At 39.6% G+C, this 242612-nt stretch overlaps 2 protein-coding genes across 4 annotated transcripts; one reads left to right on the forward strand and one right to left on the reverse strand.

Moving 5' to 3' along the window:
• The first annotated feature begins 39804 nt into the window (after nt 1-39804).
• Nucleotides 39805-84452, forward strand: PROSER2 (proline and serine rich 2). Its single transcript, XM_063100472.1, has 4 exons — nt 39805-39936; nt 61734-61952; nt 77744-77996; nt 79655-84452. Exons 2-4 carry the CDS (start codon nt 61815-61817, stop codon nt 80683-80685), a joined length of 1422 nt encoding a protein of 473 aa, XP_062956542.1. The 5' UTR covers nt 39805-39936; nt 61734-61814; the 3' UTR covers nt 80686-84452.
• Nucleotides 84453-116823: 32371 nt separating this feature from the next.
• UPF2 (UPF2 regulator of nonsense mediated mRNA decay) lies at nt 116824-215365 on the reverse strand. Of its 3 annotated transcripts, XM_063100384.1 has the most exons (22): nt 215290-215365; nt 209800-210176; nt 206640-207419; nt 195500-195660; nt 186615-186812; nt 184303-184452; nt 182874-182977; nt 177318-177403; nt 166275-166383; nt 158888-159001; nt 156428-156544; nt 151727-151912; nt 149964-150167; nt 148941-149216; nt 146452-146635; nt 141084-141223; nt 137027-137131; nt 136619-136717; nt 132916-133083; nt 124699-124840; nt 123424-123544; nt 116824-118096 (listed from the first exon to the last, which is right to left on the reverse strand). In XM_063100384.1, the coding sequence occupies exons 2-22, from the start codon at nt 210156-210158 to the stop codon at nt 118087-118089; spliced, it is 3813 nt and encodes a 1270-aa protein (XP_062956454.1). In that variant the 5' UTR covers nt 210159-210176; nt 215290-215365; the 3' UTR covers nt 116824-118086. The 3 variants fall into 3 exon arrangements, with proteins under 3 accessions (XP_062956454.1, XP_062956456.1, XP_062956455.1); XM_063100385.1 differs by lacking the exon at nt 116824-118096 and having other exon boundaries at nt 123420-123544; XM_063100386.1 differs by lacking the exons at nt 156428-156544; nt 158888-159001.
• Nucleotides 215366-242612: the final 27247 nt, after the last annotated feature.

Genomic DNA, 242612 nt, shown 5'->3' on the forward strand with positions numbered 1-242612 from the left:
AGGGCAGATGGACTCCTGCCTCCCCCAGCCCACACCCCACAGGGACTGCTCACGCCCCTCCTCTTGTAGAGCCAACGGGGACCCATCTTCACAGGTTATCATGTTCCCATGAAAGCAGATTGCAGTGCATTGAGTGGCCCTCCAAAGTCACTGAAGCTTAATCCCCACTATAACTATTAAGGGTGGGAAATCCTATTACAGTTATTGAAATGTGAGGCCTTAAAGAGGTGATTAGATTAGGACCATGCCCTACTGAATGGATTAATAATGATTCTGGATTAATAATGGTTCATGGGCATGGTTCTGAGGGCTTTCAAAGAAGAGCACATGAGAGTCTCTCTCTGCTCCACCATTCTACCACATGACACCCCTGCATCACTGTCACCACCAAGGCCCTCACCAGATATGTTCCCTGGACTCTGGACTTCCTAGCCTCCAAAACTGTAAGCAAGAAATTTTGTTTTCTTCTAACTTCCCAGTTCCAGGTATTTTGTTATAAGCAACAGAAAAGGACTAATACACGGATTTAACTTCCTTTGCTTTATTTAGTTGCATAGATTTTGGGGGGGGCATCTGTTTCCAAAAGAAACAGTCAAGAGGTGATTTTTAAAATGTCAAATTACAGAGTGCAGCCTTTTAGCACCAAGGTCAAAGGTTTAGATCCCCGTATTTATTTGGGCCAGCCCCCAAATAAATAAATAAATAAATAAAATTACATATGACGGTACTTCAAAAAGTTTGTGGAAAAATAGAATTAAAGGATCAAACAAATCCTTTCATGAATTTTCTGAAGTCCTGTTGTATTTATTGAGTGTCTACTGAATTGCAAAGCACTGTGCTAGGCACTATGGGGTGGGTTTTTATAAAAGTATAAGACAATTCCAACCCTTCAGGAACTGAGTCTAGTAAATGAGAAACATCATGACCACATTACAATTCAAATACAGAATAGCTGTTCTGGGATAAGAGTCAGGTAAGTCAGGTTGTCATCTGAGCCCAGCACTTCTGCCTGATGAGCTGTGTGATGTGGGGCGGGTTACCTACCTGCTCTGAGAATCATTTTCTCTCGGTTATACTATGGATGACAATAACACCTACCTCCTAAGTGTTTGCAAGAATTAAATTAAATTAAAGAATATACATGTAGCAAATATTGTTGACAGTCTGCTCCATAGCGCCTTGGCCACCTCCAAGTTCACCTGCAGCAGTGGTGGGGAGTTTCCACAGGTAACAGTTTCCCCCCTCAAGCGCTTTTGTCTTTCTGATTCCCTGGGGTTGTTTTCTTGGCCATCCTAGGCTTGTACAGCCTGGAACAGAACAACCTAGAAGTATGAGGAGTTAAGGCCTCCAGGGACACCCTCAAGCAGCAGAATACAAGGATCCATGGAGAAGTACCCCAGCCTCCTTGTCCTCAGAGGGAACAATTCTGGGGTGTATTGCTTGTGTTTTCTCAGAAGTTCCCTGGCATGCCTGAGCCCAGGTGCCCACAGCTGGGACCTGTTCATTAATGCAAACTTGATTGGAGTTTCTCTTTCCTGCCTGACCTCGCCCCACACCCTCACTTGTGCTGCCTGAGACCACGTTCCAAATAAGCCACCATCTCATAAGCCCTTGATTCGGGGTGTGCCATCGGGGGAACCCAAACTAAGTCAAGAAGCTGCTTCCTATTCAGTGCTCAGTAAACATCCCCTACCCTAGCAAGAAAGTAAAAACGAGCTTTAGCAACAGAAGGCATGTCACAATGATACGACAGAATCAGTTGCTACAGGACCAGCACAGGCAATAAGTACTACAGGAACCAAGAGGAAAAATCCATTCTGACTCATTAAGCAAATGGCGCTATCCATATAAAGCCTTGGGTTCTAAAGCAAGGGAGGACTTCAGCTCTCGGTTAACTTGCAAATTGGGATATCACACAGATGAAGTCTAAATGACTACAAAGATATGGACCTAGTACCCGAAAAAGGATCCTCTGACCAAAAGCTGGAGTGGCCTCCCGGTCGACATTCCCCCAAAACCATCAGGGTAAACCACCCCATAAATGTTCTAGGCTTTCTAGAAGCTTATTTGGCAACGTTCAGGAAGAAGTCAGAGCAGGTGTGTTATCCCAAAACTCCCCTCCGGAGGCCCCTTGAGGAGGAATTTATGAGATGCTGCAACTCCAGTCCCTTCCTTGGCAGTTATTGGCTTTTTGATGAATGTGAGAGCAATTTTTCTGTCAACAGCCTCTCATTAGGGGCCTGGTGATGTTCTTTCTGGCCATTATTTTGTTCACTATCAAGCCTGGTCACCGTGAGGAGAAGAGGCTCCACTTAGAAACCATCCATCTTTGCAACAAAGGCTCGGATAATCCCCCTTCAATTCCCCTCCTGCTCTGACAGCTGCCCCAGGGCACGCACCGAGAATTCAGACAAACGACCAGGCTCTGACAATCGCTCATCTTCTGGCATGCCTCTCCATTCCTTTAAAGACCTACTTCAGGTTTGATTCTCTCTGTTTCTTTTTAAAAGGAATTATGGGGAACTCATTGGTGAAATAATCACTAGGACTTACTTTTTAGAGATGGCAGATTCTTACAACGAATGAATGACAAGCCTGTCTTGGAAAGTCTAGAGTTAGCAGGTGTCGGGAGAAGGTGTTCAGTTTCCTTAATAGGCTGTTTATTTCAGCCCTCAAATGCACTGTCTTAAAACAATTATGGTACAGGAAGGCATGTAGAGGCGATTCCTGAAGTTTCTGCCATTCTTTAGCATTAATATTAGCTTTAATATGCTCTCCTCCGCCTTCCCTACCAACAGACACATCAATCTAACCTAGAATGGTACATTTTAAAAGACGTTTTTTTATTATGAACAATTTCAAACATATGGAAAAGCTGAGAGAACATGTAATAAACTACCATGTACTCATTGCCAGCTTTAACAATTATCAATTCCTGGCCAATCCTGGTTCATTTGCCCCCACTGCCCACTCCTCCCCACACCCAAGACTAGTTTGAAGTGAATCCCAGACCACATTTTTATTTTCTTTTTGTAAGAGGGTACTAACGCTTGACCACTCCTTAAGTCTAACTCAACAGTAGGTAAGCCTCTCCCAGAACACAATCCCCTTGTTTAGGCCATTGGACATCTAAATAATGTCATTGTTTCAGGAGCAATTTTGGCCAAGCCTCTGGAGAACTCCCTCTGCCAGGGACCCAATTAAGTTTTGTTTTATAACTCAGTGAGTGAAAGATCAAAGAGCCTTAAAATGTAAGTCAAAGAGTTTTTGGCAAAGTTTATTTTCTACTCAAGAAACATTAGGTAGTGATCATAGATTATCCACTGTTTTCTCAGCCCTATGGTGGTGAGGTCTATCCACGGATCCAGTCTAATCATGGCTTCTCTTCCTCAAGGGACATTGTCTCTCTTTTATACCCAAGATTCACACCAATAACATCCAATTAGAACTTAGCCTATGCCAGTCGGGGTACTGAGAGGTAAGCTGCCTTATCATCAACCAGATATGATAACAGGAGTCCCCATTGGGTGAATATCAATGCTAGGGGCAATTTTGGAATCTTGTGGGAGCAATTTTTATGATCAAATAGAATAAGAGGCACTATAGGCATTTAGGGGTCAAGGGCCAGGAATATCAGATGTCTCTTAAAGTCTGAGACGGTTCTGCAAACCAAAGTGTCCCACATTCCACAGGACTGCACATTTAGGTAGGTGAAAAACCTGCTTACAATTATCTAAGCCTAGAAAGTAACTCCGTTTTGCAAATAAACACAATATATATTTGCACTCTTAACTGTACACAAAATGTTCCAGGAATTCAACTGTGTACCTTGAAAAAAGGTTGTTCTTTTTGTTGTTTTCAGAGCTGTACCAAGAGTTGTTCACCATTTGAAAAATCATGTCCCCACTAAAAGCAATGCTGCTTATGGCATTTGAGTCACCTAAAACCGCTAACCAGTTTGCATTTGTAGTCACATCCACAGTGATCCTACATATAGGTACAAGCATCCAACTATTTCATTTGTCTTCTAGCATAGTCATGTGCAATCACTGACATATTGGAACACTTTTTTATTGAAAAATAATTGATTATACATATCTGTACAGCATTGAATATCAATAACCTGTGTGCAATATGCGATGCTCAAATCAGGATAATTTGTATATTCAACATTACACAATGTAATCATTTTTAGGGAACACATTATTTTATTATGTATTATACAGTATTATATGGTACTTTGCTTTATTTCTCCTTTGTAGTACACTTAGGGCATTCTCTTAGGTCAGGTTCCCTGGGAAGTAGACTCGTGAGCCCAAGATTTGTGTGCCAAAACTTTGATGAAGAGTACTCTTGGAGTCAGTACTCTCAGGGGGGTGAGGGAAGCAAGAGTGGGCAGAGGAAGATGTTGCATGGTGACTCAGCCACAACAAAGGCCTCAGCCAATCCTGCAGTCTGTGGAGCTGTGGTTGCCCTTAAGAGCTGTCCAGGCATTTGGAGGTGATTCCTGAAGTTTCTGCCATTCTTTAGCACAGATATCAGCTTTAATACACCCTCCTCCACCTTCCCTACCCACAGAATTAAGAAAACAATAGTGTAATACATTTAAAATTGCAAAAGAATGTGATTTCCAGCCTTTAATAGAACATGAGAATAGAACAAGGACATTTCCAGGCATGCAAGTTCTAAAGACAGTTACCTCCCAATGTACCTTTTTCAGGAAGCTAGTGGAGGATGTCCCCCAAAACAGAGTAAACCCAAAAGGGGAATGTAGGGGATATGGAAAATGGTATCTAACCCAGCCAGGAAGCAGGGGGAACCTGGAAGGCTGGTGAGGGGAGAGGTAGGAATACATCTGTGCAGAAGGCATGGAGGGCAAACTGTCTGGCTGGATGTTGAGCAGCTTGGGAAGCTGCCATTGCTGTGCCTTTGCCATTGTACAGTCTTTTGAACCTGATGAAATGACTGGAAAACAGTTCCACCAAAACAAAGGCATACACCAAAAAGACAAAGGCGTGGAAGCCAGAAGGCAGAGAATCCATCTTCCCTAGACAACCTCTCTTGCTCCACCGCCTCTCTTCTTAGTCACCTTGTACTCATCCCAGTGTTTGCACAGGTATAACCTCACAGCCCCAAACCTTTCTGACTCTGGAGTGTGATGTCTGTGAAACCCTGCCCATACCCGCTCATCATAGAAGTGCAAGGGACATGCAGCCTCTTGAGGCAAGCCTTGGCTATCAGGGAATGAGAAAAGGTAGATAAGAGCTCCCCACATGGTCTCTCAGGCAGAGAATATGGGGTGCATTCTACTAAGCTCCAGGAAAGCCCCACCAGGATGGAGACCCAGCTGTCCACAGTGGTGACCAACTCAATAACACACCCTTGAGTGACCTTTCCCACCTCCTGTTTCACCCTACTCCTGTCCCTTGGGATCATCTTCCAGAAGAAACTACCCACATGCAAACTTGGGCCCCAGGCTCTGCTTTTGGGGGGAAACATAGGATAAGATACCAACCCAGAAGAGGGGCAAAAGGAATTCTAAGAATGATGGCAAAGAGGAGTCCCAGGGTAGCAGTGGGGCAGGAGGCCCCAGAAGAAGGAGGAAAGAGGCCTCAGCAGGGATGTCTCCAAGAAATAAATCAAAACTCATAGATTTAACATCTGACATGACTGACCTTGTGGAAAGTTGTCCTGAGAGGCTCAAGGAAGGGAATTGGAACAGTAGGAATCCCTGCTGACAAAAGGGCGCAGTGAGAGATGTGCTCCTAGCATGAAACGTGCAACTGTGTAGGAGAGAGATTGGGTAACATGAATCAACACCCATCAAAACAGCCATACCCTGTACCCTAAGGGAGCAACCAGAAATTGGGAAAGGACTTCGTGAAAACTGTGAATCAACATGATGTCTATATTAGCATGAGGGGGGAAAAAAAGGCAGAATTGCTTCGAGTCCAACACAAGTGTGGTAATTCCAGGACATCCACAGCAAGGGGCACCATGAAGCCATTGAAAGTGATGTGCTTAGTACAAAATGGTCTCCTGCGTTGTCCAGAGAAGTGACATTAGTGGAAAACTGGTGAGATCTGAGTTAAATCTGCAGTAGTTTCGTTCATAGCACCATACCAGTTAATTTCTTGATTTTGATAAATACAGTGGCACGAGATATTGACATGAGGGGCAGCCAGATGGAGGAGATAAGGGAACTTTCCATATGATCTGTGCAACCCCTCTGTTAACCTGGAATTATTTCAAAATAAAAAGTTATTTTTTAAAAAGTGGTATGTATCTGTATTAGTCAGGATTCTCCAGAGAAACAAAACCAATAGGATGTATGAAGGGTACCTCAAAGCACACACAGGGGTACACATACACACAAGGGTACTTCATTTTTTTTAAATTTTTTTTTTAAATTTTTTTATTTTATTTTTTTTTTTTTTGTCTTTTTCGTGACGGGCACTCAGCCAGTGAGTGCACCGGCCATTCCTATATAGGATCCGAACCCGCGGCGGGAGCGTCGCCGCGCTGCTAGCGCAGCACGCTACCGAGTGCGCCACGGCTCGGCCCTCACACAAGGGTACTTCAAAAAGATAATGGAAAAATTGAATTGAAAGATAATACAAATCTTTACATGAACTTTTTGAAGTACCCTCATATATATCATCTATCTATCTATCTGTCTGTCTGTCTATCTATCTATCTATCTATCTATCTATCTATCATCTATCTATCTATCTATCATCTATCTATCATCTATCTATCTATCTATCTATCTATCTATCTATCTATCTATCTATCTATCTATCTATCTATCCATCTAGAGAGAGAGATTTATTATACGGTTTTGGCTCATGGGATTATGGAAGCTGAGAAGTCCCATGATTGGCCACCTGCAAGCTGGAGACCCAGAAAAGCCGATGGTGTAGTTTAAAGGCCTGAGAGCCAGAGAACTGATGTATAGACTCTAGTCCAGGCCTGAAGCTTTGAGTACCAGGAAGACCGATGCAGAACAAGATTCATGTTCCAGCTCAAATAGGCAGAGAGAGAGAAACGGAGAAAGAGAGAGTGAATCTTTCCTTCTCCCACCTTTTTGTTCTATTTAAGCCCTCAATGGATTGGATAATGCCCACCCACACTGGGAAGGAGAATCCAGTTTACTCTGTCTACTGATTCCAATGCTAATCCTTCCAGAAACACCCTCACAGACACACCCAGAAATCATGTTTAAGCAGCTATCTGGGCATCCTAGGGCCCAGTCAAGTTGACACATAAAATTAACCATCACAGTATCTATGTTTATATACGCACAGCCCAGCCCGGGAAGGATACACACAAAATGGATAATGGCATTTGCCTCTGGAGAGAAAAACTGGGGAGCAGAGGTCAAGTTGAGAGGGAGACTTGCTTTTTACCAAATACCCTTTTACACTGCTCACATAGTACTACATTTAAAAAATTAAAATAATGGTCATGGACACACAGGACATGTTCTCTGGGAGGCAGAGGGAATTTGGCGTGCAGGATATAGACACGGAGTGCCCTCAATGAATAGCTGTGGAAGGCGAGAGGAAGAAACAGGCCTGGGCAGAAGTAGAAGGTCAGATGCGGCCGATCGAGCTCCAGAGTGGAAATGGCCCATCAGAGCTCTCCTGTGTGGGGCCAAAATGGGCAGGCCCTCACACCCCTGCCTCCACAGTCGTGGATGTGGGCTGCGCTGGGAAGGGTGTCTGCCTGATCCCGGGGGCCCCCTGGAGCTGAGGCAATCCCAGAGGGGTGGACAGCAGTTGGGATGACAAGACCTTCCCTGGAGAAGGCATCTGTGTGTCCCTCACAGTAACCAAACACTGCTCGTAATAACACGGAGAAATGATTAGGACATGTTTAGAGAAAAAAAAAATCAGGACACATTATTTTCTATAGCATGCTGACAATTATGCTAAACAAACAAAAATAAAAACAAACAATAAAGACAATTTTTTAAAAAATCTTTACTTTCATATCTTCGTAGAAAAAGAAAATATTCTGAAATGTTAATAGTCATTTTTTCTGAAGTGGGACTCTACATGATTTTCTTCTTCCTTTTACTTTTCTATATTTTCCAAACCTTCTATCACTTTTAAGTAAGCAAAAATCTAAAAAGAACACCCTAGGACCTGCTTCTGTTGTTTCTATCATTAAGCTTTGCCATTGTTTCATAAATTAATTCTGTGCTAATAAAAAACAGAAATATTTGATTATTATAATTAAAATATCTGAATTTTCAAGGTACTACATAAAAAGAAAGTTGGCCGCATAAACCAGTACAATCTCTGCCCTTGAAGACAATCACGTATTCAAAGAAAAAAGCCAGTGGCCCCAGACACTTGTTAAATTATGTCCTGCACTGATGCTTTTTCTCAGTATTTAGTGCAGCAGTTATAAAATCCTCCAGCAGAGGGCGATGATTGTTCATCTCTAGGCAGAAACCTTGGCCGCCTAGCTCTCTGCAGGTTCCTTCCACTGGAAAATCACATTTGCTTTTTAGTCCCGCAAATAAAGGTAAGTCATTCAGCAGGTTATGTAATAAAGTTAGTTTGATGTCATTCAGCTGAGGCGGTGAAGAGGAAGAAGCTTGTATATGTAATTGTTTGCTTTGTATTTTTATTTTTTTGAAATAATAGAGCCAGCCGACCTCACAGTATGCTATAAATATTACTCTCTGATTTTTCACTCCTGGTGTGTCACTAGAGGAAGGATCTAGATCAGGTTTCTCAGCCTCGGCACTGTGGATACTTTGGGTTAATCTTTTGTTGGCGGGGGTCAGGGGGGACTGTCCTGTGCACTGTAAGGTGTTGAGCAGCATCTCTGGCCTCTACCCACTGATGCCAGTAGCACCAGCTGTGACAACAAAAATGTCTCCAGACATAGACAAATGTCACCTGGGTGAGGGAGGCCAAATCACCCACAGTTGAGAACCACTGCCCTAGCTAATTATCTGTCCTGGTTAGTTTATTAGTTAACCATTGTACTGATGGTGCAATTGATGCCAGAAACACACTTTAGTCCTGCCTTGGGCTGTTAATATTAACATTTGTTGAGAGCTTTCAGGCCTTGAGTTAAGAGCTTTGCACATCACTCAGATGCAATCACTTCTGTTCCAGCCCCAAGCTCACCTCAGAGCAGGATTCACACCTTGAGGCTTTCCCCAAAGAGACCCAGCTGTCAGAAAGCTTTAGGGAGAAATGGGTCCATTACTGAAGATGTCCTGAGAACAGAAGAGAACCTTCTTGGTACAATTCTCCCTTGGACATTTCTGTTCCTTCGCTGGCCTCCAGCCTCTGGGCGGGCAGGGAGAACAAACTATCGTCTCTAGTTCCAGCTCCCTGCACACCGCCCACAAGACAACTTATTCCTCCAGAATGTTCTGTCCTAAGAAGCCAATCGAACAAGTTTCTGGCTAACAAAGAAGATTTTTCTACATTTTGTCTGACTGCATTCATCTCATTTTTGTAGGTAAAAATCCTAAGTGATTGTCCCCAAATCTCATAGCTAATGTAAGGAAGCAGGACCCAGACTCCAGAAAGAGGGAGCTGACCTCTGTCAGGGCAGACTTGTGTGTTAGGCACCATGCCAAAGGCTCATGATGCTTTTCTGGGCTGACGAAAATGGTTTAATGTTCATTTCTTTTAAAATCAGAAGAATGCCATCATAAAAATATATTTTAAAATTTTTTTATGGAGGACGGAGCCCACAAAGCAAAGCTTCCTAGGGCCCACCAAAGTCATCCTTTGGCCCCAGTGATGGTACTGTGTTATCTTTTTTGGTGAAGGTATAGCTGATACATGCCCACTTGACACAGGTCCAATGTGTCAATGGGTTAAACATAAAGCTAACCTTAAATATTAGGGGGAAAATGTAAAAGTATAGGTCTGGTCTATTATGGTATCATTATGGTCAGTGGTATCGTTTTCATATATTCATCTCCTCACCCAACAAATATTTCAAGTGGCCTGATATAACTGAAAAAATTATAAAATTTTAATATATATACATTGTTAACTTTTTGGTTTAAACGATGTATTAATTACAAGTCATAATAAATAAAGAATTAAAAAAAAAAAAAAAACCTGCACTCAATCCTTGAGTCACCATGATCTGATTAGCTACTTTTCCAGCACTGGATCAGATGGGGGGACCCTGAGGGCATCCAGCTCCTTCACTCATTTCACTGTGTCCTCTCTGTACCACCTAGAGGTAAGATGACATCTCAGTCAGCTCAGGCTGCCACAACAAAATACTACAGCCTGGGTAGCTTAACAAACAGACATTTATTTTCTTACAGTTCTGGAGGTTGAAAGTCCCACATCAAGCTCTGTTTCTGGTGAGGGCTCTCTTCCTGGCTTGCAGAAGGCCTCCTTCTCCCTGTGTCCTCGCATGGTAGAGACACCTGTGGTGTCTCTTCCTTTTCTCCCATGCACACGAGCTCTATTGGATCAGGGTTCCACTCTTATGACCTCGTTTAATCTTAGCCACCTCCTTAAAGGCCCCACTTCCAGTACAGTCACACTGGGGGGTAGGGCTTCAACGCTTGAATCTGGGGGACACACAATTCAGTCTATGGCAGATGAGTTGGTGAATGTGCAGCTGCTATAGTTTTAGTATTTAATTGCAAGGCTGGTCTAAACAATCAAGTGGGAAGGGTGTTGTTCTTTGAGTTTTCTTTCCAAAACCTCACCTCTTCTCTGATCTTTCACTCCAATTAATGTAGAATATAATGACGTCATACCCTGATGGCAACCTCTCCTCTTATTGCTGGAATTGGTGAGTAACAGGGGTATTTTCTGTTTGGGGTGAAGCGGATATTTTGGATTTGGTTCAGTTTCTTGATTTGGGTTTGATTTATTCGGTTTGTTTTGTTTCTTACCCTGAGAATAGGAAAAAGAGGGTTCCTGCCTAGGAAGGGGGGCAGACTATGGGAAAGCCATTCAATGAGAACTGACTGTTCTGCTAAGCAGCCTAGCATTTCTCAGTTGTCTCTGTTTGCTGCTGATCTGTATTTCTCCACAGTTGACTCTGACTTTGAATAGTCCATTTTAATGGAGATACAAATAATAGAAATAAGGTTTTTTGAAAACTTAATGACTGGGAGCACAAAACTATACTGCTAATTATACTTGCTTTGGTCTGATCTTAAATTTACATTCTCTGAGCACATACTCCCTCTTGCCTGAGTGCTCCCCATCTGAAGTTAGCAGAAATGATTTCGTGACATTCAGACCTCAGCTATTTCACCTGAGACAGCCTTTTCCTAGTCACCCAGTCTAAAGGCATTTTGTCACTCCATGCCATCGTATTATTTTCATTCTCTTCATAGCACCTGCAACTCTGATGTTCTTCCTTTTATCTTTTATTCTTTTTTTTTTTCCTTTTCCCTTCCTCTCTCTCCCTCTCTTCCTTGTCTATTTTCTCACACTAGAATATAAGTTTCATGAGAACAGGGACCTCATCTGTCTTGTTCATCTCTGTATGCAGGAACACGCCTGGCATAAAGTAGGCACTCAATAATTATTTGTGGAAGGAGGGAAAGAGGGAATGATGTCTCTGTAAGTAGGAGAAGGCTTTTTATCTTGGTTTAGCCATTTTCATCTTTGTATGGAGAGCTCTTTACAATCAGTAAGAGGAATCAAATACAAGGAATCAAGACCAATGAGGAAGAATTCTTAATGATGAAAGAAAAACAGAATGAAGAAACAAAGAAGCAAAGATAAAGCATGGAAATTCAAAAATGTTTCTTGACAAAAATTTCTCCAGTAGCAATTTCATCTGTACATGGCAAAACTTTTCTCATATGTACATATATTTACATATATATGTATATTTACACGTCTTGGAGGATTGCTTTGTTTAATGAAGTTTTAGAATATTGAAACATATTTTACAAGTCTGTTTTCTCCAGCATTCTGAGATGCTCAGTGAGGGGAGAGACAGAAGCAGGTTGTGCTCCAGTCCATGGCTGGGGCTGTATCATCGGTGCACTGCCCAAATGCACCAGGCTCTTTGTGTGTATGTGTGTGTGCGTGTGAGAGAGAGAGAGACATGGACAGAGACAGAGATGGAGAGACAGGCTGACACAGCCTGTTGCTCTAGTGGAGCCCCACATCGTGGCAGGGAACTGCACCTGCACAGAGGAAAGAATGCCACATGCTGGGGACCCTGCCCAGAGGCGGTCAATTCTGTAACATCCTGGTGCTTGCATCCCTAGAGACCAGCAAAATTCCTTAAGGTCGGGGACCAAGATGACAGAAACCAGAGCAAGAAGGTGCATGGCAGAAAGAGATACCAACTGGAGGGGACAAGAAATGGGCAGGGAGTGAACCTGCCTCCTTTCCCTGCAGGGACCAGGGCTTATTCCCAGATGTAAGCGACCTGCTGCAGACTCCAAATTTGGCCCAAGCAGTGGGCAGCAGCAGGAGCAGCCCAGGGGCTGGTGCGAGTGTCCCTTGCCCATGTTGATCAGAAACCAGCAAACAAGGGGACCAGGATGGGAAGAGGAGGGAAGAAGGGAGCCATCTGGGCTGATGGCATCAGCGGGTCTGTGTAGGGCCATGGGGACAGCCATTGTGCACAGAGACAGTGAAGAGTTGGCACCTAGCACTGTCCAGATGCTGAGTTACCTCCATCTACCCTTCAGAGTCCACTAAGCCATCAAGGATCAACTAAAGACAAGCCAGGGGACACTGACCAAAGACACACACACACCAGGAATTCCTGCCAGCCACCCCAAGTTTGCCCCAGGGGCTGTTCCCCCTCGCACTGCAGGAATGCTAAAATTCCACATTGGTGACCACTTTCTACTGCCACCAGCCAGGTCCAGGAAGACCACTGGCCACAGTGAGGAACAGCCCAGTGGGACAAGCAGTGACAGAGGGGTGTTAAACTGACCGCTGACCCAGACTTCACCTGCAACCACCTGGCACTGAAAAAACTGTGGAGCCGAAGGTCCTGTCTTCCTGATAGCAGGAGACAATGTCCTGACAGTGGCAGAGAAAAGGTTTAATGGTAACTAGAGATGAGCGAGAGGAGAGTCTTCCTATGAAGATGGATCAGTCATCTAGGAGGGAGTGATGTTAACAAAGAGAGGTCCTCTGCGGTCCTGTCTCAGGAGAGATGCTGGCAGGTGTGAGACTGGCTTCATGCCAGTGTCACCTGTGCAGCCAGAAGGCCTCACGCTGGGTTTAATGCTCTGCTGTTGAAGTCTTGAATTTCTTAATCATTTTTGTACAAGAGGCCCTGCATGTTTATCTTGCCCTGGGCCCTGCAAGTCATGTAGCTGGTCCTACAGGTATAGCACACATGTGTTTGTGTAGGACCGAGAGTTAAGAAGACAATAAAAATGCTTGATCTCTCAACTTAACGAGGTTGATATCTAATCTAGTCAGCAAAGAATTCCCTCCCTCCCACTAACCCCCACATACACATGTATCCCCAGGCTTACCTACACGACTGGTCACCCCAAACTGAAGTTCAATGATAGCACGTAGGTGGGATCAGGCCATAATTTAGAGATACTGAAGGGTATGTCATTGCATTTTAGGAAAATAATTTGGTACTCAGCTGACGGGCTCATATACATTTCTACCTTGGCTCAGTGAACTCAAGAGAAGAGCCAAACTTCAAAATGAGTTTGAACATTTGGAATTTGAGATCTTGAACAGACACCACTACCAGCACTATCAGAATAAGATTTTGAAAACAAAGCAAAGAGAAAAGGAAGATAAGACTACAAAAAGAGGTGATAAGAATCATCTCCTTGTAGGGTTCTTGTGAGGTTTAAGTGAGATTTCATTAAGCAGAGCATCTGGGACACTGCTTGCATATAGAGATGTATGGAAAGCCCACGTCAGCCTTTCCATGGCTCTCTCATTCCAAGAGTTTCTGTTCAATCTATGGCTGGCCCACCCCAACCTCAACCAGGGCCGTATCCTCAGACTTGCAGAGCTGTGCGTTTCTCCAGTTGTTTCTGATGGATCTTCGACTTGACCGGTGCCATTTTGCACACAATAAGCACAAAATAGCCACCAGCCTTTCCCTTACGAGAAATCTCTGGCTTCTGAGAAATAGAAACTCCTCTACTTCCACATGGTTGCAACCTTCCACCCGATTGCATCCGCCAGCCTTATCTTCCACACCAGCACCAAACCCCTCCCTGACTACGGCAGCCTTCCCTGCAGCCTATATAAGCCCTCCCACCCCCAGGCCTGGGGCTGCTCTCCATTTTGAGAGCATCCTGGCAGATTCTTTACCTTTAGTAAAGTTTGATAGGTACCCGGCGTTTCGGCTCACTTTCTCTCAGTTTCCTACTGAGTTCTCTGTTTTACTGTCAACCCTGTAGGTTTTCAGCCTCCACCCAAAATCCACTTGCCCCTTTTGGCAGCAAAGCTGGTATTCTTTCTGGGCAGCTCCTTGCTAATAAAGTCCCTGCAGGAGCTGGGGAAGAGGGTGGGGATTGCAGCGGGCCAGGCACAAAGTCTGCGGGCTCCTGTGCTCTCTTCTGCAGCACTAGCAACTTTTCATGCATAAGCACTTCTCAATTTGTCTGCCTTTGGCCAATTTCTAGAGCCCCAGAATGGTTGTTTTTGGCAATTTTTTTTTCAGTTTTATACTGATTTTTTTGAGGGGAGGACTTGCTGATCCTTTCAGCTGGAAGTCTGGCTTCTGAAGAGCTTCCTAGTTTTTTAATGCAATGGGCCATGAAATTCCCGGTTTTGCACAGTTTCCAGCACCCCTTTGGTCCTATGCTTATCTTGCATCATTAATTTACATTACTTGCCCGGCCCTGGAAGGCTTTTGAGCTTAGGATCTGTGGTGTACTGGGGTGGCACCTAGACATTGTCCTAAAAGCATAATGGAATTTGTAAAAGCACAAATCCTCCCGTCTGCTTTACTCAAAGGCCTTTGTGTTAGATCCTCTCAGATAGAAAAGCATTGAAGGCAAGGTCCTTGTCTTCAAGGCCTCCAAAATCCTGGAGGGAAATAAGAAACAGAGAAACAAAGCAATAACTCACAATGGAAGGTCTGGAGCGAATGATAGAGGCAGAAATCTTCTCTGCAGGCTGGGGAGGACAGGAAGTGTCCTCAAGCAGAGGACAGATGGGCACTTTAAGCGGCCTGGAAGGTTTCCTTTCAGCTACTCAATACTAGTTAGGAACTTTTACGTAGACACTAGGAATGAAATTGCCTCATATTATGAAATGACTAGAAGAGAGAAGATCAAATGTTCACATCACAAAGAAATGATTAAATTTTGCAATGATGAATATGCTGTTACCCGGATTAGATCATCACACATTGTATACATGTATTGAACTATAACTCTGTACATCATTAATATGTACCACCAATATGTTTTGATCAAAAATTAATTTAAAAAAAGAAATTACTCCAGTTAGATAGAATAAATTGGTGTATCCTAAAAAGGAGTATTTGGGGTACGGAATGTTTGGAATACTAGATGTTGTCTTGCTGTTGGTTGAAGGTGGATAGTGAAAAGCATTATGAATCAAAACCCAGTTCTACTTCTGCAACTACACAGCTGTGTGACTTTGGGTAGATCATCTACCATTTTGAGAAGTCAGTTTCCACATGCATAGAATGAGGAAGGGGGAGGAAAGATGAAAATCATTTTTAGTTCAAATGCTCCATGGTTCTTAGGGAGAAAGAGGTAAACTTTTTCCTTTATACAGCCTCTAGAAGATATGATGATTTTTTATGTAACTACATGTGGTGGAGCTTGGTACCCAGAGTTGCCCAAAGCAACTAATTTCCAGAATGGTTAGGCAGGGTTCCCTAAGTGAAGCCTAGGCCAGAGACTCAAGAGAAAACAAAAAAAAAACCCAAGGCAAAAACAAAACAAAAAAAGAGGACACACAAATCATTAACTACAAAAAATTTCCTAAAGAGGCTAATCACATCTAACACAGATAACATTCGATTGATTAATTTCGGTAAATGATGCTGCTTCTTAAATTTCACCATAAATAAAGATAGTTGCAATCCACAGAATTCATATCCAGACTCCACAAAGAATTTCTACATATAAACTTTAAAAAGACAAATAGCCCAACTTAAAAAAAAGACCATGGAATATAAAGCAAGTGTAACAGAATATTAAGACAAAATTGGACGATGGTTACGTGATGTTTGCTGTAGTCTCTGAAATTTTCTATGTGGTTGAAATATTTCTTAATAAATTTAAATGCCAATAAAAGCAGCACTTTAACATCAAAAAAAGAGAGAGACCACAGGGAGCTTCAACTTCTTGGATTTGACTGTGGTAGTCGGCTTCTCATTCTTTTGAGAACAAAGAAATAAAAGTGGAGGTTTGAGTTAAAAACTGGGAAGCTCTGTTACAGAAACTGGAAATTGTTGATCGCTGAGAAGGGCAGGCTAGAGAGCGAGATCACCTCACTCTTAGCAGAATCCCAGGCCCAAAGAAGGAGCGGCCAGTTAATGGCATTAATATTTATCACAGCCCAAGCAGCAAAACTGCAGGAAATGATTAGCAAGGCCGCAACAGCGGTTATAACCAAAGACGGGAAACTGAACCGGAGGCTTATCTTATAGTGAATTTGAATGCAGAACTGCAGGGGGACATTTCACTGCCACGTGCCTCCAGGGAACCCTCAGTCCCTCAATAGATGGTCCTCAGAAGTCATCGGAGGAGTTAGGAGCGCTCTCCTTTTATACCCTCTCCTTGTGGAAAGTGGACAAGGAATTCGGCTGGGACAGTGAGCATTTTTGTCTGCACTCCTAGAACATTTGTGGTTGGTGTCCTTTCTGAAATGGGGTTAAAGCATTTTACAGAAGAAGGACTAAGGTACAAAGCGTCTGACGGATTCCTGTGCCGGGAACAGAAGGGGCACGACCCAGCGGCCAGCGTGGCCTGTGGTTTGGGGCTTACTCTGGCGAGGCCGAGGCTATCAGGCACCCAGGACACCCAGGGCGGGGACTGCCACGTGCCACAGCCACAGGCAAGACTGTCATTACTTGCTGCCTGTACGACTGCTGTGTCTATGAATGCCCTGTCACTTAGGGGAGGACAGTGTCAGATGCACAGGGCAGAACCCATAGCACTAAAGGACTTTGAGGAGGAGAGACAAAATGCTACAAGCCTGCATGTTCTCCTCATCCAGGTCTGTGCTTTTCGCCAGTGACAAGGTTGCTGAAGCCAGCCACTCGGAAGCTCAATTGGGACCTCCCTGTCGCAGTTGGAATGCTTTTCAGAGTTTCCATTGCACCATTTTCTATCCTTTCCCACCCCTCCCCGCCCTGTGGCATTGTTTCCTGATCAAATACAGGGAATTCATCAACTTGAGGCAGCTCCTTCTGCAGTTTTAGAGCCGCTGCATTTTGGACATTGCAGGAGAGACCACTGATATTTGCAGTTTTCGTCCACTTTCTGCATTTGTTATCACCAGTCACTGATGGGACAATCAATGGCAAGCTGACTGCAGCTACCCCAAACTTGGCCCTGTGTTCCTCCGAATTCCACATTTGTACGTCCGACTGGCTGCCAGAGCTCCACCTGAACGTCTAATCCTGAATCACAAATTCAATATATCCAAAACAGGTCTATTGATTCCCTTCCCTAAACCTGCTCTTCCTCCAAGAAAATACTGGACTTTCCTAACATTCTCTGCCCAAAATTCTCTGAACATTTTCCTATCTCTGAATTTCACCCGAAGTCGTTGCCGTGCACGGGAGCCCGTTCCTAGCTGTCCCTCCAACGCCCTCACTCCCCATGCTCCAGCCCAGGCCTCAGTGCTGTTTCCTGAGCACATCAAGCTGGCTTCCACCTCAGGACCTTTGCACGCCCTGTTCCCCCTGCCTGGAGAGCTCTTCTCGAATTCTCCAGTATCTGCAAGCCTCATCCCCTGACTTCCTTCGAGCCTCTGCTCAGATGTCACCTTATCAGAGAGTCCTGCCCAGCCATGCTGCCCAAAACAACAGCACATCTTTCACCATTAACCCTCTTTATTTTTCTTCATTGCACATATCATTACCTGGCATTATTATACATCCTTTATTTTTAAAAAAAATATATCTTTCTGAATTGGGATTTCTGTCTTGTTCCCCCACTATATCTCAAGATCCTAGAATGTATCTAACTTATAATAGGCACTTAATAAATATTTATTTAAATGAATGTTATTGGTTGCGGAATATACTATAAAGCAAATGTCCTTCACAGGGCCTGGTTTTCCAAAGCCTTGCAGTTTCAAAGATTGACCGTGAAAAGGACAGGAAATTTTCCTCAGGCTATAAAGTCTCTGGTGTAAGATAAAGATTTGTGGCACAGCAAGGTTGCTGGCTCAAAAACAGACTAGTTACTGACTGATATATAAAGATATTGGAAAATTCTTGGAGGGAGAAGGAATGTTTGCTAAGATCAAGCTTTTATTGGTAGATCACTTAATTGTCTAATGGAATGTCATCTGGTTTGTTTTACTGAAAGTTACCAGCCTATATTGTTAAACTATAACCCCACCTATGTTCTCGTCCTGTAACTTCCTGGTCTGAAAAATAAATGCTGGAAGAGAACCCCAATTTGGGGTTAATTTCCCAAGGAAGGGATGCCTCTCACTTGAGGGTTCCAGGGAAGTTAACCACTTCAGGGCTTCTCACTGCCCAGAAGAGATCAGCTTTGAGTAATCCTTTGTGGCTCCGTCACCCAGGGGAGGTAGGGTGACAAATCCGTGGGGGGCAAAGCAACAATTGGTTAAAAATTTGCCTAGGTGGGTGTATAATGGCGTTAACTGCTTTCTTTTTTATTATGAAGTAGTATACATCCAAAAGTGCATATAAAATGTATGTATAAAATTAAAGAATAAAAATAAAGCGCATACCCCATGTATGTACCACTCAGCTTAAGATTTAGGGCTGGCCAGTTAGCTCAGTTGATTAGAGCACAGTGTTATAACACTAAGGTCAAGGCTTTGGGTCCCCATACTGGCCAGCCACCAAAAATAATATTAATAATAATCAAATTAAATTAAATTTTAAAGAAAAGAATTAGAACCTTTCCAATGACCTTAAGGCCTCTCCCAAAGGTAACCTCAATCCTGAAATTTGTGTATTATGCTCTTGCTTTTCATTATAGTTTTATTATCCAATTGTGTATCTCTGGTTTTGCATACTTTTGGACTTTATATTTAAACATTATACTGTATTCCTTCTTCTGTAGCTTCTCTATAACCTCGACTCTCGTGAGCATCATCCCTGTTGAAGCAGCAACTACAGTTCATTCTCACTCCTATAGTATTCTACTTTTGAATTTAATACACTTTATTTATCCCCTCCTCTGTTTCTAGCTTTTTCCCCTTATTATTGCAAACAATAGTGCCATAAATATTTCTGTGAATTTGTTCTGGTTCATATAGGCAAGACTTACATGCAAATGGAATTGCTAGGGTTCAATTTTATAAGTAATGCCCAAAAGTTTTTCAAAGTGACAGTGCAAATTTACCCTCCTGTTAGGGCTGACTTGCATCTCCCAAAACTCATATGTCAAAGTCCTAACCCCCAGTACCTCAGAATGTGACTATATTTGGAGATAGGGTCTTGAAAGAGGTAATTAAGTTAAAATGAGGTCATTAGGGTGGGCCCTAATCCAATAGACCTAGTGCCCTTATGAGAAGACACAGACAGAGTGGAGAAGAAACGGGGAGAAAGTGGCCATGAACAAGATAGGGAGAGAGGCCTCAGAAGAAACTAACCCACCCAACACCTTGATCTCAGATTTCTGGCTTCCAGGACTTTGAGACAATACGTTGAGTCTGTTGTTTAAGCCACCCGGTCTGTGGTGCTTTGTTGTGGCAGCCTGAACTAACTAACACGCCTCCCTCCAGCGGTATACGAGAGTGCTTGTCTCTGTATCCTCTCCAAGTGATTCTTTAGTTTTTGCCAATTGGGTGGGTGTTAAAGGGATATCTCATCGTGGTTTATGTTGCATTTCCGTGATCATTAATGAGGCTAATCGTATGTTCATTTGTTCATGCGTCATTCATGTTTCTTCATCTGTGAAATGCCTATTCATGTCTTCTGTGCGCTTTTTCTACTGGGTTGTGTGAAACTTTTGTGTTATTTTTTAGTTCTTCACGTATCCTAGATACCAACCCAGTGATAGTTACATGTATTGCCGATATCTTCTTCAATTTCATGTCTAATCTTTTTGCTGTCTTTACATTTTTTTGATGAACTGAAATTTTTAATTCTAATTTAGTCAAATTGATCAAACTTTTCCTTTTTGGTATATGCTTTTTTGTCTTGTTTAGGAAATTTTTTTCTACCCTAAAGTTATAGAAATATTCCTCTGTTTTCTAAGAGTTATAATGTTTTGTCTTTTTCAAAACAAGTTACTGATCTATCTGGAATTGATGGTTGGTATGTATTACATGAGGTTGGGATCCATTTTTTTTATATGGATAACCAATTTCCCCAGGACAGTTTCTTATCCTTTTCTGACTCCTCTATAATGTCAACATTGTCATATATCAGGTTTTCTTAAACATAGTGTTCTGCTCCAGGGCCCTTTATTCTATTGCCTGGAATATTCATTTACTCCTATGTCAATTCCACACAGTCTAATTGACTGTAATAAGTTCTGTTCTCTGGAGCATGTCCTCCTGCCTGATTCTTCTCCTTTGGGCAAGGAGAGGTCTAGATTATTCCTGGTACTATTCCCTTCTATTTTAAATTTGAAATTCATTTTGTCCAATTTTAGAAAAAAATCCTGTTGAAACTTCAAAAGAAATTACATTAAACCTGTAGATCAGTTTGATAAAAACTGACATCTTTATAATATTGAGTTTTCCTTTTTGTAAACATGGTATCTCTATTTACTCAAGTTTTCTTTAATGTCTATCAAAGAGTTTTATAATTTTATCCATAAAATCCATACGTATTCTTAGACACCTTATTTTGTTTCATTGTTATTACTTTTTTAATCCCATCTTTATAAAATTGCATTTTCTGTTTGTTGCTGGTGTAGACAAACGCAATTAACATTGATCTTATACCAGAAAACTTGCTATCTTATATCTTCAAACAATTCTCTATAGCCTATTTTTGTATTTTCCGTATCGTATTTTCCATTTTCATATCATCCATGAGGTATTAATACTTTCTATGAGAATATTTGGTACATAAATTCAGATAGTTTATTTTGTGTCTTCAATGTTTTATTACTTGAAGCCTTCTAAGTATCCTGAAGAGGGCACATTACTATTTACAGGACTGGTTATTATTCAGAGTGTGTTCTCCATTGCTCAAAACAAAACAAAACAAGCAAATGAAAAATAAACTATACTATAAACTACTATTCTACTCCTCTTTATGTGAAAATATTTTATTGCGTGAACGTAATGAAAAAGGGAGACCAAATATGTGACATGAGTGTAAGGCAGGGTAGGGATTCTGAGCTATTAGCAATAGTGACTACGTAGACCACCAGTAAGTTTTCTAATCACTTTCAGTTTTTAAAAAACAAAACAGAAGTGGGGGGAGCTTTAGGCAATGGTTGATCTAGTGGTCCAATGATGTCACCAAGGTACCGTTTTTGTTCTTTCTCTCCATTTGGCCTACCTTGGTATCAGCCTCCTCCTAAGGCTGTCTCCCTAATTAATGGTGGCAGGATCAACAGATCCAGGCTATCAATGTCATCTTCCATGTCCAGTAAAAGAGCATGTGCCTTTATCACAGCATCATGAGCTAGAGACACTAAGCATACCCTAATTGGACCTGCTCCCCTGTGTCGCTCACCTCTGGACCAATCACATGCCTGGGACAGTACAATGTGCTGATTGGCTTAGCCTAGCACAAGCACTCCTTGGAGGCCTAGGTAAAAGCACATGAATCTCCCAGTAGAAATCAGGGACTGTTGGAAAAGGAATGATGCACGCTGGGAAAGCATTCACAAGGGTCCACTGTCTTAGTCCATTCAGGCTGTTATAACAGAATACTATAGACTGGGTGGGTTAAACAAAAGACATTTATTTCTCACAGTCCTGGAGTCTGGGTAGTTCAAGTTCAAGGTGCTGGCAGATCCAGTGTCTGGTGAGGGCTCCCTTCCTTGTTTTCACGTAGCCATCTTCTCGCTGGCCAAGAGCAGAGAGAGGAAGCAAGCTCTCACGTCTCTTATTATAAGGACACTAATCTCATTCAGGAGGGCTCTACTCTCATGACCTAATCACCCCCCAAAAGCCCCACCTCCTACTACCATCACATTGGGGGTTAGAATTTCAACATATGAATTTTGGGGAGACATAGACATTCAGTCTATAACATTCACTGTACCCTTACTAACCAAAGAGCTCCTGACTCCTATAATTCAAAGCCTATTCTAGTTGTAGACACATTCTAACAAGCTTGGTGTCTGGTCTCCCAGCCCACGGCACTCAAAGTAGACAGATCACCAAAAATAGGCAACGGCACAAGGTAGACACAAGATGGTAAAACACATGATTATGTAACCACCAGGACAAAAAGACCAACACAGTGGCTCACTGACAGCATCACCGAATTACACCTCGGTACAACAGTGATGTTATGATTACTCTGAGGAATAAAACATTTAAGCTGCATCCAGTAGATAATGTTTAGGAGGAAAATGAACATTTGAGAGAATTCTATTAGAACATTAAATATTGCAATTATAACCATAGTTGTCAATAATATTATCAAAGAGACAAGTCTCAGTTCTCCCTAATGATGCCAACTAAATGATCTGCTGTTAGCTATAATTATTGAAATTATAGTGAAATCAGGAACCATCCTTTCCAAGCTTTCAGGGAATTTCTACCTATTATACACCTGTTATTAAAAGAAAATTACAAGAATTTAATGAGCACAGTGAATGTTTTTTCATAAAAAGTAATAAGTAGACCCTTCCAACCTTAACAGTAAAAAAAAAAAAAAAAAAAAGGGAACTTAATTCTCATTGTATTTCCTACTTATAGTAAATAGCATGTTGGAGCTAGATACATATCCAATACTTATTGAGAACCTCAACATTTTTTCAGCTTGAACATTCCCGACATTTTGAGCAAGAGGGTGGCCTGACCCTCAGTTTTGCACATGGAGAATTTAAGACACAAAGTAGTGAAATAATGCACTCATGGGAGTATTGAGTCCACTCCACAGCAGAACTTCCAGTATTGGCTCATCTTTCAATTACACTGGGCTGATGATTGTTTTAAGGTTTTACAATCAAAAAAGAGAGGAGTCAAGGTCTGAGAATGAGTGAGAGGCAGGACCCCATCTGGCGTAGGAGAGCGTAAGGGGGTATTCATTCAATTTGTAAATGCAGTTTCACATAATTTTTTATTTTTACTTTTTACTCTTTTAAATTTTTAACCCCTTCAATCAAGGCAGCTTAAGAGTAGAAATAGCAGGTAGTCCCCAAAGTGATAGACCCTGAAGGCCACTTAGGAAAGGCCTTTACCCTGCATTCCTTTGCCAGCACCATTGTGAGATTCCATCAGTAGAGATTATCAGGGGAGAAGCAAGGTATTTTTCCATCTTCAGGTGCCCTAATAAGTTGCCTGTGTTCCTGAGAGACACCAGAAGGTACTGGGGAGTCAAGGCCTGGCTGGGGAGAAGCAAGTGGGAGGATGGAGATGGGAATGTGGGACCGAGGAGCTGAGGGGGGGCGTGGAGAGTGACAGCTTATCACTCTCACCTTGATCCAGCCTTACTTACAATTACCTTTCATTCTCCACCCTTCAAAGTCTGTTTCCCTAATCAAGAAGTGTTGCTTTGCCTCCCATGGATTTGTCACCCCTTTTTCCCCTGAGTGACAGAGCCACCAAAGATTACTCAAAGCCCATCTCTTCTGAGCAGTGAGAAGCCTCAAAAAGGAGTTAATCTCCCAGAACTCTCAAGAGTGAGGCATTCCTTCCATTTGGGAAATTAACCACAAATTGGGGTTTTCTTCCTTCATTTATTCTCCAGACCAGGAAGTTCCAGGAAGAGAACATAGGTGGGGTTTTTGCTAAGCACAGTTTAACAAGTTTAACAATAGAAGCTGGTAACATGCAATTAAGTTGATCCACTAACAAAAGCTTGATTTTAGCAAACATTCTCTTCTTACAGCAATTTCTCAGTATCTTTACATATCAATCGGTAATCTGTCTGTCTTTGAGCCAGCAACCTTGCTGTGTTACAATTCTTTATCTTACAACAGAGACTATATAGCCTGGGGAAAATTTCCTGTCTGTTGCAAGGTCAATATTTGAAACTGCAAGGCTTTGGAAAACCAGGCCCTGTGAAGTACATTTGCTTTATGCATACTCTGCAAAGAAGAGTCAGCTTAAGCAACTGCCATTTCAGAGCAGTCTCAGATGACTGCTCCCTGTCCCAGGGCGCCCCTGACAGTGCACCTCAACACACCTGTATGAGTCTGCTCAAGCCACCATAACAAAGCACCACAGATGGAAAGCTTAATGACAGACATTTATTCTCTCACAGTTCTGGAGGCTGGAAGTCCAAGATCAAGGTGTTGGCAGGGTTGGCTTCTTCTGAGGCCTCTCTCCTTGACTGATAGATGGCCATTGTCTCCCTGTGTCTTCACATGGTTGTCCCTCTGTGAGTGTCTGTGTCCTAATCTCCTTCTCTTATAAGGACATCAGGATTAGTGCCACCCTTATACCCTCCTTTAATTTAGTTACCTCTTCAAAGAATCTCTCTCCAAATGCAGTCACCCTAATATACTGGGAGTTAGGATGCCAACATATAAATGGGACTGGGGGGCACCACTTGGCAGTGGTGTAACAATACCTGACTTTAAAAAGGCTCCTCCAAGGCTCTTAACTCCTCTCCTGAAATGCTGCCCCCAAATCCATTTCCCATTCATCTTATTCAAAGATAGGTTTTCTTGAGGCAGGGTTTTCTAGTTTGAAGTCCTCTTGGAAAACATTAGGCAGGACACAGTGGATTGAAATTTGGAGGCTAACCCCTCAAGCAACTCATGAATTTTTTTTTTTTATCAGAATGAGAACTGGGTCATGTGCAGGGTGCCTTGAATTGCCCATGGGAGAACTTAGTCTGGATTGGGCCTCTTTGGTGAAAGGCACACTGATTTTCTGAGCAGTTCAAGAACCAGGGGAAAGAGCTGCCTCCCATCGACAGCTGCCAACCAGTGCAGCTGACTATCAAAGCATTTCAGAATTAAAGGGAGAGAAATCCCCCCTCCTCCCCTCCCCCTAGTATATCAAAACAAAAGTCCTTGTTTCCCCTCCTGGTTGGATCCCAGGGATTATAGAAATCCAAAGCTGATGGCTACAGGCCAGGTCTTTGTCGAAGCAATCCTCAGCCTCCTCTTCCGGTTTCATCACCTGGACAGCATGCCTTTCCAGAAGAATGGCCTTTAGTCAGGTTTGGCTGAGTTATTTATGGCTCTTTTCTCCCACACACTGCAGGTATTCATGGAGTTGCGTCACTCCCAGGCCCCACTCGGAGGAGCAACATGAGGTCTTTCAGCACTTCCTTTCCCAGATTTATGACTTACACCCCAATTCTGGTAAACGCAGGGTTCATCCATCCATGCTGAAAAAGGAGCCTTCTCGTCCCCCTGCCCCACCCCATTCCTCACCTGCCACCCTCAACACTGGGCTTCAGAGTCCAGAAAGTACAAGGTACATTCTTTATGTTACTGCCTGTACACAGTGGCTACAGCAAGCTGGCGCATCCATCGTTGTCCTATTAGTCCCTTTCTGTTGCTTATAACAGATTGCTTGAAACTGAGCAATTTAATATATAAAGAAATGAAATTTATTCCTCACAGTTTCAGAAGCTGGGAAGTCCAGAATCCAGGGAACACATTTGGTGAGGGCCTTCTTCTGTGTGGTGACTCTAAAACAACTCAGGGTATCCCCTCTTGAGAGAAAATGACATGAGCAAGAGAGAGCTGACCTCATTCACTCTCCTCATGAAGCCATCAGCACCACGCCCATCACTCCACGAATGGATCGATCCATTCACGAGGGCACAGTCCTCACAATCTAATCACCTTTTAAAGTTTCCACCTTTCAAATACTGTAATTGGATTTCCCACCCTATTACCACTGTTAAATAGGGGTCAAGCTTCAGTGAGTTTGGGGGAGACCCACAGCAACTATTTATGCCTGTAGAACCAGGATTAGACATCAGTCCTCTATACCTTCCTTGAATCAGGGCCCTCCATGGTCTTCAGTCAGCTACAGTATTTCACAGACACCTCCTTCACTAACCCAATACAAAAACATTCCCCTACTCTCTCCCATTCCCTGTGAAAGAAAGGAGTAAGAACTCCTCTTCTGGAAATCCTTGGAAATAAGCAAGAGTCTCATCTATCTGAGCTGGAGAACACGGGACTTCCCAGTGGAATGTCTCCTCGGGCCAGTGCTGTCCTCTGACTCGTGACCCCTGTTGAGTGGTCTGGGTGGCACTGCTCATCTCAACATGGATCCCCCCCTGGGACGGACCATGAACCATGTTCATTAGTCGTGATTACCCTGGACATGTTGACCTTTGTCCCTCATCAGCGCCTGGCTAAAATCATGATTGGGCTCTTCCAGGAATATGGACCATGAGCTTCATTTGTTGTCACCAACCGTCATGGCATCTTCTCTGAGATGTTAGTTCTCTGGCCTGTTTGGAGTTTTCCTTCAGTTCCTATGTTGAAGGAGCAATGTTGGGTTACATCAATGACTCAGGATTTAGCATCTCTCTCTCTCCAGAATCTTCCACTGTGTCCTTACATGGTCCCTTCCCCAACCATCAGACTTACTGAGACAACTATCTTCTCTCAACCCTGCTATTCACCACCAACTTTCTGCTTCCGGTTCTTGTTCCCTTAGTCTCTTCCTCCCCCATCAATTTGGTTTCCATATACCCCGATTAAGTTTCATTTGTTAAATTGTGAGTCCATTCCACAGCCCCCAGCTTCAAAGAGATCACAGTGCTCTGATCCCCTGGGGGTGCCGAATAAGGCAGGTGATGAAATGACCAGGCCACCAGACAACATGGCAAGCGCTAAAAAAGGCAAAAGAGAGAGAGAAAGGAGGAGGGAGGCAGGGGAGATGGTTGGGAACACTGTGGAAACCTCCATGAAGGAGGCGGCGTTTAGGCTGAGTTTCCAAGGACCAGCAAGATTTTTACCAGGGCAGGATGAGAACAGCCTGAGCAAAGGCCTGGAGCTGGAAAGCACAGGAGGTATTCAGGAAACAGTAGAGTCACAAATGCCAGAGCACCAGAAGGTGGGAGCAAGGGATTGGAGTGAAGTGTAATTTTGGGGCCAGACAGAGGAAAAGACGTAGAGGCTGGGCCCAGTTTGGGGAGCCATTGAGCATTTTTGAGTAGACTTGACTGCAAGGAATTTATCAGGCAGCAGTAACACCTTACAAACTTGGGCTTACTTCCAACTTTTCTGCTTATTAGTAACAATGGAACTGAGTCATTTATACAACTGCAAAATAGCCCCCAAATTCTTTTATGCCAACAATGAAGAAAAAATAAGAGATGGTTCAATGGCCTCTTAATCAGTCATTGACTTCAGAATGTTAATGCGAGCAGCGTCAGAAGTTTCCAGGCTGAGCCTCACACTAATGAAGTCTGAGACACAGCCTTCTTTCCTTTTTAAATGTGCCAAGGAAACAAACGCTGGGGTGAGAGCCGGTTATTGTCCTGCCCCTCTCCCAGCCCCCTGAAATCCAGGAGCTGCTTCTGCAGTGTTCAAGGCACTGGGGCCCGCTCAAACCTCATCATCAGCTCTCTCCTAGTTTGACTTTTAAGAGAACTGGGTCATCGTGTCATCATCTGGAAGGCACTGCCAAGAACACTCCTCCTCTGGAGTACAGTACTTGCTGATCCTGGAAGGCCAGCCCGGGTGAAATGGAAGGCCTTCGAGACAGCAGCCAGTGCTGTCAGGGGATAGCAATCAGACCCTAGAAAGGGTGGTCAGCCACAGGCTGGTATTGAAATGTCACACTGCCTTGGCACACTCCAATCTTCCTGTTTCAGTTACAAGATACTTTTTCACTTATTTAAAGACATCCAGCCAATGCCACCCTATGGGCATCTCTTCACTGGGCAAGAGGATAAAGCCTAAATATTTAAAATATTTGTTTAAATATCCTTTCCCCCACCAATCCAACAGTGATAGCTTTTATCAATTAATCATCTGAAAACTATTTTGCTTAAAAAAAATCGCAGTACGTTATTCTATTACTGCTTTATTTTAATAATACACTGTTTTCATAGCAACCCCACCTGTCAGGCAGTGTCACTAAATGTCTTTGTCACTAAATGTTGAAGGGTCTTTTGTTGAAGAAAGTGCAGACTAAGGCCAAGAAACATGACTTTCTCCTGGTTCTCTTGGGTCCTCAGTTTCTCCTTCTGAAAACAGCATATATAATGTCACCTAGTTAATGAATTTAGATCTGGAAAATACTTTGAGACCTAGGCATGAAAATTACTCTAGGTCCAGAAATACAGATGTAGCTCATCTTAAACAGCAGAAAGATTCTTTCAAAGTTCTGTGTGACTTGAATTTTCTTAACGCATCAAAGGAGCTCACAATTTAAAGGTAACTTTTACTGAAAGCATTTATGAAATGGAAAATTATTTTACCCTCTTAGAAATGCTTCCAAATGGTCTGGTAATGGGTATGCCCCCAGTATGAATTTGGCCCTCACATCTTCGGCAGGAGCGGTGACAATCAGCTTTGTCCCTCATGAATATTCTTAATAAATAAAATTTTAAAAATTAAAAATTAAAAAATAGAAATAAATAAATAAAATTTACTCATCTGTTTAAAAAGAAAGAAATGCTTCCAACATTTGGATTTTCCTAAAATATTTTTTTTAACACAACATAAGCTGGAATGACATATTCTTTATTCTCTCAACCCCCTTATTGAATTAGATGACTCTTTCTTGCTAGTATATCATAATGAACTCCAGAATCAGATCTAAACTGCCTAACCCCTCCAATTTATGAATCTAACCAAGCCTGTTTCTCTTTGGGGCTCATAAGCATGTCTTCCCAGGACAGGAAGGAGAACGGAAAGTCAATGAAAATTAAATGAGTTAATTTTGCTATTTTTAGTAAACTTGGGAAATGGACCGATGAAAGACAAAGCTCAAACCTATTATGGAATTATGTTTGTATATCAATTATCCCTGCTATCCTCAAATAGTTGCTTGAAAATGGGCATATGTAAATGTCCCACTGAGAATAATTATTTCCCCACCAAAACACATGGTTTACAAGGATGGCCCATCCATGTTGCCTGGAAGGTCTGAGAGTGGCCCATGAAAGCAGCCAATGTCCCAAGGCCAACTCTGCTCCTCACCTGCATGGCCTTGACTACTCTTTTGTCACTTCCATCAGTTCTAATGAAAGGCATCCAAAGGAAACTGGAGGAAGATGTGACAGTGTGCTAAATGATGACATCTGTGCAGTATGAATCCTGCAGCATGATCTCTATGCTTCTGTGGTTTTGCTTGAATGAAGGGCTTTACCTGTCTTAGGAACAGAGGATGTTCTGCCTATGTTAGCTTTACTCGTGGAATTATTGTTTTAGATTTATTTGATATATGGAAGCACAGAATCTTTTCATAAGCATATAACAGTACTCATATTTGGCATTTTGTAATTTTTTTGGAACATTTGAGAAAAATGTTTTGATGCTTTCCATCAAACTCTTAATGGATTTGTGTGGAGTTCTCAACCTTTAGCCAGGAAATGTAGCTTCCGTTTTTTGTTTTTGATGTTCTCCCTGTAGTCTACCCTTTAGCATCTCTTCAGCTGTCTCTACTCAGATGAATATTTAATAAGGTAAGATTTCCACATTTCTAATGAGATTTCCACATTTCTAATGAGATTTCCACATTTCTAATGTTTATTACTGTTCCTTAAACTCCCCTAAAGCTTGTACTTTTTCCCAATACTAATTTAATAACCTCTAAAATAGTCAGCAATATGAGCACAAATCCCCTAACTGGCTTTAGAGACTGAAGATGAATAAAAAAGTTACTGCTAAACCAAATAACCACAGACTCGTGAAAGGCAGCCCTGCTGAAAGCAGAGAGCAGTAGACTTAGAATGGTCAGTCTGCCACTTACTACATGAATGAGTCTGAGAAAGTCAATGAACTCGACTGAGTCTCAGTTTCCTCATCTGTAAAATTGGAATAATAACGCCTTCAAGACTGTTCGGAGAATTGAAGTTGTGTGAGTTTTGTAAACTATGAATTGGTATAAAGATTTAAGGTGCTATTTATACCCCTGAAATGTGAGAAAAAGTGTCTTTAGGTCCCTTAAAGAGCTTAAGAAAGAAGGTTGGGGGTCTGAGATAGGAGATTTTTGAGCCTGAAAGGAAGGTGGGCACAAAGCACTTAGTAGTGGTAAACACATGTAGCTCGCCCCTCATGAGAACTCTAACACATGAAGGACTCTAATACATGAAGAATAGGCACCCAATGCCAAAGGTCGATGTCTTGTATGTGAGTATGAGGTAATCCAAACATATCCATAGCTCCCAACTTCTTGAGGTCACTGTCTTATTTAATATCAAAATTAAGTGACTTCAGTAGTCATAACAACACCCTCGCCCGTTTCTCTAATATATTCAAGAGCAATTGGTTTGCTGTCCTCCAAACCATCATTCCAGCCCTATTTTAGCTTCTGCTTGCTTTCTTGGAAATGATGGGATATGACCCTCTTCAATGCCCCCCACCAAGAGCTGCTAACACCAGCCTGACATTATGGAAACTTCAGGAGTAGCAGAGTGTATTAGATCATTTCTGTTGCTTATAACAGAATACCTGAAACTGGGTAATTTATAAAGAAAATGAAATTTATTTCTTATGGTTTTGGAGGCTGGGAAGTCCAAGGTCCAGGGAGCACATCTGGTGAGGGTCTTCTTCTGGATGGGGACTCTCTACAGCAATGCAGGGTATCACATGACAAGAGAATGGCCAGAGCAAGAGAGCTAAACTTCTCACTCACTGTCTTTGTAAAGCCATCAGAACCATGCCCATGACCACCCATTGAACTGTCAATGGATTAACCTACTCACAAGTGCACAGTCCTCATGATCCAATAAACTCTCAAAGTCCCACCTTCCACCACCATATTGGGCATTAAGTTCCAACATGAGCTTGGGGGGACATTCAAACCACAATACAAATGGAATGACCACACGATTTACACACACTCCAAGCTGAATGTCAGACATCATTACTCTCTTAATGTCTGGGCATTTCTCACATACAGAATACTTTATGTCCATGTCTCTTCATACATAGGCACCAGGCTTTTATCATGCTGCTAGCTAGCCCTCCTTCAGGGTCCCAATCCCCCTCTTGAGATTCCAGTGGATCAGTGTATCATACAGAATGATTTAACTTCTTTCTTGTGTACTTCTCCCATTTGCAGAATTCCAAAGGGGGGAATTGCTTTCACAACCAAAGAGGGGTGATGGATGGATGGATGAATTGAATGAACGAGATGCCCAGCAGACAGTTTAAATCAAGGTTCCCAAGCAGAACCAGAGTAGGCTCTCAGCAGGTTCAATGAAACAAATAATGCCCAGTGGTGGAGATTTTGCAGCTCATTGTCATAGAGGTATTATTTGAGGCCAGAGTGATGAATGCCTTTGCCCAAGGAGAGCTGTCTGAACTCTGTGCTGAAGATTCAACTTTGGGAAAAAAACTTAAATTTAATGGATGATTCAGACTGCCAGATGACTGAAAACTAGGATAAGAACTAAGAGATTACAGCTTTAGAATAGTTGTGGGAATAAAACCCAGACAGCAAGAGTTTAGGAAATAAATGGGAAATAAAGTGGTGGAGGCAATAAATATATCAGCCTGCTACATTCTCATGTGATTCATTTTCAAAGTTAGTAGGCATTTTAGAAAAAAGCCAAGGGAAAATACACTCTCTTTTATTTATTACTTTATTCCTGTAATAGGTTTATTCAAGACTCTCAACTTATTGGGATATAAACATAAAATAGTTTTGTTGTTGTCAATATCTGTCCCCAACTATTCTCTATCGAACTCCCATTTCCCACAGGGTAGCGGTACATCAGTGATCAGATTGGCCAGATTTAATAATTTTCTTAACATTTTTGACCACTCTCATTTCTGTGTTTAGATTGATTCAGTCCTAATTATTTTTCTAAAAAGGGGAAAACAAAAAATGTTGGCAAGGATGTGGAAAAGTTGAAACCTTCATACATTGCTGGTGGGAATCTAAGATAGTACAATCGCTGTGGTTCCTCAAAAAGTCAGACAGAAATATGATTCAGCAACTCCACTTCTGGGTAGATACACAAAACCATTGAAAGCAGGGACTCAAACAGATATGTGCACACCCATGTTCACTGCAGCATTAGTCACAATAGCTAAAAGGTGGAAACAACCCACAGGTTTATCAGCAGATGAATGAATAAACAAAATGTGGTCTATACATACAATGGAATATTATTCAACCTTAAAAAGGAATGAGTTTTTTTTCCCACTTGAAGAAAATGTGTTATGAATGGCTTTGATTAACACGACACTCTAAACTTGAGGTCCAAAAAGAGAAAATTCTGAGTGCATTACTTTGCTAGGGCTGCCATAACAAAGTATCACAAGCTGGGTGGCTTAAAACAACAGAAATTTATTTCTGGAGGCCAGAAGTCAGAGAACTATGTGTTGGCAAAGTTGGTTCCTTCTGAGAGCTGTGAGGGAGAATTTGTTCCCTGCCTCTCCCCTGGCTTCTGGAGGTTAGCTGGCGATCTTTCGCATTCCGTGGCTTGCAGAAGCATCACCATGATCTTTGCCTTCATCTTTGCCTGGCCTTCTCCCCTGTGTGCATGTCTGTGTGCAAACAGGAATGAAATTCCAGTACATGTTACAATATGGTGAACCTTGAAAACATAATGCTAAGGGAAAGAAGTCAGTCACAAAAGAACAAGTATTGTGTGGGTCTACTTACATGAAGTACCTGGAGTAGACAAATTCATAGAGACAGAAGTAGAATGGTGGCTGCCAGGGACTAGAGGGAGGGGAGATTGGGGAGTTAGTGTAAATGGGTACAGAGTTTCAGTTTGGGGTGATAAAAAAACCCAGGAGATGGATAGTGCTGATTATTGTACAACATTGTGAATGTACTTAATGCCACTGAATTGCACACTTAAAAATGATTAAAACAGTAAATTTTATGTTATGCATATTTTACCACAATAAAAAAATTTTTTAACAATTCAGTCCTAGGCATTTGAAAACTTCCACCTCAAACTGGTCCACCAGCCCCCAACCCCCTGATAAGTTTATGTTCTCGTTCATGTAGGGCCCCGGGAACCCAAAGGTCCTCTCGCTTACACTTTGAGGGACTAGGGGAGCTGCGGTGGGTGGGGTTGCCGCATCTTCTTCCCAGGCTCACTGTGCTTCCAGCCCTGCCAATCTTGATGGAATAGACTGCTCCTGGGAAACCTACAGCCTGGGAGCAGGCATGAGGCTTACAAGTCTGCTGCCAGACCCTATGGCAAGGAGTCCGAATCAGATACAGTGCATACTCCTTGGCTCCCACAGTGCTCGTGATGACCTCTCTTATGAGGCTCAACTCCCTGTGGCCTGAGGGTATCTGTGGGGTCTGTACCTTAGCAAGAGTCCAGCTGGGGAGAGGTGCCAATAGCCTAGTCTTGCTGAACCCCAATCTTTGTGAGTGATTGTCTTAGGACTCTCCTCCTTACTTGGCTTCAGGGATGAAAGAAATTCCTTCTCCTTGGTGGTAGGCAGAATTGTAAGACAGTCCCCAAGATTCCCACCCCTGGGGCCTCGTGTTGTATGACCCTTTCCCTTGAGTGTCAGTGGAACCTGTGAATGTAATAGCATATCACTTCTGTAATTACGTTTCTGTACATCATCTGGCGAAAGGGACAAGGCAGATGTAAAGTCCTAATCAGCTGACTTTGAGATAACCAGAGGGAGATATCTTGGGTGGACAGATAAGAAATACATTCTCCTCCTGCTGGGAGTGGACAGAGTCACCCCTCAGCGTGAACACTGATCGCATCTCTACCTTGTCTAAGTTTGGACACCCAAACCTCTTAGTTTGGAAATGGGGGTGGGCTTGGGAGGACAGCTGGGGGTAGGGCCAGTTCAGACAGTTCGGCCTCCTCAGTAAGCCCTGAGGAGATGTGGTTAGCTCCAGGTGACTTCTAGAACTTGGAACGTAAGAGATGGTAAGCACCTTGGGCCTTTAGGTTTGGTCCTCTGTTGCAATTATAGGACAACAGGAAAAATCCCACTTAACATGTTATTACTCCCAGTGAATGATAGCATCTGGTGTGATTACCCCTTTCTTTTCTTGTTGTGATTTTCTGTAGGAAGAGTTTGGATTTTTAAAAAATCCTATTTACCAATTTAGAAATTGAAATAAAATATTTTATACTTCTCAGGAAATTGTCCGTAAGGGTTCCCCACCCTCCCCTTCACCAATACTACAACTTGGAAATACAATGGAGACCTAGTGCCTGAGAGTCTGGTCACATCTATGTAACTTTGCAGAAAGGTGACTCAAACTACAAGTGTCGATTACTCCACCAGCGTGGTACCTTGTAAGTCTGTAACACAAACGGGAATGGGCCTCACCGGTCCCTGCTCTTCCCTCACACTCACCTGAGGCCAGTTTCAGCCCATATTCAAATCTCCCGAAAACAAAGTTCACTCCCAAAGCATTTAGGGGGAATGTAGGTTTTATTGCAGGATTGGTGAGGAGATGGAGGATGTTAAATGAACCTTGCCTAGGAAACTTCCCAAAGGTCTCCTTTAAAAGTCTCTCTTTCAGGGCCAGCCCATGGCTCACTTGGGACAGTGTGGTGCTGACAACACCAAGGCCACGAGTTCAGATTCCTATACAGGGATGGCCAGTTAGCTCACTTGGGAGAGCGTGGTGCTGACAACACTAAGTCAAGGGTTCAGATCCCCTTACTGGTCATCTTTAAAAAATAAATAAATAAGTCTCTCTTTCCCTCATCAGCCACCTTATCCCCAGTCTTCCCAGTAATGGCAGGGTCCCCAAGCCATTCCAAAACCCTGTCAACTTTGCACTCTTCATATTGTAAACCAAAAACTAGCCAGAGAATAGCAGAAGCAAAACAAGTGTCTTCAGCCAAATTTTAACGACCGATTACTCCTCAGGCTTATCTCTGGGGGATGCAGTTTATCCTATCTGTCGTTTCATTTACGGAATCACTAACATTGTATCTGTGGATTAATAGATTGTTAGCAATTAGCAGGTTTATCATCTGATTCTCGCCTGCATACCCCAAACCCCTCCTGGACTGTAAGTTCCATGTAGACAGGGAACTTGGCTGTGCTAGTCATAGTTGTATCTCCTAGATTTTATCCATAATAACGCTTGACACATAACAGACCACAAATAATCTTTGAACGTGGATTTCAGTCACTTGAACGTGCATTTCAGTCGCTTGAACGAGAAGCATTTGTTTTTCACCAGGGATCCTTGAACGAGAAGCATTTGTTTTTCACCAGGGATCCTTTGGACCCCTGTTTCTCTTTCAGAACTCTTATCATTACACTTAGACACAACTTATCCATGTTTTCTTCCGCATGTTTCTCCTTCAAAACGTCTACCTGGAATACAGACATAGTAGCACATCATCCATTTGCAGGTTGTGTAGAACCATTTACTTATCTTTTAATAGCTTTTCTGTAAATCTGTAACCAAAAAGCCTCCAGGTCGTAATTTCCTAATCTATACAAGTAGCATAACTATTTCTTTTTTTAAATCAGGAAACTTCATTTACAAGTCACCCTTGAAATGCACCAATCTCCTCTTCCTTCCCTCCATCCGTCAAATATTTATCAAATGTTTGATATAAGCCAGATTCTATACTATGCACATTGATATTTATGGTCTCATCTAAAAATATAAAATTTATTAGCTTTTGTTCATTGTAAAGCTAATATAGAGTCACAACAGAAAATTTGGAACATATACAGTACTGTAAATAAGAATTATACATAATCACCACCAGAAAGATTATCTTTTTGAAATATTTTCTTCCAGTTTTTCCAAATATACATGCATTTGCCATAACTAAAATAATAATTTACATACAGTTTTGGAATGTTCTCTTTTTCCCCTTTAATAATATATTTGGGTATTTTCTTGTGTTCATAAAAATTCCTCATTTTTAATAGGTGCATAATAGTTTATTTGAACTCTCCCCTAATTTTGGATATTTTGTTTTTTTCTAATTTTCTGACATAAAAAAGTAGAGACTGTATGTCTTTATGCATAAATCTTTGTGATTATTTCTGATTATTTCTGTAGAAGCCCTAGATATAGAATTATAGCGTAAAAGAATATAAACATTTTTAAGCTCTTGAAATATTTCACAAAATTGCTCTCCGGTAAAGTTATATCAACTTACATTCCCACTAATAGTATATAACTAAATTTCCTGTTTTATTGCACTCTTGCCAGTACTGAGTATGAGAATTTTAAAATGTCTTTTCTAATTTAATATATGATATATATAAATTGGGGCGGGGGCAGCTGGCCAGTACAGGGATCCAAACCTGTGACCTTGGTGTTACAATGCTGTTCTCTAACCAATTGAGCTAACCAGCCAGCCTGAAAATATTATACATTATTTAAAATTTTTATTTTTTAAATTACTAGGTAGTCCAAACACTTTAAAATATAATTACATACACACACACACGGCTAATTACTAGCCATTTAAAATTTCTCTTTGAGGAAATTTTCCCATTGAGTTATTAGAGTTTTCTTATCAATTTGTGTGTACTCTTATATTAAAGATACAATTAACTGTCAGATTTCTTATGCATATTTTTGTAGTTTGGGGGGTTTGGGGGGGTTGCCTTTTAAAATTTTGTTTACAATATTTTTAGTTATCAGAATTTTAAAGTTTTTATGAAATCTAGTCTAATGGTTATTTACATCCTGGTTTTTTCCATTTCTTTTCTTCCCCCATCTTGAGTTCTCATAAATATTTGCCTAAATTTTCTCCTAGTTTTAAATTCTTTAATAAAGCTAGAATTTCTTTCAGCAAATAACAAGGGCTTAACTTGATTCTTTTTTCAAGTTACTGGTTTTCTCAAACTCCTTTATTGACAATTCGTCCCTTTTTCATTTATTTGTGATGACTTTATCACATTTTAAAGTCTACACTACTTTTTACTGGGTTATGTTGTTATATAATGATACTTTTCATTATTATAGTCATACTTTGTTTCCATAATAAATAGGGCAATTTCCCATATTTCTCTTCATTTTCTTCATTTTCTTCAATCCTTTCATCTATTATCTATTCAGATAAACTTTGAAATAATCTTGTTTTAACCTCACAGTGTAGGTGTTAATAATCTTATTATGTAGATGAGGAACTGAGATTCAAAAATAGCTTAAGGTACATGTCTTAAGTTGAAGAGGCATGAATCAAAATCACATCTTGTACATCTCCCCTTTCAGATCTAAAATGCTATAATTTTTTAGTAAAGAAAACAAAATTTACTTACTAACCATCCTTTCTCCTATCCTGTCTGCTTCCCTCTAGTGGTCAGCAAATATTTACAGTTTCTCAAGTCAATTTTACACAGTAATTAATGTACTCCATTATAAAATGCAAACACATTTTAGCTTAATTTTTCAGCTTACTTTTTAAATTTTAACTTATACAAAGTTCATAATTGTCTAATATTTGGGGGCCATGTATTATCCACATTTTTTTAAGAAAAGACCAGCCTCAGAAGACATTAAAAAGTCAAGTGAATTTAAGTGAAATTTTGTAAATTTCATGGTTTTAAAGCAGTAATGATACCATATACAAAGACCCTCCAGATGTTTTTTTTTTTTTTCCTTTTTTTCTCCCTGGACTTTTACCTAAGTACTTTCATGAATAACTGTGTTTAAATTCCCCCTCTAAAACATTTCTTTTTTTCTTCCCTCATTTTGTGTCTTTTCTCACCTTTTAGTCCCTTTGTGTGTGATCTCTTGGCACAAAGGTGCCCAGACAAGCAGTGCACCGAGGACTGAAAGCCAGCCTGTGCTTAGTAGTTAAGCTGTGTCCCAGGCCAGGTCTGTACCACCCACACGAAGGGCCACCTGATTGCAATTCCCACAAAGATTTGGTACATGTAGTAGGAGCTGGCCTCATTTCTCTTACCGCCTCTTGGTTGAAATCTTCTCAGTCTCATTTCTTACCTGTTCATTCCCCTCCCCTCCTCCTTTTTTTTTTTTTTCCTTTTTCTTTTCCCCTTCCTTCCTAATCCCATTATCCTTCAGTTTCTTCCTCACCTATAAGAAAGAATGCACCATAAAGTCATAAAAGCAAAAAGAACAGTAATAAAAAGAAAAAAATTCTGGGAAGCACTATAAAAATGTATTTTTTTCTTGATCTGAATTCCTTAAAGACAGAGATTACCTGTATGACCTCTCACCTGTAGGTGTTTAATATTATTTAATATCAAGTCACTTCATGGTAAGTGCATTCATACAACACAATAGGGGACAAAAATTTGAAACAAACAAACAAAAAAAGAACGTAACCAGAAAGTTTAGGTCTATTATTCACCAAGGATTAAGGACTCAGAATTGATTGTTTCCTGGATTTGGTTCAGAAAGAGGGGGATAATAATACTTGCCTAATTAACTAGCATGTTGGGTAGATTAAAGTGCTTTGTAAACATTAATTAAAGATGCAGGGAGTTAGGTGAGGCCAATGTGTTATTAGAGAAAAAGTTTTCTTCCCTTTAATCAGATATCTCTTCCTGGGGAGGGCAAAGAAATGATCTAAGGACTAAGGAATTGGAGCTCAGCCCTCAGTGGTTCCTGTGACTCAGTCATTCTGTGCAACCAATCACTTCCTCCCTTAGTTTTCTGTAAAATGGGAGTAAACATAAACGTTTTTGAAATATGGGTTGCTATAATGTTTGCCATTTGAGCATACAGTACAACAAACCCTATAACTAATAAAATACGTAACTCTTGCTTTCTCCCTCTCTACCAAGTTGTTCCACTTTATGGAAACACCGGTAACATTAATTTCTACCAACCTACAAAGCCTTCCACAACTAGCTATTAACCTTAGTAGGCAGGAGTATTTCCACAGTGATGGAGTGAAAAAGAAATAGCAACAAGCAATGGGGTCGAAAACTCTTGGATGAGTTTGTTCAGCTTTCTGAGCCTCAGTTTTCCTCCGCCATAAAACGGGTATAAGAAACCAGAGGATTGTTTTAAGGATTAAATGAACTATTGTATGTATGTTAAATGCCTTGTCCGAAGGTATTAATATTCAATAAATGGCAGTTATTGTTATTAAGTATAAAATAACCTCTCAAATCAGACGATAGTTTAAAGGAAATTTTAAAAAGGCCCGTCTCATTCAGAGCTTCAAACGCAAACCCCGTTTGCTTTTCTCCGCGTGGGCAACTCAGAGATGGGGGCTGGGGGGTTTCACGCCAATCGTGCCCCAAATTTGAACGTCGCACCTAGATCATACACCCCTGAGAGGCGGCCGAGGGGGTAACTAGGGCGCGGGGACATGTCCCTTTAAATGATGCGAGCGCGCGCAGTGGGTGTCTGGGGGGGGTGTCCCAAGGGGCGGGCGCGCGGCAGGGTTGGTGGAGTGCGCATGGGAGGGCGGGCGCGCGGTGGGGCGGTGGAGCGCGCATGGGCGGGACGGCGGGCGCGCGGCGGGGTTGGTGGAGCGCGCATGGGCGGGCGGGCGCGCGGTGGGGCGGTGGAGCGCGCATGGGCCGGCGGGCGCTGGACGTCCGGCGAGGCGCGCGCGGGTGACTGGCGTGCAAGCGGCTCGAGGGCTCCGGGTCGCGGTTCGCGTGGGCACCTGCCGTCCCAGGGAGGGGGCTCCCACTAGGTGAGTGCGGCCCTTCGGACCCCGGCCAGGCTGAGGGCGACGGGAGGGCGTCCTGGCGGCGGCGTCCCCGCCTGGAGTGCGGCGACAGCGGGGGCGCGGGTGGGTCTCAGTGGAGGGACGCAGCGGTGGCGGTCTGTCCCCCGCGGGCCGGTTCTCCCTCTCCTCACGCCGTCTCCTCAGGAAAGCCCCCGTCGCCGCACCTCAGGAAACCGTGGTCGTCGAGTGCGGCCACCCGTGGCCTTTCACATCGAGACGTCTCCTTCGGGATTTCGGGGGTCGGGGTCGTCGGTGAGAAGCTCGTTGTTTCCCGACTCCGGGGGTTCCCTGTGGGGCGGGGGGCACAGTGGTTGGTGGCACATGTGCTATCTTTGGACGCTGTCCTTTACCCCCGTCCCCTGTCCCCGCCTCCCTTCCCGGGACCTGCGTCCCTGGCGCTGCGGACAGGAGGGTGCGGGTCTGACAGAGGCCGGAGCTGGCCAGAGCCACCTGCCAAACTGAGGTGTTCGTCCCCCCCCCCCCCCCCCCCCCCCCCGGCCCCTAATAGGTAACCGAATCACGCGGGAATGTGTAGGATCTGCCCAGTGAACCGGGGCGAGAGGGATTAAAAAAAGAGAAGAAAATGTGGCTAATGTGATGAAAACTGAACAAAAGGCAATAAAATAAACTCCAGTATTTCTCCAAGGCTTTGAAAGTTTCCCAGTATTGTTTTACGGAGTCTAAATTTAAACATCTAGCTTTTTTTTTTTTTTTTCCTTCTTAACCGCAGGAACTAACCTCAAAACTTTTAACTGTTTGCCCAAACCTAGTTGTTGCAGAGCAGAAAACTTAAAGTGGGTAAAGAAAAATGATTTTGTGCCTCTTTTTCCCCTCTTTAAACAGTAAAACGTTCAGGTCTGTTGCTGTAGACTGTAGGAAGAGGGTTTCTTCTGGCTCCAGTTTTAGTGGAGAACAGTTTTTTGGTTTTGCTTTTCATCTGTATTTCTGAAAGGTATAGAAACAAACCTGGTATAAGTGTAAACTTGAGGGGAATGCTCACAGGAGAAATCTTTATTTAAAATACTTTTCTACTTTTAAAGTACTATATTCTTAGTGCTTTAGCATGCACTAAAAAGTTTGCTCTCAAAGTTCCATGTCTGAATGTTACAGATTGTTTTTCTAGGTGGAGGAGGTATTTTCGTTCATGAAGCTAATGTGGAAATACAAACAAATGCCCTATTTACTTGGGATTGGGTGGGAAGGATGGAAGTTGTCTAAAATCTTTCTTGCCAAACTTGACTGTATGGAATCTTATGTATTTTCTTATCCAGCCTAGTAATAGCCATTTTTAAGAGACTGGATATATTCCTTGGTAACAGCACTTCAAATGAGCTTTTCTTTGAAATTTTTGGATGCTGATAATTTAAAAGTAACACATTTTCTCCATTACTAGAAGTCAGAAATCCAAAATTAGAGTGGTGGTTGAGAGGACAGCTGGAAAGAGAAGTGATGCTTTTAAGAAAATTTGACTATGGTTGTCTCCCTTTGTTGCAGGGGAAGATTTGTCTGTTTTAGGGCAAGTCTGGCATAGTCATTAATTCATTCAGCAGTATTTATAGACTGACCACCTACAGGGTGCTGAGCCCTGACTGGTCACTGAGCTTAGAAATATTTCTAGATAAACAGCCATATGGCCCAAACTGATTAAAACCAGATCAAGGAAGTCTTCATCAGGAGCTGAAGAGACACCCCAGCCCTGGTTCCAAAGTTCTCAGACACCTCAAGAGCCCACAGTTGGCACTCCGTGTTAATTCTAAAGATCATCTCAGATAACTGCATGAGGCAGAGTGGAGCCTTGTAACCTAAGGGAGAGAGGTGAAGGCTGGACCACAGCTAAGAACAAGGGATCCTCTGGAACAGAAAGTTCAAGTGCATCTTTTTTATTTTTTTGGCAGCTGGCCGGTATGGGGATCTGAACCCTTGACCTTGGTGTTAAAACACCGAGCTCTAACCACCTTGGTTAACTGGCCAGCTCCAAGTGCATCTTATCTACATTGTTGTGGGACAGCTGCCAGTGGCATAGAGGCCATTCGGTAGGTGCCAGGGGAATCCTAGGAGCATCCCAGAACTTGAGCTCCTTCCTCTGACGGTGAAGGGCAGCTTTCATTTCAGTTTCCATTGCTCTTTCTGGTAGTAGTGTGGTGACTTCATAGCTGCCTGTGTGCTCTGAGGTGGGTGGCCTTGGCAAGTCTACCCTCAGAGACTGCAGCATTCCCCTCTCAATTATGAGTGGGTTTGCGGGCCCTGTTCACAATGGCACTGCCCTCTGCACCAGCGGTGGTGTCAGTAGGGTGGAATCACTGATAACAGCCTCTGTCTGTGGAGGACCACAATGAAGCTGCGCCTCTCGATAATGCTGTTGTCCCCCTTCTAGATTTGCAGCATTAATCTTGAAACCTAAGAAAGGTGGTGCAGGTTTAGTCTGTGCAGTCAGAATTGGTGGTAAAGGAATGTGTGGGGCAGAATATTCTGCCTTATGGGAAAGGGATGTGATAGCTCTTTACATCTTCAGACTGGATATTTCCAAGTACTCTTGCACTCTGAAGACTTGAATCTCTTTATTTTTTTTAATCATAGTAAAATACATGTAACATGCAATTTACTATTTTAAAGTACACAAATAGTGGCATTAAGTACATTCACAGTGTAACACAACACTCACCACTATCTAAAAGTTTCAGAACTCCAAAAAGAAACCTGTATCCATTAAGCAGTCACTCCTCATTCCCCCACTGCCTCAGCCCCTGGCAACCACTAATCTATTTCCTGTCTCTATGGATTGCCTAAACTGGGCATTCATACAAATGGAATCTTAGGATATGTGACCTTTTGTGTCTGGCTTCTTTCATTTAGCATAATGTTTTCAAGATTTACCCATGTTGTGCCATGTATCAGTTCATTCCTTTTTATGGTTAAATAATATTCCATTGTATGGAAATACCACATTTTGTTTATCCACTCATCAGTTGATGAACATTAGGTTGTTTTCACCTTTTGGCTATTGTGAATAGTACTGCTGTGAACAATTGTGTGCAAGTTTTTGTTTGAGTACCTGTTTTCAGTTTCTTGGGCTCTACACCTAAGAGTAGAATTCCTGGGTCATATGGCAATTCCATGTTTAACTTGCTGAGGAACTGCCGAGTTGTTTTCCACAGCAGCAGCTGTACCATGTTGCTTTCCCACTAGCAAGGTCTGAGGGTTCTGATTTCTCCACATCCTTGCCAACACTTGTTATTTTCTGAGATTTTTTGTTTTTTTAAATTATGGCCATCCTAGTGGGTGTGAAGTGGTCTCTCATTTTGGTTTGGATGTGCTTTTTTCCCTAACTAATGATGTCAAGCATCTTTTCATGTGCTCCTTGACCACTTGTATATCTTCACAGAAATGTCTATTAAGGACTTTTATGTCTTTTCTATTAGCTTTTATATCACCAAAATCTTGCATGTGAGGAAGCAAAGCACTATAAAAATAGGGTAGTTATTTTTATAGGGTTTGGTTTGTATGTTATTTTTTTTCCTGGTTTCTCTTTCAAGTCTCTTCTTCTCCTGGGAAGCCAGTTGTCTGACTAGTGTTTTGAAATATTTAACATTATGCCTATTTAGTTATTGAGCTAGAGGCTGGGGGCAGGGGTTCATCAGTTAATTCAACAATATTTATAGAGTTTGGCCACCTACAAGGTGCTGAGCCTTGAGCTAGTCATTGGGCATCCAGATATATCTGCCCTCATATACTTTCCTTTTTGATGTGCACAGATTACATTTTATTTTTTAAAATTAACAAGCTAAGGGTATGTAGGGAAAAAGGACAGAAGAGTACGACACCAGAGGTGAGGTCAGTCGCCTAGGTTCCATCACCAGATAACTGTGTGACCTTAGGATTCATCACTTTGGCCTTCTGGAACTTGGTTTCCTGGTCTGTAAAATTTGGGGGCACTGAATGACTTCTCAGGCCCTTCTTAGAACTTAAACAGAGATTCTAAATTATTGATTTACCACAGCTTTCCTTTACAAACCTAATTCTGAGGATATTTAAAATAGTTTATTTTGCACAAATTATTTAAAGGAATTATCTTGTGAGAAAAAAAATGTATGTACTGTTTTATACTAGACTATAAACAGATGAGTTTGGTTAATGCTGCCTCCCCCAAATGGTGCACTTGATATTTCCTAGAACAATTCAGAGGGTTTAATGAGTTTTAGTGAACATTTAAATTTCTATCATGCTAGGCACAGTTGGGAATATGGAGGTGAGTAAGGCGGGGTCCCTGCCCTCGAGAAACTTGTGATCTAGTAAAGGAGTTAAGATAAATGTCAAATATGAATTGATAGCAAAGAGACCCACGAGTCTTTGGGGAACAAAGGACAGAGCTATTCTTTCTATCAGTGTTGTAAGAATACCTACTGGAGAATGTAAGATTTGAGCTGGGCCAACAAGGGGAGAAGAGTGGAAAATTAGGCTAAAATGGTAGAATTGTGGCTTTGATGATCATGATGAAGTTGTTTAGCCTTTCATTTGGGGGCATGAACCCTTGAAGGTTTCTGAGTAGGTTTATGATAGCAGCTCTTGGCTTCTGGCTATACTGTGGAGTAGACATTTGTACTCTGAAGGAATAACTTGAACAGGATGTTCAGGACTGAGAAAAGGAGGGTGGAAAGATAAAGATATAAAGATAAAGGCATGGACAAGGGGAAGACACCTGAAAATGTCAAATGTCAGTTATGATTCTTGGTACAGAAAAAATTTTATAAAGTATTACACTAGAGTAGAGATCTAGAACTTGCTCTGTCGGACTTGCCACATTGACTTACAGTCTTTGTACCGCAGTTTCCTCGTGTGCTAAAGATGAATTGTCCTCCATATACACTAGATAACCAATCAGTTTGTTGATTGAACTCCTGCTAATGCAAGCAACTTCACTTTATAAATCAGATGTCTTTAAAATGTTTGTGAGGTGAATATGCTGTGTTCTTTTTTTTTCCTTGTTACTCCTATTTTGATTTTAGAGGAAAAACATTTTAGTATCAACATATAATAAAGCCACACTTAAACCAAAATTTTATTTCAAGAAACATTTCACATTTTTACAGTGTTAATTATCAATTCAATTCTAAAAATTTTCGGTTAACCATATAAAATTATTGATATTCAACTATGTTTGACCTACACATATGACAGCTTCATATGATTAAACCTGATGATCATGGGGCCTGTTGTTAGACCCTTCCCTTTTCAACCATCGTAAGAATTTAGTCAGTGAACTTGAAAATCCACGGAAAAATGTTGTATTGAAATATTATGTTTTCAGCTAATTCTCATGCCATTAGAATGCTAGTTTTATTTTTGTTTTCCAAGGTGATGTGGTTTACAAGACTGACTGCTCAGCAGACAACAGACCTTTTTCAATACTTGAGTAATTATCAAACACTATTCTTTAGCTACTTAAAGGTGCACAATTTTCTCCCAGAGAGGTTGATAAACAATCCTTGAACTTCTTAAAATAGTGACATCTTAACTGTAAGTCATCCAGTTTTTTCAACAAACATTTGGTTGTCCCCATTTTTTGAGAAAGTGCTGAAAACTCCTTGTTTCTTTCCCCTCTATTAAAATTGGGATACGCATTTGTGCCTGGATTTGAAGTGTGTGATTTGAGGAATTTGTTACTGGGTTCCCAGGAGGGTAGGAAAAGAGTCTTTGGAAGAGAAAGGATGTGAAATGTTCTTACTCCCCTTCCCTAAGTCGGACTAGCCAAGGAGATTTTGGAAGACAAGGCTAAAAGTTTGATGCAGTGGACTGACCCAGCAGGTTTGGATTTAAATCTGTTCAACTTTAGATAAGGTATGTAAATCAGATTTGCTGCTTCCAGTCTGCCAGGTGTTATAAATACCAGTGCTAAATGAACTTGCTTTATTTTCGTTATGAGGATGAATGAAAAATTCAGCTAAGAATTTCAAGCTTCTCAGGAAAAAAAAGCACTGTAAAACAATAGGGTAAAATTATTACTTCCAAGTAAGAAGTACTACATTTTATCTCACCAGTGTAGCACGCAGTGGGTGCTCAGTAATAGTCGAATGAAGAGAAAGCATACAAATTTGTTTTGCAAAAGAAGAATAACTTCAACTGGGATTTTCTTCTATTTTAAAAATTTTGCTTAAGAATCCAAAATATAATAAGCACATTGAATATCTATTTTTAAAAACTGAGCTAAGAGTAAAGGTTTTCATTGGCTATCTTTGCAAACATTTCATCAGATAGAACTGTTTCCCAACTAGATTTTGCTCTTGTTAATACTTTTCTGTTTGCTTCCTTGTGGTTCATTATTTTTTGTTACTAGGAACTAATCACACATCTAGTTCAAGGTTTTTTTCAGGTGAGATTTTACTTTAGGAAAATCTGATTTTCCTATCTTATTAGGTGATGGTAACTGTAGTAGGAGACTTCTTCCCTCAGGGCCTGTTAACCCAGACTACCTACCTGGCTTCCTGGTGAACTTGTTTGCTTAAGTGTAGGCGAATCAATTACTTTCATGTGGTATATGGCCCTAAGTAAATCATTGCCTCCTACTAATAGTTGAAACTATTCACAATACAGTTTGAAATCAACCTTGTTTTTCTACATTGTTCAGAAAGAGCTTTTCAAAGAAAAAAAAAAAAACTAGATGAAAGCATGGTCATTCTTCCGGAGAAGTAAAATTACTAGCCTCTAAAAAAATTTTTTTTAATTGTATTTAATACCCTTGGGTGCCAGTTAGAATTTAAAGTCCTAAATTCTTACATAAGACATTTACATTTCAGAAGTAACCCAATTCAAAGAAAAAGCAAAATTATGCAAAAATAATGCTAAACTATTGACCACATCAACATTTTAAGACTCCAGAACAAAACTAACTCCACTGTGAGCACTCCCTTTTACCTGAAGGGGATTTTTCTTTGCTCTTCTATGCTAGGATAACCGTCCTAGTTTGCTTAATGAATATTTTTGAAAGCATTCTTTTCTTTCCAAGGTTTTTTTGTTTTGTTTTTCAGGTTTATTTAATTGAGAACAGTTCAAGTTAAAGAGTAGTTACAACATATTTATTTTACTTCAACCTGTTTATTTGTGTGGAGGCCCATTTTTGAGGTTAATTTTGGTCATGGATTACACCTATAGTTATACACATTCATATTGGCATTTCTTACATGTTAATGTTGGGAAGCATTATTAGTTCAGTGTGTTTAATGTATTTATTGGTGCCGACCTTTTAATATATCATTATTTGTGAAACTGTGTTAAGCATCTCCTCTATTGCTGTGTTTAAAGTCACTCATCTCATGCTCTGCATTTGCCCTTAATTGAAATTCACAAATTAAATGAGATTAATTTCTCCTAATTTGAAAGATTTGACCTGTAAGTGTGATAGAGAAACAAAGGATGTTTACCACAGCAATGTTATTTGAAACTACTCCTAAGTGTTTAAGCTTTTCTTTTCAATGAAAGTTCTGTTTTTAGGGTGCTGTAAATTTTTTTTTAATAAATGAGATGGTTTTAGAGTTTTAAGATAGGAGTTTTGGTTAAGTAATGAATACTGATTAAGTTTATATCTTGTGACAAATATTCAAAGTGCTGTGGCTATATTTAAAAAAAAAAAAAAAAAAGAGCTCTGCCTACAAGGAGTTTAAAATTTAACTGAGGGAGAAAAGAATTACATACAGAAACCTGATGTAATTACTTGTATCAGAGTGACAAAGATGGCATTACATAGTTAACAAGTAATGGGCTATGAACAGATGTAGAGAAGGAGCCGGGTGGAGAGGTCAGTGATGGGTAGAATCACAAACGTTTGACGAGGTTTGGTAGTTTTTGAGCTAGGCTTGGAAGACTGGGAGGAGAGCAATGAGGGGGTGGAGGGTGGGCAAAAAAGGCTCACAGTTGAGCAGCACCTTAAGGAGACCTGGGCAAGGGTTCACAGTTGAACAGCACCATAAGGAGACCTGGACTGGCTGAAATGGTTCACATTGTGGAAGGTAAGGTTGAAGAGATAAGGTCAGGCCAGATTCTAGAAAGACACTTTAAAGCCTATGTTCTTACAGATAGGTTCCTTGGCAGTATAGATTAGGAAAATAAAAACTCTGCCAACTTGACAGCTTGTGGTAGTTATCTAGGATTTTAGAAAGGTTGTTATTATTATTTGGGGGGGGGGGTGGCAGCTGGCTGGTACTGGGATCCTAACCTTGACCTTAGTATTGTAACACCATGCTCTCTCTAACCAACTGAGCTAACCAGCCAATTAGAAAGGTTATTTAACCACTTGGCAGTTTACTGGTGAATGTTGTACTGCATATTTGTTTTATTTTTAACAAAGTTTTTGAGAGTAGAAATACTTGGAAGAAGATGCGCTGTAGGACAGCAACTACTCTCACTTCTCTATTAGATCAGCCATATGCGTCTGTGTCTGTAAGTGCATTAGTTTAACGCTCCTGTTTCCCTACATTCTTGCTGACACTTGTTATTTTTTAATTATCTAATTTTTTTCAACCCAGTAGGTATAAAATAACATCTTATGGCAGTTTTAGCTTGTACTTTTTTAATTTACTGGTGAAGTTGAACATCTGCCATATGCTTCTGTCACCTAGTTTCCTCTTTTGTGAATCATCTAATCATATTTCTTGCTTTTTATTTTTTCTGATGTATCCTGTCTTTTCCCCCATTTTTCTTGCTGATTTACAAGAGTTTTTTTTTTTATATATTCTAGCTATCAATTCATAGTAAATATAATGTGCCAAAATAGAAAATTCAAAAAGAGAATCAAAGACAAGTAAACATTTAGTATAAAATAACACTAGTATTTCAAAACAGTGGAAAAAAGGATTTTTCCAATACTAGGCATTGGAGCAATTGGGTAGCCTTCTTGGCTTGGGGGTGTGGGTCTCTACTTCATACATTACGCTAACATAAATTCAAGTTGGATCAGATATTTAAATATGAAAAGTGAAACTATAAAAACGATAGTTGAAAATATGGAAGGTTCTTAGATAGGAAAGGCCTCCTTTCTAAGTTTGCAAAACCCATGAGCCATAAACAAAAAGACTGATAAATTCAACTCATAAAAATAAAAAAAAAATCTTCAGGTAAAATTACAAATTAACAAAAAAATATTTGCAATTAAACAATTTATGGGCTTTCTAGCCTGTTTCATTGGTCTTTTTGCCTATTCTAGTACCAGTATCTTGTGTCTTAATATTGCTTTATAATAATTCTTTATAATAACTTTATCTCTTTATTTAGTTCTTTATTGGCTTTCAATAACATTTCACTTTTTTCCATAAAAATTTGCACATCTTTTGTTAAATCTATTTCTGAGTCATATATATGTACATATATATTTTATGCTATTTTTAATTATATCTTTTGTAGTTCTTGCTTGTGGCTAGTAGAAGGATACTTTAAAAGGTTCGTGGAAAAAAATAATTGAAAGATAATACAGATCTTTCCATGAACCTTTTGAAGTACCCTCTTATACAAAAATTGATTTTTATATTGATTTGTATCAGCAACTTTGTTGAATTCTTGTTTATTCTAATAATTTATGAGATTCTTAAGAGTTTTCTAAAAAGACAGTAATTATCTGTGAATAATGACATTTTTGTTTCCTCCTTTCCAATCCTTATACTTTTTTTTTTCTTGCTTCATGTGTGTGTTAGAACTTAAAATACAATGTAGAATAGGAGTCATGATAATGGGAATGGTTTCAATGTTTTTCCATCAATTATTATGTTTGCTGTTATTTTTTAAATACATGTCTTTTATTGGGTTTAAAAACTTCTCAAATTGTGAAGTTTTAAAAAAAATTTCATAATAAATTTATCAAATGCTTGTTTGTCATCTATTGAGATGATTGTATGGCTTTTCTTCTTTAATCTATTAATGTGGTACATTACATTGGAAAATTACTGTTATGCCAACCTTACATTCTTGGGATTAACTCGTCTTGGTCATTATTTGTTTTCTAGACCCAGTTTACTAATAATTTTGTTTAGGACTTTTTACATCTGTGTTCTTAAGTGAAATTGGCTTATAATTTTTCCTTCCTCATACATTCTCTGTATTTTGGTATCAGTGGTTTTTATAGCCTCAAAATGAGATGGACAGGTGGTGTTTCTTTTTCTCTCCTCTGGAAAAGTTTGTCTACACTTGGAGTTATTTGTTCCTTGAATGTTTGGTAGATCTCTCCAGCAGAACTTTTTGGATCTACTGTTTTCATTATTGGAAGATTTTTATCTACTGATTAATTTTCTTTAAGGGTTATATGACTGTTCACATTTTTTCTTTTTCTTTTTGAATAAGCTTTCATGAGATATTCTTCTAGGAATCTGTCCATCTAATCTATGTTTTCAACTTTGCTGGCATAAAATTGTTCATAATATCCTCTTTCAGTACCACTGGCACCTATAGTTATGTCCTCACTTTCATTCTGATATCATTTGTCTATTTTTCTTGGCTAGTTCTGCCAAAAGTTTGTCAATTTTATTAGTGTTCTCAAAACATTAACTTTTGGTTTTGTTGTTCTAGTGTTTGTTTTTCTATTTTGTATGTTTTTCTATTTATTTAATTTCATATTGTTTTCTTGTCTATTTTGTGTTTATTCTGTTTTTTTCTAACTTAAGTTAAATGCTTGGTTCATTAAATTTCAGCCTTCTTTTCTAATATCACAGGCATTTAAAAGTGATGTTTTAGCTGCATCCCACAGGTTTTGATATGTAGCATTTTTATCATCATTTAGTTCTAAATATTTTCTGATTTCCAGTATTTTTTCTGAGAGTTACTTAGAAGTATAAATTCCTAATGACTACACACATGGGTTCTTCTAGTTGTCTTTAGGCCATTGATTTATAATTTAATTGCATTTTAGTAAAAGAATGTATTTTTTGATACCAGTCTTTTGAAATTTGCTGAGACTTACTTTATGGCCCCAAATGTCATCTGTGTTCATAAGTATTCTATTTGAGCTTGCAAGAATGTATACTGATAAGTTGTTGCATATAGTGTGTTGCAAATGTTAATTAAATCAAACTTTTAATAGTTCGAGTCTTCTGTATTCTCTGCTTGATCTATCAGTTGCCAAGAGATGTATGCCAAAATCTCCCCTATATAGTGGATTTGTTAATTTGTGTATCTTTGAGGCTAGTTATTAAGTACATGGCAAGGCAAATTGAACCTTTATCATTTTGAGGTGACTCTATTTCTAGTAATTCACTTTTCTCTTAATCTCTTTTGTCTGATATTACCATAATGATTCCATCTTTCTTTTTAATTAGTATGTGCTGGGAAATCTTATTCTATCCTTTTGACTTCAGTCATTCTTTATCCTTCCCTGTCTGATGGAAACAGTATCCAGCAGCATTCTAAGAAAAAGCCAATGTGACAATTTTTGACTTTTAACTGGATCACTTTCCATTAAACTTATAATTACACAAGAATTTGGTTTGTTTTTATCCTAATTTATACTTTGTATTTGTCCCATTCTGGTTTTTTTCTTTTCTCCTTGCCTTCTTTTGGAATGATTTTTTAAAAATTCCATTTATTCCCACCTCTATTTTGGATGTTAAATACTCTATTTCTATTCTTTTAGGAGTTTCCCTAGAAATTTTACCGTAAATGCTCGTAACATTAAAAAGTTAATTAGTATTTTCACCTTCCTCCAAAACTCAAATCACCTCCTTCCCAATGTATATGAAAGTGCTGATGTGTATTTTATCAGCACCGCACTCTCCCGAGTGAGCCACGGGCCGGCCCCTGATGTGTATTTTAGTTCTACCTTTTTGATTCCAGAAAACAGAACTCCTGTTTCATGTAGTCAGTATTGGTCTAGATTTACTCATATTTTCACTGCTTTTTTTTTTTTTTTTTTGTCTTTGTGTGACCGGCCGCACCGCACTCAGCCAGTGAGTGCACCGGCCATCCTTATATAGGATCCGAACCCGCGGCGGGAGCACTCCCATGCTCCCAGCGCCGCACTCTCCCGAGTGCGCCACGGGGTCGGCCCATTTTCACTGCATTTTTTGATCATTCTTTCTTGCCTCTTACACATTCCATCTAGGATCTTTCCTTCCTGAAATATAGCCTTTATGATTTTTTAATAGAGGCCTTTTTGTGGCAGACTCCCTCATTTTCCCTTCATATGAACATGAAAATCTATAATATCTTTTCGTGTGTTCTTTTGTTTTCTGCTACCATATTTTTTAATCTGTGGTACAGCTTTTCAGCAGGTATAGATAGCCCTTAGCAATTTTATATACATACATTTTCTACCTATCTTGGTTTCAGATGAAACAGAACTTCTAGAAACTTCTAGAAATTTGCATTTTCCACACTGTTCTGCTCTTGTTTTTGAAAAAATATTTTTAGAGTACACACAGGTTGATAGTTCTTTTCCCAGAACATTGAAGGTATTGAACTGTTTCGTTTACATTGTCACAGTTACAAGAAGTCATTATAACTATCACTCCTTTGAAAATGATCTGTCTTTTCTTTGAGTGTTTTTTGTAACATCTTATGTAAGTTTTTAAACAGGTAGTACATTCATATGGTTAAAAAAGAGAAAGTATTTCTATTTCTAAAAACTCTTCATTTAACTCTTATCCTCTATTCACGTACACCCCTGACATGTAACAGTTATTCTTAACTTGTATATCTTTACATGGTTTCTATGCATATAACAGTAAGTACACATTCTACTTATTTCATTGTTATTTTTAATGGCAATTTTGTTATTTATATTTTATTTTATTTGTTTATTTATTTTGGTGGCTGGCCGGTACAGGGATCCAAACCTTTGACCTTGGTGTTATAACACCGCCTTTTAACCAACCAGTGTAATTGGCCAGCTCCACATTCTTATTTTATAATCCCTCATTTTTTATACAAATAGTAATATTTTATGTATGGTCCTAGACTTTGTATTTTTTGCTTAGTAATATACTTGGGCATCTTTACTCATCAGTACATAGAGAGCTTCCTCATTCTTTTTACAGCTGATTAATAATGGCATAGGTATACCCTACTTTATTTAATCAGTTCCTTATGATAGACACTTAGGTTATTTTCAGTTTTTCGTTGTTACAAACAATCCTTCAATGAGTAACTGTATACATATATCGCTTTGTACATGTGCAATTTATCTGTGGGATAAATTTTCCCCAAGTGGAATTGCTAGATGCGTAGGTATATATATTTTGATAGATATTATCCAATTGCCCTCCGGAGGGGTTAGACAAGTTTATAGTCCCACCAGCAGTGTCTCAGAGTACGTGTTTCCCACAGTCTTTTAACTGATGCTTTGCAGCTGCTTTTAAGATTTGTGGCTGCTCATAAAATTTTCTTGTTTTTGGTGTTCTGTAATTTCATTGTAAGTGTCTAATTGAACATTTTGAATTTTTATTATGTTTGGGAAATTTTGGAATTCTTAATCTGAACTGATGTCTTTATCAGTCAGCAGGATATGGATAGCACACTCAAAATGAGTGATTGAGGAAAGTTTAATAGATGGTTTACAGAAATACAGGTGGGATTTAGGGAGAGCGACATTCAATAGTTGTTAGCACCTCAGGCCCAAAGGTGCAAGCGAGGAAGCAGTTGGGAGAACCTGGAGGGGAGCTGTGTGAGAGTGTTTGCTGGAGGCTGTGTTCCTGGGTAGAAAGACAAACCACCTGCAGGGGGCTGCGGGACAGGGAGCTTGCACTGGACAGGGAGCTAAGGCCTTCCTCTCTTGCCAGGGTCTCCCATTGCCCACTGGTTGAACTCAACCAGAAGGCAAAGGTGCTTGTTTGTTGTGTTCCTGCTTCCTGAGGCAGGAGAGAAAGGTGGGAGAAAGATCAGGAATGGATCTGGGGTAGGGGGTGGGAAAGCTGTCAAACTGAAAATGTCCCATATAGTATGTTTCACTGATTCTGACAAACCATCAGCCATTATCTCTTTAAACATTCATTACTACTGCCTCGTCATCTCCCCTCTCCTTGGGAATTCCAGTCAAACATTAAACTTTTCCCTCTGTGCTGTGTCTCTTAACCTTTCACAGTTTTTCATATCTCTCTGTGCTGCATTCTGGACAAATAATCGATTTTTTTCAGATCTGTTTTCCTTCTTTCATTCTCTCCTCAGCTAAATTTTCTCTTGTGTTTACCCCATCCATTGAATTTTTAAATTGTTATTAAATTTTTCCTTTTAAAAAGTTCTGTTGGATCCTTTTCCAAATTACCTGGGTTATTTTTTATGATGATAGAGTTTGCTTCTGCCAGTCCCTGAAAGAGGGAGGAGTCAAGGATGTTTTGTATTTTATCTGGCACTTAATAAAGTTTCAGCAGACGGACTAGCCAGGCTATCTGTCCCACCGTACTGCCATAAATGAAAGTTTTCTCTATGGGTTTTTTTGTTTTGTTTCGTTTTGTTTGGCGTCTGGCCAGTAAGGGGATCCGAACCCTTGATCTTGGTATTATCAGCACCACGCTGTAACCAAGTGAGCTAATTGGCCAGCCCTCTATGGGGTTTTTACCTTCTCTGCCCTTACTCTTTCCCCCTAGCTAATTAATAAGCTCAAGCTTCTCCTATTCTTTTTTCTTTTTTTAAAAAAATTTAACTGTGCATATTTGATTTGTGTGATACAGTGTATTCTTTTAATACATGCATATACTGTGTGATGATTCACTCAGGGTAGATAGCATATCCATCCCCTGAACATTTATCGTTGTGGTGATTATAGTCAAGATCGTCTTTTCTAGCTGTTTAGAAATATACAATATAGTAATATGAGCTCTAGTCAGCCTGGAACTCCAGAACTTATTTTTCCTATCTACCTGTAGCTTTGTACCTGTTAATCCATCTCTTCTCCTCCCCTCCTTCCCCGCTTCCCTTCCAGCCTCTGGTAACCATGCTTTCTCCTGTTCTTAAAAACAAAATGAAAAAATGACTCCAATACACCTTTCTTCAGCCTTGTTGTCCTTTCTCTCTCTCTCTCTCTCTCTCTCTCTCTCTCTCTCTCTCTCTGTTTGTGTGTGTGTATGTATGTGTGTGTGTGTGTGTGTATCTTTCTCTTGCCTGTTACAACCCAAATTTGAAAACAACTCTCTATCTACTTTCAAGACTGCCGTTCACTTCTTACCCCACTGCAGGGTGATTTCTAACCTGCCTTTTATAAGGTCAGGTTATATATATAGAGAGAGATTTATATAGATATATATAGATATCTCTACACACCATATATATAGTTGTGTGTATATATACACACAACTGAGTTCATCAACTATATATATTCGAATAAGGACTAAAAACCACTGAATTCATAAACTATATATATATATATATATATGTAACTGTATATATAGCTATCAACTATATATATATGTTAGTGGCTCTTTCATTCTTTTGTTTTGTTGCTGGCTGGTATAGGAGTCAACCCTGGACCTCGGTGTTATCAGCACCACGCTCTAACCAGCTGAGCTAGCCGGCCAACCCTGTAACTTTCTTTCGTTCTGGAAATGCTTTCTTCCCCTGACAATTTCATCACTAAAATTCCATAGATTCTTTCTCTCTAATCTCTCATGTCTTTCCTATTCTTACCTTACAGCCACAGCAGGTTTTAAGCCTTTATCATCTTTTATGTGAACTTATGGAATAACTTGATAACTGCCTTTATTACCTTTAAATAAATTATTTGTTGAATAGTTAGTATGTGCAGCATCCAAAAGATCTAAATGATCATTTAGTAAAAGCTTATCTCCCGTCCATCCTAGTCTTCCATCCAGCCGTTTCTCCCTCCCCAGAGACAGCCATTGTTATCATTTTTCTTGTGTATCCTTCCAGAGATTCTCTGCACATGAAAGCATACACATATATTTTTTCCTATTTGTTTTCATGTGAAACTAGAAGTATACTAAATTCTGTTCTTTCCCTTGCTTTTTTCACACACAGAATGTCCTGGGACTCATTGAGCTACCTGATTCTCTTTTAAACAGTGTGTGGTATTAGGTTATCCTAATTGCTCTTAAGTTCTTCCCCTGGTTCTGTCCACCCTTCAAACCATTGCTAGGGTGATTTTTCTAGTCTAAAATGTGATCATGTCACTCTGCTGGGTATAAACCTTCCTCGGCTCCCCATCTGCTGTGGGTGAAGTTCACAATCTACAGCCTCTTTTGTGCTCTGGTCCAGCTTACCACATCCCTCTGTTAGCACCTCTCTCTTCCCTTTTCCAACTCATTTTGTACCTTGTGCTGCAGCTTCATTCAGTGCTTTCTGATAATCACTCACCATTTTTCAAACACGCTGTGCATATCCCTGTCTTTGCATATTCTTCTTCCCCTGTTTGAAATGCCCATTGGAGTTTGTTTAACTAGCAGCCTCCTTGAATCTTAAATATCTCTCAGGGCTTGCTTAGTTAGTTGTCACCTTTGCTGTGAAGTCTCTGAACCCTCCCAGGAAGTGTTGGTGCTCCTTCTGTGGCACTCCCGTATTCCCTGTGGTGGCACTGAACTTAGTTACACATCAGTCTAACTTTTTTTTTGGCTGCTGGCTGGTACAGGGATTCAAACCCTTGGCCATGGTTTTACAACACCATGTTCTGACCAAGTGAGCTAACTGGCCAGCCCTATTAGCCTTCTGTTAGAGTTGGTGCTATATGGCAGATTCACTTGTGGAACTTTTAAAAAATACACATACCCAGGCTTTACCCCCATATATATATTTAGTAGTTCTGGACCTGAGTCTCAAAGAGTTTCTGATATGTTGTCTAGATTAAGAATCAATGCATAGATGGAGTTCCTCTACAGAAGCAATGACTAACTCATTTGTCTTTCTCTAGTGATTTCCTGGAATCTGCTCAGTGTGAAGTAGGAAAACAATAAACATCAACAAATATGCTTAGGCTAGGAAGGAAGATAGGGTTCAGATTGAAGCAGGTATTGATTGATAGGATAAAATTTTGATCCCAAAACCTAATGGGAGTGGATTCAGTTTGATTGTTTTTAGGAGAGTGGTGGCATCACAGTGGTGTTCAGGATTGGTCCAGCAGAAGAATACAGCCAGAGTGCAGAGAAGAACTGGACGGCAAGGAGAGCAGGTAGATTGCTGTGGCAGTGATGTGGGTATGTGCTCCAGTGGTCCGGAGCTGGGAGTGGGACGGAAAGGAAGTGGACACAACTGACATTGCCATGGAATAATCTGCAGGGCTTGGCAGCTGGTTGATTGTGAGTGGCAGGAAGAGGGAAGAGTCAAAAATGTCCCCAGAGCTTCGTTTGTGTGACAAGCCTGCAATCCCCTGTACCTGTGGATGGGTGTTGGACTAGCATAATTCAGATTTGGAGTTTGGGAAAACCAGAGCTTTTCAGGTGCCTGATGGGAAGACCTAGTTGCTTGGGCTGCTCTCTACCTGACTGTGGCTATTTGGTACTGAGATGGGGTGGGCTGATGGTGAAAGGAGGGCTTTTTGCATTCTAGGTCTTTGTGCATCCAGTCATTCTAGGTTTTTCTCCAATGTACAGGGAAAGAGGAAGAAAAGGAGCTGCCTTTCTCTCTTGGCTCCAGTACACTCACTTCAGGTGGTTCACTTGCCCCACGACCACCACCCACCAGATCTCCCAGGACCTTCAGTCGATGGCTGCTGTCCTCTAGCCTAACCATGCTGGGGAGACACCAATTTACTCAGACTTGACCAGTTGTGACCTTGTTGTTATTCTCCCTGCTCAACTGATAAACTAGACTTTATCAAAAAAAGGGTGTTACTCTTAAATACTGAGAAATAAACACAGAAAGTATGAAAGAATAAGCAGAAAATGAGCACACATGGCTCCTATTTCTGCTCCTGTAGTATTAGCCTTGTCATGATTTCTTATTGAGGCTTGTTCTACCAGCAATAGAAGTCAGTTTCTTCATCCATGGGGCTATGTTAATCTGACCCTAGTCTTACTTTTTATATTGTGCACTGTTTGCAAACCCGAGTGTGAGCCCTTTATTGGACAGGAGAGTAAATATCTTAAAGTGGTAGTAACCTTCATAGACGTGTCGCTGTGGTCAGCACTATCAGCCTGTCTGCTGCTTGTGCCATGCTTCCTTACCAAATGCTATTCCCTTTCCAGGGCTGGCCCCTCCCCTGCAGAATTCTCCCATGGACCTCCCAGGGGGGACTATATTGTTAGTTCTTAGGGAACTAGGACTAGGGAGCCCCTAATTCTTAAGACCTTGGGAGGTCAAAGAAGATTGACATCTTGAGCCTGTGATGGATATTGAACCAAGGTTTTCACTTTCTCCCCCGCCAACTCTTGACTCCTGGAAAATTATGGTTACCTTCCTCATATTCTTTTGAGAGAATACTTTACAAAAGCCTAAATATTTCAGTTTTACATCTTTTAAAATTACAGTCACACAAGAAAAGTTGCGCTCTCGAATGGTGTGGAAAACTACCACCCTCCCACCACACTGAGGGCCTCAAGTGCTGCTCTCACCAACCAGACCTGCAGCAAATGCCAACCCCTGCCCCACAGACAGGTGGCTCCACGGGGCTCCTTCCTTGTGTGGGGTGGATTGTTCTGTCACTTCCTGTCTTTCGTCTGATGTGGGGAGGAGACTCAGTGCCCCACAGCACCCTCCCTTCCTTGGAGCAGTGATTCACTTAGTTCAGGGATGAATTAGAGCCAAGTCAGTTAATCTGCAGATCAGGAAGAACCTAAGAATTATCCTGTCTTCTCTGCATAACCTGTCCCACCTCACCCTGGCTCCAGCTCCTTCTGGGTCCCAGGGATATAGCTGTAATGCCTGCACCTGCCTTTGCCTGGCTGTGTCACCAGCCAGTCATCAGCACACTTAGTGTGTCCAGACTGTGCGTGTTCGTGCTAGATTCACGATATGTACTTAATTTATTAGACTGAATACACTAGAGAGTTTTACCATAGACATCTGAACTTCTAAATTTGCATATTATTAGTTATTTAGAAAGTTTACATAAAATCTATGTATTGTTTAGGCTTTCGTGTTACTAAATGAATTTTAAAATTTTTAACATTTTCTTAAGTCTTTTTTTACTATTTGTAATAATGGTGACTTATAAAAAGTATATACGCACAGAATCTTCGGTTCCCTAGCCTTACTCTTTTTTTTTTTTTTTTTTTTTGTCAATATACAATGTGGTTGATTATTGTGGCCAATTACCGAAACCTCCCTCTCCCCTCTTCCTCCCAACAACCTCATATCTGTTCACTTGTCGTATCAACTTCAAGGAATTTTAATTGTTGTGTCTTCTCCGCCCCCCCCCCAAGTTTATTTGTGTATGTATTTATTTATTTATTTTTAGCTCCCACAAATAAGTGAGAACATGTGATATTTCTCTTTCTGTGCCTGGCTCATTTCACTTAATATAATTCTCTTTAGGTCCATCCATGTTGTTGCAAATGGCAGTATTTCGTTCTTTTTTATAGCAGAGTAGTATTCCATTGTGTAGATATACCACATTTTCTGTATCCACTCATCTGATGATGGATTTTTGGGCTGGTTCCAACTCTTAGCTATTGTAAAGAGTGCTGCGATGAACATTGGGGAACAGATGTACCTTCAACGTGATGATTTCCATTCCTCTAGGTATATTCCCAACAGTGGGATAGCTGGGTAATATGGAAGATCTACCTGCAATTGTTTGAGGAAACTCCATACCATTTTCCATAGAGGCTGCACTATTTTGCAGTCCCACCAACAATGTATGAGAGTTGCTTTTTCTCCGCAACCTCGCCAGCATTTATCATTCACAGTCTTTTGGATATTAGCCATCCTAACTGGGGTGAAATGGTATCTCAGTGTGGTTTTGATTTGCATTTCCTAAATGCTGAGTGGTGTTGAGCATTTTTTCATGTGTCTGTTGGCTATTCATATATCTTCCTTTGAAAAATGCCTGTTTAGCCCTTTTACCCATTTTTTAATTGTGTTACTTGTTTTTTTGTTGTAAAGTTGTTTCAGTTCCTTGTATATTCTGGATATTAATCCTTTGTCAGATGTATATTTTGCAAATATTTTCTCCCACTCTGTTGGTTGTCTTTTAACTCTTATCCCATGCCCTTGGATTTGAAGAATCAACATTGTGAAAATGTCCATGCTACCCAAAGTGATATACAAATTCAGTGCAATCCCCATCAAAATTCCAATGACATTTTTCTCAGAAATGGAAAGAACTATCCAGACATTTATATGGAAGAACAAAAGACCACACATGGCCAAAGCAACGCTGAGCAAAAAAAATAAAGCTGGAGGCATAACACTACCTGACTTTAAACTATACTACAAAGCTATAATAACCAAAACAGTATGGTACTGTTATAAAAACAGACACACTAATCAATGGAATAGAATAGAGAATCCAGAAATCAACCCACACACCTACAGCCATCTGATCTTTGACAAAGGCACCAAGCCTATACACTGGGGAAGAGACTGCCTCTTCAGCAAATGGTGCTGAGATAACTGGATATCCATATGCAGGAGAATGAAACTAGACCCATACCTCTCACCATATACTAAAATCAACTCAAAATGGATTAAAGAATTAAATATACACCCTGAAACAATAAAACTTCTTAAAGAAAACATAGGAGAAACATTTCAGGAAGTAGGACTGGGCACAGACTTCATGAATACAACCCCAAAAGCATGGGCAACCAAAGGAAAAATTAACAAATGGGATTATATCAAACTAAAAAGCTTCTGCACAGCAAAAGAAACAATTACTAGCCTTACTATTAAATTGCCATTTGACCTGTGCTGATTCACCTGAAAAGTGAAGAGAAATGGGGTGCAGAAATAGTTTCTTTTTAAATGTTTTACAGAGATGTCTGCAGGATTTCTCTAAGAAGGTTTTCACAATAACATTTGAAGTTTTAAATGACAGATCCCTCCTGAAGGTGTTCAATACTGATTGGACTTTCTCCACAAATGGTCATGTCTCTATTAAATATTAATAAACAGAGGCTTATTCCTATTAGTCTTCGGTGGTCTTCTAGAAAGTTTTGTTGAACTCCATTGTCTATTCAGGGTCTGGCCTGAATTTCCTGCTGAAAGGGACAGAGGACTGTATAAAAACTAAGGGGCTAACGGGACATTTTTGATGTCTTTGTTCCTAAGAATAAAAATAGTATTAACTTAGGGCACTTTATTTTTTACATAGACGTTTCAATAGCATCCAGTCTTCCAAAGAGTCTCCAGTCTTAGAGACACCAGCCAGGCTTCCATTGGTAACTTATCAGCTCTTGTAACCTCACCTTAACTTTGAACTATAATGGAGCTGGAAAAGGAACCACAATTTTGTGGTATCTGAGGCAGAAAAGACAGAGAAATCCTGTGCCTGAGGGTGAAGGAACATGAAAGTATAGACTTTTAGTGCAAAAGAAGGTGGCAAAACATTCTATCAAATTTCCAGCAGCAAAGTAATTTTTAGTACATTTATCTTTCCTTAAAAATTACAACTTTCTACTTGGTAGAGTGTAGTCCTGATAACAAGGTCACGGGTTTGGATACCTGTACCAGCCAGCTGCCAAGAAAAAAAAAATTATGTCTTCCAAATGAGTAATGATATAAAGGAGAGATGGAAACCAGCATCCCCAAACAAGTTGACTTAGGGTTACCTAATTACTTTCATCCTAATGGTTGAATCTGTGAATCTAGATGAATCTAATTCATGTTAAGCCTTTCGTTTTTGAGGAATAAGGCATTTTACTATGTAGACTTACTAACCATTGTCGCTTTGTGCTTGACTTCTCTAGAAGTAATCCACTACCTCAGAATGGGATACTAGCTCCTGCTCCACTTCCTGTGATCAAACCAGAACTGAAGTTTCTGTGGGGATGCCTATAAACCACCAGAAATCAGACTCTTCGGAGATGGACTCGGACATGTCACCCAGCTGCAGGCACAGTGACCTGAGCAGAGGTGGGAGTTTGGAGAGTCGGAGTAGCAGTTCTCGGTCCAGAAGTTTCACTTTGGTGAGTGATGGTTTTCTTTAATGCTTTTCTGAGCTCTGGTTGGTTGATTTTGCCCCAGCCTCTCTCCCCTTTAAGGAATATCTTTAAAAATCCATTTAGGTAAACTAGCTTGATGTTTTGGAAATTTCTTTGTGAAATGGCATTTTATTTTAAATCATCTTAAATTTTGCACAAATACAGAGTATTACCCATAGCAATGGAGCAAATCTCTAGCTAGAGCCAGTAACTGATGTCTGCTTAGACCCAAAAAGGACTGTGCCTAAGGCAGTAACAAACCCAGGCAAAAGCCCTTCTGCCTTTCAGTTCACGTGACTGGAAGAAAACATCTCACAGGATAAAAACAAGTCCCTTTAAAACAGATTTTTAACTCCTTTGCAAATGAAAATGCTTTTGTCGCCCTTTCTCTCAGAATCCAGACTCTTACACAGCATCAATCAGTTTTGGGAGTTTTACAAAGAGTCTTTTGTTTTAAAGTTAAGAGATGATATTTTTGTACATTTTTCCCCAAGAGTATTCGTATTCATCTTTCAGGAGGAAGAGACCTTTATATGCATAGAGGGAAGTGCAGGAGAGAATTGACCCTTGGACTTCACTTAACGGTCTCTAGCTCATCTCAGTCCATCTTCTTCTACTGGGAGTACCAGTTCCCTTCAGTTACCCTGAGCCCTAAATTAGCCCCAGTTACACTGAAGCTAAGAGAGATATACTGGTATGGGGGTAGTTAATAGTAATGATGGGATTTTATAGATTCCTGCTTGCATTTTTTCTTCTTTTTAAACCATCATGGTGGTATGTGATAGATATTATTTGATTGATTTACCAAAAGAAAAATACATAACAAATTAGTCTCAGAATATCTGATAGCCTATAAATACTTAAAAATGGATTGTTTGGGACTAATTTTTCAATTTTTAGAAGTAATATAAAGAATATATTAAAAGAATATGCAGAAATGACATACAGATTAATATTCCACTAATTAGTGGATTATGTTCCCCAAAGCGTAGTTAGGAAGCAGTCATGCTCTGATGTAGAAGGGTATTTCTAAAACTTTGTGTGGCCAACTTAGGTACAATAATCTAAAAGACTACCTTCTACATGTAGCTATGGAATAAAATTGAGAATGTTTAACAGATGACCTCGGTATCTGAGTACATGGGTTATGGAATTAGGAGTCAGGATATTTAAATTACTTTCTTGCCTTTCACATTTATTTTCTTGTTGAACTTGGAGCATAACTCTTAACGTCTTTGTACCATGGTCTCTTTTGATAGAAAACTGACGTAATACCCACTATTCTTCTCCTGGGAGAGACCATGAAACCAAGCATGTTAAATGCTTTGAACCTAGGAAGGGAAGTTGCTACATTTGTAGGAGGGTACTTCAGAAAGTTCATGGATAAATAGAGATAAAAGATAATATGAATCTGTCCATGAACTTTTTGAAGTACTCTGGTATCTCCATTCTAATCACATAGTTTCCATTTTTCATATTAACCACCTAATGCCTACTTTCACCAAATGATGTGTGGCTGCTCAACTCATGTACTCCAAGGACAAACAGGACTTGACTGACCTCTACAGACTTGTCCATTGAGGAGTAGAATTAACTGACAGTTCTATATTAACCTTCTATCTCTTTTTTTGTGTGTGTGTAATTTATACATTGGCTCAAATATTGAAGCACTGTTCTAGGAGTTAAGGACATGACAGTGGAGCTTACATCCTAGTGACTGTGACCTATTAAGACAGAATAGGTTGCTGCAGATTTGCATCCCCAGGCAGCAGATTCTAGTTGGAGGTTAGAGTGCAGGAGGTATATTGGGAGTGTTTACATCTGTAGTGTTGCCAGGATTGACATCTGTAGAAGGAAGAGGAAGCAGGATTGGCAGAGAGAGAAGTTGAGCTTGGGATGTAGACGCAGTGAAGGCCTTGGCTGTGCCTCCAGGAGCTCTGAGCTAGGATAGACCTTCAGTTGTCCCACACTGGGTCAAGGGTGGGGCCTTCCTACCCACTTGGTGATTGGCTTTTGGGTGTAGGCCAGCCCTGGAAGGAAGCATAACCTTGACAAAATAATTTTTTTCAGCAGAGACAATCCCCAAATAATACTGATAGGTGAGGGGCATCTTCCAGACTCACTCCCCACAGATGGGGGCACAGGTCCTCCATTCTCAACTGGTGACCTGGGCGGCCCATCACACTACCCACCACAAAGGTGTATAGAAATGAAAAGAATCTGAGAGGGGTTGAAGCAGCCAGAGTACCTGCAAGATATCTTAACTAGAAGAAGCAAGTCTGTGAAAAGAATACAGGGATTTGAAGGTATATCATCTGGCAAATCTGGAGAACATGCATCATGTTAACTCTTTGTCGAGATGTCTTACACAGGAATATATCTTCAGAGACGAAAGCTCTTGTCTGGAAGAGGTCTATTCAGTTTCACCTCCAAAGTCACAAGGAGAAATGGCTTATTCTAAAACTTTTTATCATGGTCAGTGTTTTTATAATGTGAGATGTATGAACCAGCATTAGGTTGGAAGGTTGGAAAGGTTATACGCCTCTTGTGCTGATAAACATCGGGGAGTCAAGGAGAGCAGTGTTCCGCGTTTCAGCCTCCTGTGGTGGCAGGGTTATTTGAGCCCTCAGTGTTGGCCCACGTAGATTTTACTGTGGGTTGAGTTAAATGCAGGGATCAGAAAGGCATTCCCCAAGATGTTTGTGATTTCTCTCAAATCCAAAACAAATTATACATGTTTAAAGTTGCCTTCTACTTCACTAACCAGTCAGGATCCTGAAGTCAGCTCAGAATAGTAATGAACACAGGACCTTGGAGACTTTCCCAGGCTCTCATCTGAATCTGCCTACCTTTGTAACCTCAGAAGAGTGCATCGCGGTCAGCTCTGTTTTCTTCATTAGTTCAGAAAGGGGACAGGTGGGACAGTGATCCTCTCTTGGGGGTGGTTGTAAAGATGAAACGTCTGTCATCAAATCAGCGTTTACTACCAGCCTCCTTTTCCCAGTGTCTGTCAGCTTCCGGCTTGAGCATAAGCCCACTACATCCTGCTGCATCGTTTCCTTGGGGTCCAGGCCCCCCTACATGTTTCTCTCATCAGTTGTCTTCTAAGTTGTTTTTTCTTTGATGACCGAAGGTGAGGCAGTAAAAGCGAAGCCCTCCTTCCTCCTTAGTGTCTCACAAATTTCTTAATGTTGCATTCTCTTTATGGGCATCCCTCTGAGTTTAAATTAAGGAATGCCTGTCCTGTGCAGTTCTTTTCCATCTAGTAAACGTGAGTGAAACTCATATTGTGATGTATTTATCTGTATGTTCCCCTACAGTGCCCGTCACTCGCACATAATGCAGACTAATAGTGGAAACAGCGTTATAAATCCCACTTGTAGGAAGCATATAATTAAATTATATTCTTATGATATGTATTTGATTACATAATTCTGCAGCATATTCCCCTTTTTACTATTTTCCTGTATGACGGAAGAATGTTCCAATCATGTTCATTACCTTCTACTTGGACCTGTTAACTGTTTTTGAGCATTTTCCTTTATGGAAAATTATTGAGCTAAGTTTAGCTGTCATGTATGATTATTTAATAGTTCTGTGTTTTCCTTAGATAGAAAGGCAAAAAAATGGCAACTAAAGTTTTTTAAACAATCACGTAACACTTGGTTTTCACAGAGCACTGTGCTTAGCAGCCTGGTCCCGTCTGCAACATGACAACACATGTAAACTTCATACTCTACTTTTGGGGAGTCTAAATTTGGAGAGGAGCTATATGTTTTTATTCTAAGTCATTGGGGTTTTTTTTTCTTGTGACTTTACTCTTTAAAATAAGAATCAACCATAGTAGTTTCTCCACTTGATGTCTTTTAATATCCGATATCACAAAAGGTTAGTCAGTAAACAGTGTTTTTATGTCTCTAGATTGTGTGGCATGTAAATACCCCTCTTAGAGGTTTCTTTAAGTAAGAGATAACCTAGTTCTGATTTATAGGAGTATTTCTTTTAAGCAAAGGTTATTTTTTAAAGTAGATAAAAGATGAATGTCTGATGTTAAGTGAGGGTATCCTAGAGTTTTTAAATACGACTTGAAGTGTAGCCTGGGATATAACAGATCTTTGCTGTTTAAAAACTTTTCTCCTGAGCCAGTGCAACTTAAAATTAAAATAGCTGCTTAAATAGGATTGCTGTGCTGTCCATATGGCCACCGTTATGACCAAGGCTGTTCTAAGAAGGGCATTGTATATGAAGTCTTTATTTCTCAAGAGGCTGGTTGTATTTATGTATTTTTTTTTTTTAAGGAATTCTTCCTCTGAACATTTTCTAATGAAAGATATAGCCAGAACTAGAACCAACTGGCCAAATCCTAGAGTACATGACTGGGAGGATATATGTTATCAAAGGAATATGTTTTTTCCTTTGAAATTTAGGAGGGTCAGCTTTAATACAAAGGTAGCGCTTCTTTACAAAGTTGGTAGTGTGGCTGTGGAACTTACTACCTTGAAAGATGATGCAGACTCAAAATAAAAGGTTTAGGAAGGATTGAGAGACATTTTTAAATGATAGCTCTTTAAGGCTACTAAAAGGAGCTTTGGGTGTTAGGTCATCTATATTCTTAACCTCTTAAGGCTAGTGTCTCAAATACTCATGCCATCTCATAAAACACTCTGGGTGTCACTGCCAAGGACAGAAAGCTGTCTCATGCCAGTATTCGTAGGTTCTTATTCTGTGTTCCTGAAGTCTGTTCTGCCCTTCAGCATACTGCAGCTTCCTCAAGAAAATAATACAATTTGGCTGATTGAAAAGAGAGGGAAGCTCTTCATACCCATAGTTCTTAAGGAATTTAACTCTAATAATGTGTCTGCTTTTTTGAGGGTGGGTATGGGACATTCCAAGCATACTTCAACTTGGATAAAAATAATGATCCAAATTTATTAGTGAGTTTTTGGAGATGTGATATTCAATGAACTGTCTTGATGCTTCCATCTACCTAAGCTAACAAATATTGTGGTCCTAATGTCACATAACATGTGTATGATCAGACAGCAGTTGTCAGCTCTCCCTTCCTTCTCCCAAGCGTTTGATGTCTTTTGTCTTCACCCATTAGTCACAGAAGAAGAAGGTAGAGCAAGTGGTGGTTAAGTGCTGTCCTCATGGCTGGTTAGACTGGAGTCCAAGCAGTACACTAGAAACCCCATGTGCCATTTGCTCTGTGATTCAAGGAGAGGAAACAGAACCAGAGGAGTGAGAAAGCAGAAGCACACTAGTCAGGAAGTAACCCTGTCCTCCTTTTAGTTCTGGCTCCTTATCGGATTGAATCAGAAACTATCCTGGTCAAAACAGCTATTTTAAGACACAGTTAAGTAGCTTTTATAAAAGATCAATTCGATTAACATTTTAGTAAATGCCTACTACGTACAAGAACTGATAACTGATGGAATAAAATGCAGTTTTAATCTTTTTAGGAACTCAAAAATATAGTGACAAGACAGCCATGTGCAGAGTTAGGACAGTGTGACAGAGCTCATGAGGGGTCTTGGAGCACCTATAGTGCCACACATTTAAGGTGTTTCTGTCCTAACCAAGATCTCTTTATAAGAGATATAGATCAAGAGGTAGATAGGAGATCAAGATCTATACTGTCAGTTTAAAGATGTTTAAGGCAGCCAGGGAGTCCAGCTCTAATCCTTCAAAGCCATTATTATTCTTCAGTTTTGTAATCAAAACCATACACATATCTCATTCCTCACAGGTTTGTTTATGTCTCTTTCTTGCCAGAAGTAAAGGTCTAAGTTAGCCATAGGGAAAAATTACAATAGTGTCTAGTTAGAAGTAACCATAATTAAACCCTTATACTGAAGCTGTGGGGAAGCGCTTCAGTGAAATGTACACGTCCAGCCTTTCTTGCGAGGTGGCCAAAGCAAACACAGGCACTTGAAGCTATGTAAGAAGAGGCTTAGTCGTATTTTCTTCTCTCTGCCCCTATTCTATTTCAGCTTCTGGGGGGTCTCCCATCAACTTAGATTACTAAGCGATAAAGCAATGCTCAAGTGTCAAGGTGACAGTCGTGGTATCCGTAAGAAGAATATGTGTAATGATAAAATAAAAAATAAAAAATAGAAGATGACATGGACATCAAATCACATTCTTCCAAAACAAATACCTGAGGCTTCCTACCTGGGAGCCTGGTGGTTAAGAGGTGCTTGGCTCATCTCAAATTTTTAACCATAATAATCTTTTTTATGAGACTTTTTTTTTTTTTTGTCCAGAATAGAGATGAGTTCTGCTGGTTCTTTTTTTTTTTTTTTTAATGCCTCACAAGGAGTTGCCACAACTGTCTCAGTCTGCGATTAAGTTAAATCGCTTTATTTAATGGAAAAACAAAAGAAAAGGCCTACAAACTTAATTATCAGGAAAAGATTCAGTAGTTTTTTTAGGGGCTGTTTTAGGATGAGGATTTTAAGCCTTCTCAGCATTTTTTGTTTGACAAAACAAAAGATTTTTCTTCTCTGTTATTTCCCCAAAAACAAAACTCTTGTCCCAAATCTGTACTAACATAAATATATCTAGGATTGTTGACTTTTGTAACTATTGCTAGCATTTGTTCAAAAAGCTTGTCATCCAGGGCCAAGCCCATGGCGCACTCAGTGCGGCGTTGGGAGTGCAGCGACGCTCCCACCGCGGGTTCGGATCCTACATAGGAATGGCCGGTGCGCTCACTGGCTGAGTGCCAGTCACGAAAAAGAAAAAAAAAAAAAAAAAAGCTTGTCATCCAGCTTTTATGTGGATGTTCTTCTCGTAGTTTGAATGGGGCTGGACAGACCTTTTTCTGTCATCTTGTGCAGGAGTGAACAGACATCAGCAAGACCAGGACCTGGTTCTGTTTATGGGAGGCTTGTTCAGTGTACATTATAATTACCTGCATATATTTAGCATTTTGAATTTTTTGGTTTGAATATATTACAGATATTTTCTTCAAAATCATAATAGACATATTAGGGTAGAAATATCTTTTTCACATTCCTGAAGCAAAGCAATGTTTCTCTCAGAGACTTGCAGATGTTACCTGAAGTCAGCATGGTGGGATGGAATGGGCAAGGCCTGGTTTTCTAGATAGTTCTTTCAGCATCTGGAGATGTGCAGCCATTTAAAGGGCTGCTGTTTACTCCATAATCCAAGTTGGTGCATTAAAAATGACATTTGTAGAAAGGGAATTTTATTTTTTCTGCCGTCAGCCTACTATCTTGCACACAAATAGGGACAAACTTGTTTTCCTCACCTCTCTCTTTCCCACGAAAGCTGCTATTTCGGTTTATCGTCATTTCCTATCTCCTTAGTTCTTTAAGAACTGAGTTAGCAAATGCCACGTCCAAAAGCACCCACAGCCCCGCAGGGACCTCCTCTGCGGGCTCAGTCTTCTCCCCTCCTCCACGTGGGGTCGCTCATCTACTGCCTTTTTTTTTTCAATATTGAGATACAGTTTATTGAGAAACAGTTCACATACCATACAGTTCACCCATTTAAAGTGTACCATTGAATGATTCTCAGTATACTTACAGAGGCATACAGCCATCATCACAGTCAGTTGTAGAACATTGTCACCACCCCAGAAAGAATCTTGTGCTCACGAGCAGTCACTCCCTGTTCCTTTCGCCCGGCCCCTGGACACCATTGATCCGCTGTCAGGCTGTGTGGATCTGCCTCTTCTTGCTCCCTCCCTTCTCGATGCTCTGCCCCTTCCCCAAGACCACGTGTGTCTTCCTCCTCAGCGTCCCTGTCAGAGAGAGGCGGTGTCCAGCGTCTCCTCAGAGTGGGAGGAGTGCACAGGAACTCTTGGACAAGGGCCCCAAAGTACCTGCTCCCCTGCCTGTGTCCCCATGTTTTTCTTTCTTTCCACCTTCTTTCCCCTCCAGGTGCAAGCAGAGTCCAGGTTCATTTGGAGGGCAGCTTCGTGCTCGGGGATTAGGCAACAGACCAAGCCCGTAGCATTTTTGGCGCTGCCTCATGGGTCAGGGCTCAAGGCCAGGCTGATCACAAAGAAGGCACTTGGGGCTCTTTCAGTCCCTAGCCCTAGAGAAAGACCTCAGAGGGGATGAGGATGCAGGAATCTGAGTCACGCGGGACCTGGGGATGTGTTCACTGACCAGCCTGGTGAAATGGGTTAGTGTGTCCTAGTGCAGAAGTGGTAAGTGAGCAGGAGTGGGAAAGAACACTGAGGTACAACTGAGAGCTGAGGACTCCAGGGTAAAATGTCCAAGACTGGTACAGGGATCTGTTGACACACAGTAGCATACAATGAGAAAGGGAAATGAGCAGAACAAAACAAAAAGCAAGTATAGAACCTCATTCTAGTGTTAGCCCCTCCACGAAGTAGTCGTATGTCCTCGAAAAGTCATTTCAGGTTATGAACCCAGTTTTCACATCCACAGGGGGAGGGAGTTAATTGATCTGCTGTGTTGCATCTTTCAGCAACACACAGGAAAGGAAAAGGAAACAGTTGTACAGGAGCTTCCCTTCTGCTGTGGTGTGAATGTTCCCTCCGAAACTCATATTGAAACTTAATTGCCATTGTAACAGTGTTGAGAGATGGGACCTTTAAGAGGTGATTAGGGCACAAGGGCTCTGGCCTGAAAATTGGATTAATCCCATTATTCTGGGAGTGGGTTAGTTATCATGGGAGTGGTCTCCTGATAAGAGAATGAAGTTTGCCCCCCATTTCTCTCTCTGTCCCGTGTGCTCGCGTGCCCTTTCTCCATGTTGTGAGGCAGCAAGAAGGCCCTCACCAGATGTGGCCCCTCGATCTTGGACTCCAGAACTGTGAGCCAAATAAACTTCTATTGGTTATAAATTACTCAGTCTCACGTATTCTGTTATAGCAGTAGAAAATGGACTAAGACACCTTTGTAATCTTATTTTCCAAATGAAATCTTGGGGCTGGCTGGTTAGGTCAATTGGGAGAGCATGGTGCTGAGAACACCAACGTCAAGGGTTCAGATCCCCTGTACAGGCCAGCCATTAAAAAAAAAAAAAAAAAAAATCTTATGTTGGGACTGCTTGCTTTAGGGTTGGATTAGACATGTGGGGTTATATAGTCCATTATTATTTTGTCTCTCACTGAGGGTGGGCATTCACACGTGGTATAAGCAAAAGGCCTGTTTTGATCCAGTGAATTCTACTGTCTGTACAACCAAAGGAAAATGATTATACCTAACCGAAGGAGATTCTCTTAAAAACTCAGGAATAACCCTATTGAACCAGTGAACTAGGAAGATCAAAGTAGGAGGGAAAAGGGAAGACAGCATTAATTTATCTTCCTATACTTTTTATTCAACAAGTAGTTGTGGTTAGGATTTTTGTTATGGTTGTTATCATTAACATCCACAACAGTTGTTGTAACTGTTAACTAGGGGGATCTTTGTTATGCTAAGAGCCCTAAGGACTTTAGACTTGCAAGGTTTTTGTGTTAAATCACTGAGCTAAACTGCTCTACATGGATAGAAGAAAAATGTGAGCAGTCTTAGGGTGAATCTGGAAGAGCAGTGCATGCTGAATGGGTGGGGGATGGGATAATCTAGCACAAATAAGGTGCACTGAGAAAAGATGAGGCAGGAATGCTGTCCGCCGTGCATTGCAACCCTCCAGATGATCCCGTCAATCCTCAGTACATTCTAAAAAAGATCTCAAAATGAATAGTGTCACAGGACTTCTTAAGAAGTTTCATGTTCTGGCCACCAGACAGTCAAAACAGGCACCCATGGTGAGGAGGCAGCTGACATTTTGGTTACAGTGACTACCAACTAGATCCAAGGCGACCTCTAAGATATGTGGGTAGTTCAAAGATATACTAGACGTGAATCTTTTCTTTAAGCATAAAGTCTAGTAGAGACGAAGAACATGGGTGACGAATAACTGTAGTAAAAATAGAATCTTATGTATGGAATTGATTCTACTTTTTAAATATCTCTCAAATTTATCTTCTTCTCTCTGTTCTCATTACCACTACTCTAGATTAGGTGACCTTTAATCCTTGTTTAATTTGTTTCCCATGTTCGGTATTTTCCACGCTCTAGTCAGCGTGATCTTTCCAGGATACATATCTTTGTCTCATCCCTTTTTGCTTAACTCTCACCTACTTGTTTCAGGTTCTTGATTAATATATCATTTCTTCTCTGAAGTTTTTTCTGATATCCTGCTATGTGTTTCTTAACACCCCATAGTCACCTTGTCATAGAATTTATGCACTCTAATTTCTGATTTTCTAATCTGAAGCCCTTATTAGGTGGTACACTCTGGACAGCGAGAACATTATTAACACTGTTGTATCTGCATTGCCAGTGCTTAGTAGATGCTCAAGTATCTGAATGCATGATTCGTTAGATGCTATGGGAGTAGATTAGAGGTACAATTAGAGGTACGGTGACATTTAAACTGGGCCATCAAAGATAGGTAAAATGGAGCTATGCTGACATAGAGACAGGTATAGGAAATGGCAAATGATTGATTTGAGTATAGAGCAGGAGTTGACAAACTGCAGCCTCTGGACCAGATCTGCCCTGCTTGCTGCCTGTTTTTCTAAATAAAGTTTTAGTGTAACAAAAACTAGGCTTGGCTGGCCACTTAGCTTAGTTGGTTAGAGCATGGTGTTGATAACACCAAGCACGGTGTTGATAACACCAAGCACGGTGTTGATAACACCAAGCACAGTGTTGATAACAGTAAGGTCCAGAGTCCAATCCCTATTACCAACCAGCCACCAAGAAAAGCAGCAACTAGGCTCATTCATTTACATATTGTCTATGACTTTTTTGTTACATCAACACAGTTGAGTGCCACTGAAAAGCCTGCAAAGACCAAAATATTTACTATCTAGCTCTTTACCAGTAAAGTTTGCCTCGCTGCTATAGAACATAAAGGGAAGAGTAGTAGGGGGTAAAATCTGAAAGACAGGTAGAGCCATTACAAATACCTAAGAAGACATATGACAAAGAAACATGTAAGAGCTCTACACTGGAAACTACAAGATATTGTTGAGAGAAATTAAAGTGCCAGATCAGTGTGTGAAACTTTGGTGCTTCAGAATTAGCTAGAGGGTATGTTTAAACACAGACTGACAGGCCCAACCCCTTAAAGTTTCTAAGTTGGTAGATCTGGAATGGGGCCCAACAATTTGTATTTCTAACAAGTTCCCAGATTCTCCTGCTGCTGCTGCTGTTGCTGCCAGTTCAGGGACCACAGTTTGAGAATCACAAATCTAAGTAAATGAAGGCAATGTTGAGGGTTTGGATCCCTGTACCAGCAAGCCACCAAAAATGAATGAATGAATGCAGGCCTATACTGTGTTTGTGGATTGAAAAAATATTGTAAAAACATCGGTTTGCCTCATCTTGAGGAACTTCCATGCAATCATAGTGGTAATATGTGTGTGTTTATATGCTGTAGAAATTGACAAGCTGGTACTAAAATTTACGTGGAAATTTAAAAGGGCCAAGAAAAGCTAGCACAGACTTCAAGAAGAACAGCAAAACTAGAGGACTTTACATTACCAGACATGGAGACTTATTATGAAGTTATAATAATTAAAACAGTATTTTATTGGTATATGGATAGACAAGTAAACAAACAGAAAAGAGAATCCAGAAACAGACCAACACGTCCTATCATTTGCTGATCCCCTTACAGCAATGGAGACCAGCAGTAGAAAAAGATGGTCTTTTTAATCAGTGGTGCTGGAACAATTTGGAAAAATTGAATCATGACTTCACACCATAAACAAAGCTTCATTCAGGATCAGTGGTAGCACTAAATATGGAAGGCTAAAAGCAATAATGCTTCTAGACCCTCATTGATTAAGATATTTGCAATAAATATATGCAGCAGACGATTTGTGTCTAGAATATATAAAGAACTCCTACAAATTATTTTTTTAAGACAACCTGATAGAAAAATAGGCAAAAGACTTGAACAGGCACTTCATAAGATGATCTCCAAATTGCCAACACCATTAGTCTACATAGAAATGAAATCACAGGGAGATACAGGTTCAGCATCCCTAATCCGAAAATCTGAAATGCTTGAACATCTGAAACTTTTGAGCACGGACATGATAGTCAGAGGAAATGCTCATTGAAGCATTTTAGATTTCGGATTTTTGGATTATGGATGTTCACCAGTATGTACTCTTCAAAAAATCCAAAATTTGAAACACTTCTGGTTCCAGGCATTTCAGATAAGGGATGCTCAACCTGTGCTAGTACATTCCTATCATGCAGGGCTGTAGAGCCACCAGCCCCTCTGGCAGGAAGTGTAGATTAGTACAACCACTTTGGAAAACTGGCTGTATCCATCTACCAAAATGTACACATATTTTTGAGCCAGCAAGTTGTGCATATCCAGCAGGTACGTATTGCTCCTCATTCTGCAGTGATCTCTTATCTTTGATCACCTAACCCGGGCTGCAGATCTTTCTCCTTTTCCTGTCATCATTCGTCTGGGAGTAAGCTAATGTGGCCCTGCTAGTTTGAGAAATTTGCGTGTATTCTTGTGTTAATCATCCCAGAAACAAGTGTAGACTACGCTTTCAACTAAAGAAACGTCTCTAAAATTGCATAGACTATAGGCTCTTTGTGGGCTGGGAGGATTTGAATGCCTCTCAGGTGACGGTATGAAGAGCATTACTCTTCACCATGGGGATCAGCTCTTAGTCATCTTTGCTTCTACCATGTTTTTGTTGTTGTTGTTGTTTTATCAAAGTTCTTGCTTATAGTATAGAGTCAAATAGTTTTAGAAAGTTGATGGAAAGCATCAGTCCTCCGTGAACACCTGCCTCCCCCCTGCCCTGTATCCTGCTCATGAGGCAACAACTTTTAACGCATACCTATTTCTCTGTTATTTACCTTATTTTCCTCCACTATTGACATGTTACTCTATGTTCTGTCAGTAGTTTTTTCTGTGTATAAATAAGTAAGCATACATTTAAATCAACTTTTTTTTCCCTGTAGCATCCTTTTCACTTCACTTTATAATTCTTTTGAAAACACCATTTTAAATGGCTGTATAATATTCCATCTGTGAATGTACCGTTATTTGTTTACCTGTACCATTACTGTTGGACATTTTGGGTTGTTTTGTGTTTCGTTTGTTTGTTGTCTTGCTACTGTAAATACTAACATAATTAGTATATCTGTATGTGTGTTGCTGTAGATAGATTGATAGATAAATGCTTTTTCTTACAACATTCATTTTTTCTGTGGTTAATAATTGTTTTGGTTTTATTTGCTTGGTTGGTTTTCTGTGTTCCCTCTGGCTTGCTCTCAGCTGACTAGTTGTCAACTGCACAGCCGGCATCCTGAGGAAGTCACTGTTATCCTGGAATTCCCTGCAGATTTCTCATGTGGACTCTCCCATTTGCTCACTCCAATGTCTTCTTTCTTGGTTACTCCTTATTTAGGGGAACAACCACACATCCACACTACCTACCCTACAGTACCTTCCTAAGAAAGGCAGATATGGGAGATCAGTTTTTTAACTTTACATGTCTTTAAAAATCTTTATTCTGTTGCAACCTTAATTAATAATTGGGTTATGTATAGAATTCTAGTTCGGAATTTGTTCAGAATTTTGAAGGAATTGCTCCATTGTTTTCTGGCTTCCAGTGTTGCCGCTGAGAAGTCTGTTGTTCTGATTCCTGGTCTTTCGTTTATATAACTTTTTGTGGGGGGCAAGTGGCTGGTACAGGGATCAAACCCTGGACCATGGTGTTATCAGCACCACACCCTAACCAACTGAGATAACCAGCCAGCCCTGTTCTTTTTAACTTTTTATTTTGAAATTATTTCAAACACACAGAAAAGTTCTAAGAGTAGTACAGAGAACTCCCACATATACTTCAATCAGATTCATTGATATTTAAATTTTTTCCACATTTTACCATTCTGTCTCTTTCTTTCTGTCTCTACACACACACACACACGCACATGCACGCACACACACAATTTGTTTTTTCTGAACCTTCGAAAGTAGTTGCTATGTCATATACATCCCCTCAATATTGAAGTGTGTCTGTCCCAAGAATAAGAATATTCTCTTACATAACCACAGTGCAGTTGTCATATTCTGATTCCTATTATTTTGTACATGACCTGCTTTTTCACTCTGGAAATCTTTCAGGAGGATGTTTTCTTGGTTTTCAATATATTGAAATTTCACAGTGATGTGCCTTGGGATGGGTCTACTTTCTTTTTGTTCATTAGGGTATACACCGATGGCCTCTTTCAGTTTGGAAACTCATGTACATCTGTTTAGGGGCATTTTCTTGAATTATTTTATTTATTTTGATAATTTATTCTCTGTTTTTTTCTTCCTGTAACTCTCATTATTCAGATGTTGGCCCTCCCAGACTTATCCTCTAATTTTCTTTCTGTTGTACTTTTCCAATTTCTCGACTTTGTCTTCTAGGCTTTTATTTAGTTTTTTATTTTTCCTACTGTCATATTTTTAATTTCTAAGAGCTCTTTTTTGTCACAACTTTAAAAAAAAATAACATGTTGTTTATGGATTCAATATCTCCTCTCAGTCTCTCCAAGGGTATTGATGATGATAACCTTTTTGAAATTTTCATCACATCACTCTGCACAATTTGTTTCCTGTAAGTTGCTTTTTTGTCTTTTTGTTTATTTTTATGTCTCTTTCATGTGAAACGTTTTTCTCAGGTGCTTAGTGGTCATTAGATATCTGCACATACTCAAGAGTAGGTCATTGAGAAACTGATCAAAAAACATTCTGCCCTGGGATCTGTTGACTGTGATCTTCACCTGTAGAGTGATCATGCTGAGCTGGTTCATCGAGGAGCCCTTGGTGGCAGCATGTTTTGGCTCTTGGATGCTTCAGATTCCCCAAGGAAGACTCTTGCAGTCTTGTCTCTAGAGGGTATCGCTTTGGCCTTGTCTGCTCCCTGCTGTTTTCAGTATGGCTCTTGACCATCAACTCTGCTCGATGGCCCCTTTGGACTTTTTCTTTTACCCTCTTTAAGAAAAAATGTATAGTTTTCTGCTGGGTTGATCTAATTGCCTCTGAAAGAGACTTTCCACCAGTTCTGCTCCTTTCAACATCACCTTTACCACACTTCCAGCTCTGCTCGGCCTCACCGGTGCCTGAGCGTCAGGGCAGTTCTGCAGACACGGCAGCAGCTGAGCACTGGCTTTCCCAGCTGCCCACTGAGAATTCAACCTTCTGGGGTCTCCTTAGCTCATTACCAACTACCCTTCTGTTTTCTGACTGCCTTAATTTTATCACTGACATCTCTTTTCCTATTATTTTTGTCTTTGTGATTTATGCCTTCTTTAAAAAAAAAAATTCCTTTATTGTGTTAGTGGGGTTTTTGGAAGGAGAGGACATAACTATGTGAGTTCAATCCAGAGGTTTCCTCGCTGTTGTCATGGAAAAACAAGGATGTCTGACAGCAGTGAGTTGAGAACTGCTTTCCTGAGGAAGGACTGAAGGAGGATTGCTTTTTTGTCATGGACTCTGAAGGACCCACAAGGCTAGAGCTGATAATAGATTCAAAGGCCCTTTATTTGCCACACCTTTCTGACAGTATTCTTTTCATGCAGCTGAAATGGTGAGAGACATACAGGCACAGTTTGTCAGTGAGGTAGCCCAAATGGCAGGGCACGTGTGCTTAGAGTGCAGGGAGTCCCATCCGGGCTGCGTGCTGGGCCCTTCTCTTGAGACTGCTGTTCGTTTGATCTCCTGCATTCCCCATTCCCAAACCCATCCTACAGGATGATGAGAGCCTGAAGTACCTCACACATGAGGAAAAGGATGTCATCCTGTTTTTCGAAGAGACTCTTGATTCCCTGGAAGACGGCTTTGAGGAGCCAGTGCTGTGTGACAGCGGTGTGCACTGCCACTCTCCGCGGCATCTGGAAAACAGCTCTTCCAGCCCCTCTGAACCTGAAGATGTCATCGACTTAGTGCACCCAGCACCTGCCACAGGGGACACTGAGCACCTTCCAGACGTGCCTCAGGCAGCAGGTGAGGAGAGAAACACAAGAGCCCAGACCTTTGACAAACTTTGCTGGTGTTCAGGACACTGTTGTGCTCTCCTGTGTGTGCCTGCTCAGAAGCTGTCAAGGCTTATCGGATTTTTATAGGGAGAAGCATCCTCTGGGTAGTGTGGTTGTTCAACAAAGGGGAATTCCAAAAGCCCTGGAATACAGAATGAGACTATTAGGGCACTTTTAAAAGGTCGTAGAAAGATTCATATTATCTTCCAATTCTATTTTTCCATGAAATTTCTGAAATGCTCTCGTAGATTTTACATAGGAAGGAAGGAAGGAAATTGGAAATTATTTCCAGGTAACAATTCTATTCTACAAAGAAAACATATTTCTTTGTATCTTGTGCAAGATTATACCCCCATTTCTGTAGCACGACTTTCCAAGGTTGGAGTATTTGAACTGAAAAGTCAGCTGGTTCAGGAAACGACAGATAGAACAAACCCTGAGCTCAGCCTCTGCTTTGTGCACTTTGCTTGACTCAGAGTGGCGTCGAAGGAGAGGTATGCTTTTGTCTGTTTAGCACTGTGATGGAACTAAAGATGGACAGAGAGAAGTTCCTTTCAATTTTTTCTCCTGATGACAAACAATATTGGGAACAAATGTGGGCGAGGGGCTAGGATTGGAAAGGATGAGGAAGAAATAGAAGGGAAAATGCTTTTTCTCTGGTAACTAAAATACTGCTGTTTGTCATGAGCCTTTAGAAATATATGTGTGTGTGCAAAATTTTTTTTTTTCAAGCAAAGCTGTGTATTACTCAGAATTTCATAACTATGGTTATGGATTTCATATAAATATGGAGCTTGGTCTGCAGCCATCTCTTCAAAGAAGAGACTTACTATGAATTTTCCATTTTTATTACACTTCTGCTTTGAAGTATCATTCCTAAAAGTAATTTGAACCAGCTGATGCTTTTAAAATGTCAGATCACATCGTTGTGCCAAGGCGAGTACTTTTTGAAAACAAGCCATCCCCGCCTATCAATTCACTAACATGATATTTTTATAACAATTCTAAGTGCCTACTCTGTGGCAGGTATTGTGTGAGATTCTGAAGATACAAAGGTAAAAAACCCTGCTTACAGTTTTGTAGCAGGAGGCAGGCAAGACGAGGTGCAGAAAGGTGTCAGGTGACTGCGACTTGTACATGGTCAGAAGGTAGTGAAGGCTCCGAGGCAGGCCTGTTAAATTCTAGAGGAAAGTGGCCAACCACATATCCTTCATCTAGAAAGACCTGCTGCCATTGATGGCATGTGCCACCCAGCTCTCCAGCCTCAGAGTCCCCTTTGCAAAATCCTGATCAGGTAGTGGCTGTTGCCTCCCGTCACCAGCCTCAGCTTGACAGTGCCTCAGAAGGCTGCTTCGCCAGGATGCTTCCTGGGTGCTGACCGTTTCTGACCTGCAGGTCTCTCACCATCAGTGATTTGTTCGTTGTCAGCGTGTGGTCATGAGAATAAACACTATTTTCTATTTCAGTAGTCCAGGGAGCAGGGAGACCCAGAGGTTGGCTTACCGCAGGCATTGTGGAAATTGGTGTTACGTCCCTTCGAGACTCTTTTACATTCAGTAAAAAGGAATGTATGCCTTTACTTTTACCTAAGGTGGTAGCTTATGAGGCTTCTCCCTCACTTTTCAGGGGCTGGACCTGTTGGGAAGGAAGATGTCCCTGTCCCTGAATGCAGGAAACAAGATGCTGAGAATTCTCCACCGCCAGACTCCGTAGTTCCAGAGGCCTTTCCCCAGCCACCTTCCCTGCCTGGCACACCAACTCCAGCCCAGCCCTGGAAAGAGCTGCTCCCCTCCGCCCCCCCAGCAGAGCACCCAAAACTACCCCGCTCAGTTCCTACTCCTCTTGTTATCGCTCAGAAAATCTCTGAGAAGTTGGCAGGAAACGAAGGCCTTTCGCCCACATCCCCCTCAAAGGAGGGCAGGCCCGGAGAGTGGAAGACACCAACTTCTTCAGCCCCTCGAAACGGAGACCACCTCCTATGGCACAGACACACGGCCCCGCCTGCTCCCAAGCTCCACCGCTTCCCCAGCAACATCAGCGTGACCAATGGCCCGGGGAGGGACTTCAACAAGACCATCTCCAAGGCGGCTGTCAGCGTGCAAGAGCGGAAAGCCCAGGTCTTGGCCAACATCAACGGTGTCTCCTTCCTCAGCACGGCCGATGTGGAAGAGTGGTCGCAGAAGCGTGATCTCGCAGAGCAGAGGAGAAGCTTCTCTCCGGAGCCGGCAGCACATGACCCAGGCAGGCCAGGCCTGGGCAGAGAAGCCGAAGGCCCACAGGCAGGAGGGCAGCTGGGGGGCCAGCAGTCCCGGGCCGTGCAGACTGAGCCACCCTCCACGCTGGCCAACGGCTTCCAGAGCATCCATGACGTCCTAAAGAGCGAGCCCAGCCCCTTCGTGTCTTCTGGAAAGACCATCACCTTCCTGCCCAACCCGGCCCTTACCAGCAAACTCGCCCGCCAACAGGCCACCACAGTCTTGTCCGAGCACCAGCAGCCCGACTGTGGCCATGGTGGCAGGAGGCGCACAGGCTCCCTCCCTAGGGCTGTGGGCATCAGACCCCAGGGCATCACCGTCCAGTTCTCTGGCCGGGGCTCCACCGAGGAGGCCCGACGGGAGGCCCTGAGGAAGCTCGGACTGCTCAAAGAACACTTGTGACCTAGCCGGGGGCCAGGAAGCTGCAGGGCAGGCGGCCGGCAGAAGGGCTCGCACAGGCTTCTCTTTCCCCTCCCTGAATAAAAGGGGCGAAATGAGGTGTTAGCCCTGACACAGGGCTTGGCTCGCTCACAAATCTAGGAGCTAGTGGGCCTGAAAGAGGCGAGCAGGCTTGAAGAGCAGCGGCAACAGTCCCCGGCTGCACCTGCAGAGGGCCAAAGCCCACTCCCGTCCCCTGTAACCAGGAAAGCCTGTCAGCTGCCATGACTTGCAAACACGACGTCTTTTGGATCTGGGAGGAGGGGTTGGATCTGATTTGTCCTTCTTGAGTCTATAATCTAGCCTTTCATCCCAAATGCATAACAGGAAAGCCAGCTTAGATGTGTTCTACTCAGGATTTCCCCTCCTTTTCTAAGAAAGTAAAAAAGAAGTGCTTGTTAAATTTTTACAGTGTCTTAATAATACTTTTCTGGTTTTTTTGTTTGTTTTGAAGGGTGAAGGATGGTACTTTAACCCTAGATATGCTTGTTTCTTGATGTAATTTGGTTTGCCCGCTTTTTTAAATTGAAAATTGAAGCAAAACCTTTAGAGTATGATTTCTTATAATTTCGAGTTGTGGGAGTAAAATAGAAAGACTGAGTTTGGGAAAGGTGGTAATTTTGAGAAAACAAGTCTCATCAGACTACAAGGTCTGTGTTACTGGGACATATGTGTATGAGCCTGTGTTGTGTGCATATATGTACATAATATATGTTTGACACATGTTAACATTATACACATAGGTATTTGTGTGTGCACGCACATTCATTATTACATAAATATAAACTTCTGAAAACCCTAGTAACTATAGAATGCAAGCGTTTCCTATTCTCTTGGTAGACACAGCCACCTCAACATTGTGATGGATGGCATTTCAAGAAATTGTCACTTCCTAACGTGGAAGTCTTTTAAGGACACATCTCCATGATATTTTGGTGACCCAAAAGTGCTTTTTCCTCAACAGTGTGTTCTTCTGTTCCAAATTAAAGTCATATTCCCTGCTTCCAAATAAGCAAAATAGTTTCCTTTTTAGTGAAGAACATTTTAAGAGGTTAATCTCCTTTAATTGATCTCCTAATTTTAGTTTTGCATGTTCCAAGGTAGCTGGTAATCAGAAGGAAACAGAAGATTCTTAAAGATCCCCAGTTGATTCTGTTCCATGAGCAATATCTCAGTATTTATTTAAAAGGAAAACGCAGAGAACTAGGTTACACAGCATGAAAAGAACTGGTTTTCTCCCAGACTGAGTCTTACATGCTGAGCTGTGGCCACAAGCAGCACTATCAAAACTATTTAAGGCTGGAGTCTTAAACCTCTAAAAATAGAAGTCACGCCCTTCTGTGCCTTTCGGCCAGCCCTTAACAAAGTTTGTTTCTTCCCTGTTGAGAATTACTTAAATTCAAACTTTTAATTGTGCTGTGAAGGGCATTTTTCATAATATTCTATTTGCCTTGTAAGTTACATAAGATGAATGATTATAACTTTTTTCTTAGGGCCGAGCCCGTGGCACACTGGGCAGAGTGCGGCGCTGGGAGCGCGGTGACACTCCCGCCACGGGTTCAGATCCTATATAGGAATGACCGGTGCACTCACTGGCTGAGTGCTGGTCACAAAAAAGAAAATAAAATAAAAAATAACTTTTTCCTTAGAACTTCAGTATTTAATGTCTTGTCCTGCTCTTGTTCTCATGAAATAATCTCATGGTTTCTTGATGAGCTTAATTTAAGTAGGTGCTTTTATTTTAAGGCTTTTAAAAGTTGTTACTTTTAATTTTACTCCTGTTTATGCTGGACTTGTTTAAAGGATTGTTATGTTTCATTTTTACAAAATGACACGCCATATACAGTGTTTAATAATAGAGGTCTTGATACGCTAACTTTTTAAATATTCTTTATATATGAGGATGATTTCTTTTTTCCTTATCCTATGATTTCTTTGTGAGTAGGGTGAACTTGACTGTATATTATTAGTACATTTGTTTTCACAATAACATTTTTGAAAAATAAACTAGAGTTTTATCTTCAGTATAATCAACTTTGTTTTCATGTTATGTACTATATTCTCAATTACTCTCTTTTAAATGGTTACATCTTTTCCTTCTATTTATTCATAATTTCTTTTATTTATTCATAATTATATTGACTGTTACTCTGGTCATTTCTTGTGCTCAAACCCTAGTAATTAAAGCCATATGTTTTGTGTGAGGTTCAAATTATAGCTGCTAATGAACTGACCTGTACATGTATGTATTATGTTAACAAAAGATCTAGTTTGCTGAGGGGCATTAGTTTCTTTACTATAACATAACTGTGTGACGTGATGCTCTTGTCACCTGGCTCAAGGTAACTCGAAGGGTCATATTTCAAAGAAAAATTGTAATGAAAAGGAAAGATGGATCCCAAGAGCTCAGGTTTTTTCCAAGTGATGTGTGAAAATCAGTCCCCATTTTTGTGAAGCTTTTGTCTTAATATTTAAAATAAGGGGAAAAAAATTCTTGTTTGCTTTTAGGAAGGTGTGTACAAATGGCCAAGCTAGAGTCTCATCTGCAGATGGTAATTTGCAGTTAGCAGTATGACAACATGAGGTATGAGTTTCTTCAAAAAGTTCATGGCAAAATGAAATTAAAAGATAATACCTCTCAGTGATGAAGAAGCTTCTGGTTTGCCTGACTGTCGTGGACTCCATGTAACTTTAAAGTTAAGGGGAGAAAAAGAAAATGATCTGAAACTCGCACAGTGGAAGAAATGGCCTAGCAAAAAGCAGTCTGCCCTGAAGTACAGTTGACGAGGAAAGGGAGACAGCTTTCACTTAACAGCCTGTGGAAACTTCTTGCTTTGTTTTGGAATGATCCATAATTATCACTGGGGAGAAAATGGGTCTGCAGTGAAAGACCAGCTCTCACTAGAAGTCTCTCCATGGTGGCTACATATCACGCAGGTTTTGTACATTATTCCTTCAGATTTTAAGAATCGAAGCTACTTCTATGGGGGAAAAAAAAGATAAGATGAATCTGCCCATGAGCTTCTGAAGACCCCTTCTGTCTGCTCCAGTTCCTTCCTCCTCCTTATCCCCTTTCTCATACTTGGTTTCTGATGTGCACACTTATCTTCACAAAACAGACAGAAATCTAATCCTTGCTCCCCGCCCCCATTCCACACCCCAGGTCACACCGTCTCTCATAAGCTGGTTGAGAAGAAAAGGCACAGGCAGGAAGCTGATTCCGGGGGGCTGCCCGTCAGGGAGTCGTGAGTGCGACATACCCACGGCGTTTCCTAGCAGAGCCTGGGCTCCTGCAGCCAGACCCAACTCGGCCACCTGGGCTCTCTGCCCCTTTCAGGACTGCACCAGCTGACCTCTGCCATACGCTAGTACTTCAGAGAGTGTGTGGAGAAGCAGAATTAAGAGAACATGAATCCATGAACTTTTTGAAGTGTCCTACAGGATTCTTCACTGCAAGTTCCTGGTGGGCAGCTCCTGCTGTGGGGTGCCTGTTTGAAACTAGCTTTCCAGAAGAGCTTACTGGAGTTAATAAATGAGGCCTATGGAACCCTTAGGATTGACCTTTTTATTTTAAAAAAAATCAGAAATAATTTACTCTTATCAAAAAACTTGTAAATGTCATGCTAATGTTTTTCTAATGACGAGACCCGTAATGAAGACATTGTTCCTCTGTGCGTGTGTTTCATCGCTGTGACATGGCAAGGTTAATAAACTTTTTTCTCCTAAACTGCTCCCTTGGGTTCTTAAACTTCTGTCATCCGATAATGGTGTTCTCTGAGCAGTAGCCTTGTTTTTCTGTGTTTCTTACTGTCCCCTGCCAGGTCCCCAGCCAGAAGGAAGGGGAGGAGTTGAAGGGAATGTCCACCTGCGAGAGAGGTTTGTGTTTTCATTGCAATGACAAGTTACCAAACAGGTTTTGTGTCTTCTTCTCACAACAAGGCTTTTCCCCTGCTTTACAGTGTGGGAACAAGGTCCCATATCCTTCTCTAATCTACTGGTCGGATAGCCCGGCCTTCAGACATCAGAGAAAAGAGAAGACAGAGCTGTAAGCTGCCCTGTCCTGGGGAAACTGCAGCTTTTTGTACTTGAATTTGAAAGAGGCATGGCTGGGGGTCCTGCGCACGCCACTGGCCTTCCACTTACCTATCCCCAAGTCCTGCTCTGTGCAGGCTTTTCCCTCGCCCACCAGAATCACCTACTTTCTCCAAGTAAAAGCCCTATGGGGGTGGGGGGGCATTCCTCTGCAGGAAGAAAGGCCTGAGGATACTTCCCACCTGGACTTTTTAGCACAGAAATAGTCTGCCCGGTCTGCCTCTGACAGTGACATTCTTCTAGAAGTTCTCCTTATTCAAAAAAAAGCAAAACTGACCTACGCATCCCAGATTCATAAGACTTAGTTAAGAAATGCCAGTCACTGCAGACACAAGTAGGCTTCACTCTCCCTCCTGGTTATTGTCCTTGGAGGAAGGTGAGAGGAGGGATACTGACAACCCCAGGAGCCTAAGAGGACTTCCTTCAGGCTGCAACTCATTATCTGAACTGTGTCAACTTTCTATTCAACAACCAGCTAAAAAAGAGCAATGTGGTGACTTCCAGTAATGACCTAAAAAGCCTAAATGGCAACTCGGTATTCTCCAGTCGCTCTGAGGAGCGGGAGGAGACACTGCCCCCAGGGCCTCCAAAATTCCTTCGCAGTCCCCTGGAACTACCTGCTGTAGGTCCCCACCCAGGCCCTTCTGCTCTGGAGTAATCTAGGGTTTGAACAAGACTGAGTGAGGGGGCTCCTCACCTGCTCCACTGGTTGGGTGTAATGCAGGTTTGTCTAGCTCCCAAGACTGCTTTAGAATCCTTGAAGCCAGCCATTTCCCCCACTAAACCTTACTCCTGAGGTTCAGGGAGCATTTGGAAGGTGAAACCGCTCGGTTTCTGGAGAGCCTCTGGGTGCTGGAGCTCCTCGCCATGGGCTAGGAGCATGGTAGGAACTGGTGGGCCAGCTGCTCCTGGATCCAGGGTGTGACCCCCACCCCCAGGACCCTCTGCCTGCAGTCAAGGCAGCTGCTGTGGCTGCCCTGCCCTGGCTGTAGGTAAGAGTTCACAGCTGGAAGCTGAGGCCAATGGAATTTAGTCACTGATAAACAGGTCACACTTCATAAACTTTACCCTCAGAGTATTTGTGTACGAAGCAAAGTTGCCAAGGGTAGTAACCCAAATTCTGGAAATACCTGTAAGGGGTAGGGCTGCGTGAACAAGGAATTCATGTGTCAGGCATGCGGTGCTTGCATGTCTGTGCGCGTGTACGTGTGTGTACGTGCGTGTGCACTCGCTCCCAGGGGACTGGTCCGACCTCAGTCCCTGGCCTCTCTGATTCTGTGTGGTCGTGGCATTGCTTTTATGTGAGTTCACTGGCTTTGAGTGTCGGGACATGCAGCAAGAGTCCAGCCCCTGTTACTAAAGAGGGCTTCAGGTCTCTGTGGCCTTTAGGAAATGACAGAAGTCTTCACACAACCCACGTCCCTGACAAGTTGCTGTGGCGGCCACGCTACAGGCTCCCTGTCGCTTCCAGTGGGTTCTCACTGTGCAGCAGTTTCCTGGTCCGTGAAAGCAAATAGATTTTATTCCTTTACTTGACCATTTACTTGTTGTCTAAGAGTTTTGAACTTGGGAAAATAACTTCTGCTTTGTGAAGACGACTTTCAGGGTAAGGAGGCTTAAGGGCGGCCCTTGCGAGCCCAGAACGCGGTCATGGCCAAGGCGCCGCATCTTCTGTCATGCCTGCTAACCTCAGGGCTGGGAGACACTTACCCACGTTTTTCCTAATTCACGATCCATGTGATTGTGAAACTGTTTGTAAGGCTCTTTATTTTTCAGTCTAATGTTAAAGGCCAAGTGCACGGAATTAAATGTTTATAATGGAAAACAGTTGGTGGGAGTGGGGAGGTAAAAGAAAACTATTATTATTGAAACTTGTTTTCTTAATTCTTGAAACTTAGGAGGGGAACCAAGCAGTGCCAGTATGACAACATTCATTCATTCGGCAAATCTTTGTGTCCGTTGCACATTCCAGACACCGAGTTGTGCTAAATATTATCTCCCTATGACTGCTGGCCGGAGGGGGGCGGGGGGGAGGGACTGAAATAGCCCCTCATGGTGGGAAGGAAAGGGGGGACTTCTCTCGCCTTCACCAGGGCTCCTCGGGGTGGTCCCATTGCCCTGCCTACCTAGGCTGCACAGCCCTGCCTCCCATGCCCTCTGTGAAGCTACCCACGCTGTGCTGGGCTAAGCCTCCTCGGTGTCCCCAGGGAAAGGAAAAGTGAGCTCTTGCTGTCTCGTTTCTCTCCAGCCACTTCTTGTCCTCGGCCCCTTCTCCCCGTGGCTCATCCTGGGTTTATAGCAATGTTGCAGCTAATAGGGACCGGGACTTGTCTGTAGGGATAAGGACAGATGCTGAAGATTGTGTCATTTCAAAGCAGGCTTGGTGGTGGGCAGAGCGGCATCTTTAAAGAGGAAAGGAAGGCAGGTTGTGGCCTGGTCCTGAGCAGGCCCCGAGCAGGGGTGGGGCTCCCTGAACCTGGAGCCTGTGACCTCTGTCTGGGGGATCCTGTGTGAGGTAAGTCTCCCGCCCTCGCCTTAGGCCTGGGTTCTGGAGCTGGGAATTGCCAGCACCGCTGTGTGCAGGACTCCCACGCACCCCACAGCTGCATGAGCTCACCCGGGATTGCCCAATCTGCTCCTTGGCAGTCCTTTGAAGTCGTGGTTGTTACTGGAAAGGCAACCAGACATCACTGGAAAGGCAACCAGACATCAGTGGGAAGGCCATGGAGCAGCAAGCCAAGGCAGATCCACCCGGGGCTACCGGCTCAGGGGCGCTGCGATGAGGCGGCTCACCACCATTTATGTTTCCAGCTGCATCTCCAGTAGGGCACAGTCTCAGCGCAAGCCCTGCCATACTTCATCACGATTCTGCCCGTATTTGTAAGTGGCGTTGCTGACATTTTTGTCTCTGTTTTATTGGGATATCTACTAGGACTGAGCATCACCCTGCCTTGGGAGGCTCTGCATCTTCGTCTAATAATGTTGCTATTATTCAAAGTATTTTTTATAAATTCCTTCTGGGAATAACTACTTTCAGTGCCAGTTTAGGCCATATTTTTAAAATCACCCTATTTTTAAAATTTTAACCAAAGTTTTTCTCAGCTCAATCATCCACCTCATACAGTCTCGATTCCAAGTGACTGTTGCTGTTTCTAAAAATTAGATCTGCCTGATTTCAAAAGCACATTCTGCTGTAAGTGTGCTCTGCTGGATTTCAGATTCCATAGTGCAACCTGCAACCTTTACCCAGAGCCTAGAAGAGAGAGCCGGAAAGACTGAGTGTGCCGAGCCTGGAAATAAAAATGCCTGGAGAGGGCACGAAAGGCTTACCAGCCTGGTGCTGGATGATTCTGTGCAGGCGCAGAGATGACAGGAACATGCAGACTCATAGCACCTAGACTGGGGAACGAAAACAGCTGTCCCTGAGGAGGTGTGTGCTCAGGGACAGGGCCAGTGCCCTGGGAGAGGGACCACCTCAAGGACAACATGACCCCTTCCAGGACTCAGGTCTGTGAAGGTTCCCATAGAACAGGCTTTGTCCTTATCCCAACCTGAGTTTGAATCCCCGTCCTGCAGTTAGTTGTTCCCTGTGGTACTTAACTCCAAGCCTCACTTTCTTCCTCTGAAAGCACTGGGTAAACCGCAAGCCCATGTGGCCAGTGCCCAGCACGTGCCTGTTCACACCTTTCTCATCACTATCATTGTCATCGTAGCCACCAAGGCCTTGGGGAACTACTGCCCAGCCTGGGGACTGGCCTGAGCAGGGCTGCAGCAGGAGATGGTACCCTTCCTACACACGGGGCCAGCGCACCCCAGCCAGGCAGCTGGTGTGAGATTTCAGTTCCACTGCTGACTTTCTAGAAATGTGTCCAGAGTTGCTTTTCCTTCTCTGGGGCAGAGCAAGTCTGGCTTCCTGCTCAGAGACACAGCTTCAGAGGAAGCCATCTGTCCGGCCCGGCCCAGCAACACTGGGGGTTGTGTGGCCAGGGGCCCTTTGGTTGCATGCACTGCAGGGTGGCTGGTGCTGGCCCCAGCCTCATGGTCACACACAGCCTGCTCTGTGTGTCCCTACCTTCAGGAGCCTGCCCAGCCTCTTCAGCCAGAGCCTTCAAGGAGGTGGGATGATCCAGGCCCCAATTCCACTGGGACAGCCCCACGACCTCCCCGGCATCACCTGCCCCTCCTTGGCGTCAGGGAGAGGGACCCAGAGGCTCTGCCCCCGTCACTTTGCCCCAAGGTAGTGTCCCTTCCAGAATAGAAGGCGCCTCTGCCTCCCTGCCCCCAAGAAACAACGTCCTCCTTGAGCCCCCCTCTGAGAATCCCCTGGCTGGAGCTGTCACAGCTTTCCCAGATCTCCAGTGGTCATCTTCCACCTGGGGACGATGAGAGAGACCAGCGCTCCAAAGGAAGGCCTGGGCCTAAGATCCCACGTCACCTCTCACTGCTGTGTGCACTTGACCATGGGGAGGGGTTTTGAAAGACTGCCATTGTGGATGTGCAGAACTTGTAGCTGTTCTCAAAGCGCTGTCCCCTGACTGGCAAAATAAATGACATCAGGGGATTTGCTAGAGATGCAAGTTATCAGACTCGCCTCAGACCTGACGGATCAGAAACTCGCAAAGTGGGAGCCAGGACTCCAGGCTGTGAGCAGCCTCCGTGTGGGTCGGAGGTACTGGGCGAGTGAACAGTGAGCGGACCCTCCTCCAAATATCCAGAAGAGGGGCACCTGAGGTGCAGTACAGGCACTGGACAGTAGCGTTCTTGAGGGTGGGGACTCTGTTGTACTCCCTTGTGCATCCCCAGTCCCTAGTGTGGCACCAGGCACATAGTAGGTGTTCAATAAACAGCTCTGAAATTAAATAGTTGTGTGAACACTAAAAAGCAAGAGTAGCAGAAGTCTCACAATGAGTATGTGTTACTCTCCCGATTTCGAAGGAAGAGAGTCTGGCTTGAGGGACAGAGAGAGAGAACATAGTAGACGTGGGCCACTTTCTTGGCCCTAAGCATGGCAGCTGTCCAGGAGATGACCAGTGGGAGCCCTCAGGCAGACAAGGAACCAGGCCACACTTGCTTCCTCCACAGGACGTGACCTCTGGGGCTCCCCTGGGTGGATGAGAAGATTACACGTTGTCTGTGGTCAGCCATTCATTCATTCATTCTGCAAGCATTTGAGCACCTCTTGTATGCTGTCCTGGGGGCCAAGGACGTACAAATGAGCAGGACAGACACAGTCCCATCCTTCCCAAGCTTGCAGTCCAGGGGAGACAGACAAATAAGCTGTCTGCAAGAAGGTATAACTGTACTGTGAAAGGAAAATATGGGGGGCCAGGAGACAGAGTGGGGGCACTGGTTGGGAAGATGACCGTGCTGAGATGTGAAGGACAAGCAGCAGCTAGCCAGACTAACAGACGAGTAGAGAGTGTTCTAGGCAGAGGGCACCACCTGTGCAAAGACCTAGAGCAGATCAGGAGTCAGAACCATCAGGAAGAGGAGGGGACATGTGAGGGACTGTTAGCCCCCCAGTTGCTGGATGAAACCTTGTAGCCAGAGAGGAGGGAACCCCAGAGGAAGGGGCGTGGTCCTCCCCACACAGGCCCTGCAGTCTAGCAGTCATTCAATGAACACGGGGTCACCATTCTAGATACTGGGGATGCAGCAAAATAAAAGCAAAATACAAAGCAAGACCCTACTCTTGCAAAGTGTATATGCCAGCAGCAAAGACAGAAAACAAAGGCAAGGGTGGTGCTTCAGGCAGAGGGTGAAGCAGAAGACACAGATGGAATTCCTGGGCAGGAGAGACAGGTGAGGCCGAGGAAGTCAGAGGCCGGTGTCATCCCCAGGCAGTCATGGGTGAGGCACGTGCCGACTCACTGCTCACGTCACCTCACCACCCCGGCTCTGAGACCTCAGCCAGATGGTCTCAGCCTCCTGGTGTGCAATCAGAGAGGGAAAAGGCCAAGCTTTCAGGAAGGAAGGAACAAGACAAAAAGAGTACTGTATGCACCACACTACACTATGCTATGCTGTGCTGTGCTGTACGTCTCATAGTCTACTATGTGCATCATACTATACATATTACACTCTACTGTGTATATTATACTGTACTACAATACTATATATTTTACTGTATATACATATACTATACTATTTATCTTTTACTGCACTGTGTGCGTTATACTGTATGTATATTACACTCTACTGTGCGTATTATACTATACTACAATACTATATATTATTACATTATATTTACATATACTATACTATACATCTTTTACTGTACTGTGTATTATACTATCCTATACATATTACACTCTACTTGTGTATTATACTATATTACCATATATTATTATACTATATTTTCATATACTATACTATACATCTTTTACTGTAGTATGTGTATTATACTACACTATACATATTATACTCTACTTGTGTTATACTATACTACAATACTATATATTATACTATATATACATATACTATACATATTGTACTGTACTATGCTTATTATAATATACTGTAATACTATGTATTATTATATTATACTATATATAATACTGTACTATGCATGTTATGCCATGCTATAATAATATATGACTCTATATATACTATACTATACATACTATACTGTACTAATACTTTAATACTATATATTACACTATACTATACATATTATATTGTACTATGCTTATTATACTATACTATAATACTATATACTATTACACTATATATACATATACTATACTATACATACTATACCATTCTATACTTATTATAATAGTATATGTAATGATACTCTATATACATACACTATACCATACATTCTATACTGAAGTAGGTAGCCTAATGCCTAACACTTTACAAATGTTTGTGGAGCTGAGCTCAGGCTTCTCCAGCTGAGAACAGGGGCCCTATTTGTTCTGCTTGACATGCGAGGCCCTGGTCCTGTGCCCCAAGAGTGTCATTTCCAAAGTTCTTCTTGTCCATCCAAGGACCAGAACTGGTCCAGAGGGAGGTGGTACATGACGGGGCCAGGGAGGGTTGCTTGTGGGTGAAACCTTGGCCGGCTAATGGCATTTAATGGGAGACTGACTCCCATGCCGGCTGGACCTGCTGGTCCTCTAATGACGTGTGCTGGAGGGCATGACTCCCAGCTGGCTGCCTTTAGAGGCGTCCCCACAAGGGGACTAACCAGATGTCATCTGAAATGGGCTTTGGACAAAACCCACCTGGGACTCGCACTTTATTCTGCATTCCTGAGAGTGTGCAGGAGGGAGGAAACACCTAGGGCAGGAGCCTTCAGAGGAAATAAGGAGGGGCTGGGATGCCCTGCCACTCGCAGGCTGTGCATTCCCCCTCCCCTGCCACTCGCAGGCTGTGCATTCCCCCTCCCCTGCCCCAGGTTGCCACATCTCAGCTTTGGGCGGTCCTGGGTAAGTCGATATGGCTCAGGCTGTGCTGTGGTGACACAGAAGCCTTGTGACTTTAACAAAATGAGTTTATTTTACTCACAGCCACCCTGTGGGTCAGGCTTCCCCTCCTCATCATGTGGCTACACTGGCAGGGACAGAAGAGAGACTTTGGAGTTTGGAGGGTCTCGTGGAATATATCTGAAGGCCAGGACTGAAAGTGGCTGACAGCTCTCCTACTGCATGTCAATGGACTGGACTCATCACACAGACACGCCCCACCCCAGGAGGGCCAGGAAATGCTGTCCCCTCCCCAGGAAGAGGAAATGTCCCCTCCACCCCAGGAGGGGTGCATGGCGTGGTCTTCACCCACTCAGCTGTCAGACCCATTCATTCGTTCATCCAGTTTGGGGCTGAGCTCTGAGATATCTCCAAAGCTCAGGCTGGGCAGACTGGCGTCTCCAGTGGCACAAGGGGACCCCACCTTCCCTGGAGATCTGGTGGTGCCTGTTACTGGCTGTTGTTCTCACAGTGCTGGCGAGGGAGCAAGAAAACAATCACATGAAACTCAGGTGCTCTGAGTTTTCCACCAAGCCAAAGAGAGGCGGTAGGGGTTTGTTCATCGGTTTCTGCTGCTGCTAATGGAATACTCGAAACTGGGTACTTTACAAAGAAACAAAATTTATTTCTTACAGTTTGGAAGTTGGGAAGTCCACAGTCCAGGGGACATATCTGGTGAGGGCCTTCTTCTTAGTGGGACCTCTCCACAGGGTCCCATGGTGACCAAGGTGTCACCTGGCGAGAATGAGCTGAGCAAGAGAGCTAACCTGCTCACTTGCTGCTGTGGATTGGATGTCCCCCCAAAGCTCATTGGGGCTTAATGCGCACTGACAGTGTAAAGAGGGTGGGAAATCCTATTACAGTAAATGAAAGCCAGGGCCTTGAAGAAGTGATTAGATTGTGAGGACTGTGTCCTCGTAAATGGACTGATCCATTGATGGCTCAGTGGTGGTCATGGGTGCTGTTCTGATGGCTTTAAAAGGAAAGCAGCTGAGTAGCTATCTCTCTCCAGCTCCACCATCTGCCATGGGAGACCCTGCTTTGCTGTGTAGAGTCACCACCAACAAGGCCCTCACCAGATGTGTTCCCTGGACTCTGGACTTGCCAGCCTCTGAAACTGCAAGCAATAAATATTTTGGTCCTTCACAAATTACCCAGTTTCAGGTATCTTTGTTACGAGCAACAGAAATGGACTAATACACTTGCCTTCCTTTTAAAGCCATCAGAACCATGCCCACTACTCCATGAATGGATCAATCCGTTCAGAGGGCACAGTCCTCACAATCTAATCACCTCTTCAAGGCCCCACCTTTCAATTACCATAACTGGATTTCCCATCCTCTTAAAACTGTTACAATGGGGGACAAGTTCCCAATACATGAACTTTTGGGGGATACATTTAACCCATCTCAAGGGGTCAATATCCCCATCCCAGGGTCTCTAGCAGGAGGCCTGCAATTTCTAAGCCTCCTGTGTTGCCTCCCAGGGGAGCATCTCCTCTGAGACTAGAATATATGGTTTGTTCTTAGGGCCAGTTCACGTCCCTCATTTTCCCAGCCAGTGATCCTCCAGAACATCCAAAACCCGATCCCCTGCTGTCCTCGTTTTCTCCTCCGCAGGGCCAGGCCCTCCTCCTCTGCATGTGCACACACGCTGCGAGGTGGCCGAGGCCCAACCCCTCTCTGGCAAAGTGGCCCAGGATGGGTGACCCCAAATCTGATGTTCTGAGACCTTTATGAGGCTTTCAAACCTTGGCTAAATAAGGCCAAGAAGAGCCTTATTGGAGCAACCTTGGCCTTGAAGAATGAGGAGACGATCAAGGGCTTTTCAGGCTGCAGGACATGTGTGTTTTATGGCAGCACTTTATAAAGGAGAGATAAACGGATACAGAACATGTCTAAGTGCTGTTCTGAGGATCCTCTCTCTCTCAGAATATCTACATCTATATCTGTATCTGTATTACTATCCATCAATCAACTTATTTAATCCTCAAATCCACTCTGTGAGGTAGGCACTATTGGAGGAAACTGAGGCACAGAGCTCTTAGGGAACTTCCAGAATCCCACAGCTTGTAAAAACTGTCAGAGCTGAGATTGGAACCAGGCGGTCTTACCCTAAACTGTGATCCTGAGCTGCTACCTCCGCAAGGAGGTCTTGTCCTGAATCCTTTCTCGCCACTCCGGGATACACAGAGCCTGGAGTCCTGTCGTACATGGCATTAGGTCCAAGGCAAGCGTGGGTCATGGGGCTTTCAGCTTAGACAATCTGGGGGGCCTTCTCTGAGATAAAGACTACAAAGCTGTGACCACTACATGCCCAGGCTGTGGAAGCAGCCCATGCGAGTGAGGGACCCCAAATTTTAAGCTTCTTTAGCCTCGTGATAAATGGGCTCCAGCCCTCTGGTGACCTCTGGGGCCTTCAGACCCGCCATGGGCATCTGTGCCAGGGCTTCCTGGAGGCTTTTTCTATCCACTGGCCCCTTATCTCTCTCTCCTCCAGAAAAGAGTAATAATATCCAAGAAAGCCACTGTTAGGGGATCCGAAGGGAAATCCAAAAATGGCCAGCCTGCCTGTCACCACTGGGGCCCAACCTGAGCTGGCGCCCTGGGTGGGGCAAGACGCGGGCTGCTGAGGCTCCTGGTGATTCAGGCCAGAAGGCGCTGGCACCCGCCTGCTTCCAGAATACAGCTTGACCAACCAGGGGAAGGGACGGAAAATTTCCTGACCAGACCTGAAGTGGTGGGAGCATTAAGATTTAACTCATCGGGGCCATGCCTGTGGCCTGAAGCTATTGTGGAAGCACAGGAGGGAAAAGGCACCTGTTTCTACCTGGGAACTGTCAGTGGCTTTTCTAAGAGGCACAGACAGGGTCACAGATGACCCAAGCCAGGACTGTTGGTCCTGAGGGGGCTGTCTGCATAGGCTGTGTCTTGGGATCCCAGGATTCAGAAACCAGCAGCAGCCCTAATTAGAATATTCCCTGCCACCAAAAGCTCTCATGACTCTTCCTCCCTCTCCCTCCCCTAATGACGTAATTCAAGGCCATGAGGTGGTCTGGGCAGGGCTGGGCATCCGTGGGGGTGGAGGGGTAGGGGTCCCCATGGGGTGAGGGGGGCCTCTGCATAGGAGGGCAGCAGAGCCTAGAGTGGGAGGAAGCATGGGTCCTTGGGGGGCAGTGGTTGGCATGGGGTGTTGGAGCCCAGGTGGGGAGTGAGAGGGACTATGGTGGGGTAAGTGGCCTGGTCTCAGAACCTTGTGGAGGAGGTGGCATGGGATGAGGTTAGTCACGCACAGCCAGAGTGACCAGATAAGTCAGTATGTTAAGGACAATGGGGGCCAATTTCTCCCTGTCTGAGAAGGGGTTACAAACTCGGAAAGGAGAAATCCAGAATGAACCCTCTGGTGTTGGGTTGGAAATGGAGATGTTGATGTGGACAAGTGGTTTTCAGTCTACATCCATAGACATATGTGCATGTATGTGTGTATGTGCATGTCCCCCAGCCAGCACCCCGAAGCCTGAGGGCGGTGACACCCCAATGTCCATGAGCACACACAGCGCCCCCACATTGACTTTTGAATACCATTCATTCTCCACTAAAAAAGTCAGCGCTCCTGAGAGAAATGGCTGACTCCAGAGCTTGGGCAGGGAAACTATGAGATGAGCCTAGAACATACTTCTGTGCTAGAAAGTGAGGAAGGGTTTAAAGAATGGCTACTGGTCAGAAGGACACAGAAGCCAGCCTGAAGGGGCTTCGGTTGACCAATTCTGGTATAATTTGAGCATAAAATAAATAATATTATGATAATAGATTGTTACCCATTACAACCCGTTGAATAAAATAGGAATCCACCAATCCACACATATATTAATTAATTCTATTAATTTCTTGTATGCATAGTCATATTCATAATTGTAAGCAGTTACTAATTATAACTGATTATTGGATGAGTAATGGGATATTTACATAGTTTCAAAGTACCTCCCCACAAAATACTTATTAATTACAAAGGAAAAGTAACTTCCTGTGGAGAAGTCTGGCAGACACTGTCTTAATAAAGTGATGGAAGTGACATCAGGGACGGAGCAGACAAAAATCATGGGCCACCTGGCAGGGAGGCCATGAGAGCACAGAATCTGTCCCACATTGTTCCCACCAAAGAGTCAAAACCTGCATCCAAGCATCAGAAAACTCCTGTCGAGGGGCATATTCTGTAAACTGAGTCCGCAGTGCTCAAGTGTTAAGGTCATGCACGTCAATAAAAGGCTGGGGACTCTCCCAGACTGAAAGAGACTAAAGAGATGTGATGACTAAACGCAACACGTTTCTGGATCCTTTTGTCTAAAGGGACATTATGGGGAAGGTTGGAGAAGCTTGAATGGGCTGTGAGAATCAGATGGTAGTGACGGATCAGCATGAACTCTGGATTTTGATACTTACATCATGGTTATGTAGGAGACCGGTCTTGTCTGTCGAAAGCACACCAAGACACTTGAAGGTGATGGGCACTGTGTCAGCAATTTTTTCCCCAAATGGTTCTGGAAAAATTTCTACTGTACTTGCAATGTCCCTGTAAAAGTTTGAGGTTGTTCTAAGTCAATCAACCAGTCTTCCACAGAACTGCAGTTCTCAGAGATGGCAGGAAGCTCCAGAGTCCCAGGCTTTCAGGCTTGGAAGGGTTTTATTATCCCCATGTCACAGAAGAGATAGTTGAGACTGAGCAGGTAATACAAAAGGCTTGTGGTCACACATTTAATAAATGGGCTGAAGGTGGAGACCAGACACCGGACAGCTCGGGTTTTCCAGCCCCTTCCACAGGGCTCCTTCCACCTGATTAGGTCATTTCCACATTGAAAGATCAACGCCATCCCAAGCAGAAAAGAAAAAGTCATAGAACTTTAGGTGTGGCCTTGATGGTCAGAGCTGAGCTCGGACAGCCAGACCCTCTCACCTACTTTTAAAGTTCTCTTGGCAGCAGGAGCCTCCCCCACAGCTCGTTCAGGTACAAAGCTGGACTCAGAATGCCAAGCTCATCACAGAAAATGAGAACTGATAAAAGTCGCTGAGGTCCCCTGGCTGCTATGTGACAGCACCAGGGCACGAGTACTGGCAGGCTGGCTTCTGGGCTGGGCCAGGCTGTCACTCAAGACACAGAAGTGACACCAGTCTGGAAATTTTTATGTCAATACCACCAGGGCGTTCTTTTTTTTCCCCCTTAAAGTCAAACTACAGGAGATATCAAATCAAGGGTGTTTGGAAAATACAATCTGCCATAGACTTGGGTAAAAAGAGGTTTCCAGGCTCAGGAGGTGACGGATCACAGCAACAGGGCCTATGGAGAGAGCAGCCAGTGTTTCTGTTTTAACACACGGAGAAACTGGCCCAGAGCCACTCCTGACTTGGTACCACAGTGTCAAAACCAGAATACAGTCTTTTCTCCCTGTCCTCAGGGCTCTTCCTCTCCCACCAGGTGTTTTTACCAAGAGAACCTCAGTTTCTAATGAAACAGAACAGGCTGGCTCCATTTTTCTAGAAGCACTGACCAGTCTGCCTGCCTGCAAGTGGTCATGGGCTTGTAGGGAAGGAGGCTGCCTGGGACAGCCTTTTCTTCTGTTTTTCCACAGTCTCGCCCTAAAATTTACTCTCTGTAATCCTGGGCAGATGAGGTCTGGCATATGCTCAGTCCCTACAGCACAGAGTTTCAAACACACAAGGAATTGCAAAACCATCTCACCCAGAGAGAGGGCTCTTGGAGAGCCCATCTGAGCTTTGAGCAGGAGTAGGGGGATATCCACTTGCCTGCTGTAAGAAGGAGATCCAAACACTACTGGCTTAAACAGATGGAAATCTGCACCTCTGTCATGGAGAAGTTCCACTGCAGGGGCAGAGCCAGCTCCATAGCCGTCAGGGATCCAGGACCCCTCAACTCTCCACTGTGCCACCTTCAGCACATGCTCCCATCTTGTGGCCCAGAATGGTTGCTCCAGTTCCTGCCATCATGTTTACATTCGAGCCCAGAGGAAGGTGGCCTGGGAAAGGCAAGGGCATGCTGTTTTTAAGAACATGACCCAGAAGTCACACATACCTTGTTTTCATTCCCATTCCATTAGCTAGAACTCTGTCACGAGGTCACAGCCAGCTAAAAGCAAGGCTAAAAACCTAGCAAGTCTAGTGCTACGTAAAAGGGAGAGAACATGTATTGGGGCATCAACTAGCAAATTCTGCCACACGAGTAGTGCATTTTAGCTGCTTAGAATGAATAGGAACTTGCTTTTCTCTAGCCCCAACATGTTCAGGTCTAAACTGGAGCCGATTTGTTGGCTCAGAAGTGCACGCGGGACCTGAGCCAGAGTAGACCAGTGTCCATCTGCTGGGCCTCTCAGGAATCTGTTCTAACATTGCACGCACTCTTTGTTGTCTGGTGTGCATCCTTTCTGCTTGAGGCTCCTGCTCTGTCAGCGGGCAGAAAAGCTACGGGGCCCCTTGCTCTGCATGCTGAGACTTTACCTCCTTAGTCTGGCCAGGGAGGGGTGAGAGGCGGTGGACGGGTGGCTGTCCAGGAGAACTAAGCCTCCCTTGGCCAAGGGTGACTTTCTAAGCTCACCAACGAGCCACCAGCATTGCCCATAGTTGCAGAGGCAGGGGTAGTCTGGACCGTGGGCAGGTTAGGGAAGGCAAACCTCACCCTCACCCACCCACGGACCCACACTGTTGTCCCAAGAGCCACCAGGACACCCGTCCTCAGAGGCCAGGCTAAGGAGCCAGGCTGCACACGTGGCTGGCAGCTGCATCCCTCAGGCTCTTTGTCAACTGAGCCAGGTTACAGCATCTCCAGGAACTGAGGAAGGGACCATTTGGCCTCAGGCCCTGGGCTTTCGGGCAGTAACATGGGGACTCAGAGCCCGTACATTTAATAACTCTGTAGCTGGACAAGGCAGTAGAGCTTGGTGTTAAGAACATGGGCTTTGAAGTCAGAATTTCTAGATTCCAGTCCTGGCACTACCGTTTATTAGCTTGTGACCACGGATGAGTTCCCTGATGTCACTATGTCTGGGTCTCCATCTATAAAATGGACATAATTGTGCCCGTGTAATGGGATCGGTGAGTAACACATGGCGTGTAGGAAGCCCTTGATAAACACGGGCCCCTGTGACTGCCTGATCCTCCCAGCCTCGTTTTCCTCATGTGCACAAACCGGGAGACTGTCCACTGCGGGAAGGGACAGCACGGGAAGGGAGCAGCCTGGCGGGTAGAGAAGGCCTGGATGGTGCTGTCTCGGCTCATCTTCCTTCTTTTTCTGTGTTTCTGCCTTTTTCTGCTTGTGTGAGCTGGAGGTGGGGCATCCGGAGCACCTGGCGCAGGAAGCCCCGGCAGCCCTTCTGGCACCACAAGGCTCTCATCCCCTTCAGCTGCCAGGGAGAGCCGGCCCTCAGCTGCCCACGCTGGGACACCCCACCCGGGGACTTACAGAGGAAGGAGAGGGTTTCCACAGCATGGTGCGACAGTCAGGTGTGTCGCTCTAACTCAGTCCTTGTTCTAGTTCCACAAATGGGGCGTGACCAGTGAGAAAACGGGGTCCTTAACAGAGCGCGAGTGCGTTTCCCTCACGGATCTGGCCAGCAGCGCTGCCACCGTGTCCTTCCAGCAGATGCTCTCTATCTATCTGCATGTGAGATCTGGAGAGTTCTGTCTCGTCCTTGTAGCCTGCACTTTCCCCTAACGTTTCCCTAACATTTTTTCCCCATGATTTCTCAGAGTTGTACACCCGGGTCAGTCCTGTTTGCACTTCTTAAAACTTTGAAGCCTTTAAGTAAACAAGTGCTCAGAAATGTAGAATGTTCTGGTGAATGCCCTTTGCTCTATTGGGTTCAGAATGGGTAACGTGGGTTAATGCTGATAGAAATTCTAACCTTGATTTCAACAATGTTATGTAAACATTCAGAAAAGCACATAAATCCTGCATACCAGTAGTCACCACCAGCCTGTCACCTGTCAGTCAAGATTATAAATGACCTTGGGGATGGCTAGGTGATCACGGGATGTTTCTACAGTCACAGCTGGAGTGATCGTGGGGGAACTCTGTTCCTCTGAGCCTTCAGGAAACAGATTTAACTGTTGTACCAAGAGATGACTTTTCATTTTCTTTAAAATTCAGGCAACCATTTCCTTCTCTGTGACATGCTTATGTTTGTTTTAATAGATAATTGTTTTCTTACCATCCAATAAAATTGGTGTTCCAGAAAGGTACACCATGTTATCCCGCAGCTATGTTTACCACCTGGCACATCAGCAGGTAACCCCAGGGATTCATGATTTCAGTTTCAGAAGCCCAAGACTAAGGACATGTCAAGCTTGTTAAAAACATGGAGAGGAAGGGGGATATCAGGGCAATGACGTGCTGTCAGTCAGTAACACTGTAGTCTAAACGCACCCGCTTTCCTAAGGAAAAGGTTTAAGTTGGGGGGAGAGGACGAAGAAGAGGACCAGGATGGGAGACGGCAGCAGAGGGAATGAAGGGAGACAGGGAAGCTGGGGTTAGCAAACGCAGCCTTCACCTCTTGGCATCTGGCCCCGGGCCAGCCCTGATCCTCTGACATCACTGAGCAAGCATTTGTAGCAGTAGTAACACACCTGCTGGTCCCAGAACATTCCATTCTGAGGCCGTTGCCAGGAGAGGAGTGCATTCCCTGGCAGGGGATGAAGCCCCAGGGAGACGAGACCCCACTGGGACCAGGCTGTGAGCTGAAGCCCCTGTAATTATCAGCCTGGGCGGCTTCCTCTGAGATCCTTTCATCTCTCATCTGCTGTCACAGGCGCCTCTCATTAAGTCTCAGCTGGATGCGCTGCCTGGGCTCCACCCTTGAGGAGGAGGTGGCCCTGGGATGGGGTGGCCAGGCCCACCCAAGAGGTGACTTACAGGCCAGGCCAGAAATGGCATTATGATTGGCCTTGTTAACTCAAAGCCCCAACCCCTGCACTATCTCCAGGGCCCAGGCTGCAGAGGCCCAGAGGAGCAGGTACCCGAGGTCTCGGTCCTGTGCCTGCTCTGGCTGCCTCTGGCTGCTGTCTGTACATTCAGTTCTTGGGTATCTCAGGAAAGGATCGAGCAGGCTCCTGATGAGGGCTTGTCTGAGATGAGAGTGGCCAGTCCAGTTAGTTGCCGAGACCTCAGGAACCATTCAACATAGGATGTCTTTGAGCCCGTTGGGAACTGGCAGGCTCCCATGAATGCCATTTGGTTTGCTAAGAGGATAGGCTTGGAGTCCTCTTATTCAAGTCATATTTATTGTTTAGGGTAAATGGAGCTCCCGGGTAAGATATGCCAAGGCCAAGTCCCATGACTCCATGTGACAAGGCCCTCTTGCCCCCCACATCCAAATGTAGACTCAGTCCAGTGTAGGTTCACTGTTTGCATTACCAAGTGAAACAGCGGAATGTCTCTGACTTAACCCTGATTCCACCTTACAGTGGGTGATGGGCGAGGCTCAAGACATTCAGAACAAACAGGTATGGAATGTTTATGGGCCCGGTATCCTACTAAGGGTTGTATGCTGTTTGCTTTAGTTATTATCTCCACTGAAGGATGGGGAAGTTGGAGGTTAGAGGACAGAGCCCTCGTCCAGGGTCACAGAGACAGCAAGCAACCAAGGCAGGACACAAACCAGTCGTCCGGCCCCAGATGCCCCTCACCGAATCTAGATCCAGTGCACAGTTGGGTGGGACGAGGATGCCCAGGGCTGCCCAGTGAGCTGAGGCCAATGTGTGCTGTTTAGGCTGCACAGACAAACGGCTGGGTCAGTGGCAACTTCCAAATGTCCTGTCCCCATCCAGGTAGGATGCTAGTAAATAAAGGGCACACAAAAGATCATCAAAAGAGGTGACATTCTCCACCCTCGCAGCCCCAGGATCCGAGCCATGCACCCGAGGAGGGAGGCAAAGACTGGGTGCTGCGGGAGCACCCACAGTCCTAAAGCGTCCACGTGGTGACCCTGAGAGCGGGACTGATTCTGCCCCATCAGGAGGAAGAGGACCGCCTTCTCCATGCCATTCAGTTCTTAACACTCCCACCTCTCATCCACCTGCCGAGCGCATTTTCCACATCCACGGTCTCCACCAGCAGCTGCCACTGGGAACCGTGGGACTGAGTGTCTGAAATTGGGAGTAACCGAAGCTGGCTCTGGGTCCCTGGACGTGACACGCTCCCTTCTTGCCTCCACTCGCTCCAGCCACCCGTGAGAGGCGGGATCGGCCACGGCACCTGGAGCAGCCCCTGCCAGCCCCAGCCCGGTGCCTCCATAAGGCCACAGGCTACAGGGAGTGACACTTCCTCGCAGGTCTGATTTGGGGTTGAGCACGAAGTCCCATGGAGTGTGACTGCTCACAGCTCAAAAAGCAGGTCCCCGGAGATCAAATGTGTGTTTTGCCAAAAGTCCTTTGGAGTCTCTCTGTAAAGAGAGGATGCTCTTTATTTTAGCTGTGGTGAGACAGGCTTGGGGTGGCCACCCAGCGACGCCCTCTGACTCTCTCCCTTTCTTTCCTAGTTTTCTGAAAGGGGGTGGAAGGGGGTGGCTTATTACACTGAGCCAGAAAATACCGAACAAAGGTCACAGCAAGGCTATAATGAGAACAAACTGATTTATTGTTATATCTTGATGTGGCTTCTCCAAAGACCATGTTCTCCTGTTACAAGGCGGGAGTGACCATGCTCAGAACGACAATAGCTACTATTACACTGACAAGACAGGTCTCAGAAGCTCTTATTTTCCTAAACATGGCATTTGTGGCTCTGATAGGGATTGCCAAAATTCATTTCTTGATAAAAACATTTTTAATAAAAACATCATTTTCTAAGAAAAAAAATGTCTTCTTGGCCTGGGTCAGTTCAGACTGTTGGGGCTGTGTCGTGGGGAGAGAAAGGGACATGCAGGTGGGGCAGAGGCAGAAAGAAGCCCCACCGGGATGTGGGCTCCACAGCCCCTCAGCCCACCCTAAGGGCAGACCTCAAGGTCGGGCCTTGACCACGGTGGCCGGCTTCCCACAGCTCCTCCCACCTGCCCAGGGCCTGACCTTGACCACCAAAACTTTGGCCCCCATCTGCAAATACAAACAGGAAGGGCGACTTATCTGCATTGCCTAACCAAGGTAAACAGCTCTTCACATGCCCAGTGCCTGCCCTCACCCCCAAGGTCGAGCTGCTGGGCCAGAGATATGCACGGGGGAATTTTTTCGGTGCCTATTTCCTCCTGGCAGCACTTCTGGATTCAGGAAGTTTCACTTCAGTAGCTTCTTTTTTTTTTTTTTTTTTTTTTTTTTCTCGTGACCGGCACTCAGCCAGTGAGTGCACCAGTCATTCCTATATAGGATCCGAACCCGCGGCGGGAGCGTCGCCGCGCTCCCAGTGCAGCACTCTACCGAGTGCGCCACGGGCTCGGCCCTCAGTAGCTTCTTAATTACTGTAGCAACCTAAGTCTAGAAGGATCTTGAAGCAATTATGAAGTACATTCCCTGTTTGTCAAACTCTGCCATTTCCAAAGGAGGAAACCCCACAAGTGCCATCAGTCATACATTCCAGTGACACAACTTTTTCAAACAGTAAGTTTTCTTGAGGTTTCAGCTAAATCCTTCAGGTTGTGGGGTGGGCCTGATCCCCTCTCTCTGCTCTCATGTCTCACATAAACAGAGAATTGCTCCAGGAGGCACGTAGGGCAGGCCTCGGCACATGCGCCACCACAGCGGGAGGGCATTGTCCTTCCAGTTCTGTGTGACCTTAAGCAAATCACTTAACCTCTCTGAGCCTCAGTTTCCTCATTGGTAAAATAAGGGGGCTGAACTAGAGGGTCTCTTAGGGCCTGCTATAGAATGAATCAGTTCCTCCCCAAATTCACATTGTGACTGACTGGAAATGGGGCTTTAAGAAGGTGATTAAGGTTAAATGAGGTCATAAGGGTGGGGCCCTAATACCATAGGACTGGTGTCCTTATAAGAAAAGGAAGAGACATCAGAGCAGTGACCCTTTCCCCTTCCTTCCCTACCACCCAAGTGTGTGAGGAGACAGTCAGAGGGTGTCTGCTTGCAAGCCAAGGAGAGAGGCTTCCCATGGCCTGCGGCACCTTGATCTTGGACTTCCACCCTCCAGAACCGTGAGACAACAAACACCTGTTGTTCAAGCCACCCAGTATGTGGCACTTTGTCAGCCTGTCGGTCCAGGTCCCTCCTGTGGCCGGCCAGCTCTCCCGTGCTACACTCTGGCCAGAGTGAAGACCGAGCCAGGCATCTGCTGACCACGCCCACCTTTAAGAGTCATGAAAAATGACTGCTTCTCCAACCTTTCGGGCAATGCTGTGAGCTAACACTGGCACAACAGAACCAGTTCTATTGTTTGTGGCAGGGACCCTGACCAGTGCACCTCACGTCTGGCCTTCTCTGCCTCTGTCAACCTCCCACTCCCCGCACACACAGCCGCTTCTCACCTGCAGCTGTTGCTCAGGAGTTTCCTCTAGTTGAACTCTACCCAAATTACTCCCAATGTTCTTTGAAAGTTCTCAAGGGTCCCCTCTATCAGGAAGCCTCTTGCCCACCCCAGGTGTGTTAGGTGCCCTTGCTTCTTGTGTCAGGTGTCTGTGTTCCCATACAACCCTTTACATGTGACATGGGCTCACGAATCATCAATCCCATTGGGCCCTGGGATCTGTAGAGGGGAAAGACTGGATCATCTTCATCCTTCTCCAGGGTCTGGACCATAACATGTATCTAACAAATATCCGTGCATGGCAGATAGATGGATGGATGGACAGGTGGGTGGATGGGTAGATGGGTGGATAGGTGGGTGGCTGGATGGATGGGTGGGTGCATGGGTAGATGGCTGGATGGCTGGATGGGTGGATGGATGGGCGCATGGGTGGATGGGTGGATGGATGGATGGGTGGATTGGTGGGTGGATGGATGGATGGGTGGGTGGATGGGTGGGTGCATGGTTGGATGGGTAAATAGGTGGGTGGATGGATGGGTGGGTGAATAGGTGGGTGGATGGAACGATGGGTGGGTGGATGGATGGGTGCATAGGTGGATGAGTGCCTTCATGGATGGATGAGTGGGTGACTAATCACTCTGCCTCTAAATGACCGTGCTCCAGTCTCTTCTTTGAGTGATTTCCAGGTTAATCTTCCTAAAGTTGGGCTTGGCTCACTTCATGACCTAAATATCTTCAGAGGTTGTGCGTTCCCTGCCAAATACAGTTCAAACTGCTTAGCTTGGAATCGGACCCCTATTACTTTTCCAGCTCCTCTCCTTCTCTCCCACTGTCCTCAGCCAAATCATATCAGATGTTCTCTACAGCCTGGCTGCTCAGAGTGTGACTCTGGGATCTGTGGCATCAGCTTCACTTGGGACCTTGCTGGAAATGAAGGATCTCAAACCCCATCCCAGACCCACTGATATGAATCTGCATTTTAACAGGATCTCAGGTGATTCACACTCACAAGAATCTGAGAATCACTGCCATAAGGTGTCCCCAAAGCTCCTGCCAGTCATCTGTCAAAATCCTGTACATCTTTCAGGGCTCAGTTTGACTGTGATCCCCTTCATGTAACCTCCCACCTGCCCTAACCACCCCACCCCACACCCCACACACTGAGATGCACTGTTTCCTTTCCCAGAATGACCACAGCACTTGCCTTACGCCTCTTTTGTCCCAGAGCCCACACTGTTCCCGAAGTGTACTGGAGACTCATCTCTCTACTATGGATTCCAATCGTCCAGTGAATAAGCACCTCGTTAGCCTCCCATCCCATGCCGTGCCTCAACAGAGGCCTGCACACAGACCATGCTGCACACACACATTGCACAAATGAATGGATTCATGGAGGAAGGAACAAATGAAGGTCAGGTTCTTAATGCAGGAAGAAGGTTGGCAGGACCCCCACCAGTAGCACTTGCATCGGGAACCCAGGGGTGAGAGGTTCATAGCATGGTCCCGGCTTTCTTCCCTGGGACAGTGGTGAGCATCTCCATTTTCCACCCCCAGCCCAGGTTGTTGGGACATGAGATGCAGTTTTGGTGGGCACAGAGCCTTCAGAGGCTTCATGGTGTCCTTCTTGTAGGTGTGATGGGGAGGGAGAGCAGATCTTCCCATCAGAGGAGGCACAGCCACACCTGCACTGGCATCCACAGCCTGACCCCACTGTCCTTGGGGTCCAGGTCCATCCAGCAGAGGATGTGAGGGCAAACTCATCTGCCCTCAGCAAGCCCGTCCTCCCCTAACTCTCCTCCAAGGGAAGACTTCCCAGACTGTCCTCACCCAGTCTCCCCTTTCTCAGCATCCAAGTTCTTGGTGGGTATGTGGCTTTCTCTGTTTGTATCGCAGAATGACAACAGAATGCTTTCCTCCTAAGATTGGGAATGAGGCAAGGATATCTACTCCTATTGATCATTGTGCTGGAGATTTCAGCCAGGACTGTTAGGTAAGAAAATGAAATCAAAGACATCCGGATTGGAAAGCAAGAAGTAAAACAGTCTGTATTTGCAGATGACACGATCCTGTATTAAGAAAATCCTCAGGAATCCACAAAACAATGACAAGAACTAATTAAAGAGACCAGCAATGTTACAGGATACAGGATCGATGTAAAAACATCAATTGCATTTCTATATATTAGCAATGAACAATCTGGAAATGAAATGAAGAAACTAATTCCATTCATAATAGCACCAAAGATGATAACACAATTCCCATCAAAATCCCAGCAAGATATTTTACAGACATAGACAAGCTTATTCTAAAATTTATATGAAAAGGCAAAGGAATTAGATTAGCTAAAATAATCTTGACAAAGAAGAATAAAGAGGAAGGAATCACTCTACCCAATATTAAGGCTTACGGTAGAGCTATAGTAATCAAAACAGTGTGGTATTGAGGGGGGCCAGTCTCAGATCAATGGATCAGAATAAAGAACCCAGAAATAGACCCATACAAGGATGTTAATTGGCTTTTTTTTCTGGCACCTGGACGGCACTGGCATCTGAACCCATGACCTTGGTGTTATAGGGCTGTGCTCTAGCAAACTGAGCTAACTGGCCAGCCCCCAACTGGCTTTGACAAAGGTGCAAAAGCAATTCAGTGAAGAAGGGAGAGCACGTCAGCAAATGGTATTGGAGCAATTGGACCTAAACTTCATACGTGATCCCAAATTTAATTCAAAAAGGATCATGGACTTAAATATAAAATGTAAAACTATATCTTTTCTTTAGGGAAAAGAAAAAAGTTTTTTTTTTTTTTTTTTTTGTGACCGGTAAGGGGATTGCAACCCTTGGCTTGGTTTCGCCCGTGAGCGCACCGGCCATCCCTATATAGGATCTGAACCCGCAGCAGGAGCGCCACTGAGCTCCCAGCGCTGCACTCTCCTGAGTGAGCCACGGGGTCAGCCCCCCCAAATTTTTAAATTAAAAAACCAAAAAAAAAAAATTTTAGGGAGAAAGTAGCCAGAAAATCTTTGGGACCCAGGACTAGGTGGAGGGTAGAGTTCTTAGCACATGATATCAAAAGCACAATCCCTGAAAAGAAGAAAAAAAAAAAGCTAAGTTGGACTTCATCAGAATTAAGAACTCTTGCTGAGTGAAAGAGCTGTTAAGAGGATAAGACAAGCTACAGACTAGGAAAAAATATCTGAAAACCACATATCTGACAAAGGACTTGTATCTAGAATACATAAAGACTTCTCAAAACTCAATATAAAAACACAAACACATACCCTGCTTCTAATTAAATTAGAAAGTGAGCAGAAGACATAAAAAGACATTTCACCAAAAAGGAGATATGAATGGCAAATAAGTACATCATTCATCATTAGGAAAATGCAAATTAAAACTACAAGGAGATATCACTGTTCACCTACTAGAGCAGCAAAAATAAAAAATAGTAACACCAGATGCTAGCATCAACATGGGGCAACTGGCACTCTCATATGCTGCTGGTGGGGGCGTCGGTGGTGCGGGCACTCTAGAAAACAGTTCAGCAGTTGTTTCTTATAAAACTGAACATGCACCTGCCATGTGATCCAGCAATCACACTCTTGGTCATTCATCCCAGAGAAATAAAAATACATTCACACAAAAACCTGTACACATACTGAATGGTACATGTTAAAATGGTTAAAATGGTAAATCTAATTTTATGTATATTTACCACAATTTTTAAAAAGTACATAAATATTCACAGCAACTGTATTCAGAATAGTCAAAAATTGCAAACAACCCAAATGCCCTTAATGGTCAAACACTGGTACGTCCATACAATGGAAATCTACTCAGCAATGAAAAGGAACACATCATCAACCCATGCAACAACCTGAACAGATCTCAAGGGCATCACAGATCCATCCACACTGTGTAAAAACGGCAGAAGCACAAAGTTGGAACCCAGATTATTGGTTGCTGGGGACAAGAACAGTGGTGGTATAACTGTAAAGAGGTGGCATAGGGAGTTCCTTTGTGGCACAGTTCTGTATCTTGATGGTGTGGGCTTACACAAATCCATACATGGAATCATGCTGTATAGGACTCCGCACAAATGCATATGTAGAAATGCGTGGAAACCGAATAAGGCCTGGAGTCTCACTAACAGTATTGAACCAATGTCAGTTTCCTGGTTTTGACATTGTTCTAGCGTGATGTAAAATGTCATGACTTGGGGGAAGCTCGTTCAAGGGTTTGCAGGGCTCTGTACTCTCTTTGCAACCTCTGGGGAGTCTATAATTCTTCCTAAATCAAAAGTTTTTAAAAATCTTAAAATGTAATTAGGGATCTTGCACTGATTTGAGCTTGCCTCCCGCCTGTAACATAAGGGTTCTGCCAACTTTCATGCATGTGATCTCCATACTAGTTTGGACTCCATACAGTTTGGACACACAGGACTGAGCACTCTGGGTGCCCACATGGGACACACTGGCCAACTATAGAAGGGACAAGGACCCCAACACCACACAGAACTGGCATCAGGGGCCTAAACAGTCTTCCGCCTTCAGCCTCTGTCCTGACGGGCCTCAAGGGAGGGACCCAGAGAGCCTTCTCCTCTGGGGGCTGAGTTAGTGTCACCCACTGCTGCAGAGCCCTCATGAATGGTCCCCTGGCACCTTCTCCTGAACCTCTTGCAGTGGCAGTGAGAGCAGCGGGAGGGAGAGGGGCAGGTGCAGTCTGCCTGGTGCTGCGGTAAGGTTACCTCCCTGAGCCTCTAGGGAGCCAGGGGCGCGGGGTGAGGGTGGAAGGGGTGGGAGTGGGGTTCCTGGTTCTGGGAGGGACACCAGCAGACTGTGGCCCAGAGTCCTCCGGCCTGATCCAGGTGTGCGAGGCTCACAGATGCTGCCAGCCTGGGCCACTTTGGTCATGTCTCCAGGGCCTCCCTTAGGAACAATGCAAAGTGCATACCCAGTAAACAAACACAAGTCAAATTGAAAGGAAAGGAGAATCTAGGTCAGGCAGGACAAGGAAGGCTCAGCTTACAGTGGGCCCCTTTCTCTCAGTTTCTGTCTATGCAAGGGACCTTCTCTTCAATTCTGTAGCCCTAGGCCTAGGGTCGCAAGAGGACAGGCAGGACCTGGGCTCCAGCTGGTCCGCCACCTCAGCCCTGCAGTCTGAGCTCCCGCGCTCCACTCCACAGCCAGAACAGGCCTTGGTCAGCCTTTCCACGGGGCCTCCTCAGGCCACCTCCGGCCATGTGTGCAGCGGAGAGCGTCCCAAGGGCTGGGTCGCAGGTGCACTCCTGGGCCCTCCCAGAACAGGCCTTCTTCATTCACCGCTATGGGCGGTTTTCTCTCCCTCTGAGAACGCGAGCTGCACGTGAGCAGGACTTTCCCGGCCTTGCTTATCCCGTAACCTCACCCGAGCACACAGCAAGTGTTGAATGAACTTGCATCTTCACAACCACCCGGGGACATGCAGAATTGTATTCTTATGGTGCAAGTGAATTAAAAGTGGCTTGGCTTAAGAGACTTACTTGGTGAGTGACAGACCCAGAATCCAGATCCACCCCGCTTATCTCCAGGCCAGCAGCCCCACCATCATCCCATTGGCATGATGGAAAGAGCGGGGGGGCAGGTGGTCTTCCTGTGTCGAAGGGGGAGAGTGCATGTTCCAGATATGGCTTTGAACAAGACTGTGGATTGTTGAGGATTTGAGCCATTGCTCACAATTCCTCACTGTCTCAATTTTTAATGCAATGCTCCCTAGCCACACAAGCAGTGGGCAAACTGATTATGTTGAAGAACAGTTATTTCAAAACTGTTTTTTTTTTTTTTCCCTCTCTTTTTTGAGTGGCTGTCTGCTGTGGGGATCTGAACCCTTGACCTTGGTGTTAACACCACACTCTAACCAAGTGAGGCACCAGCCAGTCCGTCAACACTGCTTTCTGCTTCTCTCCCTTCACTTTATTCCTTGCCAACCTCTTCTCAAGGAAGCCCAGCAGAAATCCCACCCTCAGTGTCAAGATGACTTTAGAGTATTTTCCTGGCCACTCTCCAGCCTGCGGGCTTTCAAGGTTCCCTATTTCTTCCAAAGGGCATCTTGGATTTGTTGGTCCTGACCGCCATCCACGATGCATCTCAGAAAAATACCCGCTGTGGTTTGACCCAAGAGCTGTTCTTGTCTGGGCACATTAGAGGGCTCGGAAGCTGCCATGATACTTTTGGGATGTAGGAGTCATACAAACTGAGAACACCATGTATTTCTCCTTAATATTCAAGAAAACCACCAGCCCTTTATTGTTGGGGAGGGAAGAGGCATACAGGAAAAAAAATTAATGAGAAAATGAAAGGTTTATCCCTAGATTTAAGTGGCCAGTGATCTCTGGGGAGATGGAGACATTGTTTCTCTACTTGGCAAGGAAACAGAACTTGGCCCAGGCCAGAGTCACCTGAAGGGTGGCATTCTCACTGCTGTTCGGGCACATTTTTCTATGGGCAATAAAGTGTAGTTGTTGGAACTTATGCTCCCCAGGTCTGCACTTGATATTGGCTCTCTGCACATTTGAGGGCTTTATGAGCTCTTCAAGGACAGAGCCTACCTGGTCCACTGTGCATACAACCCTGTGTCTGGCACACAGAAGCTGTGGTAGTGATACTAGCTAGCACTAACAGTTAACCTTTCTGGAGCACTTACTACATAACAGCCGCTGTGCTGAGACCCTCATGTCCATGATCCCTCTCGTTCCTCATACAACCCTGTTAAGTTATCCCCATTCTGCAGGTGAGAACACTGAGGTGATTCATGCTGCAGTAAAGGTAGTCAGCACGGAACTGGTGCTCAATGCATGGCTAATGAGTGGGCAGCAGCCTGGACTGGTCACTGCTACTCTGAACACAGTAGGTATTTCTTACCTCTGGGCTTCTACTGAAAAAATGTTCGTGACCTGAATGCTGCCTAAGGCAGTGTCTGTGAAGCCCACTGTTCACCTCTTGGTTGACAGAGCCAACAGTTCATGGCCAGAAGACACTCTGCCCATCAGTCCAGACAGGACAGTTCCTCCAGCACTGACCCCAGCCATGGTCAGTGTGAACTGCAGAAATGGTGACTAGCAGGACTTGCCTCCACTTTTCCAAATTCCTGAGCTCAACTGGTCAAGGCCTGCTAGACAAGTGAGGGCTCAGCAGCAAGCCCAAGGCCACGCAGTGTTTGGGTCAAGTGCAAACAAGGCAGGGGTGGGTGGTTGGGAATATGGCCATGCCCACTCCCTGGGGTTGGGCAGATGCCCTCAAAATCCCCATGGAGCGGGGGAGCACTCGTTGAGCACTTCACAGGGAGCCCTCCATTCCTAAACTTATATTCCTATGCCGGGGTTGTGCTTGTCTCTTGCAAAACAGCAGCCGAGCAACCACCCCCTCTTTGGAAACTCCTCTCTTCCCCCAGGGGTGGGCGGGCAGGCAGAGGCACCTTTGACAAAGATTCTGAGGAGGACTTGAATTAAACTGGGGGGCAGGGAGCATGGCCAGGTTTCCCAGAAGAGGCAACGCTTGAACTGAATCTTGAAAGGCGGCAGTACAAGCCAGGCAGTAGAGGAGGATATTCTGGGGAGGAAACAGCAAGTGCAAAAGTGTGATGATAACAGTAGCAGCCATTCAAGTCCTTCCTACCTGCCAAGCACTGCACTAAGCACTTTACAGATATCATCACTTAAGTTCACAGACTTGTTCACATTTCTTGCATTTTCCCTGCTAGAATGTTAGTTCCCTGAGAGCAGGGACAGCCCCTCCCAAATTCTGTATCCCTAGTGCTTAGAACAGTTACTTGTACATAGAATGGGGTCAATAAATATTTGTCAAATTAATCTTTGTCTTCCCATGATCTCCAAGTATTAAATGTTTAAGTCCATGAATCCAACATAAAACTGATTACACAGACTGAAAACAGTTTTTCAGTATGATATAGGAAGCCAAAGAAAATGTATAAACCTTAGTACTTGCACACAAATGCACACATTCAACAGAAGACATGCTTTTCCCAGTAACTATTTCCAAGGAAACACATATTTGAATAATCCAACAATTTTCAAACTTACTCCTCCAAAAAGAAGCATGCCTGTTGAGATAACAGATAGATGACTGAATGACCTTTGTACTTCCAAAGGTTAAAAATTTCACATTTAAATTAAGAATGCCGAAAACATGATTTTATTTATGGTATGATAAGTCTTTTAAAAATTTATTCCAAATTGATTTCACCTTTATTTTATGTTCCCTCAAGACAAGTCTAGAGAAGAGCACTAGACTGAGAGTTAACCTAAACTCACATCTAAAATTTAAGAGAACCTCAATTTTGGATAACTGAGTATAGGAAGTATCCCTCCCTCATGTAGTTCATATGGATCCCGGGAGAGTGTGGTGCTACTGCTAATGTCTAGAATCCTGTTGACATCGCCAATTGTCTAGCGCTCTTAATCCTGTTTGTGACACCAATTGTAAAGCTACTCGACCACACCAGTTGTCAGGCTCTTTTACCTACTGGTAATCCTGCACTGACTGGGCCGATTGTTGAGCTAGGGCTGGGTCTGGAGCTCCCTCAAGCCCATTCATAGACTGAGTCACAAACCCTTCATATGCCAGGCTGGGTCACCAGACCCTTTCATACAGATCTATGAGCTAGGTAGCCGGCCAAAAGGTCTTTGGAAGCCGCAGGTTGGGAAGCATGGGTGCACTGGGCGGATGCCCGAGGCAGAGGCCTGCCCGCCTGCTTCACTAAAACTTTCTCTCTCTCTCTCTAAAGAACACAAGACTAGCAACAAAACTAAAAAGATAACATTGGCACACATGTGCACTAACTCCACACACACACAATTTGCTTACAAAGGATGTGCTAAAACCACACCCAACCGAACCCAAGGCAAGGGCCCTGACCAAACAATTCTATTTTCCCAACAGAGAGCTGCTGTGATTTAACAGGACTCCATCCCTTGACCGTGAATCACTTGTCCAAGGACTGATGTCTGAGCCAACCTGGGCCAGCAGTTCTTTGGATATGTAAACTTGGTTGCAGTCCATCAAGTTGGTCTCTGCACCTGTGCAAGAAATAAAACTCCAGAGCTGCTGGCAGCCAAGTTTACAGTGAATGTTATGGACTGTACTGTGTCCCCACTACTCCCCCCTAAATTCCTATGTTGAAGTCCTAACCCCCAGTAACTCAGATAAGATTGATGTCCTTATAAGTACAAGAGACACCAGGGATGCCATGCTCAAAAAAAGACCATGTGAGGTCACAGTGAGAAGGCGGCCATCTGCAAACCAAGGAGAGAGGCCTCCAGGGAAACCAACCCTGCTGACACCTGGATCTTGGATTTCCAGCTTCCAGAACTGAGACAATAAATTTCTATTGTTTAAACCACCCAATCTGTGGTGTTTTCTTATGGCAGCAGGAACTAATACAATGAGGAAGAATAAAATGAGGAACAAAAAGAATGTTTTTGAGAGCTCTGACTGCATTTAGGTATTTCTGAAGCCCAACAATAATTCCTATGCTTGGTTTTATACTGTAGGATCCTTGTAATAATTTTCTTTGCACTTAAGCCAATTCAAATTGGGTATCTTTCATTTGCAACTAAATAACACCTGAGCTCTGGACAGCTGAGTTTATCCCTGGACATGTGAAACCTTTCAGGGCTGGCTCATGGCTCACTCAGGAGAGTGTGGTGCTGATACACAACACCAAGGCCACAGGTTCGGATCCCTATATAGGGATGGTAAGTTAGCTCCCTTGGGAGAGCGTGGTGCTGACAACACCAAGTCAAGGGTTAAGATCCCCTTACCGGTCATCTTTAAAAAAAAAAAAAAAATGCCTTTAAAACCATTTTAGAAGGGAACCTAAGATATATTTCATCACTGCCTTTTTCAAACAGTATCTTATTCATTATTTTCCTTATGAATATTTTGAAGATATTATGTATGGGCAGAGTTGTTAGGAAATCTAGGGTCTACCTTGATTTTCTGTTGGCCTCACTGTTACCACCATACCAGGCTCTGCTTGCCCTCTTGCATTAAACAAATGGCTCAAAAGTCCAGAAGTTGGTGCAAGGGTTAGAAGGTTTATTCAGATAACCGGCATCTGGGGGATGACCAGGCTAAAATCATCCCAACTTCTGATGCCTGTTCTGGGGTTTATAAAGGGGAAGAGGCAGGAAGACTAGATAAGGGCCTTTGTTCTGAAGGAAAAGTAGGGGGAGAGGGGAATCTGGTAGCAGCAGATGGTCTGAGTCAAATGTCAGGGTCCCATGATGGATTGGAAACTTCAGTGTCAGAGAGTCTGGTCAGCTCCAAGTCCTTGATGTTACCTCAAAGTTAGAGTCTTTATCTCCTAGGGAGAGCTCAAGGATAATAACCTTACCATTCTGGGACTATTTGCTTCTTACAATAGAGTTACTTCTGCTAGTCATAAAAATCCTAAAACCGTCAATTACTGATCTTACTTTATACTAAATGGTATTGATTAAGTCACTGCATCTCTTGGGACAATTCCTTATTGGTAAAATGAGTGTTTCTGCCAACACTAATCTTCTATATATTCCAGTCTACTATATATCCTATATATACTGGTCTACTGGGCTTCTTGGGTTTTTGCTCTAGGAGGTGTTCCTTTTTTGTATTTCTCTGCCCTGCTTATGTTTTTTAGACTTCTCATCTTGTTCCTTCTTTGGCTTTTCTATCCACTGTGTACTAACTACAACCTTCCTTCTATCTGGCTGCTGGGTTTTAAGTGGATCTAGTTTGTAATGGCTATAAGTAAAGTTGTAATATACTTGCATAAGAGCCTGAGAGGCTTTTATAGTAAAGTGCGGGGTCTGACTCTTAGAGATCTTTAGGCTGCCCAAGGCCTTTTCTGCTTATCAATCTCCAAAAATGAATCAAAGGATCAAAGGATCAAAGGAAGAAGCCCAACAGCTAGATTTGCTCACATGTGCTTACCTTTAGTGGATCATAAGGAGAAAAAAGGAGGCCCAGAGACTAAGTCATGAGAGTCACAGGATTTTCCAAAACTCATTAGGCTTCTCTCCTTATTTCTGTAAACATAAGCAAGCTTCTGGGTGGGTGACATAGACCCTATCTTACATATTGACATTCTATTGGTCACGTGTAACTTATCTTTGTCACAGTAATCTAACTGAATAAAGGTGCAATGTTGCAAAGAATCTGGTCCATTTTCTTTAAGGCTCCCCAAACACATCACACCTTTTAGTGACCCTATCATTTCTAGATGAAAGGTAAATGAAGGTAAATTATCACCACACAGTTGATTTTCACATATTCTCCGCCTTGTGCAAGATATGTAGTATAAAGGGTAATTTAGAATTATCCCTGGCTCTCTGCAATAATTTAAACCTAGAAATAATATAAAAATGCTAAAACTTGTCAACCATTCTTCCCAACAAGAACATAGTGTTAGTTATTATATACAGGTCAGTGATAAAGATGGCAATTAGGGTTGGATGATAAGCTTTCCTTAATGGAAGGGAAGTTTTGAAGCTTTTTCTTTTATTAAAAGCCCATTTTTTTCCAAGTTATAGTAACTTTCAGCTGAATTTTAAAAATTTTAGCAATAATGCTTACAGTAACCCCATTCGGCTTGTGTAAGTCAGCCCTGGAATTAACATCTGGAAAGAAATGGAAAACAGTGGTTCCTGCTGTTCCTTTTTTGGGTTGCCTGACTTACAGGGGGGCTTTTACCCACTCTGCTGCACACGCTTGGGTAAAATCATAGCCGCTGCCCCAAGGCTAAACCATGCTATGCAAACATTTTTCATCTTAACCAGCATTAAGCCTATTCTAAAAACGCTTATTCTACTGGACTGCACAGGCTGCTTTTGTATTTACCCCACAAGGTAAACTTAGCTCAGGCACCTAAGAAAGTCATGCAAATATGTAATCCTTAAAGTGAAAGCAACACTAACAATGAAATGCTAAAGAAATCATGTCTGAGAATATTTTATAAAGCACAAAGATGACCCAGGAAGATACTGACTTACCCATTCAACAGGTTTCTAAAACCCAAACCAAATAAAACCACACCACATCTAAATTACAACACTTTATTGCAGCATTGGCAAAGGTCAGATTTCGGAAGCTGGTGAAGATTGGGCAGCATTTCCAAGAGAAATGTTACAACTTTACAAGTTTTGTTTCTTATTTAAATCTACATGCAGAAACTGAAACATGGTAAAAGAAAAAATGCAAAATAGCTAGAAAAAAAGATGTCAAGTTGTAGCATACAGATGTGCTCTTTAACTAAATTTACTATGCCTATTGGAAAGCAAACGAAAGACAACTACCCTAATAAATTAACAGATTGTCAGAAACAGACTAAGAACCCTCATTTCTATTTAGTGGGGAGAAAAGAAAAGAAAACAAAACGAAAACAAAAGCAAAATAAAGCTCTACTTGTTTCCATATTTTGTTTAGAGACAGAGGCTGTAAACCCATGAAGGTCAACAAAACATCTGAACCACTTGTCCTTCGTTCGTTTTCTGTGACACGCTGACTGGCTCGCTTTGTTTTCAATGATACTTACAATGGGCTCAACAAAAACCCTGTTCTTAGGCGGGTATCAGACTTTTCTAAGCCATCTGAATGAATGCTTTTTGCATACTTATAGTCTCCACATTTTTCTTTTACCCTAATAGGCAATTTTATATTACTGACTCTGAAGGATAAACACATTTTTCTCCCTCATCCCTTGTTCCTCTTGAAACAAATTCCTAAACAAAAGCCTTCCTGGTGGATTATCTAGTATTTGCATATCTTTCATCATTTTGTTGTCCTGCATGTAAGTTTTTACTAGAAGATTTTACTGCTTGCTCTATACTTTTCTACTGCAGTCCTGGAGCCCCCAAATGTATCTTCTTCCAACATGGGATGTTCAATTCAGAGACACTGAAACTCAAATCAAGTTTAAAACTCAAGTTCATTTCCCCCATACCATTACCATCACAACCGTTTCTTCTCCGGCTCAGTCGTCTCATTGACACTCTTCCTGGTGTAACTGCTCAGTAGTCAAGTGAACCATCTCATTTCTTGACTGCCATTCTCAAGAGAAGATTAACCCTCACGTGATTTCCATTACAAAAGGCCTTTTATGCCTTGTCTGGAAGCGCCGGCTTGTTCCGGTGTTGGCAGAGGCTGGTGTTTCTGCCTCATGGCCCCAGCCTGTCCCAGGTGTAGATTCTCAACTCTCTAGACCGACATGCTGAGATGTGTCCACTGCTCTCATTCAATCGCTGGAGGACTCCACTATCCACAACATCAGATACAGGACCTAATGAAATGACACGTGCTGCTGGGTCAACGTCTCCTAAAGGCACAAACAAGGCAACGTTAGCTTCTGCCACAGGGTTAAGCTCAGGCAAGAAAGCGTCCCCTCAAACATTACCATACACCTTTTAGTGACTTCTCCAAATTAGTGCTTTTTAAAGAGCATACATGCTCTCTACTGGACTAAGACAGAAGCAATCCACACAGTAATTGGAAGGGATGGCTCCTGTACCTTTTCTAGGACTAATTTCTATGACACTAAGAATTCACGGTTTGTGTTATGGTTGAAATGTGAAACCCCAAAATTCATATATTGAAGACTAAACCCCAGTACCTCAGAATATGACCTTATTTGGAAACAGGGTCATTGCAGGTGTAATTAGTTAAGATGAGGCCATACTGGAGTAGGATGGACCCCATATCCAGTATGACTGTATCCTCATAAGAAAGGGGACACTTGGATACACACATACATAGAAACAACACATATGACGGTGAAGGCAGAGGTCAGGGTGATGCATCTTCAAGCCAAGAAACACCAAAGATCGCCAGCAAACCCCAAGAGCTACAAGGGAGGCTTAGAACAGACTCTCCCTCACAGCCTTCAGAAGAAACCACCCTGATGACTCCTTGATCTCAGATGTTCAGCCTCCAGAACTATGAAACGACAAGCTTCGGTTGTGTAAGCCACACAGTCTGTGGCAGTGAGTTACAGCAGCCTGGACAAACTCATACAGTTTGTTTCTCACAGAGCAAATTACACTAGCAAGAAACTTTCAAAGAATAAAATACAAATATGGAAAAGTATATCCTCAGCTAGGTATATCCAGAACTGAACTGAATGAATGGGAAAGGGTCAATAACACAAGTTTTCCCAGAGAGAAAGAAAGAGAAGAGACAAGAGTCTTTCCTGAAGTCAACACAAAGCAGCTGTGGCTATCTAAAATAGAATACTTTAAATAAATGCAATGAATGGTAAGAAAAAAATGTTCAATATCTTTGGTGAATAAGACATATTTATATCACTAGTTATATATAGTGTAGGGTGTCACTTAACTGGTTTATAGGCAAACAATCATTCTGAGTGATTGAAAAATCTAAGAGCTCAAAAATTATTTACAATATACACTTAGGATTAAATGTAATTCTAGGAGGGACTCTATTTTATAACAAAACTATCACTTATTTAACCTTACAATAATAATATAAAGAAAATATCTGGCTGGCCAGATAGTTCAGTTGGTTACAGCAGTGTTATAACACCAAGGTTAAGGGTTCAGATCCCTGTACTAGCCAGCCGCCAAAAAAAAACAAAAGAAAAGAAAAAAGGGAAAAAAAGGTAATTTGAAAAAGGCAGACTCGCCTTACGCTGTGTTTAAAAAATGGTCCAGGGGCTGGCCAGTTAGCTCACTTGGTTAGAGCAAGCGTGTTGATAAGACCAAAGTCAAAGGTTTGGAAACCAAGTACTGGCCAGCCATTTGAAAAAAAAAAAAAAAAAAGGATTTAAAAAAAGAAAAAAGTCTGATAGCATAAGCCCTTGCTTCTCTAAGTGTGATCCACATACCAGCAGCTTTGACATCACAAGGGAACTTGTTAGAAATGAATCAGAACCTGCATGTTAATGAGTCTAGATGACTAATATGTATTTTAAAGTTTGAGGAGCACTGAAATAATACATATAAATGTGCAGCATCTAAACCATATTAGTACTAATACTTGCCAAAGATGCTAAGTTTCAGTTTTTTCAACACTAGCAGAGTAGGAAAAAAGCCTGGTTTTGCACTACAGAAAACCTAGATAATAGTTTTACTAAAAGTACTACTACTATTATAACTCATTGTAAGCAAATGCCCATAATTTGTTAAAGAGCTGAAATTTTAATTTATGTTCCTATTTCAAGGATCCTCTAAATTAGAAAATATAAAATCATTATAATTAATGTCTGGGAGCCTAGCAAAATCCACAGGTAAGAAAGATTTTAAGCTACTTTAATAACCAGTTTCCAAATAAATTTCTCTTTATCTGCCATATACTGTCACCAATATTAATAAGTGAAATTTTAAAAATGCACTAGACAAGAATCAACCTGAAACCAGTTTCTCACACTTCACTCAGAGATGTTTCCTTCATAGAGGACTTCACCACTCCAGCATGTTCTTAAGATACCCAAGGATGTCACTACTCTAGACACACGTTTCCACGAATACTAAGTCTAGCCCAGTTAAAAAATAGAAGAAAATAAAGTGGAGCCAAACCACCAGGAGATTTCATCCCATCAGTTTGTTCTTTCAAATGGGATTCCTTCACTTAAAACTTAAGTTTAAGAAATGGCAAAAAAAAAAAAAAAAAAAAAAAAAAAAATCGCTACTCCCAAAAGGCTCAAAAACTCACATTTACATGGCTATGAGGACAGCATCGATGATACTTTTACAGGGCACCATTCTTAATAATGATGGACAATCTAGGACTTTTTTTTCCCAAGTTATGGTTTTAAACAGATTGAGAGGTTTGCTCAAGAACTGGGACTTTTACAAAAAAAAAGGAAAACAAGAGAGAAGAGCCTGGGAGCAGAACGGGAGGGAAAAAGTTTATTAAATGACTAAATGTAGATTGCAAAAAGTTCCTTTGTCTATTCAACAAATATTTACTGAGCATCTACTAGGTTCCAGGCACCAAGAGCTGTGAAGGATACAATGGGAAAGATAAGACCTAGTCCCTGCCCTCATGGTCTTCATCACATGGGGGTAGAGAAAAGCTAACAGGCAGTTAAGCAGGATGAGGTCTGTGGAAATACAGTGAGTCATGGCAGCATATCCTTGCTGACCTATGTCAGACTTGAGAGTACCAAGGTAAGACCTGAGGGAGGAGTAGGAGTTATCTGGGGAAAGCAGGAGACTGTTCCAAACAGAGAGAGGTGAAAAAGAACACAGTTAGAACGCTAAAAGGCCAGCTTGGTTGGGAGTAGGGGAAAGACTACCAAGAGATGAAGCCAGTAAGGTAAGTACACCCACATCACCCAGGGCCTTGTTAACCAAGTTGAGGAGTTTGGACTTTATCCTACAAGCCATGAGGAGCCAATGAAGGGTCTTAAGCAAAAGGGCACATGGAGTCAGAGGCCAGATCTGCATTTGAGAAGAGACAATGAGCACAGCAGAGAGAATGAACCGGAAGGGGCTAAAACGGGAGACAGATGTCGATGAGGAGGCTACGTCAGTGATCCAGACGAGAGCCGATGGTAGCTTGATCTAGGGTTGTGGCAGTGGGGTGGAATATGATGGGCAAGTGTGGGAGCCACTTACTAGTAGAATGCAGAGGACTGGTTAACTAACTAGATCTGGGAATGGAGGGACAGAGAGGTATCCGAAATGAAACCTTTTCTAGTGTGGACAATGGAGTGGGCACTGTTTCGATTCACTAAGCTAGAGAACAGAGAAGAAGGGGGCCTGGGGCAGGGGACACACTGAGGTTTATGTTCCTGAGAAACAAAGCTGGACAGTCAGAAACTAAAATGCCAGATCTGGGCTGGAGATGCGGAAGGTAACTAAGCCTCAGGAGGGATGACCCCTCCTACCAAGAGTGATAGGGGCCGAGGGCTGAGCCTGAGGAACACAGACATCCACTGGCAGGGAAGGTGCACCAAGAAGTCAGGAGAAGGAGTAGCAGGGATCACAGAAGAAGGGGACAAACCAGAAGCCAGCAGAGTCACAGAAGCCAAGGGAAGAGGTCACATCATGAAGAAAAGGAGTGCGAAGTGCTGCTGAGACAATGCCCAAGAGACGGGGGCGCGAGGCAACAGGGGTGGCTGGTGGCAGTGAAAAGGCAGCTGCAGCAGAAGGGCGGGGGTAAGCTGCAAGAAAGAGCATGTGTGGCCAACTCTTCCAAGGGGGCATTGGAGGAAAGAAAGGAACACAGAAAGGTAACAAAGACTTTTGAAAAACAACTGAGTGTAACACTGGCAGCAAACTAAGAAAGGCGTGCCTCGCGTCCCCATATGCGTCAGCATAGCACACCGAAGTCCACACCTCTGCTTCCCCACGATTGTCTTTGTTTCTGCTGCCTAAGGAAAGGCTTTTGCACTGATGACACAGCAAGGGGAACAGATACTATCAAGAACACTATGGCATATATCTAAAACTACTCTAAGAAAATATGCAAAATTGCTTCTCCTTAAGATGTAAACAAAAAAAAAGAAAAAAAAAGATGCAAAAGCAGGAAACTACATTTTTCATTGACTGTTAACCTTCCTAGTTTCTATATTTTCACAACAATAAAAGAGGATTCATTAAAGGACTTTAATGAAGTTTGGATAATTAAAAATAACCTAATATCTTATAATGCCTAATTAGATGAATTTGTACATCATTTTTACCTGGATTTTTTTTTAATTACACTCAACAGATACTAAAGAACAGATCTCCAAACTATCATGACAAACCAGTTTTCTAAATTGCAATTTGATGAGAGTTATCTGAGCATATAGTTGAAAGAAAAATGTTATCAGGAACACACAAATACATTCAGCAAGTAAGAGACACAGGTTCTAACATCTACATTTCCCCCAGTACTGCTCTCCTCCAAAATGATCTACTTCGCCACTCCTAGCACACTCCCTTCTGCACCACCTCTCCCACCCCTAACAACGAAGTGAATTCTTGGGCTATTGTGTATCCTCTGGGTAAACACTAATTCCCTGAGTGAGTTTAGTAGTGAGGGCAGCAGAAGCCACTGTCACTTTTAATTCAACCACAAGACGGAAACTGAGTTGATGGTAGGTCTTTAGATCATGTCCCAGAAAAACTTTAAATAATTTATCCTTAAAAAAGGATGAAAGAGGTCTTATCAGGGAACATCTTCAACATGAATTTCTCTACCGAATTTTAATTATTTCATATTAAACAATCCAAGTTTAATTTTAAGTGGAAATGGCACGGATTCCATCAGAAAATTTTATAATTTAAAAAAAAAAGCTCAAAACAAATTCTACCTACATGCTTGAAGGTCTAGCATATAGATTTTAAGTTTCTGTAAACACTGAGATTAATTAACCCTGACCTGAAAAATTCTAACACAAAGTTTGTGATTTCTCTCAAACGAATAGCTAGTCCTTTCTATAAATGCAAAAGAGAAAATAAAAAGAAGTCCAATCAGAGAGAGTGAAGGCCAAGATCTGTATGAAAGTAATGCCTTTTTAAAAAATAGCTATAACTATTGTAGGAGAGAGATTTTCTTTTCTCAAATATCTGCAATTCAAAGACTTTGATAATATAGGACTTTATCAATAAGGATAATTCAGAAGTCTCTAATTTATTCACATGGACATAATGGAAAACCAGTATCTAGAGAAGAAACACGTAAAGACTATCTTACCTCCCACCAGTCTTAAAGATTAGATCTGCATTAGGTGCTCCCTTTGGATGCTGGTAACGAGGCCGCCGTTCACGATTGGTGTTGGCTGGAGCTGGGCGCTGTGCAAGAGACTGCAGCATTTCTGTAATTAGCAGCAAAAAGGAAAATGCAGTTAACCCTTGTAAATGCACTCCCCCTATGAAGCAAACAAAACACTAGAGGTAACAAGTTTATTAGTCCTATCGGGTAGATGACTAAAGAAAAATAACCATTACACAGACTAAAATGATTAAGAAGTACTGAAAGAGCATATCAAGAGATGACATTCTTTTAATACCCATTGTTCCCCTTACTGTGAATTTGGCTCCTACATACGTGTCTTATGAGGTAGCAAAAAAGCCTAAGAGAGACTATATTGGTTAAAATTCCAGCTCTGCCACTTACCAGCTGCAGGACTTTAGGTTTGGTTTCCCTAAAAGTAAAATGCAGATAATAATAACATCTCACAGAACTGTTGTGGGGATTACATGTTTTGAAAAAGTGCATAAAACTCTTTTTGGCCACAGTAAGCACTTAGTTAAGTGTTAGCTATTAGTACTAAAAATGTCAGGCATCAATTGGGAGAGAAGATTCTAGAAGTGGGATTAAAAGATAGATAACCATAAATAATTATTTATACAACACTCTTGCAAAACTAGCAGTTTGTTTGCAACAGTGCTATACAAACAACCATATTATGGCTCTAAAATTTGGACACCATACGAATAGCAAACAGCTGGCATATGAGGTGTCCATGGACCCTATATGTAAGATTCCTATTAACCCAAGAATGCAGAGCATCTATGCATAAAACTAACTTGAGTATAACCTCAAATCTGAAGGAACATGGGGTCCTTAAGACCAGGACTTCAAATAGACAAAATGAGGTAAATCTTTGTTGAATTAATTAAATCAAATATTTGTTAATTTACAGTGGCTGAATTGCCAGCACATTTGGCTGGCAATGTGAGGCAATTAAAAATTGATTATCACCTCATTTGCAAACACAGCTAACAGTGTATAGTCCAAGTGATTATGGAGTTAGCAAAATATAATGAAAATTACATTATTGTTATTTTACAAATAAGTGAGAGAAAAATGAAGATAGAATGGGATTAAAAAAACAATTAACTTCTCAGTATAAATATGTACAGTATGTCATGAAAAGGTGAGAGAGAATAACAACTTTGATACTTTATACTTAACACATTCAAAAGGCATCAAAATTTTCCACTTTTTTTAGAAACAATTTTATACCTTGATAATCTTCTTGTTCTTGCCGTTCGTTGATATCTAGTGTGAGCTTTTTCATTCTCATCCTCTCTTCTTGTTCTGCCTGTTGTTGGTTCCAGTGATTTGCAGCAAGTTGGGAAGACATGGGTACATTAAGGATCTTAAACTGAGAAAAAAATAACAAGGAATCACAAATAGCTTGAGAAAACTGAAAGAAAACATAGACTTCAAATAAAATAGCAAGTAGAATTAAATGTTTAGAAAAATGATAATGTCTTTCCTGTACTGTAAATCAATAGATAGTGCCATCTAAGAACAGACACTACTATTACTCTAATAGACACAAAACCCGGCAGGGTTGGATGAGAGGTGAAAGGCCACCAAGTTCAACTTCTGTAAAAAGCAGAACTCCCTCTTTATTGTAGTCTATTTGGAAGTACACATCTAACAAGAGGGGACAACTTTTCTTCCTGTAGACTCTGTCATGTATGGATAACTGTCAGGAATGCTTCTTACACAACAAACTGTAATCTGCATCCTTTTCATTTCTATCTGCCTCCTGAACTATATGGAACAAATCTGGTCCGTCTTCAGCATTACTAGCCCTTCACACTTCTGAAGACAGCTGTGATGTTGGGAAGAAGGGAGAATTAAACAGCTGGCCTAGAGAGACCCAGTTCTCTGTTACAGGGAGAGAGTGAGTCCCTATTGAGGAATCATTTTGTTTTTAGCAGGATGCTCCTAGTTTAGGATTGTTCATAGTAAATAAGCCAGACTTGATCTATGAATTTATGGGTAAAGGCTCCCTGGAATATGTTAAGTAAGCTATGTTACCATATAAGCATAAAATGGAGATGTTTCATAACCTAACCTCTCTCTGCTGTGTGATAACCTGCACATCTCATTTAAAAAGACTTCATCTGTTACTCTGGGCCAAAGATATGTCTGATGTGGAAAGGCAGGATTTGGGAAGCTGTGCTTAGGCTCCCAGACCGCTCTCTGCTTGATCCGTGCCTTTTGAATGCTGGCATCCTTGAAATTATTAGTAAAGTGTATTAACACTGCAAAAGATTTCTGATTTATCTGAGTCTGATTTCACAATTTGACTCTTTGTATTATCTCAGATGTCTTCTCTTGGTATTCTCTCTTATGAGGCAGTTCGGTTAGTTAATGTTCTTCTTAAGACGTAATACCCAGAACATTAAGCACACTAGGCCAGATACACTAAGGTGAAAAATATTAAGCATGGATAAGAAACTATCCACAAACCCAACTAACTATATTTCACATCAAAGGTAGCAGATTATTAAATATCTCACATATCAAAATTTTAAATGTTAACAATTGCCAGCCTGGTAAACCTCACCTTTTCTCCCAAATAAACTTAGCTTAAGAGGATTTGCAACTCCTTGCAACTATCACTTTATTTTTAAAGAGCTCAAAACCATTTAAAAAAAAAAACACATTTAAAATGTATGTGATGAGTTTTGCTATATGTACACACTCAAGGACAATGAGCACATCCATCACTTCCAACCCCATAACACCTCTATCTCCACCCCCAACCCCAGGGCAAATGCTGCTCTGCTTTCTGCCACTATTGATTAGAGTGCATTTCTAAATTTTTATATCAACTGAATCACATAACATGTACTTTTTTTTGTCCAGCTTCTTTTGCTTGGCATAATGATTTTGAGATGCATCCATGTTGTTGAATGCATCAATAGCTAGTTCCTTTTATTTTATTTTTGGCAGCTGGCTGGTACAGGATTGAACCCTGGACCTTAGGATTAACAGCACCACGAAAATGCTGCTAAATGTCTAGCCCAATAGCTAGTTCCTTTTTGTTTACAGAGTAGGACTTCGTTGTATGAATATACCACATACACATTCATCTGTTGATAACATTTGGGTTGTTTCTAATTTGGGGTATTACAAATAACAGTTATATATTTATTATAAATCTTTGAGTAGATGTATGTTTCATATATATTAAATGAAAAACGATAGGAATGGAATAGCTGGGAATATCTGGTATGTTTTACTTTCTTAAAAAACTGCCAAAGTGTTTGCCAGAGTGGCTGTACCATTTTACATTACACTAGCAGTGTATGAGAGTTCCACTTTCTTCACATCCCTGCCAAAACTTGGCATGGTCTTTTTAATTTCAGCTATTCTAACAAGTGCATCCTGGTATTTCATTTAGTTTTAACTTTCATTTTCCTAATGACCAAATCCATCTGTTTTAAAATTCAGTCTAGTATTATGCTAAAAGTTGGACTGCGATTTTCATAATGTATTTTTTGCTTGCTTTTGAAAAAGAAAATATTTGCCCACTATGAATCTTTTGACTATTATTCCATTTTGTAAGACTTGTCTAAGTTTAATGACAGCTTCTCTACTATTACATATAAGTTCCTTAAATCCTTGAGGATATAATTTGTTTATGCCTGAAGACTGGTACTCACTTAAAGTAGATATATTATCCCTTTTGACTTTATTTAATTTTATCTAATCCTTAATCTACCCTTTCAGATAGTAAATCTTTCCTCTTGATAAATGGAAAGTGATAGTTGTTTCTTCCATCTCTCTCTACAAGCATGCGGATCGCCCTTTCTTGTTCTTAAGGCTCTGAATACAGCCTTTTAAAAAAGCATCTCCTAATCCTCTTTGAGCCACATCTTTAAAAATCGCCAGTCGTGGGCTGTCTATTTCTAACTTGTAATATATATGGTCTGATGATGGCCAATTTTTCCTTCTTCCACAATTACAAATTCTGTATCTTTTTTCTACCCCTTCCCTGGGTTCCTTTTCATTTCCACATTACAATCAGCTCTTTCATGAAATATATACTTGTCAGGCAGTACTGAAAAGAAATGAAGAAAAAAGCATTTTGGAGTCAGACAGATTGGACTCATATCTCAACTCTATCATTCATTAGTATGACATAGCAAATTCCTTAAGAACTCTTTTTCTCATCTATACAATGAGGATATTAATTTTAAAACTTTGAGTTGTTCTGAGAATTAAATGAAATAAAATGTGTAAAGAACACAGAATACTGCTTAACAATAGCAGTTACTCAAAAATACTACATATTAGTAATATATTTAACAATTTAAAAAGTTTTAAAAACTCTTCATATCTCTAACATGTGAAACAGAACGTCATAATAAACTTATTCTTCCTAAACTCTAGAGTTCTGCAAGACATCACAGTACTTCACAGTGAAATTCCTTACTTTCAGCACTATTCATGTGGAAAGCGTTCTGTTGAACCTATATTTCAAACCTAGGTGATATGAACAACAGGCAGAGAAAAGCTCCATTAAACAGACATTGTAAACAGAGCTGGGCCAACTTATTATGACAGCAGGGGGAGAGATTTCAAATTCTAGAGAGAAAGATTACCACTTTTTTCTAAAAATGAGAATAACATCCAGAATGAGGACTTGAAGCAAACCAACTTTCCAATCTCCCCTTAATAGAAAAATCATGAGAGGCAGTTAGCAGTATAGAAGAGGTACAGATACTACTCTAGGAGTATCTGTCAATATAAAATCAATAAAGACAGTGACATAAAGTAATACATTAATTTTAAAGATATGATTGCATATAAAACAACAAGGTCTGGAATACATTAAGAATTCAATAAATTTTAACTATTATTGTTGTTATCATAATTGTTATCTTTATCGTAGGTAGGAATTCTGGGCAATGTTGAATATTTTCTCAGTGAAATATGAAATATCTATTAGGGTTTGAGAACGATCACTAATGAAAGCATTTTCAGTCCAAGTACTAAATAAGATGCTTGGTTTTGAGATGGCAAGGGTAAAAAAAAAAAAAAAAAAAAGTGAAAGTCTGTCTTTTTTTTTTTTTTAAAGATGACCGGTAAGGGGATCTTAACTCTTGACTTGGTGTTGTCAGCACCACGCTCAGCCAGTGAGCAAACCGGCCATCCGTATATGGGATCGGAACCTGGGGCCTTGGTGTTATCAGCACCGCACTCTCCCGAGTGAGCCACGGGCCAGCCCAAGTCTGTCTTTTTTTAATGCAAATTACATACTACAAAATTATAATGGTCTTAATCAGCTAGCTGGTTTTTCTCTCAGTGGCTGCACTGACTGGTCTTAAACACTTATAAATTTATGCAAATACAGAGGGAACAGTACATTACTGTTTTACAAAATACTCAAGCAAAACAGCTTAATAAGAAATACAGATAGAGGGCCGAGCCCGTGGCGCACTCGGTAGAGTGCTGCGCTAGGAGCGCAGCGACGCTCCCGCCGCGGGTTCGGATCCTATATAGGAATGACCAGTGCACTCACTGGCTGAGTGCCGGTCACAAAAAAAAAAAAAAAAAAAAAAAAAAAAAAGAAATACAGATAGATATTTTCTTCATCAGCATGAAATTGGAAGCTGCAATTCTAAGAGGATTTTGTTGATCTGTCACCACATTAAAACACTCAGAAATAAAACAGGGTGGCTACTTCTTCCCCCTTACTGATGATAAAATTTGATTTTCCTTCATAAGTGAGTAATGATGAGCCTAATGATGATGGTACTAATTATACTAATGGAACAGCATATAAAGATTATAAAGAAAATTTTATAATAAATTTGATCAAAAATGTGAAACATATACATTTCTATTCACTTATAAGACTAACAATTTCTTCATTGAGATCATCTAAAGGAAAACAATTATAAATAAAAGATAAACAAAAACACATTTTATGACATCAGAGACCAGTTCTACAGAAGGAAAAAGATCTCAAGTATTATGAGCTTAAAAAGAACAGAAAAGAGATAGTAATAAATGGAGACAGAGAGACAAATTTACTGATGCCACCTTCACCAAATGCCTTTACTATAAAGCTAAGATACTACTACTAAAAGAGGGACACTACATTATAGCAAATTAGATGACAAAAACTCAAACTAAATTTCCTGGAACATGATAATAGCAAATAAAGGTGATTTAGGTTGCACAATTGATTAGAGTGTGGTGTTGATAACACCAAGGTCAAAGGTTCAGATCCCTTTGCCAGACACACACACACACACACACACACACACACACACACACACACACACACACACACACACCCCTTCAAAAAGCTCATGGAAAGATAGAATTAAAAGATAATGCAAATCTTTCCATGTATTTTTTGAACTACTCTCATGTAACCTCAAGTTACTATGATAAGTATCAATTATTCTAGTCAAAACATATTAACAAATCACAATTCCTTTTTAAGTATTAACTGAAAAAAAAAAGTTTGTAAGTATTTAACTATAATAAATATATTATGCATTTATTTAAAACAATCAAAAAGCTCTTAAACTATTATACAGTATAACAATTTTATTACATTAAAATTTTGTTTTAATGATTGAAATATTTCATTATTCTAATTCATAAATATTTCAATCTAAAAAAATAAATTACCAACATCATTATCCTTTTTTTTCCTCTTCAACTACTCATTTCACTGGTACAAATTTTGTTTTCCCTAATGACTACAACAGAAAGGTATTTCTGAGCACAAACTTGGTGCACAAAGAGATCTTTCACTTAAGAACTAAAGATTCCTACAAGGCAACACATTTCACATTTGCAGAAAAACTGTTGCACCAGAAGGGCCAACACCCAAAAGCCAAATAAAGACATAAAAATTAGAGAAAAATATACTTTCTTTTCAAACCACAAACTACCAGTAATGTTTCTTCAAATAATATTCCTAAAACTGAATATTTCCCAAAATTCCAAATAAAGCTTGTAAGAGTTGAAAATTTACTGAATAACCAAGTACTCTAAGCTCTCGTTTTATTGCTAATATTTTTAAAGTTCAGTAAAGAATCCTTAAAAATTAAACTAAATTTCTCATTTCAAGAAATAAGAACTTTAAATTTTCTCATTTTGCATAATGTTATATGAGATACACAGTTTATAATCTATCCACTTTGAACCAAAAATATTCCTTCTAAAATATAAACACATAACCTTATTTCAGTCCATACAATTTACAATTTCAGAATGCTGAAGTGAATTTATTTTTCAAGGCCCGAAAGTTTTTTAAGGTAGGTTTTGATTTAATTTATTGTCAATGCCTACATGTTCCATAGGGGTCAAATGGGATGTACAAAATTGAGAAAGGTGACAATGAATTTTCATATGCAGCTCAGAAAAAGGGAGGAAGAAAGAAGAAAACTGATTATTTACTATGGTGTAATTTGATCTTCAAAACAAGATATTCTTAAGCCTCTAAAACTCAGGGCCCAAGAAGCATGCCAATGTAAAACCATCACTGAGCAGCTGTGCAGGAATGGGAACCAAGGTGTATCTAATCAAACTTGCCATGTATTGCCTTTCACAATAATAATAATAATAATAATAATAATAATAATAATAATAATAATAATAATAATAATAATAATAATAATAATAATAATAATAATAAAAAAGACATGTAATGGCTCTGTGTATGTGTGTATGCACAAAATTTTATAGCTTAATTACCTGTTGAAAGTTTCTTCTGGTGCCAAGAAAAGCTGGTGATGAGGGGGGCGGGGGGGAGCTTTTAAAGAAAAAGAGAACGAGGAGACCTAAAATGTGACAACTGAAATAGAAAAGTCTAGCTCAGAGAACTAAGTAGTCCTTACAAAAGCGAAGCAAATCCTGGAAACAGTGGTGAATTAGCAGTTCCAGGTGCTATGAGAGCAGTTTTGGCAAAGATCTCAGTATAACACCAAATTTAGAGTCCTAACCAAAAAAAGCTCATTTTTCCCAGAGACAGAGAGTGGAGGACAGGGGAATAGGGACATTCCAGAGCCCGACCTGGCCTAAGGATGGGAGGGGTGGGACTTACATGAAAGCACAGCAAGGCCTGGGGAGAGCCTGGGGTGGAGGACAGGCCTGACTCAGTACAGGGTCTGAGGGAGATCTGGCAATGCTTTGAACAAAAGTGAAAGTTAACTTTCAGACACATGAGTCTTGATGCCAAGTCTGCAGCCCTACGCGCTATGATTCTAACTGGTACATAATCGTTATCTCAAGATTTACTGGCACTATAGCAAAATAATGGTATACTGTACAACTTTGATCCCTGTGTAAACACAAAATTACCTGATAAATCAGAGACAGAACAAGTCTCCCTCTCATCCACCCTCCCCACCCCATCTCTTTCTATCCTCTTATCTTGCTCTAATTTCCATCATAACATCTTCCCCAACCTGACATTACGCATCTCTTTACCATCTGCCTCCCAACACAAGAATAAAAGCTGCCAAGAGAGGAGGGACTTCAGTTGACTGGTGTTACGTTCTGCACATAGAAGTGCCTGATATGTAGTAAGTAAACAATATTTGTTAAATGACTATGTGAATGAATGTGGGAGCCAGGTATTAGACATGTCTAAGATAACTGTGGTACCTACCATATGTCATAAAATCTAACATTCCATTAATTCTAAGATGCACCATTATTTTACATATCACTGAAACAAAAAATGCTGTCCACTTTCACAAGATTTCTGATTTCAGAAGTGTCAAAATGTGAAAAAGTCTCACAGCATTGATACATGATATATCCTAGAGTTGAATCCTTTATTTTCTTCATATCACACTTCACTACCTGCGAATGTTTGTTTGTCTACCTCTCACTGATTTTATCTTGTTTATCACTGTAATCTCAGGACCTGGAATAGAATATGGAACACAGTAGATGCTTAATAAATATATGATGGATGAATCACTAAAGTAGTCAGAGAAATGGTTTTGACTGACCATCTGTAAGATAAGGAAAAGAAGGAGGAAAGTGTATAATGAGAAGGGAGGAGAAGGATTAGGGGTCAAATAACACTGATTTTCGAGGGAAATTTTGGCAACTGAGCATTTCCTTAAGGTGTATTAGTCACCATCTTTCTTTCATTCCCCACTCTGAGCTTGCTTATGTAACGTTGCTTCTGGAAGTCAAGGTATTTATATACCCTTAAAATAGTATATATGAACTTAAAATTTAAATGTCCTTTCCATTAAAAAATAGCCATTCTTTAGATGTCAGATGTGTCTTCTGTATATACAATGGATAAGACTATTCCTACCACTGAACACTATAAAAGCTTCTAACACTTTTTCCCTTATAGACAAAAGATAATTTAGAACCTATAAAACAATGTTACTCCTTATACTTGATATCTAACAATCAACTGTAAATATACAGCGAACAGTCTCTTACCTGCTGTTTATTGCCTTTTCTTGTTAACATGACAAATGGCATTGTGTCTGCAGACTCTGCCTCTCCTTCCCCACCACCAAGAGGGGGTCCTTTCCTCAGCTGGCTTTTGAGATGCAAAGGGATAGCAACATCAAGTTGGTGCACTTTAACAGATTCGCCACTTCGTTGCTTAAAAATAGAAATTAAAAAGTACATAAATACTCCAAGATACATATAGATATATGTAAATACAAATTGCAAACAATTCCCTAGGTGCTGTATTTCTTAAAAGGGACAATCATAAGAGCCAGAGTACTCTTTCCGAAATGAAGGTGAAACCAGGGAATGTTTCTCCCCCACTCTCTAAAGCCTTTACATATAACTTGGAAGGCACAATGTGATTGGGCTCGTCTCTCCCAAGTGCACAATGCTGCAGGTCCTGCTGAATCTCCCTTTTCCTCAAACACACTGTGCTGCTCCACCCATCCTCATAGCACACATCTTCCTTCACAACTGGCACAATACATCACAGGAGCTTTTTTATCTGTCTGATTCCCCCCGAGACTGGGCAGCCTCACAGCTGCACTCTCTTTCCCAGGCTCCCTGGCAGTGCTTTACACACAGCAGGTGCTCAATAAGTATTCAAAATGAATGGAGTCTATAACTAACACAGCAGGTGCTCAATAAGTATTCAAAATGAATGGAGTCTATAACTATTCAGATTAATTTCTTGGTTGGTAAAATCAATAGTTTTTAACATTTACACTGAGCTTTTCAAACAATTAATTAAATGAACCTTCACTGAAGACTTACTATGTGTTAGGCTTGGAGATAGTAATATTAAAAAGACTTAGTCTCTACTCTCAATGAGCTCATAAATTTATTAAATAAGACAAATTAATTAATTACAATACATCAGAGGTACGTATCACCAGTGCAGGGGATGGAGTGACTATCTCTGCCTGGCTAGGAGTGGATGGGTACCAAGGTTTCATGAATGGATGAACAGAAATGGGGTATTTGAGACTTATGACTTCTTCCAAGCAGATGGCAAAAGAGCAGTTTGGGGTTACAAAGGGAATTTAGGCAGCAGAAGAACAGGTGTGAAAGCAAGGACATGAAACAGCCCAAAGCATTCAGGGAACTACAAATAACTGTCCATGTATGATGAATGGAGCAGAAAGAAAGGAGCTGAATGTGATTCCTCAAGGCAAGGTAGAGAACGCTGAAAGGCCCTGAAGGTTTTGAGGTTGCGCTACTACTGTTTACATAGTCTTTTGACATAGGCCCCACATCATAAGGACCTGATTCATGGAGAGTTAGTATTTCTACAATATGACATCTATGAGTTAGTATTTCTACAATATGACATCTATGACAACCTCACCAAAACAAAGAGACTGCACCGTTGTTTACTTTCAGTATTTGATAATGTTTAAAAATTAGGGTCTAATACAGGATTAAGTTTTTCTCCAGCACACTAAACACATCTCCTGAAAAAATATGAATTCAAACTTCCCTCCTGACCACATCTTCTTATCCTTCCAGCTTGCTTCTTTAAGAACTCTCAACAGGCAACAGTTATCGGACCATATCAAACTTCTATTCCTTTGACTTCATTGGCTTTTCTACATTATTTCTAAATGTTTGGGCTCCTCAGGGCTTGATCCTGAACTTGCTTCTCTTCTCTCTCCACACTTTACTCCTGGGTGAATCATTTATTTCTGTGGCTTTAAATATGCTCTATATATCACATTTATGTGTTCACTCCACACATCTCTTCTGATCGCCTGACATTTCCACTTTGATACCTCATGGGCTTCTCAAACTTAACATGGCCAAAGTGGAACTCTTGCTCACACCTCCCTTGTTTCCTGTCCCTGACACTAGCCAGCGGCCCAAGCTAGAAAACTGAGTATCATGCTTTCTACTCTCCCACTACACATCCAATCAAGCACCAAATAAATCTATTTCTTCTACCTCCTAAACAGCTTTCAAATCCAGACTTCTCTTTGTGTCCTGCCGCTATGCTGGACAGGTGGCCATCACCTCTCACCTGGATCACACAACAGCCTTATTCCCAGGCTCCTGGCTTCCCATCTTGCCCCCGTCTGAACCACCTCCGCACAGGGCCATGCCTCTCCAAAGGGATCTCATCACAACTCTCTTTCTCATGCTGCACCACCCTCCCACAAACTATGCTCTATTAGTACGGGCCTTCTTTTAGTGTTTCAAACACAAGTTCTTTTCTGCCTCAAGAGCTTCGGCACATTGTTCCTACATCCCTCTAATTTTTCACCTGGATGGCTCTATTTTACCTGTCCTGTTTAGAATTCACGATCTCAGACAAGCCTTCCCCAACATCCTATCAAAAGAAGGTCCTTTCCTTACTCTCTACCAAAGCATTCTGTTCTTAGCATTCATCACAATTTGAGATTATGTATTTGTTTAGTTGTTAAATATCTACCTTCTCTAAGAACAGAAACCAGGTCTGTTGCATTTACTACTTTATACTTTGGCTGATGATAACTTCTGGGCACACATTAGGTGCTCAATAAATACTGGCTAACAAATGAAGGCTAAGTAAATCGCTACCAACTCATATAAGATAGGAAAAGTTTCTTTAAGATGTAAACTGATTATTTTCTCTTCAAGAGGATTATAATAATTGTTTTAGTTGATGACTTGGGCTCCTACATGACATAAATATAAGGTTTATTTCATAAATTAAGAACTTTTTGGATATATGAAGAAACGTTAGTTTAATATATGAAGGAAGAAGCAGATCAGTCTAACATACCTATAATGCTAATTTGTGCTTTATCATACATATCTTTGGCTTTAGTAGCATCAAGGGAAGTAAAATCTAATATTTCTTCTCTAAAGGATTGCTCCATCAGAATATAAAGACTCTATAATATCTTCTTACCTTTAAAAAATACCCTCTCTTTTAATTCTATGTACTCTGTGGCTACTCCTCATTTCTCTACCCCTTCTAGTAAAACTCCTCAAGAGTTACCTACATTTACTATCTTCACCCCCTCCCTTCCCAGGCTCCACTGCACCTGCCCCAGTGGGGCTTGCGTCCCACAATTCCAACAAAACCACTCTCCTCAAGTAACTAAAGGGCTTAACAATAGCTACATACAGGGCTAAAGTAAACCATCTAGGGGATTTTACCTCTAACTATAGAAAAATATAATTACTCCAAATTACTGTGACATTCTAAAAACTACTAGATGGAGCTTTTTATCAAATCCAGTTTGCTAACATTATGGGCACATTAAATAATGAACATTTCTTTAACAATTAAATAGCCAATATTTCTCTATTTACATACAAGCTATTCAAATAATAAATCAAACATAAGAATTTACTAAACTGAATTTCCCCAAATGTTTATCTTCTGCAGTTTGGCTCCTAAACAAACTGCAAGAAAAGGGTCTTAGAAATAAAGAGATATGACTTAAGAGATTGGTACAATAAAATTGCTCTGCTCCAAGCTTTCCATTTACTACATCTTCTCCTACTCTACAGCTCAAAGAAATGTGCAAGTCAGGATGTAGGATGCAAGAAGTATTGGCAGCTGCAAGCTGTGTATATTAGGAAAAGCTGCTGCAGACGCAGATAGTTAGACAATACAAACTCTCATATTAACCATAATTTAATGTGCTGCTAGGTTTTATATTGAGAAGAATCTTTGGAGTAGAGCAAAATTTAATACCTGAAGATTTTCTAGCATCATTTTATCCAGAGCTTGAATGAAGTCCTCATCTTCTACACAAGGTACATGCTTAAGTCCACCTCCTTTAATCATTACCTCCTTATGAAAACAAAACAAAAACAACAAAATCAGACCAGAAATTTTAACTGTAATGTTTTGTATAGCAGAGCCTTTTTGTATTGATAACTTGTTCAACATAACTCAAGGAATAAGTGAGTAAAATATATAACATTATTAAATGTTAAAAGAATTTGTTAATGAAGAAAATGGTTAAGAAAACAAATTAAAAATGAATTTCCAAAGAGATATTTCACAATAATCAAAAGAAACAAAACTTCAGTGGATAAAATTCAAACACTATGAAAATGTTGCATAATTTCAAAAAGCAAAATTTTCAGCCATACGTACAGTATTCTCTTCATCAGTTTCATTCTCTTTATTGGAATCTGTAAGGTAATCTGTATTCTCTTCCTCTTCTTCCTCTCCCTCATCATCATCATTATCAGAACCCTCCTGAAATTGTTTAACATCAGTAGAAGATTAAAACACTTTGAAAAGGATTACTATATTTTACATGCCTTAAAAAGATTTTAAAACTTCTGTAAAATTGTTTATTATTCTTGAGTGTCAGCCTTTTATATGGTCTGTGTACAACAGGAGGGCAAAGTCAGCTTGGCAACATTTACTACATACCAGTAACTGAAAACCCATCTCACTACCTTCCACTGAACTAAGAATACAAAGATCCACTGTAGAAACTCTTCCCTGACTTCCACAAGGAACAAGTTTCCTGAAGATTTTGTGTTTTTCTCCTCTGAAACTAATTTCGAAAAGAGGAATTTCTCACAGTAGTTCTTTAATACTCATCTAATTCTGCAATGGGAAACCTGTTAGTTCAAGTTTAACATTGTTACCAGCTGAAAGCAATGACACAGCACTACATTTCATAAAGCACTACAGTTTGGAAGGTGCTCTCACATACTTCATTTTGTTTGCTCTACCTAACTCTGAGGATGAAAAGATAAACTTTATTGTCCCCATTTTTACACATGAAAAAACTCAGGCTCAGAAAAGTTAAGTGACTTTTCCAAGGATGCTCTGCTATAGAGCATAAGAGCTAAGCCCTGCCACTTCCCTAGCTGGTGACTTTCAAGCACTACTTCCTCCATCCTCCCCACCAGGCCACGCCTCCCCTTCTTTCATATCAGTCCAAATTCCTTTTCAAACAAAACAAAGGGTGGAACCCTGATAGATTTTCGAAAGGTGGCAAGTACACAGTGGAGCTCCATCTGTTTATCACTCCACCCCAACAACAATGTAATATGCCCCTCATGTGGTTCCATAAAACTTCTAAGAAAACACTACAAAAAACCCAGATGCTTCTCATTGTGTCAAGATGACTGAAAAACAATCCCTAAAACAAATGATTTAAATTTGTTACAATACTTTTAGTGTGTGTAGCAACTAATTCCAAAAACCCCCGTGTATTATTACTTACTAGAGATATTTGGAAATTTTTAGAATTCCTAAAATGTAAACATTTTGAAAAAGTACACAAATACATTAACTTTTTTTGATGTAATTCTATAATTCAAAATTAAGTTTGCAATAAGATGCTCTTAAATTTGTCCTTGAAAAAAAAATGAATCATTTCTTAATACTTAAAAGATACTTTCTATTCAAAAACTAAGCTAAACCAAGCTAAAATTTATTAACATCCCACCCTCCCTTTATTTTTTGTATTATTCAGGCAATATAAAATCTATTAGTTTTTCAAATTAAAAGGTTGAGCAAAAACTTCATTTGTCCTAATCCCACTGTACACTGTTGTAATAATGGGTGGAATTAGAAAGCAGTTGTCCACGGACCACAAAATCCCAGCTAGCTAGGAAAAGCAGGATGGAAAGCATAGCAGAAGGCAAACTGCTCAAGTTCAAATACTGGCTCTGTCCCAACTGCTCTGAGATCTTGGGCAAATTATTTAACCTATCTGTGCCTTAGTTTCTCAACTTCCTCAAGAGTGGTATCAGAAACAGTAATATAAATACAATGCTTAGGACAGTGACCATGAATAATAAATGCTCAGTAAATAACTATTATTGCTATTATAATAAAGAATCTTGTACTTTGTTGATAAATTACATAGATGCCGCAGAAAGTTATTTTAGCAGAAGAACACGTACTTAATCCTTAAACAGTTATCTTCAACTTACATAGCTGGTATCTAGGAGATAATATTCTGGTGGTTAGGTGCTAAGAATAACTTCAAAAGATCATACGGAGTTTTAAAAAATTGGAGACAGAGAAGTATCACTTTTTTTAAGAGTTGAACTGTAGCCATTTTCTTTTCAGTTTAAGTAAATAGCTGTAGACTATCCTCCGTTGCTCTTATTACTTTATAATCAATGCATCTTCCTTCTTTTATTAATTTCTTTTCCTGATGTTTGGAGAATAATCATGGGAAACAGTGGTCCTGGGGTGGGTGGAGAAGTAACCTATTCCAAACTCATTTCTCTTAGAGTAAACACCTTTTACTACTCCCAGAAACATGGATCCTCCAGTTAAACATTTTGTTTGCATTTCTACTTAGCAAACACACATACATCATGTATAATATTCATTCTCCAACTAGAAAAGTAATGGTTTAAAATGATTATAAATTATAAAGTTTGAAAAGGAGGAAATGCATTTAGAGGGGAAAATATGATACATCACAACTCTTCGAATGAGAAATTTATAAGAAAATGAGTCCTTTTTAATGTCACATTTACCAAGGATGTTGAATTTAGTAGATCCTATTTATCTAATTAGTGCAGTAGCAAAATCCAAAGACAACCACAAGATTAGTCTGAAAATATAAAAGGGAAATACTTTCTCATTTCCCTTTGTTGTTATAAAATACTTAATAAGCCAGTTTAAATTGTATTACTGAATGTTCCTATGACCTCATTTTGAAAACAAAGCAATATAATTCCATCTATTATTCTGAAACTAAATATAGAACATTCCAGTTCTAAAGTTGTTATTAATTTCTTTATATCTACTTTAAGGGAGTTCTACAGTTAAAAAGAGAGAATGGTAGCCACATGAGGGGCCTTCAGAAAGTTCAAGAAAAGCTTCATTTATCTTTTAATTCTACTTTTCCATGAATTTTTTGAAGTACCCTGTACATCATTGTCTATACTGCCTTTTCACAATCATTCACCTTTAACTAACAGCAAATTTGTTATACCAAATATTCAGTAACAGTTATAGATCTTGATAGCTAAAGAAAACACAGCCTTACGGATTTTTAATTCTAACTGTAGAAAAATTTAATTATCTTAAATTACTGGGTCCTTTTTTCTTTAATTCTAAATGGAGCTTTTAAAAACTGCAATTTATGTATCTATCTTATGAATGCTATAAACAACATTTCTTTAAATAGCAAACAACCCACATTCTCTAAATATCTGCATTCTATTTACTCAAATAAATCAAAACTTTAAAACTTAAAATTCTATTTCCCCAAAACTCTTAAATATTGATTAAAAATGTAAACTTTTTTCAATATTTAAAATCATACTTCTAAATTATCACACTTTCCTAAATGCTTTAAGCACCCAAGGAACACATAAAAAATCATATACATCAAACTGCCATATTCATACAAAAACAAGTGAAAAAGTGCTAATTTCATGGTTTAAATTTTATTTTCATTAATATTCTGTTCCTCTTCTTATTCACCCTTCTTTCTTTGAACTTAATTTTTTAACTTTATAATGTAAACATATACAAATGTAGAGAGACGAGTATAATGAATCCCTACTTACCCATCACACAACTGAACAATAAACTCATGGTCAGTTTCTTCTATGCCCCTTAACCCATTCCCCAGATTATGCAGCAAAACTCAGACATCCTGTTAATTTGATTCAACTCAAGAGGGTTTAGAAGAAAAAACAAAAGAATTAAAACTATTAGGTTGAACCACATGAAAAGGACATTTTGGTAGGTCAAAATGGTAGAAGAACAATTTCATATAGTTTGACCTAACAGAGTCATGAAAACAAAAAGGACGTGCAAATTATGGTACACAAAGAATTTCAGATTTCATGTACCATTAGATCTGGGAAAAATAAAGGAAAGTTCATTAATATCTAGCCAGTAATTTTGTTTTGAAGACTGTAAAACTCGCAGGCTAAAAAGTCCATATCAAACAATGAGATTAAGATACACAGAAGATCCAACAACATTTTTTCTTTGGATTTCTTATTAAATAAAAATGCTATGATCAGTATTTCCTTTCTTTCTTTAAAAAACTTTAATTAATCAAGGGGTTTTATAACAAATATTCTACTGGTTACATTTACTATAATAAAACTAATGAGGAGATCTTATTTTATGTATTAAAAAAAATCTTGGCTCATGTAATCAAAATACTCTTACACAAATGTACCTATTTGCTATAAATAAAAGTCATCACCTCTTCTTCTGGTTCATTTACTTCACTTTCATTTCCAGATTGCTCTTCAGTTTCAGCTCCCCCCTCTTCTTCTTCTTCGTCCTCTTCAATATTTTCTCCTTCTGTCATAGACTCTTTCGAATCTTTGTCATTTACTAGGCCTTGAAATGAGGAGAAAATGAAAAAGTACATAAAAAAGATAAAGACTAGTTTTTTATATTATACCACTTCATTTAAATGTATTAAGTGAGATAATTCAACAGGCATTTTCTCAGAACAATGGTAAAAGAAGAACAGAACTGAAAACTATTGTGAGAAATATTTTAAAAAACTAAATGTGTAGACCTACATTTCAACAAAGGAGCACTGATACATGTCCTAACCATTACCAAAAACAGAAAAAAAAAAATATGTGTGTGTATTGTTTTTTCCTTATCTTAGAGCTTCAAATACTTGGATTATCCAGTTTATCTCAGTCTTAGGTGAACAGGTAAAAAGTAGCAGCACATAAAGGTGCAGTCTCAGTCATAAATAAGATACAGCTTTTGCCACACCCTCTACCAAAAAAGAATCTCTGAAAACTCAAAGATATCATGTCACTTTAACGAAGAAATCACATTTGGCTATCAGTATGAACGTCTGCAAATTAAGAGAGGAGAAAGGAGGCAAAAAGACAGCTTTGTCACCATACAGCTTAGTTTTTTCTCTTCAGTGGCAACATCCTCCTCCATAGGGAACTGCCTGGCCTGCACCTGCTTCCACCTCCCCTGTCCATCCCACATTTCACTGCCTAGTCAAGTCTTCCTATTATCATTTGAATTCTAATGTACTCTCTCTGCTTTCAAGATGCACATAACATGGCCTCATCTGATACCACTATTTCCCATTACTCTTTCCTAAGCCTTTTCCATCAGCTGGGTCAGACTCTTGCTGCCTTGAGATCTTGCTCATCCAATACCCTTTTCAGTAGAGAATACCCTTCAACGTGTACTTTCAAATTCCATCCATTCTTCAAGTTCAGTTTAAGTTTTACTTCCTGCATAAACTATCAAGTACTTCAATCTATTACTTTTTCTCCTGCTTGCTCCTAAAGCACCTGGAGAATTTATTATAGCACTTTACGTTTGATGATATACCATGTTATATTTTTTTCAAGTGATTTCATCAGATGATAAGATCCTTGAGGATAAAGAACTTGCTTTATACTCAAAACTTAACAGAGGCCATGTATTGAAAAATACACAGTAGGTGTTTAGTAAATATTTACTCACAGGATCTTAGAGGACTAGAGCAGGAAGAAACTTTAGTGATGATGTGATCGAACCCTCTCATTTTATGGATACTGAAATCCAGAGCTTCTATAACCAGGCCAACCAGTAAGATTAAAAATTTACTTCAGTGTCTGAAGTCTAAGCAACTATATGGATGTACAAAAATATGGATGTACAGAGTGATTATATATAGTAGGTACATTCCAGTTTGAAAAAAAAAATTAAAAGGAAAATAATACTGAGGAAAAAAAGTTGGTGCTCAGATTGAGATTCCGTCAACTTAAATATTTTCTACTTATCACTTACTAGTTTTTCATAGATACAAATAATCAATTTTATATATTATTTATTTCTATGGACTTCAAAAAGTAAAATACTGGACTGTTAATTATCAAAGGCAAAAAATGTAAAGTCAGGACTGTGTAAACCAAACCATCCTCAGTAAAAATATCACAGTGGTAATAAACTCACGTTGCATAAGACATCATTATACCTTTGTTATATCCACTTAAAATATGCCTCATGGGGAGAACAATAATATTTAAGTAGCTTTGATAATCCTACTTCTAATTTGTAAGGAAAATACATACTATTTCTAACACATTTTCATTTGTAATGTGAGTTAGTTTCAAAAACAATTTATAAGTATTACATTTTGCATTTGCTAAGCTGTATAATAATTATCCGGTTGCTGACCCCTAGGAAACTGTCAATGTAAAATAAACAATCTAGATAAAAATGAATATATAAAGGACATACAGATAACAAAATGCAAAATCCAGATCCAGACAGAAACATTTTAAATATTAAAATGTTACAAGTGTACTTGAAGACCAAAATAAAATAGTATTATCTGAATCTGAGCTGCTTGGTGCCTCAGTTTTCCTGCTTGTAACAGAGATGGTAATAATTATAACACCTCTTTTCAGATTTTTTAAATTTATATTTCTCTGCTTGCTAGAGTTGTTGAACATTTTCCCCACATACTTAAAGTCAGAAAGAGCACAGTCTTTGAATTGTCTTGAACAGTTAACCTGATGTTTTAATTTGGGTTTTATTTAACTCATTTGTCAAATATAAATAACATCACCTCTATCATTTTGGCAAACAAACAGTACTCAGTTAAAACACCAATTCTTCCCTGCCCTCCCTTACGTAATTATGTCAGCTCGTTTATCTATTGAGGTGTTCTATTATTATCAATTTGCCTGTGTTCTTTAAATAAGTGAGAATAACCTGGCATGGAAACTATTTTCCTTTTTAGTTATTTCTCATTGTATAAAAGTTGTAAACACATAAATATGTCTATTTTTGTGTGCTCTCTTCTATCATTTTAAAATTTGGAAATATTAAGGCCTCTCCAAATATTTGATAAATAAGCAGATCTATTTTTAACCTTTTAAAAATAAGTATTTAACTCTTTAATCCAATTTTACTGATATATTTTAATTTTCTATTTTAATTCTCTCCCAAATGCTCTGTCGTCCTTATCCTATTTTTTAAGAATCCTAGTTCATCATATACTAAATTGTTTTATATTAAATTAAAACTACTTCTAGGCCTTTTATAATATTCTTTTGATTTTATTTCTAATTTACGAAATATACCCTTTTGCTTTCAAGTGTAATTTATATGAATTTTATCTTTTTTCATTTCTATTTCTCTCATTTCTGTTCTTTATAATATTATTTAGAACTGCCTATTACCATTTTGGTTTAGTTCTTTTTTTTTTTTTTTTAAAGATGACCGGTAAGGGGATCTTAACCCTTGACTTGGTGTTGTCAGCACCACGCTCAGCCAGTGAGCGAACCGGCCATCCATATATGGGATCTGAACCCGGGGCCTTGGTGTTATCAGCACCGCACTCTCCCGAGTGAGCCACGGGCCGGCCCTTGGTTTAGTTCTTAAAGAAAGTCTCAGCTAGTAATCCTATCTATCCTGAGAAAACTAGAGGTACAATAAAAAATAACACAAGAACATTATTTATAGTGGTGCAAAACTAGAAACAACCTAAGAGTCCAACAGCAGGATTAAATAAATGGTGGCACATTCCTACAAAGGAAAACAGCCAATTAAAAAACAAACAAATTTTTAAAGATTATTTAATGTCAGGAACAAAATTCATAATATATTAAGTAGATCCAATCTAGTTATAAAACTGCAAACACACATGAAAAAATTTTAAAAGAATGGAAGAATATATATAAAAATATTAACATATTATCCTTGTTATGGAATATCGGTGATATTTGTTTTCTTGGTATTTTTCAAAATTACTGCCATGAACATTTGTTATTTAACATTAAAAATAATTTTTAAAATATAAGGGAATGTTTTTAGTGTTTCCCATTAACTATTAGGTAGCAGTGGGTTACTATAAAACTAAAATGAGACGTTAAATTTGCAGGTGCTTGATGCTGCGCTGGCAGCGCGGCGACGCTCCCGCCGCGGGTTCGGATCCTATATAGGACTGACCGGTGCACTCCCTGGCTGAGTGCCGGTCACGAAAAAACGACAAAAAAAAAAAAAAAGAAAAAAAAAAAATTTGCAGGTGCTTGAAAACAAACAAAAAAATACCAAACGCAAAATACTATATTATCTTATGGTTTATCAACAGGAAAATGATTTAATACAGTTCTTCTGCATGTATCTTCTTCCTAATGTTTAAACTCTAAAACCAGGAGGAAAATGGAGAATACTTAGGAATACACTAATTGTGGCTGCTGTATTTCATTCATAAATGGTGACCTATTTTTCCTTCTCCATATTCTAAACAAAGACAGACTCCTCAAAATAAGCTTGAGGTCCTTAATTTAACCCTTTGATCTACAAGTACAAAGAACAACTGTTCCCTTTACCATTACCAAACTGGTATCACACTAATCTTTACTCATGCCCACTACAGAGAGAGCACAACATTCATGAATACACCATTCATGAAACAAGGCTAAGACTTAATTTCAAAGCATACAAAGTAAGTGAAATAAATAAGTTGATAAATACTCTGATTGAACTGATCATTTATTCAATTAGAAATCTGAAAAAGAAAAAAAGGGGGAGGTAATAGGACTAAGTTTAAAGAACAAGAAGAATCACATACGCCTTTATGGGCTGAGTAGCAGGAAAAGCTAATACTTGCACAATCAGTAGTACCACCCTTAAAAATAATGCTCAAATAACAGCAATCATATTCTCCAAAAGAAGATTCACCTTTTGAGAAAGCAATCCTATTAATATGCTGGACATAATATGAAAAAAAAGTTTTAGAGTAAAAAAAAAATCAGAAATGCCTTCCCTATGAAAAGCAGTTCTTCAAATATGCAATGTAGAAAATTAATACAATTAATATTACTGGTGAAGGTAAAGTTTCCCTAATGATAGACATGAATGCACCAAGTGCTAATGGGAAATAAAATACTAGCTTAATAGTCTGAAAACACGTGTCACTTTGAAATGACTACAATGAAACATGCTAAGAACTATTAGCAAGCAACCAGATTGGTGTGGCTATAACTTGTACCAGTTATTTCTATTTACAAGGCTAGTAGGTTCCGTCAGTCCCCAGTGGGAGATGTTGGATAGCTATCTCTTCTCCCAGAACAATCTCAGAAGGATACTGTGAAAGTATACAGATAATCCTCTTGTAGCACTTTTTTGCTCATCCTTAGAAATAAAGGAAACTCTGCCAGTGAATAAGGTCTGGAATTCTGTAGGATAGTTCTAAACTTCTAACATGTATTCCCATCTACAGTTTCTACCCTGCATTTTCTTAGGAAATGCCTGGTAAAAATATACACTATATAAATAAGGGATGCTTTAATCAAACATAGATTTTATATTAGCAACCAAAAATTCTGAAATTAAGAGAGGCTGAAAGGATTGTTTTTTTCTACCACTGTCAATTGCTTCAAGTCCTGCATTACTGTTTACCAATTTGAGATTACTTAATGAAAACACATTACTGTACTCCACACAGGTCTTACCTAACAGTGTTATGCAACACTCAACACCCAAAATACAAAGTATACAAATGTAAACTTTGATAACATTATAAAGCAAATTCTAGAAACAATCTGCCAAATATCACCTTCATTTTCTCCCCGTAATTAATTGCTTACCTAATTTTATTAAGAATTCTTGTTCCAAGTCATGTACCTGCCTGATGGATTCTTCCAGAGAATTACAGAGTTTGATCTTTGGTCTCAGCAGTTCTAGTGTATCACTGATCATGTAATCTATATCAATAGGAAATGGATGGTCTTTTGTCCAAACCTCCAAACTTTTCTTCCACCAAACATAACGCTGATAATAAATGAAAAATAAATTTAGCTATAAGAAATCAATAACGAAAATATTTTAAAACAGTAAACTATACTGTGATGTTCCCTAGTTATACTAACAGGCTAAAAGGTTGTACAAGACACCTACCATTTTTATTAGTGGTCAAGAGCAATGATCCTATTCCAATTATTTCCCTCTGTCTGTACAGTTTTTGAGCCATTTGGTGACTTTATTCTAAATATCTTTTTATTGTAACTGTCAGTTGTTTTTTTTAAAGGCAAGAAAAATTATAAATAAAATACCAAATAAATTTTCAGGTGTTATTAAACAAGGTGGAAATACCACACCCACATCCCAAACAGGGTTCACATATTTAATTTTACAAAACCAACCAGATTCAAAGCCACACAGTTTTGATAAATTTTCACTATTTTCTCTATGCTACCTAAGAGTGAAGAGTTCAATTAAACTATCTGAAGATATGTTTTTTGAAATACTTAAAAATCATTAATCATCAACAAGCATTTATTGATCATGTACTGTGTATATGTCACTGAGCAGGTATTTATTTCCCTCTCAATTCCTAGTTTGGTTCCTTCATTCTATTTTGTACTTGTTCTAACCCCTGAATTTACATTAACTGGAAGCACAAGCCAGGAACTTACTAGAATGTGAACAGGTATTCCTTTGGGTGCTTTACTCTTCCTCTCCAGTTTGTTATATAGATTCTTGCCACTCAAAGTTTGGACCTCATCTGGGAGCTTATTAGAAACGTACACTTGTAGACTCCCACCCTAGACCAACTGAAGCAGAATCTGCATCTTAACATTATCCCCAGGTGATGTGTATGCACCTTAAAGTTTAGGAGCACTGTTCCAAGTGATCCTTTCTACCTGGCTTTCCACTACTTAACCATACACTCTACATTCTAGAAGAGAAAATGACCTCATCTCCCAGGTCCCACTCATTTCTAATCCCCATTCCTGAGGTATATCTCTGCTACACATTTCCATCTGTTAATCAATTTAGAAAATATTTTTGTCTCTTTCTGCTCTTGATGTTACTGAGTGGCTCTTTTCTCTCAGTCTGGGATGTCAGAGTGAATCTAAATAAGGATTCTCTTCAGAAAGAGATTCTACTTTGGATACTGTTACAGCAGCCATTTCACAGCAAAACTCTGGTTTTAATACAGAAAGTCTCCAACTTAAGATAGTCCTTAACAACAAAGAAGAATACGACCCTCATATCTGCAAACTCCTTTCCCCATTTTTTGCTCAGCAATTCAGAAAATAAGGAAGTAAAAAGTTGTCCTTTCTTACAAAGGTAGAGTGGTAGGAAAAAGTTAAACTGCAATTCCTCAAGCGTATTTATCCCCACTTAGCACCAGTCACCATGTGAATGTATTTTTGATACCTTAACTTGCAATACTAAATTTATTTTCCTCATCAGTGAGCAAACGAAAATACTAACAATTGTGACTGTATCAAATTGAATGGGACTGTTGGTACTTTATTCAGTAACATCTGAAGCGATTGATAGTATACTTATAACATTGTATTTTATGGGAACTAGTGATTGGGCTCCAACCAACCAAGCTACAAGTTAATTACTGAAATACCAAATTTTATAGAAGTTGTAGGATTGTTTCTGTTTTTGTATCTAAATTTAGTTTATACTGTACTTGCTCTAAATCACAAGTTTATATAGTTAACCAAAATTAAGATATGGAAAGTACAACCTAAGAGTTTATTAACGAACGTACAAATATTTCTTCCTATGTTTCAAATTAACATATTTTCCCAAGAGTGATATTTTTTTTTGGTTTTTGTTTTTGGTGGCTGGTCAGTACTGGGATCCGAACCCATGACCTTAATGTTGTAACACCATACTCTAACCAACTGAACTAAACGGCAGCCTCCAGAGTGATAAGTTTTTTCTCTCAAAAAAATATCAGATCTTTTAGAAACAATTTTGGATGTAAACCAGAAAATACACTATCAAATGTATAAAAATGTATTAATTAAATTACTGTATTAAATATCACAGTCCATAAATTACTGCACCAAATTCATAAACTATACCAAAATAATTCCCAAAATTAATGATCAATCATTATCAATTGTAAAAGCTGCAAGCAATTAGAATATTTTATATTAGAATCCCTCATATATTTTTAAATCTCTAAGACCATCTTTATATGAAGAATATAATCTAATTATGAACATATATATGGTATATGAATACTATAGCATTTCTTTTCTAATATTTTTGCAACACATGTAATGAATTACGTAATGCCAAACTGCATATTTCAGCTTTTATATACCTGAAAATATACAAGGAAGCAATCAAGTTTTCGTTTACTGGAACCTCTGTCAAAGTACTGGCCACAGGTATCCAAAATAGTGCATACTAGTCTAATTCTGAAAAGATGCTCAGGAGGGTCCAATGAACTTGGAGAACCATCAGAGTTAACACCAAATGAAGTAAAAGAATAAAGAGTTCTGAAAATAACAGCCGATTCCACCATTCGGTAATTATAAAGTTCTCCTAAGAACTTGGCACTGCTGATACGCCTCTGATTAAATTTAGGCTGATTAACCTAAAGAACAAAGCAAAAACAAAACAGATTTTCATTAAAATGTAGAAATGTATTTGAAAACAGGTAAATTCCCCTCTGTAATCTGACAATATTGATTACTGAAAGAACACCGAACAGAGAAACAAGGGATGGTTTCTTTCCTCCTTTTCTGATAAGGTGGTCACTTCTGAGTGTCCCTTTTCTCTCTAGGAAATGGCTATCTTCGAAAGTTTTAAAAAAAGAACATGTTAGATATTAAATTTAGTATTAAGTTATCATTAAATGAATTGTTTCTAAAACAGTTAAAATGCAAGTCTCCCTATCAGCTTGCCATAGCTGATTTTCTCTGCTATTTGTGAATTAAGGAAACAATAAGCCTGGGTTTTATAGTAAGAATGAAGTGCTTACAGAAAATTCTCATAAAATGGTTATGAACTTTTTCTAATTAATAAATTTATAGACTCTTATAACATGAGTCTCAATACTAACCTAAAAATAAAAAAATTTAATATAGTATTCCAAAATAAGCTTAACAGGGCTTAAGAAAAAGAGGCAAAGAATACTCCAGTATTAGCCTGAGAGAAGACTAGGAAATCTGATATACCACGGCTTATTAACAAATCACTAACCGCAAAGAAGTAGTAGTAAATGGCACCATATGGGAAAAAGACAGTTTCTCTAATTACAATTTTTCAATAATAGAATGTAAAGGTTGTTTAAATTCTCCACAAACTCCAATTTGGTGACATGAAAGAAAGTGCTTGTTACCTCCATTCCTAATCGAATATCTTCTAAAACGCCATCTACAACATGGATCCCAACATCTTCCTGGTAGAGTACCAGTCCTGCTAAGAGGTTGGCTACACAATGAATACTATTATACTTCACATTCCAGATGTTTATCATACAGCAAATAACATAGTCTTTCACTTCTTGGTCCTGCCAGGGCAACTTTCTCATCTGTCTCAAAACCTAAATGAGGAGAATTTTGTTTAAATCATTAAGATGAGAACAAGGTAGTCTGACCAAGTAACATAGATGTTTTACTACGATTGTACAGTCATAGAACTTTTGAGATGAAAAATACTTTAGAGATCCTCTATCAAACTCTTCACTTCAGAGATAGGAAAAATGAGATTTTGTAATAATGCCAAAATTTATTCTCATTTTTCCTAAATCTTTTCATAATGCCCCCAAATTCCCTAGAGTCTCCAGGTCTTCAATCAAACTAAAAGAATACAGTCATCTACATAGTTCACTGAAAGAAATATCCAACGTTTGCCAAAAATAATATGCCTTCTTTTGTGCATCATTTGATGTAAATAATCTCAAACACTTTTTAAAAAATCATCAATTTCCAACAAATAAATAATCCCAAGGTCAATTAGTTAAAAAATCACTTAAAATGGAGGAGGACACTACATCAAGGCAGGTGCTGCACAACAACCTCAGTTTCCTCATGTGTAAAACGGGGGAAAATAAAACTACTTACACTTCATAGTTTATTGTAAGGATTACACAAGATAAAATAAGTGAAGTACACAGGAAAATGCCTGGCACATTATAAATGTCCCATAAAGTTAGCTATTACTATTTCAAAACCTCTGCTGGTAACAAGATAATCAGCAGAGTTCTACCTATAATCAAATTCTTTCTGCTTTTATTCTGGAAGAAAATGGAAGGTATTGTTAGATGCAAAGTATCCTTTTCATCTCTACTCTCTCTATCCACAATCCATCTTTCAAGCACTAAACGTGTTCTCATACCAGCTTCATGGGAAATGTCAACGTTTTCTCCATCACATAGCATTCTATACTTTTCAAACTTTTAGCCAATTTTAAAATTGTTTTAAACAACAATTGCCTCTGACTCGAGAAGTTGATTTCAAGTTTCAAAGCTGCACTATCAATCCTTATCACCTTCTATCCTAAAAAGAAAAAAGTTCTACCTGTATTATGTGTCAACTTGTAGAGTTAACCAAGAAATGTTTTGTTCAACATCGTACTTAAAAGTGAAGTTTCTAACAAGATAACTACAATAATCAAAATGATAGGTCAGTAGTTCTTAACCTTTTCTGGAAACTGATTCCTGTTGAGAATCTGAAGAAAGCTACAGACCCTCTCTCCAGAAAAATACAGATAGCCACAAACATTCAAAATTATGCAATTTCAGAGAGGCCATGGGCCTCTTAAACACCACTGAAGGTTAGGATCCCCTGCACTGATGCAAAATATTTAAGGGCAAATTCATTATAGAATACCAAAGATAAAATAATAGTTTCAAATACATATATATATAGCATCAAACCTAAATTTAGAAGATTTACTATTTTAATTAGAATAAGAAGTTATCATAAAAGGAAATGTCCCAAATATTATGTATCATAATATGAATCCCTTCTTAGGATGACTTGTACAGAATCAATCATAATGAAACTTGATGTCTACCCCTACACCCCTCCTAGACTTCATGTAAGTTTAGCACTACAACAAATCTCAAGTTGACTATTATATGATTTTATTAAGATGTACCTTCTCGGTGGTAACCTTAGAAAGATCCTTGTACAAAAGTTTCCGGACATATTCCTGGAGAGGGGGACGTTTCTTTTTCACTGTTTTTTCCGCTGGCGGAGGGTTGCAGTAGTAATACGCATTCTCCACCATTGTAACGTATCTTGCATCAAGATGCATTGCTTGTTTCTTTCTCATCATTTGCTCCTAAAACAAAAAGTCCAAATTAATCAAAACGCTTTCATTCTCCATACTGGCCAGCCACAAACAAACAAACAAAAAAACCACTTTCATTCTAAGATTTCTTTACTCCTAACTAAACTTCTATTCTCAGTGATAAAATTTCAAGATAAAGGGTTAGAAAATGAAAAAAACAATCACTAGGTATTTCTAAGAGTGTGTAAGCACACTAATTATTATGTCACTAATCATTTTTAGAACACAGTCCATGAGTGCTTGGCCTTAGGCCTTATCCAGTAAAATACTCAGAAAGCTTTGCAACAAATGTAACTTTGTTTATAACTCTGCCAAATGACATGAACTCTCAAGGAAAGTAAGGTTCAAATATATGAATGACCAAAATTAAGGACTAAAAAAATAAAGGGGTGACTCTGGCTCCAGCTACTCAATGTACAGCAACTGGGAATAAATTTGTTTTCAGACCTCATGCCATCCAATGTTGTACCAGAAAAATCTGACATGTCTCTTAGCTCAGTTGGTTATGGTGTGGTGTTATAATACTTCGGTCAAGGGTTCAGATCCCTGTACCATCCAGCCACCAAAAAAATAAAAATAAAAAAATAAATCTGACATGTCTCTATAGCCAAGAAAACTAAAAGCCCCCAAGGTCTCATGACTTGTCTAGGGTTGCTCAGCATTAACTCAGAGGAGGTGACCAAAAAACACAGATCTATTCAATCATTGTCTACTTCAGGATTTCTCAACCTCAGCACTATTGACATTTTAGATGGATAACTTTTTGTTGTGGGGAACTAATCTTGTACATTGTGGGATGTCTTGCAGCCACCTCTACCCAGTAGATACTGTGTAAGAACCACTGCTAAAGATCTTCAAATAGTGCTCCTAATTCTTAAAACAGCATCATACCAAGCATTAAGATTACTGAATTTGGTCATTCAAGAAACATTTTACTTGGCACTTACTATGTGCTGGGCCCTATGCCAGGTGCTGGAAACTCAACAGTGAACAAGACAGACATGATTCCTACCTTCAGGAAGTTTAATAGTCTTGTATATAAGGACAGAGAATGAACAAGTCAACAAATTAGCTATTAATCTTTTCAATAATTGTGATCAGTGATATAAAGGAAAAAAAAAAAACACAAGATACTAAGATGGAGAATAACAGGGAACCTACTTTAATTAGAGGTGGGTTAGGGAAGGCCTCTCTGAGAAAGTGACATTTAAGCTAGGATGTGAAGGATGACAAAAGACTGAAGAACCACTGGAAGAGCATTCATGGCAGAGGGAACAGCAAGAACAGAAGCCCTGAGGAGAAAGAGAGTGTGATATGGTACAGGAACTAGAAGGCCAGTATGGTTCCAACATGGAGCAGCATAAGACTGAAGAAACAGGGAGAGGGCTAGGTAACACAGAACACTGCCCACCATAGGGTTCTAAATATGTAGCAGGAAACTACTGACCAGCTTCAAGCAGGTGTTGTGGACTGGGGTGGTGGGTAGTGGTAGATTTCAAGTTTTGAGAAGATTGCTGTGTACGTAAGCCCAAGAAGGGGTGGCTGTATTTTTTTTTTTTCCACTGTTGTATACCTAGCACCTAAAACAGTACCTGGCAGGCATGCAATTAATAACATCAATAAATAAAATTTTAATAATACATTCAATCTTTTCCATGGACTGCTTTTCCATACACATAAAACCATCATGTAGTGGGAGAAAATTTAAATATATACGGTGGTATGTACAGCAAGTTTAATAATTGTTTCTCCTGTCTCCTAGTACTTCTAAAGTATATTGATTGTAGCCAAGCTCGTATCCTGACATCTCTGTATCATAATTTGTGAATGTTTACTAAATGCTGAATCTGCCAAACAGACAAGAAAACAGTTCCATGTTTAATAGGGCTAGAGATAAGCCATACCCCATAAATTCTTTGGACAAAATGTAATGCATCATTTAACTTACCATTTCTACATATACAACACAGTTTTTAATGTAGATTAGTTTCAACCTGTTAGTTAGACTGCTTTAGAACCATTTTCCCCAACACACACACACTTGCACACAGCCCAAACTAATTTTAACATTAGCCAGGAATATTTTTTAATGCAAACCAGTTAAAACGATATATGTGTTTTCAAATAAATATAAATCATTTTAGATTACCCCATAAGCATTGACGTGCTTCAGACCAAACTCACCATCTGTTCCCTCCACTATATTCCCTTATCTCTGTGACTGACAACATCACCCACTTAGATACCCACGCTGGAATCTTGGGTCTTATCTCAGGGCACTTTCTTCTTCCTCACCCTTTATATCTCATCAGATCTACTTCCTAAAAATTTTCACACAACTAGTTATTATTCTCTATCCTCCATCCCTACCTTAATCCATTTCTTCACTGGCGATCTCCATAGGTTTTTAAAACAGCCTTTTGGTTGTTCTCCCAATGTCTGGTCTCAGCTACCTCACAGTATCTCCTCCATACTAACCTTCCTAAATACAAAAGTGTGATCATATCTACCCTAACTGCTTAAAATCCTTCAATAGCTATTCACTGCCATCAGGAAAAAACCTCAAACTCCTTAGCATAGCATTCAGGGCTCTTCATAACCTAGTTTGTGCCTACCTCTCCAGTCTCATCTGCAGTTGCTTTATTCAGTTGGCTTCTCTTCTCTGCCTTTAACACTCTGCTTAGGTCTCTAAAATAAACATCACTTTTCTCTGGAAACCTTTCCTGACATACGAAGACTAGATTAGGTTCCTCTATTACCTACACCTTGTGTTACCCATGTTATTATACTGCACTTACCACAATGTATTTCAATTATCTATTTACTAGTCTGTCTGCCTTATTAGACTATAAACTACATGAGGGAGGGACTATCTCTTTCACTTTCATATCCCAAAGGTCTGCCATAGAGTTTTCACTCAATAAATACTATGAAGCCTTTAGGGAAGCTCTTTCCTGACTCATTCAGTCTGGCTTATGGACCCGTCAATGAGCCCACAATATCCACTGCAGACCTCTATTAAAGCACTTACACCACCATACTGAAATTATGTGGTTTAGCTCTCGCTCACTGAATGTGGACCATTTTGAGCATAGCAATTAATATTTCATTTCTTTGTACCATCCCTCCTACCCAGCTGTAACATCCCTGCAGAACAGAGTTTAGTGCTTAATACAGAGAAAGAACCCTGAAACTGTTAAATGATAAATAAACAAGGGTCCTGTCCAGGAATCAAGAGAGTCAATGATAAAAGGTGGGTACTTTTCCTATAAGAGGGCAAAATATCCACTGAACCAAGAAAACTGATCAGGTAGGAAGAAATCTGGTTTTCAGCAAGTTGTGTTCATCCATGAATCCACAATGATTCATAAATGATTTCCCTAGCAAAAAATAAGTACAGAGGATTCAGTGCTGAGCATTAAAAAAATTTTTTTCATTAAAAAAAAGTTAGGCTCTCCTGGCATCTATACTACACTTTTATATGCAGTATCTCATTTACCCTTACTAGCCTAAGCCAAACAGGAAAAAGAGTTGTTTTCTTGTTACAATAAAAATTTGAAATTAGAAGGTCGTTTTTTTTGGCAGCTGGCCAGTACAGGGATCCAAATCCTTGACCTTGGTGTTACAATAGAAAGACTGTTATTATATGATCAGTGTGATATAAGCCTAGAGAGAATTTGGAAATCAATTCTATTTGATGGCTTTCATATTAATATTTTTGAAAACAGATCATAGAAATAAATTCACATGTTTCTTCATTTTAAATGCTATCAGCAGAATGTATTCAGGCTCACAACAAGATTCTAAAAAATACAACCTGTCTAGAGAAAATGACACAATCAAGACTTTTGTAATAGCAACACTGATACAATGACAGTCTATGCGCAGAAATTCCTAAGCCAGATCACTCTTTAACACTAACACCCCGTCCTCCACCACACATACATTCTCTCTCTCTACCCTGAAAGGTTGCAAGCAAATGCTTAGATATTATCAATAAGCATAATAACATAGCTGCTTTATAAACTTGATGGTCATTTCAACATCTGAATCAGCTTAAAAAATAACTTCTCTCCCAAGTTAAATGTTCAGCTTACATTTTTATGGTGTTTTAATTTTAAAATGTAATTTTATATTTTTAAGTTTATATTTTATGTGCTCTATGTCATATTAATAATGGCTTGAGATGTACCCAAAACATCCATAAAGATGGCTCTAACATAACAGTATTAAGAGTATCTGCTCATTTGCATCATTTGTCAAAAGTTTTATGGTTGAACTTCATTTCCCTTTATAATAAATATTGTCAACTCACTGGCAGCCAAGTGAGAAAAATTCCTACAGCTCTCCAGGGATGGCAGCTCCTATGTACGGGATGCTCCAGTTTGGACAGAAATGTCTGTTTTCATATGGCAGAGCAAGATAACCAGCACTTATCAATATGTTTAACCCCTGAAGTTAAAAATATTTATCCTCTTGCTCTTACCAGTATCCTTAAGCCCTTACCAAAAGTACACTGGTCCTCAGGTGAGATTCCGGAGATCTGAAAAGAAACCGTCCACATGTCTCCAGGAGGGTACATGCCATTTCAATATGGTGATGAGAAAAGTCTGACAGAAGCATCTGTAATAGTAAGAATGATGAAAAACTACAAAGACAACCCTTCAATCCTAGTAAAGAAAATATTATACATCTGAGTAATAACTTTAAAAATGTCAGTATAAAAAACAAAAATGAGTCTACTGTAGTTTTAATAAGCACTGAAGCTGATCATCTTTTGTCTTCTGCCATAAAATTTTTTACTGAAAAACTTCAACATATTTAATATCTTTCCTTTCAGAACAATATATGGAAACTAATGTCAAAAGCCCTCTCTACATTCATGATGTTATGTATTTAAACACATGCCATATATCCAGCTGACATTTTCTCAATGGCTTTTTGTTTTGTTTTGGTCTATATGTTTACTTTTAAAAATTCTTTCTAAAGGTTTCTACTACAGTTGCAAGAAAAAGTCCTCATGCTTTCTGTCTGTCTGATTGTGGCAGTCAAGATTGAATAGAGGAACACAAGGGGAAAAAAGAAAAAAAAATCCTTTCTATAGAAGTATCATTTGCTCATTGTATGAAATTTATAAACATAACACATTACCCTAACATTTTAGTATTTATCCTCCCAATCTTTCTCTCTCTCTCTTTTTTTTTTTTTTTTTGGCAGCTGGCCAGTACAGGGATCGAACCCTGGACCGTGGTGTTATCAGCACCATGTTCTAACCAACTAAGCGAACCAGCCAGCCCCTAATATTTTTCTATGTACATTTTCTAAACCAAAACAGACTTTGACTTAGATATTTTCTAAACTAAAACAGACTGAGACTTATTATATCGTTTAATAACTTGGTTTTTTGCTTAACATGAGTTTTTTGTGTGTGTCCTTTTGTTTACCCTTCTATGGCATGATTCACAAGGTATGTAGTATTGTATAATATGAACTAGATTAAAACGATTGGTTCTTATTTATTACACATCCAAACTGTCTCCCATTTCTTGCTATTATAAAGAAGGCATGACAAACATCCTTGCGGATAAATATGTTCACACATTTATAATTATTTCCTTAAAATAAATTCCTAGAAATGGAATTTGTGTCAAAAAATGTATATCCTTCCTATATATTTTTAAGAATTAGTACAAATAAATATACTAATAAGTTCAAATAGTTTATGGCATGATTCCTTTCAATTATAGCATTCATAAAATTTTCACAATTCCTCTTACAATACTGTCTGGAGTTTCCCTAAATGTATTTTGTAGTATTACCTGTTTCCTGAGATGCTCAAAAAAGGTTTAGGAAACTTAATCCCTTGAATATTTAAGATGACTATTAGTATTTTACACACTCTGAGAAATCATGCAGTAAATAAACTTGTTTAATTTTGTTTAACTCAAGGTGTTCCAAATATATTTGAATCCATGAGGCCCATTTTCTGTGGTATACAAGTACTTATTAATACCCCAAGGAAATCAAGTTGGTAAAAAATGTGTTATAGAAAAAACAACCTTAGTAAAGGAATGATCAATTTCAAATGTAGAAGAATTATGCCACCTAATCTGCACCAGCTTTACCACATATAATTAATTACTGTTACTAATTGGTTTCTAGGTTAATTCCACTGTAAACAGAAAACATAATCTGAATAATTCCAAACTTCTTAAATTTGCTGAGATTTTCTTTATGGTTGATTTTGGTAAATGACCCATGTGCATTTGAAGAGATCATGACTTCTGTTGCTATTGAGTATACTGTCAATTAGATCAAGGCTGGTAATTGTGTTCAAATTCTGTAAATACTTACTGATTTTGTTTTTCTGTTCTTTCAGCTATTAACAGTTATTTTCACATCTCTAACTATGATTGTGGATTTTTTTAATTTCTCTGTTACTTGCCAATTTTTGCTTTATATATTTTGAAGCTAAGTTATTAGATGCATACTGATTCCAGGAAGGTAATACTTTCCTATTAAAATGACCTCTTCAGCATTATTAACCATCCTTCTTTATTTCTAATAATGCTTCATGCCTTAAAGATTACTTTGTCTAATAACAGTATAGAGAAACCAGCTTTCTTTCAATTAGTATTTGCACAATATATTTCCCCTATCTTTTTACTTTAACCTTTCTTGTCTTTATTTCTCTTATTGATAGCACATAGTTAATTTTAATCAAGCCTTATACTCTTAAGGTTTTTACTTGATGTATTTTGTCCTTTTATGTTTCACATAATTACTGATAGGTGCATTTTTATCCACATCTTAGTATTTTCTACTTTGCTTATCTGTTTAATGTTCCTTTTTACTCCTTTCTTGTCTTCCTTTGGATTAATCAAATATTTAATTATTTCATTTTATCCACCACTTATAACTAAAACTTTACATTTTTCTATTAAAAATAAATAATTCAGCACTAACCTTTAAACAATGAAGTGTATCATTTTTTGTGAACATCTTAAACTTAGTTAGTTCTCCAATAAAACGAACAGTTTTGTTCTTTGTTTCAATATTTATCTGGTCCTTTTTTCGTACCTACAAATTAAGAGAAAAAAGGCATTGCTCAGTAGTCAACATTTTGAATCTCTGTGATAAAAAATGTTATTTTAATACATTTGAATTCACTCCAAATATTTTAAATAAATTGGGTATAATTTGCTATATTCAAATTATTTTAAGTGAGTTAAGGAAAAATTTTGATCTGTTTAACACCAGTCCTAAGATGTGCTCTGCAAAACAGTTCCATAGTCAAATAATTTGAGGAAACAATGCATTTTATCAGGCTTTGAAAAGAGGGTCTTAAACAAATCTGTTTAACTTAAGTCAATATTTCTCAAATTTATTTGGCACCACCAATCCCCTTTTTGAAATGTTAACCTCTATTAGTTAACATCACATTAAATTAATATTATAAGGAACACACTTTAGGAAATGCTGCTTTAAAAATGGAAATTCCAAGGGCTCACTTAAGCAAAAATGTTATTAAGGCTTAGCTGGTGTATTATAATTATAAACTGTAGTGCATTTTCTAGTATAAATTTACTACAATAAAACATCCAATATAATCACTGTTCTTTCTTACCACTAGTCATGGTTGGATGTCAAAGTTCAAGTCCTTTGCAAACATAAGTCCCTTACTTAGGCACACATTTCAAGAAATATCAAATGCAACAAAATCCGATTACAACAGTAAGATGTGAACAGACACATCAAGACAAATGCAATTAGATTTAACCTAAGAATTTCATTTTCATCAGAAAACCAAACCTATGGTCTAGAAACCTTTTATGTGAACAATGACCATAATACGGCAGTGCCTTGAATTAAGTTAGTGATCTCTTTCCAGGATACTATCCTATCTCATTTTCTCCACATAACAAACATTCTGAGAAAGGAAAAAACAGCTGTTATTATTCTGATTTAATAGTTAAAACAAATGGAAATAGAACACAAGCTAGCAATTGATTAAGGACCAATACTAAAATCCCAATCTCCTAATTGTTAATTGACAGTTCGACTACCCTAACCTCACATGTATGTGCTAGGATTCAAAATAAAGCCTAATCTCACTTGCAGCTGTACACTTAATGATAATCATATAGGTAAAAACTAAACTTTTACATATCAAGACAGCTAACACTTCAGTGGAATCTATCATCTGAATTTTTAAGGATCTACTTTCTATAGTAAACAGAGGTAGATGTTCTGACTTTTTAGATTTTTAGTGAGATTTTTAAACCATCTTTATTCATTTAACAGCTCAGAACAAACTAGAAGCTCACTATAACTAAATTTAACCTAAAGCATCAACAAAACTGTATCAATTAAAAACAAATAAAATCACAGAAATTCAACTTCAAAACAAAACTTTATTTTAAAAGCATCCTCTAATCATACAAAATAGCTTTGATATTAGAGATATAAAGAAAATAAAAATATTAAATAACATTGAATAAATTTGACTCTGAACCTTGTCATAAATATCCTTTCACAAATAAATATGTTTGATAAGTACTGCACATGAAAAAACTCCTTATCAATTTACCTTATTTTTTGAACTCTGAGGATAGATTGAGTGTGGACTCGGGACCAGTTTTGAATTTACATCCCAGCTCTACCACTTAATAGCTGTTACTTAAACTCTGTGCCTCAATTTCCTCATCTGAAAAATGGAGCTAATAGGGTTGTTGTGAGTCTTCAGTAAGTTATTACGTATAATGAACATAAAACAGTGCTTGGGGTCAGTAAGGGGACCAATAAATATTAGCTATCATTAATTTTATCCATTTTTGTATATTTGTATCTCTAATACAGGAGCACTAAAATGAACAAACAAATGAAATGTTTAGCCTCTAAACACTGTAATATATGTGTTACAGTGAAGTGAAAGAGCAACAGTTCTACAGTCAGAACACGTGCACTCTTACGGTCATTTTCTGGGATATACGATCTTAGGAAAGTCACATAAACTCCCTGAACGTGTCTATCTGCTTGGTAAAATAAGGATAAAGATAAGAATAATGATGATATGGTAGTAACTATACACTTCACTTGATACTAAGCAATTGATGTACAAGGACAAAAGTTTATACAACATTTAAAATGTTTAAGGAATGTTTTAAATGACATACTGAAATGCTTCTAAGTGAGAAATAAGAACAGGAAATTGTACATACAGTATAATTCATTCATAAAAAACTACAGAGAGGCTGGATGGTTAGCTCACTTGGTTACAGTGCAGTGTTGGTAACACCAAAGTCAAGGGTTCAGATCCCCATACCAGGCAGCTTCAAAAAAAAGCACTACTACAGAAAAAGAAAAAAAGGCAAAGAAAACACCAAAATGTTAACAGGATTTGCTGGTGAGTGATGAAATTATGTTCTTCTCATTCCATCTTTCTTCTTTAAATATTCTCTAAATTACCCACACTGAGCACATTTCTCTTTCATAGTCAAAAGGCAGAGAAAAAAAAGTGTAAGAAAGCATTTCAAAAATTATATACTGAAGCTAAATCTTTAGGGTTAGTAGGGCTGGGAAATATTCACGTGTATTTTTTAAAATCTCCCTGGATGATTCTGGATGCATACCCTCTTCAACAACTGATATAGAAGGTCATACAATATTACTGAACATTACAATTCTCAAAGCATGTTACATATTGTATCATCCACAGTAAATATTTACATTAACTCTAATTATTCCTACATATTATAAAGGTTAAGGAGGTACAATCTAACTAAAATGGTAAAATTACAGAATTTTTACATGAAGTATTATAAACCAAGTATCTCACTCCCTCTTTTTCAGATGAGAAAACTGGACGCTTTTCAAAAGGCTGTAACTTGTAAATAAAGACTAACTCAATCTGACTCTTCATTCAATAATTTTCACTCCTATTTCTTGAACCCTGTGATCAAAAATATGTCAATACACTTCTTCAGAACTAAATGCAAATAAATTAACAATGTAAATTTTTGTATATATTTTTAGTTTCATTAATGCCTCTTGTGCATTTACTTATATATTTAATTCATTTTACTTATATAATCAATCAACCTTAGCAAAAATGCTGCTTGCAACTCATTTGTTAGAAGTAGCTGAAATTTAGATTAATTGAATAAGTAAATTGTATGCATTAATTAAAAACTTCAAATATGTCAACATAAAAAATAAGGATTTCCTAGGCCTTTTACTTATTACTCCCCATAAGAACCCTCTGCCCCAGTCAAACTGGCCCTTCTATAAGAGCCAAATAGATATTCACCCAAAGAGATACTTTCTTTCCTCCATAACTTGTTCATTCTCATTTTGTTTTATATGAACTTTATTAATTCAATCATTCAACAAACTTTTCCAAAAACCTACTATATGCTAAAAATGAAGTTGGTACTGAGTCTATAAATAAGTAAATTCACCTTGCTATGCAACTTATTTTATTCTGTAGACCAGTGATCTCCAAAGTAGGACGTGCAAGATTCTTGATCTACTGGAATGAGGGGCGGGGTGGGGGTGCAGATTGGAACTTCTGTTTATATGTTTTATCTCATATCTTTCCATTTCTTTTTGTATGTTTTATATTGGCACAATTACAAGTGTATATAATTTTAAAATAAATATAGCTATTTTGGAGATATGCGGTCAACTTATTTTAACCAGCAAAGAGGCTTGATCAAAAAAGTTGACAGACTACCAATTTTAAAAATGTCAGTGAGGGTGATTTGTTTATGTTTAAATAAGTGTCCCTTCCATTATTAAAGAAGTAGGCTCTATTGAAAATTTGAAGAACACAGAAAACTAGAAAGGAAAAATATTCCTCATAGTCCCACCATCCAAAGACAGCCACTGTTAACAGATTTACGTGTAATTCTTTTCTACTGTCTACTTGCAAAGCATTTAACATAACCATAAATTTATTATATATAAGATTTTATATCTTGCTATAGGGAAAAAAATACACTTACTCTAACACATAAAAACTTTTTTGTAAACATCAATTTCAAAGGCTCTGTATCATTTCAGCATTGTGATTATATGGCCATTTTATTAATCGGTTTAGATGATCAGTTGTTCTGTATTACAGTTCATGATGTGAATAAAGCTTTTTTGGGTATATAGAATTGTTTACTTAGGACAGATTCTCAGAATTGCCTAATGTATGAATGCCTCTGAAGATCCTGAAACACTGCCAAACTGCTTCTCCAAATTCCTATCTGAAGTATATGAGAATGTTGGTTTCTTATTTCTGTTACCTTTACTAATCTGTTAGTCAAATTAGCAAATCCACTGTTTTAACTAGAATATTTCTGATTCCCAGTGAGATTTCATGTAGTTTTGTTAAACAGCTTTATTTCTCAGTTGAGGTTCTTAAACAGGGGACAAATATGACCAGACTATGGCAAGACTCAGATACTGGATCTACATATAAGACAGAGATAGAGAAACCTGGTTAAAAAGTTATCATCATGATTCAAGCTATGGATTATGAAAGACAATGAAAGTAGGTATAAAGAAGAGATGCTAGATATGAGGTATTTCAGAAGGCAGAATCAAAAGAATTTGGTGAACTGGCTCCTGAATGTCAGAGACACAAAAGTAAAGGTATTTCTTTTAGTGACTAGATAAAATATATTGTAAATCTGCAGAGAGAATATATAAGTAGATTCAAGGAAGCAAGGATAAAAGTATTTTTAAGAAGAAAGTAATAAGTTTGTTTTTTGGATATATTTATCTAGAAGCATATGAAAATTTTCTAGGTACCAGGAGAGAAGTTCTGACCAGAGATACATTTCTGGAGTTGTTGGGAAATAGATGTAAATCGAAGCCCAGGTAAAACATGTTGTCAAAATGAGGATGAAGGAAGAAAGCCTAGAAGATCCCAACAACTCAGCTAGAAGAAAAGGCAAAGGAGACTGAGAATAATAGTAGTCATAAGTAAGAACCAGGAGAGAATGGTAGTATAGAAGGGATCATTATCATTCTAATGATATTTATATTCAGGCACTGTGTGAAGAACTGTTTATGCATTATCTCATTTAATTCTTAAGAACAACCATATTTAAAAAGATATAATTATTATCCCTGTTTGATAGCCAAGGAAACTGAGGTTTAGAGCACTTGAGTAACTTAGCCAAAGTTAGAACCCTAGCCAGAATCTAACAATTTAGAATTTGGAGGGACATCAACTAACAGGCAACTAGGAAAACACTGGTGGTCTCTGCAAGAGTTTTGCTACGATGGTGAATCAAAGGGCAGATGGTCTCTGCCAGGGTGCTGCTATGATGGTGAATCAGGGGCAAATATCAGAAGTAGAAACAAGTGTACTTTTAAAAATTCAAATAAGAAGGAAATGAAAGAGGATGGCAGGGGAAGGGGGTTGAAAGAAGTTCTGTTATTGTTGCAGTTATTTTATTTTCATTTGAGGATGGAAGAGTGTTGAGCACATTTATGGCCTAACAGAAAGTCACTGGCAAAGTCTGCAGATTTGGGGGTGGAGAAGGACAGATCCTGGAGGAAGAAGAAGGTGATCAATTATCTCCAGTACCCTTTCTTCTCTCCACTGAGAGCAGTGGCTCATAAAGTATGATCCTGGAATTCTGATATTCCTCCCATTGTAACGAAGCATTGTAGCAATAACAACAACAATGACAATTCCTCCAACTCCCACCACAATTTTCAAAATGGCAGGGGGTGGGGGAGGGTGGTATGCATGGACAGATTTTTGCAATTTTAAGTTATTCATCAAAAGCACTTGTGCTTTGTTTAATTTGGGGTTTGGTTGACGCGTGTATGCATATAACTCATATAATATACTTGTACTGTCCACTAATAAAACTATTCTTTCTTTGTACAATGGGATTAAATATATCAACAAGAATATTATGATTTCTGATGGATCTGTCCCTGAACTAGCAGCATTTATCAAAGTGTGTTCTTTGAGGAATTACAAACTCATGCCCCGCCAGGAGATTCACAGAGCACATTACCCTATTAAGGCTTTCAGAATTCTTTCAGTAAAGCAAAACCAAACCATTTAACTCTATTGAGCCCAGTGTTTCCAAACTTCTCTAAAAATAAAAACCTTTCCTCAGTATACTGCTTACGAAAATCTGAAATACAATTCAGCAAAAGATGGCCCAGAAAAATCTTAACCACAGATCTCATAGTAACAAATTAACACTTACTACAAGAAGCCATTATAGGTCATTGCATTCCTCGTGAGACTTTCACCTTCTAAACTCAAAGCACTCACTCTCCAATAATTCATTTGGCAATTACGCATTCAGTTCCTTGTACCTATTATATCCAAGGATTAAATTTTTATTTCACTTGTATTTTCTAGGTATTTATGCCTTGTCTTCCCAACTATATCACAAAGTTCCTGACCTCGGGAAGTATGTCAGTTCTTTTCTGACTGCTCAGAAATAACTACCGATTTGTGCATAATGAGTGCAATAAAGCATATATTGAGCAAAGCAAACATTTCCTAATTTTATTTGCATTCGAGCAACTTACCATAAAGCTAGATTTTTGTAAACACAATTCTTCCATTGACTAACATAAACACTTGAATTTCATGTCTTTTCAAAGTCTACCATTGCCCACTTTCAGTCACTATTAGCAGTATCATTTCTCCCCGATCAAGCCTGTATTTGAAGCTCTTTCACCTCCACAGGAATGACTACATAATGTGGGCTTGAGAGAACCTCTAACATGGAGTCTGCTGAGACTCCTAGGACTGGAGAGAAAGGAAAGCTGTCTGATAACAGGCCCCTGATATTTACCAGGGTGCTCTTTAAAGAACTTACCACTATCCAAGGTAAGGTAACGATTTTTAAGGCAAGAATCAATAAAGCATTGGCCACAGCAGCATTCACTGATATCAGAGAATTTATGGAACATTTTATGTGCCACACATTTGAACCCCTAATGCCTAAAGAGGTTTGACCCCCCAACACCCATCATGGCCAATACGGTTTCTTCTGGGAACACCAATGAAGCCTCTGGCTGTCTTGACCTTGGAGAATGGTTTTTACTTTATGAAAGCAAAAAGTGCAGTACCTATAAGGAGGGGACAAGGTAGCAGCAATGGCTCACCTACCAGCTGAAATATCACTTAGTAATTTCAAGTTCTGTTGAATAAATTTACATTTTAAAAATGTAGGATTCCATAAATTCTGAATTTTTATATCACTTTCAAATTTCAAAAATGTGCTTACCAACAAAATAATTATGTTCTTAAACTAAAGAATCCTCACTCAACTTATAAAAATATATAAATATATTACAAAATAAATACTTAAATACATACATGAAATCTGAAATCCCCCCTCAGCATGGAACAAAGATCCTCTGCTACATCAGACATGCAGGGATGCAATGTAGCAACCAATCTTGCATAAAATGGTAGCAAATCCAACCTGCAAAAGTTATATGTGATATGTGTAAAAGGAAAAACATATCAAATAATTCATTTTAAAATTTAAACTTTCTCAGATATATACACATATTAAATGATTATAAAAACTAATAATCATACAGACATGCCTATTTATTGCATTATGAAGTATCTAGAAATTCAATAAGCCTCGTGAAAGTTTATCAATAATCTGGCATTTTCCATTCAGTGCATTTATCGCACATCTGTAATTTCACTAAGTATGTAATTTTGATAAAATGTGAAACATCAAGCGAAGAAAACAATAAGTTTAACTGTACTTACAATCCTCAAGATAACTTAAATAGTGCAAAACAGAATCCTTTCAAGCCACTTTCTTCATTTATCCAGGGTGGGTTATTTGGAAACCTCTAAAGTAAGAGGGTAACCAATAACCAAAAAAGCATCTAAGATATCAAAATGGTGTCACCAAATCCACACTCACATACACTTTTCTTATCACAGAATCCACTCAGATCCTCATCTCAGACAGGATCTGATTTTAGACAATAAACGGCAAACACATGGCACTCATGCTGCACACTCTTCCACCGTCAGAACACTCTTGCCCACCAGACTTGGATGCAGCTTCAGAATCCTGCGTTAAGCAGCACGCAGCAGCCACTACTAACCGGAATCAACACACAAGCTAAAATTTATTCTCCATTCCTGCCACAGACAGTATTTTATAAGACTTCATTACTCAATGATTCAACACCAAGCAGTGAAGAACTAACAAAAGGAGTTGCACAGATAGCAGTAAGTAATGGGAGCGGCCAGTGAGGAAGGAAGCTAAAAACTACAAAAATTACAGACAATAGCTCAAAAACTATGACAGCTTGATGCCATTTAGGACAGAAACAAATAATCCTACAAGTCTTAACTGTTCCTGAATATACCCCTATCCTATAGAATAGTACATAAAAAATGGGTTGATCATCAGGAGAACAACCGCATCCTATGAAAAGCTTAGAATCTTGAAAGGCTTGGATCTGGAAAGTTTCCAGCATGGACAGATAAGCCTTAGATAGAAGGGACACAGTGAAGGAAGAATAGAGATCAATGTGAAAGGTGGGGAGAAGGGAAGGAAACTGATTAAATTCATGCCTAAAAGCCTCAAAAACTTTGTACTCCTCTGTGACCGTTAACATTTTATGATTTATAATTTTTAAAAAACCACATATTTAGTTCCTACTAATTAGCTAGGCCCTGTCCTAGGCATCTTATAGAAATTATTCAACTTGTTAATCCCAATAATCACTGTATGTCCTTTTTCTTTATATTTTCTAAATGATTCCTACTTGGATTTACCTAAGAATCAGCACTTGCATTTCTAAAACTAAGTTCTATCTTGATTGTCTTTTTCAATGTATTTTTTTTAAACAAAGTCTGAGATCGTAACACTCAACATCAAAAGTTCTTAAACAAATTCTGTCGTTTCCCTTTTCTTCTAATCCTTGGCCCATCACTTACACTTTGCTTAATTTTTTCTTCTTCCAATTAGCCCAATCTACTTTGAGACTTTTTCCCGGCCCCAAAATAAAGGCAGACAAAGCTATCCATTTTAAAGTAAAACAATTTGTGCTATCTGTTCAGGACAGATCCGTGACCTAACGACAAGTAAGTGCTTTCAGCTTTAACAAGGATCTAAAAATTGGTTTAAGAATTCCCTAGGAGATTACACCCATCCAGGTAGTTAGTAATCTGTTTTTGTTTCTTTTGGAATTGGTCATGTTAAATTTAGATATGCCATTTTCTCAGACTCTTCAACTCCTATAAAATGGATAGTTGATACAAAATTTCACCCTGCCTTACTTAAATCTTCAAGTTCTGTGACTGTGCATTCATTACTCACAAAATAAAATCCTTATGCTATAAGTAAAGCAATAAATTATATACTTCTTCAATGCTAGTCCTGCTTAAGAATGCTATCTGTCTTTTCTACCTTCCTAAGAATGCAAGCCTAAAAGGGAATGGAGTGCAAAATGTCACATCCATCATGTTAAAGTTATTAAAACACAAAATAGAATATTTTAATCAACATAAAGAGCAAATTTCTGTGTTAAAATTTAAGCTAGATAGATATTTCATCTAATTTGAGTTTTCTGAATAGCAGCTGTAAAATAAACTTAGATCCTCCCTTTGAAAACTGAATTCTATAATTAAAAATTTTTTTTTATTTTGGCACTGGCTGGTTCCAGGATCGAACCCAGGACCTTGGTATCATCAGCACCATGCTCTACCAACTGAGCTAACTGGTCAGCCCTGAATTCTATTATCTTCTAAGAGAGTAATACTTATTTTTACCAATAGTAGTGAACCACATTTTTAAAAAGCTTCTTTTAATTAAACAACAATAAAACCTATTTTCAAGGTCTCCTGAATCACTCATTTAAGCATCCTAATGGCAGTTAATAATCACCAACATAGTAAACATTCAGTCATTAACTACAAATAATAAGAAATAACAAGAATATAGAAACAAACATACACACATGCTTTTGTTACTGAGGGGGCAAAAAAAGGAATTCTTACAGGTTTTTATCTCCTAATCAATTGGCTTTCTAAAAGAACTACATAGCTTTCTTTTTGGTCTTTAAAAATCTAAAGAATTTGACTGTTGAAAGCTATTAATTTAGGCCGGCCCGTGGCTCACTCGGTGCTGATAACACCAAGGCCACGGGTTCGGATCCTATATAGGGATGGCTGGTTTGCTCACTGGCTGAGCGTGGTGCTGACAACACCAAGCCAAGGGTTGAGATCCCCTTACCGCTCATATTTAAAAAAAAAAAAAAAAGAAAGAAAGCTATTAATTTTATCTCTGTGCTCAAAAATGCCTGAAAAAAAAGGAATGTGAAAGAACATTGCTACAGTTCAATTAAAGAATACAAAGATTTTCTTCATAGGAAAAACTAAAGATGATTCCAAAAAGATGAAATATAATAAAAGATTGGGGTCATTTACTCTGACATTACTGATAACCAAATGCCCTGTTGACTTTTTTCACAATGCTGCTGTTCCTAACGCAACAGTGCCATCAAGTGGTATAATACAAAATAGATTTCAAAAAAACATTTCATAGCTCCAAATTTAGTGAGGAAGGAGATCCAATTAGAAAATCTCTCACAAAAACTGCAGCAAACTCTTCTAAAAGCTAAATCAGGAAAAGCTGTCCAAGAATCAAGTGCAGCACTTCACCTCTGAAGAGCATTCTGTTTACATTAACCTAAAGAGTTTCTGAACACCCACCTGCCAACACTTGACTAAATTCATGCAGCTTCAAAGTCATTAAAAACAATACCAGGTACATTTATGTTTAAAATAAGGAAATTTCCCTGATTCTGACTGACTTTTAAACTTAGAATTTGGCTTCGATGAAGAGACATCTGGGATGCTGGGAATGTTCTGTATCTTGACCTGGGTAATGGCTTTATGTAAAATTTCAATTAAATGTGTGTATTGCTATGTTATAAGTTACCTATAAAATGATATACAAATAACTAATTAATGGAATTTATAGATTTCTGTGGAGTCCTTCAAATTAATATGCTAAGACATTTAATGGCAGCCTTTTGAGATTTTCTGCATCCTCACTTATTTAATAAAGGGAGAACACAAGTTAAAAACACTACTTCAGATCAGACCTTTAAGAAATGTAAAGACAGACATCAGATTTTAAAAACTTGTGCTGCAAATTACACCACCAAGTGAAAAGACAACTCAGAGAATGAGAGAAAATATTTACAAATCATATATTTGATAAGGGCTGTGTACCCAGAATATACAAGGGTACTTCAAAAAGTTCGTGGAAAAATACAATTAAAAGATAATACAAATCTTCCATGAACTTTTTGAAGTGTCCTTGTATAAAGAACTCTTACAACTCATAAATAAAAAAGCAAATACAATTTAATAGGGGACAAAGGATTTGAACAGTCACATATATGATTCCATTTATATGAAATATCCAGAATAGGCAACTCCATAGAGATAGAAAGCAGATTAATGGTGCTTAGGGCATGGGGCTATGGGGGCAGAGAGGAAATGGGATTGACTGCTAACAGACACAGTGTTTCTTTTGGAGGTACAAAAACGTCCCAAATTAGATTGTGGCAATGGTTGTGTGTATTAAATACTGAATTTTACATTTTTTTTTTTTTGCTGGCCAGTACAGGGATCAAACTCCAGACACTGGTGTTATCAGCACCACATTCTAACCAACTGAGCTAACCGGCCTGTTGAATTACAAACTTTAAATGGGTGAATTGTGTGGTATGTAAATTATATCTCAATAAAGCTGGGTTTTTTCCAATGAAAATAGGTGTAAATAACTTTAAGAGTTATCTAGTTCAATGCTTCCTAAACCAAACTATGCAGACTAGTTAAAAACAGCTAAATTCTCTACCACAGACTATATGTAATCTTTGGGCCTCATAGCTGTAAGCACTCAAGTAACTATTAAATCATTCTGGTTTTGTTAGTACGTTTTTTAGTCAGCTCAGGCTGGATGGATGAAGGAAGGCCACAGAAAAGAGTAAAGACACCAAACAGGATTCTTGTCCTTTAGGTAGGTTGTGGAAGCAAGATGCCACAGAAAAGGAGGAGGAGCATCTTACTAAAATAGTCTAGTTGGATATGGGTACGTTGTGAGGCTAAGTGAGGGCAGGGTGCTAAAAGAAGGTGACGAAAGTATTTCCTTGTCCCCCTCCTCCAAAGTGTTCCAGTTTGCCCCTAAGTCCAGACGGCTCAAAGAGTAACTTGCTAATCTTAACACCTTTTAACTGGCTAACCAGGAGAATATCCTGGCCAGCTTACTCTAAACACAACCCACTTTCTTCCCTTTACCCCTCCCATTTAAGGTCTATCAGTAATCTCTTTTATTCAAAGGATAGGGAAAGGTTTATGAATACATGGGGGTGGGGAGAACGAGAAACAGACAGAAAGACAGAGACTTATTGGCACCCAATTACTATCTTTCTACTTCAGCATCCCTAGACCAAGCCATAATCCTCAGGGACAAGTCAAAGCTTGCAAGTAGGGCAGAAAGACGCCTGGGGGTGAAGGACAAAAGAAGACCTTCCAAATTAAAGGCTTTTCTGATCAATAAAAATATACAGTCCTCCAGGAAACATCAACCTGGTCCAATACCACACTTTACAGATCTGTAAACAAAAGCCTTGGCTTTCCAAATCACGTAGTAATGATCTTTAAAAATACTGAGTTTTATTTAAATGCTGAAAAGACTACAGAGTACTATTAACACGAGAATGTATAAAAATTAGAAACCTACTCATACAAATTAGAGACTTTGATACAATTCAATTGATTAAAATGTATATAAAATATAGAAATACCAGTAAAGAATAACAGGCAAAGTTACATACAAATTATACCTTTCAACAAAATGGGAAAAATACATTTAAAAAAGTGATTAGTGAGAATATAATAGCTAGAAATTAAGCAAAAGACAGTCAACATATGAATAATTGGAGTACCTAAAAAAGGAAACCAAAATAAGAGAAGAGAACAAGTATTTAAACGTATTTAAAGATAAAAATCAAGAAAACTTCCCTGAAATTTTCAATATGAAAAAAAAAGGGCATGGAAAATGACCCAGAATGATCAACACCCAGGCATATCTATCCTACAACAGTTGTTGGATTTATTGGGTTTATCAGAGAAAGAATTATTTGAGCAGCCATATAAATGATAAAGTCAATTATAAGGAAACAAAATAAAAGCAGGCTGGCATCAAATTTCTCTACAGAAATATCAAATGCCAAATGACTTGAATAATACCTGCAAGACATTTAAGGTAAAAAGGTATGAGCCATGGGTCCCATAATTAGCCAACCTGCCATTCTGGTAAAACAGCCACAGATATGTTGACCATTCTGAACATATAAGTGCTTAAGGGATATTTTTTCCCAAGAACTCTTCTTGAGAAAACCATTAGAAGACGAACTTCAGCAAAACTACAAACAGCTGGCAGGGTGTGTTGAATATTTTAAACTACAGAACTAAAGTAAAATAAATGTGGGGGTTAGAGTCAAAGATTTGACATGCAAATATTTCATTCCCTATCAGGATATGTTATCAACATAGAAATAAAACAAAGTAAAGGGGAAGGGAAAGAAGATGGAAAGTCAAGTAAGCTCTTAGCAGGAAACAACAAAGACTGTCAAAACAAATGATCACTAAGCAAAGTTACAATCATAAAGATAAGTACTGAAATAGAAATACAAACTTTCCTGATATCAGAAAACACATTCATACTTGCACACTAAATTTAATAATACAAACAAACCATATAATGAAAGACTTTTATTTTAAAAGCTATAACAGGCCAGCTGGTTGGCTCAGTTGGTTAGAGCACGGTGTTATAACACCAAGATCAAAGGGTTGGAATTCCCGTACCACCCAGCCACCAAAAAAAAAACCCAAACAAATTATAACAACTCAGACCAATCATAAATAGCCTAACTTACCTATTAAAAGAAACATTTTCAGAATGCTTCTCAAAGTTAAATTCAGGGCTGGCCAGTTAGCTCAGTTGGTCAAAGCGTGGTGTTATAACACCAGGGTCAAGGGTTTAGATCTCTATACCAGCCAGCCACCAAAATAAATAAATAAATAAACAAACGAAACAGTCAAAGTAAAATTCAATTCAATTTAATACTACACAAAAGAGACCCAACTAAAATAAACTGATTCTGAAAGACCAAATATATAAGAAAGGGCAAAATGCAAATAAAAAGAAAACAGCAATCATAACACCAGAAACAGTAGAATTCAGGCCAAAAAACATTAATAAATAAGACCAAGAAGGACATTTTATAATAATAAAAGGGAATAAAATTCATAATGAAAACTATAATTTTATCTACACACTGAATAACACAACACTAACATTCAGAAAGCTGAAATCGTAATAGTTACTAGAATTAATGTAACACATCAGCAGAAGTAGTCTTTAATTCGCCTCTCTCAGCCCATGGCCCCTGGGTAAGTGGACAAAAGAGGCTAAGAAAATGGAAGACCTTAATAAAATAGTTATCTAATAATGTGAAGGTCTAGGGTTCAGATCCCTGTACTGGCCGGCGCCAAAAATAACAATAATAATAATAATTATAATAATAACATAAACCTGATCAACACACTTAACTCTGTACCATAAATACAAAAATGAGCCTTTTTTAAAATGCTCATGGCTTGTTCATAAAAATTGATTATATTAGGACACAAAGAAAACTTTTAAAAATTCTAAGTAAAAATAAACAGTATTCTCTAATCACAATGCAATAAAAATATGAATTATTAACAAAGTCACAAAACAAATAAAAAAAGCCCCATTATCTGGAAATTTCAAAACTCTAATAATTCCTTGGGTCACAAAGGAAATAAAACTGAAACTACAAAATTACTAGAAGACGTAAGAAATCACCACATGTCAGAACTAAGAGACACAAACTAAAACCATGCTCAAAGGACAACCAATATATGAAATGCCAGAAAAGGAACAAAATAAATGAACAAAACCTAAAAGAAGAAATTAATAAAGATAAAAAACAAAAGTAATGAATAAGAAAACAGTAAAACAGTAATCCAAAAGCTTGGTTTTTTGCTAAGAAAAATCTGCAACAGATAAACCATCAGCTAACATAATCAAGAGGAGAAAGAAAGGGGAAGTACAAATATGGCATTCTTTTTACTGGCAAAAGAGTGGAAAGTAAGAAATGGTTAAATATAGCAATTCATAAAAAGAAACACAGCAGCTTAAAAGAATGAACAAAGGAAATCTTTATGTACTGAGATGAACAGATAGTAAAATAAGTTGCCTTTCGTATAAAAAACAAGAAATAAGAATCTATAATTATATTCTCTTGTATACGCAAAAGGAACTTTGGGAGGATAGGGAAGAATCAGTGGTTTCCAGATGGGAGAACTGGGAATTGGGGAGATAGAGAAACAAGAATAAGAAGGATACTTTTCAGCATATAATGTTTTGTATTTCTGAGTTTTGAGTCATGTGAATGTATTATTTATTTTTTTAAATTGCATATGATCAACATTAATTCATCGAATATTTTTAAGCATGTACTGTGTGCCAAACACTACACTGGGTATTGGAGACATACCAAATGAAAAGATCTAGTCCTCCCTCCCAAAGAGCTGATAGTTTTCAGTCTGGTAAGGATACAGGGAGCAAGCCAACAATTGGGATATAAGGCACCTCATTCCTCATATGAAGACATGTTGAAAGTGCTATAAAGAGCACCTTATATGTACACAAGGGAAATGAGGAAGGTTGCTCAGAAAAGATAGCTCTTCTGCTAAGACTTAAAGGGTGAGTCAGAGATTTCCAGTAGAAAAATAAAGGACACCCCCGATAGAGTAAAAAGGAGAGGCAAAGGCATAGGAATGGAGAGAGCAAAAGATATTAAAAAATTACAGACAAGGATTTTGCAAGAGGAAGAATTTGGCTAGAATTAAGACTGAAGAAGTTAAAAACAGGCTAGATAAGAAAGGACATTAAATACCATGTTACATAATTTTACCTTCTACATGTCAGGCATTGTGTTACCTAGCACATGTCAGGCTAAGTGCTAAGAATAAAGAAGTAAACATGGCCTTCTTCCTCTAGCCTACAGGACAAGGTTGAGGAGTCCAAGAAAGAGGTTTTTGCAACAGTTTGATGCCATGACCTTTCCTGTCTCTGTCTCTCTGATCATACTGTTTCCTCTATCAGAAATGCTCTCTCTATATTCCCTTTCCTCACCTCCCTTGTCTAGCTAATTCCTTTCCCAGGACTCAGATTAAATGACCCTTGTTCCAGGCAGCCTTCTCTGATTCCCCAGACTAAATCAATCAGTTCCATTTGCTCTATGCTTCAAAGCATGCTGTGCTTCTTCTTGATAACTGCCCTTAGAATTATTCATCTGTCTTCCTCTCTAAATTGTAGGTTACATGAATACAACAGCAGAGTCAATCTTGTTCACCACTAAATTGTATTTCCACCACTGAACACAGTGTACAGCAGAACCCTAATGAATTATTTAATAAATGAATAAACTTTGGAACATTATTTATTTATTTTTAATTAAAAAAAATTTTTGGCAGCCGGCCAGTATGAGGCTCTGAACCTCTGAGCTTCGTGTTATAACACCGCACGCTAACAAACTGAGCTAACTGGCCAGCCCCTACAACATAGTTAAATCTTTCCTGATCAGCAGACTGATTGTAACAAATTTAAATTATTATATTTATACACTTCAGGTACACAATACTGTAGGGTCTATTCCTCATGGCTCTAGAATTCTATGCATCTTAAGTGCTTGTATTTTTTCTCTCCTCTTAAACCATAAATTGTTACTTCCTACTACTTTCAAGTCTGTTTCTAGCAGATTCCAACTACTACTAATTTGCAGCGTTCTATCTGCTGAGCTAAGCAGATAAATTCAGTTATAAAAGATATGTCTGGCACAAGACCAAATATAATAGTATACAATTTTTGAGGACTTTTTTGGGAGATGGAGGAGGAATAGGTATATGGAGAGAGAAGATGCTCATTTTATAAGTGAACTAATTATAAATCACTGCATGGTTTCTTTTGTTAACTACCCCCTTTATTTTTGCTAATTTTGGTTTAGTCTATGTTATTAAGGTTGCAATAAAAATAAAAATAAGTCCAGATAATTGTTGCTATATGTTTTGTCATTCAAATAAACAGATGAAAAGAAAAATATGAAAGCAAACATTCCATTGCATAAGGTAAAGGAATCACTTGAAAAAAGCCCAAGATACTGAGGGGAAAAGATATTTAAACTTTCATCAATTCAAGTTGTACATTTTCCCATTTTCATATACAGTACATCAAACTGGAGTGTATCTCACAATCAAAGCCTTAAAATTAACTGATGACATTTATTTCTTAGTTGTACATATTTACTGTATTAACAATTCCCTCTCCCTTGCCTCACAAAAATGAAAAACCAAATGCTCATATTAATGGTGCTGACAGAAGGTAAAAACCAATAGAAAAGAAAAAAAGACAAGTAGTGCCTGGTTTCACTGAGAAATCATACCATTATTAAGGGCCTCCACCAAGGAATGGAGCAAATTAAAATTTTCCTGAAGAAAACTTCGGTGAAATCCCTCAGAATTCTTATCTTTTGAAAAAAGTAGCTATCTTAGCTATGTTGTGTGTAATCATCTTAATAGTGAATAAAATTCTTTAATTATTCATTGTTGAATAAACAGAAATTAATTTCCTCCAGGTTCCTACAATCAATAGTCTATGAGTGGTCCTGAAATGTTCAGGGGAGAAGGGGTTTCAGTCTAGTGAAATACAGCAACAGAATTATCTAAAAGCATTATGCAACTGAATATGTCTTGAATTACTAAGCAACAATTACTAATGTGATTTCCAATTCAATCGAGTGAGTTTCTAGCAGGTTAGCTCATCTCCAAACTATCATAGCTACCCAAATAACTTGAAATTTTTTATTTAAACAAAACTGTCAAATTCAGACACAATGAATTAGTATCTTTACATAAAATAATAAAACTCCAAAAAATTTATATACCACTTATATTTTTCCCCTCAAAGGCAAAATGTAAACCAATTGCTTCTAGCAATTATTAAGGTTACTATTATTAAGTTATTCCTTAATTTTCTCTTAAAATAACACATAAATATCAGAAAAAATATTTCCATTAGAGCTAACAAGCAAAGAACAAAAATCAACAAGAAATAAGTTCTAGAAAATATGCTAATAATAACACCTATTGAGTGAATAAAATCAAAAGACAAGTGACATTTTTAAAGAGATAGTTACATAAGAACTTTGACCTTACAACCATCACTACAGAGTAAAAGCACTAACAAATTACTTTTTTTTTTTTTTAAATACCTACCTTTGTCTTGGAACTATGAAGAGTGCCCGTACCAACTTTTTCCTATTTGCTTTTGTGTTCATGTTCATGCAAAAATCCATTGCTGCCTATAGGAGAAAAAGCAAACTTTTTTCTTAAAAAACTTTGAGTTAGCTGATGAAAGCAGAAAACCTAACTACTATTTTTACTTATTCATAAACATTTCAAAATTGTTTTAAGGCACCATTGTTGAAAGCATATCCCAAACTAGAAGGTCACTAAACCTAAGGTCCTCTCTCCTTACATATGTATCTAAATATACCACACTTTTTAAATGCAACTTCATGCTGGGCACAAAACTTCAAGTGGGTAGTTTGAAGACCTACCATAAAAAGTTTGGCAAATAACCAGATGAAAAGTGCAATCAATGCTTTTGGCCTCATTAAAGATAAGTAAATAAATGTTAATATCAGGAAAGTTTTCCAACAGAACTAGAAAGAAGCAAGAATAGTCACCAAGAGCCAAGAAAATCACTAATACTAACAGGGATAACCAAAAAGCAATAAAGACAAACTAAAAAAGAGAAGTAGGCACCGATTATTCACAGAAGACATAAGAATAAGAAGTGCCCAAACATTAGGCTGGCTTGTTAGCTCAGCTGATTAGAGCACGGTGTTATAATAACAAGGTCAAGGGTTCGAATCAAGAATTCAGATCCCCATAAGGAAAGTGTCTCAACACTGACTAAAAAGGCTTAATGTCAACAATCAGATTTGGTAACCGTATCACAGGACTATAATGAATACTCACAATTATTTAGTACATACACTAAGGCACGATTGTATATTTTAAGAATATTAGTCCAATATTTCAACAATATGTCTAATGTTTGATACAAGTATAAAAGAAAAGCTAGGAAAGGTGTATGTTCTGGGAAGTCTTTGGAAAACAAAAATATGAGTAATTGGTATTTTTAAATACAGGTATATACGAGGGTACTTCAAAAAGTTTGTGGAAAAATAAAATTAAAAGATAATACAAAACTTCCTACAAACTTATTTGAAGACCCCTTGTATATTAAAATTGTTGAAAGATTCTTAGTATATTTGCTTTAAGAAAATAAGTTTAAGTTATATATTAAAGTTTATATATTAAGTTTAAGTTATATATTAAAAAATATATATATATACAGGCCGGCCCGTGGCTCACTCGGTAGAGTGTGGTGCTGATAACACCAAGGCCATGGGTTCGGATCCTACACAGGGATGGCCGGTTTGCTCACTGGCTGAGCGTGGTGCTGACAACACCAAGCCAAGGGTTGAGATCCCCTTACCGGTCATCTTTAAAAAATATATATATATATATACATATACACACACACTCTTGAGGGCTGGTCGGTTAGCTCAGTTGGTTAGAGCACAGTGTTTTTTTTTTTTTTTTTTCTTTTTCGTGACCGGCACTCAGCCAGTGAGTGTACCGGCCATTCCTATATAGGATCCGAACCTGCGGCCGCTGGGAGCGTCGCCGCGCTCCCAGCGCAGCACCCTCCCGAGTGCGCCACAGGCTCGGCCCAGAGCACAGTGTTAATAACACCTTGGATCCCTGCACTAACCAGCCACCAAAAAAAAGAAATCCTCTTGGGTATTTCAAGTATTTCCTTCCATTGGTTCACATGATTTTTTTTTTATTTTTATTTTTATCTTTAATCCCAGTCTTTAGGTAGATTTGAGGATCAGATGCAAATAAAAGATCCTCAGATTATCCTGAACTATAATGGATTTCTACTCTTCACTAGCACAGTGATGCACTGAAACATTTTCCATCTGATTAAAACTTCTGGTAAAATAAATGGCACAGCTAATGTTCATTAGATTGAAACTCACACTTTAACATCAGGATCAGTGAAGAGAGTAAAATCAACCTAAAATTTTTCTGCATGTAAAGGGAATATAATAAATGTTATTGAAGTTTACATTTTATAACATTAAGCTTATTACAGCTAATGAGAAAAAAGCTGGAAATACACTAAAGTTCCTTCAAGCAATTCACCCATATGAAATATTCAAAAAATCAGGTCCTAAGAATATATAACACCTAATAAGACAGTCAACAATAAATAATATCTTGGTAGTAAAATAGATAAAAATACCAAAGGTCACGTACTCAGAAAATTGGTTAACGATGTTGTACTTCACACACAAAAAAAACCTCTCAAATCAACAATTTTTTAAGAAAAATTTTAAATGACAAATAATGGCCAATGTTTCAATATAATTTAGGAAACACTAAAAATAAAATACCTTTCAATAACTACTTTTGAGCATTATCCACTGAAATACATACTTTGCATAATCTGGATAATTTTATAAAAGTGAAAAAGGCAATAAACACTTTCCTTACCACAAATAATCATCAAAAGTCAATTAGACACACACACAAAACAGTATTCATGACTGGCCAGTTAGCTCAGCTGGTTAGAATATGGTCTGATAACCAAGGTCCAGGGTTGTACTGGCCAGCCACCAAAAAAAAACAAAACCAAAAAAAACCTGTGTTCAAAACTCTCCACAGATTAGGAGTTAGCAGACAGAGCATGTTAATGCCTGGAACACATAACAGAGGTTCAACAAATACGTAGAATAAATGAATAAAAGACCACACAAGTGGAAAAACTGCCAGAATAAATAAATTTGAGGAAATTAAAAAGAAAAAGAGGGCTCACCCAGTTAGCTCAGTTGGTTAGAACATGGTGGTGTAACACCAAGGTCAAGGGTTCAGATCCCCGTAATGGCCAGCCGCCAAAAAAATAACAAAAATCAGACAAAAACAACAACAACAAAAAAGAGAAAAAGAAAAGAAATAGCTGGATTCTTTTATCTATAGGCATTCAGTCTGTTGCAATGTATTGTGTGGATTAAGTATATTCAAAAAATCTGGCTTTACACATACGTAGTTGGAAAAGGGAGGATATTTTAAAACCCTTTTCAGTAACCATAGATTTTTTTATTTTTTATTTTTTTGATACTACACCAAAACTTGACAAGTGGTAGTTTCTTAAGGGTTAGATGCAATGTGGAATCTGAAAGGGCAGATTGAGCATCCCTTAATCTAAAATGTTTAGGACCAAGAAGTATTTCAGATTTCAGATCTTTTCAAATTTTGGAATTTTGCATTATACTGGTTCAGCATTCCCTAATCCAAAAATCCAAAATCCAAAATGCTCCAATGAGCATTTCCTTTGAGCATCATGCTGGCACATAAAATGTTTCAAATTTTGGAGGATTTCAGATTAAGGATACTCAGCCTGTATCAGTAAACATTTCATGCTCTGTTAAATTAAAATCCACTGGTCTATTTTGCACTTTGAATGGATCTTTAACACCCATTTATGATTTTTAACACCGTATACTGGTTACTTAGAATGATGGTTCACTGAGCCATGAACATCTTCCAATTATACACATAATATTTTAAAATTTAATATAACAATCTCAGCAGAAAAGTCTCATCAATAAAGCCTCTTCAGAAACGAGTCAGAAAAGGGCCGGCCCATAGCTCACTTGGGAGAGTGTGGTACTGATAACACCAAGGCCACAGGTTCAGATCCCTATATAGAGATGGCCGGTCAGCTCACTTGGGACAGCGTGGTGCTGACAACACCAAGTCAAGGGTTAAGATCCCCTTACTGGTCATCTTTAAAAAAAAGAAAAGAATCAGAAAGCTGTCAAGCTTCTGGAGGTGAACCTAAGTTTTCCAAAATTCTAATTTTTGCTGTAAACTCAAATTTGAACTTCTAGTTGTCTTCCTTGAAGTAATGAACTCATTTTGTTCATTTTATTTATTTATTTTTTGGTGGCTGGCCTATAAGGGGATCTGAACCCTTGACCTTGACAGTTACAACACTGCCCTCTAATCAACTTAGCTAACCAACCAGCCCCACTTTGTTCATTTTAGAAAAATGTCTGCTAAATATCCAGGTTTGACTATCCATGGTTTGTCCATCAGTTCTTCTAAGTAAAAATGTTATTCTATAAAAAAAGCAATCATTTCAGCTTGTGACTCAAACAATCCACACACACTTTTCCTGGAGACAACCTTGAGATAAAAGAAGTGCTTTATGTGTCCATCACATTTTGTCAGATTAAAAGGACTTGTAATCAAAAGTTGAAATGCAATAAAAATCATTGGTTTTTATGGATTCACCAAGGAGATTCGTAAGTGGCACTGTTTCTTTTCATTGCAAATGCAGGGCAGTGAAAAATATTATGTTATTCACATGGTTTGGTAACACTGCCTTGATTCATGCTATAATACCAGCAGTTTACCCACCATCACTTATGCATATGTGAGTGAAAAGGGGAAAATATCCAGAATATATAAGAAACTCAAACAACTCAACAGCAAAAAAAAAAAAAAAAAAAGCAAAAAACCCAATTAAAAAATGGGCAAAGGACCTGACATTTATCAAAAGAAGCCATACAAATGGCCAACAGGCACATGAAAAAATGCTCAACATCACTAATCATCAGGGAAATGCAATTTAAAACCACAATGAGATGTCATCTCACTCCAGTTAGAGTGGCTATTATCAACAAGACAGAAAATAACAAATGCTGGCCAGGACGGGGAGAAAAAGGAACTCTCCTACATTGCTGGTAGGAATGTAAATTGGTACAGCTATTGTGGAAAACAGTATGGAGGTTCTTCAAAGAACTAAAAATAGATCTATCTTATGACCCAACTATCCCACTACTGGGTATATACCCAAAGGAAATGAAATCAATATACCAAAAAGATACCTGCACTCCCCTGTTCATTCCAGCACTACTCCTAATAGCCAAGAAACAGAATCAACCTAAATGTCCATCAATGGATGAATGGATAAAAAAACTGGGGTATATATACACAACGGAACACTGTTCAGCTTTAAAAAAAAGATATCCTATCATTTGCAGCAACATGGATAGAACTGGAAATGAATATGTTAAGTGAAGTAAGTCAGTGGATCGCCATGCTAGCCAGCTACCAAAACATAAACAAACAACAAAAAAGTGGTTGTCATAGAAGGAGAAAGCAGTATAATGGTTACCAAAGGTGGGGAGGGGGGGTTGACTATGCAATCTACCCTAAGTGAATCACTGTGCTGTATATCCATGTGTAGAAACAACACTGTACCCCACAAATACGAACAAGTAAATGTTAAAATATTTTGAATTAAAAAAAAAAAATGAAAAAGGTGAAAAAATCTTAGCATTATTATAAAGAGTTTTGACCTTACACATCCCTTGAAAGTGCCTCAGAAGCCATGAGGAATCCACAGACCATACTTTAAGAACCTCTAACCTAAAACAGTATTTTCCAAACTATAGGATCTCTATGTGAAGAGGAAAGAGATCAGGTCAAGACAAGGATTCTGGAGCCAGTTCCACCCCCAAAAAGAGCATCTATGAACTGGCTCCAATTTTATCTGTGTTTACATTGCATTGAGACTCCATTGGAGGAAATGGTTTATTTTGTACCTCAGATAGTCTGAAAACCACTGACTTTCCTAATAGGAGGTCTACATGCTTGAGTGAAATTACACAGAGATAATGATACCTTGTCTATCAGATCTCGGTTGACACAGTTGGGCAACTGCTGAAGGAAAGCATCTACTATGAGCTTGAGATGAGATCCAGTGCTGGCTTCTTCATCTTCTTGTTCTAATATAAAATTAGTTTTTAAAAAGTTAAAAAAATAATAGAGAACATAAAATCAAAACATCCAATTATAAGATATTTGGAAAATAAATCACCTAGAGCTATTTTCGTACTCGTGAAAACATTAAGCATTAAAGATATTATCCTAGAAAGTTTAGTTATCTCTAGAATCTTAACCCCAAGTCACTACAGTCTTTTAGATATCAACCATAAAACGCCAAACTTTCTGCATTAGAAACAAAAACTTAATCATAAAATACATGTAGTTTTATAGTAAATCTGTTACTTTTCTCTGCCTGGCATCCCTTCCCCCACGTTCTTCAATTAACAGCACTTCCAACTCTTGCCTTTGAAGCACTAAGCCTCCCCCATTCCATGTAATTCTGATGTGGGTGGCTGCTGCCAATTAAAGCACAGCACACCATTATTCCTCTTGACCATATGGGTAAGCATAACACAGGATCAGCCAAAGTCCTTCTGCGATATTTATATAGACAGTGGGAGAGAAACTCTTTTTCCTTGGATGTCACTAGCTGGTATAATTTAAGCTTGGGGCAGCCTCCAGCCATGCCCACCCTCCTGTCATGACATGGAGAAAGAGAATCTGCAGTAGGAAACACTAAAGACAAAAGAGAGAAATGCAACATCGACAGAAAGTATCATTCTAATAAAGAATCCTAACTAATAAAGAAACTCCATAGGATATACTTAGGGAATAATGAATGTAATATTTTTTAATACTAACAACAAAACATGACTCAATTATAAAAACGTAAAATTAACAAAGACAAACTGATATGCTAGTTGTATTTCTATCCTTCAACTATTTTAGAATAACTTTTGATATATTCATGTTAAGTTTGTATAGACTATGTCATGGGATCTGGCTGGTTAGCTCAGTTGGTTAGAGCACAGTGATATAACACTAAGGTCAAGGGTTCAGATCCCCATTCCGGCCAGCCACCAAAAAAGAGAGAGAGAGAGAGATTGTCATAGAATTAAAATAACCATGAAAGAAAAAAGGTGAAGTAATGAAAAATAAAAAATAAAATAATCATGACACTGCTAGCAAAAGTTGCCAGAAAAGTATAAGATATACACTTTTATAGTTTAAGATATTTAGAATTTAGATGATCACTAATGCTTTCAGTCACATAATATTAGGTATGCAGTGTTTTGTTCTAAATCAAATTCCAAAACAGTGATGGTCTAAAAACAACAGAAAAACAGGTAATTTAGAAATCGATAACTGAAAAGATCCACATTATTAGGCAAGAGTTTGTGTGTGAAACTAATCAAAAACGAAAACTGGTGAAGCAGTTCTTTACCTTGTTCATCAAGAAGTTTCTTTGTAAGATCTTCAGCTTCATCTCCACCCTCTAACTCCAAGGTATCATCATTAATTTCTAGATTCTCCAATTCAAGTTCCAAATCATCAGGACTTGATACCTCCTTATTATCCTTGGATTCTTTTGCCTCTGGTTAAAAACAAAAAACAAGTATATCTGAATTAAAAGGCATACTGAAATCTTCATGCAAAAAAAAGATAAAGATTCATAAAATCTGCATCGCTTGTTTTAGAACCTGCATATATATCTGACAACAAATTTGAGTAAAAATTTAATATATTCAGAGTTTATAACATACATTATGCTCACTGAGAACAAATATCATAACTTCCTTGATCCTGTATGCCACTTGCTCAATGAAGAAATGGATAAACAAATGGATGAATGGAATTTACACAGCATGAAGATCTACACTAAAGACAATGAGAAATAAAGTTTATTAGATAATGTAGACTCAGATAAGAAGGGTCTCAAACTCCAAGATGAGAAGTTCAGAATTTCTCCTTTATGCAGCATGACCTTTGTTGGGTCATGAGCAGCAGACAGCATTTAAATGTGATTTGAAAAAAAATGATTTGATATGAAAATTAATTTAGTAGCAATAAACAAGATAAATAAGAAGAGATGTAGAAAGACCAATTAGGAAAACATCCTTAGAATTTAGGTTTTGGGGGTTAGAGGAAACCAAAAAATGAGACATAACAAAGGAAAATGGCCAGAAATTGGTAAAAGGCTAAATACAAAAGATTTAAAACAAGAAAGAGGAACTAAACTGTAGTTCAACAATATTGGCAAAATGTTGACAATTGTTGAAGCTAGGTGATAGGTACATGTTGAGTTCAGCATACCAGCCTTACTTTTGTGTTCAAAAATTACCATATGTAAAAAACAAAACAAAAAAATCTGAGTTCAACAATTTATCCTTAAACTAAACCTACTATATTTCTCAGCTTCATCTCTTATATTCTCTGATCTCCTAATTCCTGCACTGAAAGCAGAAATGTATTACTGATACTTGATGCCATACTATATTTGGGAGAACGAAAGCTCTAATCAGTATGAATTGGTTTAGCTGCCTCTAAATGAAGACAGACTACCATTTTCTCATTCATTCATCTTTTCATTCAACTAATAATTGAATTGCTATTATATGCTAGGTAGTGTTCTAAGCACCAGGGAAACAACTGTGACTGTAGCAGACAAAAAGCCCCTACTCATATGTAGCATATATTCATTCCCAATATCACCTGATGTCTGGCTGCCAAAAAAATATTTACTGGTTAGTTACTACAAATTTAGAACTATACTAAGCTATTGAACATTCAGAAAAAAGCTTAAAATGTGACCCTTGCTCTCAAGATATTTACAATTTATCTGGGGAAATTAACCTAACACGCATTTAGGAGTCAAGTGGGGTATGGTGGGAGACAGTTCCAAGCAGAATACAGAATAATATACGAAAGCCATGAGGCAAGAAGATTTGCCTATTTCAGAGACTGAAAAGGACAGAAAATTAAGGGTAATGTGGTAACAGATATAGTTGGAGTGACAGACCTGAGACAGACTATGCAGGGTTCTATAGTCAATGGTAACCATTTTAAATTATATTCTAAATAAATATAAAGCCATTAAAGGATAGTGGCAGGAGAATAAAATCAATTTTTAAGAATGTATAGAAGGCAGCCAGCCACTAGAAAAACAAAAACAAAACAAAAAAAAGAATGCACAGAAGGGATCAGAGCAAACACAGGGCAACCAGATAAAGAGGTACTCTAGTAGCCCAATAAGAGAGGATGATAGCTTAGATTAGAACAGTAGCAGTAAAGATAAATCTGAGACATGAGGTAACTGGCATTCAGTACCTCTCACCCTGTTAATAATCGCAAAGCTTTTGATTTCTCCAAAGTAACTCTTCCTCACAAGGAGTTGGTTGTATCTAGCCTAAAAAGAACATTAAAGGTAAAGAGCACTATACAGCTAGCCCTTTCTTTAACAATCCAGTTGGGAAAAGTTCACGTCTTATCAAGACCTCACATGAATTCATTATAAGATACTATAAATAAACACTTTCAAATTAATTCACATTAACTTAAATGTACTGGCCCTGTTAAAAGTATGTCAATAATCACCTTTTAATGTTCCATTCCATATTATTCTGACATTCATTTAATCTAATGATCCAATGTTCACATTATAAAACTAGTAACTACAACTTCTTTTTTTAAAAAAAATACTATTTTGAAGCTAATTTTTGTAGCACTTAACGTAAATATTTTTTCTCCAGAATTTACCTTTGGATTCATCTTTGTTGGACTCTTTATTCTGACAACTTTTTTCATTGTCTTTAAACAAGATGGCTGGAACAAAAGCTTTCAAATCAATGAGGTTCTCATAAAAATTCCGAGCATCTTCATCTTCCCATATACCACCCTCCAAGTCATATTCTCCAGGTTTACCAGGTGTAAATATATCAATTCCAGGTCCATGCTCTACAATAAAATAAGTCATCAGCAATTAACACCATTTCACTTATAGTATCCTAAGCATGACATTGCAAGATATTTTATATTTTCAATTATATAGATATCAAATCTTGAATGTTTCAATTAGCAGGAGCTTCTACCATCAATGAGTACTTGGAACTGTACATGTGACTATTTTTAACATCAAATCACAAACTGTGTCTTGAGTAAAACCCTAAACCCAAACAGACCAGAAGACAGCACAGGATGAAAATGCTTTTCTCTTAAATTTGTTTTAAGCAATTAACACGAGATTAAATAGGCATTTAATATATTATGTCTATCTTTATGAAATTTAAAACCAAAATGACAAATATATAAGCCTGGCAATTCCTAAAACATCCTGCTTAAAGTCCCACCTCCCCCCATGAAGCATTTTTTGGATAACTCTTAACCCTCTGTACCATTTATATCATATTTATGTACCACTTATATCTTCACAAAAAGACCATAAACCCTTAATTAAGGAGCATCTCTCCCTGCGTTATAATCATTAGTACATGGTAAATTGCCATAAATATTAGTCAATTGATAAATAACTGGAAAAGAAGAGAAGACGAAGAAATACATAGATCTTTTACTAGAGGGTGGAGAGATATGTATATATTTACCAACAAACACAAACACACACACACAGAGTCCACTCTTACATACAACTATAGAATCATAAACTCATTAATTTCCTATTTCATAATCTTGAAAAAATTCATGAACTTATCGATTCTCACTGTAAATTTTCTCCAAACTAGAATTATAAGAAAATGATCATGTAGATTAAAATTAACCCTAAGAAAAGTTAGATTATTCATTAAGCGTTATTTAGGAAAAACAGTAACAGCAAAAACAACAAAATCCCTTGGATCCCTAATTCTATACACTCCTTACAGAAAACATATTTTAACATAGGCTTATTAGGATGCTAAACCCATACATCAAAAAGGGAAAGACTAGTAAGTTTATAACTTATTTAATAAAAACTATAAATAAAGGCAAAAGACAAACTAGGAGACAATACTGATAAAGTTTATACAAAGGAATTAATATCCATATACATATAGTGTGGCATAATAAGAAATATATTTGGTCTTTGACCCTGGTTCCTGCCACAGAGTCCTTAAAACTCTCGGAATTTCCTAAGTGATATGAGTGTCTTTTGTTATTTATAACAATCCTCTTTTGATCACACCTGAGTTTATGCTACTAAGGTGACTTAGGATAGGGCCCCAAGACAGCCTCAGGATGGGGCCAGTCACCAGAAAGACAAAGTATTTAGAGGGTTAGAACTTTCAGCCCCACCCACTGACTTCCAGAAAGGCTGGGTGGGTAATTAAGCTCTATAAAAACTCTTAAACAAGATTTGATGAGCTTCCAGGTTGGTAAACAAAGGCATCCACGTGCAGGGAGAGTGACACACCCCAACTCCACAGGGGCAGAGGCTCCTGCCTCAAGAGCTCACCTTATGTACTTCATCTGGCTGTTCATCTGCATCCTTTATCATATCCTTTACAATAAACTGGTAAACTTAAGTAACATGTTTCCCTGAGTTCTATAAGCCAGTCTAGCAAATTATCAAATCCGAGGAAAGACTCATGGAAACCCCACATTTATGGCCCATCAGTAAGAAGTACAGGAGTCCCGAACTGGTGATTCAAGTGGGGGGCAGTTCTGTGGGAGTGAGCCCATAATGTGTGAAATCTGACACTAACTCCAGGCAGATAGTGTCAGAATTGAGTTAAATTGTAGGCCACCCAACTGACATAGGAGAACTGGTTGGTATGGGAAAAAACCCATACATCTAGTGTCAGAAGTGTTCTGTGTGATAGTATGTGACAGTTTTTTTTTCAGAAAGAGCTTTATATACAAATAAAAACAAAAATTCTAATGTAAAAACGTATAAATCCTCTGAAAAGTAAATAAGCATATGAAAAGATCCTTAACCTCAGTACAAATCAAAATAAAGCTGAATAAAAACGAACATTTATCACTTTCACCCACTACATTATAAAAAATTTTAAAAACTGGTATTATCAAATGTGGACAAGACAGAGAAGTAAGCATTCTCTATCTTACTAGAGTACAATCTGACATACTATTGGGGGGGAGGTAATTCGTCAGCGTCTATCAATACTTAAAATAAGCATAATCTTGGGCCGGCCCCATGGCTCACTCGGGAGAGTGCGGTGCTGACAGCACCGAGGCCATGGGTTTGGATCCTATATAAGGATGGCTGTTGTGCTCAATGGCTGGGCATGGTGCCGACAAAACCAAGCCAAGGGTTACGATCCCCTTACTGGTCAAAAAAAAAAAGCGTAACCTCTAATCCTACAAGATTCCTTCAAGGAACCTATACTTCATAAATAACAGAAAACATGAACCACGATTTACAAGGACATCCATCATAGCACTGTTTGTAAAACAGCAAAACTGGCAACAACCTAAATAAATATCTATCAATAAGATTAGGGTTGACAAACTGCATATGTACACTACTGCTATGGTCTGAATGTTTGTGTCCCCCAAAATTCATATGTTGAAACAATCTCCAATATGATAGTGTTAAGAGGTGAGGCCTTTGGGAGGTGGTTATGTCATGAGGGCTCTGTCCTCATTGATGAGATCAGTGCCAGCTATGATCTGAATATTTGTCCCCTCCAAAAGCTCATGTTGGAACTTAATCCCCACTCTGGTATTTGAAAGGTGGGCCCTTTAAGAGGTGACTGGATCATGAGAACTGTACTCTCATGAATGGATTAATCCGTTCATGGATTAATGGTTTAATGGATTATGAGGAAGTAGACTGGAGGCTTTATAAAGAGAGGAAGAAAGCATGTGGAAAAGTGGTCTTGCTCAGATCTCATTATGTGATACCCTGCATTGTCACAGGACTCTGCAGAGTTCCCAGCAAGAAGGCAGCCCTCCCCAGATATGCCCCCTGGACCCTGGAATTCCCAGTCTCCAATACTGTAAAAAATAAATTTCATTTCTTTATAAATTACCCAGTTTCAGGTATTGTTATAAGCAACAAGTAATGGACTGATATGGTACCCTTATCAAAGAGGCCCAAAGGATCTTGTTTGTCCATGCTACCTTGTGAGGATGCAGCAAGAAAAGAGGCATCTGTGAATAAGACAACGAATCTACTGGTGCCTTGATCTCGGACTTCCCAGCTTCCAGAACTGTAAGCAGTAAATTTCCATTATATATAAATTACCTAGTCTAGGGTATTTTTTAATAACAGACCAAATGGACTAAGACAGCTATATAATATTAACCACTGTTAAGAGGAATGAGATATACATATCTACATGAACTGATTCAGAAAGCTCTCAAAAACATACTATTGAGAGAAAAAAGGAAGTTGTTTTAGACCATTTTCTGTTGCTTATATTAAAAAAATACCTAAACTGGGTAATTTATAAAGAAACAAAATTTCTTACAGTTCTGGAAGCTGGGAAGTCCAAGATCAAGAGGCTACATCTGGTGAGGGCCTTCTTGCTGGTGGGAACTCTCTGCAGAGTCCTGATGAGGTGCAGGGCATCACATGGCAGGGTGGCTGAGCATGCTAACCCAGGTCTCTCATTCTGTTATTATAAAGCCACCAGTCCACTCCCATGATGACCCATTAATCCATGAATGGATTAATCCATTCATGAGGGCAGAGCCCTCAGAACTCAATTACCTCTTATTTATTTTTGATTTTTTTGTTTGTTTGTTTTTGTTTGGCTAGGTTTTTTGGTGGCTGGCAAGGCACCCCCTTTCAAATACCACTGTCAATTTCCCACCTTCTTAATACTATCACAATGGGGACTAAGTTTCAAATACAAATATTCAAACCATGGTAGAAGGAGGATACAAATATTCAAACCATGGCAGAAGTCATGCAAAATAATATCTTATCTAAATTAACAATAAAGCTATATATACAGATATCTGATTATACATATTTTGTATTTTTTAAAAACGTCTGGACAGATTCCTATCAAGCTGTTAATGGTTACTTTGGACAATGGAATGGATCCAATACAGCACTTTCACTTTTTATCCTGTATTATGCACAAAAACCCTGTGTATCTAAAAAATAATGTATTTGTAGTAAATCATGAAAAAGAAATTCAACTTTTGAGAGGCAAAAACCACCACGAAATTGAAAAGCAATGAAATATTGGGGAAAAATATTTTCAATGAAAGTAAAAAAAAATAATTTCCTTAATATGCAAAGTGCTTTTATAAATTGATTTTAAAAAGACATACTTGAGGGCTGGTCCGTAACTTCAGTTGGTTAGAACACAGTATTACAACACCAGTGTCAACAGTTCACATACCCATATTGGCTAGCTGCCCAAAAAAGAAAAAAAGGGGGAGGGGGGAAGAGATATACTTGGGGGGAGGGGAAGGGGGTTAAAGGATTCAAACAGGAATTCCACAGGGAAAAGAATATATTTACAAAATAGCCAATAAACTTAAAAAAAGAAAAAGATGCTAAATTTCACTTAGAATTTAAAAATAAAGAACTGCAATATGGTAAGGGTGTAAGAAAACAGTCATTCTCATAAACTTAATGGTATGTAAATTTCTTGGGAAGAAAATAAGGCATTATATATTGAAACTTAAAATGCATATACCATTTTTTTTTCCTTTTCTACTTTTTTTCCCTAACCCCCTTTCTTCCCTCCCCCTTTCTCTCCTCTGGTGGCCTAAGTTCTGTTCTCTCCTTTTGAAAGTTCAAGGAATGCATACACCCTTTTAACCCTGTACTGTGGATTGAACTGTGTCCCCCAAAGTCCAAGTATCAGAAACTTAACCCCCACTGTGACAATGTTAAGAAGGTGGGAAATCCTTTTACGATAATTGAAAGGTGGGGCCCTGAAGAAGTTATTAGACTGTGAGGACAATGTCCTAGTAAATGGATTAATAAGTTGATGGTTCAACGGCGGTCATGCACATGGTTCAAAGGGCTTTAAAAGGAGAGCATGTGAGACGCTCTCTCTCTTTGCTCCTGCCATATTCACCAGGTGATACCCTGCATCACTGCAGACTTACCACCAAGAATAAGGTTCTCACCAGATGTGTTCCCTGAACTTTGGACTTCCCAGCCTCCAAGACTGTAAGCAATAAATTTCATTTTCTTACAAATTATCCAGTTCTACGTATTTTGTTATAAGCAACAGAAACGGACTAACACACCCTGGAATTCTACTTCTTGGAAATTTACCTGGGAAATACTAGCATGCATACAGACAGAAATAGGTTAGGAGATTTTGTTACAGCACTGACTGTAATAGCTAAAAACTAGAAATAACTTAAATGTCAATCAATAGAGGACAAGTAAATGATAGCACAATTATACAATAGGACATTACTATTCAGGAATTTAAAAGAATTAGATGGCTCTATATGTAGTGATATGAAAAGACAGCTAAGATACAAGATTAACTGAAAAAAGTAGCTGCAGAATAACAAATATAATGTGATCTCATTTCTGGGCCTCTTCAGACCAAGATGAAGTACTAGTGACTGAAAATAACTAAAAATCCAAGCAAGCAATATATAACAATGGTTTTCAAACACTGGACATCAGGCAGCACAAGAAAACAATCCGTAAGAGAGAGCAAACAAAAAACAGTGTACGATTGCCCTAGCTTACTGCCTAGATTTTCCAGGCGGTGACCAAGTAAGGAAGAAGCTAGGCAGAGTATAGCAGTCTCCCTTGAATTGAGGATAACAGAGCTGAGTCTGGTAAGACTCTAGCCAAGGCAGCTAGAGTTCCTAGGAAAGAGTACCAGAAAGGAGAAAGCAGCACAGAGACGGGTCTCAAAGATCTGCAGAGGATCCTCCTTGAATATTCACCAGAGTACTGATCAGACCCTAGGTGCAAGGAAACTAGGTGTTCACCTGAGTAGAGATCAGCTCTTGTGTGAAGAAACTAAGTGAGACTCAAAAAATAACCACTCAATAGGATCCGTACTCACACAGGAGCTCACATTGTGCCAGGAACAGTCTGGATGCCCATGATGCCCATGATGCAGACTGGAAGAATCCTCTAATTCATGGGAAGTCAGGCTGAGTCCAGAAGGGTATTGCTTCAGTATTAGGAAAAATAAGCCCTACACTAAAGGCTGCTCTGATACCTCTTAACAAATCAGTCTTTTGAGGATATAACTCTTTCCAAGTAACTTCAATGCACCCCGGAACAAAGCTCAATGATATTTATAAAAATACAAAAATATCTAGCCTACATCCAATAAAACTTAACCAGGCATGCAAAGAAGTAGAAAAGTTACCAGACATGCAAAAAAGATCAATCAATCAATCAATCAATCACAATCAATTAAAACAAATCCAGAAATGAAACAGATGATAAAATTAGTAGACAAGTACATTAAAACAATTATTGTAACTGTATTTCACACGTTTAACAAGCTAGAATATAGACTGAAAAGTTAGAGACAAGAAAAGTAAGTCCAGCTTCTAGAGATGAAAACTACATCTCAATATGGGATTAACAGTATATTAGATACTACAAAAGAAAAGATTAGTGAACTTGAAGACATAGCAACAGAAACTATCCAATATGAAACAGAGAAAAAAATACTGAAGAATAAAATGGACAGAGCATCAGTGAGCTGTGGGACAACTTCAAACAGCCTAATATACACATGCTCCTTGACTTACCAGGAGATTACATCCTGATAAATTCATAAGTTGAAAATACTATTAAGTCAAAAATACATTTAATACACCTAACCTACTAAACATCATAGCTTAGCCTAGCCTATCTTAAACATGCTCAGAATATTAGCATGAGCCTACAGCTGGGCAAAACCATCTAACACATAGCCAATTTTATAATAAAGTGTTGAATAGCTCATGTAATTTATTAAATACTGCACTGAAAGTGAAAACCAGAATGGTTCACTGTCACTGCCCTGCATCATAGGAGAGTGCTGAACTGCAACAGCCTGGGAAAAGATCAAAATCCAAAATTTGAATATAGTTTCTACTGGATGCATATTGCTTTCCCACTGTCATAAAGCTGAAAAATCAAAAGTCAGGGACCATTTGTAGTCTTAATTTAAAAGAGAGGAGACAAGGGGGGAAACAGAAAATACATTTGAAGAAATAAAGGTCAAGACTCTTCCAAACTTGAAGAAAACTATAAATCCACAGATACAAGAAATTCAATGAGCCCAACCACAAGAAACAAACAAAAAAAATCACACTAAGCTACACCATAATTAAGGTACTTGAAATCAGTGACAATGAAAAAATTTTAAAGCAACTAGAGGAAAAAATGCATATAATATAAATAATGACATAGATAAGAATGATAGCAGCTTTCTCAGAAACAATGCAAGCTAGAAGACAGTGGAGCAACATCTTTAAATTACTGAAAGAAAAAAACCTCTCACCCTAAAAGTCTATACCTGATGAAAATATCTTTAAAAAATTATGACAGAGGGCTGGCCAGGTGGCTCGATTGGTAGAATGTGGTGTTGGCAACATCAAGGTTAAGGGTGCGGATCAGCATACTGACAAGCCATCAAAAAAAAAAAAAAAAAGATGACAGAATTTTGCCAAGGTCTATTATCTCTTGAAAATGCCTAAAAATACTTTTAAAGTCATTCAACATCAAAAGAAAACCTAGTTTAAATTTCAGTATGACTTATTTAGGGAAAAAAATGGTAAAGAAATAAAACAAAAAATTCAATACCAAAGAATACTAAATATTATGAAAAGATTTTGCATCTAAAATATCATAATAAATAAACTGAAAAAGTTCTAATAAGCCAGATTCAACCAAATCACAAAATCTAACGTGAAATTTCTCATAAAAAATTAAAAATTTTGACTCATTGATTTTTGAGATAAAAAAATTAGTAGAAATTACCAACACGATTATATATAAATATAATAAAATGAATGCATCCACAGTGTATAATGTCTTATTGAGGATGTAAAATACAAAATACAGTTTTATATTATAAAAGTATACTTTACAAATACTTCATCCTTGATATTTTTAAGATTAACAATTTGTTAGCACTTGTCTACCTAACGTAAATGTAATTATTTTATCAAGTAGTTGGTGTGACGAGATAAGAGTAATATATTAGGAACCCTATCAGCTAAAAGACCATCAAAAAGGAAGGTTAAAATACTTTTGAAATAATACGGAAAATAACTCATCTCACAAAATGATAAACAATTCATCTCACAAAACTGCAAGTAAGCTTTATTTCTAAATAATAAATTAAGATAATACATCACTCAATATAGATTAAAAATTACGGTAAATAGAGAAATATTAGGCTCCCAAAGGTCCAATCCACCTTCTCATTACCTATCTTACAAGTATGGTTCATAACAGGTTCCTACTGGATATAATCCAGGGATATATATTACACAAGAACCTGGAATTCATCGTAATATCATATGAGTTAATTATTAGTCTCTACGTACAGTCTTTTTCATTTAGGGATGTATTTTAAGTAGGTTTTCAAAGTTACTGTTTGGTCTTAACATCATTTCTTCATTTAAAAACTTTTGAAGCCATTTTTAAACTTACATTTTTAATAAAATACATCTGACAAGCGTAAAGATAACTGACAGTGCTTATAAAAAAATCACAATGTTTGTTTTTAAAGATATCTTACCTTCTGGTGTTGGTTTGTCTTGAGGAAGATCTGGCATATTTTCATCCAAAAGGTCTGCTAAGGACTGAGAATTTGCCAGCAGCTTCTGATAAGACATGGCAAATTCCTCATACTGTTTATGTCTATCTTCACTTAGCTCCCCTTTAGAATGTAGAATACGCCTATAAACAAATGATGAAATAATCTGATAATCTTATCAAAATAGATGTGCTCATGCATTGTTACATGAGAAATGATCCATAAAATGTGATTTTATCACACAAATTTGGCACAGCTTCTTTATCAACTTATTTTTATTACCTAACATTTTCAAGATATATCTCAAAATTAAAACATATAAGCATTTCACCTAAGAAATTAAATTTTAACACTGTTCCTCAAAGAATATAAAGTATGCCTGCAGAAATATCAAAATATTTAACACAACTACACAAGTCAGTTTTCAAAAACAACAGGTTTTGAACATGTTCAAAAACAAAAAATAGAATCAGTTATCCTCAAACTTCCACAGTGACTTAAGACAAGATTATCTTTTTTAAAAAGCCTACACGTTCCATATAGCCAATTCTCAACTTACCATGCAAGTACTGATTATTTATTCATTTAACAAATATTAACTGAGCGACCCACTTACTCAAGGCCAGGCCATGAACAACTAACTATTCTTCCACTTTGCAACTCTATATCAATAAATCACCCATAAATACAGATTTAAAAGTACTGGTAAATACCAAAATGTATAGTCAAATAAAAGTCCTACTTATATTAGTACAAATAGTTGGTACTTGTATATCTGGATCCAATTTTTTCTGTATTAAATATTTATGTGGTGGTATAACATGTGAAATTTATAAACCAAAATGCAAATACAGTTAACTAAAAGGTCAATTTGGTTGCAAAAAGTCAATTATAAATTGCAAATTAAATAATTTTCAAAAGTAATTAGAAGTTTTGTTATTCCTTGTCATTTGAGTTTTCTTATGAACAGTAAAGTAAATGTTTTTTGTGTGATATTATCTTCTTAAAAGTTACAGAAAATAATGTAGACAACTCATGCCTATACATACTGTTCCCATCTTATTTGGAACAATTTCCCTACTCCCACTCATATAAACTTTTGATTAAATGCTGTAACAACCCAAATAATATTTCCTATTTTAGGAATATCAGTTCCCACTGCAAGCACATCAATGCATAGGTTCACTAAATCCAATCCTTTTTTTTTTTTTTTTCCAAATCTTGTCTATTAGGGTCTAAAATGAGAAATTTTCACTCATTTTCTTATGATTTAAACACACATTAGACAACATCATTCCACCAACAAATTAGTAAAATGTCAAAACAGTTTAACCGTAATAATCCAGGCTAAAAAAAGTGTTTCTCTAAAAACACTGTCATTAGAGAGCAGTATTTTACCTCTTCCAACATTCATTTCAGACTGATATTACAAGCAAGTTTCTTTCAGTAAGTTTTATGAATAAATTTTAAAAATTAAAACAAAAATCCAAAGTATTGTAAAATATTCACACTCACACACCAAAAAAACCAACATTACTTTGAATGAGCTTGTTAGAACTTTTAATCAGAAATTCTAATATAAGTCATTTTGGAAGTTTAAAAAAGGCACTAAAATAAATTATTCAAATAAATAATGTTCAAAAGTAGACTATTTTAAAATGTCTATGAAGTATTATTAGGGAAAATGTTTACACAAAAAGTGAAGAGTTCATTCTAAAGCAAATTATGTTAAAAGGGATAATAATGGTTCTAAGAGATTTAAAAACTTCTTATGACAATTAAAATGTAACATTATTTCAGCACCTGAAAAGAAATGGAAAATATCTCAGAAAAACATAACCTGGAATTTTATTTCTCTTACAAGTTCTGACATTCTGATCATCTGAAGAAGAAACATCCAGTACATTAGGATACAACAATAGTCACACTAAGGATTTCCTGTATATAAGCAGTAGGAAGGTGATGACTGTTTTATCAGAACAGAAAATTAACTGTCCTTTCCTAGTATCAACCTCACTTTCAAATATTTCCCTGGGACTTTGCTTTGAGTCAACTAAAAGTGATTTAATTCTACAATAGTTCCCTGTGTCTGCATTCCAGTTTCTCTCCAGTCCTACTGGAACCAAACTAAAACTTTAAAGCTTCAGAGATATTCCTCACCCTCCCTGTAATCTCAAGTACATAATCATATTCTTTAGCAGCACTAATTTACCTAACTACTTAATGAAAATGTGCTTAGGTTACTATTCAGTTAGAACAATCCTTAGAGGGCCGGGCCAGTGGCTCACTTGGGAGAATGTGGTGCTGATAACACCAAGGCCCTGGGGTCGGATCTCTATATAGGGATGGCCGGTTATCTCACTTGGGAGAGCGTGGTGCTGACAACACCAAGTCAAGGGTTAAGATCCCCTCACCGATATCTTTAAAAAATAAAAAATAAAAAAAGACAATCCTTAGAAAAAAAGTGTATATTTTGGTTGGCTTGTTGTCTAACCATATCTTACACCAAGTACTGTTAAGCAGTACAGGATACCGATGAAACAGAAGTACTCATATAGTCAATATATGCTTTCCTTGACCATTTACTTAATATACATTTTACTGAACATCTGATTAAATCCACAGCATGTAGTAACACTATCTAGAGACTTAAAGCAGAGAAAAAACACATCATAGGTACCTGAACATTCAAAAGCCGTAGAATCATTTAGAAATTCTAATGAAATTGAAATGAAACAATTTTTAATGTTTGTACTATATATGTCAGGTTGGGGTTTTTTATAACTTTACGAACTCATAGGAAAAGACTGTCAGTTTGATTAGACTTTTTTAGAAAGTGTGACAGAATCAAACATCACATTGTACATATGACATTATATCAGTTATTAAAAAAAAAATCTCCAACCATGGGACTATGAGGGTACTTCAAAAAGTTTGTGAGAAGATTTGTATTATGTTTTAATTATATTTTTCCATGAACTTTTTGAAGTACACTTGTATATCACTGAAAATATAAACAAAACCAAGCTGAAGATATGATTCATCACACACCATTTTAATTACCATCTTTTAGAAATACATCTATTACATAAAGTTGAACTGAAACCATTCTTTTGAGAAGGTCATAATCAGAGATCAGCAAACATGTTCTATGAAGGGCCAGAGAGTAAATATTTTAGGCACTGCAGACCACGGTCTGTGTCAAAACTACTCAACCCTGCTAATATGGACAAAAGCAGCCATAGATTATATATAAACAGATGAATGTGATTATGTTACAATAAAACTTTATTTATAGACACTGAAATTTGAACTTCATATAATTATCATGTTTTGCAAAATATTATCCTATTTTTGATTTTTTTTTTTTTAACCATTTAAAAAGGTAAATTCTTAGCTCTCAGGCTGCACAAAAACTAGTCATGGGCCTAATCTGACTCTCAGGCCCATAGTTTGCCAATCCCTGTCATAACTGAAGTTAACCAAATCAGTTTCACTGTTACATATTTTATAAACTAGTTCTTTCTCTCTCATAATATCACTGTTCAATACAGAAGTACTGGTACTCTTTTACTGATGTGAAAAGTAAGCAATGAAAACAAGTCTTACTCATTATAATAAAATACAAAAAAAGTGGACCTTCTCTCAACATAAATGAGTCATCATTGTCCGGAAACATCCCTAAGGTAGATTAATCCTCAGTTTGTGAAGTGTTTTTGAATTACTAATTTAATATTATAAAACTAACAGGAAACATCAAATAGTCCATTCTTGAATCAAGCATATATCTCATAAGTAAGAAAATTCAAGGCTGGCCAGTTAGCTCAGTTGGTTTAGAATGTGGTGCTGACAGCACCAGGATTCCTGTACCAACCACCAAAAAAGAGAAAAGAAGAAAAATAAGAAAATTCATTAACGCCTTGAAAAAAAAAATTTTTTTTTTTAATAAAGTTGATTGGTAAGTGGATCTTAACCCTTGACTTGGTGTTGTCAGCACCACGCTCTCCCAAGTGAGCTATGGGCCAGCCCAAAAAATTCTAGTACTAAAATACGTTTTTGTTTTTCTTCTTTTCCATTTTTTGTTACTGTTTGACTTTTTTGCTATTTCTTTTATTTTGTATATCATTTACTTTGTTGCTCTGAATTGTCTCAAAAAATGAATTTAAATAAGCAATGAAAATTTAGTAAGTTTACCAATTTTCAAAATTATAAAAAAGACATAAAGAGAAACTCATTCAAAAGTCTTTCAGAAAGTTAAGCAGGTGAAACATTAATAATAGCTAACTAACATTTACCGAATACTTACAATGTGCCAGATACTGTTATTACATGCTTTTACACATATGAATTCATTCTATCATTCACATTTATCTCAGAAGTAGAATACTATTGTTATCCCCATTTTACAGATGGAAGAACTGAAGCACAGAGATGTTAGGTAACTTACCTAAGATCACAGAATGACTAAATGACAGGTCTAAGATCTGAACCCAAGCAGTCTGGCTACAGAGCCCATGCTCTCAAATACTGAACTATACTGCCTCTCAAATTAAAATTTTCCATTTGTACTTTACATTGAAATTAGAATGTCTCTCAAATGCACACATCAAAGGCAAGTGTTCCCATATCAAGGTGCTTATTTTTATATCCTTTTTTGGATCCCTCTCGTTTGGATTTCACTTGGTAAGTACTGAGTGGCTAACATGTGTACCAGACACTTTAACAAGAACCTGAGTCTGTCACTGGCTATCCATGTTACACTGGGCAAGCCCTTTAATCCCTAAATCTGTTCTATCACCTTCGCAACAGAGGTATTTTTACCCCCTACCAGCCAGCCACCAAAAAAAAAAGAAAAAAATACACACACATATGTATTTCTTTCAGAGGTAGTGTGAGGATTAATTAAGATCATACTTGCGATGTATTATATTAATGTAAAATGGTATTTTCATGAGAAAAAAAAATGCCAAAGACCACTGTAGAAAAGGTAAGAACTTCAGTGCCAAATATTATTTTGATCTTCTATTAACCAAATTAAAAAAGAAAAAATCTTGGCAAGAATACAGAACATCCATTTAACTTTGACTTTTTGCAGTCCTACAAATTAACATAGAATACATAGCTAAAAATCTTTTAAAAATGATCATGAAGCAGACCCAGGAAAACCCACAGAGTTTTACTTTTCATCTCTTTCAGCACTGTCAATTTTTCATAAAAATTTTTCCTTAGAATTATCTTAAATTTTGGTGGGACTGCAAAATGGTGCAGCCTCTATGGAAAATGGTATGGAGGTTCCTTAAACAATTGCAAATAGATCTACCATACGACGCAGCCATCCCACTGTTGGGAATATACCCAGAGGAATGGAAATCATCAAGTCGAAGGTATACCTGTTCCCCAATGTTCATCGCAGCACTCTTTACAATAGCCAAGAGTTGGAACCAGCCCAAATGCCCATCATCAGATGAGTGGATACGGAAAATGTGGTACATCTACACAATGGAATACTACTCAGCTATAAAAACGAATGAAATACTGCCATTTGCAACAACATGGATGGACCTTGAGAGAATTATATTAAGTGAAACAAGTCAGGCACAGAAAGAGAAATACCACATGTTCTCACTTATTGGAGGGAGCTAAAAATTAATATATAAATTCACACACACACATACACACACACACACAAACCGGGGGGGGGGGGGAAGAAGATATAACAACCACAATTATTTGAAGTTGATACAACAAGCAAACAGAAAGGACATTGTCGGGGGGAAGGGGGGGAGGGAGAAGGGAGGGAGGTTTTGGTGATGGGAAGCAATAATCAGCTACAATGTATATCGAGAAAATAAAATTTAAAAAAAAAAAAAAAAAAGAATTATCTTAAATTTTATTTTGGTTTCATTTTGGAATTAATTTGGTTATGGACGTCTTATCCTGCGCAAAGACACCAGAACAAAGTAAAGCATAACTGCAACACATTCAAATATTTATTAAACTACTATGTCAAAGTTATTTAAACAGAATTAGAGAGTATTTAGGAGGCCACAGCAATTTCAGAGCTCTTGTAACATTGTTAGCACCTCCTTAAATCTAACGTACAGTGAAGTAAGATCTTAGTAGCGCTTAAATACTACCAAGTGATCAAATAACCTACCTTTGTAAGGCAAGGTACAACTCACCTAGAAGGAAAATGAAAGTAAAAACAACACTATTTAATTTTAGGCTACCGTGTTTCTAAGTTTCAGCATAGGTCAATTGATGCCTCATGAATTTGCATTAATAAAATAAAACTCTCTGCTTTTATTAACAATGGGAGAGAAAAACATCTGCATTCTACTTACATTTGTTTACTAAACTTTAAACCAAAGCACTTACTGCTGATGGACTGAGCATGCAATCATGAAGATACTAACTCACAGCTGTTGCAGAGAAACTTGCCACCACTTCCATCAATTAGGGAGAAAAAATGAGATTAAGATACTTCAGAATTATTCAAACAAGAATTCTCACTATCTGAATTCATGATTTCACTATACTGAAAGAAAAAAATTCTGTTACATGGTTAACATTAAGTTATATCCAGTAACAAAATGGTGCAGCCTTTATGGAAAATAGTATGGAGGTTCCTCAAACAATTACAGATAGCTATTCCACTACTGGGTATATCCCCATAGTAATGAAAATCATCATGTCGAAGAGATACCTGTACTCCCATGTTTACTGCAGTGCTATTTACAATAGCCAAGAGTTGGAACCAGCCTAAAGGCCCATCATCAGATGAGTGGATAAGGAAAATGTGGCATATCTAGACAATGGAATACTACTCAGCTATATTAATAAAAAAAAAAAAAAAAGAAAGAAATACTACCAGTCACAGCAACATGGACAGACTTAGAGAAAATGATATTAAGTGAAATAAGCCAGGCACAGAAAGAGAAATACCACATGTTCTCAGTTATTTGTGGGAGCTAATTAAAAATAAATAAGTAAATATACAAACATATGCGGAGGGAGAAGACACAACAGTCACAACAATTCCTTGATCTTGTTAAGACAAGTGAACAGTTATGATGTTGATGGGGGAGAGGGAAGAATTGGTAAAGGGTCATGAAAATGAACTATATTGTATATTGATAAATTAAAATTTAAAAAAATAAAAAATAAAATAAATTTTAAAAAGTTATATTTAAAATTAAATCATTTCTTCAATCAATTTCTACTAAATGAGGCTGGCTGGTTGCTCAGTTGGTTAGAGCATGGTGTTATAACACCAAGATCAAGAGTTCAGATACCCATACTGGCTGGCCACCAAAAAAAAAAATTTTTTTTTTTTTTTACTAAATACTCAAAAAGTACTAAGTAATCAAAAGCATAAACAGTATTGAATATAATAAAAGGCAAAACCTACCAAGAAAGTAAAGCTATTAACTCCAAATAGGCAAATATTACTAGATAATATTTTTAAATGTGTAAATATTATTAACTCCCCAGACCACTTAACCAAATCGTATAATAAAAAATAACATTCTAGGCCCGGCCCATGGCTCACTCGGGAGAGTGCGGTGCTGATAACAACAAGGCCACGGGTTCGGATCCTATATAGGGATGGCCGGTTTGCTCACTGGATGAGCGTGGTGCTGACAACACCAAGCCAAGGGATAAGATCCCCTTACCGGTCATCTTTTTAAAAAATTTTTTTTAAATAAAAATTAAAATAACATTCTTTTAAGTAAAAAATATTTATAGATACAAATTTGTTACAACTCACCCAACCCTAGGGTCAGCTGTATTGCTTGCTTATAACTGCAAATCCTTCAGGGGCTCAGGAACAGTACTAGTTATCTAACATCTATGATAAAGGCCCAGATAATGAGAAAAGAAGTTAGAAGACTCAGTTTTGTCTCCTTCAATCATTTCCCTCATCCATTCATTACAGTGTCTTTAAGAAAACACCAGAGATCTCACTATTCTATGTATAAAAATTGGTTGAATAAATTTTAAAGTATAGACTTTAATGAGTATAGGCTAAGACTTCACAACCTCTAAGAACAGTGCCATCTCCCAAGTTCATTAAAATGACCAAGAACATTTAGGATTTCTAGACTGAAAATAAAACAGTGTATTTGATTTCTTTTTTTTTTTAAGATACTGAAGACTTAAAAGAAATTTAACTACATATGAGTCTTAAATATCAGCTACCCTGGTACTTCATTTTCTAGGGTTATCACACCTAAGAGTAATCTTACTGGGACAGACCTCACCTATGATTTATTCTTGTGATGTAGAAAAACCTCAGAACACCTACTGGATAATGACTAGGAGGGAGACACTTTTAGAAACCGATAATTTTAACAGTACACTGAAAGTTACCCTCTGAATTAAGGAGACATACATTAGGCCAAGTAGGGATTCTGCACTAACCCATTCACTACTCCTAACTTTTTTGCTCAGTCAAGTATCTACGTCTTCACTATAGAGGCTGCTCAGGCTGCAATTATCCTAAGGCATGAATGATTTATTAAGCCATATGCCAATTATTTTCTACAAGGTGATTAAGATTCTCACATCTCCCAAATTATCACATCTAAGTGGACAAAGTCTCCCATGAAAAAATGACTACTACAATGCTAAGATCAATTGCTAAGATCAATTTACATTGGGTAAGTAACCTTCTCTAATAACCATATACTAATAGTTCTGTATCAAAATGGATAAGTTTCTAAGGAAAGACCACAAAGGCTGTGCTCTTAACACTACATCCAGGTCAAAGCTTTTATCAATGACTTGAATAATAAAAGAACAAAAGATCTGCTTATCAAAGCTGAATGACCAAGTACCATTAATAATACACATATAATCAATGTTTAAAATTATCATTAGGCTAAAATAATATGCCAAAGCATCTAAACAAAGTTTAATAGAAATAAGCAAGTACATATTTAGGCTTAGAAAATCATTTCACTAGTTCAAGAGGAGGAAGAACTGGCTTGGCAGCAGTTCATTTGAGAAATCAGGCTTTAGTGTAAATGAGCCTAACAAAAAGTCAAAAGAAAGACATGGCAGCTATAAAGCTAAAGCAATTTTAAATCACAGATAGAAAAGAACGTATCCAAAACAAATGTCCTAAGGATAGCGAAGTATCTGGAAATCAAGGACCAAACGGAAAGAACCAGAGGTATTCAGCCTGGAGAAGAGGAAAGGATACTGTCATAGGAATTAAAGAGGATACGTGTCCTGTGCCAATGCGTCTCAAAGTATCAATAGTAAAGGACCAATTTTTTCCCCCAATCATTGCAGACACTTTTATAAAATACAGTAAAAATATCATGGCAATGGAAAATTGCTATAAAAATGTCTAAATGTTTACTCTCAGTTTCTGTATTGAATTCACTGTGAACAGGAACACAGGCCATAGACCCCCACTTTGAGTAGCTTTATTACATCCATACCAGAAATAAGAACTACATCAAAGAGAACAACTTTATGGGGAGTTAAATTTCAGCTTCATATAACAAAGAATTCCTAGCAAATAGATTGTGTCCAACATTGGAATGGCTCAGAGTACTAAACTCCCTTGGGAGTTATTCAGAGGAAGAATAACCTTATCTGTTAGATAATCTGTAAAATGGACTCCTGCATTGTAAAGGTGATCATTGTAGAATCTCTGTACTCTCTAAGAGCCTGTGAGGCCAATCTAAAGCAAATTCACACATACTAAAACTCTTAAAGTAGCTCATAAAAACTAATAAATAATTAGCATACTTACAAAATAAGTTGTGATGTATTAGGCAGAATGTATGGGAAAAGGACTATAAAAATGATAAAGCACTATCTAAATAATGATTAAAAAGAATTAAATATGTGAGAAGACTCTCATATCCCTTTTTAACCGATTATTGACAATGTAAGTGCATTCTGAGGTTGTGTCTTCAAGTTTGAAACAGTCCTCATTATTCAAAAGTACAAAACATGATGTCAACCCTTTTTCCTTTTAAGAATCATTAGTAACACCACTGCCATCTTAAATCCTCACTTCTGAGTGACTTTTAGCAACCAAGGTTTAACCACATAGTCTCTACCCTAACCCTGTCCTAACTGTACTACTTGCACACACTATTACTGTCTTCTCTTCTGGTTAAGACAACCATCTCCCAATGCTAACTACTTAAACTAGTTCTCTCCCACTGCAGACTTATGAGAATAGAATAGAGTGCTCCCCACACTAATTTCTTTTGGGGGGCAGCTGGTCAGCTAATTTCAGATTAATAGCAATTTCAGATTCTCAACCACACAATTTAAATAAGTGTAAGTACTCAGCCAAATGCTACCGCTGTTACCTTCTTTTTGCAATCTCTCAGCCCTCCTCCAAATCCATCCTCCATAAAAGTTGACCTAATACCCACAGACTACATCAACTTCTGCTTGTTGATGCCAGCTAGGTAAAGATACTACACATTAGTCTACAATATTGTGGAACAATCAAAGTTGGCCCCTAAATCAGGTCTTTTCACCACTACCACAGGCACAGTACATTATTCCTTTATAATTTTAAATGGATGCCTCCAGGAAGAAGACTTCTATAAATGCACTTTACAGTTGCATTTACATTTTTTCACAGCTAATTTTGTGCACTATTTCCCAAAATTCTGATCTGAAATACCACTAATAATGAATGATTTATTTTCTTAAAAAAGAGCAAGTAGCAACAGTGACATCAATAACTTAAAATACAAAACAATGAAAGAAAAACTGTTGGAGAGAGGAAACATCAAAAACATACAGAAAAATAGTAGCAGGTAAGTTAAAGTGACAGAAAAAGAAAATTTACCCCTAAATATTAAGGAGTTTTTTAAAATCACAGGAAGAAAACATACCCACAAAGCAAAAATCACCATCTGCTTGATAGATTTCTTTTAAAATCAGAAACAACATCTATTGTAGACTCACATTTAAACATGAGTACTCAGACTGTTACACTTTGAAATTTTCCTGGAATGTTAAGAAATCACCTGTAAGGAGCCCTTTTCCATAAGTTCTTTCAGTGGCATGAAGACTTTAAACATTTTTAAGTATGAGCTCCAAAATAAATTCTCAATTCTGAGAAACATTTGAAAATCACCTGTTTTGTCTCTCAGTATTCTGGAGCTCCCTGTGGTCCCTTTTCAGGTGTTTGGTCAAAGACGTAAAGTACTCTTTTAAAAGATTCTGGAAAGGCTGCTGTTTCTCTGGACTAATTATCTCACTGGGAGGAAAACTCAAATTAAACTTCTCTGCTGCACTCTTTACTTTCCTCGGTACAAGTCCAGCAATATCATCTCCACAATGTCGACAGAAACTAATCACCACAGAAACATGAGTGTGGGATTCTCGGTCAGCATTAATAATATTTTTTAGCTGTTCATAGATTAAGGAAAGACCTTCCTTATCAGTGAAAATCCCAACTATTGTCAATTCTGCGATGAAACGCAAATCAGTTCTTAACTTGGTAATGTTAGGCGTTTTCTCCTCTTTCCTTGCTTCGAAATGTTTTTTCCAGACCTGAAGAAGTGACGGGGCAAAGTCAGCGTAGCGCTGGTGAAAAAGAGAGCACAGGTGCACAGCACAGTTTACATCAGAGATTTTTAGTTTCGCTTCCACAATAGAAGCTACAGCTTCTGCAATGTATTTGCTTAAATTTAGGCCATTAAAATCATGGGACAAGGAATCTCTCTGTTGTTCCGTAATAGTTTTTAATTTCTTGACAAAAGCAGTATTTTTCTTCAAACTTGAGTCTAAGCGGCTAAAGAAATTTTCCTCTGGTCGGTTGTCTGGAGCATTTTGGTTTTTGCTACGAAGTTCCTTTCTTAATTGATGTCGTTCCCAAGCTTCCTGATGAAGCTGAAGGGATTCTTCCTTCTCTCTAATTAAAAAACAAACAAACAAATAAATAAAATATTCTATATATTTTGAAGCGTCATTGACAAATCCTATAAAAGTAAAACCCAATGAAAAAACAATCATCTAAGTATCAGAATCCAAGAGAAACAAAAGATGCAAAAGACTTTAAAAGACATTAAGATAATGAGAGCCCAATATACTGTAATACCAAATGTGGTAGAGCAGAGGATTTTGAATAATTAGATTAAAATTAAAAATCATTCTGCCAACTGGCAAGCTAAATGGATAAAATATATGATGCGCCATACGAAAAATATAAAATATTCCTGGGAAGGATATAAAATGTAAAACAAATAAAAGCACTGGGCAAATAGAAAAAAAAAAAATTGTCCACAAGAATACTTTAAAGAGTAAGCATTATAAAAGACTACATTAAAAATGTTTTGAAATGTTAGATATTTTGTTTCATACTCAGCATTAACCAAACCTTTAATAAAGTATATTGACAGGTTTGGAGTTTTAAAAATTCAAGTGAGATTAGAAAATTTAGAAAGGAACCAGAAGAGAACTATCAGATAAAAACCCTTTAGTAAAAAGGCTTATAAACTCAGTTTATCCTGAAAAAAGTAGCTAAAACAGATATACCCATTTTTCCACTAAAAAGATGAAACAAGTTTAAATTGCAGATATAGTATAATAATTTGGGTGGCTGGGGGAGAGGGGAGGACAAACAATACAACTTTGAGGTTTTTGAGATACCAGAATATGTAACTCTTAAATATAAATCTCCAAAAAAAGGTAGATTTTCATCTTTCCACGATAATCATCTTTGGGTTACACTATAATTCTAGGATTTTCCACTACAACAGAGAGTTTGCATCCATTACTAGGAACATGGACATTTGAGTATGTCTTGGATCTCCTACCACACACAAACACAGGATTAACTCAATTGAAAACACTTTAAGATATAAAGTGAAGTTTTTACAGGTGAAATAATAAGATGCTTTATAATATCCCGGGAGAAAAAGTGGGTAACTTGACACTGGGTAGATGGGGGGGGGTGTGTGTGTGCAGGGATCTGGTTCATAATACCATTCCATTTTTGTATAGGTATGAAATTTTCCCAATAAAAAGTTGGGTTTTTGGTTTCTTTGCTTTTTGTTTGTTTTTAAAGCTCTTTTGATGGGACAGGACAGGGAGCAAAAGTTAATATGAAATTGAATATATTAATTACAAATTTTTATTTTTTAAATTTATTTTAAAAGATGACCAGTAAAGAGATCTTAACCCTTGACTTGATGCTGTCAGAACCATGCTCTCCCAGGTGAGCAACTGGCCATCCCTATACAGGGATCCAAACCTGTGGCCTTGTGTTATTAGCACAACACTCTCCCAAGTGAGCCACTGGCCGGCCCTTAATTAAAAAATTTTAAAAAGGAAAGTAAAATAAATAATCAAGAAACTCTCAAGAATCATGGTTCTGGATATTCCCAAAACAGCCACTATTATAGCCTTTCAGACCTAAGGCTCCAGTTCTTCATTAAAAATAGAAGTCCTAAAGAAGAGATTTGGTGAGAAAAGTAGCTGTTATAGAGATCTATGAAAAGTCATGTTTGGGGTTGGCCAGTTAGCTCAGTTGGCTAGAGCGCAGTGCTGTAACATAGGGTTCAGATCCCCTTACCAGCCAGCCACCAGCAAAGAAAAGTCATGTTTACAAACAGCTTTTTAAATTACACATCTGAAGAGAAGAGGTCATTGAACAACAGTCATTTTTGCTACATCCCGGTGTTCTTCCTATGAGGATCACCTCCTTTTTTTACCAGTTTATTATACTACTTGCATAGACTTAGTTAAATCTATTCAAAAATAGATTTAGGTAAGAATGAGAGGCATGTGGAATCGTGCTCAAGGACAAAGGTTTTCAGGTCAGGCCAACCTAAGTTCAAATCCTAGCAGCTCCACTGTTTACTGTTACCTTAGGCAAGTTACCTCTTTAAAGCTTCACTTTATTGATCTGTAAAATGAGGTTCATAAAACTTACTTCATTAGGACTATTTAAGGATATATGCTAATATACTTTGTATAGTGCCAATCACATAATAAGAACTCAGCAAACAGCAGCTACAAGAATTAAAAATTTTTTCAACTTGAAAAGGAGTATTATCATACCATATTATCATACCCCAAAAAAGTTTTTAAAAAACAAAAACAATCTAGACTACTCCAGACCTCAAAAACTATTTACTAAAGATTGTTACTATTATTTAATTTAAATAGAGAAACTCCCAACTCTCAAGGAGCTGCACACAGCAAGTTTTTTCTCAAATAATCATTTTTTTCCCCCAAATATTCCAATTTTCCCATTCCTTCACATCAATAATTAAAATAATTTTTCTTACTTCAACTGAGCAGCTTCTTCTTCTTGCTGACGTTTTGCCTGTTCTTCCTTTTTTCTCTCTTCTTCTTCATGTTTCTTTTTTTCTTCCTCCTCTTTTTTCTTTGATTCTTCCTCTGCCTTCACCTTTTCTTCTTCTTTTTTCTTGCGCTCCTTGTCTTCCTTTTTTTTCTTATCATCTTCCAGTCTCTTCTTCTTGTCTTCAGGGGCCTTGCTGACCTCCTTCTTGACAGTGAGCTTAAGATCATCTTTTAGCTTCTCCTTGCTGCTCACTGGCCGCCTTTCACTGCAGTCTTTTTCCTTGTTGTTTAGTAAAGAGTCTTTTTCTTCCATACTTGCTGGCTTTTTACGCTCAGCTGGCATTATGTGACCCAAGACAACCTGTAACAGTAAAAGAATGTCAGAACTGTTAATGCAGTGAACTTTTTTTTAATGATGTGACACTATTTTTTAAACAACATATTAATGCAACTTGGGGAATTAATACAACTTACTATTAATTGCTAGAGATTAAATAAATGCATACAAAATGAACACTATTTCTGTGATAAAATAATTCATTGGTCACATTCCACATCCTATCATTATTAGTTATTTCTATGTCTAAGTACTATTTTTTTTTTTTTTTGCTTTTTATAAAGGAAAAATTCAAACACAAAAGTAAAGAGCACAGTATGGGGAATCTTCATGTACCCCTTACTTAGATGCAACCATTATTAACTCCAAAACAATGTATCATTTAATCATAAATACTTCATTATGTATCTGAGAGTTTTAACCTCAGCATTTCACAACCATTAAGAGATACTAGTTTACTATTTCACACAATATTCAATATAAGTTTTAAGCTGCAGATGGGGAGGAGAAACAAGCTCTTGCCACCTATAAGTCAGCAAACAAAATACATAACAGAGGACTCACAAATTTCACCTCATTGCTCTAACCTTATTAACAAACTTTCAAATGCAAAAACTGTTAACTATCTCAAATTAAACTAGACCTTTAATCTCTTCATTAGTGTTAGTCAAAATTAACTTAAAAACATAATGATGATTATAAAATTTGTATATTCTGTGCTGTATCTGCCAATAAGGTAGCCACAAGCCCAGGGTTTCTAAACTCTCAGCTCTACTGACATTTGGGCAAGATAATTCTTTGTTTTGTGAGATGGGGGATGTCCTGTGCAGCACGGAAAGTTTAGCAGCATCTCTGCCTTCTGCAAGTAGTACCTCCCCAGTTTTGACAACCAAATATGACTTCAGACATTGCCAAATGTGCCCTGGGAACAAAATCTGAAACTCAGTTCTTCAGTCACTATCCATATTTCATGTGCTCAATTCCACATGTGAATAAATGGCTACCATATAGGGCAGTGCAGATACAGAACATTTCTACCAACACAAAAAATTCTATTGGATAGCACTGGTCTGTAGTATAGGCTCTATATAGTTAACTAGAAATAAACTCTGGAACAAAAAACTGTATTTCACAGCAAAACTCTGGATTCTTCTTTTCCAAGCATATATTCCGCTACTCAAAACAAACTGGTTTTCTAATATAACTTCTTTTATTGACAGTGCTTCATGTTTTAACTCCTAAATTATCTGAAATTTGTATACAAGAAAATCAAAATTCTATTTCAGAAGTACAGAATTACTGAAACTTTGTTGTTTTTTATCGAAACCTAAAGATATGCAGAGTATTCTTAAATATTTTCAAATACAGGTTTTAAATTACAGCACTAAAATCTAGGTTAGCAAACAAAACATCTGCAATAACATTTTATAAACACACAAAGAATTTACTTCAGCACTCTAACAAAATGTTATTATCACAGAAAGACAACCTAGGCCTGTAGAAACTTTAAGTAATTTTTGGAGGTACATGGCATAGTCTATACCTTTTCTCAGCCATCCCTTCCTTTCCCTTTTCCCCTTTTATTTTCTTATTCTCCTCCATTCCCACATTCTATGCGTTTATTTTGACAATGAAACCCAAAGGCCTCAGTTAACCCAACTGGTGGAACTCAGAACAAGAAAAGGCTGTTAATCCTGTTTAAATAATCACTGTTAAAATATGAAAAAGAACTATAACTACCTATTGATGTGCCAAGACACAATAGCATTTATATTACCTGGAAGTGCAGTTATCAATTCTTATACATTTTCAATTATGTACCCACCTTTAATATGAAAATATCATGCCCTAAAAGCAAGCAAACTTTCAAAGAGAGTATACTAATAGGTACCACTCATAGGTATGACACTAAACATTTTACATACATTACCTCATTTAATGCTAAAATCTTTATGAGGTGTTATTTTCCCTATTGTATAAATGAGTAAACTGAGACTTGACCAAGTAACTTGACCGATGCCGATGCCTCCACAGCTGGTGACAGAGCTGGAATCTGAACCCATACTCTCAACCAAAGTTAAAAACTCTGAGAGTAAGTAATTGGGAGGTTGGAAGACTTGATCATAGGTACTGACTATGACAAGTCATAGAATTATGAATCTGAAGAGTACAATGAAAGAGTCCCCGATAATAGTTTTTACATAACGTTTTTAACTTTTGGCAAATTGGCTGAAATGTATGGGGACAAGATAATATTTAAGGTAATAACACAATCTTATTTAGGGATGTTAGCCATACGTGCCAAAAAAATTATGTTCATATAGAATTCGTATTTTCTGACGTGCAGCATCAACAAGTGATGTTCCAGGATTACAGGAAACTACAGTTCTCAGAAAAAGAATGGCATCAGAATTTACAATTAATATCTCACTTCTGAAGATAAAATTAAATCTTAAGTTCTTCTACTAAGAATTTGCTTAGTAGCTGACAAATTCATAAAGGATCAGCATTTATTAGCTCAACAGTCCCAAACTTTTGTGACTCTACAATATTCATTTATTCAATAAATTTTAAGTACCTACTCTATGAAATAAATTATAATATGCATTCACAAATTAGATCCTGCTCTAGAGCATGATAAAACAAACAGATCCTGAATAAAACCCTTAAGTCTTGATACTGGTATACTTTATTACAAAGTACACTTGGAACTAAATTTCAGTCAACAAAAAATATGACAAAAATCTAAAGGTTCATGGAGAGGCAGCCATGAAACTTGTGAAAATAACATGCGTGGTTTTTGAAGGCAGATTTTAAGTCTGCGTCCCAACTCTGCAGCCTGCTAGCTATGGAAATCGGTTAACTTAACTTCTCCAAGTCTATTTACTTATCAATAAAATGAAGTCATTGCTACCTATCTTATAGAGTTCTTAAACTTCTAGAATAGTTGCTAGCATGAAGGAAGCATTCAATAAATGTTGATTCTCTTTGACACAGAACACTGAAAAGTTCATCAAAAAATGAGAGATTTTTTTTTTTTTAAAGATGACTGGTAAGGGGATCTTAACCCTTGACTTGGTGTTTTCAGCACCATGCTCTCCCAAGTGAGCTAACCGGCCATCCCTATATAGGGATCCAAATCTGTGTCCTTGGTATTATTAGCACCACACTCTCCCAACTGAGCCACGGGCTGGCCTAAAATGAGAGATTTTTCAAGTTAGGACTATTAGACTTTATCTGTTCCAATCCTCAATTCTTACATTGTAGTGGCAGTAGCAGGGTGCTCTGCCCAAGATTATACAACTAGTTTAGTGTCTGGACCAAGATTCACTGCCCAGTGCACTTTTCCACTATATACCCAACTCTTAAGATTCTAAAAAACAGATAAAATATACAAACGACATGATTAGATCTGTATGCACTTTACTATATCAATTTAAAAAATTAAACTGAGCATTAAATCATATTTAACAAAATGCTAAAATTCTTATTTTAATAAATTCAAGCTTTAATAAACAACCAAATCTTTCATCTGAAGTGTTTCCTTCCCTGTACTGGCCAGTCACCAACAATAAAAAAATAAAAATAGTGTTTCCAAAAGTTTTTTCAAGTAAAAAGTAAACAGATTCTATCTCAAGATAAAAATTAGTGACTCCCCATACCCACCAACCGCCAAAAAAAAACCTTAGTGATCTTTTCATCGGTATGTGATTAGCTCTTACAAATTATTTTACTGAGTACAATTTTATTCAGACAGCCCTTAAAAGGAAACCATGCTTTAAAACCACCTTCCTAGCTCCCAAAATAGTGTCCTGGCACTTGGGCTGTATATTTTATTTGGTTTTCTAAATATACTCTGAACTTCTAAAAGAAAGTAAAACTTCTTTACTAATAAAACAGGTACCAATGGAGTGTTGGGGGAGAGAAAACTGAGAAAGAGGGTGTTTCCCTTTTAAAGATATTCCTCTGCAAAGAACCATATGGATTATGTATGAAATCACAATGAGATTGCTCTGAAAATACTACAGTGAGAAAATGCTGTTTTACCTTTTAATTCTGTGTTACCCAAAATGGTCTAAGGGCAGAACAACACAGGGGCATTATCTCCCAGTCTTTGACTTTATTCTTTAAAGAACATCCTTAGTATAAAGGACTCATTGAAAATTTTTAGAATTTCACCAGAGCTCAAACATGATGAGTCGTACGATTTTTATGAACACCTACAAACTGTGATGAATGAGAAGAGTCAGTGAGAGTTTCACTTTGGTCTAAACGCATCACTACGTGTTTATAAGAGCAAGAGAACTGAAGGTCCGGGCACTCCAGAGTGTATCCCCCAAGCCTGTAAGCTGGCTCTGCTTTGCCCACCTGGAGAACGAATATCCTGTGATCACCTTCCTTTAGTTCAATAGTACTAGCAAGAATACTTGGAGCCCTAAGGTGAAGGCAAAAAGAACCAACCTATGTGATTAAACGGAAGTAAAACAGACAGCCCATGCCCACCATCCCCAGAGACACACAAACCCCTTCCCCTACACACGCATCTCCCACAAATCCCTGCTCTGGCTCCACACTGCTACAACTAACACGTTTCCCCGCCACAGCTCCCCTTCCTACGGATATCCACGGTCACCTTCGAAGACCATCCTTGCCCCAACCCTAACTTCTCGCCCCACACTCCCTCAGCACCGAAGACTCCCTGGCTGGTCTACTCCACATCCTCCCACACACGCACCCTCCCCACTTCCTCGCCCTCGCTTCCCTCCGGTCTCCCGAAGAGCTTTCCCCAACCTCCCCTCGCTCCACTCCACGCCTCCAAACACCTTCACCCCCCTACGGCAAGCTCCGCGCCTCTAGCCCCGAGGCCCGGCCCGGGCGTGCGGGACAGGCACCTCCTCCACCGCCCCTCATGCCTGCCCCGGCCCAGGGGCTCCCGCGTTGATGGGAGCCTCCGGGAGAAGGGTCTGAGGAGGACGATGCCGGACCCGCAGTCCCTCCCCTGTTAGCCGCCCCCGGAGAGCTGGGGTGCGGAGTCGCCTCTTGGGTCCCCCAGGGAGTAGGAGTCCAGGCCGGAACCCCCAGCCCTGCTTCCTCCCGATCGTTGGAGCGGAGGGGAAGGAGGCTCCCCGGGACTCACCTCGAGCCTGTTGTCAACATTAGCCCCGGGTTTCCCAGCACCAACTCCAGCGCTCGGGCTCTTCCCTCCCCTCCCCCCACCTATCTCGCAGCCGAGGGCCCGCCTTCCCTCAGCTCCCCCTCCTCCCTCCGCCCGCCGGCCCGCCCGCCCGCCACTCACCAGGGCGGCCAGGCCGCGAGTGGGGGCGGGGCGGAGGGAGGTGGAAAGGAAGAAGCTGTCCGCGCGACTGCCAGATCAAAAACAGTCCGATTCGCCCGTCCCCCGAAATGCCGATGCTTTCAGCTTGGCTCTGGGGTGACAGATCCAGAGAAAAGGCTCACGGAGATACCATACGCTTAGTGGCTTGTCCAAATTCCCCAGGTGGTGAGAGAAACGAATTTTTTCAGACAGGCAGTTAATAAGACAACTACTTACTACCGGCACCTCAAGCCAGGGCCCCGCAGAGGGGAGGAGTGGCCCGAGGACTGGAGGCAGGAAGTGGATTGGTCGCCAGGAAAGGGAAAGCGCCTGAATTGGAGATGCGCAGGCGCAGGCACTTCGCGGGGCGGAGGCGGGGGGGAGCGAAAATGGGGCGGGGCGGAGCTAACAGGAGGCGAGGAAGGGTGAAGGAATAGTAGAATTACGGAGCGCCATTAAGGACAAGTTTGGCACCGTGATTCTCTTGGGAGTTTTTTGGTGAGAACGTAACGAAGAGGTTTAAGAAGGGGAAGTTTGGTTGGACTAATTCGAAGGGAGAGGTTGAAGATTTAGGTAATTGGAAACTGGGGAAACAAAAGAATATGGCTGTTGAGAAAGGTAGAAGTTGGTTAGGAATGGGTCTAGATTTAGGAGTGCCCTGAAAGACTGCGAAAAGTCCTGTGGGGACTTTTCCAGAAGCAGTTTTAGGGGTTCGACGTAAAAACATCCGAAAAAGAATCAAAAAGGCTTTTCCCGTATGGTTCTTAGAGAGTACACCGTTCTAGCTAGCAAGTTTTAAAAAGTAAAATGGAATGACCTCCGTGAGTTATCGAAGAAATCACACGTTTAAGAAAAAAAAAAAGGCTAATCTTGTCATTTCTTCCGAATGCGGAACCAAGTCGACTTCTTCAAACGGGTATCGGCTTGTCTACATTATTTATTTCCTCCTAAATTGCTGAAATTGTGCTTTTGGCCTCCGATTTTTGTTGAAACAGTGCTAGGGTCTGCCAACAAGATCGTACTGGGTGTTCGTACAGGTGTTTTTTGGCTGGTCCGGAGCCAAAGAAAGGTGTAAAACTGGTCTTGATGATTGCTTGACAATGCGGCGCCCCACCCGGTATCCAAGCCCACAAAATGAGCTGTTACCAACCTCAAATTCTTGAGGCTCTCCGTTTCTCTTTTATTCACCCTTTGCTCATTTTGCCTCTATTTCTTGTTTTATTTCCTATTTATTCTTAGCATGCAAATTACCCTCCCAAACTGAATGTTGGCGCTTCCTGTATTTAAAAAGTGTTCATTTTCAAAACCCCACCACTTAAATTTATTTAAAGGGTAGTACAAGAGAAAGATAAATACTGCTATTTTGTGCCATTGGTAAACAATTATGAGAAAACCGCCCCCAAACACCACGCTAGTGGTAGACACCCACATTCGAAGTTTCCTTCTCGTTTTGCCTTACTACCTTAAGCTTTACCTCTCTGTAAATCCTCATCCGAAATCAAGTCAACCTTTGCCTTTCACCAGGTGTTTAAAGGAAACCATGAGAATACAGGGATCAAAAGAAGGTGGAGGGTATTTTTACTGAGCATTTGCCATTTTACATTTGTTATTTTAATTAATAATCACAATAATCCTGTAGGTAGGTATTAAAGGTCCCCATTTAATAGAAATTGAATTACAGGATTTATTTACTCAAGATCACAAAATTAGTATGTAAGAATACTACTATTCTACTTAAGACTATATGCAAAAAACAAAGTTCTTTCTGCTATAACCCACTTCCTTTATGTAAGCTTTTACATAGACTGAATATGCTGCCAATCATTTTCTTTTTGAAGAACGATATCAAGCTAGCCACCAAAAGCCTTCTGATGTGGAGATATGATTGCAGTCTCTAACCTGAAGAAACACATTGCTCTGAAGAGGCCATCGTTTTTGCATTTTGATAATAATTCAAACTTCACTGTTTTCTGAAAATACATTGCATTAGGCATTTAAGTGTTTGCCTAGATATTTCATTATTTGAGACAATTCTCAAAAATGTCCATTTTTTTTGCCTGCTCCATTTGACAGACCTGTGCTATATTTTAAAAAAATATATTTATATAGAGAGACTTACATGAAACTATACTTAAAACCTAGCTATAATGTGGCTGCTTCGCAGAAGAAAGCAAAGGGAAAGAGACTACAATTACAGGGCAGTACAGACCCCGAGTTTAAGAAAAACCAAAAGGCATCATGTGAGGCAAACCAGCTCTAACCACGCCTTTGGCCACTGACCTCAGGAATCTCGGAGCACTGTTCCTTGAATATATCCAGCTTGTTTAAGCTATCTGTTTCCTTAATCATCCACCTCTCATGGTATACCTCTGGTGGAAATTTTTAAAACGACTTTCCTTCTGTCACTCTATTTAACAGTTTTAAAAAAGTGTTGAGATGTGACACTTCAATAAGAAACCTAAGTGTTGAGGATACATTTAAACAAATGTAAATATTAAGTATATGAAAGTAATAGTACTTGTTACTAAACTGAACCATATTGGAATTTCTTATGGAACTGTAAGATTGAAAATAAGTTTACTAGGCTGGCTAGTTAGCTCAGTTGATTAGAGTATGGTGCTGGTAACATCAAGGTGCAGGGTTCAATCCCTGTACCAGCCAGCTGCCAAAAACCCCAAATCCAAAATAAATCAGTTTACTAACACTGGCTTCTTTTAATTCCATCAAAATAGAAGTGATAGTGTGAGGTTGCTTTTTTTTTTAAGCTTTCAATAAATATGGTTAGTCAAAAAGCAAATTAGATCATAGGACTTATAAAGTGCTTAGAACAATGCATGGTAAATAGTGAAAGTTCAGTAAATGAGTATAATCTAATGGAGGAGGTAGATAAAAAGCAAATAAAGTTAAATGGCTAGAATAAATGCTACAAAGGAAACGGAAATATAATGAAGAGTAACTGGAGAGAGGGAAGAGGGTGGCTATTTTAGAGTGGTCAGGAAGCCTCTTTAATGATGTAAAATTTGAGCTAAAACCTGTAGAATTAGAAAGTCCTCATTGTCCAACTAGAGATATCAAATGGGCAGTTAGAACACAGGGGACAGCTCTGGTCTAGACATGATAATCTGAGGGTTGGTGGTTAGCTCAGAGCCCAACCTTATAAACACCAAGGTCATGGGTTCAGATCCCCATAACAACCAGCCACAAAAAAACAAAAAAATTGGGGAGTCATCAATATAGATAGTGTTTAAAACAATAAGAATAGATGGGATCACCAAAGAAAATGTAACAGAGAGGAAGGTCCACAACTAAGCCCTGAGAAGCTTCCAAAATAAATGTCTCTAAAAAGGAGACTGGACAGCCATTGCAGTATATTGTGCTCCATAGAGATGGCGCCAGGCCAAGTGAGAGCCAGCAGGCACGGGCAAATCCGTGCCTTGCTGAGGAACCGAAGAAGTAAAATGTCATCATATGTATTCTTTGTGCACACGTGTCAGGATGAGCACAGGAAGGAGCACCAGAAGCTTCAGTCAGCTTCTCAGAGTTTTCTAAGTTCTCAGAGAGTTGGAGACCATGTCTGCTAAAGAGAAAGGAAAATTCAAAGACATGGTAAAAGCAGACAATGCCTGTTATGAAAGAGAAATGAAAACCTATATCTCTTCTATATTAGTCCATTTCTGTTGCTTATAACAAAATACAGGTATTTTTTAAAGAAAAATGAAATTTATTGCTTACAGTTTCTGAAGCTGGGAAGTCCAAAGTCCATCTGGTGGCAGCTACAGTGACTGATGAGTCTCACATTGCAAGATGGTAGAAGCAGAGAAAGCAGAGAGAGCAAGAAAAAGAAACTCTCCTCTTCTTTTAAAGCTCTCAGAACCATACCCCTGACCACCATTTTTAATTCATTCACTACAGCACGGTCCTACAATCGAATCACCTCTTCAAGTTTCTACCTTTCAGTTACCACAATAGGATTTCCCACCCTCTTAACAGTCACAGAGGGGGCTAAGTTTCTAATACATAAAACTTGGGGGACACAATTCAAGCTTCAATGAGTTTGGGGGGGACATAATTCAAACCACCACACCTTCTAAAGGGGTAATAAAAAAGCCCAAGGTTCCCAGTGCACCCAAGAAGCCTCCTTTGGCCTTTTTCTTGTTCTGTTCTCAGTATCACCCAGAAATCAAAGGAGAACATCCTGGTCTATCCATTGGCGATATTGCAAAGAAACTGGGAGAGATGTGGAACAACACTGCTGCAGGTGACTTTTATGAAAAGAAGACTGCTCAGCTGAAGGAAAGATATGAAGAGGATATTGCTGCACACCAAGCTAAAGGAAAGTGAGGTGCAGCGAAAAAGGCAGTTGTCAAGGCTGAAAAAAAGAAAAAAAAGAGGAGGAGGAAGATGATGATGATGAATAAGTTGGTTCTAGTGCAGTTTTTTCTTGTCCTGTACACAACTCACTCCTTTTAAAGAAAAAAATTGAAATGTAAAAAAAATTAAAATGAAAAGGAGACTGAATGAGAAAAAGGAAAACCAGAAGAATGTGGTTTAATGAAAGCCAAGAAAAGAGGTGCTTTGAGAAGGGAAAAGTGGGTAACTGTCTTAAATGTCACTGAGAGAGCAAAGAATATGAAGACAAAGAAGTGATCGTTGGGTTGACATCACAGGGACCAATAACTGACCTTGCAGAAGGCAGGTCAATGAAGTAGAAGGGACAGATAAGAATAGTTGAATTAGAGCCGAGCCCGTGGCGCACTCGGGAGAGTGCGGCGCTTGGGAGCGCAGCAACGCTCCCACCGCAGGTTCAGATCCTATCTAAGAATGGCAGTTATTCGAGAAATTTTATTGAGAAGAGCAGCAGAAAACTATAACTAGGAGAATATGGGATCAGGAAAGATTACATTTGGTTTGCTATCTTCTACTTTTGTATCTTTTTTGTATTTTTAAAAGAGATGTAGGGACCAGCCCATGGCTCACTCGGGAGAGTGTGGTGCTGATAACACCAAGGCCACAGGTTCGGATCCCATACAGGGATGGCCGGTTGGCTCACTGGGTAAGCACGGTGCTGACAACACCAAGTCAAGGGTTAAGATCCCCTTACCAGTCATCTTTTAAAAATAAAAATAAAAAAGAGATGTAGAGAAGGTCTTTTAATGGGAATGAGCCAACAGGGAGGGAAGTATTGGTGATTCAGGAGAGAGCAAAAAGACAACTGTAGGAGCAGAGTCCTGTGATGGCAAGAAGGTATGGAATTTGTGGAAAGAGTGCCTTTGGTAGAAGCGGGACATGTCTACATGACGTTGGGGGGGAGACAGAGAAGATGGGTGCATGTACAGGTCAGTTTGCAGGTTAGGAAGGGAACTATGAAGGACTTCCTCCTTGATTACTCCTATTTTTCAATGAAATTTGAGGCAAGGCCATCAGCTAAGAGTGAGGTGAGGGAGAGAATGGGTGGCAAGGCTTGAAAATGTGAGAAATGTGCAAGAGACACTTTGAAGAGTGGTGAAGGTGATAGAGCTGCACGGCAGAGGCTCCAGGTCGTGTTGATAGCTACTTGAGCTTTGTGGTCATGAATTTAAAGTAAAATTATTCAACATACAATAAGTCAATTTCTCCAGAAGAGGTGGAAAGTGTCAACCTAATAATAAACAGAGAGGAGTGTCTAAAAAATGAGTTTAATCGGAAATAAAGCATTGCAATGGGATTATGTGTGCCATGATAAACTATGTGCATATTCAGGGAGGTAAATGAAGGCAAAAGACCTTAAGGGGGAAATGATGGAGAATTACATAATTGTTTGGGGATAATTATCCTTGGCTACAAGGATCAATAACAAGGGTGACAGGGCCAGCCCGTGGCTCACTTGGGACAGTGTGGTGCTGATAACACCAAGGCCAAGGGTTCGGATCCCTATGTAGGGAGGGCCGGTTAGCTCACTTGGGAGAGCGTGGTGCTGACAACACCAAGTCAAGGGTTAAGATCCCCTTATTGATCATCTTTAAAAAATAATAATAAAAATAAAAAATAAGAAGGGCGACACCAGTCCAACATGGGACAGGCAGATGCTGGGCAGATGTCCTCGCAGAAGTATTTTTTGTGTAAGGTTGGGATGGCTTCTGTTCAAGGTTGTGGTTTTGCAAAGAGTCCCTTGTGATAGCTCTCATTATCGGGCATAAGTGAATGAGAACTCCCCCACTTCATGGCCTTTCCCCAGATCTATTTGTCAAGTACTTTAACACAAGTGCTTCCATTTATATTCTGTAAACTTTCACAAAAGTTAGGTATAATCAGGGTTGGAGTATTTTCCATGAGAGTAATGATAGAGAAAGAGAAGAGTGAGGGAATTGAGCTTGTTTGCAAGAGAGTGATTAGAATGGAGGATCATCGAATATAAAGTGGGTAAGAAGGCAAGTGAAGGGAAATGAAGAATGTGAGAGTGTGTAGATGGAGTTAATGGGTTGATAGGATCAAAGATTGCAAAGAAGACAGGGAGTAAGTAGCCAAAAACTTTGGTGAATTAAAGGGAACAAACTAGTATACCAGAAGGTGATTCTGGAGAGCTGCAGTAGCTATGAGTATAGACCAAAGGAATGAGTCCAAAAGATGTGAGGTTTTTGAAAGAGCATGAGAGAACTGGTTGGGAAGCAGTGGGGGAAAGCAAGGAACTCGCAGCTCAAAATCTGGTTCTGACCAATGTTTACTAGCTATTTGAACTTGGGCTAATTATCTAACCAGTTTAAATTGCAGCTTTTTATTCTTAAAAATCATGATAATAGTCCTTTTTCATGGGGTATTGTGAAGAGTAAATGAGGTAATTCAAATAAAAGCAGTTAACACCATGCTCCAGTATATGCGTTATAAATGTTGGCAACTACTAAATCATTTTAGGAACAATACACACAATCTAAATGGCTTTGCAATTTGAATAAATAGTACTTCAACCGTCCTTTTTTGCCTTAACACTGGTGAGAAACCAATGCACCTGAAACCTTTTACTCCAAACATTAGGAATCTGTGCCAAGACAATGAACTCTAAAATGAAGATTAAAAAGAAAGGGGAGGGCTGGCTGGTTAGGTCAGTTGGTTAGAGCCTGGTGTTATAACAACAGGGTCAAGGGTTGGGATCCCCACACCGCCAGCCACCAAAAAAAAAAAAAAAATTGGGGGGAAGAAAGAGTTTTCTCAGCTATTGCAACCAATAATGACAGAGGATTGTAAATATAAACATTATTTCTAATTTCTGGTTTCACTTCATTTCATCCAGCAAAATAACCAGTCTCAATTTTCTTTGGGGGAGTTAATGGGTAAGTAGTGAGAAAGCTAACCCTCTAGTAATCTAATTGGTCTTAATTATTGAATTTCTGACCATATTTCTCAGTCCCTGCTGTAGGACATCTGTGATGAAACATTCTGTTAGAGTGAACAAGACTAAAGCACTCCCTCAAGATTGAGGCAGGGACAAGAGAAGAGGGGAATTGTAACAGCAGGATATTTGATCGCATTTGACCCTTTGCCCCTAGGGCTAGAGCGGACACCAGCCTTGGAGAAGTTTGCAAGGCAGACTTGCTGGCTGAATCCCCAGAAATAGGAGTACACTGTCTAGCAGAATATAAGATAAGCATAAAGCCTAGCTTAGCATGCATTTCTCTGAGTTCCCTCTTTTCCCATGGTTACCTGAAATAGTGGATGGAATTATGTCCCCCCCAAAACACATTGAAACTTGAATTGTGTCCCCCAAGTTTTATGTATTAGAAGCTTGGCCCCCACTGTAATTGTTAAGAGGGTGGGAAATCCTATTATGGTAATTGAAAGGTAGAGCCTTGATGAGGTGATTGGATTGTAGGATCATGTAGTAGTGAATGGATTAAAAATGGTGGTCAGGGGTGTGGTTCTGAGGGCTTTAAAAGAAGAGGAGAGTCTGCCTTTCTCTCTGCTCTCTCTGCTTCCACCATCTTGCAATGTGAGACCCCAGGGTCACTGTTGTCACCACAGATGGATTTTAGACTTCCCAGCCTCGGAAGCTGTAAGCAATAAATTTTGTTTTCTTATAAATTACCCAGTTCCAAGCATTTTGTTATAAGCAGCAGGAATAAACTAATACACCTGATATTTTGAAACTTGGTTATGGGGCAGGATGTAAGAACCCAGGAATGTAAGAACCCAAATGCCCCAAGGGATCACACCCTGATCACATAAGTCCTTCTTGGCCACACCCCATCATGGCGCTGGTTGCCCTCTAAGTAGGGATTGTATTTTAAGCCAATCAGCCTTCCCTAGAAGCCCTACATATATGTGTGTGTGCCGATCCAGTGGATCGTCAACTGGTGTCGACTCATCCTTTCATTTGGTGCCGAAACCTGGGACGGAGTTTCTCTCGAGCGGCGACACTTTTTGGATCGCAGCGGCAACACCTTCCAAGTCGCCCCTCGGGGCTCCCTTGAGCTGTAACACTTTTCGAATCGCAGCAGCAGCACTTTCCAAGTCGCCCCTCGGGAACTCCGTCCCGCCAGGACTGGCCTCCCTTCCACCGCTCACCATTGACGGTCCACCCTCGTCCATTCTTTTCGGCGCTGGCTCCTTCCACTCACCACTGGCTCATCATTAGGTAAGCCCCCTTTCCTAAAGGGCACCAGCCCTTTTTCAGGCTACCACAGGGAGTCTAGGTCGTCTGGTAGCCCCTAACGCCCACCCCACCATGGTCTTCACGACCACCATAAATTCCCAAACTATAACAGGTTCCAAAGCCCCGGTAAACTTTTACTTTCATTTTTAGAGGTTAAAAGCCCCATTCTGTTCTCTCTTTCACCCTCCTGTCCACCACTCTCTTCTCTCCACTTCCCGGGTCCAGGACCCGACCAGAAAATCCTGGCGCTAGGTTCCTTCAGGCACCGGGCTTTTGCCCTAGAGAAGTGGAGGTCTGAGTGACGACCCACACCTCCCTTCTCTCCTCCTGGTTCGTACCTGAACCTGCCGGGACTGACGTGACCTACTGGGGATGCCCTCTAGGATCCCGCCTTTCCCAACCAGCCGAAGGATCTGTCCTATCACTAAATCTGTCCTATTTCTGTCTAAATTCCCATTAAGAGACCAGAATGGGCGCTTCCTCCTCCACCCTAGGGGACTCTCCACTTCAATGCCTTCTGAAAAACCTCACCAACCTTTCCCTCAGGCCGGATATTGAGCCCAAACTCCTCACCAAATTCTGTACACAAGATTGGCCTTATTATCCTTTAGATAATCAAAACACATGGCCCCCTGAGGGCACACTAGATCCTAACATTCTACACGACCTCTTTAACTACTGCCAGCTCCTAAAAAAATGGAAGGAGATCCCCTACATCGAGGCTTTTTGCCTCTTGGCTCAGAACCCCACCCTCTGCTCCTCCAGTGCTCCCTCTCAATTCCTTTTAGCCTGTAAACCATCTTCACAGTCACCCCTCGATTCTTCCACCTTCGACCCTGCTGATGAACCCCCACCCTACCGACATCCTCCTCCCCCAGTCACCTTCTGCACCTCCTGCGCCATCCACTCCCCCGTCTTTACCCTCACCTACTCCTGACCCACTAAGCCCTCCTTTCACCCGTTCCCGAGGCTCTCTCCCCGCCCCTTTAACAATTGCCCCACTACGTGAGGTAGCTGGGGCTGAAGGATTAGTTAGGGTCCATGTTCCCTTTTCCCTAGCTGACCTTACAGAATTAGAAAAAAGACTAGGCTCTTTCTCTACCGACCCTACCACCTACATTAAAGAATTCCAATGGATCCTGCAGGCCTACAGCCTCACACATCATGACATCTTCATGCTCCTAGCCAATACCCTCCTCCCTGAGGAACGCCGCAGGGTCTGGGATACAGCCCAAACCCATACCACTGACACCCGTCGTACCAATCCGAATCACCCGCCAGGCCCCCAAGCAGTCCCAGAATAGGAACCTAATTGGGATTATAACACAGCCCAGGAATACAGGCTCGAGACCGTTTTGCCTCTTGCTTAATAATTGGCCTCAAAAAATCGGCTCGCAAGGTCGTCAATTTCCAAAAAATTCAAGAAATTGTCCAAAAAAAGGAGGAAACTCCCTCCGAGTTCCTCAATAGATTAACTCAGGCCTTTCAACAATACACTAACTTAGACCCCAACTCAGAAGATGGCCGGCATGTCCTTATGACCTATTTCCTGGCCCAATCCTACCCCGACATTAAAACTAAACTTAAAAAATTAGAGCAGGGTCCTGCAACCCCTCAGACTGAAATCCTATCAGTGGCCTTCAAGGTTTTACATAATCGGGAGGAGGAAAAAGAACGTCGAAAACAAAAGGCCGACCACGCCAACTTCCAGATGTTGGCCCGGCTTATCAAACCCCCTGGGCGCCCTCCCACAGCCTCCACCTCTAAGCCTCCACCTGGAGCCTGCTTTAAATGTGGAAAGGAAGGGCATTGGGCAAAGGCTTGCCCCACCCCCAGGCCACCCACCACTCCTTGTCCAAAATGCAAAAAGAATGGACATTGGGGATCTGATTGCCCCCTTGCCCGAAGGGGTGAGGGACCAACTGCCCCACAGTCCCCCGAACCGTGGACACCACCTATGGTGGGCCTTGTTGAGGAGGACTGAAGGAGCCTTGGGCCCTTCCCGACCATCTCTATAACAAAGCAAGAGCCCAGGGTATCCATGGTTGTGGACGGCCACCCAATATCTTTCCTCCTGGACACTGGAGCCACCTTTTCGGTCTTAAGGGAATATAAAGGCCCCACCACCTCCAGCAGCTCTCCTATAGTCGGGGTAGGAGGTAAACAAATCTTTCCCCCAAAAAAACCCTCTTTTAACCTGCTGCCTTCAAGGCACTCAATCCGTTTTCTCCCATTCCTTTCTAGTCATGCCACAATGCCCCGTTCCCTTGTTGGGTCGGGACATTCTATCACGGCTTCAAGTCTCCATTACTTTGCCCCTGTCCTCTTCCTCTTCCCCCGTTTCCTTCCTCCTAGCGCTAGTTCAAGCCCAAGATCCTACTGATCCCACCCCTCCAAAGAAGTCCTTACCCATCTTAACGCACCCTGTTAACCCCACAGTTTGGGACACTGCCAGCCCTGTTCTGGCCCAGTGTTCCCCTGTACACATAAAACTAAAAAACCCTTCCAAATATATTTGTCAGGCTCCGTTAACCACAGCAGCCCTCCTCGGGTTAAGCCCCATCATTCAGGACCTATTAAAAAGGGGGTATCTCTGTCCCACTCGCTCCCCTTTCAGTACTCCCATACTCGCTGTAAAAAAACCTAATGGCGCCTTTCGTCTCGTCCAAGATCTCCGCCTTGTTAATGCCGCTGTCATTCCCATTCACCCCCTTATACCTATCAAACAGTTGGACCCCACTGTAAGAGGCTGGGCACCCTGTCTAAGAGCCCTAGCAGCGGGGCAGTTACTGCATAAGAAGGCATCCAAATTAACATTTGGGGCACCTCTCACCATTCTCTCACCACATCACCTTAAAGACCTCCTTACCTATAAGGCTCTCCAATACCTCCCACCTTCCAGAATCCTAACCCTCCTATCCTCGTTTCTGGAAAATCCTGCCCTATCCTTCAATACCTGCCCACCCCTAAACCCGGCTACCCTACTGCCTATACCAGATTCCCCCAACACCCCTTTGCACAGCTGCGTAGAAAGCCTTCAGAATTTCATACCTTACCGCTCTTCCATCACTGAGGGGCCCCTGTCTCATGCTGATCTCGCATGGTTCATGGATGGGTCCTCATTCAAGGAAGGAAACACTCATTACGCAGGTTATGCCATAGTCTCCCTTGATTCGGTTATAGAAACCCAACCTTTACCCAAGGGTACTACCAACCAGCAGGCTGAACTTATCGCTGCCACGCGAGCCTGCGTTCTAGCTGAAGGAAAAACTCAACTTATACACTGACTCCAAATATGTCTTTCATATACTTCTCATGCCGCCATATGGAAAGAACGCGGTCTGCTTAACACCAAGGGTAACACAATCACCAACTCAGCTTTAATCTCCACATTAATTGAGGCATCCCATTTACCTTGTAAATTAGGAGTCATTCATTGCAGATCCCACCAGAGGGACGATTCCCCAATCACTCGTGGGAATTGTAAGGCTGACCTCGCCGCACGCACTGCGGCACGGCACCCACAGACACAAAACCAACTTCCCATTCTTCCATACGGCTCCCAAGGTTCACAGACACCCTCTCAGCCTCAACTGCCTAATGATGATAAGTCCTCTCTCTTTCGCTTGCTCCATGACCTGTTTCACTCTAGCCCCCAAGCTTTATCCCAGTTTTTACAAGCCTTCTTCTCAGTCACCCCATCTGACAAAGCCCTCTTACAAAAAATTTCCTCCTCATGCACAATCTGCCAGCGTACCAATCCTAACACCCCTCTCAAACCTGGGCCATACCCCTCCCACCAGGCCAGAGGTCTCACACCCGCGGCCGACTGGCAAGTCAACTTTCACATGCCTTCTGTCCGGCGCCTCAAATACTTCTTGGTGTTTGTTGATACCTTTTCAGGATGGGTAGAGGCATTCCCAACATCCAATAAAAGGCCTCCACCATAGCCCAGACTATCCTTTCCCAAATCATCCCATGATTTGTGATGCCCACTTCCATTCAATCTGACAATGGACCTGAATTTACTGCCCAGATAATACAAAAACTCTCCCAGTTACTCTCTCTCCCCTGGCACCTACATTGCCCTTACCGACCTCAGGCATCTGGAAAGGTAAAAAGAACCAACAGAACCTTAAAGGACATACTAACTAAATTGTCTCTGGAATTATACCTTGATTGGGTCCATCTTCTACCTCTCGCTCTACTCAAGACCAGAGCTCTCCCCAAAAGGCCCTCCAATCTTTCCCCTTTTGAAGTCATGTATGGTAGGCCCCTCCTACCCCCGGGGATCACAGCAACTGAAGGACCCATACCACCCACCATGGCCTTACCCTTGCTCCGTCACTTTCCAAAAATAACCTTTCACTCAGCCCAGGCCAATTAGTTTTCTACACTTCCCTGGAACCCAAAACCCCCCTAACCCCTAAGTGGGAAGGCCCATGTCTTGTCATCCTTGGCCTTCTCCTGTTCTTTTCATTTCACCCAGGGAGCTTTCAGGCCCCTCTGCTAGCTCCCCAGGGTCACCCATTTACACCTGGCAACAGATCTCTCATGCGACCACTCCTGGCAGCCGTCCCCTTAAACGCTTCCCTTCCTCAACCATTTATAACCACACCTTCGCCCCACCAGGCTCTTTCTTCTGGTGCAATGTAACCCTCTCTACCTCCAGTCCATCCTGTCCAATCTTACTGTCCCATGCCTTCTCGTCACCATCGTCCCTCAACTCACTCTGTACTCCAATTCAGAACTGTTCTATCTTCTTCACCCACCCTCAAGACAAAAAAGGGCCGCCTTCCTCCCAATCATGGTTGGTATTTCCCTAACAACATCAGCGGTCGGAGCCGGCCTGTCGGGAGGAGCCTTAGGATGGACGGTCAAAGACATCAATGCTAAACTTGAAGGGGCTCTGACTTCCACTGCCGAATCTCTTTCCTGTCTACAGAGACAGATCACCTCTTTAGCTCAGGTCACCCTCCAAAACTGCAGAGCACTAGACCTGCTCACTGCAGAAAAAGGAGGTACTTGCATCTTCCTTGGGGAAGAATGCTGTTATTATATCAATGAATCCGGTCTAGTAGAAACAAACATCATCAAACTCACCGACTTAGCTTCCAGCCTACGAACCACATCCAGTTCTAACCCCTTTTCTTCTTTTATCTTAAACCCTATCCTAACTTGGATTTGGCCCATTTTGGGACCTCTAATCATTACCCTCATAACCTGCCTTTTCTTGCCCTGCATCATTAGATTTCTTCAAACCCAAGTGGGAAAAATCTCTAATCAGGCCTTTAACCAGCTTTTGCTTAGAAACTACCAGCTTCTAAGTACCGATGAACCCCCCGCCTCATCTCGTGAGGGCCTCAGCCGATGCTGAAGAGACACCACGCATTCCTACACACCCTTGCCACTGACGCCTGGCTGCTCCCTCCAGTCTCCAACTACGAACAATGGAACCGGTGCATATTCGACTTGTGGCTTCAAGGAACGTTTATGGACTTTTCCCCTTTTGAAATTACTTGTTTCTCCACCCTCCTTTGGGGTTTCATAATGGGTATTTATGTACCTTCCTCCCTTTGCCCCCCCCACAATGCCCCAGTTCAGCAGGAAGTAGCTCGATGACTTCAACGTCCCCTTTCCTAAAACAAGAAAAAGGGAGGAATGTAAGAACCCAAATGCCCCAAGGGATCACACCCTGATCACATAAGTCCTTCTTGGCCACACCCCATCATGGCGCTGGTTGCCCTCTAAGTAGGGATTGTATTTTAAGCCAGTCAGCCTTCCCTCGATGCCCTATATATATGTGTGTGTGTGCCGCCTAATAAACGAGCTCTCTCCAGTGGATCGTCAACTGGTGTCGACTCATCCTTTCACAGGATGACATTATTTACATAAGTGTAGTGCTGTCTCCCAGACAACCTAGAGCTACAGACTTGCTGTGAGGCAGGTACTATCCAGACACTGAGAAACCGACGAAGAAATCAATAAAGCTATGTTGATTGCATCACAAAGCATATAAAAATCCTGCTGGACCCTAAGATAATGTCAAGAACAAAAACAGAAACCTGAGACTTGAAGAGAATTTGCACCTGGCCTCTTACATGTCCCCCTTCCTCCTGCCTTTCAGTTCCTGCTTCTTACCCTATAAAAACCGTCAGTTAACTTGAGAATAAGAGGTGGTTGAGACTGCCATCTCTTCAGGCCTGAATAAGGCTGTGTTCCCTTTTCACCAACATTTGACCTTTGAATTGTTGCTCTCTGGCAGCAGACAGCCGGACTTGGGTTTGGTAACAACCCTGCATACACTTCAAACCTAAAATGCCCAAAATTGAACTTAATACTGATCCCTGCCACACCTACTTCTTTTTCTATTTATATTCTTTTAGCTAATTGTTCCATAGCCCCCTCTCTCCAACCCTTATCCAAATGCATTCAATATGTCTTAAAAAGACCTTGACTGGGTCCTCCTCCATATTCCCACTGCCACAGTGTTAGTTCAGGCCCATGTGAACTCAAACCCCTGCTACTGGCAACCATCTCTTAATTTCTCTCCCTAATTGTTTCTAATCTTTTCCCCTACTGACCTTAGAGAGTATTGTTTTAAACAGAAATCTAATCATTTAACTTCCCCGCTAAAAACACTTCAATGGCAAAAGTCTCCTTGGATCATGCCCACCCTATGGGGAGGGGAGGAGGATATATGCTCCCCACCCATATTAGCCAGTTTTCTGTCACTGATGATAGAATACCAGAAACAGGGATATTTATAAGAATATTAAATTTATTTCTCAGTTTTTGAGGCTGGGAAGTTCCAGGGGGCACTTCTGGTGAGGGTCTTCTTCTTGGTGTAAACTCTACAGAGTTCCATGGTGACGCAGGGTATCACATAGCAAGGGCTAAGCAATAACATTTTCACATGCTCACTTGCTCGCCTTATAAAGCCACCAGTCTGCTCCCTGATAACCCATTAAACCATTCCAATCACAAGGGCGTAGTCCTCACAATTCAATCACCTCTTAAAGGCCCCACCTTTCAAACACTGTAGTTGGATTTCCTACCCTCTGAACACTGTTAAAATGGGAATCAAGTTTCCAACACATATACTTTTGGGGACACATTCAAACTATAAGCCCCACCCATGTATATAGATATAGGTACAGATTTAGATATAGATTGTGTATACTTATGTACATGCAACTACAGATATATATTACATACATATAATATAATACACGCCCTAAAGTAGAAAAGATAAGAGTAAATAAAAACAAAAGTTCTAATATTTTTGCCTTAATGGATCACCTTGTACTCCCCTTTCTACCAAGCCACTTTGGAAGTTACTGACTTAGATGGTAAAAATTCACAGTCCTTAGCAGGAGCTCTTGGTCATGGGCTCTATCTAGCCTGTCCATCTAGTCTCATTGCCTGCTACTCCCCCACATGGCTAAGCTTTGGCTATAGCAACCTGCATATACTAAGCTTCCTCTTTCCTCTGTGCATATGTTACACCTGTGCCTAGAATGCCCTTTCTCCCATGGTATTTCCAGGCTAGTTAGCTCAAGCATTATTTCCTCAAGGAAGCCCTTTTTTATCACCACCACCCCACATATATTGAATTAGTTCCCTGCTCCCACCTGGGTTCCCATAGAAGCCTCTGATCACCCATGTTATAACATTCATTATATTATGTTGGAATAATTTGTTTGTATCTGTTTTCCTCATAAAACTGTAAATTCCTTGAAACTGTGATTTGTATATCATTAATCTTTGTGTCCTAGGGCCATAGGAGGCACTTAACATTTTGATAGGAGGATTAATAAATGAATCAATGCTTTTGTGGGACAGCGAGAGAAACCTGTGTACTGAGTAGGAATGCGTAGGATTAAATAGGAGTGAAATGAATAGGATATTTTAGAGGAAATGATCATTGGCTGGAGTTTCATTTTTATCTACAAAGCTATATACCAACTCTTAGCAGACCAAATATCATATTTGATACCCCTTTTTTTGTGATTTTCATTAAAACTAATTCATCTTTTTAATACGGAGAAGCTGAATGGACGGAGAGAAGGAGATAAATAGATGCCTTTATCTTAGTGTGCTTCGGGCATTAATTCACCCAGTGGTTCTATTTGGTAGGTGTTACTTTCCCTAATTTTATAGCTGCGGAGATTAGGGCTTAGCATTATGTAAGAGTCCCCCACACACCCCCCACAGCCCCCGCTCCTTATACAACAGAGTTGTATTCACACACATGAGAATACAGATATCTCTGTTAACACAATCAGGATACGGAACAAGAAAAGACATGATTTTATAATTTATGTATGACAAGACAGAACAATATATACATAATAAAAAAAGAATGTCTGCTTGGGTTAGACCACTGTGTTGCTAAATCGCTATCCATGATAATACAAAGGAAAGAAAGCTGGGTTGTGAGTCAAAGACCTGATGTCTAGTGATAGAGTCCAGCCAAGGCACGTGCAACACAGTGAAACTAGGGCAAGTCTTTGTAACCTCACTGTGACCCAGACGCCTCATTTTAAAAATGAGAACATTGGACTTCATGATCCCTAACTTTATTATTTTAATTTAATTTGGCAACACACATGATCACTGCTTCCAAGTGAAAAGTGGTTGCCGTCATGATTCAAAACAATATTGTCACATTGAGAAATACAGCTGGAAAAAAATAGTTATTACCAAGAGAGTTTCTGCAATTGCTTCACTTCTTGGCTCAGTTGCTAAGGATATGGTGAAGAAATAGGTGACATTTCTAGCTTATGTTTCTTCTGAAAGGTACTACACTGTAGGCGTAATAATGTATGCATTCTACTTCCCTAAGGTTTCTCCATGAAAGCAGCAGAAACAGCCACTCCATCGTGCTTTACTCCTTTTGTTCCTACTTAATGACTCATTTAAACAGAGATGCTGCTTTGTATAAATCTTTTTACACTCAACAGTATCAGTTTAATAATAATAATAAGGTAATAACAATAGCTATCATCTTTTGGATATTTACTATGTGGCAAATTCTATACATTTGTTCTCTATTTTAAAATAGCCCAATAACAGCTAACATTAATTATTTACTATGTGTTCAGCATTTTTCCACAATTTTTATGTGCACTGATTCTTTAATCCTCACAATAAGCCTATGTGGTAGATACTATTATTAAGCCCATTTTATTGATGAGGGGTAAAGAAGTTAAGTAACCTGCCCAGCGTCCTAGCTAGTAAGTGACAGAGCCAAGATTAGGAATCAGTTTTAGATGAAAAGTTACTTTGCCACAGCCTATGTTAGTTTTCTCCAAGATAGGTCTCATTATCTCCATTTTATAGCTGGAGACCAAAATGCGCTCCAAGGTCACATAGCTAGGAACTGGCAAAACTAGAATTTGAACCTGGATTTCTACCCAAAAGCCCTTTCTTTTTCATTTATACCCAGGATCTCAATAACATCTATACAATGAAAACCATCAGATTTATTTTTCCAGCCCCTGCTTTCCTTCTGAACTCTAGACGGGTATATCCAACTGCCTAATTGACAGATCTGCTTAATATCACACATCTAGTTCCAATGTCCAAAAATGAGCTTTGCTTGCCAAGTTGCTCCTTTTGTGCTGTCACTATCTCAGTCAGTAGCATCAGCATCCACTCAGTTGCTTCAGAAGCAAAGGCAGGAAGGGGACAGCAGGACAGGTCATGAATCCGGAGAACATTTTCCAAAGGAGCCACATTCATACTGATTTTTATTTATTTATTTTTAGCCAGCTGGCTGGTAAGTTTTTTGCTTTTGGGGGGCAGCTGGCCAGTATGGGGATCTAAGCCCTTTACCTTGGAGTTATAACACTGGGCTCTAACCGACTGAGTAACCGGCCAGCCCTTCCCAATAATTTTTACAGACAATAGATTGACATGATAATTATGATTATGATGAAAAAAATGTAAGAGGAAGCAAGGTGAAAGCAAGACTATGGACACATAGAGAAGACTTAAAAAAGGGGGGGTACTTTAAAAATAGATCCCTCATCCTTCTCTAGACAATGGAAGAGGATGAAGAGCTTGTTAGAACTCGATTTTTGCCTCTGAGCTGTTCATCTTTCACACCTTTTTTTGCTTGTCTAGCTCTTACTTCATTTATAAGGTTTCAGTTTACATAATCTCTCCAACTAGATAAGATTTCCCCCAGTTATCTGGTTTCATCCTGTACTTGTCCTTCGCGGCACTGTCACAATCATAATTAATTATTGTATGATTATTTATGTAACTGCTATCCACCCCCTGAGACTGTAAGCTCCTAAAGGCAAGGACCTCCTGTGGTTTCTTCACTGTGCATCCCAAAGCACTTAGCACCGTGCTGGCATATACTAGGTACTTGATACATTGTGTTTTTGTTTTTTGGCAGCTGGCAGGTACAGGGAACCAAACACTGGACCTTGGTGTTACAAGGCTGTGTTCTAACCAACTGAGCTAACTTGCCAGCTGTCAATAATATTAATTGAATATAAAAATGCCTGCTACTTCCCATCAGATGAAGGTAAGCTGGGTTGAATTTCTTTTCTTTTTTTCTTTCTTTTTTAATTTTTTAAAAGATGACCAGTAAGGGGATCTTAACCCTTGGCTTGGTGTTGTCAGCACCACGCTCAGCCAATGAGCGAACCAGCCATCCCTATGTAGGATCCGAACCTGTGGCCTTGGTGTTATCAGCACCACACTCTCCCGAGTGAGCCACGGGCCAGCCCTTGGGTTGATTTTCAATAAAGTAAAACAAAGTTGTGTTTCTACTGTGTGATCAGCACTACTAGGTTCAGTAGGGGTCACTTAATTGTAGAACATTAGAATTGGAAGGATTCTCACAGAGCACCCCAAGATACACATGGACAGTTAAAAACATGATCCTCGCTCTCAAAGATTTTATCTTTTGGGTGACAAGAAAAGTAGGGGGAAAAGCATTATGCAGAATAGCACTGCCTCTACATGCTATAGGAGTTCAGAAAAAAGAGAGATCAATTTAGTTGAATTAATGAATGATTTCACAGAACACATACCCATACATTCATTGAACAAAGTAGGTGCACCTATTTTGTGTTAGGTACTATTCTAGACACTTGAAAAACATCAATGAACAAAACCTACAAAGAGCTTTGCCCTCATGGAGCTTAGGTGTTAGTCAGGGGAGATAGACAAGAAATGACAAACAGATTATATGGTATGTTAGAAGATGGAAAGTGATGGTAAAAATGAAAAGTAGAGCTGAGTTGAAAGGAAAAGCCCCGGCCCCAGCGCAAAAGAAGCACACCAGGAGACTGGGACTCAACCCAAGTGTATTAGGCAGGCAAAATGAACAAGTGGGCTGCCCTCTTGGAAGTGAGAGCAGCAGCAGGGAGAGTCGGGCTGGGCCTTTTATATCCAGTTAGGCTGAGCTGGACTGTTCCTATTGGCTAACAAGGAAGGGGAGGGAAGCAAGTGGGGTTTAAGCTAAGCTGGGATTTCTCTATAGGTAGAGAAATTCGTGCACATGGGAAGGGGATGTGGTGGTGAGGCAGAAGGGGGAAGGGTTTCTTTGGTGATTCTTGGAAAACGTGCTGTTCTAGGGACCTGAAACTCTCCACAGCCATTTTGGGTGTTCCTCCCGTCTGCCCGCCGCCATCTTAGACATTGGCTAAAACATAATTGCCTAACATGAGTAAAGGGAGTAGAAGTGGAAAAGATAATGAGATTAGTTGCAATTTTAAGAAGGATATTGTTGACCTAAAAAGAAAGTGAGACCAAATGCATGTAGCTAGGATTTATTGAGCTAATATGACAATTGCAACCGGGGATACGCATAGATCAGGTTGCCCTGAAAATGTGTTCCCAACAGAGCCAGCAGAGCTCAACTTTTTATGATCACAATAAGAGGGAGAAATTCAAGTAAAATTTTTTATCCCAAATCTCCCAAGGCACTGTAATTTATTTATTTATTTGGTTTTTTATTTATTTGTGGTGGTTGGCTAGCACAGGGAAATAAACCCTTGACCCTGGTGTTACAAGGCTATGCTCTAACCAACTGAGCTAACCGGCCAGCCCAAGGCACTATAATTTATCTGACCTGGGCAGAGCAGATTTTTTGTTATCAGTATCATGGTAAATCACACTGAGAAGATAATATTTTTTTCTTTTTTTAATTTTTAGTTATAATTTTAAAAATAATTTTTAATTGCTTTAATTTTTAAATATTGTAAAATGCTGAAAAGTGTAGAGAATAACAAAGCAAATGCCCATGTTTCCACAACCTACAATTTAACAAATAGCATTTTGCCATATTTAGTTCAAAATAGTCTAAAGCACTAAAGCACTGCAGAAATCATAAAAGCCCCTGTCCTGTCCATCCCATTCCTATCCTTTCCCTCTCCATAACCAAATTTACTGAAATTAGTATGCATCCTACCTATGCATATATTTATACTTTTACTATGTGTGTACATATTTATAAAAAATAAAGACTAATTTGGTGTATTTTTTTTAGTTTGTGTGAATGTCATTCCTATCATTTTTTTCTCTATATACTATTGGGATTGATTTATATTGATATGTGTAGCTCTAGTTCAGTCATTTTAAATTTCTGTATAGCATTCCAACTGTGTGAATAAGTAAAGCTCACATTCTTAATTTCTCATCTAGTGGTCCAACAATACATCCTTTAATTAATTAATTATTTTTTGTTGTTGTTGCTGGCTGGTACAACATCCTTTAATTTTTATATTAAGCTTTAGAATCAAAAACATTTAGAAATTTGAAGGAACCTTACAGATAATGTAGACCATGAGGAAACAGAGAGGTTGATTCCTTCAAGGACACATGGCCAACCAGTGGAAAAGATAGAGTGAGAACCTAGTAGCCTAATACCCAGCACAGGACTCTTTCAGCTACTATGATAGTGAACTTTATAGATTCAGATCTGTTTGTAGAACTAACTATATGAGGGACTTCAATAAGTTCAATAAAATGAAATTAAAAGATAAAAATAAAAATTATAAACTTTATTTCTCAACATAAGCTCCATCAAGTTCAAGACACTTTTGTAAGTGATGATACCAGCCATTTAGTACTTCCCTAAAGAACTGAGGGTCCTGGGAAGTTAACAATATCAATGCAGTCTTTTTTACATTTATAACTGAGGAAAAATGGGTTCCCTTTAAAGATTTTTTAAGATTAGGAAAAAAAAGCAGTGAAAAGACATCAAATCAGGGCTGTAAGATGGATGCTTAATGATTTCCCATCAAAATTCTTGCCAAATTGCCCTTGTTTGATGATAGGAATGAGCCAGAGCATTGTCATGGTGGAGAAGGACTCTCTGGTGAAGCTTTTGTGTGCATTTTTCTATGGCTAACTTTGTCTAAACACTCTCCTAATAAGCAGATGTCATCATTCTCTGGCCCTCGAGAGTGTCCACAAGGAAAATGCCTTGAGCATCCCAAAATACTGTTGCCATGACCTTTGCTCTTGACAGGTCTGCTTTTGCTTTGACTGGCTCACTTCCCCCTCTTGGTAGCCATGGCTTTGATTGTGATTTGTTTTCAGGATCACACTGGTAAAGTCAGGTTTCATCTCCTGTTACAATTCTTTGAAGAAATGCTTCAGGATCTTGATCACACTTGTTTAAAGTTTCCATGGAAAGCTCTGCTCTTGTCTGCAGCTGATCTGGGTGCAACAGTTTGGGCACCCATGAAGTGGAAAGTTCACTCACCTTCAATTTCTCACTCAGAAGTGTGATGCTGAACCAACTGAGATGACTATGGTGTTGGCTGTTGTTTCTACTTTTTTCCTCACAAATTGATGTGGGTGGTCTGCTGTTGCGGGCTCATCTTCAACATCATCTCGTCCTTTTTTTTTTTTTCTTTTTTTGGTGGCTCACAGGTACAGGGATCTGAACCCTTGACCTCGGTGTTATAGCACAGCACTCTAACTGACTGACCTCACTGGCTAGCCCTTTTTAAATAAGGCTTTTATTTTTTTTTGGCAGCTAGCACAGGGATGGAACCCTGGACCCCAGTGTTAGTAGCACCATGCTCTAACTAACTGAGCTAACCAGCCAGGCTCATCCCTTCTTAAAACAAGTTATCCATTTGTAATCTGCTGATTTCTGTATTGCATTGTCTCCATAAACTTCTCATAAAGCAACAGTGATTTTACCTTTCTTCATAAATTTGATGTTTGTTCTTGCTTCAATTTTAGCAGAATTCATGTAGCTATGATAGCGGTTCTTTTGAAACTGATCATGCCCTAGTGAGGCAGGACTGGTAGGCAAATAGCCCATTTCTAAAATCTCAGATGCCAACATACCCCTCCCTGACAACCACCAATCCTTTAACTCTCTGTCCTCTAGTTTTTTGTTTGTTTGTTGACAGCTGCTGGTAAGGGGAGCTAAACCCCTGACCTTGGTGTTATAACCAACTGAGCTAACTGGCTAGCCTTCTCCTCTAGTTTTAACTTAACTTCTCATACACTTCAACAAGGTAGATCAAGCTTCTGGAGCCCTCATTTTCTGCCAGTCTATCTCTCTGCCTTGGCTACTGTTCACCCCCATCACATATAACTCCAACTCCTCAACCCTTCCTTACCCTCTTAACAATCGTAATGATGATAGCCTCTATTTATTGAGCATCTATGTTCTAGTCACTGTGATTTATGTATTTTACATAAGAACTTAGATATTTTACAAATGAAAACAATTTTTACAAATGAGTATATAGACAAAGAGTTTAAGTAACATGGCTAGGGCTTAGGTAGTAAGTAGTAGGGCCTGAATTCAAATCTAGTTCTCTCAGGCTCAAAGCTCATACTCTTTCCACCAGGCCATACTGTCCTTTATCCCTTGCAGACATGCTGCGTTCTGGAAGAAAAAGAATTATTCAATTTTCTACTGGTATCTAAGATTAAGAGTGAATTATTGTTGTCCTTAAATTAAGAACTGGTGAGTAAAAATGGAAGATTATAATTTAAAATGTATTACTTCATTATAAATTTTGTTAACGATTATTTCAGAAGGACAGATATCTAAAATGAAAAATGTTCTTTAAAAAATAATAGGCATCATGGCAATGAGGAGGTGAATGGTACGTTAAATTTTAGTCCTGAAAAACTGGGTGTAAGTCCTACCTCTGCTGCTTAATACTTGTTATGCCTGGGGTCCGTAGGACATCAACTCTGCAAAATAAAGGTGATACTACCCACCTTAAAGAGTTTTCTCAACACTAGGCCTGTCCCAGTATGCTAGCTGTTTTCACCCAGTTGTCCCCTGAAAAACTTTTATTGGTATGTCCGCAATGGAATTAGTCCTGCTTCACAGCCTTCCACTCCCTATATTCTGCTTCATTCATTAATTCATGCACTCAAGATTTCTTGCTGATCACCTACTGGATGCCAGACAATGGGGATAGAGCAATGAAGAAGACAGACATAACGTCCACACTCTTGCATCTTACAGTCTAGTGGGAGGGTCATCCATAATGGAATCATGTTACAATCACATTTAACTTATATGAATTCAATCAATTGTGTAATTATGCTGGGGGTGGGGACAAGAGAGAAATGACCATCAAAATAATGTAACTAGGCAAAAATTTAAATAACTACAACTATGACATATCTGGTACTCAGGGAGCAATTATCAAAACTGTCATTATATAATGAGAAAATGTACAGAGTACTCTGAGAGTATATAGTAGGAGGAACTAAACTAGCCAAGGAGTTGGTTAAAGCACGGTGCTAACACCAAGGTCCAGTGCTCGATCCCTGTGCTGGCCAGCCACCAAAAAAAAAAAAAAAAAAAAAAAAGCCAAGGGGATCAGGAATACTTTTTAAAGGAAGTAATGCTAAGCCCAGTGGAGGAGAGGTAGGAGTTATCCAGGTGTGTGTTGACGGGGGTGGGGAGGAAGAAGATCTTTCCTGGCAGAGGAAACAGCATGTGTGAAGACCCTGAATTAGGGAAAGTACAGATGTTCAAAGAACTGAAGAGGGTGTTGCTGGAGCATAGCGAGAACACAGGAAGTGTGGTATTTAGAGACTATAATCTGTGCACTAGTAGAGCTTATTGCCACTGGGTTGGTCATTGCTTCTACCCTTTCAGTGAGCAGAGCTAGAAAATATGCTTTTTTCTTTTCTTCCTTCATTCCTTCTTTTTTTTCCCCTTCCCTCAGCAAATATTTAATAAATGCTTTCTAGATATAAGGGCTGTTAATATACCAAAATTTATTTATTTATTTTACTATTGATTATTTGTTTATTTATTTATTTATTTTGCTATTATAGATAAATTTGCTGTGGACATTCTTGTATATGTCTTTTGATGCCCATTTTTCATGAGTCCTGCAGCTCAAAACATCAAGATCTCTCAAAAAAAGAGAGATCTCAATGGCTTCCCTTCCAAATAAAATACTAACTCCTGGGCATGATATACAAAATTTTGAAAAAAAAAATTAAATAGTGATTTTTACTTATGTTTTGAAAAACTCAATGCCACAAAGTTCAAAAGTTTCAAAAATACAAAGCAAACTCCTTTCTTCTCTTGTCCCGAGCCTAACAATGCCTCTTGACAGCAGCAACAGTTTCCAGCATCTTCTTCCAGAGATGCTCTAAGAAGTGTGTGTGTGTGTGTGTGTGTGTGTGTGTGTGTGTGTGTGTGTGTATGGTTGCATATATGAAGTTTTAAAGAATATATATACTTTAATTCTCTAACATAGGCATTCTATGCACACTACTCTGAAGCTTGCTTTTTTCACTTAAAAATATATTTTAGTAATTGTTCTAATTCAATACATAAAGAGCTGCTTCATTTTATTTTATGACTCTACAGTAATCAGTTGTAGAGAAGGACTATAATTAATTTAATCCCCTATTTTTGGATATTTAGGGTACTCACACTTTTTGTTTTACATTATAGATAATACTACAATGAACATGTACAAAATTGTATGAGTGTGTTTATGAAAGTCTGTCTTTGGACAGATTCTTAGAAGTGGAACTTCTGGGTCAAATGGAATGTATTATTAATTGTGTAAGATATTGAGTTTGCCCTCCGTAGAGTTTGCACCATTTTACATTTTCACTAGCAATGTATGAAGGTGCCTATTTCTCATTCTTTTACCAAAACAGTGTGCTATCAAACTTTTTGGAACATTCTGTACTTTGCCAATCTACATCGGATGTTCTCACCTGAGGTCCTCAAGAAGGGGTTTCTATCCCTGTGGTACCAATCTCTGCCTTCCATACAAAGTCGCAGTTCCAAGCATCCCACTGTCTGACCCCCAGTTCCCTTACACTACTATCTCCACTTCGACAACTCTTTGCCCCTTGGTACTTTCCATTCACTGACCTATTAACTTTCGATGTCAATCTCCCTTTCACTTCTCCCTTTACCAAGCCTAGATTCCATAGCTCAATGTGGTGAACACTCCCTTGCCCGATGTCTCCATCACACCTGCCGGGCAAAACTATATCCTTGGTTAAAATCAACTCCTATCTCCTCTGTATCTGTAAGAGGAGATGAACATATCTGGAGGAAAACTCAGATTAAGTCTGTTACTGCAAGCCTCAGTGGGCCCTTGCCAGCCCCAAATCATGACCAGGAAAGTCAGTTTACTTTCCCAGCCCATGATTTCTCAGCTTTTCTTCCCTTTCAAACCTCCTCCTACATGTCCTCACTCCCTCTTTCAGCTGTTGATTTTGCTTAATATTTCACCAAAAAGTAGAAGTAGAAAAGAACTTCTTCATCCTCCCATGATCAAATCTATCAACCGACCTGAGTATGTACCTGACTCTCTGCCTCTCCTTCTTTTACACTGTATCAAATGTCTCTGCTCCTGCCTAAGGCCAACCTTTTCACTTGTGGATCACATCTTCTTTGGGATTTAAAGGGACACTGATCCTGCAATTACCCCCGTGCTTTCTACTCAAAGCTCTTTTAACCATCCAGTTATCCCATATCTACCCTTTACTCCCATGTCTTAATAGGCACCCAATTTTCCCATCGTTTGGAATCACTTGCCATGCCTTGAAGCCTGTCTCCAGCTTCTGTGCTCATGCTCTTCCCTCTTCTTGGTATGCCCTTCTCTTTGTGCATTTGCCTAACTCTTTATTCCTCAAGATTTTATTCTAGTGTACCTTCCAGGTGGAGGTTCCCCTGACACACTCATCTGTGGCAGATGCTACTCTTCTGTGCTTGCAGGCCACCTGCACGTCTGCATTGTAGCATCTGACCTACTGTGTGTTGAATTCAGTCTGCAACTAGACTAGGAACAGGGCATACACTGTATCTTATTAATGTTGGTAACCCAGAAGAGTGCTTTGTGGGAATATTGATTGAATGAGTGAGGAAGCAAGATATCTTGGGCTCCTACATATAATGTTCTTACGAGTATGGGGTGTAGTCGCACAGCTGACTGGAAAGATGGATGACTGACAGGGGAAGGATGCAGTCTCCCCATCTCCTACCATACTGGCAAAGTTAAAGGTGAGTCGTGGAATAAAAGTTAGA

Source organism: Cynocephalus volans, chromosome 6 (assembly GCF_027409185.1).
Source record: "Cynocephalus volans isolate mCynVol1 chromosome 6, mCynVol1.pri, whole genome shotgun sequence".
Lineage (NCBI taxonomy): Eukaryota > Metazoa > Chordata > Mammalia > Dermoptera > Cynocephalidae > Cynocephalus > Cynocephalus volans.

What these genes read in the sequence shown, in the direction of transcription:
- PROSER2 (XM_063100472.1), top strand. Translation starts at nt 61,815, where the DNA reads ATGCCTATAAACCACCAGAAATCAGACTCTTCGGAGATGGACTCGGAC. An exon ending in GGTCCAGAAGTTTCACTTTG is followed by an intron (nt 61,953 to 77,743) that starts GTGAGTGATGGT and finishes CCCATCCTACAG; the next exon opens with GATGATGAGAGCCTGAAGTA. An exon ending in AGACGTGCCTCAGGCAGCAG is followed by an intron (nt 77,997 to 79,654) that starts GTGAGGAGAGAA and finishes CTCACTTTTCAG; the next exon opens with GGGCTGGACCTGTTGGGAAG.
- UPF2 (XM_063100384.1), bottom strand. Translation starts at nt 210,158, where the DNA reads ATGCCAGCTGAGCGTAAAAAGCCAGCAAGTATGGAAGAAAAAGACTCT. An exon ending in TTCATAGTTCCAAGACAAAG is followed by an intron (nt 166,384 to 177,317) that starts GTAGGTATTTAA and finishes TAACTTTTGCAG; the next exon opens with GTTGGATTTGCTACCATTTT. An exon ending in AAACTGATGAAGAGAATACT is followed by an intron (nt 136,718 to 137,026) that starts GTACGTATGGCT and finishes TGTTTTCATAAG; the next exon opens with GAGGTAATGATTAAAGGAGG.